This window comes from Megalops cyprinoides, chromosome 6 (genome assembly GCF_013368585.1).
Source record: "Megalops cyprinoides isolate fMegCyp1 chromosome 6, fMegCyp1.pri, whole genome shotgun sequence".
NCBI classification, from domain to species: domain Eukaryota; kingdom Metazoa; phylum Chordata; class Actinopteri; order Elopiformes; family Megalopidae; genus Megalops; species Megalops cyprinoides.
The window spans coordinates 2,339,574-2,568,130 of record NC_050588.1 but is presented as its reverse complement, the minus strand read 5'-3'; the positions used below and the strand labels follow the sequence as shown (position 1 = coordinate 2,568,130).

The window sequence follows — 228,557 nt, the reverse complement described above, 5'->3', positions numbered from 1 at the left end:
CAGCAGTTCTTTAGGTTTATTGTCATCTAGTTTCCCTCCCCATCTCTGTCTCCATAAATGGACGGTTCAACCCTTCCACTGCAGTTTTGCAACATTGTAGAATGTCACAGCAATGTGGTAAGCATGTAATGTACTAGCTAGACAGGCTTTGTCTTAGGTAATTTTTTAGTAGTTCTGTGTTTATTCTGCTAATACAGTAGCTCTGTAAGCTTGGGGTTCAATTCCATACTCAGGGGAGCAGCACTGTTATTCAAGCTGACCTCCAGCTCAGTTCAGCTGCTCATGTAAACAGTCATTTTCATGAGAATGTTTCAGCTGTGCAGGAAGCAATTCATAATTTAATTCTCATAACAGTTTACCGGACAGTCACAATCAGTCAGTCAGAATGCAAAATAGGTGATGAGCACTTCAGCAAGGGATGGACTGTCAGAGGACAGGAGTTTGATTACCCCTGTAACCACAGAGTGTTCCACTGACCTGCTGTGACCCCACCTCCACTTTCCCCCCTGGCAGATCTCCGTAGCCAGCCCTTCCTGAGAGCTGACGCAGTCATCAGGAGTGGGTGGAAGAGACTGTGAGTGAGAACCTCCACCCGTCCTGCCTGCCCTCCCCAGGCTGTTCTGACCACAGCTCCATGGTCACTGAAGTGTGGAGTACACACAAGAATAGAGAGCACCAGGCATGGCTCCTCTCTGCTCTTATTTAGCTGTGGAGGCTGCACTGGAGGATGGGGCTACATCAGGAGCTGCACTGCCTTTTCTCACAAGCAAAGATACACATACACATACACACACACACACACACACACGCAAACACAAATACACAAGGAAATGCTCATATACACACACACAAGCAGACACACATATACAAGAAAACACCTACAAATACACACAAACAAATGCCTAGGCACAGACACACACACCCACACGCAAGCATAAAAGCACACATATGCACACCGTCTCTCTTTTGCCCAACTTCCATAATGCCTGTAATAGAGCTGAATCTGGACCATTAACAGGACACTGCATTGATCTCAGAGCTCAATGCCAACCCAGAATGTATCTTTACCATCATTAATATATATTTTAATTCCAAATATTTTGCAATCTAAAGCAAGACAGCTGCCCAGACAGCTGTAAATTCACATGGTGCTGTTCACTTTTGGTTGCCTGAAGAATACGCCAGTTGTCTTCACAAAGACAGATTTCAGTGGACGGCTTGTTTGTTTTGTTTTTAACTGACTAGCTTAACTTTAACATGTGCCTTTTGTGACAGTATTACTTCTTAAAACATCATTTGTATCTTTCCTACAAATGCCATTTGAATATTTTTATATTATTTTGTTTCTTAATATTGTCTTTGTTTTACTGTAAAAAGAATATGCAGATCCTAATGGAAAAAAGTGTTTTATATGTGTATCTAATGAAGCTCTTATGTTTTTACAAGGAACCAGAATAGCACAGTGTTGGGTTTTTACAAGATATTTACCCTGATCACAATTCATTGATTTATATTTAAAATGGATATGCCTTAAAACCAAAATACTTACAAAGTGTTCTGACCTCCTGGTTCATTTTTGAATGGGTCTTATGAAAAAACATTACAAAGTCTTTTGTAGAAAGGCGGTAGTACCTTTTAACTTGATTACTTGTTTCCAGTATGGTGAACTGATGTGACTTCACAAAGCGATTAATAATCAGTGCAACCTTCGTTAGCATTGCTTTCAATAAAAATGCCAATCAATCTTAGTGTTATTAGTAGTCTCAGTCAACAGGTTGGGGAAGTGTGACATAACTGATTCAAATTTGTTTTCAGGCGAATGGAACTCATTCGATTTAATAGGAAAACATACCCCATACTGTCATACACAGCATTAACTTACATTCATATGTGGAGCTTGCTCAAATAATCACTTTCACCTTTTACATTACATTATTGTCATTTAGTAGATGCTCTTATCCAGGGCAACTTACATTGATTACAATTTTACATGTTATCCATTTATACAGCTGGATATTTACTGAGGCAATTCTGGGTTAAATGCTTTGCTCAGGGGTACAGCAGCAGTGCCCCAGTGGCAGAAGCACTGTTCCTTACCACTGTACCTACCACTACAATATACTGACCTTTCCTGGCAAGATAATTCCAGTAGAAACATCTGTCTTGCTGGGTGGTAATGGATGTCATTGTTTTTTCTGTGCTGAGACAAATTCACTTGAACAAAGTGATGTAATCTATGGTTTTGTACAAAATACCGAGGTCACTTTCTTTGTTGGCTTTCCTCTAATGATGGTTCCTAACAACCAGAGAATAATCTATATTTTGTGATGCCCTGTGCCAATCTTGCCATTCTTGGATTGTACTGACATACCAAGCTGCCATAGACTTGTGTGGTTCTCTGTATGAGAATCTTTTTTGCAGCCAACAATTCACTTCAGGCACACTGTTCAGAGCACAGATACAATTGGCATTATGGTATCTAGATGCTGTGATCTGTGTCCACTGCTAGGTGATGCTTCTGAATGGACTGTCTAACATAACCGTCACCGGTTTATAGCATAGAAGCAACTGAGAGATCTTTGATGTCTTCTGTCACATTTCTGAGGTTGCTCCTTGCACTCTTTCTACTGGAAAATACTTTGTGTCTATGCTTGTCTATACTTCCTGTCTACGTTCTGTCATACATTGCTTTGATTGCCTTAAAGTTTGGTAAGAAATGCAACACAATCCTTTAAAGACTCCCTTTAGAGACTCCGTTTTCAATAATAATTTGTGTATACATACACTTTATTTCTCAAAGTCATACCATGGATTTGTCTGACTTTTCAACCTCTGCTAAGTAACAGGACATGCATTTTGCATGCTGTCTAGATGGTTCCACCCTGATCGCGCTCACAAATAAAATGCAGGATGACAAATGGTTCAAGAAAAACAGATTGCTCCTTGGGGCCTCATTTATAAAAAAGTTGCGTAGAAACGATCCTACATTTGATCTAAGATCACTTCTCAAATGTGCGTAGGCTGCGTGTGATTAAGAGAAAATGAACGTACGCACAAAAAAACGTCCGTACGCCATTCTCCCAGATGTGAAATCTATAAATCACAAATGATCTTGAAATTGTGCGTAGATAGATCTCCGTCTTGTAAACGCCCCCTAATTAATTTATTAGCATATAAAGGAGCTCGAATCAAAACCCAAATCATCTACTTGATAATGGCGAGCTGCAAGAAAATTTTTGTTAGCGAGGCCGAAATCGAGGTCCTGTTGGCGGAGGTGCAGATGCGTGCAGAGGACGCTGTTTGGGAGCCTTTCCAGTGGCGTTACCACTAAAACCAAGTACGTGCCATGTGGGCACAAAGCTCTAATAGCGTAGCTCTTGGCAAACGGTACCTGCATATCAGCCACTCGTTATCATGCGCAAAGGCGTCTGCCCGATCTGTAAAAACTCTTTCCCTTCTTATTTCGCGGTTGGCGATATCTTCGAGAAGTGCCAATGCTGCCTTTCTTCCTCTTGCAAGCCACTGCATTATTGGACATTTTATAGCCTATAGATTGACCGAAATGTTTCACACGTGTGGAACCATAATATGTATATTAAATAAATTTCCTTCAAGGATGTGTCAATTATGCTAATAGGGGTAGTTTTGGAAAACCAATGTGTGTTTTTGTTTTGTTTTCCACAAGTAGCCTAGCTTATGTTGTTTTAATTTATTGATAACTTTATTGTGCAAACCATTATGTATAGCCTAAGCAATGTGTTCAATCAGGCAATACAACTACAACAGCATCTACTACTACTACTACTACTACTACTACTAATAATAATAATAATAATAATAATAATAATAATAATAATGAGGAAACAATTAAGCAGCAGACGACATGTTGGCGCCAGGGTTTCCGTTAGCCGGTAATAAACGGTTTTTGCCTGGTAAAATTTATAAAAAACCGATAAAACTTGCCGGTCAAAATGTCCGTTAATAATACTCATACAAAAAAGCGGCTAATATTGAGGTTTTGCTCAATCGTTACTGTTCGGTTTGCTTAATCGTTACTGTTCATTAGAATAGGTCAAGCTGATTTGGGTTCGTTGTCATTCTTTCGCCAATCTAGGTATATATTACATTTGCGTTTGTAACATAGACTATTATTGAAACGTGACCGGTAAGTTTCAAATTTGTCCGGTAAAAATAAATTCTTTCCGGACACCGGACCGGCAAGAAAAAATCCTAGCGGAAAACCCTGGTTGGCGCTCTTAGATTTCCGAATACCTGCAGTACTCCAACATTGCCACAAGGAAACGTGCGTATGCCAAGTTGGAACCTGACGTGGAGCTAAGTACTTTTCCACGTCAAAGACCGTTTTAATAAACCTGAACTTTGGCGTGGATTTGAGCGTACGCACATTCTAAGATCAAATTTGTGCGTAACAACGTTTTATAAATGAGGCGCCTGGTATTCTTTACTTGATTGGCATCCATTACATTACATTATTGACATTTAACAGATGCTCTTATCCAGAACAACTTACATAGGTTACCATTTTACATGTTATCCATTCATACAGCTGGATATTTACTGAGTCAACTCCAGGTTAAGCACCCTGCCCAGGGGTACAGCAGCAGTGCGGTTCGGTTACGAGTTCTGCTCCTTAACCACTGTGCTACACTGCTGCACCCACCAAATATGGATCCATCGGCTTTAGCACCTTGAAGTTCCATACATGTAGAGATGTGTTGTTGCACTATCATGCTCCTTTATGATACCTGCATATACATAGAGATACAGATTCATTTTCATCAGCAAACCACTTGAGCACCCACTCAAATGCCATATTATACTAATTCCTTACAACCACCAAGCTCTATTGATGGTAAGTTTTCTGTTCTGTGATCATGTGTTCAATGTGACTAACTACTGTTCGGTTAATAGGTGTTAAGTGTGATGATGCCTGCCCAGTTAAATGCATTTCATCAAATGCTAGTAGACAGTGTGGAGTGCTCTTAAACTAACTGCGCACTTCAACTCCGCACGCAGCACCTCTGCTCAGGCCTTTGGAACTCAAGTCTTGCAGCTTTCAGATGATCTTTCAATGCTAATATCTAGTGAGCTCAAACAACGACTTTCAGCAAAGCATCAACACATAAACAAACAGGACAATTGCTTTTTTTCTGTACAATTTTTATATTGTAATTATAACAATATCTGTAATTTAGTATGTAAAGTACTCCAGCAAAATAAAAATATTAAAACATTATTCTTTCCAGAAGAAAGTCTGAGCATCCATGCACTTCTACTATAAAAGCTATTTTTTGTCATTTCTTAAAAAAATAAACAAAAACAAAAAAATCTGAAAAAATGCATGTATGATTTCGCAAAAAAAAAAAATAAATAAATAAATGATTGTACTCATTTATTCTTTGCATTCACAGACAGAGAAGCGAGAGCTGCAGTAAAAAAATTACACTTATGTGAATCCTGTTGCATGGTGTTGGGCAAGCAAAAGGACTCTTATTCTAGTTATTTCCTTTTATTTATGTACTTATTTTTTTTAACTTTTTGTCTTTTCACATGCATTAAAATATGGCCCCCAACACAAGCAACGACTCTTTAATAGGAGAGTGACTGAGCTGGAGAATGTGTCAGAGGGCAGAAATTGCAGTGCCGGTTCTGAGGATGAAAACGTGATTGAAAATGCACAAACAGGAACGTTTCAAAAAAATGATCAAAATCTACACGGACGTGACACATATATACTAGCCAGCCCTCACCAAAAAAAAAAAGAGTTAGTACAAAAAACAGTACACACTTTCCAATCTTCTCCATTACTGTTACTCTGGTCGTGCACAGCTCTCCCTTACACAGTAAATGGAAGCCTACACCCTCAGCTTGCTCTTGTGGGGGCCGTGTTTGCAGCACGGACCTCAACCCTCCCATTTGCTCTGACGGCCCAGAGCAACGTCTCTGTCTGGGGAGTGCTGTGACCCCTGTGACATTTCAATGATGCTGTCACTCTTTTTTACTGATGCACTCATACACTCATTTATCTCTGACATAAATGCTATTTGTACACCTCTTCAACCTTAAAATGCTTAAAACATAAAAGCATACTATCCTGCTGTTTTAATGGTGTATGTTTGTGTTCTTACTTTCAAGACACTTGTGCAAGGAAGAAACAATCAGTCTTGAACATATATCTCTGAGTAAATAATGTGGAAACATTGAAGATGCCACCCAGTCAACATTTTACATGTGCTGTACACAAGTCACCTCAAACATGTCCCTCCTGGTTCTCACACACTTCTAACACTACACATGGGGTGACCAAGATGCTCACCAAAGCACATCTGCACTGGCTACATAACTCTAAGCTTCCCCTCCCTCTTTGCAGTACCAAAAGTAGCAGACACTTGGCACTACTGAAATGGAACATTTTTCCTGTACAATTCATACAAAAATAAAAAATTTAAATTGTTCCAATATTGTTCTTTTTCTTCTCTGTTTTTCCATTTCATTGTTTCACAGAGGTAGTGGCTATTCGGGTAAAGGGGGTAAAGTAAACGAAAAAATAGAAAAATGTTTTTGACCAGAAGAATTGTAAAAGAACAAAATATAATACTGCAATCACATACAAAAGTAGTCCTTCATTTTGTACATATTATACAGTGTTCTTGCTTTTTTGTTGCTTTTCTTTTTTTCTGTTTAAAAGGCAAAAAAGGGGGGTATGTTTTGGGTGGCACAAGGCTGACAGTTTATGCCAGTGGGTCAGCCATGTCCTCCTCCACCCTGGACAGCAGCTCCTTCTTCTCGTCTGTGCTGGCCAGGGAATTGCGGCTGGTGTGGGCGCCCATATACAAGGTGGCATACACCGGGTTGGTGAAGTTGGTGGGCTGCAGGCAGAAACAGCAGAGACTAGATTACCTCTGCTTGTCTTAACAACCATTTGACCACAGTGTGTATATCACTGTTTTTTGTGTTGTATTTATATATTTTTCTACTGTGCATGTATACATTTACATCTAGAATTCATCAATTCAGTTCTCTTAATTTCTGGATTCAATCCACCATGGAATGAAATCCAAGCCAAATGTTGAGTTTTTTTTTTTCCTGTTTGCAAATGTTGTGTTGAGACTACCAATACTGGTCTCATGCTGATGCACACAGATAACCCCTCTGAAAAAAACAACTATTTGTGAGTCATTATATTGGTCCATTACTGCTCTATCTGCTGGGCACTCAGCATGAACCTGTTTTGCGACAGAGTGACGGAAGGTGTCAGTGCACAACCTTGTCAGGGTCCAGTGTGAAGTCAGAATCAAGGAGCTCCCCAGAGTCGTCATCTGGTTCCCCCTCATAGATCTTGTAGGCTGGGTTCCCGATCTCAACGTTCATGGCCCCGTTGGTCATCCTCTGGTGCTGAAAGCCCTTGGCACTGCAACAGACACAGTAAGTGAGCCTTGGGGTTTATCCACAGGGCCTCATTGGAGCCGTGGCCACATCACAGGTACTGCACTGGGGCCAAGTCCAAGCCACATCACAGGCACAGAAACAAACCCAGCATACAGCAACACACAGGACCCACTGTGGCTACATACTGCACACTGAGAGAAACCCAGCACTCAGTAACACGCAGGACCTGCTGTGGCTACATATTACATGCATAGAAAAACCCAACACTCATCAACACACAGGACCCGCAGTGGTTACATACTGCACACACTGAGAGAAACCCAGCACTCAGTAACACACAGGGCCTACTGTGGCTACATACTGCACACACTGAGAGAAACCCAGCACTCAGCTAGAATGTGGAAAGCAACTGTAGTCATGCTGGTATTAAGGTGGTAAAACGTCGGAGCACCATAAAATGTAATCTTCACAACAGAGAATGGCACATAGCTAAAAACACAACACTATTCGCAACAGCAATGGCTTGGATAGTGGTTAGCTAGCAATGCCACTGAAATATGAAAACAAAAGCCTGCAAAAATACAATGAGACCTGTACTATGATTAAGGTAACGTCTCCATCTTGCCTGGGAAACAAATGTTTTACAGCTAATGACAATGGTTTGGCTAGCCAAAGCAACAGTCTGTTATGTCTTTGTTACATGCGGGAGGCTCGTAGTGAGTTGAGTACTATCAATCACATGGAAGTACTGAGTTACAGCCAGACTTATATGGATCCATCATGGATCCTTGAATTGGAAGGCAACCTTACTTTAGAATTATACAAGTGTTTAAATGAAGTGCCCATCGTTTATTATTATCCTGCATGAATTGGCTGAATTGAATGCTAGTTAACTAGTTTAAAAGACAGCCAACTACAGGGACCATAGCTAATGACTGATGGAAGCAGTTCTCTCCTTTTTGAATTATTCCCTTTTATCGTCCAATTCGGAGAATCTGCTTCCCCTGAAGCTGGAAGCTGCATCGTTCAGTAATGTTTATTATGCACCTCTGCCAGAATTTGCACTTCCTTAAACCCTTCTCAAATATCTTTTGTCCAGCCAGCTACACTGCCTCTACACTGAATATTTTTTATGAGTAGATATGTTCTATTACATTAGTTCATGTAAAAGAAATCTGAGTTTAAAATTATTTTAGTTTTGAGATCACCACATCAGAGCAGATTCATGACACGTGTGTAAAGACCCAATTTTGTTTTTAGCCTCATTCATTTGATGGCATGAATCCCAATTATTCTTAAATCAAATGCTCATACACGTCATCTCTGATTAGCATATGTAAATGCCCCCAATAATTCCATAAAAGGACATTCTGACTTTCCAGCTGCAGGTATAGCAGATACTGCCAAAAGGGAAAAAAGGAAGGTGTTTCCCCTCATTCAGAGATGTAAACAATTCAGACATAAGTCGATGCAAAAAATATATTTCATATTGCGAGCAGTGGAGTCCAGTATATTGGTAAATCACTGGCTGATAAGCACGACTTTGAAAGGAATCCAACATCTCAATCAATTTTTAGGTCAAAAAGTTTGTCCTTATCTTGTGGGAGTAACCTTCATAGATATAAGCTGGGGGTAAAAAGGTGCACAGCTACGTGTAATTTGTACCTTTATTCAAAGATGCTTAATTCAAGGCAAGTTAGTCATAACCCTGTTCTCTGGAGCTATTTGGGCATAGGGCCCTCTCACTACTGTTCTTCTGATGGCAAACTAATGCTATCGTTCAAGGAATTATTTTTGGAATCAGAACGGCAAAAAAGGTCTTGGTAAAATTTGTGTGTTTGCATTTGTGATACAAGTTGTCTGGAGCATATGTCAAAATCATTCGTAGGTATGAACAAATTCCAGGTACAAATAAATTGATGAATTCCAAAATATTCATCATTGTGTGCACACACAAAAATGTGCATATGCATGAATTATGAATCTGGCCCACTGTGACTAGCTGCACTCATTATAATCTCACTGTTAAATTTACTGGTGTCACTATTATCCCAGATGTGACTGTAAATACAGGAAATGTTGTGTGCCGCTGCATGACAAATCACATCCCTTTCAAACATGTCCCTGGCCCTTGCCCTTTTCTTTTTGCACCTGGGTATTGAGGGTAATGGGTAACCACAGCAGCCACACCACAGCAACCACACAAGAGTCCAGATATTGGTGAATGCTGGATTCTTGACTTTGCATTTTCCAAATGCCTGCTTGGAACAATGAGGGCATAAAGCTAGTCGTCACACACACACACACACACACACGCACACACACACACACACACACAGATAAGGATGGGGGGGAGGGGGTGGCGAGCGACAGGATGGTCCCTCTGTGTCTTGCACCAATGGATCCATTTCCTTTCATTCTCAATATATCGTGACCCATTTCCTCTAGGGACATGGGAGATGCTGCCCTGGGCAGTAGGACAGGGCAGCACACAGTGTAGACTGAGCTCTGGATTTCTACACACGGAGAGGCTGGCAGCACTGAGCACACGACGGACGGAGAGGCATGGCAAAAACACAGAACGGTTCAGCCAGGAATCAGAGGTCAATGTGTGTGTGTGTGTGTGTGTGTGTGTGTGTGTGTGTGTGGGTAGGGGGGGGGGGGGGTGAAGGATGGATAGTGTAACCCTGATGACCGTTACCGCGAGTGTCTTGAGCAGGATTTGCCTTGCCTTACAGACCTGAGGGACAGGAGAGATGCAGTTATTTGCAACAGACAGAACATGGAGTACCTCTACGACCTCCAAAGTGAGAGAGAGAGATGGAGAGACAGGGGAGGAAGAGAAAGAGAAAACGAGATGGGGACAGACAGGTCGCGAAAAGGAGGGAGAAAGCATGAGGCAAAAATATGAAGAGAGGCATTCTGGGAGGAGAGGAACTGATGAATCACTGAATGCAGGTGTAGCAGTGGCAATTGCACTCACCCACGCATTCTCCTCCTGTACCACAAGCTGGCACCAGCAACCAGTAGCACCGCTAGCAGCAGCAGTAGCACTGGTATGACGATGGAGATCGTTCCTGCAGGCAGATGAGGAGGTGTAATGTCAAATGGAAGGTCAAGGCCTAGATTTGGGACCTTTGGTACTAGACAGGGAAGGACTGGGAAAGTGACTCACTACTATTAGAATCTGGGGAATTCACAGGGAGAGTGTTGACACCACAGCGATATCCCGTCCAACCCTTCAAACACCTACGGACCGACAAACAGACAGGGTTATATCTTTGGCAGGGGAATTCAGCTGGTCTATGTGCATCTTTACAACATATGTTTGTGTTTGTATGCACATTTTTTGCTGGCACTGTAGCAGGTGTGTGCGTGTGTGTGTGCAGAGGTGGGACGTAACAAAGTACAAATACTTCATTACTGTACTTAAGTAGAGTTTTCAGGTATCTGTACGTTACTTGCGTATTTATTTCTGACAGCTTTTTCCTTTTACCCCCAACATTTTAAGACAAACATCTGTACTTTCTACTCCTTACATTTTCAAAACAGGCTCGCTACTTTAGCTTTAATGCATTTGTTAGGAATTATCAATTATTTTTATTTTGCATCATTGTGCTCCTTCCCAACATCAAGACCGATTTCAACCTAAATGGATGGGACAATAACACATAGAAAAGACGATCTCTTGGTGTATCCATCGATTCACATCACGCACAACAGACGTAACAAGACGAAAACGACGTAAAAGACATAAGACGAAACAGACAAGAAAGGAAGACTCGACCATGGAGAATAGGCATGTAATGAATGTAACGTCCACTCCGTGACAGGGAGAACTAGTAGCGACATGGATGAAAGTGAACCAGACAACATTGCCGACAGAGCAGATTCAGAGCAGCATGACATTCCTCATCCATGGCCTTATTTAAGCGAAATGTTTGAAGTTGTCGGCTCTAAAGGTGTGCTTTAACCGAATGCGAAATTTACGAGCGACGCAAATGCATGAAAAGTCAATGACAGGAGGCAAATGGGCGGAGTTAATCGTGGCAAAACTGTGAGCGACGCGAAATGAGCGTTCACTTGAGTTAAAAAATGTTGAACTCGAGTGAAAATTTCGCCTGGCGAAAGCCAATCACCTTCAAGTAGGGCTAGAAGCCACGACCCCTGTTGAAATCTCTTCAGCAACTTGCTAGCAGCATTGGTGTAATCAAAAATGCTTGTTGTGACAGGGCAAGAAATTCGCTTGTTCATTTTTCAGGCAAGTGGTCAAACCCACACGAGGAAAGCGAAGCACATTGGAGCGAAGTTAATGTTCATTATTTTCAGTATATTGTTTATTATTTTATTTGAAGTTAGAATGGTTTAATAGTCTTTGAATTATATTAATATGATGTGAGGTTCAGTTAGCTTTGCACTGAAACAGCCGGTAGAAATGTGCTTCAAAGAGCTACTTTTTACTTTTATACTTTGAGTACATTCCAGAGCCTGTGCTTTTTCACTTTTACTTGAGTTAAGAAGTTGAATCAGTATTTCAGTCAGTACTTCAGTACATCAGAGTCTTTTTTACACAAGTATCTGTACTTCTACTTGAGTAACAAATGTGTGTACCTTTGCCACCTCTGTGTGTGAGTGAGAGTCCTCTGCCTCTTACTGGTACTCTGGCAGGTGTGTTTGTGTGTGCGTATGTGTGTGTGCATGTGCATGAGTACATGTGTGTGAGAGAGGACTCTCCCTCTTACTAGTAGGTTACACTCTGGCAGGTGTGTACGTGTGCGCGTACGTGGGTGTGCATGAGAGGACTCTCTTACTGGCACTCTGGCAGGTGTGTGCGTGGGTTGATGGAGCACTGTCCATGTATACAATACTCATTACAGGTATAGCAGCTGGGCTGGATGCTGCCATCGGTACATCTGGACACAGGCAGAAAAAGTCATAATCAGCACTCATACCCCATTGACTGCCCATTAACATACACTTTACAAAGACAAACACTACAGAGGAGTCTCAGATACCCCAGGACAGGGAGCAAGAGCATTAGCAGGTCAGTGTGCGACAGAGGTGACACGAAGATGACCCCAAAGGTGGTGTAACGCACCTGCAGGTGACCTCCCCTGTGGGGTGGTAGGAATTGGTGGGGATGCACTCGCCGTCCCAGCAGTAGTGGCACCTATCCAGTTCGCAGGTGTGCCCGTCGAACTGCGGGGGGCAACGACATTGTTTGGTTCCGCTGGCTGCCTGCAGGCAAGTGCCGCCATTTTTGCAGTGGCCCTCGCATGTTCCTGGGGGTGGTGGGGGCGACAGTTTTGCATGGTCAAGCAGGTCAACACCGTTTCAATCGGGATGTGCTGGTGACCTGCTGCTGAAGGCTAGAGGAACGGACCTCAGACACAAGCTCCAAAATGCCTACATATGAGAAGAGTGCCTACTCAGTTTAAACAGACTGATTTATTTAACTGGTAATAATTCCAGCAGAGCTTGAAACACTCTAATCTAGTTCCAAAACAACTTAGCCACACTAATGCAGCTAATGCTTTTCATCTTTCTTCCCTTTCGCTTATGAAAAAGACACTTCTTAACACTTCTAAGACACAACACCCTATCAACACTTATTTTTTCAGTTGTTTTAACCCATATGAAATCGTTTTAAAGGTAAAGGGACAAAAAGAAGTGTTGTTAATAAGAACATGATCTGAGGGATGTTTCGATGACTCACTGAGTTTGTAACAGAGCAGAGAAAAAAACTCAGTTCATTAGTGTGCATTCAGAATCGGTCAGCAGGACACTCACGATACTGGCACTGGTCGCCCAGGAAGTCGGGGGGGCAGCGGCAGGTGGGCTGGTTTCCCTGGTTGACGGTGCAGTTGCCGCTGTTCTGACAGTAGTTGTTGCAGGTGTGCAGGTTGCAGATGGGGCCTGTGAATCCCGTCAGACAGCGACATGTTGGCGTTCCTAGGACAGAGGGACCCGGGGGGGGGGGGGGGGGGGGGGGGGGGGGGGGGCAGTAAGGTAGCAAGGTGGGAATATTAGCCCAGACTGTCTCCAAATGGCCGGGACCATTTAAGTGGCTGTCACTGATGACCTGCACAAAGGCATCTGTGAAAATATGACTGGATCATATGAAAGGCGTTTTGCTGACTGCTGCATGATCCACAACAAAATGGATTTCAAAAGCAATGAGAGCATTCCAAGACCCTCCAACGTACCTCCCATTTTCAGGATGGGAGCACTTTGGCAGACAGCTTAAAAGCATGAGTCACTCAATTTTGGGAATACAGGGCAGACAAAGACTGTGCCCTCCAACTACGACACTGGATCATTTCAAAGATTCTGTGCTAAGAGGTTGCGGTGAGGACTGGGGCTGGGTTAGCTGGGTTAGCATGGATCAGTGCCAATTCCAGTACCTGTTGGGGAGGCAGTGCAGGTGCCTCCATTCTGGCAGTAGTCCCTGCACTGGTCGATTTCACACTTCTCTCCACTGTAGTTGGGTTGGCAGCGGCACTTGGGCTGCTTGTGGGCATTTAAGAAGCAGCTGCCCCCGTTAAGGCACTGCACACTGCAGCCTCCAGGTGCCGGCACTGGGAGAGACACAGGCTTCAGGTAAAACTCTGCAAGGGTTCATTATAACTACTGTAAGATCTCGTATGTAAGTCTGCCTGCTGAAAAAATAATAATATAAGACCTCATGGTGTTACTCTTAGGCAAAGATCTGGATGTACATGTGCTGCAGTCCTTCTGCGAACATGTAGCCCACAGTGATCAAACAGACTTTGGGCAACAATTTCAAATAGAGGGTTCTGCTTCTCACCACAAAGATTTGACTGATATAGATACAGACTACAGACTATCTATATGAATTGCTGGAGAGAGAGCACACAGACACAGTCATGCACCCATCTAGAGACAGGAGACACAAGGGGTGGGGGGATACACTGGACAGATGCTTACCTATGGGAGACTGTGTGGGGGTGGGGACCTCCACGCAAGTGCCATTGTCCAGTGTGTGGCCATTAGGACAGGTGCAGACAGGCCCACTGGGGCTCAGGAGACATAGCCACTCACACTTCTTCCTGTCACATGGGTTTGTCACTGTAAAAGACAGAGGACTTTCCTATCACATGGATTTGTTACAGTAAAAGACAGAGCACTTCCTGTCACATGGGTGTGTCGCTATAAAAGACAGAGCACTTCCCTTTGAAGCCTCATCCTTCACTACTGAGGCTATAATTAGCACCTTTTCATAAGAAATGCCCCCACCACCTCCTGATTAATGTCTTATGCCAGTAAAGTCTCACATGGGTGGACAGTGCATATTGTGTACATTAACTGACAACAAAGAGCAATGAAACACTGTGTCCTGTCCTATTCCAGCTGGGATGCTCCCTCACAGAGGACAACAGCAGGCGGTGACACTCACTTTCGGGCTGCTTGTAGCGGTGGTACAGCACAATGTCTGTGGCATGGTTCATCGCCGTGGTCAGGTTCTCCATAGGCCCTTTGCCAAACTTGTTCACCCGGAAGACAAAATTGTTGATGTAGGTGACACCGTAGATGTAGTCCTCGAAGATGTCTATGCTGAATGGGAGGTGAAGCTCTGGGATAAAGGAAGAAGCATGTTGGCATATGCACTGAGCAACGGGTGCATTTGGTCTCTCACCAAAAGCATCTCTGAAGGAAACCAAAAAGCTTGGAAAAGAACCTGATGCGTAACCTCACAGTCTTTGATCTCACAGCATGAGATCAAAGACTAATTTTTCCCCCTTCTGGGATCTGTTAAAATGGCAGGGGTGAGAGAACAAGCTACACATCCATGCAGGGAGTTTTGGTGAATCCCATCTGTGACAGCCCCGCCCCTCCCGCAGACCCTGACAGATGAGGTACTGAACTGTTCTTGGCGCTGGTGACGGCCACCACAGGGTCTGTGCCATTGAGGCGGACACTGCCAATGACTGACAACTTGGCGTCAGCCCAGTACAGGCGCTCATTGAAGTAGTCTACTGCCAAACCTGTGGAGAGGGGAAAGGAAAATGTTAGAGGCACTGGAGACACAGGGTAAAGGCACAATGTCCCTTCAGTCTCTCCTACCGGGCATGTCACTTTTAAGATTTAAAAACACTGAATAACTGTTGTTTCATAAACAGCTCTTATTATAACTGTTTATAGTCTGTTGCTGCACTGTGGTATTACTCCTGTAGTCTTAAAATATATAATGTAGTATACATGGGTATTACAGAGGGGCTCCATTAAAATGCATCATTATTGTTACAGAGTGAACTCAGAAGGTTGTAACAGGGTGTAGTGATGAAAGAGAAGAGGTACAGATATCCAAACCTGTGGGCCACTGAATGTTCTCCTGGACCAGAGTCTCTCTCATGGTCCCATCCATGGCAGCAGTCTCGATTTTTGGGTGGTTTCCCCAGTCTGCCCAGTACATGGTTCTGCATGGAGTGGGAGAATAGGTGACAGGGCCGGTTAGCAGCAGACGCCACCATGAGCATGCCTGGCCAAGAAGCACTGTTGATTCAGGCTTGGCCACAGATCCACACCTCAGCGCTTTGCCCTTCTCACTCAGCCTGTGTCAGTCTTCAAATTTAAATGCCGTTTAAGTTGCAGTCAAGTGCAGCTGTGTAATGCTGTTTTGTGCCCTCCATACCTCCACTCTCCACACCTTCTCCACCCACTTCAGATGCCCGCCCCCGAGTCCTCACTCTCTACCCCCACTCCACCCACTCCAGAGGCCTGCCCCCGAGTCCTCACTTTCTACCCCCACTCCACCCACTCCAGAGGCCCTCTCCCTGAGACCTCACCCTCTCTGGGGGTCCACCACAATGGCGTAGGGCTCGTCAATCATGCCCGAGATCAGCGTCTTACGGTGGCCCCCGTTCATCTGGGCCACCTCGATGACGTCCCGCCCAGAGTCAGTCCAGTAGATGTTGCTGGCGACCCAGTCCACCGCAATCCCGCGTGGCATCTTCAGGCCAGGTATCTGGACAGGGGGGGTAGAGGGGTGTTGTGGGATCAGTATCACCTCTGTATGAGTAGTGGACAGGAACACTTCCTCAGCTGACACTTGGAACCCGTCTTAATCAATAGTACTTCATCACCAGATTATCAATGCCTTACGATAAGCATTTAACCTCTATATTTCACTGAAGCCTCAAAATAGTAAACTCTTCTGGGAAAGTAACATGCCTTCCACACTGACGAGTGGTTTTAAAGGCTTTTAAATCGTCCCATTTGTTCTATTATAGCCTATGACGTCTGCACTGCTTCTGCTGTCATTATAAGATGCAATGGTTTGGGTGCTGAACTTTGTGACAAATTTGGTGGGTGCTAAGCAGCTAGAACCCCACCTCCAGGTCCATGAGGCGAGTTTGGCTCTGGCGCCGGTTGCGGTTGGAGTTGGGCAAGGGGGCAGGCAGCTCGTAGACAGAGATTCGCCCCGTGTGCCAGTTGGTCCAGAAGATCTTGTTGGACTTGACATGCAGGTCCATGGCATTGATGCGCACGTTGGCGTCGCCCTGGAAGGTCTGCTCATACACCCAGTTGGGCATTCCTGGGTCGAGGCTGCGGATCTCATTGTCATCAGCAATGTAGAGCACCTGCCTATTGCTGTTGAGATCTAGGGGGAAGTCACCACAGGAATAAGGGGGCGCCATAAGCTCTCAGAGAAAGGGGTAAATCCATTGTATAATTATCCTGAATCAGCACTGAAAAAAGTGAATTGTACTGCTGTAAAGGAGTAGCCCTCAACTGTCACAAAAACTGCTGAAATTTGTTAATGTGGTCTCAGTTGTGTGTTGTGTTGTGTATGAATCCCTTGTTTTTCAGTGTTCTACATTTGCTACAGACTGATCTCACACTTTTCACATAAAATATGCAGAAAAGAGCAAAACCTAAAAAACCAATAACTTATTTTAAAACCCAACAAAGAAACCAAAGTGAACCAAACCTAAGTGAACTGACAGGACAAACAAAATGAGCCTCTCACCTGTACTAAATAAGCCTTCAATTAGGCAGGTGCAGGTTGCCAACCAATAGGCTGGCTTCAGGCACACAAGCAGTTACACAATCAACAATTAACAGGTGTTGGTGAAGCTGATGACATAAGGGGCCACATGTATCAATGGTGTGTATGCACTAAAATTGCGCTGAGCACTTTTCTACACATAAAACGATAATTATGAAAAGATACTTCCAGGGAAAACATGCGTACCTCTGCGCATGGTCTCGGGGTGGCGTACGCATAAAATTTGTAATTTGCAGATTGGTGACACCAAAAGGAACTAACGGTGATGCAAGTAAATGGGTCTTGTGTCAATCATTGATGAGTGTTATCGCACCATCAATGAGGGGCCAGTTAAAAATGGTGAGGGGGCAAATCTTATTATATAGTAAAACAGTAGGTTATCATCCTGCACAAACACATGGAAAAGGTAGAGGTAAGGAAAGGGAATTGTTTGCATCTAGTCAAAACGACTCTATATTGCCACCCGCATTATGCGAATAATTCCCTTACCTTACCTTTACCTTTTCCATGTGTTTGTGCGTCATTGCCATAATATGAAATAGGACTATTTGGGGTAGATTGCCAGGTCACCATCTAAAATTGGTCTGGTGGTAGGCTTAATGAAATTCATTGATTTAACCATGAAATAGCCTCTGAAAGGATAAATAACAACACAAAACAGTTTCAAAATCAAATGCATTTATTTCACAGCAGTGGTGAAGCCAGTACTAAACCTGAGTGTCCTCGCACAATTTAGGGAATCGGAGCACTTGGAACGCAGGTCTACAAGACGCAAAATAATACAATTTATGAACTATTCTAACCACAGAAATGACTGCTAAAATTAACAAAATAATAGTCAACACCATCAGGGTCATTAAGTAAAAAAAAAGATGATCAGATCATTCTGTCTGTCTTTCTGCTCATGCCATGGAGCTCTCTCGCTCTCTCTCGTTGACCAAAACTTCACTTCCGTATTGTTTCCGAGTATTCCAATGTTTCCAATAGCCTATTTTGTTGTTTTTGCTACTTTTCTATAGGATAGCCTACATTAAACTTAAACTGGGGGGGGGGGCTGTGTGCGCTTATTCGTTTTTTGGCCTCTCTTTTAAAATCCCACTAAAAAACCACTTCTTCTTCACCTCCTTCACCGTATGCACCTCTGGTGAAACTGCATTTACAGCAGTTACCACTTTGAGCCACTCCACATTTTTCCGTTGATTTGAAATGCCACTAGTCTGGCCTCCAAAAAGACATTTTTTCTCCTCTCCACCTCATCAACTATCACCTCTATCTCCGTGTCCGAATAATTTCTTTTCTTACTTCCTGCCGTAAATCCTCAACATCAATCTTTGCATTTCACTCAGATTTACCTGGGATCTTTATATGCTAATTAGACTAATTAAAGGCGTGTCTCAGTCCATATAAGAACAATTGTGGGAGTGGATGTTAAGCGCATTCATGTACAAAATAATCTCATGCTGATTTGATTTATGCTCAGATTTATGAAGACAATTAGGCGTACGTGGTGTTTGATAACTCTGACGAAAAACCTCCGTACACACATCGTGGGATTCTGCGTACGCATGTTCCTACGGCAAGTTGTACACAAAGATTGATACATATAGCCGAGTATCTCCTATTTGTCAGTCTGAAATGTATAGATGACAAAGGGCCCTTAAACATTTCACGAACGATTAACAAACAATTAACATGTAGTTTCTGGGGGGAGGTAAAGGCTCCCCTTCACACACTGTTTAACTACATTGTTTCAGTTGTGTGGTCATGCTGATTCTTTTTGCTTGTTGGTTTTTTAAAAAAATAAATAAACTACTTTTTTAAACATTTGCTCTTTCTGTTTGTTTCTTGTTTACTCCCCACTGCTCTTACGTTGTCACAGGGCAGGGAAAACCCTAAGCCCCACCAAATGCAGCAGAATCAGAACTGTACTCACTGTCAGCCTTGCATGTGTCGTTGATTCTGGTGAAGTGCTTGTGGCAGCTGCACTTGTAGGAGCCCTTGGTGTTGTTGCAGATGTGGGAGCACACACCAAACAGCTTGCACTCATTCTTATCTGGACGTGATGGGGCAAGAAAAGAAAGGAGGGCTTGACTAGCTTTAGCAGTAATAGATGTGCAAGCATACATATACTGTATGTGACTAGACTGGTCCTGAATGTCATCAAATGTAGGCTACACCAATCCACTCTGGACGGTTGGCTCCGTATTTTTACTGAGTGAATTCTGTGGTGTCTCAAAACCGTCCATTCTATGTGGAGTTCCATGATGACAGATGGTTACATTTGAATTTGAACAAATATCAGATTGGATAAAGGTGCGATACAGCTGACAGCACTTGCACATCCTATCAGAAGACTCAGTGGGCATATGCTATCTAGTAAGTCTACATTGCTGGCTGCAGCAGCTCAGACAGTTGGGATGAAACTCTTTACCCTCGCAGGTGTTGTGGCTGGTCTTCTGGAAGCCTGGCTTGCAGGAGCAGAAGGAGTTGGTGCCATTGGTGATGCAGTGGGCCTCATCTCCATCCCCGCACAGGGTCCTGTTACTACGGCAGTTGTTTAGCACTGTGTCTGCAGGGGTTGCCACAGGGTCTGAGTCATTACACTATTTCTGTCTAAATTCTAATATTCTTAACGCTTTGTAATGTCAGGATTTCTAATGGAGCATTTGAGGTTAAGCATCACATGAGAATGAAATCAGCAATGTCCAGCCAGGCAGTTGAGCACTATAACCACTGTACCAATAAGCAGGAGTGTTGCATTCTTCTCCTCACCTTTGTAATATAGTGCCAGCATGGTGCACCTGGCTGTGCTGCTTTTATCTAGCATGGTGCACCTGGCTCTGTAGTATTTTGGTAGTTTAGTGTGCCTGTCTCTTAATTATATTGTTAGTATGGGTGTACCTGGCTCTGTAGTATTTTGTTAGCATGGTGTACTAGGGTGTGTACTATTTTTCTAGCATGGTATGCCTGGCTGTGTAGTATTTTGCTAGCATGGTGTACCTGGCTGTGTAGTATTTTGTTAGCATGGTGTGCTTGGCTGTGTAGTATTTTGCTAGTATGGTGTACCTGGCTGTGTATTATTTTGTTAGCATGGTATGCCTGGCTGTGTAGTATTTTGCCAGCATGATGCATCTGGTGCATCATGTCTACAGCACCTGTCTTGCAGCCGATCTCGTCAGAGCCGTAGTCCTCACAGTCGTTAAAAAAGTTGCAGCGCAGGGTGGAGCTGATACACCTGCCATTGCTGCACAGGAACTCATCCTTCTCACAGACAGGTGTGGCTGGTGGGACCTCTGAGAGACAGACACACACTTGTGAGTAGTGAGTGAGTAATGAGTAGTCCCTCTGAGAGATTTACTACAACATGAAATCATAAGGATATCTATTCACTTGCAAGCTGTAGAGATAAAAGCAGGTAATTTCTTGAGTAATCTCTTTCTCTGTATGGAAATGCTTGATGAGGTCAGTGGTAAGCTGTGGTTCTAAAGCGAGAAGCTAACATCCGCTGTTAAGTCTCTTTTTCTGTGTTAAATTACTTAATAAAGACAAGGGGCCTTTTAGACCAGGGGTGCATTTTGGTGGCAGATGTGGCCGTAAAGGGGGAGGTAAGATTGGTTGTCACAGCAAAGCAGTGGTTTGTCACATAAAGGGATCTGGGAGATGCCACAAAGTGGACACTCACGGCAGTTGAGCTCATCAGTGTTGTCCCCACAGTTGTCAACACCATCGCACTGCTTGCTGACCCACAGGCACACGCGGTCATTGTGGCAGCGGAACTGCCTGGTGGGCGGGCACTGGAATTTCTCTGAGGGGCAGGAAGGGCAGACAGGCGAGTGCTAGGACCCAGAGAACATAGGCAGAATGGTGCTCTCAAGCTGAGACAACAGGCGGAGACTCACTGCATTCCTCTGGATTCTCGTCCGAGTTGTCCCCACAGTCATCCTCCCCATCACACTTCCAGGCTAGTGGCTTGCAGAGGGTGTTGTTGCACTGGAACTCCTCCAGGGGGCAGTGTCGTCCCACTGGAAAATGGTAGGAGGAGAATGTGGGGGCACATGACACATGGTATTTAGTCTCTCAGTCTGTTCTATGTTTACTCACAGCAGCTCCACAAAACCATGCTTCCTGTTATTCCAGCCATTTTATTCATTTAGCAGACGCTTTTATCCAAAGCAACGTACAAAAGTGGATATAGTGGGCAAACAACAGGCACAAGGGCAAGATGTGTACAGGTCAAACAATGCAGATAGTGCTGAAGGTGAGCACAAAGTCAGTGTAGCAAGACAGAACTAATCTGATCTAAGGTTACATATATCAAATACAGTCACTGGGACAATAAAGTGCTGCTATAATTACAACGTAAGAGACTTTTCCAGTCCTTCCAGTGCCAAACTCCCCTCCAACAGCTAATGCTCTTAGAACTGGGGGAAAGTGTTTCCTTGGCCAGGATGACTTCACTACATGTTGTGATTTAGCCCTCTTATCCAGAGCAACTTACATAGGAGTCATTCCATATCAAATCACCCAATTTGAGAAGGAAGCTCAGCAACAACACCAAATTTTTGTCAGGTCATCTTCAGATAAGAATGCATGGTAAAAATATGAAATGCCCACACGGTCAAATGAAGACATGAAAATAGTTGAGGAATGTTGAGGAAATCTGAAAATCAAGCACATTTCAAAAAATTATCCTGACACTCCTATAACAGTAATAAATATGGTTACTGCATACACAAGGCCTAATATGTCATAAAAAACACTGCTTTATCTAGCATACTGTTTGAGTGAGAAGCTCTCAAAGGGGGTGTCGTTTTATTATGTTTTGAATTTTCAGCCATTTTCAGAGCCTTGTAGGAGGAAAAGCACATAAGATACAAAGCTGTACAAAGTACAAAGTACAAAGTTTCAAAGCTGTACATTCCATATCAAAGGAGCTATGAATGCCAGAGGTTGGACCGAAAGGCTTGTTTGGCTAAATGCATAAAATTGATTAAAATTTCAAAGGGCTGTAGTTTCAAAACTATTAGAGATACAGATCTACTATTTGGGATTTCTCCACATGTTTAGTATGGGAGCAATTGTGAATTTTTTCACGGAAATCTGAGAGGGTGACCTGGGACCCTCTGGGTGATTTGATATGGAATGACCCATAGGTTACAACTTTACATGTTACCCATTTTTACTGAGGCAATTCTGGGTTAAGCACCCTTTTGGTTACCACCCTACCACACTGCTGCCTGACTTCAGCTACATGTGCAGACATAAAAAAGTGGAGACAGTACGGTTGGCTAAGCCCTATACATGTAGCTATCTTCATCCTATGCTACATTTCTGAACATCTGCATGCCAATGGCAAGGGAGTCTTTTCCAGAGGAGGGGGCACAGGCCTGCATGTATCTCCATCTTGGAGATATTGCCTTATACCCCTCCAGAGCCTCTCTATCACCTCCTTCGAATTCCATGCAATAACTGTCTCTCATCCCCTAAAACTCACCATTGTTGTTCTATATTGCCTCCCAGATCCACTCGGTCTCTCCATCAATGAACTCGACATGCTCCTGAGCTCCCTCCCAGACACCTCGCTGATTCTACTGGGCGATTTCAACATTCAACTTGAGAGCTCCTCAACAGCTAGCATACTCTCACTCCTGCACTCCTTCTCCCTCACCCTTTCCCCATCTCCTGCAACCCACAAAGCCGGCAACCAGCTCGACCTTGTGCTCACAAAGAACTGCACCACGTCCCACTTCACAGTGACTCCCCTCCATGTATCTGATCATTACTTTGTATCTTTCTCTCTCTCTCTCTCTGCCACCCTCAACTCCTCTGATATCCCCACTACTACCCTCAGGAGGAACCTTCACTCCCTTTCACACTCCACATTCACCTCCACTGTTCTCTCCACCCTCCCTCCCCTCACCGCCATGCCTGCTAATTCTGCTACAACTGTTTTTAACATGTCTGTCTCAATCTCTAGCTGCTCTCTGTCCCCTTATCTCCAGGACATCACAGCCATCGCCCACATCCCCATGGATGACCAACTCCCTCCACTCCGATAGAGCTGAGCTGTGGGCCACCGAGAGGAAGTGGAGGAAATCCAGATCCTCTGACAATCTAGCCTCCTACCACTCCCTCCCAACAGCCTTTATGGCCGCAACAACAGCAAGCAAAGTCCTCATTTTTCCAAACCAAAATCAATGCTAACATCACTAACCCTCACAATCTCTTCTCTACCTTTTCCACTCTCCCCTCCCCTCCTCCTCCCCCCTCCCCTTCTCTTCTTTCTGCAGAAGACTTCAAGGTTCACTTCGAGAGGAAGGTGTCCTGCATCCGGGACTCCTTCTGTCAGTGCTCCGCCTCCTTAGCTGCTGTGTTTTTGTTTTCCTTGCCCATGTGCTTTCGTTTTCCCTTGTATCTTAGTCCTGCCCCGCTCCCCGCCCGGTCTCCGCCCGCCTGATTGCCTGCACACCTGTCTCCCATCCCCTCGTCAGCCCTGCCCTATATCTTCCCTGCTTTTCCCTGTCCTGTTGCTAGTTCGGCACAGTGTGTTTCTCCTGTTTTGTCCCCGCCGTTTGCTTTTTGCTTCTGTCTGTGTGTTCTTCGTTTTTCGACCCTGCTCGTACCCTGACCTCGTTTTTGCCTGCCGCCTTGCCGCATTCGCCTGATTGCCTGCCTGTCCGGTTCCCGACCCTGCCTGCTCTGGTTTCCGATCCTCGTTCTGTCCACGGACTGCCTTCCGGTTTTCGACCCTGCCCGTTTCTGTTTAGCGATCTGCCTGACGATTTCATTTAAGATGCTTGGAACCCGAAACTCCCGTGGTCCGCGCCTGAGTCCTTGCCTGAACCTTGACACCTTCACTCCTCCAGCTACGACCTCAACCACCGGAAAGGCATCCAGTCACCACCTGTCCTCCTTCTCTACACTCAATGATTCTGAAGTTCTTCAACTCATCACAACCCAACAAGCTACAACCTTCCCTCTCAACCCCAATTCCTTCCACCCCTCTCCAATCTGTATCCGGTGAGATTGCTCCATATCTCTCCTCCATCATCAACTCATCTCTAACTACTGGCCTTGTTCCCACAGATCTTAAAAATGCTCTGGTTACCCCCCTGCTAAACTCTGACCCATGTGACATGAACAATTACTGTCCAGTATCCCTCCTGTCATTTGTATCCAAATCCCTTGAACGTGCTGTACTCAACCAACTGTCTCCCTTTCTCAACAAGCACAACCTCGTGGATCCTCACCAGTCTGGGTTCATACCCGGGAACTCAACTGAAACGGCACTCCTGGTGGTGACAGAGGCCCTCCACGCAGCTAGAGCCTCTGACCTGTCTTCGGTCCTAATCCTCCTCGATCTCTGTGTTTGATACCTTCAATCACCAGCTGCTCATCGCCAAGCTCTCGGAGATTGGCATCTCTGGGACCGCCCTTTCTTGGTTCAGGTCCTACCTGACCGGTAGATCTTCCCAGGTCTACTGGAAAGGCTCAACCTCCACACCCACTCCCCTCACTACAGGTGTCCCCCAGGGCTCTGTATTGGGACCCCTCCTCTTCTCTATCTAAATCACCTCACTTGGTTCAGTTATTAACTCACATAGTTTCTTCTACCACTGCTATGCTGACGACACTCAGCTAATCTTTTCTTTTCCTCCCTCAACCCCCCAGGTCAACAAAAAGATCTCTGCATGCCTGGCTGACATCTCTAAATGGATGACCTCCAACCACCTAAAGCTTAACCTGGACAAGACCGATCTATTGTTCATCCCGGCCAAGCTCTCTCCTCTTCAAGAGCTCACACTTACTGTTGACGGCACCACAGTAACTTCCTCTACACTGGTGAAGAGCCTGGGCATCACCCTTGACAACAGGCTGGACTTCAACGACTACATCTCGCAGACAACACACTCCTGTCGATTCCTTCTCTTCAACATCAGGAGGATTCGCCCTTTTCTGACCACCTACTCCACCCAGCTGCTTGTCCAGGCCACTGTGCTCTTCCGCATCACCCCATTTACTGAGATCCCTCCACTGGCTCCCGGTCGCAGCCAGGATCTGCTTCAAAACCTTGACTCTTACCTTTTCTGCTGCAAGAAAAACCGCCAACTTCGACCTCGACAACTTCGCTCTGCTACATCCAGCGCCTCGCTCCTCCCACCAACAGAATGAAAGGCCACACTCCTCTCAACGTCGTTTTTCCATCATCGCCCCCAGTGGTGGAATGAACTCCCCACCCCCCCAAGAACAACTCCTTCACTCCAACCTTCAGACTTCAGACATGGGCTGAAGACACACCTCTTCAGACTCTACCTGGACTGACACCCTTGCCATTTGACCTTGTAAATCTAAGATTCTAAGATTGGCTCGTACTTGTAGCACTATCTCTTACAACGTTGTATTTGTAGCACGTTTTTGACCTTGGTAGTATAGCAGCACTTTATTGTCCCAGTGACTGTATTTGGTATATGTAACCTTAGATCAGATTAGTTCTGTCTCGCTACACTGACTTTGCACTCAGCTTCAACACTATCTGCATTGTATGACCTGTACACATCTTGCCCTTGTGCCTGTTGTTTGCCCACTATATGCATTGGATATCGCTTTGGATAAAAGTGTCTGCTAAATGAATAAACATAAAATGTGAATGTAAATGGTGACATCTCAAATGGTTGGATGCTATCCCTGCATTTCTGAGAGCCATGGGGGGGGGGGACGTCCATCTGTCCCTCACCTCCACTGTCGCACTTCTCCTCATCACTGCCGTCCATGCAGTCGGCATCTGCGTCACAGCGCCAGCGAATGGGGATGCAGTGGCCATTCTTGCACTGGAACTGGTCGCTGTCACACTTCAGGTCGCAGCCGTTCTGCAGAGGGGGGAGGGGGGACATGCTACAAGCCGTCAGCACTGCTAGGCTGGTTCTGTCTCTTCATCAGTAGCAAGGGCTTGAGTGTGAGGAGTGCACCAGTTCGAATCCAGACGTGGCACAGCACAGGCAGAGTATCAACTTCCAGTTACGGTTTATGCATAAGCATGTTACGTTTATTGTCATTTATAGGACAATAAGGTTACATTTTTTACATATTCTTCATTTACACAGCTAGATATTCACTGAGGCAAGTGTGGGTTAGGCACCTTGCCCAAGGGTATAACAGCAGTGTCCTAGTGGGGAATTGAACTAGCAACCTTTGGGTTACAAGCCCTACTCTTTGCCACATTAGTATGTTTGCACATTTAAGACCCTGTACTGGATATGAACATTGAACAAAAGGAGGCAACCAATCTAGCAGCTCAGCATCTGTGGCCATCTGGCACATGCCTGCTGATGACGGCAGGAAGACAGGTTCGTCTACTGGAGCATTAATAGGAATCATGGCATTTGATGTATTGCCACAGTTCTGGCTCAGTGCCTTGGTGTATGTGAGAGCCAGGCTTGCACTGGCAGCGAGGACCAGAAATAGGCAGAGAGGGCTGTTTTGGAGGGCGAGTTTTACCTCATCTGACCCATCAGCACAGTCGTGGTCGCCGTCACACTTCCACCTCCCCGCAATGCAGCGGCCATTGGTGCAGGCAAACTCGCTCTCTGAGCACTGCCGTGGCACTAGGGAGCAACAGAGAGGACACACACCATCACCCAATGCACAAACCCAGTCACACTGATGTTAATACACAACACACAACACAAAGGGCCAATCACACTGATGTTAATATGCAGCACGCAACACAAAGAGCCACTCAAACTGATGACACTGATGTAAAGAAGCACTACTTAAAATGTTAACTCTTTTCTCTCCAGGGGAAGTGCACAGACACTCTAACCCCATATACTGCTCCATTTTATACAGATCTTTAAAAAGAACCAAAATGAGACACACAACTGTTCTGCAGCTGGCAAAAATCTAATTTTCAGCACAGTCACAGCCTCCATCGCACTTCCACCTCTCGACGATGCAGCGGCTGTTAGTGCAAGCGAACTCACTCCCTGAGCACTGCTGTGGCACTAGGGGGTGACAGAGAGCATACACACTGTCACACACTGTCAAAGGGCCAATCACACTGATGTTAATGTGCAACACGCAACACAAAGAGCCAATCAAACTGAGGTTAATGTGCAACACTCAACACAAAAAGCCAACTGCACTGTTTATATGCAACACTCAACACAAAGGGCCAATCACACTGAGGCTAATGTGCAACACTCAACACAAAGGACCAATCACACTGATACTAACTCTTCTCTCTCCAGGGGAAGTCAGGAAATGCATAGACACACTATCAAACTGACTACCACTCCACTTTAAACAGAGGTCTTTAAACAAAACCAAAAAGAAACTTGCAAAAGTTCTACAATTGGCAAAAATCAAATTTTACAGCACTGTGAACAGCAGAATAGGGTAGAGAGGAAGACATAACATGTTTTAGGGCTTGGATTTCTGGGCGTAACAGAGTACATTCATGCATCAGGGATAAAGGGGCTGGTCTGAAAGGGAGGATGTAAGGAGATGTAGGTCTGAGAGGCAGCATCCATGATTACATTAAATGACTCAAGATGGCCTTACCCACAGTGACTATAAGTGGACTACTGAATGGCACGAAACTGCCTGCAACTCTTTGTAAAGTACAACGATGCAACTGTCGAGCATCACCAAGAAGTAGAAAGAGTCTTTGTACATAAAGAGTAACAAAACCATGACAGGGTGAATTCATAGGTTGTAGGGCAGAGGTGTGGTACAGTGGCTTAAATATGTTGGTGCCAATGAGGATCTTGCCATCTGCCTCAACTAGCACAAGTCTGAAGCGACAGTACTGTGCATTTTATGTTGATTCTACATTCTACAGAATACCTCCATGGCAAAATGTATATTTCTAAATGTGTTCTAAAATCACTGTTGCTAATATGTTCTAAAATCACTGTTTCATCACGCTACTCAGAATGGCGTGCAATTTAAAACTTATGAATTGTTTATTTCCGGAATTTTCCATTTAATATTTTCAGACCGCGGTTGACCGCGCGTAAAATCGAAAATCGCGCAAGAAATCGCGGAAAGCGAAACCGCTGGTCCATTGATCCCAATTAACACTATGAAAATCCTTGGATGATATTGCGTGCCTTCAGCTTCTGGAAGGCTTGGGCAATGCATTTTTTTTGCTTACATTTTCTTGTCAAACCATTTTCGTCTAATTTCAGTTGTGCGTCCCTCTGCTGACACAGCATTTACAGCATCACAAATGTTTTGCCATTGCTGGGTTTTTGATTTTCCCGCAACACCGATGCTCTGGAAAATCACATATTTACTTTGTGTGAGTTTATTTAACAGTACGTCGTTTCACTACTGCTGAAGTTCTTTTTCTTCTTACAGCCTTTTTTGGTGGCATTTCTCCAACTCTTGGGCATGTGCCAGAGTATTTGCACGCGGCACAACACCTACCCTTATATAGTGTTTAGGGAGCGTTACCTATGGTAATAACAAACATTTGGCCACGCCCCTCCAATTAACAATCAAGTGGGACTTCATTTTCAATTCGTTCTGCAGCCTGGGTAAGAGCAAATTTGGATGGTTAAGAACGTTTGGTGCATCTGGACTTCTGGAGTTGACTTCACTTATTTTTTTCTCTAAACAGAAAATTAAGAGAAAATATAGAGAGAAATTTAAGAGAATGTTGCTGCATGAGTAGTATTGCTGCAACCAGTAATGTTCTGACCCTTGTGGTAAAATAATTAAATGCACAGAACACCAAATGAAACAAATGAGTCTAAAACAATGAGCAGTTTATGAGGTGATTTTTGTTGATATGGGCTTTGAAATTGGCAGCTTTTATCAAGGAGACTACAGGCCACAAATACATACACACATCAGACTTGACCATACACTGGTGGTCAGAAATTATAGTGGATTCACAGAGGACATGATACACTATCCATTGTAGAAATTAATCCATGGAAAAATTTAATGCCAAATCTGATCTAAATATGTTTTTGTGGTGACAGCCTCAGTAGAGCTGTACTGAATCTGTATTAGATTGCTTTTATTTAACTTGTGCAGCTGATTTTAAGATCAAATATTAATGTGAGCAGACTGTGAACTAATATTTATGAGTTCACAGTAATACACTGTGTTCCTAAGGGCCACTTCTGAGCAGACCTCCAGTGTACAGACACATGGACAGGGAACAGCTACTAGGGAGCACACAGATGTGGGGGGTTACCTGAGGACAGGGAAGGGCAGGGGCGAGCTCAGGAGCCAGTAATCCACTGAGGAGGCAGAGCTGGAGTACATTTAATGTGTTTCACAGCACCCTCCCCTGCCCAGCTCCCAGGTTCTGGGAATGGGACAGGGGCTACTGGGGGTTGGTCAGGGGTGAGGATGAGAGTTTTGAAGGTGAAGAGACCTACCTCTGACTCACGCCCACAGGTCAGTGTGAAATGAAGCATAAAGCCAAGATGAAGTGAGATGTGTCAACGACCGAAGCCAAAAAACCCTCACAGGACAGAAAATTAAGCTCTCAACGACAGCTACAACCACAACTGCAAGTACAACTACACACCAACAGGCTTGGGGAGTAACAGAATACATGTAACAAATACAAATATCACCTTGCAAACAAACACATAGCTAGCTAGCTACAATAAAAAAACGTAGTAAGCTAGATAGCTTGCTAGCTAATTTGGCTTTCACGCACTTTCCTCGACTGTCATATTACTAATAGATATCTGGCTAGCTATCAAAGTAATACAGCCTCATCACGTCTCTTCTGACCAAATAGTTTATTTTACCACAGACAATGCAAGCAACCTGTTCTGACAACTTTAGTACTGTTAGCTAGCTAGCTACCAACCAAATCAACATTATAGTTAGTACATGCGCATAGTTACCGCTATTAATCTAAATGCGCATTCACACATAACAAAGGAAGGAATATCTGGACACACAATTAATAAATCTAACAATGAACATAAAATGTTATATTAGGCTAAACAATTTCACCAGCACATCCAATCCAATCCAAAAGTAATGGAAAGTAATGAAGTTATGTTACTTTAATATTGTGATACTTGGATTAGGTTACTGATTACATTTTTTCACAGGTGATTAGTAATTGTATTGGAATACATTTTTAAAGTAACCCTCCCAACCCTGCAAACAAACAAACACACACACACACACACACACACACACAAAACCACAAAGTCACAAAATGGTGTTAAACCCCTTGCAGCCACCAACTTCAGTCATGGAAAGTGACAATGTCATGCGCTTGATTTCAGGATACAGACACCACTGAATAAGATCAGCCAGTGACTAGCAGCATTCTGCATCAATGCGTGATTTTTAGCACAGACCATACGCACCTAAATCAAACTCAGCCCACAAGACTGGAACTACAGTCAACCCTCTGACTCAGCAGCTGAGTTGAGCAGCTGACTGAAACTCTGACCCCTTGCAGATAAATAGCCAGTCATGGGTCTACGTCCCTTGGTGGGTGGGGAGACGGGCTGAGAGAGGGAGGTAGCGTGGGGAAACCTACCACACTTGTCCTCATCAGAGTTGTCGCCACAGTCATTGTCGTAGTCACACTGCCAGCGGCCAGGGACACAACGGTTATTCTTACAACGGAACTGGTAGGGCTCGCAAGTACGCTCATCTGAGAGGGGGCACGTACACACACGGACAGGGAGACAGACGGACAGATGGACACACAGACAGGCCAATTAACACACAAGCAGGTACAGACAGCCAGACACAGAGAGAGAAAGAGACAGAATGAGGATCTGCTGGAAGATGGGGGTCGTCACCATAGGTGCCACCCCCGCTGTCTTCAGAAATATCTGGAAAGCTAAGGTAACACCACCTTGTCTGTGTAAATTAAGTTTTGTCTTTACAAATCATGGTATTTCTTACATGCTCCCATTGTGCAACTACTTACAGTATATAATATGCTAAATGAATCCTTACATGTATGAGAAATAACTATAGAATATGTTAATGTATTATAGAAAGAATGCAAAAAAAGGTATGCAATTAAAAATCTAGTACTATCTGGTCCAAAATTTCTCTGTTCAAATTAAACTGTCAACCAGGCCCCCAAGCCATCCCTCACCACACTCCTCCTTGGGCTCATCAGAGGCGTCGCCGCAGTCATCTTCACCATCACACTTCCAGCGTGCTGGGATGCAGCGGCCAGAGTCCTTACAGCGGAACTCGTCCACTCCACACGTCATCTGGGCTGGGTGGGCACAATGGGAGAGGTCAAATATGCAGAGGGGGAGCAGCCAGGGGAATGAGGGGAGGGGTCAGTTAAACAGAGCAGGAGTGGCCAGGGGAGTGGAGGGAGGGATCAAATATGTAGAGGGGGAGTGACCAGGGGAAAGAGGGGAGGGGTCAGTTAAACAAAGGGGGAGCAGCCAGGGGAATGAGGGGAGGGATCAAATATACAGAGCGGGAGTAGCCAGGGGAGTTGGGGGAGGGGTCAGTTAAACAAAGTGGGAGTGGCCAGGGGAATGAGGGGAGGGGTCAGATATACAGAACGGGAGTAGCCAGGGAAGTGGGGGGAGGGCTCAGCTATACAGAGCGGGAGCGGCCAGGGGAATGAGGGGAGGGCTGAAATTTAATTAATTCATTTTCATTCACAAATCTTCACAGAGAATGATGGGGAATTTAATTTCCATTCATTGCCTCAATTGACTGAGTTTAAATGAAACTTATCCCAGCTCTCATTCATATGCATGCTCTACCTATGGAAATAGCACCACCCAGTGACCTGCCTCATTGGTGACAGACATGCAGAGGTAATTGAGTGATACCAGCACAGGACTGGGAGGGGGGTGAGAATGAGGGTAGGTTCTGGCCTTACTGCAGTTGGCAGGTTCGTCTGAGCCATCCACACAGTCGTTGTCACGGTCACACACCCAGACACGCGGGATGCAGCGCTTGGTGATGGCACACTGGAATTGGTTGGGGGCGCAGGTCACCTCAGCTGCAGGGGGAAAAGAGAGTGGAGAGAAAGAGGACTTTGATTGGTCAGGACAGACAGGGCTGACATGTGCTCTGTGAGACTTCTAATGACAAAAGAGCACCACTGTAAAGGTGTTTTGGCCCAGGATGGAAGAAGTGAGAGTAAATAAGGGCCCTCCTGGAAACAGAAACCCATGTCCTCACTTCTTTTTTCAGCAACCCCATTTTTATTTAACTGGACACATGATGATTCACTTTCATATTAGCATTATATTACCATCACTACATCTTTCCTGCCCTGTTGAAGACAGAACTGAAAATGTGATAACCAACACTGATTTCATGTGATTTGGTTGGTCTCTCATTTAGAAACCTACAAAATAAATTAAAACAAGTGTACTTTGTTGATTAATTAATGAGAGTAACAGTTAACATCTATACTGAGATCTTCCAGATGCCCTCCTGCGACATAGCTTCTCCTGTTCCCTGTAAGAATGAAGGGTGGGGCGGGGAGGGGGGCGGGACTCACGACAGTCCTTCTCATCCTCCCCCTCTCCACAGTTGTCCTGTCCATTACAGCGGAAGATTCCAGGGATGCAGCGGCTGGGATGGGTGCACTTGAACTGGCTGGGCAGGCACACATGGATATCTGAAATATAGACACACAGAGCATGCTTAAAATGGCTAAGCAAACAGAACACGGCCCTGCCAGGACGAAACACAGGCACAGAGAAAAGGAGAACAAGAGAGAGAGAGAAAGAGGGGGCAAGAGGGGACAGGCACATGGGGGTGGGGGAGAGCAGAGAAGGGATGGGGTGTACCGCAGTTGGCCTCGTCAGAGTTGTCCTGACAGTCATTGTCTCCATCGCAGATATAGGCAGGATTGGTGCAAATCCCCGTGCCGCACTGGAACTGGCCGGGTCGACACTTGAACTCGGCTACAGGGAGGGGACACCAGGCATACGTGCACAAACACTTCAGTTAGCACCTCTGCCTCAGTGAGTGTCATGGTCACCAGCTATACTGCACATAGGGCGCAGCTGTTATAAAGAACATTCCCACACCTGCTCTCCCCCCAGCTACAGAGTCACTACATAAATTGTGGTGTTCATCTGATATCTATGACACTGCACTCTCCACACACAGGAAATTTGGTACTGCTAATTTACAATCAGATCTGCTTATGCGCTCAGGCTTTGTTATTGTGAATGACAATGAAGGTTCTCATTCAGTTAAATCCATCATTGCCAGATGGCTCTTCCGTATGATTGCTTTTACTGTATGGGATCAATCTAGCCACTTTGAATGTGGATTCCTACACTTCCCACAATCCCCCACACTCACGGCAATCGGCAGGCTCATCAGACCGGTCCCCACAGTCGTCTTCTGTGTCACATTTCCACCAGAAGGGGATGCACTTGTCATTTTGGCAAACAAACTGCAGAAGGCAAGAAGAGGAGGCTAGAGACAGACTGCACCATTGCAGGCTAAGACGGACTAAGAGCATCTGGTGTGCTGGTTATGGCCGTGGGTCCATAGGACACATGGTACTGTACTCCGGCCACTCCAGTAAAAACAGCTTGACATGCCACTGAATGTGTTTCACCTTTAACTCCTTACCAAGGGCTAGAACAGTTAGACAGGACATCCCTCGTTACTGGTGTTGGGCTACTGATCGACTTGAGAATATCACTCACTGTTCATACTGCCTGAGTCTTACAAACTCTGCTGAGATCTGCTTCAACAGTGGGATCTGCAGTGTAATTTACTGAGAGATTTCCAAGTGAGATCATGGCCGTAACCAGGGTTTGAAAAATAGTGAGGTCCGGGGGGGGGGGTTGCGGGGGGCGGAGGTTGGTGTTTAGGTTTTGTCAATGTTGTCACAATGACACATAAAAACATTACATTCGTAAGAACATTATCTACAGCATCAGATACATGGGTATCTGACAAATACATAGGTCTGCAGTATGAAGCATGATAATTAAGCTAAGGTTATTTGTAACCTTAGCTAGCTATAAGAATTAAAAGAAAAATGCTTGAGAGTAACACCATTACAAGCTAATGTCACACTTATATTCATTTCCAAATTTGGCTTTGAAATGTTTAGTAGTATGTTTATTGATACCGTCGCCTGCGTAAGCTGTTTTTTAACCAATGGCGTTGTGTAAAACATTATCTAGCCTACTAATATGAAAGAAATAGCCTAGCCTTCATTATGGCCAGAGTACGTGTAACGGGTGTAGGGTCAGTGAACGAGCAAGCGAGTTTTGAACCTGCGGTCTCACTGCTCAGTGCCAACCCCTTATGGCCAGCCAGGCATGGACTGGCAATTGGGAAGTTCGGGAATTTTCCCGGTGGGCCGGTTTTGTGAGGGCCGGTGTCATGTACAATTCTTCCCAGCAATGGGAAGAATTGTACGGCAACAGACACTAAATAATAATTCTAAACTGAATTAAGCATGTTCTCGTCTCAGAGGAGAAGTTCTCAACCACTTTTTTTTATCCAGTTGTATTTAGCTTCAAATTTTATTTTTAGCTCTAAAAAAATTATCGAGGTCCGGACCTCGGTGACCTCATAACTGGTTATGGGCATGAATGAGATCTACTGAGATGTTTCGACTGTGTGATATATTAAGATCTGCCATCAATATGTATCAGTATGTCATTCAGCTTAGATTAGTTTCCACAGTGTGAACTACTGGGACGTTTCCAGGATGATCTACTGGGATCTACAGAGCTCCATGTTCTGACCTGGCTGGCGGTGCAGTTGGACAAGCACTGTCGCCCATCGTTGGCCAGGTAGAAATTTGAGGGACAGGCGCACTTGTATCCACCACCAGGGGACAGCAGGCACAGGTTACTGCAGCCCCCATTGTCTGTCTGGCAGGGGTGGTTGGTCACTGTGAGAGGAGAGGCCAACCGTTAGAAAACACATGGAGCCCACAGCAGAGTGGAAACAGCAAACAAACTGTCTACTACTCATTCTTTCTTTTACATCATTTTATTCTTCACTTAACAGTATCATTAAGGACACTACTGTAGAGGATTACTCTGATTAATATATGGGTTGCTGGTACTGAAACAGTTAAGATCTTTGAGCTTGAATATTGCGCTTTACTTGTCCTTCAACTTGTCAAGTCACCACCTGCCAGCGTACATACAATCCTGATCCATGTCATATTATACTCCAGAGTTTTATAATTATGCATTACTTACAGCTTACACACACACCTACATGCACACACATATACACACACCTACACACACGCACAAACACACACACACATACATATAAATACACACACATACAGAATTACAAACTATAACATTAAAAAAAGTTTTTACAATACTGATTATACTAGGTCATCATTAGCAGTAGTAATAATTTATGTCAGTCCTTAATAACAATTCTCTAAAATAAATGCACACAGAAATAAATAAATAGCAATAAGGCATTAATTAAAAGAAAAACAAAGAATATTGCCCGAAAAGGTGTAGGCTGAAGCTTTAGCTTATTATGCCTACTGTTATGCCCACGTCCTAGCGAGTGGGTCATAATGGTAAATCATTTCTTTCCTGAGGTTTCTTTAGTTCATCATATTAGTTATTAGTTTAGTTAGTCCGTAGCACTCATTTAGTGACACGACGGCTTTGCACCTAGAATGGTGATTTGGAAGGGAAATTGGGACGACGCCCTCTGTCCAGATTGGGGCGCTGGTCAGAAACGGGGAGGGCATTTCTTTTTTTGAATGCCAGAGTGGTGGGAAAAGGGGGTGTGCATGTGTGTGTGAGAGACGCACCTGAGACCGGCCTGCCAAAGAAGTGGATACCCCAACTTTCTGACCTAGCCAGTTCCGTTTTCCTTTTCTGATGGGACACGCCGAGTTTTAAGAAAATGCTTTAAAAAAATCTGAACGAGTAACGAAAGGATGCTGGAGCTCTTCGCCGACGGAGCAGCAGCTTGAGTTGGTCTGATGACAGGTTCGGCGACCTGGCTGAGGTGAGTCCCAGTTTTTGTTTCCAGCTTCACCATTCCGGGTCAGCCGCATTTTGGTACAAGTGAGAGTCTATCCACTAGACAGCGGGAAAGCCGTAACACTACCCTTTTTACATAACATATTCTGATAGGCAACCCTTTCACTACTTTTACTTGTATAGTTTAGGCTATACAAAGACAAAACAAAACAGAGGCAAAAAAAAGAGTTCCAAACGTTTCATACATAATAATTGTCAGGGCTCCGCCCCCTTAGCCGCGGTGTTCTCGTTTGTTTCCCCTGTGTTTTAGCCCCGCCCCGCTGCCTGTCTGCTCACCTGTATTCCATCACCTCGTCATCCCTGCCCTATATCTCCTCTGCGTGTCCCTGTCTGTTTGCTTGTTCGTTGCAGTGAGTTTTTTCCTGTCTCGTCCCCGCTCTAGCTAACCTGACGTTTTTGACCACTGTTCTCGGATTCCTGCCTGATTCTCGACTTCGCCCTTCGCCTGCCGTTTTGGTTCCGTCTGCCTGATTCTTGACCACCTGGTTCCCGACTCTGCCTGCCCCGACTCCTGATCCTGGATCTGCCCCCGGACTGCCTTCCCGTGTCTCTGAACCCTGCCTGCCCCTGGATTACGAACTGCCTGACGATTTCCAATAAACGCTTGATTTCGCTTACCCGGTGGTCCGCGCTTGTGTCCCGATCCCCGTCCGTGACAATAATGATCATATCTCAGTTATATATTTGTTTACCATCTTATTATTTTAAACATTTTTTTAAATTTGCAAAGTGAGCTACACATTCTTAATTCCTTGTCACATTTATTCCACAAGTTTACCCCTTTGACAATTACATTACCTCTTACATCTATTTTTTATATTTGTCCTTACCCTTGTTTTTTTGAACATACATATTCATACTGGCTCCCTCTAATTTCAAACAATAAATAAGTAAATATATAATTTTATGTAGTGTGTGGATTGTGTGTGTAGATTGTGTTTCATAGACGATCTGGCAACTTGGGTAACGTGTGGGTAATGTGTTTTATTTTATGAAAACCTGTGCACGTCTTTTGACCACAACTTTTGAATCATTGCAATTTAAATCAAATACATATTTTGTGCTTATTTTTCATACAAAGTGGGACGCAATGTCAGCCCTATGTTCTAGACAATGCAGAAATTTGCTGTGATTTCAAAACGAATTACTCAACAACTTTGTCACATGGAGAAACAACTAGTATCATCGGGAAGGGTAAGTTCTGCTGTTTATTTGTGGTACGTTGTGAAGCAGTAGGGACTTCATGACTTATTCAACCGAGAAGCAGGAGTGTGAAAACGGGTGAAGAAATTAGCAAAGATATTACTTTGCAGTAGTTTGATCTGTCTTCATAACGTAATTACTTTGGTACATACAAATATGGGACTAACATCATTACAAAGCTCCAGTTCCGCTCTTTCTTGTGATATGTGTTCCATATCTATGCAATGACGAGTTCATGAGTATTTCAAACAAGAGTAATGGGTGTGGAGATGGACACAGAGCTGTATGCAGATTGTACGTATGATTAAATTTGATGTAAATTAAAAATTATCTTTCTCGCCAACTCTTCGTTGCATAGACAAGGAACTAGCACCGTTAGCGATGAATACTTCGTGAGCAATTCAACCGGGAAGAAGGGATATGAATTTGGACGCAGGCTGCGCCTGTTGGGCTTTAAGGGTTAAAAGACATTTTTAGTGACAATTGCAAGTGACAAACAATTTTTTAAAGATTTTTCCAGAGACCCCCCAAAATTTTGCTGTTGAGGCTTTCAGGGGGTCTCAAGTGTCAATCAAGGGGTCTCGGACCCCCCAAGACCCCCCATATTTCGCACCCTTCTTATAGCTCTCTTCTGCAGCATGAAAACTGATAATGTCAAAAAATGATAACTTGTTAAGGTCAAACCATTCCTTTAAGACTTTCAATTCCCTTTTCACTGTATTCAGAAGCCGTTCCAAATTAGTGTCATCAGCAAATAAAACAAATTTTAGCAATTTGGACACTTTACAAATATCATTTATATACAGTATAAACAGTTTAGGGCCTAGCACTGAACCTTGTGGAACCCCATAAGTAACCTTCAACAAGTCAGATTCAACATTATTTATTTATTTAACATTATTTATCTGTTATCAAGGTAACTTCTTAGCCATGCATATGCTATCCCTCCAATACCATATCTCTTCAGTTTCTTCATTAATAAGCCATGATCAATAGTAATGTTTTTTTTAAGTCTATAAACACCCCCACAGTATACTCCTTGTTGTCCATTGCAGAGGAAATCTCTTCTACCATTTCCATCACTGCCATTGTAGTGGACCATTCAACAGCAACTGAATTTATATTACCTACACCATGCATTGTGGAAGTCAGAGGTATGAACGGCCTCCACTAAAGAGTGGTGCATAACTCCAGGGTGGACTCTTTGTATATCTGCTGCCCCTTAGTTGCATATGAAGCAGTGACATGTGCAGAGACTGACCTTCAGGCTGGCGGTAGGGGTGGTATATGTGGATGTCCATGGGCCGGTGTAGGGTGCTGATCAGCATGGTCTTGTTGGTGCCCAGAGTCTTGTGGGCGCGGTTGATGGACTTGGTCTCCCAGTCAGTCCAGTAGATGTACTCCTCGAACAGTGTCATGGCAAAGATGTGCGGGATGTCCCGACTCAGCACTGCAGACACAAGCACCACACACCAGCCAATCAGCGCACCTCCAGAGCAGGCCCAACCAATAGAACACCACACCCAGCCAATCAGCGCACCTCCAGAACAGGCCCAACCAATGAAACACCACACTCCAGAGCAGTGATTGGTTGAAACATGACTAATTGTGACCATCATCACAGTCACATTCATTAGCATGATAAGAACTGATGAGACATTATTATTTTTATTGTATGACTTTTGTTGTTTAATAAGGTATTATTTACTGCATCTGATGCCAGTCAGAGATAGTGTTACTGTTCATTATGCAAATTATAACACGCAGTTGGTCTCCACTCTTCCATATTATTTCAGTTGTAAATTTCACTCATCAAAATCTTTTCAAAACAGGAAATATAACTCATCATTCTTTGTAATCCTTTAATGTTTATTATAACCATTGAATGTCAATGTGTTTTCATGACAGTGGACTGAATGAGATCTCAGTCTCTGTTTGAGACACACCTTGGACCCAGGACTCACCATGGATTACTGTCTACATCAGCTACTCTCTACTGACTGATCCCTGCCATCCCAGGCACTGATCCCAAATCAGAAAGCACAGCTGGTAGTTTCAGTGGAGGGTGATGCATTAAGTTTGCTGTCTAGTCAAGAGCCCGTTTATAGCTATGTCCTGGCATACGCCTTCAGCCTGTTCAGCCTGTAAGCAGAGGGAGGCCAGGTCACAGCAATACCTAATCAACAGCCACTGAACAAGCCTCCCCTTTCTGCCCGCTCTTCTCTGTGTGATGGTCATGGGGCTATCACTGAACACTGCGTAAGACCATGGGAGCTAACCACATACTGTGCAGAGCTCTGGGGGGTTGACCGCAGGGCTGAAAACTGAGTGGAGATGATTATGAGAGGTGGTGAGCGCAGACACACACAGATACCTGACCTGTGTGACGGTTGCTGCCATCCAGGCTGGCAAACTCGATGTAGTCCTCGCGGGCATCGGCCCAGTAGATGCGGTCGTTGATGAAGTCCAGCGTAAGGCCATTGGGCCAGGTGATTTTCTCCTCCACGATGATTTTACGGTTGGTCCCGTCCATGCCAATGCGTCCGATGTGGGGACTGTCACCCCAGTCAGACCAGTACAGGTACCTGCGAGGGACAAACAAGAGAGCAGCATTGTTGAGAGGACTAACCTGCATTTGGGAAAAGATGAGTGGTAATTCAGACACTGTGTTACCTGAGAATGTTTAACAATTGCCATATTACAGAACAAAGTCAGTTGACTACCAAACTCTCACGTCATGTGAGCAGACTGTGCCTGAAGGAAACAGGACCTGGCAGACAGAGGGGAGAGAGATCTGGAGGGTGGGGGAGTAGAGATTTCGGCTCATACCCATTCCGCACGTCCACGGCCACAGCACGCGGCTCCCTCAGCCCTGTGCTGACCAGCGCCATCCTGTAGGCGCCGTTCAGCTTGGACACCTCGATGGTGTCCCTGCCCTTGTCACACCAATACAAGTTCCCGCCCACCCAATCCACAGCCAATCCGTCTGGGTTGCTGAGGGAGGTGCGGTGCAGTACCTGCCGAAGAGCCAATTGGAGCATTGGAAAGTCAGAGAAAGACACACCAGTGGGTGGGAGGACAGATGTGAGGAAATCCATAGAATATTACATGAAAATGTATAAGGTCAATTCACAAACTAATGGAAATGTTCTTCCACACTATTCTGTTGTGCAGTATACTACTGCTTTCTGGTGTCTCTTTTCCGCAATGGGTTTTTATTGCCCCTGGAAAACATACTCTACCTGGCACTTTGTGACAACAACATTGTAAAAATGCCATACTGAGCTACTCCTGCTCAAATCCACAAGACTGACACAGCTGGGAATGCAGTGTACTCGTGAGTCCACCATGTGGCGCTGTGTCCCGACACTGACCTGCACATTGCTGCCGTTGATGTGCATGCGCCTGATCATGCTGCCCTGAGTGGTCACGTCCGTCCAGTAGATCATCTGCTCGCGATAATCAAAGTCCAGGGCAACCGCGTTGTTCAGACCCTGTCATGCACATGCCCACATGCACGCAGAGGACATGGTGGTCAGCACACTACTAGTGCCATACCCTCGTTTCCAAAAAGAAAGAGGGCCAATGACAAGACCCACCCCTCTCTGAATGAAACACTTTGAATGGAACTATAGCCTCACCTGTTTCAGAAGTGTGTAGTTGGAACCGTCCAGGTTCAGCTTCCTCAGGTAGTAACGGTTAGCAAAAATGAGGAAGGGCTCTTCCTCTGAGAGAGTGGAACAGGCAGACAGCATGAAACAGATGGTCCCAGCAGGGGGTAAAGCCACTATGGAAAGTGCTGTTCATTCAGGGACACATCAGGCATTTTAACTACATGAGGAGGTGCTTTCTTGCACCTGCTAAAGCAGAGGGAAGAAGGTATTACTACCACATCAGAGGTTTAGAGAATAAATGCAGCTTAGGGGACACTATTTGGAACAAGAAACAACATGTACAACAGGGGGCAGTATTGGGCAGATACAGCAGCAGATTCTTTGGCGACACCAGCAGAAGGTACAGTGCGTCTAGGACAGGGTTTGGCAGGTGTAAGTGCAGATAGGGCTTCTTCCTGAAGACGGCTGCTCAGCGGGCTTACCTGAGGTAGACTTGCAGGATGTGGGATCGTCAGGTCGCGGTTCAAAGCCCTCCACGCACAGGCAGTGGAAGCTGCCGTGGGTGTTGATGCAGCGCTGGGAGCAGGGGTACGTGGTTGTGCACTCATCGATGTCTGTGCAGGTCTTCCCATCATCCTTCAGATGGAAGCCAGGGTAACACCTGCACTGCAGGGGGACAAGGGGACACAGGTCACGTTATGTGTCAAACACACACGCATACAAAAACACACAGACACAGGAACAAAAACACACAGACACACACACACACACACGTGCCTGCATGTGCACACACACGCACGCACACACACAAGCACACACACATACACATTCAAACACACACATACGCCTGCATGCACACACATAGATGCATGCACGTATGCACAGACACACATGCACACACATGCACACACATAGCGCATGTCCTAAACAAATCCCCATTGAAAGAACTTTCTATTTGGTGTGTGAACCTTACTCCTGAAAACCTCCCACTGATTGGATATTAATGTGAGAATAGAACACAATGGTAATCTTTTGGCAATCCTCCAGGTAATAAGAGGTGCCCTGTGGAAAACATGAGGGATGTGGCCGCTGCCCCTACCTTGTAGCTGATCTTCAGGTCCTCACAAAGCTGGGAGCAGCCACTTAGCTTGCTGCTCAGGCATTCATTGACAAAGCAGTTGAGCTCGTCGGAGCCATCACCACAGTCATCAGCCCCGTTGCACAGCAATGTCTCATTGACGCAGTTGCTGTTCTTGCACACAAATGCAGTGTCGTTGCACTTCTTTTCTGCCCCGGGGGAACAAGGCAGAGGAGCTGGGTAAGCAATGAAACTTCAGCCAATCACTTACCTATCAATCCCGTGAGGCCTGCCCACTTAAGACCCACTGCAGGGGCATTCAGCCTATTGCTTACCAATCGGTCCCATGACACCTGCCCACTGAACTCCTGCCGGGGGCGTTCAGCCAATCGCTTATCTATCAGCACTGTGAAGCCCTCCTACTTAACGGTTGCTGGGGCATTCAGCCAATCACTTTCAAACACCACAAAATAAACCGTTAGGAAACGACAGAGGATCTACACTGCTGGCTCCTAGGAGCAGAGCATGTTTCAGGCACTCTGATCTGACCTGGGCCATTGCAGCGCGAGTTCTTGGGGGCCTCGTCAGAGTGGTCATGGCAGTCGAACTCGCCATCGCACTCCCAAACGTTGCGGATGAGGCAGCGGCCGTTGGCGCAGCGGAACTCACTCGTCCCGCATGTGGGGTACTCTGCAAAGGGGATAGGGATGAAAAAGGATTATTTGAAATCAGGCGCTTGGATGCTCGCTGAGTGGCTGATTCCATCAGGTGGAGGTGTGCACGCTCACCGCACTCCAGCGATTCGTCAGAGCCGTCGCCACAGTCATTGTCATGATCGCAGACAAAGTGCTTGGGGATGCACTGCTTGTTCTGGCACATGAATTCGCCCTTGTCGCAGGTGTTGTTGAACACTTCCAAGAGCAGACAAGAGGTGTCAAAGACATCAATTACACCTTCCTGCCACTGTGGCACCTAGCCCAGGTCAACAACTCACTTCTGACACACTGGTGTATCTGGTGTGTCTACAGAATCTTGTGGCACAAAGGATTTTTGGGCATGGGTCCATGGCGTGATCCGGCACCCCATTGCTGAAGTGCTAACAGAGTGGGGTAGGAGTTGTGAATTGGGTGAACTGAGTGAATTGAGTGAATTGGGTGAACTGAGTGAATTGAGTGAATTGATTGACTCGGGTGAATTGAGTGAACTGAGTGAATTCTAACCTCTAGTTTCACATGCACTAAATACACATTTACTGAGAGAAACTACATGATCTTGAAGATCACATTTGCCAGAGTTCTTTGAGAACAGTAGCTGTCTGACCTGAGCCACAGCTTGCTGCTAAATGGCAAAATGCGCTGAGCTTCTCACCACATCCTGCCTTGGCACTCTCATCGGCTCCATCGGGGCAGTCCTTGTCCCCATCACACTTCCAGCGCTGAGGGACACACACATGGGAGCCGGGGCAGTGGAACGCCTCAGGACTGCAGGTCTTGTTTTCTGGTGATTAACCAGCATTTTTGCATTGCTTCATTTTCAAACACTCTTGGATGTCTAGATCGGTAAGATATAAACATCTCTACAGGCAATGTCATTAATACCAAATCTAGACTGCGTTTTTGTGGCCCGATAGATTAAACTGAACTGAGGGCAGTACTTTTCAGCGCCACGAGCGACCCTTGCAGCTAGGCATGGAGGGACTGGGGACAGGGGACAGGGGACAGGGGTGGGACGGGTCACTCACTGCAGCGGCCGTCCTCGTCTGTGCCATCACCGCAGTCATCGGCTCCGTCACAGACCCAGGTGGCGGAGATGCAGCGGTGATTGCCGCACTCAAACTGCGCAGGTGTGCACAGCTTGTCTAAAGAGAGTTAAGAAAGCAGGTCCCGTTAAAAAAAAGGAGCACAGGAGGACAACACACGCACAAAGTGGTGACCCACAGAGCAAGACATCACCATCGCTTGTTGCAGACATTACACAGACTGGCAAGGGTGCAGCGGACAGACCGAACAGTGACAATCATAGAACAAAGCTGGTGTAGAGCCCACCATGTGTCTGTCCAGCTCTTTGTGACAATGTAACTAATAAAAATACATTTATGACAAACAGATTCTGATTGGTTGACTGAGATATAAGCAGAGGCTGTAGCATGGATGTGTTGTAGGGTGACAGTGAGGTACAGTGTGACTGAGATGAAGAGGAGGATTGTGGGAGAATGGATAGTGCAGGACTATGTGGAATGCGTAGGGATGTGTACTGACCACAGTGCATCTCGTCTGCCCCGTTCTCACAGTCGTTCTCCTTGTCACAGGTCCAGCTCATGGGGATGCAGCGGCCGCTGGGGCAGGCGAAGAAGTTCACTGGGCACTTCGTCTTCTTCTTATCTGGTTGGGAAAACAGGATGGGACACATAATGGGCAGTCAGACAGCGGAGACAGACCATAATCCAGTGTCACATACTGCACTGCTTCCAGCACCGTGAGAGTGTTTACTTCTGAATTTCTTCTGCTGTTGGTCTTTAATGAGATCTGCTATGCTAGTTTCCTCTAGGATAAGATACTGGCATTCAAAGGTAATCTACATGCATGTAAGTCACTGGAAGACAATGTAATATGGTGCTCCTGTTAGTGCATGAAAACTTGCATCATTGCCTTCTGCTACCTGGGCAGTTTCTCTCATCAGAGTAGTCCCCACAGTCATTTGAGCCATCACAGATCCAGGATGTGGCATAGCACAGAGTGGTCATCTCACACTTCTGGAAGGTGACGCCCTTTACTCCCAGACGGAAGTAGCTAGAGCAATCGGTGGCAGCTGGTAGAGGTGCAAACATAGTAGCACACACGAATGAATGATACGCAAAAAAAGCAAAACTGATATTTTCTGATGCACCCAAAATCAGGTGACATTACTATACTATCACCTTTGGTCTGGAGGACTTACAGCAGTTCATCTCATCGGTTGCGTCCTCACAGTCCACCACGTGGTTGCAGCGGCTGGAATTGGAAATGCAGCCTCTGTCTCGGCACTGGAACTCACCTAGTGCGCACAGCGTCGCTGTAAAGACACATGGACACGTCAAACCACAACCCTACCACCACTCATAACCATACCCCTGCCACCACTCCTAACCACACCATTGCCATCACCCCCGACAATCACACTGCTGCCATCACCTCCCACAACCACACCACTACCGACTACTCCTAACCACACCATTGCCATCACCCCCCCACAATCACACCATTGCCATCACCCCCCACAATCACACCACTGCCATCACCCCCCACAACCACACAACTGCCATCACTCCTAACCACACCGATGCCATTACTCCAAGTGTGTCTGAGTTTCTTACTGTTGCAGGGCAGCTCGTCTGAGTTGTCCCCGCAGTCGTCCACTGAGTTGCACCAGAAGCGGTGTGCAATGCAGCGGCCATTGATGCAGCGCCTGTAGCCTTTCTTGCACACACGATTGGCTGGGGAGAGGAGAAAACCGCACTCACCCAGGAGTCACCCAGCTGCATGGCTATGTCGGTGGACTGTCTTCCCAGTGGCCCATTTAGATATTACTTTTATGACTAATTCAAATTCATACCAGCTGTATTGACATGACCACACAAATGTCGAAGCCAAACTGCCACATAAATATATATGATATGACATGACTGTGGGAAGCACAGACACTCTCATCTCTAGAGGACTCACTGCAGTAGGACTGCTTCTCATCTGACTTGTCCTTGCAGTGCGCCATGCCATCGCAGGTCAGGCTATAGTTGATGCAGTCGCCATTCCCACACTCAAACTCGTCAATGCTGTTGCAAGTCGTGTTCAGGGCTGACAGGGCAGGGGAACAAAAGGTCAAGATTAAACTCAGAGCCAGTCAGCTTGCTCCTACTCTATCTGCAGCACACCAGCTGGATTGACATCAGTGTAAGAAAAAGCTGTTCCAAGGACAATTACAGCGATTCTGAACAATTTTGATTAAATGATGCCTTTTATGTCTTATGCCAATGTCATATTTTCCATTATTTTCCAGGTGTCTCTCCTAACTGTCTTCTCCTGGGGTCACAGACTTATTTTCCAAATAGGCTGGATTTTCTGGTTTTTTGATTCCCTCTGGGATATCCACCATGCTACATGCACCGCACTTTGTAACAATCTTGTCTGAAACAAAATCTGAATTTTGTAAATTTTGTAAATAATTTTGTAAATTCTGAAAAACTCTGAAAAAATTACCGTTTGCTTAGACTTAAGTTTTTGTCAAAGAAATAAGTAAACGTGAAAAGTGGGGCATGTCTAATAAAACAGTTTCCTAGGGTTCATGCTGGGTGCCCCTGGACAGCTGACTGTACACCTCTCTCAGTTATGGAGCACAGGAACATTTCGGAACACCCCTCACCAGTACAGGTGTTGTCCTCGAGCAGCCTGCGTTCACCACGGCAGCTGCAGTTGACCCGCCCCTCGGAGGTGAGCAGACACAGGTCCTGGCAGCCACCATTGTTCACTCGACAGGGCGAGAACTCGCCTGCAGGGTGAGGATGCAGTTAAGCCAAGACTCCCATACATACATACATACATAAATACATACATACATACATACATACATGCACACACACACGTGTGTGTGCCCATGCAGAGATGAAGCAAAGTGAAAACTTTGCACTAACCTGCAGACTGCTATAGCGATGTAGCAGATTCTTCTATTTTCAACAAATTAATAATTATTCACACTAAGCAGCTATAGGGAAACATGTTGATGTCTGACTTTTATCAATAAATTAACGATTACAAACATTATGCAACTACAGGGAAACGTGTCGATGTCTGACTACTATCAATAAATTAACCACTATAAACACTATGCAGCTATAAGGAAACATGTCAGAGTCTGACTTTTGATTGCTGGGGATGCTTTTGCTTCAGATGATGAATCATTTCTTCCCTCCGTGCTTCCCAGGAACGAGCAGATCAATGCCCACTCAACCAGGTGACATTCTCATATTTTTGTGAGACTCAGTTATTAAAAACGCCGTTCTGTCACCACCTCTGATCCAAAGTCTCTGATGAGTGTTAAATGACATATTGAATGCTGTATTATTGGTGGAGGTCCCCTTTAATGAATGGATGTTGGCTGACTGCACCTGCAGAGATCTTGGCCCTTTAGCCCGCTCAAATTGCTGTCGCCTGTTTATCCTGGCTCCCCTGCAGAACAGGCCTGCTGGACCAGGCAGCCTGGCTGCTTTTAGCACAGAAAACACCCCCACCAGCCCAAATCAAGGAACAGTGGGGACTGGGGAAGAAGCAATGAAGCTAATTAACCCCTTTGCTTAAGAACTTGTAAGGGGTTACTGAGTCAGTCTGGGTTGCTATTACAACTTGATAAGTGGCCAGTTCAAACCGCCTGTCGTTGGAACTCACAGCTGTTGGTGTCATTGGCCACGGCCACAATGCCCATTGGCTGCTGGGGTATGTCTGCCCGCAGGACCTTCATGTCTCCGCCCACGTACTTGTCAGCACGCAGCACGGCCCTCCGAACCCAGTCCGTCCAGAAGATGTAGTCCCCATAGACGGCCAGGCCGAAAGGGTGCACTGGCTCGTTCTTCAGGACCACCTGCGGGTGGAGGGGCAGGAGCAGGACACATGAGCGTGCTCAAGCCACAGCCATGCCTAGAGACTCAGGCCCGTGAGAGGTGTGTAGTGGGCAGGGGTAGGTGGGGGCACAGTGTCACTCACATGGCGGTGGGAGCCGTCGTACTCGCAGCGCTCGATTTTATCCAGGGTGGCATCAGAGAAGTAAAGCTTCTCAGCGCGGTGGTCGATGGCCAGGCCATTGGGTGTGCGGATGTCGCTGCCAATGATCACCAGCACGTTGGCACCCGATAGGGAGGCCCGCATGATGCTGGGAGACTGCTCGTTCCAGTTGGTCCAGAACATCAGGCTGTGTGTGTGTGTGTTGTGGGGTCAGGACATGAGGAAACCAGAAAGGAAGATATAGAGAACAGAAAAACAGTTATGGAGATGATGGAGAACGAGCTTCAGTGCATCAGTGCATACCATCACAAAGACTGCATAGTAACCGATCTATAATGTAAATCTAAATGGACAAATACACATATGAACCCTGCAGCAAAGCAGTGCCACTTACTCCTGACACTCATCCAGCACAAAAGCACGGGGGTGGTCATCTCCAGACATGGTGACCACGGTGTCTCGGTCGTAGGCACCCCAGCGGTTCTGGTCCACCGTGTGGCGGGTGATGGTGGAAGTGGTGTAGCTGGTCCAGTACAGAGTGTCCCAGCCCCGGTGATATGCCAGGCCCTCCACTGAACCCACATCTGCAGCAAAAGGAGGGAGAGACAGGGCCCGGTCACAATCAGGTGGTGGTGATGACTCCACTAGGAGTGTACTGCAGGATTAGGTCAGTAATTCAGGTTGTGGTGATGACTCCACTAGGAGTGTATCACATACTTGACAAGAACCACTGAGAACAGACAGCAGACATTGACAGATTCTATTAGTCTCTCTCAGAAACAGAAGAACCTCCCTACAGTGCTCCTAAAAGATGTGTGACAGGGCAATTTGCTTAGATGGAGGCCATATTCTGGATACCTTTAGATAGTGGATACTCCCCTGGAACAGTAACCTAGCAACAGGCATTGGTGTTACCCTGTCCCGCTAGCCATTTCCTCTAAATGGTGAGAGGCAGCCAAGAGCAGAGAACAGATTGTAATATGCTGAGAAGTAAGCGCTTGCCAGTGAGAGCTCACCAGGCCTGCTGCTAGCACAGTGAGCTAAAAGAGCCCCAATCTTCCTCATTTCACAGCTGACTGCACGCACACGCTAATTCCATTCCTCGATCCCAGATGCTGTTATTCCAGAGAAATGACTCAAGTCAAAGGACACAAGAGGTATTTCTCTCCTCTTAGGGAGAATATCTGTTTTTATTAACCATCCTCCTACATCTTCCCCTTCTTCTAAATAAAAGCTCATGACTTCAAATGCATGGATATCTGGATATCCAGGTCTGATTCAGTTTGAAAGAGCACACATATGGGGTTAGGGGGAGGCATTTGGCACTAAAATATGACCTGCTACAGGACACTGTAAATTATTAATTTCAAAAACTTCCCAAAGTGCTTTCATTTACAGGGCAAATCTCAATTGTGGCAAATACCTCAATGGTCTACTGACAATCATTAAGAGTGGCAGGGATAATTGCTGCTGTGGCCAAAATGAATAAAGCACTGAATTCACACTGATGCCCTATAAAATAGGTCAAACTGGGTTGCAAATCTCTCAAATGCTTCCACACACAATGCCTGCCAATTGGACACACTTCATCAACTGAAACAGCAGGATCTCTTTTGTCTGGGAAAACCGGCAGCAGGTGAGCCCAGCCACCGAAATATCCAGAACACTGTGTCCATGGTCCTACACCCTAAGAACTGTAGACCTGTATGCCTGTGGTCAGGACTGGACATCTCCAGGTAAGAAACCTGGCACTCATTTTCAGGGCTGGCTGTGCACTGGAGAGACACAGATGTTTACATAGAATAGCAGCTGTACTGTAATGAGTGAAAGTTTGCAGTAGAGATGCACACAGCTTATGGAACACCTTTCAGAATGTGGCTTCATTATGAGAAGCACCTTCAAGTTTCAATTCAAGTTTATTTGTTATAGTGCATTTTAACAATTCAGATTGCCACACAGCACTTTACAAGTAAAGTAGTGGATTTTCCCAAAGGAATAAAAAAACCCAGGCCAACTGGGTAACAAACTGGAAAATTATTCCCTGACCCTGAGAAAAGGCAGTTGAGAGACTACCGGAAAATGGTTTAAATGCTAACACAGGGATACACATATCAGTTATTTGCAATAGTTCCAATCTCTGGAGAGTGAGGTGGACAGGGGAGGGCATGGTGGCCTCGGGCAGCCTATGTGTGCTGTGATGGATATGTTTGTATGGTTCATTTGGTGAGGAAGGAAAGAGGAAATCAGTGTAGGGAAAAGCTGAAATGCCAGGGCATGCATCACAACATGTATCTTTCACCAATCCCTTAGGTCTATTCCCACTCAGTCATGCCACCCAACCGTCTCAAGCACCAGATTTTCCAGGCTGAATTTACAAACTGTTGAAAGGCTCCCACTTGCTATCTCTCCACTTGTTCTCACCACTAGACATACTTTGTTTTTATTGCTGCAATCCAGGGATGATAAAAAGGCCGGCCAGTCAGTGTAGTGCATGCGCAATCACATGCAATCATAAAGTCAATAATTACCTCTTTTCAGATGTAAAGGTTATAGGGGGGTGTGTAGAAAAGGGAGGACCTGCCCACCATAAGAGAGCAATACCCCTCTAACCAGCCCAAAGCATATATGATTCTTTCTGCAAGCGATGGGCTTTAGGGGGCCCTGGAGTGGTGTTTGCTCTGTCATTCCTGGAACATTCATCACAGCAAGACTACAGATGAGTGCAAACAGAAGGATAAATTCCACGCTAGTTAATGAGTAAAGCTCCACACAGTTGAGCCAGGAGAGAGCAGGTGCACCAGTCAAAAGGAGTGAAGCTCATCAAATGCAGACATGAGGAAACAGCAGAATTGCCAGAACCCAGCAGATGCCTGACAGCTTTGGGAAAGGCCTCTTCCCCTTTGTCACTGGCGGTTTCTGCTCACACACGTTGGATTTAAAGAAGAACCAGAGGTGGGGTGCCCCTGGAGTCACCCCCGCTCTCTTACCTGGGCAAACGGAGACCTACAATGACATCTCCGCTCCTAGGATCTAAGGAGTGAAGGAGAACTCACCTGAAAATTCTTCTGACGCGCTACTTTTCCTGAGCAAGTTTAGGCGGATGACTCTAGGGAAACTACTCAGATAGTGTTGCTTAGAGGCAGAAGATCTTCAGTGCCAGAGATTTGATGTCTCACCAGTGGTATGGACTAACAATGCAGTTTATTTGAGTTGGGGACGACATGGTACTGATCTGAGAATAATTTATTCAGGAATTGTTTTAGCACTCTCAAGCCTGGGAATTCTCAACCTTGACCTTGGATCCCTGGAAAGATTATGCTTTGTCATTATCTTGCTTAAGCGATTGGACTTCAGGCCCCAAATGAGTAAGAACAACCAAAGAAATAAGACTGAAAAAAGTGGCAGGCACCATACACCAGGGGGACTGCTGCCAATTTGAGCACTGACCCCAGAGGTGGTGTCACTGGTAGGGGGGTGGCCAATATGTCAGGATCAAGGGACCGTGCCCGTCTCATACTACAAGACCTAAACAAAGGCAACGACTTGTGAGTGCTGCAAACTAAGGACTATTTCTCTCTCTGCCAGGATGAAGATAAACAGTGCTTGTCAAATGAATAAACTGTAACTCTGTTCTTTCAGTTCTAGAGTGAAAGCCTGGTTATTGTGTGTCAGTGCTGTTGTTGGCCTCCCAACATTATCAGCTGCAAAGTCTGGGACTGCCAGCATAACTCTGGTATCTCTAGGGGAGTAATCATCCAGGCTACAGCCAGTGCAGGGTCTCCATGGGTGATGGAGAAGGCCTACGGGAGAACAACACAGGAGAAGGGCCGTGGCACGTGGAGAGGGTGGTGGTGCCCATGCTGGACACCCTCATTATGGCAACGGGGTTGGTGGGGCACAGCCTGGTGGTGCTGATGCTCACAGGCCGGCAGCGGAGGCTGGGGGGTCGGCCGCCCCCCAGCACAGACACACTTCTCCTGGCGCTCAGTGCAGCTGACCTGCTGCTGCTGGCCTGCCTGCCCTTCCACACAGCTGCCGTAGCCCTGGGGCGCTGGCCCTTCAGCGGGGCCCTGTGTAAGGGCATCAGCTTCCTGGGGGTGGCCTGCTCGTCTGCCAGCGTCTTCACGCTGGCTGCCCTGGCCGTCACACGCTACCTGACGGTGGTGCACCCGTCCCGGGCCTACCGCTGGCGGGGACGGCGCCGGCTCGGACCAGCTGTCGCAGCCCTCTGGGTGCTTGCTGCCGCTCTGGCAGCACCCCAGCTGTCCTTTCGCACCGTGGGCACCTCCGGCCCCTTCTACTGCTTCTCCTTTGTCTCTGATGTTCACGACCAGCTGCTCTACGGAATCTGCCACTTCCTTGTTGGCTTTGCCCTGCCGCTCAGCGTCATCGTGACCATGTATGGTGGGATCTACCACTTCCTGGAGCAGTCCCACCAGGCCAGTGGGGCAGGCAGGGCGGGCCAGGTGCCACAGGCAGAGCTCTACCACAGGCGGGTGACGCACACCTCGGCACTGCTGGTACTGGCCTTCACGCTGTGCTGGTTGCCCTCCTACACCCTGGTATTCTGCCTGGTGGGGGAGACAGCGGCCAGCCTAAAACACTACAGAGCACTAGCCATCACCGCCCGCCTCCTGGCTGCCTCTTCCACCGTGGCCAACCCCTTGCTCTATGTCTTCATGTCCAGTAAGTTCAGGAGGGATCTCCTGGAGGTGGTCAGAGGGAGAGGGGCCTGGGGCCTGTGCTGCCTGGGGGTGGCTAGGGAGTCCGTCAGGCCTTGCGAGCGAGTGGAGCCTCAAAACCAGCGGGGTTAGACGTTCCAGAGAGTGAATCACCTTTGACATGGGACTTAGACTTAGTAGATTTACAAGCCGCTGCAGTGGGATACTTCCCTGACCGTTACAGCACAGTGGTACAAGTCATAACCCACAATGATGTATGCTGGTAAGAGCAATTCCACTTTTATCTGACAATCAAGAGCGCTTCTCTGTGCATGTGTTTAACATTTGCATTAAATCGAACAGCGCTACTATATGAAGCTGCTCTAAGAACACAATACCCCTGCAGCAGAACTGAACCACTCATCTTAATATGTCTATTAGTAATCACAGACAGAATATTTCTACAAAAGCCTGACTCCAGATCAATAACAGCACTCTCTTTCACTGAGTGTCTCTTTGGATCCTCTTGAAATAAATGTTGTGAAACTTTACCCATGTTTGATTCTCTTCAATGAGAAAAACTACATACACATACAGTTTATGCTCCCACTTTGGAATATATATAGAAAGATTCTGCTTTGTTTTCAAAGGGCTGAAAAATTGCTTTCAAAAGATTTGGCCAGGACTTCAGAGCAGGAAAGTGAAAAATTGAGCTGGGGGATTTCCTCTGGTGCTTGCCTGTGGGGCTGCTGGAGTCTTTGAACTTTTGCAGCTATGTGATCATTAAAGCTGCAGTGCGGGGGGACTTTGCACTGTCAACACACGACGCTGGCTCTGCGTCGCATGGGGAGAGGACCGGCCATCCACCTGCCGGCTGAGGAAAACAGCAAGAGCCACCCCACTCTGGTCCTGAGGACAGCGGGCCAAGCCTCTCCATGGGACCCCTTGCATACCTCAGGCTAACACACTGTGCCAGAAGTTACAAAATATTTGCTATTATTGAGTAACGGCGGAAAAGGTATTTATCATAACTGAGTAACGGGAGGTGTGTGTTATTTTTTACAGCTGAGTAATGGGAGTAGTGGTATTTATTACAGCTGAGTAATGGGAGGAGCAGTATTTATTATAGTTGAGTACTGGAAGGAATGGGATTTATTATAATCAACATCTCTTGAATACAGAAGGCTAGACAGTCCCTTCCCCACCCCAAATATCAAGCCCAATGTTTCAAATCTAGCAGGCACCAGGATGGGGCTGGTGAAGGCTCATGGCTGTAAATGATAATGACTTTCGGAATGTTTTTTTCCATTATTTCTTAAATACTCATTTAACCTTCCTTTTGGCTGAGTATGGCAGCTAAGATTCTAGTGGTTAAACGTGGCCCTCAGGGGTTGCAGGAGTTCAGGGTCAGGGTTGGCGTCAGAGGGGGGACAGGGGGCGGAGCTCCCATACTCACTCTCCACCACGGTCTTGCGGTCTGACCCATCGTCGTTGATCTGCTGGATGTTGCCAAAGTGGATGTCACTGAAAAAGATGCGGTTGGCGCCCTTGCCGCCACCGCCACGGTAGTCGAAGGCCAGGGCGATGACGTTCTTCATGTGCTCAGGGTCCTCGAAGGGCTTGATGGGTGCATTGAGGTTGTTCTCATCCGAGAGATGGACGCTCTTGAGGATGGTGCGCTCCGAGTACAGCAGGTAGCCCTCATAATCGCGGCAGCCACGCCCGTCTTCTGCCAGCATGCCATGGGCACAGGCACAGGTGCACTCTCCATTACCGCGATAGAGGCATAGCTGCTGGCACCCGCCGTTGTTGTCCTTGCAGACGTTGGTCCCTACAAGGAGGAACGAAGGCGATGAGCAAAGACGCATCAGTCACCTAACTACAAGGCAGGCCATGCCTTTTCCTGACTCCATGGAGGCTTTAAATGGGCGTCAGTGTACTGAAAGGTTGCCAGTTCAATTCCTTACTGAGGCACTAGTGCTGTACCCTTGGGCAAGGTACTTAACCCACAATTGTCTCAGTAAACATCCACTTCTATAAATGGATAACATTGTAAAAAAAAAAAAAACTGTAACCGATGTAAGTCTTCAGCATCTGCTAAATGCCAATAATGTAATGTAATTAAATGCATCTGGCAGAAATGTTGTATTTCAATATGTGTATATATGTATTTCAATATGGCACGTGACAAAAGCACTACAAAACCTTTCTAAACAGAGGTAGAACTATGTCAGTGAAAAGGAGAGTGTTTAGTTTTTAGTAGAACGTACCAAGAGCATACTTAGCATGTTACATTTTGGCTTGTAAATCTGTCTTACGTCCAACAAAGCATTTTCCATGTGTTGAACGATTTCTGAGGAAATACGCACCCTGTTGCCGTGCCCTGTTGAAGACCTTGATGTCCTTCAGCTGCACTCCGATGCCAGTCCTCAGGGACACTGAGTCGGTGGCATTGTCCTTGTTCCCTCTCTTGATGGAGCCATTGGCGTGAGTCCTATGGGATAGAGCAAGGACAAGGACACGCCACACAGTACACATTTTAGCAGGGTTAGCACTGAAAGCAGTGTCAGCCTGATTTACCCACTGGAATAAATGTGGGAGATGGGAGAGGGCAGGTTGGGATGGCATGGCCCTCCCATCCCAACCAGGGAGCTTAGGGGGGAGGAAGGCAGGGCCTGGGGTGCAAGGGGGAGGGACGGATGGGGCCATGACGGGTGCAGAGGAAGCTCGGGCTCACCTGTCGCTCCAGTAGATGTAGTTCTCGAAGACAGACACAGCAAACATGTCCATGTTGTTGTTGGCCAGCACCACCTCCCGGTTCTCGCTTGTCTCCAGTTCAATGCGCTCAATCTTGTCTGTCCGAGCGTCGCACCAGTAGAGCAGACCCTCCTACATGTGTGGAGAGACAGGGAGTGCTACATTGGCTGGGAGGGATCTTAGTATGGGCCACTCAGCCATTTTTCACAGTGGAGGCCATTTTTCCATTGATAAGTGATGTGTGTGAAAGTACATGTGTTTGTGTGTGTATGCCTGTGTGTATAGACAGTTTCACCTGATAGTCGATGGAGATGCCGTTCGGCCAACTGACACTGACATTGACAAGCACGACCCTCTGAGAGCCATCCAGGCGTGACCTCTCAATACGTGGAAACTGTCCCCACTCAGTCCAGAACAAGTACCTGCACACACACAGGGAGGGAAGGTTGGTTTAAAAGAAGCACACTTGCAGAGAGTTCTGCAGTGTAACTGCAGTCTGCACAATGCTGGGACCTCACCCTTTCTCTGGGTGCACTGCAATGGCACGGGGTTTGTCTAGGCCCTGGGAGATGACCACGTATCGGAAGGACCCGTTCAGTCTGGCCACCTCGATCACATCGAAGCCCTGGTCTGTCCAGTAGATGTTTCCTGTGCAGGGAAGAGGAAGAGAGAGAGAGAGAGAGAGAGGGAGAGAGAGAGAGAAAGAGAGAGACTTGCTGTGTCTGTGGGGTCTGGGACTGATTGGTCAAGTGATGATGTCATTTGAGATGTACTGTTCTTTGATCTATTGCTCACATTGAAGTTTTGAGGCATCATTACATTGCCTGGACAAGGGTAGATTTTTGGCTAAAGAGTACAAAAATAATCATTTTCCTATGTGTAAACTGTATTCTGTGAATTCTCTCTGTCCATAATCTAAAAAAAGTAATACAGCCAATATATAAAAAGAAAAAACTAAAATAAATGTGATTTTTGTGAAACGTTCTCGAATAAATATGAGTTATTCTGTATTTGTAAGAGCTAAAACCTGGGTGAAAGGGAGGTTTTGTTAGGGGATGAATGAACAGCACAGCAAACCCAGTGCGGCACTGCAGTGCTCATGAACTCCCTTCGGCATTCTGGTCGTGTGACCCGTCCCCAACCCCCATTCCTCTCCCTCTGCTAACCTGCACTTATGGACAGAGCATGAGCAGCTTCATTCAGGCTTTGTGATGCTTTCAGCCAGACTGCTAGAGTGGTGCCTCAGCCCACTTCCATGGCATCATTTAAACTTTTGTTTAGTTTGGTCCCCCCAAGAAGGAGTGTGAATGTGTGGATATGGGTGTGTGGTTGTGCGTGCGTATGTGTGTGCTTTTTTGCATTCATGTGCGTATGTGAGTGTGTGTGTATTTGTATATGTATATGTATATACATACCTGTATATTTGTAGGCTAGTATGTGTGTATGTATGTTCATTTGTGCGTGTGTGTGTGTGTGGTTTGTTTGTATACATGTGTGGGGGCGTGTGTGTGTGTGTGTGTACATGTGTGTATGCATGCATGTGTGTGTGTGTGTGTGTGAATGCCTTCCACATGGCTGGGCCTAACCCGCGATCCAGTCAACGGCGATGCCCTCCACGCGGCCGATGCCATTGGTCACCACATCCTCACGCCAGGTCTGGTCCCGCTTGGCACGGCTGATGGTGCTCAGGCCCATGTCCACCCAGTAGATGGTGTCATTCTCTGCAAGACCAGGATGATGATTACTGGCTGTGTCAATGCAGCTGTGTCAATGCGCAGTAAAGCTCGCTACATCTCTACAGCTGTACCACTGTGGTACTCACCGGCATGGAAGTCGATGCCCACTGCTAAGGAGGTGCCTGATACTGGCACCAGGGCATCAGACTTGTCAGAGGGGTCCAGTGGGATCCCACGGATTCCCTCATGCACAGAGTACAACAAGAAGGAGCCCACCCCTGCGTCAGAAGGGACAGAGCATAATAACGATGAGCATTCAAGTCACTATTAGTGAGCTCAGCTGAACAAGCCTGCCCCCCTCAAACTCAGTGCTGGGAGAAAAAAATCTGAGCTCTCAACAAAAGAGCACAAACAAAAAATCAGCAGTATATGAGCTAACTCAGGTAACTACACCACCAAGTTCATTTCCTGGGATTAGTTTCAGTTTCGGACTCAAAAAACATCTGTGTTACATTAATGGTAACAGTAGTATTGTAACAGTATTCAATATTGTACAATGTTTTGAACTGGAATATTGAGGAACAGCACAGATTTTGAAAATGTATTTAGCATGTGGTGCACTGATTAATTGTGTAATGTAGAATGTGTATTTAGCATGTGGTGTAATGTCAGTCTGCATCGGTCATACCCTACCCTCACAGGACCGCTGACCACTCTTCAAGCTGTAGCCGGCAGTGCACATGCAGGCTCGGGTGGAGGGCGAGGTGGGCAGGCACAGCTGGGAGCAGTCCCCATTGTTGGTGCTGCACAGGTTGGTGCCTGGAAATCACACACACATGCACATACATACAAACACATACACTAATACTGCTGGCGTGTGTAGGCAACAGGACTGCTCTGAAACGGATTCTCACACACACACTCACTCAAGAACAAACATGCTTTTACATGCAAATACATTCACAAGTGCTGAGGTAAACACAAACTCTCTCTGACTCTGTCACCAACACTCACTAATGCATGCATACATGCTCTCTCAAAAGTACACACATATAAACACTCTTTCTCTCTCTCACACACACACATATAATCTCTCTTATACAAACACACACAGGCACACAGGTAGTTCCTACCCTTCTGCACAGTCTCGTTGTAGATCTTCAGGTGCATGATGGGAGATGTACTGTTCCTGAGGACCTTCCAGTTGCCCCCATCTTTCTTGTCACATGTCCCAATCTGATCTCTACCCTGGTCTGCCCACCACAGCTTGTCCCCTGCATGCACAACATCCGTTAGCCAACCATGGAGCCGCATTAACACCCATACAGATCATAATATCTATTCAAACCACAATGTACTCCCTGAATATTCACCGTGGTCTTCGGATCAGGTATGAACCAATGGCATACATTTTTAGTTAACAAGCAGTAACCAAGAAACCAAGTAACCAGGACGTATCTGAGGGCCTTTAGTAACTAATGGCCATATATTTGTGAGGCTTTTGTCAGCAATAAGAATGTGTCTCAGGGTCTTTAGTAGCCAATGAACATGCATTTGCGAAGTTTTAGCAACCAATGAGCCTGTATATGTGAGGCTTTAGTAACCAATGAGCATGTATTTGTGAGGCTTTATTAACAAATGAGCATGTGTCTGAGGACCTTTATTAACCAGTAACCATGTATTTGTTAGGCTTAAGTTACCAATGAGAGTGTATTTGTGAGGAATTATTAACCAATGAGCACATGTCTCAGGGCCTTACCCATGATGGCCAGTGCTGTGGCTTTGTTCAGTTTGTCTGCCTCGATCACCTCCAGCCCACTGCCGTCCAGCTTGCAACGGTTGATGGTGCTGTTCCCAGAGCTAATCCAGTACAGGAGCCCCGCATCATAGTCGATGGACAGACCTGAGACGCCAACACAGCAAGGGGACAGCTACATCACATGTGTTCTTCCCCTCCCCCACCAGAGGGCGCTGTTGCAAAGCCACAGAAATGCATGTTGCTGAGAACTCTCCCCATTGGACATGTAGCGGAGAGACCACAATAATGTTCTCATCAGTAAACACGAATTCCGACACAGTGACTCACACAGTAGCACTGGCAGTTCAAAACTAACAAACGACACAGAAAAAAAGGGTTCTGAAGCAGCAGCAACCCAAAAAACACATACTGAGCACTGATATACACTGGGGCTACAGTAAAATCTGCAGAGGTCCAGTATCCCCTCATTACTGGAGATCCTTACTGGAGAACACTATTGATGATGAGATAATATATATGAGTAGGCCTTAACCATAAAATAGAGGGGGTGCGAGCAAACGCAGAGGTGGAATGTGTAGCGTCATGGAGTCTCGATGGGGGTGGCACACTCACCGACTGGTCCCTCCTGATTGGTGAATAGCACGCTGCGATTGCTCCCGTCCATGTTAGCGATGCTGATGTTGTCTCCATCGGTCCAGTACAGCTTGCTGAAGAACCGGAAACAGACAAAACCAGGAGTTAAAACATTTGGGATAAAAAAATTGGAGCCCAGCTTGGCTGACAGCACTTCAGCTGGCACCTAGCTAGAGTTTATAACACAAGCACATAAACTGGGGGCCAGTCTGTGAGGGTAGTAGATGAATCCTACGCTATGAAGGTAAAGACTGACAAGCGAGAGGTGGGAACAGGGGTGCGGGTATCCTAAACTCCAGACGGTAAAATTGAACTCTACAGTATTGTAATCCCAAAGAAAAGGCATGTAACACACCCATCCCATGGAGCTTACATTAAACTCCTAAAGGGAGTTGCAGATAAAATGCAGCTCTTGGCTCTACCTGTTTTTATATTCTATAAAAGGCCACGTGTTATATGACAAACACTCCAAAGTTTTAGACTGGCCATGCTGTGCTTCTCCAGCAATCACTACCAAAAGTGTCTGTACATAAAAACAACAACAACAACAACAACAACAAAACATTAATAATAATAATAATAATAATAATAATAATAATAAATCAAGATTGGCCAGGTCTGATAGTCACTTTCGTCTTATCCTGTAAATCCATACTCATGGTCACAGCTGTGTTAATAACTCTTCTTCCCACTCCAACTCAGCTGAAGTACCCAGGGAGCCCAGACACCCACACACCAGTATGGCCCTGATTCCAGACCAGTTACGACCACACTTAACACACACATACTGCATATACATGCTCCATCTGGGCTGGGGGTCTCGGCACCTGAGGTTTGTCCGTGTGGAGTCTGCTTTAAAGCGGGGGTCTCTTTCTCCCTCTCCCCTCTGTCTCTTTCCCTCACCCCTCCTTTTCTCCCTCACCCCCTCTCCATCTCTCCTGGCTTGTCCTGTGTGCTGGCTTGCGGGTGGAGGTTGAGGTCGCTACAGCACACAGGGAGAACATCTGGTTCTCATTCAGTCACCCCCCCAACCTCCTTCAAAAAGCTCAAGCCGGAAACATTCCACATATTAAGTAGGTCTTTAAAAAAAAGAAAAACAGATGCATTCCAAGGGCAAATATCCCACTCTGCAATATCACCCCTCCACTCCTACATATACAGGTACAGCTACTAGTGATTCACTGAGCTGAGGAGGGCTCCAGCAGAGTCTTTGTCCTTGTACCACTATAAGTGTGCTGGATCTAGAGAGGAGGTGGGGGGGGGCTATCGATTCTACAATGACAGCGCTATGAGAAAGATCAGGCTCCTTGTGGACAGCCCCGCCAGTGGTGCTCAGAGCAGCAGAGATTGGGTTGACATTTTCTATTGTGTTATGCTCTATTGTAGGGGTGTGCAAAAATATTGTTTTTTTTTTTATCAATCGTTTTTTAAAATTCGTCCGATTCGATATCAATCTTTAAAATGTATGGATCGATCCTTTAGGCTAATATGCATTTTTTTCCCAGTTTTCTAGATTCGTTTCCGAAATGGTTAAACATAGCCAAAGAATTAAATAGACGGGCTCTGACATAGCCTAACTGTCGGATTAAATTCATTCACTAGTTGTCGTCTAGCAGTACCATTAGATGTCGCTCTCTCGTTTAACTTTTAACGTTTAACGACCTGCGAACGAATAGAGGAAAACCTGTTACATCTTTTTTTTTACTATGATACGACCTCTCAGTGTTCACCATGGCTAACCCACGGAGGACACAGGAGAGAGACAAAGCGACCGACCAGCTGCCATTCATTTTCAATGAGAGTTGGCGATTGCAAAGCGAACTAGGTGGGGCTAAAATAGACTAGACTCAAGGTCTGGTTTATGCAAATACTGAGCGATGCGACACGGCGAAGGCAGCGTGACACACGTTGCTGAAACAAATGATCCAACATTTTGGTTCCAGTCAAACATGGCGGAGAAGCTTATCGTGGTAGTGTTGGGTTTCTCTACAATTTGTCTCTTGATACGTGCTGAGATAAATAAAAAAGATGAATGGAGAAGGGTGTCCGAAATCGTGGAGATGCCTGGTATACATATTCATATATATGTGCACTGTAGTCACAGCTTTTTAGCTTTAACTTTAATACAGTGCCCAACCACTACCTAGCTACGTAGCTAGCTAGCTAAACTGAACCGCAACACTTGCTCACGAATGCAATGTAATTTAGCGCAATTCAAGAGAAATGCAGTTGTTCATGTTCGTTCGCTAGGTAGCTAGCTAGCTAGTTGTTATTAGGCTAGCAAGAAAACGTTCACAAATGCAAAGTTGCTACAGGCGGTCAGCTACGTTTTGTCAGTTGTAGCTACCAGCTTTCCCTGAGGTAACTGATGCAAACACATTGCTGCTTCATGTCATTAATAAGTAGGCAATGATACAGGTTGGTTTTGTTTTTAAAGAACTATACCCATGTGTTCCCCAAATAAAAGATTTTGGTATACAGCCATGCGTCGCTTAACGTCCACGATACGTTCTGTGAAATAGGACGTTATGTGATTTGGACGTTGTGCAAACACCATATTATATACTTAACAAACCTATATGGAATAGGGACGAGATCGGATGCTGCTGTTTACGAGTCGAAGCATACACTGTTATACGGTAAACGTTTAAATTGTAAGTATGCAAAGTTCACATTAAAACAACGATAGAAAGTACAGTACAGTACATAGGCTACATAAGACATTAGCATAGGCGTTTATTATGACTATCAAGACATATGTATTATACGGTATACTATGTACTGTACCATTATACGCCTGGCAGCGCAATCACTTTATTTCCATGAGACATGAGATACACGTGTTGCGTGTGGGAAGCATTGACTTCACTACGTCCGCTACGTCCCATTCTGCGATCGGGATTTTTAAACTTTATTATAACCTTATGGGACTATGGACGTATATGCGAATGGACGTTGTCCGAATGGATGTTAAGCGGCGCACGACTGTACAAGCCTTTGGCCTTTTCTTTGGTGATTTTCACAATTTCCAGTGACTCTGCATTTGTAAATTTGTGTTCCCTTTACAGCTTTTTAAACATCTCTCCAAATATGGAAAGCTGCTACATAGTATTTTATATCTCATTCTTATCGAATCGATATCGAATTGGATTGAATCGAATTGTTAGCTTGTGAATCGGAATTGAATCGGGGCATCTGTGCCAATACCCAGCCCTACTCTATTGTGACGGAAGTTGCTCTGGATAAGAGTGTCTGCTAAATGCAGCAGTGTAGCTTAGTGGTTAAGGAGCCAGACTCGTAACTGAAAGGTTGCCTATTCAATTTCCCGCTGGGCCACTGCTGCTGTACCCTGGGGCAGGGTACTTAACCCTCAGTTGCCTCAGCAAACATCCAGCTGTATAAATGGATAACATTGTAAAAACACTGTAACCGATGTAAGTCGCTCTGGATAAGAGCGTCTGCTAAATGCCAATAATGTAATGTAAAATGCATGTAATGCAATGGCATGTGAGTGATCCTGATGTGTTTACAGGGTCGCACTCACCCCAGAATAGGGTGTAGCACCAGGCAGCGGGGCTTGTCCAGGCCCTGGATGACGGCGTTCTTGAAGGAGCCATCCAGCCGTGCCACGTTGATCTGCTTCTTGTTGGAATCGTAGCTGGTCCAGAACAGGTTCCGGGAGACCCAGTCTACTGCCAGGCCGTGGGCGTTGGGCAGATCTGTCATAAACACACACACACGTGCGTCATGTGTCTGGAGAGAGCCCTGCTGTGCCACGGAAACCCAGCACCACCGAACCCCGGGCATACCTGCGGACACCACGGTCTCCACCCCAGTGCCGTTGATGAAGGCCCGCTTGATGGTCTGGGTGCGGACGTCAGACCAGTAGATGCGGCTTTCCAGTGCGTCATAGTCCACCACTGTGACATTGTCAATGTCTGGTACAGTGAAGGAGATGATGTAGTTGTAGTAGGGGTTGTCGATGTCTACCCCTCGAATCTCAATCTGCCGTGCATAAAGGAGGAACTGCCGGGACTCTGCAGAGACAGAGAAACCTGGTCAGAGGTAAGACTCATGGACTGAGACAGAGAATAGACATGTGGACTGAGTCGGAGAATAGACACATAGACTGAATCAGAGAGCAGACACATGGACAGAGTCAGAGGTAAGACACGTGGACTGAGTCAGAGATAAGACACACTGACTGGGCTGACTGAATGGACACATGTACAGGGTCAGAGAATGAACACATGGACACACTTTCACAGCACCCCACTTCCTTCCAAATGGGTCAGCAGGGTACATACAGTATCCGATCCCTACTTCAACAACTACTTCCCCATCGGTAATCTCATTCATCATCATCATGATTGGCAGCCTTACTACTTCTCAAGTTGTGTTATCTGTCCACGACATGTTTTTGCAGTGCATTTGAAGTGCTGAAAATGAGTGGCATGTCATTATTATGCACAGTAATACATAAAGGGATATGTTATTTTAAAAAAAAGACACTGCAGCCACTACTGCCATTTCTGTCAGAAAGCGCTGACCTGATTCTAAATGACTCCCAGCCCTGCATGTAGCCAGAGTTAATGTTAGCATGAATAGGAGACTCTGCCTATGGGGCCTTCAGCTCCAATTACCCTCAGACTGGCTGCTGTGTAATTGAAGCTATGCTGCAGAATACTAAATACCCAGAGAGCAGGGAATACCGCACAACTGCCCTCCCCCCTCACGGTCAGACCCGTCATTATCAATATGCAACTACATACACACAGACAGTACGCAGACGCATACCGTACACACATAGACCTGCACATACACATGCATGCACACAAACACACATACACACACACGCACACACACATACAGTCACTGTGAGGTGCACTTTATCAGTGCTTGATTAACAAGTCTCCTCTGAGATAAGGATACAAATCCCCGGGGTGAGTGGGAGGAGCACTGCCTTATCAGGAGGCTAGCCCAGGGTGAGTGGGAGAAGCTCTGCATTATCTGGAGGCTGTTTATGATGGAGGGATGCCATGATGCTCTGTATGGGAGTCTGGCTCCAGCTCTCAGGAGGCTGGGGGGATGGTTAGAGGGAGATGTGGGCTCAAACCCCATGTCAGATACTGCAAGTGTAAGCTGCTTTAAACCTAACCGAACCAAATGGGAACACTGTGCAAGAGACAAAGCACTGGAAGACAACAGTGAGATAATGGCGACCACACAGATGCACAGACACACAGTGTGGGTGCTAAGTTACCGTAGCAAGTGTGCTTGTCTGTGCTGAGCTTCATCAGGTGGGGGCAGGCGCAGGAGAAGGTCTGGTTGTAGTTGATCAGGCACAGGTGAGAGCAGGGACCTTTTCCTTCATTGGCAGCACATGGGTTTGGGGCTATGAGGTTGGGAGGGGTACAGGGGGTGGGTAGGGCAGAGAAACAGGGTGGGGCAGAGAGGATGGAGCAAGGCGAGGGTGAGAGGAGGGGAGGGGGGATAGGAGTGGAAGCAGAGTGTGGGAGACAGAGGAGAGGGAGGGACATGTGGACAATAGCAGAAGAGACAGAGTTCATAGTTACACAGACAGGAAGACAGAGACAAAATGAATGCTCATAGAGTGCCTTCAGAAAGCCCCCAGTGATTATTTCTCTTTTTGTTGTGTTGCAACATCAAAATTAAGTACATTACAATGGGATTTTTTCTGCTTTTTGAAGTGACTTTTTACAGAAATAAAATGAAATAAAGTGTTTAGACATTTTCAGAAGTATTTAGAAATAAAAATCTGTAAACTACTTAATTGATAAGTATTCACCCCCTTTAACTAAATTAGGAGAAGTGTTTCATTTTCTTGAGAGATCACACTAAATATGCACAACCTCATTTCAAATCCACCTGTGTCCAATTGTATGCTTGTACAAGAAATATCACCTATTCTGGGAGGTCTCACAGCTGATATGGTAGATCAGATCAGTCTAGCTGTCATGAATGCCAAGGAACTCCCCGTGAAAATTTGTGATGAAGTTGTTAGGAGGAAAAAAGCTGGAGAAGGTTATAAAAAGATGAGTGAAACTATGAACCTTCCTAGGTGCTCTGTGAAATCCATTACAACAAAGTGGGAAAAAGGCAAAGTGCTATGTTTAGTGCAAACCATATACAGCCCAACACCCAGGTAACACCATCCCTACCATCAAGCTGGTGGTGGTAGCATCATGCTCTGGGGTTGCTTTTCAGCAGGTTGAACTGGAAAGCTTGATACCATCAAAGGCAACATGGATGGAACCAAATACAAGCAAATTCTTGAGGAGAACCTGTTCTAGTCAGCCAGAGATCTGAGGGTGAAAATGTTTGTTTCAACAGGACAATGACCCTAAGCACAGGGCAAAAACTACAAAGGAATTTTGTAGTTTCAAAAAAGAGGGTTTGTGTTCTGGAATGGCCGAGTCAAAGCCAAGCCTTAAATCCAACTGAAAATTTGTGGCATGACCTGAAAATTGCTCCATTTAATTTGGCAGAGTGGGAGAAAATCTGCATTGAGGAATGGAAGAAAATTCCAAATACTTTATTTCATTTTTTTTCTGAGTCACTTCAATAGGAGCAAAAAAATCCAATTCTAATATACTTCATTTTGATGCTGCAACACAGCAAAAAGAAATAATCACTGGTGGGTGAATACCTTCTGAAGGCACTGTACACTGCAAAAAATCCAAATCTCACCAAGCATATTTGTCTCTTTTCAAGTCAAAATATCTCTTTACACTTAATATAAGACACAGTCACCAAACAAGCAAAATTTCCTTGAGCTACAAGGACTTGTTTTTAGACAGTGCATCTTGAATATCTTGTTTGGTGAAACTGTCTTGAAAACATCTTACTTTGAGTGGTATATCAAATTAAGCAAGCCTTTTTGACAAGTCAGAAGGTTTTTAAACTGCATGACACAAAAACACTTCCTAATACCAGTTAAAAATGGATCAAAATTAGTTTTTTTCCACCTAATTTTAAGATCCCTTTCAAGAAATCTTAACAAGTGTATTTCCACTAGTTCCACTGGCAGATTTTTTCACTTATTACTAGCAAAAAACACCTTGTATTAATTATTTTATTTCTTATTTTTGAAGGGCTATTTTTTGCAGTGTATGTGGCTAAGACAGCATTTGCCGCAGAGTATAAAAGCTAAAATATTATTATAAAACATGACTATGAATGTGGCTACAAAAACACCTCTGTTGCTTAAGAATGTATTTCAGGCATAGTGGTCAGTAGTTAAAAAACATGAAGGTCTATGCATTGTCCCTGACAACTACTGCACTCAACCCTCTGTTCTAACATGCAAAATTTCCCAGGGGAAAAAAACGGTGACATTCTTACAATGTGTTTGCTAAATTCCTAGTCATGGACTGGAAATAACTGCCCTTTAAAAAACAACTTATTCAGTGATATGTCTCTGAAGTCTGCAGAGGACATGAGAGAGATGCTACCTCTGGCCTTGCAGTAAACAGCTGCCTTTTTGCATGTGGAGAGCTTGAGGTGAGTGATTCTGACAGGATATGTCAGTTGCCATTTTCTTCTTCTTAAGTGCCAGAGAGACTTGGGAATGCTGTCAATCAACGCACCCATAAACCCCCCTCTCCTGCCCCTCCCCCAGGAGGTGTTAGAGTGAATTGAATGACCCACTGATAGACGAGCACTTGGCACTGCAATGGGCAGAGCACCTGACGCTGTTTTCTGAACAATCATCTGCAATTTACCTCAGTTACAATTTAACACAAGGAAATTGGACTGGAAAATGTATTTAAAATGATCTTGAATAAAATAATCAAAAACATACACTCAGTGACCACTTTATTAGGTACACCTCTCTAATATGGGGTAGGACCCCCCCTTTGCCCCCAGAACGGCCTGAATTCTTCGTGGCATGGATTGAACAAGGTGCTGGAAAGAATTAGAGATTCTGCACCATGCTGACATGATAGTATCACGCAGTTTCAAGCTGTGAATGTCCCATTCCACCACATCCCAAAGGTGCTCTATTGGATTGAGATCTGGTGACTGTGGAGGCCATTGGAGTACACTGAACTCATTGTCATGTTTCTGGATCCAGTTTGAGATGATGTGTGCTTTGTGGCATGGTGCGTTATTCTGCTGGAAGTAGCTATTGGAGGATGGGTAGACCGTGTTCATAAAAGGGTGAACATGGTCAGCAACACTCAGGTGGGCTGTGGCATTTAAACAATGCTCAATTGGTATTAAGATACCTAATGTGTGCCAAGAAAATGTTCCCCACACCGTTACACTACAACTTCCAGCCTGAATCGTTGACACAAGGCAGGATGGATCCATGGATTCATGTTTATGCCAAATTCTGACCCTACCAACTGTATGTCGCAGCAGAAATTCAGACCAGGCAATGTTTTTCCAATTGTCTACCGTCCAGTTTTGGTGAGGTTGTGCCCACTGTAGCCTCAGTTTCCTGTTCTTAACTGACAGGAGTAATACCTGGAGGGGTCTTCTGCTGCTGTAGCCCATCCACCTCAATGTTCGACTTGTTGTATGTTCAGAAATGCTTTTCTGCATAGCACTGTTGTAACGTGTGGTTATTTGGGTTACTGTCGCCTTCCTGTCAGCTTGGACCAGTCTGGCCATTTTCCTCTGACCTCTGTCATTAACAAGGCGTTTTTGCCCACAGAACTGCCGCTCGCTGGACGTTCTTTGTTTTTCTCACCATGCTCTATACACTCTAGAGACAGTTGTGCATGAAAATCCCAGGAGATCAGCAGTTTCTGAGATACTCAAACCACCCCGTCTGCCACCAACAATCATCCCATGGTCAAAGTCACTTAAATCAGATTTCCTACCCATTCTGATGTTTGGTCTGAACAGCAGCTGAACCTCTTGACTATGTCTTCGTGATTTTTATGCATTGAGTTGCTGCCAGATGATTGGCTGATTAGATATGTGCATCAATGAGCAGGTGTACAGGTGTACCTAATAAAGTGGTCACAGTGTATGTGTGGTGTTTTGTGGTGTACTGGTAAGGAGCAGGGCTCGTAACTGAAAGTTTACTGGTTTGATTCTCCTGCTAGGATGCTGTTTTACCCTTGGGCAAGGTACTTAACCCACAATCTCCTCAGTATACATCCAATAAAGTAATGCATGTTAAAACACTGACTTTGATGTCTAATAGCAAAAGCTGTGTCTGGGGGTTTGTTTCAGGGAGAGCCTGACTCCTGTGCAGCCCTGGCTCTCCTCACCCTGGGGCTGCCTGGAGGGGTGGTACACCTGCAGGTCAAAGGGCTGGGTGTTGGTCCTTTGCACCACTGTCACATTGAGCCCCGTCCACTTGTTGGCCTTGGCCAGTGTGTTGGTGCGCCAGTCAGTCCAGTAGACCTCGCCCCCGTACATAGTGACGGCGAATGGGTGAGACAGGTACTCGTGTCCCCTCAGCACCTCGATCAGCCCTGTGCCGTCGTACAGCGCTGAGTAGATCGCGTCAGACCTGAGGGGAACGGGGTGGGGGGGACAAGTGAACAGACAAGACAGTAAAGCAGATGGATGGAGAGAGACAGACACTGAAACATGTCTAAAACCCCACATCTCTCCAATGTGTCAGAAACCCTATTATTAACATATCTCTCCACTGTGTCTGAAACCTCATGATTAACACATCTTCCCCATCATTAACACATTTCTCCAGTGTGTCTGAAACCCCATGATTAACACATCTCCCCCATCATTAACACACCTCTCCAGTGTCTGAAACCCACATCATTAACATATCTCCCCCATCATTAACGCATCTCTCCAGTGTGTCTGAAACCCCCTCCATTAATACATCTGTTGTAATGTGAGCATTGTAAACGTAAGTTAATGCTAATTAGGATAATGGTAATATAGCCATACTCCCCCTAGGGGAAGCTGGTTGTAAAGAGAGGCTGTTTTTGGGGTCGTGGGGTTTTACTTCCAGTCTTCCGGGGAGTATGTACTCCACTATACAGCATGGTGCAGTGTAAGCCTCTGTATGTAAATATTGGTTCTTCCCGTCCTAGATAAAGTTGATCCTTGGGCATGAAGTTGTCAAGTGGTCCTTTTTCAAAGTAGGAGTTACCACAACATCTCTGCAGTGTGTCTCAAATCCCATCATTAACACATCTCCCCCATCATTAAAACGATTCATTGCATTATGTGGGCCATTACAGTATATTAACAGGGTTCTGTCAGCATGGACCTCGGTCAGTCTATGTGTCCTCTTGCTGGAGCAAGAACTTACCTGGCATCGATCCACAGGATGCGCTGCTCCAGGTAGTCCACAGTCAGCCCGTTGGGCCAGCCGCCATTGCCCGTCTCCTTGTGGATGGTGCGACGGCCTTCCCCACTCATGGATGCTGCCTCTATCCTGGGCAGGCTGGCGTCCCAGTCAGTCCAGAACAGGATGCTGGGAGAATGAGAGGGAGAGTTTGCTTGTATTGTATGTATGTATGTGTACATACATATTGTTACAGTAACAAAATATATTTCATGTCAATAAGACGAGAAGTGCTTCTACAACACTGCTACCAGCTATGTTGACTGGCTACGATAAATACAATGCCTGGAACATTGCTGCATCCCCACTCTCAGAAATAGGGTCCCCATTCACAACCTGCCTGAGGCCAATATTTCCATCCCCTTTCCACCTCACTGGCTATAGGATGGAACTATTCTGATAAACTGTTGTGATGAACCGATGCCCCAAGTGTTTTGCCAATGTTATGAGTCTCTAGACTGCCTTTTTCTCTGGGGTCAGGGAATAATTTTACAATTTTTTTCCTAATTAGCCTTTTTTTTCCTTTTTGAATTTTATTCCTTCTAGAACATGAACTATATACAGCACGTTGGGACAGTTGTTTATTGTAAAATTGCACTATAACAAATAAAATTTGAATTGATTAAGGCAAAGCATTTCATTAAATTAAAGCAAATTTGTACTGAACTGAGCTAAAAGTGAGGGAGAGAGACAGAGAGCAAGTCCTTCACAGAGAAAAATGCTCATACGATCATCACTTTAAACCTCCTGTGTTTTCAAAGGAGTGGGGACACTTCTTCACCAACATTTTTTCACTCATCAATCATGTCAGCACTAGAGTGATACACATCACAATGATATTTGGGGGATGCTATTACAACGCTCTACCTAGGTTGATGTAATCAGAGTACAATTTTTGACTTAATCATCACTTACCCTCTCCAAGTAGTAAAATAGATTTTTTAGAAATGACATGCTATTCAACCAAAAAACAAAGTACAGCTGTGCTTATAGAGGATTCGTATTTCAGCCTCTTTAACCCTGTTTGCTGATTGTGTGTCCAGGTTACTTGACAATGTCTGGAGAACATCATTTTCGAGCTCCACTGAGGTATATGCCTAGAGAACAAATCTTGGTACTCCTAGATACAATCAAAACTCCACTATGCAGTCATCTTAGTAGGGCAAAGGTCATCTTGGTAGGGCAAAGGGCAAAGTTCAGAGCTCTCAGCTGTTTTTGTGTGGTTACCCATATCGGGGATCCAGGGCGATGGCCCGTGGGTGCTCCACCTCTCCTGCCAGCAGCGTGGTCCGCATGGTACCATCCAGCTTGGCCACCTCGATCTGGTCCAGGTTGCTTTCCACCCAATAGATGTTCCCAGCAATCCAGTCTACTGCCAGCCCCTCTGGAGTGGCCAGGCCATATTGGATCACCACCTCAAAGCTGGTCAAGGCTGAGGGGGTCACAGCATGACAGTGGTTTGATTAGCACACACCCTTATTGGGGACAACAGCACAGCTGTTTCATCTATTTACTGAAGGCATTCAGGTTAGGTGCAGTGCTCAAGAGTGCAAAATTACATTACATTATTTTCATTTATCACACTCTTATCCAGAGCAACTTACATAGGTAAAAATAACATTTTGTATATTCATATAGTTGGATATTTACTGAGGCAATCATGGGTTAAGTACCTTGCCCAGGGGTACAACAGCAGTGCTCCAGCAAGGAATTGAACCAGCAACCTTTCACTTACAAGCCCTGCTCCTTACCACTGCACTACACAACCTCCCTCCCAACAGCAATGCCCCGCTTGTGAATGCAGACCAGCTCCCTACCCTGCACCATATCACATGCCACCTTAACTTCACACAGCGCGCTCCTGATCACAGGCTGGCACTGGCTGGTGCAGGAGCAAAGCCATGCCATCTCCAGCGTGTTCCACTGCACTGTTCCCGCAGCTCCGCCATCTGGTTTTTTGCACGCCATTGGAGGACAAGGCCCAGACTCCTGTTTTGATCTGTTTGGACACTCAAAATCAGCCTTCCAGCAATGAAAAAAGCAAAACCCTTTGTCCCCCCCTGACCCCCTCCATTTTTCCCTTTCTTGCTCCACAATCCAAGCAAAACATCTAATCATGTGCACCCGGCTATTACCCTGACTGGGGAGGATCACATGCAGTGAGTAGTCTTCTCTGCAGTAATGAGAGATCTGCCTTTGCCCTCGCTTATTACGGCTGAAGACTGCCTTTGGTTCAAAAGGAGCTGCTCTCTGTTGTCTCCTCACCCCAGCTGCTGAGCTGTGGGCTGAACACAGTGGTAGGTTCAGTAGGTCAATGCATTTTCCTGACATCACACTATTGAGGGCCATGTATGTGAAGCAGCAGCAACAAGGTAGCCACAGAGGGCTTGGTATTCAAGGCAGGTCTGCAGCAGCTGGGAGCTATGAATATCATTCCAGGGCTTTGAACTTTTGATTCAGACACCACAGGACACTCCTCAGAATGACTTGATAACATTAGCATTGACAGTAGGAAAAAATTTTAATACTGCTTCTTCCTCTATAATATCAATAATTTATAATCCTATATGAATTTATACATTGGCACCTTACACATGAAATAAAATGCAGTTATATGCTATAGCTAATTCAGTGTTCTTTCCCATATCTAAGCTAGTGTCAGTACTCCGCCTCCCTAGCTGTGGTGTTTTTTTTTCTGTCCATGTGCTTTTGTTTGTTTCACCTTGTGTTCCAGCCTGCCCCGCTCTCCGCCCTGTCTCTGGGCGGAGAGCGGGTAAGGAGCAGTGCTCATAACCAAAACGTTGCCAGTTTGATTCCCCACTGGGACACTGCTATTGTACCCTTGGGCAAGGTAAGAGCAAGGTACTTAGCCCACAGTAAATATCCAGCTGTATAAACGGATAAAAATTGTAACCAGGGTAAAAGCATCTGCCAAATGACAATAACAATGTAACGTATGTTACTGTGGTGTGTACACAAGGAAAAATACAGCAATATGAGTAACAGCCATGACAAAATGCATACAATAATTTAACTAGTGTTCTTCATTTTAAAAACAATTCTTTGTATCGCTGACATCAATGAAATGAGACATAAGTGAGTGTCTTTGTATCTGAATAAAAGCTTTCACTTGTAATTACTGGTGGACGGTCTCTGGCTGGGTTCATGCCATTCTATACGAACTACAGAAGTAACTGCAATAGCCACATCTTTTGTCTGAAATATCTGTGTTCACGAATGTGCCAGGCAGCCGATGCCACAGTTTACCGCCATTCTCGGACAGCTTGCCACGGTAGATCTTGTCCTCCACCACATCGGTCCAGTAGAGGGCACTCTGGTTGAGGTGGAAGTCCAGAGCGATGGTGTTGCGCAAGCCTGGCACCAGCACACTGAACTCGCCCTTGTGCAGGTCAATGCGGCGGATCTCATGCCGGTTGGAAAAGATTATGAAGGGCTTGAAGGGGTCTGTGCAGGAGAGAAGAGATGCTTCACACCACACTCACAGCACAGTGGCAGCATTATGGAGTGACTTGAAAAAGGCATATGGGGTCACTTTGTGGAATGTAACACCCATGGATGCTGTTCAGTTGGCCATACACATTAGAAAATCAGTTTTGTAAGGCTCACTGGATTCACAATAATTACTTTGAATTCAAATCAATTGACTGGGTTCATTGTTTTGTTTTACAGAACAATGAATATAACGACATTTATGTCAAAGATAACTTTAAGATACTGGTGCCAAAAACCCCTTTCAGGCATGAATTGCAAACCCCAATTAATACAATGTCTTCATGGTCATTCATTAAGTACACGTATAAAATCACCAGTGACTAAACTACAGAACAGTATGCCCACATAAACCAAAACCTGTAGTAGACATGCAGATTTAGGCTGTGTTCACACGTAGCGTCTTTTCTGAAGCTGTCAGTGTCTGTTTCACATAATAATTTTATGGAGCAGACCGTGTTTTCAAAAACGTCTTGAGGGTTTTTTTTAATACTGTCACCAGCGTTTTTTTTTCTGCAGCTCAGGGCATTTTTTTTCAGTTGAGAAAAGTTCCACTTCTCAGAAAAAAATGCCCTACAATCAAGTGCTTTTTCGACAGCTGTCCAATCACAAGCGGAGTGAGACCCATTGTTTCCCATAACAGCCACCAAAAATGGAGAGGGTAGCGGTGGAGAAGTTAATTGTGCTAGTTTCTGAGCACAGTGAACTGTACAACATGACAGTTAAACTGTATCATAACGTTCATCATAACTAGGCCGTTTGGAGTCAAATTGGACGGATCCTCTGAGTTTCTGGTGTTTGTGTTTACTGTATGTCGTTAGCAAAACTAGCCTGTTAGCTAACGTTAGCTATGCAACAATGTATAGCCAGAAAGATCGCTAGATGTTGCAGTAGCTGTTGTTATGGCAACAAAAGACGCTCTCAACTGCTTTTTGGAACAAACGCTGCCAACATTTTTTTCTACCTGAAAAAATGCTCTGGCCAGCGTTTTTCATCAAAAAAAGATGCTACATGTGAACACAGCCTTAGGCACAGGCTCCTTTGAATGGAGGAACCCAGGTGGAAAGCCCTACTTACTGACACTGACAAATGAGCATGTAACTTCATGCCACTTGTAAAGTGGGATAAGGAGCATATTTGGTTAGTTGTCACTAATGAAAAAGCTGCACACAGACCAGTGTTATGTTATCAGCAGGCAGCAGGAGCTGTGATGAATGAGGTAAGGGGGCAGGTCACTACAGTGAGGGAGCACAGTTACACAGGCCTGTTTTTAAAACATCGCTTCTTTTTCAAGTGCCTGCCTTTGTGTCTATAACTCATGATCTGGGCTCTATACCTATGCATTTTCCTAGCATTTCAACTGGTTTCATTTTACTGATGAGTAGAGCTGGGCATTGGCACAGATACCCCGATTCAATTCGATTCCAATTCACAAGCTAACGATTCGATTGTAAGACGACGACAATGACGACTAGTATTTGCCTTTAATACAACAGTTAAGCTATGTCAAAGTCCATCTATTTCATTCTCTAGCTATGTTTAACCATTGTGGAAATTAACCTAGAAAGTCGGAAAAAATGCATATAAGCCTCGATATCAAATCGGACGGATTTTAAAAAACAATTAATTGAAAAACAATATTCTTGCACACCCCTACTGATGAGTATTAACAGATTTTTTAAAAAAGATTAACACATTTTTCCAAATATTTTATTATTGCTTTTAGAAATCAAGCAATGGGGAGTTCTCTTCACCTGCTATTCAAGCACAAATTGAAGGAAATTCTGCACTGCAGCATTTTGCTTCTTACATTCTCACATTTCTATTCAATTCTTCATGTTTTAATACAAGACCAAATAACTCACCCTGGCCTCACCCCTAATCTCTACCCTGACTTTACCCCTACTCCTAACTTACATCCCTGACCCCAGTCCTCTCACCAACAGAACGAAAGGCCCATGCTCTTCTCAACGTCGCTTTTCCATTATCACCCCCCAGTGGTGGAATGAACTCTCCACCCCCCCCCCCCCCCCCCCAAGAACAACTCCTTCTTTCCAACCTTTCAGACGTGGGCTGAAGACACACCTCTTCAAACTCTACCTGGACTGACACCCTTGCCATTTGACCTTGTAAATCTAAGATTCTTGGCTTGTACTTGTACCTTTATCTCTTACGTTGTATTTGTCGCACATTTTTGCCTAGGTAGTATAGCATCACTTTATTGTCCCAGTGACTGTATTTGATATATGTAACCTTAGATCAGATTAGTTCTGTCTCGCTACAGTGACCTTGTGCTCAGCTTCAGCACTATCTGCATTGTATGACCTGTACACATCTTGCCCTTGTGCCTGTTGTCTGCCCGCTATATGCACTTTTGTACATCGCTTTGGATAAAAGCATCTGTTAAATCAGTGTTTCTCAACCCTCTCCTGGAGTACCCCCTGCCCTGCATGTTTTAGATCCCTTCCTGCTCCAACACAGCTGATTCAAATGATCAGTTTGTTATTAAACAGCTTCAGGAGTTCATAACAAGTTGATCATTTGAATCAGCTGTGTTGGAGCAGGGAGAGATCTAAAACATGCAGGGCAGAGGGTACTCCAGGAGAGGGTTGAGAAACACTGTGCTGGATGAATAAATGTAAATGTAAATGTAATCCTACCCCTACCCCTAACTAGAAATCATAACTCCTGACTCCTAACCCTTAAACCCTACCCCTACCCCTAGCCCCTAGCTCACCCTTGCTCTTGCAGTTCTCCATGTCGGGCTCCAGCTCCCAGCCCTCATAGCAGGAGCACTTGACATGGTGCCTGTCCTGCTGGCAGCGCTGGCTGCACTTCAGGTGCTTGGCACAGAAGCTCTGGATCTGGCAGGTCTTGTTGTTGGGGCCCAGCTCCATCCCCAGCGGGCAGGAGCAGAGGATGCCCTCCCCCGGCGCCACTGTGCAATTATGACTGCAGCCGCCATTGTCCAGGGAGCACAGGTCTGCAAGAAACAGGAAACAGGAAGCACAAAACTCAACTCAAACCCGGAAGTGACACAGCCAAAGGAGTGTCAATCAGCCACTGAAGGGCTCAGGTTGAAGAGAAGTCAAATTCCCAGTGATTCTACGGCATTGTTCTAAATACCATGCCACCAGTATATTGTTTTCATTTAATTAAGTGACAAACAAAATTAAGTGAATGTAAAAAGAGTTCCTTTTTAATGTAAAACCAGCCTCGGTCCTCCAAGACTGCAGCGGTTTATCTTTGTAGGGTTCTGGAGGAGAATCTTGTGGCTGGACCATGTGTGACTGGCATGGCGATGGGTGGTGGCGGTGGGGAGGGATATCATACCACAGAGCTTCTCGTCCGAGCCGTCCGGGCAGTCATCAGTGCCGTCACACATCTTGTCAGCGGGCAGGCAGATGGATGTGTCGTTGGCGCAGACGTGGTGGGAGAGCTTGCACACCAGCGCCTCGCAGTTGTCCTCATCTGAGTTGTCCTCGCAGTCACTGTCCCCGTCACACACCCAGGCCTTGCTGATACAGCGGGCTGTGAGGGGGAGGAGCCATCTGTCACAAACTCAACTCAGCCAATCAGATACCGTCGACACACTATCTACAACACATTCAGTCCCACAAATCATCTGTTGCACCCTCTGTCCCACCAATCAGATGCACAGCTACACCCAACCACCCTGTCTGTCACACACTCTGACCAGCCAATCAGTTGTTGCCAATACCATGTCTGTGACACAGTCTCTCCCATCCATCAGATGCATAGTTAAACTTGATGACCTGTCTGTCACATGCCCCAGCCAGTTAGGCACAGAGCTACTTCTGATCCCCCTTCTATCACATGCTCTGTCCCACTCCTGATAACCCCTCTACTGGTTTCATCAAGTCCAAAATGCACTTCTATATGCTTCTATGGTAGAAGTGATGTCACAAAGGAATTCTGGGGGAAAGGTGATTAAAAAGCCCAATCTTTAAAACAGAATTGTATGTAAACTTTTTATTTTTGGCAGTTAGCTAATGCAGCCCCCCAAGCCTTCCTTCCCTTTCCTCTCCCTCCTACCAGAGTCTCTGCAGCCAAACTTGACGGCTGGGTCGCACATGTGGGTGACGCCCTCACAGTTCTTCTCATCGCTGAGGTCCATGCAGTCAGTGTCGCCATCGCAGCGCCAGCGCATGGGGATGCACAGCCCGTCCATGCGACACTGGAATTCGTCAATGTGGCAGCCACCAGGAGGCCGCGTGGCTATGGAAAGGGGGAGGGTCCAAAAAAGAACAGGCATGAACGCTACACTGAAGAGCACCCGTACTGTGTTAGCTTGGATGCACACAGTTACTCTCAACCATTACACCCTGGTCAAACAAAGCTCAGTTATCAAAGACCTGCAATGTTATATACTATGAATGAAGTGAAACCCCAGGAATTCTGGGTCTATTGTGCTGGCCTCAACAGACTGGTGTGTCTCCTGTGGGACTCGGGGTGGTTCTGTCTTGTGCACCTCCTACTTTCTTGTCTTTTTGTTTTTTTTCTATTCACAAATAACATACCGATAGGTTAGGCCTTCTGCAGTATTCATAGCATTTAGGTTTCCTAGGTTACATACAGTAAGTTAAGTTTACTCAAGTTGAGGGAATCAGTTTGTAACATTATACCTTCTAGAAGAGTTTCACACACTTTAAATTCAGGGAAAAATTTTGGTGGGACATAAACGTAATGGATAATTGCTGGAAACATCTAAAAGAGGGCATGTTTGCCTTCAATAATCAAACAGGTTCCCAGAGGAAAGGAAGGTGGTTTCTACCCCTTTAAGCCAGAGAAGAGAAAGATGCTCATTGATTAATGTAAATGCCAGATCAATAACACCATTTAAGGACTGCCACAATCAGAGACCCAGATGGCATAGGTCAAAGGATAGCATAACTTGAAATAAATGCAGGGTCCCATTTCGCGTTCCCGTTAGTTGCCGATATTCCTTTTGAAAAGGCTCAGAGTAGACTTAATAGTGAAGGTTCTGGCTTCTTGTACACACATCATTAATTTATCATTCCAGGGTGTGCTTCACCTGATACAGCAACAGACTGTGAATAAGCTAAATGTTTAAACTAAATGTCATGGAGAAGGAATAACTAAGTACTTTCCATCACTAGAAACAAGGAAAGGACAAAGGGAAACAGTTTTTCCACTTAATCCAAACACTCATTTTGCATCACATTTTCAACACCAAGCTGGCATTGAACACTGTCTGAGCTTGCTATTTGTAAAAGCAAGGTGGCTACATAAAGCACAGCATTCAAGGCTAATAAATTATTCATTCGTTTAAATAATTCATGCTTTATTATGTTCTAAATTTCTAAGTACACAGCCAATTACTGGGTGGGAAATGAACATTTTTAACTTTAATGGATACACTGTTCTATTGTGCTGGAAGTTGCTCTGGATAAGAGTGCCTGCTAAATGCATGTAATATAATGTAATGAAGACAGTCAATAGCTGGCTTTAAACACTTCCAACTCTTTTTCCCTACAGGCAATAACTGAGATGGCTGCATTCATAGGAATATACCTGCTACTGTGTGTAAACAGATCATCTTTGCTGTCAGTTGACTTGTACAGTTGAAAAGTACAGTATAGATATATGGATAACATAGCAAAGAGAACTTGACCAAGTGATTCATGACGCGGTCGTTAGGAGGGGGTTGGGATCACACCTAGGCTATTGTTCTAGGCTGTCGGTCGATTATCTCTCCACTTGAAATGGAAACACAAAACAGCGAGGCGGAATAAAGGCACATCATTCCCTGCTTGAACAGGCTGTGCACAAGGGGTTACAGCATCTCGACACATAGGATACTAAATTGCTAGAAAGGTACTTTGTTATGTAGTTATTTACATTTTTCATTGTATAGAGTACCTTGCGTATCTGTCTTGTGTAATGTATAATTAATTTTTCTTAAGTATTTACCGTAAATAAACTACACAGCTGTCGATTTTCCAAAAAGAAGGTGTTTTTCGTGCTGTAATTCAGTTTAAATAAATTCAATTTATTCTAAAAGCCTAGACATCCAATACAGGTTTGTTGACAAAACTCAATTGCGACATACATATTTTGTAAAAACAACATTCATGCATATTTATTCACTTTCAAGCTGTGCCTACATTTTCTATTACATGTGTGGAATTAGTTTTAGCTAAGACTCATGATAGGCGGTGGTAGGCTGTTCGTAGTATGAACTAGTTCAGGCCAAATCGTTCAAAAGTGAGACACTAACGATAGACTATGGCACTCTATTGGGAGGGGGTTGGGAGGTGTTACTTGTAGGCTACTCGGCAGGCTAGATGATAGCCAACTGAATGCCTTGAAAAGTCATAGTGTTTGCTTTATCTGTTAGTTGTGGTAGATGACTAATTTATTCAAATGCAAATGTAAAGCTTTATATCCTCGGGAGGGCTTATTGTGTGGTGTAAGAGATCATTTCAAAGAGACAGACGAGTTTGGAACTGAAACACTTTAGCCTACTTCTCCAGTGCCACCCAAAGGACTCTCACACTCTAAACTTGTACAAGTTTCAATTTACACAAATTGTAATTCTCAACCAAATGCTGCCTGTCTTGTCATTCCGATAGGCTGTTCTACTGAATAAAGGTGAGGTCTTATAACCCCGTGACGCGGTTTATAACCCCGTCACCCGACATGTCGCCCAACAATTAGAATGTCCAAATCTGTAATTTGTCGCAACAATAATTTTTGCACTAGTTGGACCGTGCCCTTACAATAAATGAAAGACTAGGGACAATAACGTGATGTCAGTCGACAACTGAATGTTTATAAAGCTGGGCAACGCATTTACAGACCAACTGATCAACTGCTGTCGTGTGTGTGGCATCTCTAATAATAAATTAATTCTCCAAGGCAGAAGACTAAATATTAAATAAAAATACTATGAAAAAGTTGCCTGAACTAGTCTTGCTTAGTGTTGTTCAGATGGTTTTCTCAGTAAAAACATTATGCTGAATGATGGAAGGGCTGGACAACAAACGTTCTAATGAAAAACTCACTGACTATCTACACGGAAATGATACATTGGCCGAGCTCAAGTTGATCTTGTAAGCAAACTATTTGCTTTGTGCAAGAAGCGCCATCTAGCGATCATTATGTGTCAGTAACAGTGTCCTTGTCTAATGACTCGGCGGTCTTTTGACTGCCTAGCCGCGCTTTAAGTAGGTAATCCCAGCCCGGCGCTATTAATAGGAAGTCACAGTGGTCAAATGACCACCGCTCGGCGCTTCTAGTGTTAAAAAGGAAGGAACTAACTAGACTGAATGAAGGCAAGAAAAAATACAGACAAAAAATGACACGCCATGTGTTGTCAGTCCTCCTGTAACTTTGTCACCATATATGTGCCTGGAAGATGCTTTCTGTGAGGGGTCATGTTACACTGTCTGTTACCATGTACATGACTGGAAGATGCTTTCTGTGAGGGGTCATGTTCCACTGGCTCTGCCATCATGTATGTGACTGGAAGATGCTTTCTGTGAAGGGTCATGTTCCATTGGCTTTTCTTCGACAGTTTCTCTCATCTCACTGTGGAGAAGACTTTGGGATTCAGCTTTTATAGAGTCATAACCTTCCACAGGAGTTAGGAGCAGTGGCATAGAGCTTGGACATGGCTGACTCAGTCACTCAGACCAGCAATCCTTGCTGAAAACCCAAAGGTGTAGTCTCAGGAGTGGCTACACCTGTTTCAGAGCCATTAAAAACTCCCATAACAACCAACAACTATGACAGGCAGGGAGAGAAAGAAATGGAGGAAAAGAAAGAGAGACTTAAATGTATACCTTATTGCTTTGGCAGTACAAATAAACTGAGAAATGGGAGGAGAGAGAGAAAGGAAGAGGAAAGAAGGAGAGAGAAAAAGCAGGGAGGAAGGGATTGAGGGAGAGAATGAGAGAGACAACATGGAATGGGAGAGAGAAGGAAGGAAGAAGACAATGTGAGAGAGAGAGAGAAAGAAAGAGAGAGAGAGAGAATAAGCAGGACAGACTGACAGAGACAGACCAAATCCTCCACACCAGGCAACTTGCCTGCCTGGCCTCCCATGACCTCTATTTAAGCCACAGGATATGTCCCTTCTGCTCCTGGTGTGGCGTGAGGATAGCCAAATGAAGCTGACTATAAGCCAGCACTGCGTAAGGGACAGGATCTCTGCCATCTGGCACATTCTCACAGGAGTGTACCTCACAGTGACAAAGAGTATATTTATCACAGAAGATCTGACAGATCCCACTAGTACAGCTGCATCATAATAATACATTCTATTATTATGAATAGTTTATATTCTAATGTTATAGAACTCATTTTCTATATTCATTCATTTCACTTTTGATCTTTGACCTATTGAGGTCAAAACAGTTGTTTAAGAATGCCACAACCCCATAGTGGGTAAAATATCTAAATCAATCAAACATAATGCCAAATCCAAAAAAGGAAGGAATATAGAAGCAATGATCTCTTCTGAAGTCAATTTACTGAATTCATATTAATTAGTATTATTGTTCAGTATTTACAGATTTAGACAATTACACCTTTTTAAACTAACAATAGCTAATAACTTTTTTTGACTAAACGCAGAGTATTTTTGCCAACAGGAGACAAAACAACTTTAATCTAAACTTGCCTGGATAATAATAATTAATACCAACAATAATAATGAAAACTATTATTATATTATATATTATTCCTACATTCTCTTCCTAAGTGCAGCTTTCCATCTGGGAAAACGTACATTTAGATTTGCCTGGCTTCCTATTCCCATCCCCTATTCATCAACTGCAATAGTTCTTCCTGTACAATAACTGAAATTCCACGGGATGAAAGGCCAGTCACGTGTTCAAATGAAGTTCAGTATGCACGTGTATTTCTCTTAGTTACGGAAAGAAGGGTTTCTTTTCCGCCCTTTGTGCATCGTAAGGTGCTACGTAGGGTTAAACCGTCGCGCGGCTCTAAGACTGGTACGTGCACATTACAGGAGCCTAGATTCTAGGTGATACTGCGGTCAGCGACAAACCTGCGGAACACGAGCAAGTGCCGTGCGCGCATACACTCCTAATTATAAAACAGACCGCGCTCCGTCTGGATGAGGCGCTGTTCGTTAGAACAACAATTACGTAATTACCATCCGCCGCGCTGCCGCGATACGGAGCCAGAGAGCTGCACCGAAATCCGCAGGTATCAATTAGCGACGGTCTGCCTCGAGTAAAGCGGTGCTTATCTTCTGTGGAAAGCAGGAGCAATAAACACAATTCTTCTAAAAATAAGCGCAGCTTTTTTCTTGATAACACGTGAGAGACAACTACTCACTCGTCTTCTTCTGTCGTGACGAGCTGCACGAGCGTGCCACGGCCTCGTGGAGCTGAGAACTGTCGTCATTTTCCAGCAAGTGTCTACCTTTCTGTTTTCTGGTCGCAATCTGATACCTGCCAGACACGTTTCAGCCTGGTGCACACTAGAAGATTTTCAAATCTTAACCGATTTTAAAAACGTGGGAGACCACAGACATAACGACAGATTTGACCGATTTTTTAAGGTCTGAGAGGTGCCTCACAATTTACAATTAAGTGTCTTGCCATCCAACTGCATTTCCTTAAACATCATTTAAATGTAACAAGACAACAACAATCTACGTATTGATAGCTAGTAATGAATTTGTTAAGAAATACTCCCCTATCAAACTGTCCAAAACTATACAGTATACACCACTAGCCTGGATAAAATACTTCCGCTAAGAAAGTAAACAGCAGACTGATAAGCAGATGATTATGCAAGTTATGTAATAATACATGTCCAATAAAATATTTATATAAACCAATGGTTTACCACTATCAAAGTTAATCTTAGTCCTCAGTAACTCAATGCATATAATAGTAATTCATAATTATTACTGATAATTATCTAACAGGATGACCCAAAGTGCTCTTATCACCTTCACTAGTAACAGCTGTGTTAAAGATGATAAAGTGAATGGCTGCATCCGAATACTCAGTATGCACTGACTTCGGTTAAGAACGTACTACCTGACCGTTACTGTAGTACATACTATTGAGTATGCAAGCGATTAGTAAGGACACAATTCGTACTCAGCCGCCATCTTACCTGTCCTTTGACCCAGATGTGTAAATGTTTACATGTTTTAAAAATCACTTAGCTTTACTGCTTTACTTAGCTGACTGTCAACCTGAGGTAGAACGAAAAGCTAACTTTATGTAACAAGCCAATTGATTTGTTAGCTTAACCAAGTTGACTACACTGCCATCTTCTTCTTCGGTTATTTGGGCTCCAGCTGAATTATGGGATAGCATAGTGCGGTACGTTTGCATACTTCAAAATTTCAATGTAAATGGTAGGTCATCCGGGTACGGTTCGACTACTATTAAATGCCTACTAAGTATTCGGACACCCTACGGATTATGACGTACTGCTTTTTGAGTAGTACATAGTATGGAAGTATTCGGATGTAGCCTGTGTGTTTATCTGTCTTTCACCCTCTGTGGTCACCCAGAATGCCCTGCAGCTGCCTGTGTGGCCCAGCCAATCAGGCTCACCCTGATTCGTGCAGTTGGCATGGGTCTCATCACTGTAGTCCCCACAGTCATTGTCCCCGTCGCAGGTCCAGTATTCTGGGATGCAGCGGCCACTGTTGCACTTGAACTGCGCACTGGAGCAGGAATGGCTGCAGCCCGCCTCGTCACTGTTGTCCCCACAGTCGTTATCTGCAACACACACGCCGTCAAAACACCTACCTGCTGGACCCCTCCCCCCCCTACTGGTACCCCTGCTTGGGGTGCGGGGGGGGAGCCCTCCCACAAGCCATCAGCGACATGACAGACTCTGACACTTGATCTCAGACAGGGAGCTGGCTGGATTCCTGTTCTCCACACTGACACATTTTGGGACAGTTTCCCTCCTGTTTCAGGCTGCCAATGCAAATGAGCTGGATGGATGCACAACTTTAAGAAAGCTCTCTAGTGTTGGGCCGGGGCTGCCAATTCCCCCTGATGCTCTATCAGAGGCCAGTCACATTCAAAACGCAGGCTTACTTCTTACTCGCAGCAATTGTGGGTTAGGTATCTTGCCTAAGGCCACAGCAGCAGTGCCCTAGCCAAGAACAGAATCTGCAACCTTTCAGTTATAAGCTCTACTTAGTAAAAAAAAGCATTCAGTCAATACACCAACATGCCTATCTCTGTTAGGGCTGGGTGGTATGACCTATATAGGTATGACCTATATCACGTATATTTGTTTTTCTTAAAATTTAATATATTTTATATAAAGGCTTCTGAAGGGGTAAAGCACTGGTATGGCAACTGCATGGCAGCTATGACTGTATTCGTAACTGTATTACTAGGACATATTTCACATAGTACAGAGGTATTTTAAGAACATTTATTGTGCAAAACTGCAATAATAAATAGAAAAAAAATACAAAACCTTTTCTCAAGTAACTTCCACCTCTGAAAAACACTTTTTCATGAAATACAATAAAATCAAGCACCACAAAGTGAAAGTAAAAACTGACTCAGGGATTAAAGTTCTCTGTTTCTGTATGAGATCATACAATCTACTTGGATGTCGGTTATATACAGTACACTATATGGACAGCTTGCTTGCTGGCTACCTAAAGGGAAACTTCAGGACCGCTGATCAGACCCGCTGAACAGACCCTGTTCACCTGTCATGCCTGTTGCACCAGGCCTTCAGAAGAGATAGGCTTCCGGTGACTTAAATTGAATCACTAGCCTGTCTGTCTGATTTGTGAAAATGAGATATTGAATAAGTCTGTCAACAGTGCCGCTATACGCTCTTCAACCAGGCAAATGGTATCTTTTAAGCTCTACTCACATGCAACAGAGACACATTTTTTAAAGGAACAGTTTGGAAAGACAGTACACTGTTTATCATCCAAGCAGCAAACAATCATGTACATTTAACACATTTTGATCAGAGAGAGAGACAGAGGGAGAGAGAGCGAGAGAGAGAAATATCACAGAAACTGCATAGATCACACCATGCACCATGGAAATGTACCCAGGATTGATACATTGAGCACAACTGTGTTAGAACATACCAATCAGGAAGCGAGAGACAGGTCTCCCTAATGTTGATATCTTTATCACAGGGCAGGACAGACACATCCCATGATCCCGAATCGGAAATCTACAGCTCTCAGAGAGGCACTTACCGGTGACAAACGGACTTATTCTGCCACATGCAGGACTGCAAATGATGGCAATAAAGTACTTATAGAGTCAGAGGCCCTTTTTTGCTGTGTTTAATGAGATAATTCCACTACCATGAAAGAAAACCACAGCTCTTTTCCATCCCAATACACAGCTTTTTGTTTTTACTTTGATGTGGTTTTGCTTCTTTTATAAGTTCAGTTGAAAAAATTAGCTGGTGACATCAGCATACAAGCAGTTTATAAGGGAGATCTTTCATTTGGAGGCAGTAGCCTCTAGGCCTCAAACCTGGGATCCAGTCAAGTAAATGAAAGAAGCTGAAAGCTAAAGCAAGCTCACAAGCCCCCCCACCCCACCCCAAACTCCCCAGGACTCTGCCCACAGAGCGAAAATGGTGCAGGATGGTGCATGTGGATCTATGCACTAACCGGTTGGGTTCGGACAATTCATTTCATCAGAGCCGTCCCCACAATCCTTTTCTGCAACACAGAATCAACCAGAGACAGGGGAGTGGGCACACGTGACAAACAACACTGGACAAACAGCACACGGGCAAACAGGCACCAGCCAGGGGTGAAAGAGCAGCAGCAAACATGTGGCGGAAGGGCGCACAGGGGGCAGGAGCAAGCGGAAAGGGGGGGGTGCCCAGGTGTTCCTGTCACCTCACTGCTGGGGCTGCATCCTGTGATTTCCTCCCCTCTGTGTCACACACCTCTGCACATCTGACACCCCATTGCGGCAAAATGCATTTCCAAAAGTCGTTTGAACACATTCTTTTCTGAGCTTAGGAATGATCGCCTATTCATGTCTGTTCATTTCTGGGAATTTCTGTTCAAGGGATGAGGCCAGCTGGTAAACACCAACACATTTTTGCTATAGATAAATGAGTATCCATTGCAAAAATGTTTGAATAGTCCCTCGAATGGGATAGGAATACCCTTTCCAAAGTCCACTTTCCCATGTGACAACCATTAAACCCTCACAACCTGGACGTGACTACGCTGTATCACATATGATCAGCTAAGAGAGTTTCTCTCCGTAGTCTTTGTCTCTGTATTCTGCACTGGCAGTTTTCTACATCTTAATGGCCGCTTAAACATAGTGTTTGCCCATCTAATTGCAGAGAGGAAGAAATCAAATGATACAGTTGCAAACAATGGTGTGGACATTGTGAGTTATGTCTTTGTCTCACTTGAGTTCTGAGCTGGACTGTGTTGTCTGTTATTTTTCAGTTGGTGAAAAGACACGCCTGCACAATTAAATCTGCCCATGGACTTCCAAGAAGAACCTGACTAGAAGGTATTAATTTTATGAGGTCATAGCTATAAAGGAAACTCTAATCACCCCCCCACCCACCTATCCATTCCAAGACTCGTTTGTTCAGAACATTTATTTCCCAGATCACTTCCTGTCTAGGCTCTGTTTGGCTTTTTTCTAAAAAAGATGGGAGTACAACTGACCCTAGATATAAAACCTAGGGCTTTAATATGCACAATACATTCATTGAGTGTCACCATTCAGCTGACAAAATTATTCATGGCTGTGCCTCATTAATCTGGATCTACATATTACAGCTATAGATCACCTCTAGGTCACTAGCTCACCTCTATTTGCAGGGAAGCCAAAGACAAACTCCTGAGCACACACTACAGCACCCCCAGCAAGCATTAATCAGTCTAGACAGGCGTGAAGTAACCTTCACATATTTAAAGAGCTGAATTCGCTTGGCAGAACCTCAGACAGCACAAAGTCGATGTCTTATCTCCACGAGACAGATTAGAAATTATTTTGTCTGTTTGTTTGAATGTTTGCAGACTGGGCACGCAGAGCTGGGAGATCATTAAGGTTCAGAGATAAAGGACTGCAGGGATTAAAGCATTACTTCTTTGTAGTTCTGGTATTAAAATATAAATAAAGGCCAATTAATATACCTGTTGTTTCATGGGTAAGGCCTATGAGAAAACAGCATACATTTTAAATGCCCTGCTTTAGGATATGCCCTCATGATAGGCTCTGGGGGCACGCAGAATGAGTTTTTTTTTTTTTTAATGACTGCAAATGAATTGGATTTCAACATTAGCTTTCTCTTCTGGGCAGCTGGAATGCTTTCACGATTGCTGAGGGTGTTCTGTTTTTGGCACAAAGGAGACAGAGGAGAGGACTGGGGCATGCAGGGGATGAAGGGGAGAGAGAGGCCAAGGCAGAGGAGAGAGAGACAGAGGGGTGGACACTCACCGTTGTCACAGCGCCAGTTAATATTGATGCAGCGGCCGTTGTTACAGGTGAACTGGGTGAGGGGGAAGCAAGTAGGGTAGGCTGGAGAGCCAAAAAAGAGACTGTTATGTCTCGTCATCACTCATATGTGACACGCCTTAAAAACGACAACACATAGTCAGTACCAAACCGTTCCACCCGCTAACATGACAGACAGGAACCCGCAAATGAAATGACAGATATTATGGGCAACCTATTTGAAGCTGGGATAAAGTGGCAGTGGCAGTGGCAGCTGCGTTTTGATCAGCCCCTGTTTGTCAGGTGCAGTGTCTGGGCCAATCGGGGAGGACTGTGACTGTGCTAACTGGCGTATAGGACGTAGAAGGTAAAGGAAGGTCAGGACCAGAATGGGAGGGCTTATGGGGCAGGAGAAGACGGCGGGCGCACCACAGGAGGCTGGCTCGTCGGAGCGGTCACCACAGTCGTCGTCCAGATCACAGGTCCAAGAGTTGGGGATGCAGCGCCCGCTGGTACAGGAAAACTGGTTTGGAGGGCATGTCCGTGCTGTTCAGGGAGGGCATCATTCAGCATTATAGCTCTGCTATTGGGACTCCACTAGCATGGTTTTAAAGCATCACTGCTACCCAACCACAAGTACTTCACATGTGAGTGAAAGCCTGAAGGCCAAAAATTCTGACAGATTCAGCTGACTGTAGTAACCTGGAAAGCAAGCATCTATTAAATGTGCTCAAAAAGCCAAGGTGTCAGTAAAGGTGCTGTCTTTGATAACGATGAGTTTACATCTGCTGAACAGACACGTCAGCACCCCTCTGCCCATGGTGAGCTGAACATGCAGCAGCTGCCCACAGAGGCATGGGAGGGGGGTGAGGTGGGGTTCTACCTGAACAGGTGGTGTTGGACTCATCCTCATCATTTCCGCAGTCGTTGTCACCGTCGCACAGCCAGCGTGTCGGGATGCAACGGTTGTTCTGGCACTTGAAGCGGTCCGCGGGGCAGGTGTGCTGGTCTGTGAGGAGGGGGAAGCACAGAGACAATGCCTCAAAAAGAGATGGGAGCTTTTTTGGATGTGTGTTTTTGGTCTGGGAAAAGCTGCCCTGACCACAGACATAAACAGATGCTTTTCAATTTTCCACCTTCATCTCTAGCTGTATGCACACAAACACGCACACATACACACACACACACACACACACACATGCACACACAAGCGCACAAGCACACACACACGCACAAAACTCTCTCTGTAGTACCTCTAACCTACCCCACTTCCCAGCAAGGATAAACAAAGAATGTGAAACTGAGAGAGCTTTCTGGCAGAGGGGCATAGGGTAAGCAGGACATAGGGTACTCTGTTCCCCCTTTTTTGCGTCTACTCGGCCTATCAGAGGCACCACAGCAGATAAAGTTGCTCCACAGAGGACCCAAACCAAGATACAAGACATTCAACGGCACGCATGACACAGCGCTAACAGGATGAGAGGATCTGAATAAAAGAGCCCCCCCCCCCCTCCGGCCGAGTCTGTCAACTGATTTTGTAATGTGTCACCAGAGAGATTAGTATGCTATGAGCAGGGAAGTCAGGACTGCTTACTCAGGGAAGACGAGAGATCAAAGTGAGGAGCGACAGGAAGGAGAGCAGGAGGCAATGGAGCCACCCTGCCGGTCGGACCCCTGGGCCTGACTTACGGCACAACTCGGGCGCCTCATCGCTGTTGTCCAGGCAGTCATTGTCCCCATCACACTTCCAGCGCTCCTGGATGCAGCGGTTGTTCTTGCAGGCAAACTCCCCGGGCTGGCACTGAGGCGGGGGCATGTAGGAGGGGTTCGCTGCGGTGGGAGGAGACACAGGAACAAATTACCACAAATGCAAGCATGCGATACCAAAAACAACTGGCCTGAGAAAGCCTTGCATTCTCCCAGCCTGGCAATACTTGCATGACACCTTTCCAATGTCCTACCAGGAAAAAATCTGACTGCCAGTCAAGGTGGCTCTCAATACCCCTCCTTGCAGAAGTAAAGCTCTACCCCCTCCATTTGATGTGACGAGCCCCATGCAGCAGGGAGGGGGGGTTGCAGGGGTGATGATATGATCCTCCTGTGCTCACCTTTGCAGCTGACGTTGTCCGCGTCCAGCAGCTGGTCCTCGGCACAGGCGCAGGTTCTGGCATCCGGGATGGCCAGGCAAAGGCTGCTGCAGCCGCCATTATTTACACGGCACGCATTGGACCCTGGAGGTACATGCACGTACATGCATGCACACACACACAGACACACACAGAAACACACACAAATGAGGAGGACTCAGCAATGAAAAGCTCCCAGGACATAAGTCAATCCTGAGAGGAGATCATGCTTCAGACAATGCAACAGCACTTCAAGAACAACCTAGGTCAAAAAAATGCTTACAAATGTACAATTACTGATTGCTTAACATTTCTAAACTGTATGCACATCATGCAAATGTAGCATGTTGCTGCCCCCACCCAGCTCTGAATGACAGGAGGAGAGAGGGAGAGAAAGAACATGAGAAACAGAGAGAGAGAGAGCAGGACAGACCAAGGGAGAGGAGAGAGGGAGACAAGGAGGGAGAGAAAATGTAAAACCAACAGAGAAGAAAGAGAGAGAGCAAGGGGGGAGAAAAGGGGAAAAGAGGGAGAGAGAGACAGAACAGAGGCAGAGAAGGAGGGAGAGAGGGTAAAAGAGGAAGAAAGAGATAGCCGGCACATACCTTGTTGCTGCTGGGCATCATACATGCGGATCTCAAAGATGGGCGGGCGCTCATTGCGCAGCAGGGTGACAGTCTTGGTGACCTGATCCAGCTTGTAGATGCTGCCACTGCGATACTCGTTCCAGAATAGGAAGTGCTTGTAGTGGCACAGGCCAAAGGCATGGTTCAGCTCCTGGCCCTCGTACACAGTCTGTCATTCCATGGGGAAAAAGAGTGAAAAACACCAAGGACACCATACCACATACAGTGCTGCAGAAATATTCTTCTCAGCAAACATAACCCTGAATCTTAACATTCAAAGTACAGCAGACACACATGCTTATTTACATGCTGGATACAAACATAATCCTGGATTTTAACATTCACAGTACAGCACAGCATATTTGCATGCACAGGTTTGCCATTGCACTCCCTATACCCCGCCCCCCCCCCCCACTAACTCATGTTCTCCTTTTTGTTACATTCATAGACATTAACCACCTGTAGCATCATTGTACAAAATGAAAATGTGGTTGATTTGTGTTTAGTATTTGAGGGTGTTCCTATCTATGGGAATCTGCAGCGTCTCCTTTAAAAGACGAGGCCCACCATATGTCTTACTTGTAATGTAATGTCATGTAACTGTTTTAATGTTCCCTGCTGTCCTCTTGGCCAGGTCACCCTTGCATCCTGGTTAAATAAAGGTTAAATAAAAAATGTGTGTGTGTGGGTGTATGACTGTGTATGACAGTGTATGAGTGTGTGTATGTGTGTATGAGTGTGTGTATGTGTGTGTATGAGTGTATGAGTGTGAGTGTGTGAGTATGTGCGAATGATGAGCGAGGCTAATGCAGAGTGGTGTCCTGGGACTGGCACTGTGTGGAGCTCATCACCGTCCTGAGAGACACACCTTGCGCTCCGTGTTGTTGAGGTAGACCATTTCAATGCGATCATAGTAGGCATCCACCCAGTACAGGATGCCCTGCGGGATGTCCAGGCTCAGGCCATTGGGCCACAGGACGGTCTTGGATGTGAGAAAGACATTGCGGTTGGTGCCGTCCATCCAGGCCCGCTCGATCTTCCCCCGCTTGCTCTCACTCGGGTCCTCCTCCCAGTCTGTCCAGTACATCCACCTTCAGGACAGAGAGCCATGCTGAGTGTACAGACACACACACACACACACACACACACACACACACACACACACACACACACTTCATTCTGCTCCAAATGCTTCTGTAATGACTAGTAGCAGACGTGCACTGAGTGGCCGAACCCATAGAGAGGGAGGGATACCCCGGAGACTGAAATGCGGCAGTGTGGAAGGGGGTAGAGGGGCCTCTGAAAGGAAGGGGCCCACATGGAATATCTGCCTCCTGCTGGCCAGTCAGCCTGAACTGAGCAGGAGACAGAGCTCATTCTTCATTCCACTCCCCTTACTCTGCAGAGTGGCCTTACATGCCACGTTTAGGGTCACCAGGGTCATGCTTTCAATTACAGAGTCGCATGGCTGTGCTGGTTTTGCATATGCTGACTAATTGCCTTCTCGCAGTGGAACTGTTACCTGCCAATCCTGCCGATCAATGAGCTCATTGAGGGACCAAAGGGACAAAGATGTGTGTGAGGGCATGCATGTGTGTGCATGTGCATGTGTGTGTTTGTGCACTAGTAAATATGATTGCATGTATGTGTGAGTAGGAACAGCTGTATGATTTGGATATGGGGCACTACTTCACCTCTGTGTATAAATTTGAATTATGCACACTTATTCATTCCCTGTCAATATCATGAAAATGACAGATTACATTATTTCTAGGATTTTTATGACAATAGGGGCCTCTAAGCACATTTGGTTCCCTGCAAAAGACCAGTTGTTTACCTGCTGTTTGCAGTATATATCTAATTGGAACATGTAATCCATTTCAAGATTTGTGAAAAGTATTTCATGAAACTAGAGGTAACTTTAGGTAGCCATAAATGAAATGCAAATAAAAACAAAAAGCAGTAACTGGTAAATTTTCTTTGACTAGTACTGAAACAAACAGTATAAAGACATGGCATTTCATGTTTTACCTAATCAACTTCATTGCTTTTTGAAGATATACATTTATTCTAAAATTTATGCCTGCAACACGTTCCAAAAAAGTTGGGACAGGGGCAATTTAGGACTAATAACGATGTGACAAGTTGAAATAACTTAAACAGGTGATCTTAAACAGGTGAGGAAACCATGGTATAGTATATAAGGAGCCTCCAAGAAAGGCCTAGTCCTTAAAGAGCAAGGATGGGTCGAGGTTCACCAATTTGCCAACAGATGCATCAGCGAATAATCCAGCACTTTGAGGACAAAGTTTCCCAAAGACAAATTGGTAGGATTTTGGGCATTTCACTCTCTACAGTGCACAATCCGTTCAAATCTCGGTGCACAAAGGGCAAGGCCGAAAACCACTTCTGAATGCGCATGATCTCTGATCCCTCAGACGTCACTCTCTAAAAAATCGTCATGCGTCTGTAATGGATATCGTGACATGGGCTTGGGAATACTTTGGTAAACCTTTGTTAGTCAACACCATCCACCATTGCATCTACAGATGCAAGTTAAGGCTTTACTATGCAAAGCAGAAGCCATACATCAACACTGTCCAGACACACCGCCGACTTCCTGGGTTCGGTCTCATCTGAGACGGACAGTAGCACTGTGGAAGCGTGTTTTGTGGTCCGACGAGTCAACATTTCAAATAGTTTTTGGACAAAGCCATCGTGTTCTCTGGGCCAAAGAGGAAAAGGACCATCCAAGCTGTTATCAGTGTCAGGTCAAAAGCCAGCTTCTGTCATGGGATGTGGGTGTGTCAGTGCCCATGGCATGGTTAACTTGCATATCTGTGAGGGCACCATTAATGCAGAAAGATACATACAAATTTTGGAGCAACATATGCTGCCATCCAGATGCTGTCTTCTCCAGGGACATCCCTGCATTTTCCAGCAGGACAACACCAAACCACATTCTGCCTGGATTACAAGCACGTGGCTGTGTAAGGTGCTAGATTTGTGCTTTTTTGGAATTGGGGTTGTGTATAAATATAAAAATATATACAAAATAACTCAAACTCATAAATAAGTAACAAAGACAAACAGAAACAAACTGCAGTGTATGTAACGGGTGTAGAGTGCGTTGTGTGCTTTAAATAGATGTTTCTTGGGTCAGCGAGCAAGCAAGTTTCAAACCTGTGTTCTTACAGCTCACTGCCAACCCATTACAGCAAGCGTCATTGCCAGTTGAGTTAATGGCAAATTACCCCTAGTCTGTTGGCAACAAAGCTAGTTAACCAGGTCTCAATAAGTGATGTAACCGCTCGGCTACCTGTTACCTGCTACCTAAGGCTTTACGCAGGCCTCACACGAGCTACTCACTTCAGATCTGACACATATGTAAATACAAATAAAAAAGAGAATCAAATTATTACACGATTACCCTATTGCTAAATATACATGTCATTATGCACAAGTTATCAAAATTTCAGAATAGGAACCAAATGAACCATACAACCTCCTTGGCTAATTCTAAGCACAAGATACGCCAAAAGACTCAATATATCATAAAAGATACAAAATATCAGCATAATACAGATGTCTTCTACGTTAGCCTACCGCATTGGAAATTCCCTTTACTGGTCTCAGGACCTAGTCAATACAATCACAGAAAACGTTTATGATGTCACCCCAATGAAAGTTAACCAAATCAATAATGTGCTAGTTAGGTTGTAATCTTTTTTCTGCAGGCTACACACATTATCAGGATTAAACTGTGTGAAATTATATCCAATGTTATGTATAGTAGTTGGACAGAAAGCGGAATATTGTCGCCCTATGTGTAATAGCACAGCAAGCAACATAGGATAACAAACATAAGTGTTACACTAGCCTATTTCATTATTGTTGGGGAGTAACAGATTATATGTACCAGCGTTACGTATTTAGAATACAAATTATGAGTAACTGTAGTCCGTTACAGTTACAATTTAAATAGATGGCAATTAGAATACAGTTACATTGTTGAAATCAATGGATTACATGATGGTACCGTTTCACGTGTTTATTCACTCCCTAAATAAATTAAGGCAACTCCTTGATCAGTCAAGATAATGGAGTTGGAGCAGGAGCTGGAGCAGGAGCTGGCACAACAGAGCCAGGGCAAGAATGCGTTTCTATCGTGGAAATTTAAACAGTATTTCACATTAAAGAAAGAGAAGGGAGAACATAACATAACTGTGCAGTGCAACCCCTGCTTGCCAGCAACCAACCTCCTTTCAACGTGCAAAGAGTCCACCTCCAACCTGAAGAAGCATTTTAAAAGTTCTTTTTGTAGTTAGCCAGGGGTAGTCGTCTGCAGTTTTACTGGTTACCTTGCTATCTTAACTTTTTTAATATAGTTGTAGGTAGCTACATGCTTAGTTGATGTGCCACTTGACAATCTCCTATGTGCTGATTTACTATGGCTACTTGACATGCTAGCTAACATTAGCTGAAATGAGCTCGTGTTAGCTTATAGACTGCAGCTAGCTTCGTGTAGTATGCAGTTTGGGACTACGAACACAAAAGCTATTAGTTCAGGAACTTGTGAGTAGCACTACTGTGGAAGCTTTTTATATGTTTAAATGTTTCCATGTGGTTTTAGTTGCATGTATGTATGCTCCTGTTGACATGTACAGCCTACTCATACCACTTGGTTAGCAAACGGATAGTCTAATGTAATGGCAGTGCTTCCACTGAACGATGAATGGACCTATTAAATAGGTGGTGGTGGCCTCTCATCAGATTTTTTTTATTTGCACGGCACCTGAAATGAAACCATCACCACGTCTGATATATTATGATTTTGCGATTAGCTCTACTATATTCATGTGCAGTTAGTACTTCTCCAAAAAACTGTTTTCATGATAACATGTTTCCACACAATTTCCTTGCATGCCATGTCCTCCTGTGTATGAAATATGTAGCCTATGATGTGGTAACATGGTATGCTAAATAGCCTAGGTGGTAGTAGACTTCACATATGAAATTTAAAACAGATAATTACTGTGAATCTGTGTAATGATTATTGTGAAGTGTAATGACACCATCAGCACCTCTAGGGTGTTGTGACATTTAGAGAGCAACTGCCTGCATACAATAGTCCTCTTTATTCTTCCTAGCATAAAACAATTTCAGTGTCATTAATATGTGCTCTTTCTGTCTTTATTTTAGAGGAAGCATTCCAGTGTCTTGCTAAGGTTAACAGAAATGGCATCAGATGATGGTGATGAACGAAGTGCCATGCCCACCACACCACCTCCTCTCAAACAAGCAACACTCAGCACTTCAGCGATCACCCAAAGGAAAGGAAATGCCTTGGTTATTGAGTTCGTAATTGCAAATGTACAGCCCTTTTCATTAGTGGAGAATGCCCCATTCCGTAAGATGATCGAAGGAATCAGTGGGGGTAAGACACCCATGTGCAGAAAAATATTGATGCCGTGCACTGAAAGGCGATCTCAAAATATGAAGAAGGCAGTAACTGAAACTCTTCGGGGTGTTCAAACCGTGTGCACAACAGCAGACATATGGACGGCTCATCATAGGAGTTTCAGCGGAATCACGTGTCACTGGATTGAGCCAGAGACATTAGATCGAAAGTCTTCTGCATTGGCATGTGAAAGGATAAGGGGCCGCCACACCTATGATGTCATTGCTGCCAAAATTAGTCAGATTCATGCAGAATTCCAGATCCAAGGCAAAGTCAGTGCCACAGTCACTGACAATGGTAGCAATTTCGTCAAAGTATTCAATAAATATGGAGGGTGTGAAATGGACGATGACATGGATAGCACAGATGATGTGCAGTTTCCTGATGTCTCTGCAGTTCTTGAGGAGGAGCAAGAGGAAGAGGAGCTAAACTTTTTTTTGCCACCTCACCATCGATGTGCCGCGCATACATTGAATCTCGTTGCCATGCCTAATCTTGAGAACGTTGCCTCACAGGGTGTTTCCCAAAAATTATACAGGAGCGCAATGTCAAAATGTGCTGCAATCTGGAATAAGGCTCATTGCTTGTCAGGTGCTGCTGATGCAATTGACAAAATTGCCCAAATGAGATGTGTGGTACCTTCAGTGACTAGGTGGAGCTCAGAGTACCATGCAATCGAGAAGTTAATGAGTCTCACTGAGAGTCAGCTCAATGAAATCTGTGACCATCTGAATGTGGCCAAACTGCATTCTCAAGAGACAATGTTTCTGAAAGAGTACACAGCCATTCTGAAACCTCTTGCCTACTCAATCAACCTGCTCCAGGGAGAAAAGAACTGTTTTTGTGGATACATAGTTCCCACCATTCTAAGCCTAAAAGCCAAGTCAGCTGAAAAGTTGACACAAGTGCAAGTTCTCAACCCACATCCTCTCAGCTGTTATCAAAGCCACTGACACTCGGTTTGTGGAGGTTTTGGCCTCCCATGAGGCAAGGATGGCAGCTTCCACCATCCCAAAGTTTCGACTGTGGTGACTTGCTGATGAAGAGAGGGAAGCCATGAAAAGAACAATGGTACAAGAGGCTCGTCTTCTTAACACAGAGCCTTCTGATGATGCCAGCACTGCTGGACATGCCACAGTGGGAAGTGATCCAGAAGATGATGACAACTTCTTCACTTTTGAGACAGCACAGATGACAAGTTCAACAGCGGAGGATGAGGTGCAGAGGTATCTCCAAGATCCAGACAAGTCATTGGCTTCATTGAAGATGTATCCAATGATCAGAGCCCTCTTCTTAAAGTACAATACTACACTGCCATCAAGTGCTCCTGTCGAGCGGCTCTTTAGCCAGGGAGGACTTATTTTCACTCCACACCGTAACAAAATGACAGATAAGCACTTTGAACAGGCTCTCTTGCTGCGATACAACCGCCTTTACTGGACTGTTGACTAGTAGAGTAGGTGGGTCAAATATGTAGGTAGGTGGCTCAAAGTATATTGGTCTTTAGGTACGTGAAATGTTCACAAGCAATTCATATTCATTTATAACCTCATTATTCTTGTATAACCAATTGTTTTTTCTTCTAACATTCACATAAAAGCAACACCTTATGCCTACTGCAAATGTTTGCAAATTATTTCATTATATATTATATAATATATTATTTTGCCATCATCACATTCAGTTTGAGTTTCTGTTTTGTATTGAAGGACTGTTGTTAGTGTGTCATTCTTAATAGAAGAACATTGATGTGAATACAGTCAGCTGTAACAATCTTGACATTTTTTATGGAATGTTTTATATCATCCTTTTATGTTTTTATCCTGTGAAATCAGGAAAAGGGTAAGGGAAAATGCAGGTTTTCTTCTGGTGGTTGTATTTTAAGAGGATTAGTTGCAACACCTATGCACTTAAGTAAACTAAGTGAAAGAAAATGTTAGTTGTACTAACAGCAAATTCTGTACAGAAACAGAATATGTTATGTTTGTCTACTTTCCTACTTTTGACAGCTGAGTAAACAAAGAAATGGAAAAGAGAAAATTGGTAATTGGTTCTTTTTTTTAACAAAACAAAACAATATAATATATTGCACTTTCAGGGAGACTTGGGCCTAACACATTCCGCCAGTTGGAACAGAAGAACACACCAGAATAGGTCTGTTTAGTAAGCAGGGTGTGATTGCCGCATTCATACACTCATAAAATGCAATTCAATGTGGAAGTAATCCAAGTATTCAGAATATGTTACTCAGATTGAGTAATGTAACGGAATACGTTACAAATTACATTTTAGGGCATGTATTCTGTATTCTGTAACGGAATACATTTTAAAAGAATCCCTCCCAACACTGTTCATTACATGCATAATATTATACTCCTACAGAGATGACATAGCTGCATATCTTTATTTTTTGCACGTTTCTCCTCCTCTTCTTTCCTCTTTTTCCTAAACCAGGCACCTGATGACCTTTTCTTATCCATTTGTGTTGATTTGGCACTCAAGCAAGACTAAACCAATTCACCTTGGTGGTGTGCAGACTGGTTTTATATTATTCTTAACAATTTCGCATAAAACAAAGAAAAAAATGCAGCAATATGTCTTTGAGTATATATTCACAGTGTTATGAATGAATTGTGGTTTATTTGGTAGCATTTTGTAGTTTGACTGATTTTACTAATTGCATTAGTGCAGTACAAAGTTAAAGGTGCACTATTTGATAGATTCCCCCACTCCCCCTACCTCGGGCTTCCAGTGGGGAGACCTGAGGTCAACCTACTCCCGCCCCCCTCCCCATCTCGTACTTCTGAGTAGGAGACCTTCCCAGGCAGTAGCCTGTCCAGCTCACAAACTTGAATCAGGGCGCCCGCTCTAACAAGGTTAATTGACCCACACGGTGACATGATTGATATCATTGATGTGACATGCAAATGAGCGATAGAAAACCAATCGCACAAATATCACCATTCTGAATATTTTTGTGCGGGCGCCCCGTGCCGCCCCTGGCAAGATATCTGCCCATATAGCCCATACCTAAATCTGCCACTGCTGACACCTTTGATTAAGCATTGGGCACCTTATTATAAAAAGCGTCTAGTTTTCCTGTTGTATTTTAAATAAAAAGTTGTTCTCCAACAAAAAAAAAAAGCGTCTGGACTCACGAGCCAAACGTGAAAGACAAAGATTTGGACCCTTCACCACTCTCCCCACCCCGGCCTCGCTGGCTCACTCGCTTACCCGTGCAGGGGGTCAACCACGATGGCACGGGGGTGGGTCATCTTGCCCTCGATGAGGGTTTTGCGGGTCTGTGAGGCCTTCTCCAGCCGGGCCACGCTGATGGTCTTCTTGGGCCCATCGTCAGTCCAGTACAAGTTGTCGGCCATCCAGTCCACTGCGATGCCCTCCACAGTGTGGATTCCTAGGGGGTGTTGGGGAGAGAGCTGTCACTGCAGTGCGAGAATGCAACTACACAGTGTGGAACCAAAATGGCCATCGCCTGCAGTTGCCTGGTACTGTACGCATCCACTGTGTTGCTCACACAAAAGTGCGTGACTTCTGATTGTGTCGTTTTGGTTCAACTTTTGAGGCTTTCAAAAGAATAAGTTCTTACTTTGGAGGGAATTGGGAGTGTGTTTATTAGTCCTCAAAGTGGAAAACAAGACACACACACATATGTATATACACACACACATACATATTCTTACATGTACATATCAGCCTCAGACTAAGCCCTACAGACCAGTGTAGGCCCCGCCATGTCACTTGCCATTGCACCCTCCTCATACCTTCCTTCAGGATGGTGTCCCTCTCGGTGCCATCAATCTTCTGCCGGCCAATGAGGTAGCTGGTGGCATCGGCGAAGTAGATGAACTCGCTCTCGGCATGAAAGTCCAGGGCACGGGGGTTCATCAGGTTTTCAATCGGGATCATGTACTCATCCGGCACTTTGGCGTTCATGTCCATGCCGCGGATGATGCCCGGCCGGCCCTTCCCATACACAAGGAAGAGCTCATGCTCTGGCTCTGCCAAAGCACACAACTGAATGACCTCCCTGCACACAGAGTATGTTTTATCCCTTATAAGAGCACGTTTCTCTTATAGTGGGCAAAATTTTGCAATAATGTGACAAACTCCCCTATAAATGCTTCAAAAAATCAACTGCTGAGACCGAAACCCTGAGAGAAATAAGGGTCAGGAAGAATTCACTGTTAAAGCTGAATACCTCATAAAGGAAGGACATGATTCACTGTGTTAAAAATATACAAAACTAACCATGGGTACGTTTTGTTAAAGAACCAATCATTCTTGTCAGATTTTTGATTTTCAAGTAACAATTGCAGTTAAAACCCTGCAATGATGTTAGTATGTGTACATACACATGTGTGCATGAATAAAAATGGTGACTACCACAGTGAAAATGTAAAGTAGACAGAGTGAATTATACCAGTTCCTCCTCCTTTCTTTAGAGGTGACCCTTCAAAGTCTGCTTCAAGGGCACTTAGTTTCACTGAAAGAATGATCAATATTTTACCCCAACCTCAACACTGGACATAAAACTCAATGGAACTTCTAATCTATTTTAAGGTCTTTGGGTAAAATCAATGGGTATTTGAAAACTAAACCAAGGAATGGTGCTTGGCTCAATATGCCCAGTCTGCATCATACAGATTAACTTTTGAGAGCTTATCAATAAACGTCTAACATGTCCAATCAAACACTTTCCCTGGGGTTTATGATTTTGCAGAAATGACCCCCATCGCCCTTGAATTGGCTCAATAACTGAATCTATCTTGATTCCACAGTTATAATTACAGTGACTTTCTGGTTTACAGACATCGATTGTTTAGACTGGCCAAAACCACAGTCATCAGTCTGAATTGTCCAGGGGCAGGATGGTGCTGATTGGGCACACAGTACTCACTCCTGCATGCTGATTAGGCAAACAGTACTAACTCCTGCATGCTGATTGGCCACACAGTACTCACACCTGCTTGCCAATTGGCCACACAGTACTCATTTCTGCATGCTGAGTGGCCACATAGTACTGTCTCCTGCAAGCTGTTGGGGCACATAGTACTCACTTTTGCAGGACTTGCTGTCGCTGCCCAGACTGAATCCAGAGCGGCAGCGGCAGGTGCGCGTCTTGTGGCTGTTCCCCAGCAGGCAGATGTCAGAGCAGCCACCCGCCTTCCCAAACTGGTCAGGCTCACAAGCATGGCTACGCACTACAGATAGGGGGAGGCAGACAGAACATGTTACAAATAGGAGCAACCACCTCCTACACCCATAATTAGCCTCCCACACCCTCTCATTACCAGTGGGGACAGCACTGTTTCATCAGTGAGAATGGAGTCTACAAATGAAAAAAAAAAAACTCATAGGGGGGATTTGTCTGTGGGCTCAGTACCTGGGGGCTGGCGTCTCTGGTGGTAGACGTGCAGGGCGCCCCCCTTATCCACGCGGGTAACCACCTGGTAGTCAGAGCTGTTGAAGCGATTGACCCTGATAACGCTGGTCTTCGGCTGCATGTTGGCGTTGTCCGAGTTGGTGGCATATAGGTAGTTTTCAAAGACCGTCAGGCCATACAAATGTTCAATCTGTCAAAAAAAAAACAGAAAGACAGAGAGAGATAGAGAGAGAGAGAGAGAGAGAGAGAGAGAGAGATGGGGATTAACAAGGGACACAGACAAATTCAATTTTGCTATGAAAGTGAAACTGCTACTGGCACACAGGGTATCCATTTCATATGAATTATGTAATTCAAAATTCCACATCCTCTGAGTCATATGATTCTGTACACTCTGTTAGATCCAATGTGTACACTATGCATACAACACAACGTCCATGTAAGGGGGAAATGTATCCCCCTACCACAACCTCTAAAGCACATTTTGCTTATTAGTTTGAGTATACAGGATGGTACAGCCTTCTATTGCATGCTCAGGCAACACAATCAATCTGCCATGAATCTACTACTCTTCACAGACCTACTGTATATCAGTAATCCTCTATGCCTCAAAACAGTATTATGGCTGATGAGGCTTTAAGAGCAGACAATAAGAAGCTGGCATAATGGAAAGCCACATTGGGCAGCCAAACTGGCCCTTGCTTTATTAAGTTAGCACTGAAAGAGGCTCTGCAAACCCCCACAGTCAGACAGAGAAATGGCCAGTCTTCTCAGAATGTCCTCTTGCTCTAAGCTCTAAGACTTAATTGAGACCATTACTCTAGCACAGACAATGATCCAGACACATTAAAACACTTCTAATATATATTAATTAAAGGACAGTGCTGCGCTGGATCCACACAACTGTTGATCTAATACGAATCAAAGCTTAATAAAGACAAACAAGCCTTCTCCAAGCAATATAACATCATCACCATTGAATAGGGTTTTAAATGGAACCCAGCGCTGCTTCCACAAAGATTCAAATGGAAAATGTAATGATATCCATTAGCCTTCTTTGTGTCATCATTCTCAACAAAGAGGCTTTAGAATTGCATTTCTATTCAAAGAGACTAAAAGAAAAGACAAGGCGGATTTGTCACATTCATTCATTTATCCAGCAGTGTACATACATAAGCAGAAGCCACTTGTTTGAATAACCCGATAGGCTAAAGCTAAAGCAAAGTGTTCTTTCTGAGGAAACGGCAGACCGCCTAAGTGGCCTGGAGGCCTGGACTGAGGTCAGCTCAGCAAAACCCTCAGAGCCAGTTTACAACGCACTCCACAATCTCTAGCGCTGTTCCCAGGACAGCAGGGTTTCGGACCTGTCGAGAGGCATGGGGAGAAAATGGCGAATGGCTGGCGAAGAGGGCAATGCCACAGTTCTGCGGTCACACCAGGGCTCATAAATGGGTTGAGACATAGGGGCAGGGTGTCAAATGTTTGCACCCGCACTGGGAATCAATCAGCCTATACTGCAGATTTGGTGGTGAATTCTTAGAAATATATTATTCTAAACCTGAAGGAAATGCAGATCCCAATGAGCAAAGCATAAAAGGTTTTTCAAGCTTGACAAGACACGGTACGACCACTGAAACCAAATACCAAAGCCATGTGTGCTCTCAAACAGATCGATAGTGGATTTATCTGTCACAAATAAGTACAAATCTGGTGTTATTGACAGAGGATTTTCAAGATGACTGCTTACTTGAATAATGAGTTTGTCAGCTAACTACACAGCCACATGCCACAGCCACATTAATAGGTGGCATGAACAGGAAGACGGTCTGCTACACAGACATGTATTGGGATGGGAGGGTGGAGTAGACCATGAAACAGCTACATAACGGTCTCTGGAACTCACCAGAAGACCCTGCATGATGGTGTGCCGGTTTTTGCCCTCGTAGTCCACCACCTCGATGTAGTCCAGGTAGGCATCGGCCCAGTACACTAGCCTGTTGACCAGGTCCAGCGTGATACCGTGGGGGAAGACGATCTTGCTGTCCACCAGCTTGGTGCGGTTCTGCCCGTCCATGTCGCAGCGCTCCACCTTCGGGATCTGACCATAGTCGGTGAAAAACACCTTCCTAAACACAGGGACAAATGCTGTACTCAGTGCTAAAGACCTTCCAAAAGACAGGGAGGAACATCGCAGTCAGTGCTAAAGACCCTTATAAACACAGGGAGTAATGGCATACTGAGTGCTAAACACCTTCATAAACACAGGGAGAAATGCCGTACTGAGTGCTAAACACCTTCATAAACACAGGGAGAAATGCCGTACTGAGTGAAAAAACCTTCATAAACATAAGGAGAAATGCCGTACTCAGTGCTAAACACCTTCCTAAAGGGAGAAAGGGACACCTTGATCACCAGGAGTAAATCCTCTGTAATGTGGCTGATAATTATTTAAAGAAAAAGTCACAACCAGAGAGAAGCACAGTCCAAAATACTAACATGACCACATTGCAGAGCACAGACACAACCACTGAAAGGAGTTTTACTCAGTATTTCGCTCTCTTTTCCTCTTCCAACACTGGCTACTACTCAGTGTTATTCTATGGCTGCATGAGAAGCCAAAGCAGAGCGACAGTAAGCCCCTCTGAGGAGCTACTTTAACCTTCCCACGGCACAGCTGGATTTCATTTTGGTTACACTGAGCAACATGGATGCCCCGATGTGTGGGGATGCTGAAAACAGAGCAAGCAGGGAAGGCCTTGTTTCAGCAGCTAGCCTCAAACACCATCCGCTGTGGAGAGGGGGCAGGCATCTGGAGAGCGGCAGCCGAGAGTGGTAGGAAGTGGGAGGAAGTGTGGAACTCGACCACACATTACTGACTGCAAGCAGTTAAACTATGACTCAGCAGCAAGGCTTGTCTCTCTCACAAACAGGCAACTGCAGCCAAAAGCTGCCTCACAGTACTGATTCATCACAGCTGGGGGGGTTTCGGTACTAGGGCACACTGGAGCGTTTGGGTTCAGCCTGGCCTGGCTCGGCCTGGCCCAGTGCCGAAGCGAAGCTCACCCCATGGTGGGATCCAGGGCAATGCCTTTGGGGTTGTAGAGTTCCTGGTCCAGCAGCGTGACGCAGGTGACCCCATCCTTGTCACAGACGAAAATGCGATCGTCCACGTCATCCACAAAGTAGAAGTTTCCCGTAAGCCAGTCAATGGCCATCTGCTCCACATCTGCACAACAGAGAAAGAGACAGGGGGTGGGGGGGCAGAGTGAGGGAGACAGGGAGAGAGGGAGAGAAAGACAGAGATAGAGGGAGAGGGAGAGAGAGAGAAAGCAGGGGAGAGACACAGAGAGAGGGAAAAACGGGAGAGAAACAGGGAGAGAGAGGGGGGTGAGAGAGAGGGAGAGAGAAAGAGAGTGAGAGGGAAAGATACAGCGAGAAAAGGAAAGGGAAAGGGGGAGAGTGTGAGAAAGTCCATTGATTCTGGAATTCTGTTGTTATTTCTGGTTTTTAGGATGGGGTGAGAGGGAATTTAAACATTGTCTGTTAAAGTTACACTTATTTGTTTTTCATATATGTATACATGAACAACACAGGCCTTCTCATCATACACATAAAACATATTTAAAACTGAGTGACAGAGCCATTTAAAGTCACACAAATGACCTTAGGGTACTGTTACTTTGTCTTTATCCTTCTTCTTGTGATTATGCATATGCATTAGATACATATCTACAGGCCAATAAGTCATTGCCAAACCTATTTCAAACCGGAAGAGAACTGAACTAAACTGAACTGACCTGAGAGATAAAGACAGATTCTCATTTTAAGTGTCACCAACATTATTGATATCTTTCAGAAACAGTGCTGTCTTTTCTTTGTTCTTCTACGTGCATTGTGTGCAGTATGCTTTGGTAGTATTGCTGTGTGCGTCATCCCAGCAAAGAGTAGCAGAACTGAATTCAGAAAGAGAGACAGGAGAGACAGAGAGAAAACCAGAGCATGACCACAGAGAGTGAGAGAGATGTTTCAGGCCTGTCTGTTATACAAACAGAATTTGATCACGCTAGAGAGGAGAAGACAATAACAGGAAGACAAAGGTGCAGAAAAAGGGATGAACTGAGAGGTATGTGACTGATTGCCATCTGCCACAGATGTGAGCTGCCAAACAAACCCTTTAACCCTTTAATTCTTCCTGGTGTCTCCGCAGTCAGCTCATCCATTACAAGATGTGACAGCTCTCCAGCAGCCACAGTGCATTGTTCATTTCAAGCACTCAAAGCAAACAGGCGGGTTTTATAGGATTATTGATTATTAATTGGGTGTGTGTGTGTGTGTGTGTGTGTGTGTGTGTGTGTGTGTGTGCGCATATCACTGGATGAACAGGATGTAAGCTTTGACTGTCACAAGACAATAAAGATCCAAGTTATGCAATGATATAAAGGACAGATCAACTGCTAAAAACTCACACCAAGGGACAAATGTGTTTGTGTGCAGTTAACCCATGTCCACAGTTTCATTCACACACACTCTCTGTGTTACAGGCACACAGAGGTCAGACAAGGTCTGTTCAGTCTTCCGATCCACCTGATCTCTGTTAGTCTACGCCATCTTCAAAAATGTGGGGCTTTGACCCTGCTTGTATCACTTAGATGTCTCTTAAGGACCATGGCTTTCATCCAGGCCAGCTAAAATATAGGCCTGCCATTGCCCATCCCAGCTGCCATGTTCTTGCAGTCTGCCCCTGTGGTCCTCACAGATGGGTTGTACTACTTATTGGGCAACAGTAACCCCATCCCCCTTCTGGGCCACAGAGCACATCACAGGCACATGCACACCTGACCTGTCCCCCAATCACACCATGAGCCTGGCTATCTTCCCTTTGGATGCAGTTACATATTCCTCTGATTGGTCAACATGCCCTGATGAATGGCCTCCGGTGGGAGGGGTATGCTAATAAGCTGAGGCAGACTACACCTGAGGCGTGGGTAACACAAATGGAAATTTCTGTACAGACAGGGCTTAATGACCAAATTTTCTAGAATTGCAGAAGAGAAAGAATTTTATTTTTACATTAAATTTGCAGAGAGATTTGGATTCAGAAACAACATATATATATATGGACAAAAGTATTCGGACGCCTAACCATTACACCAACAGGGACTGAAATGACATTGTATTCAAATACATATACTTTAATACGGAGTTGGTCCCCCTTTTGCAGCTATAACAGCTTCCACTCTGGAGTGTTTCTGTGGGAATTTGTGCCCATTCATTCTGTAGAGCATTTATGAGGTCAGGCACTGATGTTGGACGAGAAGGCCTGGCTCGCAATCTCCGTTCCAGTTCATCCCAAAGGGGGTTGAGGTCAGGGCTCTGTGTGGGCCAGTCAAGTTCTTCCACACCAAACTCATCAAACCATGTCTTTATAGTCCTTGCTTTGTGCACTGGGGCACAGTCATGTTGGAATAGAAAAGGGCCTTCCCCAAACTGTTGCCACAAAGTTGGAAGCATAGCATTGCCCAAAATGTCTTGGTATGCTGAAGCATTAAGATTGCCCTTCACTGGAGATAAGGGGCCTAGCCCAAACCCTGAAAAACAGCCCCAGACCATTATCCCTACTCCACCAAACTTCACAGTTGGAACAATGCAGTCAGGCAGGTAACGTTCTCCCGGCATCCACCAAACCCAGACTTGCCCATCTGACTGCCAAACAGAGAAACATGATTCGTCACTCCACAGAACACGTTTCCACTGCTCCACAGTCCAGTGTCGGTGTGCTTTACACCACTCCGTCCGACGCTTGGCATTGGACTTGGTGATGTGAGGCTTGCATGCAGCTGCTTGGCCGTGGAAACCCATTCCATGAAGCTCCCGCCGCACAGTTTTTGTGCTTACATTAATGCCAGTGGAAGTTCGGAACTCTTCAGATATGGAATCAGCAGAGCGTTGGCGACTTTTACGCACCATGAGCCTTAGCAGTCATTGACCCCGCTCTGTGATTTTACGTGGTCTTCAGCTTCATGAGTTGCTGTTGTTCCTAAACGCTTCCATTTTCTAATAATATCACTTACAGTTGACCGTGGAATATCCAGCAGGGATGAAATTTCACAAACCGTCTTACTGCAAAGGTGGCATCCTATCACAGTAGGACGCTTGAAGTCACTGAGCTCTTCAGAACGACCCATTTTGTATTACACATGTTTGCAAATGGAGACTGCATGACTAAGTGCTTGATTTTATACACCTGTGGCAACGGGTCTGATTGAAACACCCGAATTCAATAATTAACAGGTGTGGCCAAATACATTTGTCCATACAGTGTATATGGAGGATATTTTGACAGGAAGATTAGATGCATCAAAGCATATTGTACTTTACAGACTTGTGTGTAATCAAAGGCATGGCACGGTTGAGTTCCACATCTCCCCAATTAGAGACCGCCTTAGACACAATTGTTGTGTTGTGCTTCTACACAAGAGTCATGGGATTCGGGGTGGATCCATGAATTGGCTGGCCAGAACTGTGAGGTTCATATGTTGGTAGGGCAGAAATCAGCAAAACTGTGCAGAAAACACGACTGACTTCAGAGAAGTGCATTCTGCTGAGAAGTGTCATTACTGTTTTGAAGCCTTGTGAAAAGTGGCCTGTTGGTGCGGAAGGCTGGCGATGGGTATGCTTTGGACAACCATGCTGCAGAGCTGCTGTTGAGCACACCTCCCTGGCCACCCCTGAGCATGTAACCCCTACTGCCCAGTGTGGGTGGCAGGGGGGAATAGCCTCTGTCCCAGTCAAGTGTATTTTCCCACAGGTCCTTTCCATTCTGAGAAAAGGACTGGCTACAGCCACCGTCTCAGATGGGGAAAAGGAGAAACTCTCTGTGTGTAACTGCACCAGGACCAGGCAGCACACGCTGCCCAGAAAAATCCCACAATCCCACGGGGGGGGCTTGACGGAAGAATAACATTAAGACTGTGGACCAGCTCCATACAGCTCCACTGACAGGGCCCCTTGTGCGGACTCTAACCGGATCACGAGCCAAGGAGGGGCCGTGCACCCGCCTTCTGTAGAGCTTATTGTTTTTACAGCTGCTCTCCCTTTTTAGGGGGTGGGGCGTGCTTGGGGTGCCACACCCCCACCTCCATGAACCCCTGCACCAGATCCCTCTGGCTACATTCATCTCCCTTTTCTCTCAGTTCCACATGATGCTCTGACATTGGGCAGCTATGAATTCCCAGCATGCCCTGCGTGACGCAGCTTGAGGAACAGGTCAAACACATGCCACATGCTTTAGCAACTTTAGACTTTAGCTCCTCAAAGGGCATGATGCCGATGCTGCCCTTTATTGTTGTTGTGAAAAATCACACACAGCAGTGATTGCTTTGGTGAAAAATCATAGAGCAGTGACTGATTGTTGTCAGAAATCACAGAGGAGTGATTGCTTTGTGAAAAATAAGAGATGAGTGATTTTTTGGTGAAAAATCACAGAGAAGATGAGCAAATGTTTGTGAGAAATGCCTGGAAAAGAGTGAAAGCGCAGCAGTGAGAGATGAGCCGGCAAATTACCTGCTCTATTCACACATGGACTCACTCCGACATGAGACGGACTTTGTACTAGGAAGCTGGCAGAATGAAGTCCGTCTCATGTCGAGTCCGATTCAGACGTTTGTGTTCTCACATACAGCCCCTCCGGCTAATGGCTAGATAAGTTCTGGCTTCCAGTGCATGTCTGAAAGGGGCTATGGATGCTGGGACCAGGCTTTAATTACTACAGAGGAAAGTTTTCAAGGGTTTGCAGGAATTAGGAGAGATACTCCCATAGGTGCTTTTCCATTTACTATGTACTCCTTCTTGAACAGTTCCAGTTGTTAGCTCCAAAAGGCATTGATTAACTCCTTTATGAAAGCAGAGGAGGCATTTTAACACCACAGTGCACGTAAATTGAAAGGTAAAGGAAAACAGAAATGTTGCTTTACTATTTAAAAATGCCCCTTTTCATTGTTACTCTTAAATTTTCATTTTTTCTTGTAAATGGAAAGCGTCACCAAGAAGGCCAACCCCCACCTCCTCCCCCTAAACCACCCCTGTGCTAGGAGGGCAGAGAGGAGAGGAAAAAGTCTACATTCATTTACCGCCAATCAGCCTGTCTCACTAGTGCCACAAAAACAAAATAACTGAAAAAAGGACACAGTGCTGTTTTCTGTCCTCCTTTCCACACAACCTGTTTGTTTTTCCTTACTTCTTGAATCCAGACAACATGATCCTTATGCAAGACACATTCTCTCAATGTGCTAAACACATTTGGGGTTGGGCTGTACCATTTTCCAGCCGAGGACAGACAGTCAGGCCGAGAGTGAACCTGCTGCTGGAATCTGTCACACCGTGACTCCTGGCAACAGCCACATTGAGCTGCTTATCACAGAGCCAGTGAGGAGTGTTAGGCAGCCAGAAGGTAGCACTACAATATGACCAGAGAGTCTGCCACTTCACCCTTTGCCCAGTCTGAGTGGTTTTGAGGTCCTCAACCTCATGGGGGTGAGCAGTGCCCAAAAGAGTTAGGACAAGTATAATCTGGAGAAAAATCAAGCAGGCATAAATCATACAAATGTTCTCTTGGTCACTCAAGAGAAGACGGGGGCAAATGAGGTCAGCTGGACAGGGAAGTCCGAGGCACAATGAAAGGAAAACTTTGAAACAGCAGCAATCATTCCCAAAGGGCTGCCTTTTCGCAAATTCCAAAAGATGCTGGCAAGACACGTGCTCTCTTATGACTCCTGCACACAGAAACATGGGGGGGGATGGATATGTACCAAGTGAGCATTTAATTCCAATGAAAACAGCCATCACCACCCTGTGCTATGGTCCTGCACCATACGCAATCAGTGTTTCTTCTAATGGATCCTGTCAAAATCCTTCTCTGCTGCTGCATCCTCTGGCACAAGCTTTCTCCATACCAGCTCCTGCCCTGCTGGACTCTGCTGTGTCCACCATCAGCTAGTGATTAGCCAGCTCCTGCCCTGCTGGACTCTGCTGTGTCCACCATCAGCTAGTGATTAGCCAGCTCCTGCCCCGCTGGACTCTGCTGTTGTCCACCGTTAGCTAAGGATTAGCCTCACTTGCTGCACCACTGACTACAAGGGCCAATCTGCAGACTATGTTGGAGGGCCTTTGACAGATTGAACGGAGGGAGTATGGGGAGTTATCTTTTTAACTTTTAATGTGCAGCAGTGTGGTGTAGTGCTAAGCAGGGCTAATAACCAAAACGATCCATTACCCACCAGAGCACTGCTGTTGTACCCTCAGGCAAGGTACTTAACCCACAGTTGTCTGTTGGGATAAATTTGTAAAATGCCAGTCAAGCTTTCCTCCACTTTCTGAATTTAGTTTGTTGGATTGTTTTTCACATATTAAAGGAGAGGCAAAAACTCTGTAAGAGGAGGTGTGGCATTTAACCAGCTAAACCCAGTCAAAGCCTCAAAGCTGTGGCAGGATGAAGATTCACATCAAACAGGAGACTGTGGCTTGAGGTGAGAGTGTCAGGTAGTAGCACTATACATCTTGTACATCCAGCACACATTCTGTGGGAATGGGCTTATAACCTCTGACAAAACACACTGTTCGTAAAGACCCAGGCTTGCATTCTGCACGCAGTAAGACAGCACTAAAGTCACCATGTCCACAACACAAAAATGCCCAAAAGAAATCAAACCACCAATGGGAGAAAACCATGCCAGCCACAAACAAACATGACATCACAAACAGAGCCGTCCAATCACGGGGCTGCATGAGCAGCTCCAGGGCCAGAGGCGATAACTAAGGGTGTACTCACACTAGGCAATCCGTACCATGCCCGAGCACGTTTGACCCCCAAAGTCCAGTTCGTTTGACTAGTGTGATTACTCCGTACCCACCTCTTCAAGCAGGCCCATGCACGGTTCAGTTGGACTCGAGCACGGCACGCATCAGTGTGATCGCTAACCGTGCCCGAACACGGAACTCGAGTTATCGCATAATGTTAATGATGCGACTCTCCCATTTAACAAATATATCCATTATAGCAACATTTAGCTGGATATCTGTTAGTTACACGCCCAATCATAATAAATCCTTTAAACCATCATTTGATTAGCTAGCTGACTTCCTTAAATATAACAATCTGGCTACGCCCAAAATGATCTTCGATTGGTTAGTTCTGTAGATCTATACCTAAAAATAACTCTGTGGATCCCCACATTAGCTTGATTGCTAGCAAGCGAAATAAAACTAACCATACTTTACGTGGCAATGTAAGCATTGCTGTTGTCAGGGGCTTAGTCAGAGTATCACAAATGAAGCAGCCAACCTGTTTAAGTAGCTAGTCTTCAACAATTGTTCAGATAGGTAACCTGTTAGCTAACAAGCTATGTTTGTCAAAAATATCGCTAGATAGCTAACTTTGGCTCCCCAGCCAGTTAGCATCGATTAAGCAACGCATTGATTTTCAGTTAATCGTGCTGCACGTATATGAAGATTTTTATGGAGGCAGCTGATGTTGAGGGAGGAATTTGGAGCTTTACTCACCGACTACAATTCACGTTCATCAATAAGGTGAGAATCAGACCCGTTATTAACCCAAATACTCTCGAATGAATTGAAAAGGGTACTATCCATGTAGTACCTAATAGAAGATGTTTGTTGTTGTAATGATGACAGTAGTGCACACACAAGTATTAGCCCTAACTGGTTAACATTAGCGAACATTATTGTGATTAGGCTGCTGTAATCTGACACAGCATAATGACTGAAACGTCAGCTGTCTCCGTAAAAATCTTATTATACGCGCAGCATGATTAACTCAAAATCGCTGCATTGCATAATCAATAACCATCTATAAGGCATGTGAAAGGGCCGTGTGTCACCGCACCCAGAAGGACTCCAAATAAGCCACAAAGTACAATCATGAACTCCATTGTGCTGTGCAAGAGCGCTTTTCTTCAACACAAACGACAAAAATGACAAAACGACACAAATGACAAAAAGCTCGCATCGTGATGATGTAAGTGTGCTCGGGCCCGTAACGTTAAGCGCAATGTGAGTGCAGGCCAGCGGGGGAGTGGGGAGGGGGGGCAAATGTGCTCGGGCACGGTACAAGACAACCGGGCCTAGAGCGAGTACGCCCTAAAATAGCAGGCAGTCTGACGCTGTTGCCTGAACCCATCCCCCACCACCTTCATTCTTACGCATGGCTACCCTCAGTTCCTGTTCCTGCCAACTTCACACACTACCTTCGTTCAGAGCCACAATCCTGCTTTTATGCGGGGCCTTTTTTGGAAGGTGGGGGGGGGGGGAGGGGGGGCGGGGAGAGAGAACACATCTGGGTTGCTCATCTGCATTGCATGCCGGGATCATAAATCACAGAAATGCACTGTTTTCCGTGTGACGGCCCTGGCCAGCAGTTGCCTTGTCTCCCAGTGCCGTCCCGTCCTGCCAGTGCAGGGCCCAGAAGCCAAGAGAGAGCGTGGCCTCTGGAACTGTCCAATCAGGGCAGCTGAAGAGAGAATCTGAGAGGCACAGGAGAGGGTTTGTGCAAACCAGTTATGCTGGAAAGCCGATCAAGAAGTGAGAGGTGATGAATTAGGGAGAAGCCCTCTGTCTCTCCCTCTCTCTTCATCTGTTTGTCTCTCTCTTTCACTCTCCATGTCTCCCTGTCTCTCTCTTTCAATTCAATTTTTAATTTAAAGGTGCTTTATTGGCAGGACAGTATCTGTTGTCAACATATTCTCACTTTCTCTCTGTCACCCTCCCTGCCCCCAACTCTCCCTCTATTTCTCTCTGTTTCTGTGTCTCCCTCTCTCCTTCTGTTTGTCTCTCTCTCTCTCTCTCTGTCTCCCTGTCTCTCTCTCCCTCTCTCTTTCAATTCAATTTTCAATTTAAAGGTGCTTTATTGGCAGGACAAAATCTGTGTTGTCAACATGCTGTTTTCACTTTCTCTCTGTCACCCTCCCTCCCTCCATCTCTCCCTCTCTCTCTTTTTCTTGCAGGTTTCACACGCAGACAGCAGCCAGTGATGTTCAGTAAAACAGGAAGTCTGAACAAAACGGAGGCAGGAAGCAGGAGGCCTATTCATTGGCTCCCCTGTTCAGCTAGCATGAGGTGAGGTCAGGCGACCCAGAGGGCCGGGCTGCGTACCCATGTATGCCTACTGAGGCCTAGTCTGGGCCTCGCTCTGCACACCATGGAATTTCCTGTGCATTCCTCCACCCTGAAGCCAGCCAGCATGGGCACGCAGGGCTCTCATCCGCACTCAGAGAGGGGGGAGGGAGAGGCTCGGCCCCAAAGTGAAGTACAGCAACCACAGCCCTGCAAGTCAATTAATGCAGCTTGGAGCTGGAGGCTCCACCCCCCTCTTCCACATCACCGGGCTCTAGATATTTTGATTTCTGATAATAAGGGAAAAGCTGAACAAGGGCTATGGGAGTCGGGGGGGGGGCGGGGGGGGGGGGGGCAAAGAAGGGGGTCCCTGCTCCATCTCATGTCTCACAGACAAAGCATGCCCAAAAGCCAAAAACAAGCACGGAACCTCAGATGCTATGATGGGCAGAGGTCTAATGGACAAGTTATCTTATGAATGGTAGCTGAACAGGGGTCATTACCACGTAACTGCATTAATGTCAGAATCATAATTCTCCATTAATGTTATCAATTCAATTTCTGCCTCAAAAAACAGAGCATTTTAGGATAGTTAAGCTAACTGCTCATGTTAGCAGTAGTGGTCAGGAGTATAGTAGTAAGAAGGCAACCAAAAGGTTGCTGGTTTGCTACCCCGCTGGGACATTGCTGTTGTAACCTTGGGCAAGGTACTTAACCCATAATTGCCTCAGTACATATCCAGCTGTATAAATGTATAAAGTTTTAACCATGTAAGTCACTCTGGCTAAATGCATCTACTATGTAATGGGAGAGAGTGTGAGCATGCTGCTTTGATGCAGGATCTGGCCAGGGCCATGCCTCTGTGTGGAACTGGGATGCTGGGAGCCTTGGGTCAAAGACGCAGGAATACCGTGGTCCAGAAACACCCCCACCCCAAAATTCTGCCGTTTAGCCCTTCCCCCATCTTTTATGCAGTCACTGAAGAAAGGTTAGCATTGCACGCTGCCAGTACACAAAAACAAACATCCAGAAGAAAATACCAGGCAACACAGGCCTTTGCATGAATCCTCTTAACAGAACATGGGCCTGCTCAAATCACCTTGACCCCGTTTCCATTCCATCACGGAAAAAACAGGAAAAGCTTTGGGTTTGGCATTTAACCGAACGCTCCTTAATTACAAAGCAAGTGGAAGTGGTGGGTCGCTGATGCAGCCTTGAGAATAGGAAATATACGCTGGCCAGCTTTCCTCTGATTCACTGTTTAAGCACTCCATAAACTACCATAAACATTGGGGACGTGCGAGACATGACCTTTAAGTTCCACGCAGATGTTTTTCCTGCGTGTCTTATTCGCTGAATAGGCTCCTTATTACTTACTTCCCCAGAGCTCTGGCACAGTGTTCGCATCAACACCTCCATGCCTCAAGAGGTAGTCCTTTGGCTCGTTATTATGACATCATTATTGTGACATCATTCGTTCTCCCTGAGGTTTGTGGTGCTGGTGAGGGAGCAGCCCCACCTCTGACGTGCGTGTGAATGTATTGTGTGTGCCTTTGTGTGGTTGACACATAACACAGACAAAAGCCCAGAGTTTTGCCCACACCCCTGCCAGCCCTCCTCAGAATACTGAAAAAAGACAAGAACACAACAATGAATGCAAAGACATGTTGACAGTCAAAATGTCAAACAAAAGTCAAAATGAATGACTCTGCAACTGAAAGGAAAAACAGACTTAAGTGTCTTGGTTTAAGATGTGGGATGGGCTGTGTTATTGAGCAAATTCAGACACACAGACACACACAGACACGCAGACACACACAGACACACACAGGCTGTACTTTAAAAGGGAGATGTGAGGAGTAAGGAGATTCATATGCACACACACACATGCTGCAGTGCAGGCTGGTTCGGCATTGCTCAATGTGAGAGCATAGCTTAGGCTTGTGGTGCAAGGCGCGGAACACATGCAGGGGAGAGCACTTTGTTTTTGTGGTCAGTCCGTCTCTCCTGGGCACGGCATGACAGGTGCATGCTGTGGAGGTGACTGATGTAGGAGTCCCACGAGTGGCCTTCCTTAAACAACAGAAATACCGGAACTGCAGTGACTGATGGCCTCTCAGGCACTGTACCTATGGTGTGCCCTGATATACAGCATCCTGAGGACATTGGGTACCTATAGTTACGCATGTTCAGCCATTCAGCAGTTGGCTCCAGGTGAAATTGTCCCTCTGTGTTCTTCAACAGTCTGATACGATAAGCAGGATACTGGACCATTCTGCTGTCTTGACCTGTTTAGCACTGTGCTGTGCTGTGGTGCTATGCTGTGCTCAGCACTGTGTTGTGTTGTGTTCAGCACCGTGCTGTGCTGTACTGAGGTGCTGTGCTGAGGTGCTGTGCTGTTTTCAGTACTGTGCTGTGCTGTGGTTCTGCTGTGTTCAGAGCTGTGCTGTGCTGAGGTACTATGCTGAGGTGCTGTGCTGTGTTCAGCACAGTGCTGTGCTGTGGTTCTGCTGTGTTCAGAGCTGTACTATGCTGTCATGCTGTGCTGTTTTCAGCACTGTGCTGTGCTGTGGTTCTGCTGTGTTCAGAGCTGTGCTGCGCTGCATTGCTGTGCTGTTCCCAGCACTGTGCTGTGGTGTGGTTCTGCTCTGTTCAGTGCTGGGCAGTACTCACGGTGCAGGCTCAGTGAGATGTTGATGGTCCTCTCTTCAGTAAAGCTCTTCAGGTTGGGAATCCTGGCGCACTTGAGCTGTGTGCTGGCAGCTGTGTCACCCACGTGGATCCAGCACACCGTCTCCTCGGTGTAGCTGAAATCCATGGCAGTGGTCTGCTTGGTGCTGGTGGACAGCAGGCTGTGGACTGAGGTGCCACTCAAAGACGTGGCCTGGATGTTCTGAGAGTTGGCAATGAGCAGCACCGGAGGCCGGTCCACTGGTTCTAAACCAGGATGGAGGAGGGAAGTAGGAGAGGAGAAAGAGTGAACCAGTTAGGCTTCGTTTCACTTCAGCTTGGAATAGTGTGACTTTTCCCTTGGCATACATCTGAATTCCATGCCTAAACTTCCTATTGTAGGCCTTCTCTGTTGAATGCAGGCATTCAAGCTCTTAGTACCTTATCAGAGTACTCTAACATCCCTCCTTGTACAACAGGTGGAGCAGAGGGGATTTGGATGAAACTCAATGAAATTATTTCTCTTTGGGAGAAATTATTTGATTTTATGGCTGACACATCATATGTTATGTGATGGAGAGATGCAATCTCTGCCTGATATATCGGACAAATAAATCATCTACCATCTGAAGTTTAATGAAATCTTGCATGTTTCTACAGAGTGAGACAATCTGACAAGTTGAACACCAACCCTACACATGTGACATTTACACACTGAACAGAAGCCCAATAACCCAACAACAAAACATCCTAACAACCCAACAGCCTAATAACTCAACAACCTAACAACTCAATGATCCAACAACCTGACAATTGAAAAGCCCAATAACTCACTGAATGAACAACCGATCAACTCAACAACTCAACAACACAACAACCCAATAACCCATTAAAACAACAACCTAACAACACAACAGGAGAACAAACAAATTAATCTAAGTGCCTGTAAAGGTTTGAATGTGTTGCATAGCTGAGGGTAGAGTTTATGGAGCACTTTGGGAAAAATCTTGAATTTAGGGAAATGATGTCCCTCCTCATTTGCAAACCTGAGCCAAAAATTGTGATCTTTACAGACCTAAATCTATAAACTAATAAACTGCATATCGTAACAGTTGATGTAGCGTGATGTGTGGTAGCCTCAAAGTCTTGTGACTAGTGCTGCCATTTCCATCATCCCTCAGGAGCAGAGGTGGTAGAGTGGTAGAATGTCTGGTGCTTGTTTAGTGGTGTGGCGTGAAACACTGCAGTTACCATTCTTTGCTTTGCAGGAGCGATTGTCTGGCTGTAGCAGGTAGCCCTCCACACAGCTGCAGGTGTAGGAGCCCTCATTGTTGGTGCAGGACTGGCTGCAGGTCCCATACACTGTGCACTCATCCAAGTCTGAAAGCACACAGCACAGTTAGTCTCCCCTTGTCAATGCACCAGCTGGGGAACAGGAGGGGGAATGATGCCCCTTATAGCCTGCATTGGGCTCACCCTTGCAGGTCTTGCCATCCAAGTGGATCTCGAAGGCGCTCTTGCAGTAGCACATGGGCCCCACGGGTGTCACAGAGCAGTTGTACTGGCAGCCAAAGTGAGTGCAGTTTGAGGCAAACTCTGCAGAGGGGAACAACAGAGAGTACACAGTGAAACCACAGGTCAATCTTCACTGGCAGCCTGAACTGACATCTCTGGCAAGGAAAGATTGGTCCTCCTCTATCAGTCACCTTAAGAAACTGGGAGCAAAACAAAAATACTTCTGTGGTGCAGAATTATTCATGTCCACACCAAACAGAAAAGCATTCACATAAACAGCCAGCCTTGCTCCAGACACTGAAATTGAAACTGCACTAATATTTAAAGAAAAGAACTCGAATTTCACAGTGGAGGTCGCGACTGACACCACTGAACACGAAACTTGTTAAGCATCCACTTTCCTGACTCTCTGTAGGTATGATGCCAGCACCATAGCCTATGACAGTGGCAGAAATGGCACGGAGGTGTTCTACATGTTGTACAGGAAAACAGGGCACACCTATGAGCACTATCTAGCGGGCTAACACCCTTCTCTTGGGAGAGCAGCCCCTGCCTGCTAGTTAGAGAGGGGGCCTACTGGTACAGGTGGGCAGAGGAACCCATGCATAGACAGACAGACAGACATGCAGACATTTGCAGATGGAGATGTAAATTTGCACGTGCCTCTGCTCAAAGCCTAGGCGTTATAAATAGCTGAATAATTTTAACCGCTGTATTACTCTGCAAAAGACACGGGCCTGGATCTCATCCGACACACTATTAATACTCATGAGAGCAGAAGGGCATTGGAGTGGGGCCTATCACCACAGCTTCCAATACATCAGACAGGGAGTGGAGGAAGCACACCGAGGGCTCTGTATGACAGCACCGTGAGCAGGATCCCCGGGCGAATGTTTCACCCCATTACAAAATCAATTTTGCACACCCAGAGGTGGCCATTAGGAGAGTCTAACCCCACACCTGCTCCCATATGCCAACTGCCACCTCTGTTTCTGCCCAGGACAGCAAGTGCAAAACCCCCATCAGCTGACACAGCCCTAATCCTACCCCAAACTGCTGTGTGGGAAAAATCACCAAACTCACCCAGGGTTAGGATCCACACCCTCCCCCCTTTGGATGCTACTTGAGTGCTTTCTGTAGGTTATAGTGGTCAGTCAAGCCTTTGAGTAATCTGTGGCTGTAAAACTCTTCATATGGAAATTTAGGAGTAGGAGCCTCTGACAAGCTGACTCAGCAGAGTGATGATGTGTGCCACAGAGCAGAGTTAAACCTGAGCTGAATCTACTGTCTCTCCAGGCATCTTCAAACTAAATCCTCATCAACCTGATTTCTCAGAAAATAGCCCAAAGCACCCCCAAAACACAGAATATTTATGCTTGTCCCTAAGTGTAAATTTAAATCAGTCTGCAGGGCAATCAGTTCATTGCAAAAAAGCAGAAGTCTTCATTGAGCAACACTGAGCAACATTAGGAAAGTAAAGTGGAGCTACGGACTGGACTGGACTCTTCTTGCAGCGAACCTTTCACCCTCACTGACCATAAAGCTGAAAATCATAAATCACGCCGTGTCCTTGTGAAACCCCTTGGGGGGACGCCCTACTCCAGGCCAGACCAGATAAAGCAAGGCGGGAGACAAAGGAAAACGCATTCACACCAGGTCAGAGAGAGCGAATGCAAGGTGAATTTGATGCCTGGCACTGGTCTGCTTTTGGGTTTCTGCTCAGGGGCAGGGAGTGGTGAGGGAAGCTTGGCTGCACTCTGAACCATTACTGCTTCCAACAGCACTCAGCCCAAGGCCACCCCTATCTTTGCTGTACAAACACGTGTAGGTACAGTGCCTTCCATAGATAGATTCGTTCATTTTATTTGTTCAACTTTCACAGACAGTAATGCGTAAATCGCTTTTAATGTGAAACACGATCTCACAGGAAGTGATGTTGCAGTTTCACAACCTCTCCCGAAGGCTGCACCACGCAGACAGGACATGGACAGCCAAGCCGATGGCCCTGTCCTGACTTTGATTCTCCAAGCTAGCGACGAATTGCTAGCAGAGATCAATAAAGTAAGAGCTGAGTTTCAGTGCCAGCAATCAGAGCAGCGCAAACTCGTTACCAGCTGGAGACAAAGGTGCGACCGGATCCACCTCAACGTGTTTCCCAGGCAGAAAGAAACCCTCACCAGTGCCTGAACCGAACTGACAGAACCAGACCAGCCCTGGCTCCCCGACAATGGAACTACCAGCAAAACCACCCACGGAACTGAAATATTTGGACCTCATTTCATGAGCTACAGTAGGCTGTTAACTCTGGGCATAACTCTGGACATTGCATAGCTAAACAACTAACTGTTAGCTACATATATGATTGTTGAGTTGAGTGTTGGATTGAGTGTAAATCAGTGTGTTCAGATCATTACGAGTAATGTAACTAGCTATGATTCCTTGTTCCTAGCTGATTTGTCACACACTATTCACCGCACAGCATTAGTTAAGATACCACACAGAGACGTAGGGTCTTTGCATGTGTATCGTCCTACTAACCCCCGGTACCTTCTTTTCATCCGCACAGAATAACCCCGCGGATATCAATTGTTCAAACATATCCTGTACCAGACAGACGTTATGTCCACTAACACATGCATAGACAACTCAAACTCTCCGCCACATGCATGTTCCTTTGTTCTCTTTGAACACGTGTGTTCAGCAAGCACGTGCACATAAGGAACACACACCCTCTGACGCGTTCACACACACTACCGCAAGACATTCGCTTGAACCTACACATAAGTGTAAATACATACACATTCGCTTCACTCAATGTACATAAAAGTATTGATTTGTGTATGATATCCAAATAAATGCATTATTTTTCCAAGGTTGTCTGTTGTAATGTCACACGTGGAATGAATATCGCCAACCTCTGCTGATCAGAATTCTAAATACTTTCACCTCTAGTTGAATCATCAGTGTTATTTGTTTAGTTAGCTAAATAGACAATATTGCGATTTGATTAACTATTGATGTGGTAATTTCGATTATGGTTATTAATTTAATTATTAATTGATGTTCCAAATTAATAGTTTTATTTTATGAGACTGATATACGAAACGAAACTGAGACTGATATTTTATTTTAACCACTATGGTAGATGCCATATTCAGTATGGTGCCTCCATGTGTTTAATTTAATTTTCACCAACATAATTGGTCTCATGTAAGGATATTCCTTACAAGTGGTACCCCCCTCTAATCGTAGGCATTGTCCCTACATAATTGGTGCCCTCTGAGGAAAACTAACAGCACCTACATAATTGGTGCCCTCTCTGAGAAAGACTAACTTCCCCCTACACATGTATCCAAAAACCTCTGCAGCAGTTTGTGAGAGCTAGTCTTGGAGGATACAGAGCTAAATGGCTCTGCTGTAAAGGAGTCTGAACTTTTCACACTGTAATTTCTGACTCAGGCACATGTAAAACCTGCATCCTCAACCAAGTGCTCCTCCAAAACTCCCAGACCTGGAGCCTCCTTGTAGCTGGCAATATGCACATAGGCCAGGGAATACTGTAGAGCAGAGGTTTTCAACCTTTTTGGGGCTAAGGCACATCAAAAGTCAAACCAGAGCGTCAAAGCACACCAACTTAAAGTTGGTTATCGATTATGAAGAATGTCACATATTATGATAGGCTATAATGTCCTTAGCGAGATTTGATCCATATTGCACTACAGCAGACTGTCAACCAATTATCAAACAAGATAGTTAAATCAGACAGGCAATCGTAATTTATTAATATTTAAAATGTATTTAATAATTTATTAAAAATGCATTGAAGTGCATTGGCGCAAGAACTTGTCTGACATAGTGTGGTATCATGAACAGCAACATACTAAAATAAAATAAATAAAACAAAACATTACTCCATTAACCCTTTTGCACATACGGTCACACCGGAGTGATTTGCCATTTAGCGCATATGCTAAAACCGGTGCGATTAGAACACTAGATTGGAAAAATTCTTGCTAATTTTAGCTTTGAGGAAACAGCAAATTAACGTTAAAAATATTGCAAATGCTAACTGAAAACTATGACAAAGTTAATAATGCTAATGAAAACATAACGAACAATGTAACGCAACACTACATTTTATTTCACTTTTGAATGTAGATAGTAAGATATTCGGCAAGATGTTAGCCCATCGACTAGAATCTATATTACCCTCTATTATATCAGACGACCAAACCGGATTTATTAAAAAACGTTATTCATTCTTTAATATACGGCACATATATAACATCTTGTATGATCCCACCCCTCCCGATACTCCAGAGGTACTAATATCACTTGATGCTGAAAAAGCATTTGATCGGGTGGAGTGGGATTATCTTTTTTATACTCTGGAGCGGTTTGGATTCGGCCCAAGATTCATATCCTGGATTAAAGTTCTTTACTCCTCTCCCTCGGCAGCTATTCGCACGAATAGTAATTTATCACCTTTCTTTCCACTACATCGTGGAACTAGACAGGGCTGCCCCTTATCACCTCTTTTGTTTGCGGTGGTGACTGAACCATTGGCAGCCGCAATACGAGGTGAGACTGCTATCAAAGGTATCCAAAGAGGGCTTTCTGAACATAAAGTATCCTTGTATGCGGACGATATGCTTCTATATTTGTCAGACCCCTTAGTTAGTATTCCAAAAGTTCTTACTCTCTTACATGAATTTGGCAAAATATCTGGATATAAAGTTAATTTACAAAAAAGTGAGTTGATGCCTGTGAATTTAACAACCCAACAGATTAATCTCAATTCATTTCCCTTCAAAGTTAGTACTTATAAATTTAAATATTTAGGAATTTGGATAACACATGATTTAAAAATCTATATAAAGTCAATTACCTTCCACTTATAACTCGCCTAAAACAAGACCTTGAGCGTTGGGACTTGTTACCACTATCTTTAGGGGGCAGAATAAATACAATTAAAATGAATGTTTTACCAAGATTTCTATACTTATTTCAATGTCTTCCTATCTTTCTGTCTACATCTTTTTTTTTTACTCATAGACAAATTGATAACCTCATTCATTTGGAATAAGAAAACCCCAAGGATACATAAAACCACACTGCAGAAACAACGTAAAGATGGCGGATTAGCCTTACCTAACTTCCAGTATTATTATTGGGCAGCTAATATCAGGGCTATGTTGTACTGTCCCTAAATGGTTGTTGCTGGAGAACTTGTCTTGTGGACCAGCCTCGTTATACTCTCTGCTATGTTCAGTATCTCCACTGCCTGAACCGATATCCAGCTACTCTTCCAACCCAATTGTAAAACATTGCCTTAAGATTTGGACACAATTTAGACGATCATTTTCACTTAAAGACTTTTCAGTTCAAGGCCCTATTGTTAATAACAACATGTTTACACCTTCTGTTAATGATCAAGGCTTTAATACTTGGATGAGAAATGGGATTGTTTCACTTAAAGATCTCTATACCGAGGGTAATTTTATGTCCTTTGAACAAATAGTACAAAAATTTAATATCCCACGCTCCCATTTATATAGATATCTGCAGCTTCGGAATTTATTATCTTCAAATTCAACCCACTTTCCTTCCATACCACCCAAATCTCTATTAGATTCAATAATAGGAATCGACCCACATTCCAAAGGGGTAATTGGCACTATAACAGTAAAATTCTTCACCGTTTACATTGGTCTAAAGTAAGGTTAGCTAAGTTTACAACAGACATTGATCCCACATGTGACCGGTGTGAGCAAGCACCAGCCACCCTCTCACATATGTATTGGCTATGCCCAAAACTGAGTACTTTCTGGCAATCAATTTTCAAGGTTTTGTCAGAGATCTTGAAAATACCCATAGAACCATCTCCTATTACTGCAATATTTGGGGTTGTTCCACAGAATCTCCAATTAAATAAACATGCTGAAAATATAATAAGCCAGGCGATGTATCTTGCTTAAGTGGAAGGAAAAGTTTCCTCCAACCTTCAAAATTTGGATAAAGGAAGTTATGCACCATTTGATATTAGAAAAAATTAGATATTCTATAAGAGGATGTGCTTTAAAGTTTTATACCATATGGCAGCCTTTTTTGTCTTATGTAGAAAAGATGGATACTACTGAAATTCTACCATGAATACTTGTTCATTTTCTTTTTTGTACAGACCTGTTATGTTAGGATTGTAAGAAAGATTATCCAATATGAATGTGAAGACAGACATGATTTATAAGTGGTACGGTGCAACAGGGAGGGTTTTTTATGGTGTGAGGTTATGGGGAAAGGGAAAATATTTGTACAACGGAGTGAATGAATGCATTTATGTATGCTCATGTTTGTGTACAACTTGAAAAACAAATAAAAAGACCTTGAATAAAAAAAAAAAAGTTACGTGAGAAAGGGTTAATAGCACAATATAAGTGCACACACACGCACCTATATAAAAATGCATCGGGTTCCTTAAAATCCCACGGCACACTTCACTTTGCCTCACGGCACACCGGTTGAGAACCACTGCTGTAGAGATCTGGGTCTTGCTGGTGCTGGTGACAACAGTGTGGGAGCATCACAAAGCCTTCCATCCAATCAGAAAAGTGTCGTTTCTGTGGTCTGCAGCCATGGTAGCACGTCTGCACACGTTTGACTCATCCCCCTGCCGCTCGCCAACTTGTCTGCCTCAGAGTGTGGTGCAGCGTGGCGCAGTGACTGCCGATGACTCACCTGCAACTGTCTAGAAGCAGTGTCTGCAGAGCAGAGACTCACTCTAACAGCCTAACCCAGGGGGATGGGCAGCACGATCCAACACACCAGCCTCTCAGGGCTCATCAGCCTCTCAGCTCTCATCATCCTGCTGAAAACTGGCCTTGCACACACAAACACACACAAGCACACACACACACATACACACACACACAGCACATGCATATACACTTACACACACATACGCAAGCACATATACTTACATACACACACAAACATACACAAGCACATACATATACACATGCACACACACATACACTCACACACTCTTACACACAAATATACAAGCACATACAAACACACACATGAACAAGCACATACACACACACACACATACACAGATGCATGCACACACACATACACAGCACAACCCAAACTGGCCACATTAGGAGCAAGCACATTGAGCAAACAGGAGCTCAGCACAGCCTGGATAAAAATGCCCAGAAAATTCACACCCACATGCACAAACCCAGAACAGGACTGCAAACTGGCCTCCACAATAGCTCTCAGTTATAGATCAGAGACAGGCAATGGCAGCGCCAGGGGACACAGAGTGCCCTCTGAAACCCACAGCACCAGCACAGCTCATTCATCAAGGCTCCCATTGTGCAGACGGGGCAAAGATATAGGGGTGGGGGGCGCTCACCCATTCTCCACCACTATCAATTATCCACTCTGATGGGGGAGCAGTAAGAGGCCCAGTTGCTCAAGAGAAGCTTCCAGCCTGGCCGTACTTGTTCTTTTAGGGTGCTTTCACACTAGAGCTTTTGGTGTGGACCTGAGTCCACTTGAGCTGTTAGTTTGGTTTGTTTTATTGATGTGAAAGCTGTTTTCCGGGTGCGGGTGCGCACCAAGGGACCATACCTGAGTCCTCCAGAAAACGGGGGTCTAGAGTACAGTTCACTTGAACTCCAGCGCAGTTCACATTTGGTGTGAAAGTGATCCGATCTAAAACCAGGAAGTAAACGCTATTTTGCCTCCCTTTGCGTTGTTGCCTAGCAACATTGGTAAATAAAAGCTACACGTTCCTTACGTGTTGATGACGTAAACGGACCAGGGTTCGCAACCAAAAAATGTAATGTGAAAGGAGACCAGTGGGGGCCAGGGGAGGGGGGAATAATCGCACTCGAGTTTGGACCAGCAAAATGGACCAAGTGTGAAAACAGCCTTATTGTTAGGGAGCTGGTTAGGGACAGCCTATTACATACTGACAGTGAAGGCTGCAGGCACCCAGCTGATTGAGAGGCATGGCTAGTGTCTTTTAAATTGACGGCAAATTAGCTGGACAAGGGAGAGGAAAAAAGAGGGAGAGTTCTGGTGGCAGCAGATAACCTGTCCCACTCAATCCTGTGAAAGGCTACGCGCTCATGAGAAGTTTTTGAGATGTTTGTTTATAATTCATTTTTGTTATCATCACTTTGGGACACCTAAAATAAAGGTAAACGGAGATACCAGGCTGGAGCACGCCTCTTCAGGAGGAAGCCAAGACGGTGCTCGTACCGGGAGACGCCGTGAAGCCCTCAGGTAAGCTAGTTTTCTTGCAGCCTTCGGTAGGTGCATCCAACATCCAGGTCACACTGACATAGGCTCAAGTTCACGTTCTTTGAACACTGCAGGGTAAGTTATGGACGGCCCTAGGTAGCATAGTTTGGATCCCACAGACCACACATGGGCAACATACGGCCCGCAGGCCGGAACCGGCCTGCATACTATTTTAATCTGGCCCGCAACACCTTTGAGGGAAAAACTACGAAAAAAATGTTGCGTTACGTATCTCTAAGTGCTGCTATTAACTTGAATCCAACAGTGGGTGCTGTCTACAATTAAAATTGGGCTAAAGGCCTAAAATTGATTCTCCCTCACAATCCTCAAGTGACAGGCTCATAATGTTAGCGGTTGTGAAACAATCAGTTAAATCGAAATGAATGCGTCAAAGAGTACAAACGTGGACTCTTAATGTCAAGTGTTCAACAAAGAATGGATATCTAAATATGTCAGTGCTCCCGCCCCCTAGCTATTGTGTTTTGTTTTTCCCTGTCCATGTGCTTTTGTTTTCCTTGTGTTCTAGCCCTGCCCCACTCTCCGCCCTGTCTCCGCCCACCCGATCATCCCCTCCTGCCTGCTTACACACCTGCTTCCCATCTCCTCATCAGCCCAGCCCTATATCTACCCTGCTTGTCTCTGTCTTGTTGCCAGTTCGTTGCAGTGTGTTTTTGCCTGTCTCGTTCCCGCCGTGTTTTCTGCCTGATCGCTGTTCCCTGAATCGACCCTGCCTGCTCTTCGACCTTGCTCCTGCCTGCTGTCCTGCCTTGTTCACCTGATCTTCCTGACTACCTGGTTTGACCCTGCCTGTCCCCGGCTTTGATTCCTGACTGTGTTTGGACTGCCTTCCCGGTATTTTGACCCTGCCTGTTTTGGACTGCCTGCCTGTTCTACGACTCTGTTAATAAACGCCTGGATTCTGGAGTTCTCGTGGTCCGCGCCTGAGTCCTTGCCTGTGCCCTGACAAAATATTACACATACAACATTAATAGACATTTCAGTACTAAGCATGCTTCAGCAAAAGTCAGTTTGAAAATGTGAGTCTGTCATGTCGCACAGTTACTTGGGGTGTGGAAGGCATTGATGAAGAGTTGACTGCTGAATTGTCAAAAAGGGCATCCGACTTTACATACTTTTCAATTGCGATGGACAAAAGCACCATCAAAGATATCAAAGATCATCAAAGATACTGCCCAGCTACTTATATTCATTTGAGAGATCAACGACAAATTTGAAATAGTGAAAGAATTTCTTGCAATGGAGTTGATGAAGGGGACAACAAGGGGATTGGACCTCTACGACAGAGTGTCAGGATGCTTGGAGAGACTGAACCCGCCATGGACTAAATTGCTGAACGTGACCACTGATGGCTCACCAAACCTCGCTGGGAAGAACACTGGACTACTGCGGAGGATGCAGGACAGGGTGAGAGAGGATGACCCCAACTCAGATCTGATTTTCTTGTACTGCATCATTCACCAGGAGTCCCTATGTAAGTCTGTGTTGAAACTTGACCATGTCGCTAAAACAGTGGTGAAACTTGTGAACTTTATCTGGGCCCGAGGGCTTAACCATCGCCAATTTACCCAGCTACTGGAGGAGAATGAGGCGGAACACACAGACGTGATACCACTCGAATGTTCAGTGGCTTAGCCTGGGGAGTTAAATGATTTGAAATGATGATGAAAGTACTAGATAAACTCCAAAAACTTAAAACTAATAAGGCAGCAGGCCCTGATGGAATATACCCAAGAGTTCTCAGGGAACTAACAGAATTGGTTTACAAGCCTCTGACAGTTATTTTTAAACAATCGCTCAAAACTGGTGAAATACCAGATGACTGGAAACATGGCAGTGTAGTACTTATCTACAAGAAAGGAGACCGGACTGATCCAGGAAATTATAGGCCTGTCAGCTTAACTTGTATCACATGTAAATTACTGGAATCCATGATTAGGGATGATTTGGAATTATTCCTTTAACAAAATGGTATCGTAAATGATAGCCAGCATGGTTTTCGCAGAGGGAGGTCATGCTTAACAAACCTCCTGGACTTTTTTGAGGAAGCTACAGTGTGTTTAGACTCAAAACAAGCTTTTGATATTATCTATTTGGACTTTCAAAAGGTATTTGACAAAGTACCGCATGAGAGGCTCATAGTGAAAATGAAATCTGCGGGAATTACAGGAGCTATCACTGAGTGGGTTTGAAGTTGGTTGTCTAATAGAAAGCAGACTGTAACTGTGGGAGGTATTGTATCAGAGCAGGGTCCTGTACGAAGTGGAGTCCCGCAGGGATCAGTGTTGGTGCCTTTGCTATTCCTTATATACATAAATGATCTTGATGCAGAGGTTAGCAGTAAAATTTGCAGATGATACAAAAATAGGGGGTCTAGCCAACAGTATAGAATCAACTAAAGTAATACAGGAAGACTTAAACAGCATCCAAGAGTGGGTAGATACCTGGCAGATGACATTCAATTTAACTAAATGTACAGTCTTGCATGTGGGAAATAAGAACCTTAGACAAGACTACTTCATGGGGGGAAAAAACTAGAATGTGCTCAATTTGAAAAAGACTTGGGAGTAATAGTTGACCCAAGCTTAGCAGGATCTAGGCAGTGTGCTGTAGCAGTAAAAAAGGCCAACAGGATGCTGGGATATATAGCCAAAAGTATTGATTATACATCTAAAGAGGTTATATTGAAATTATACAATGCTTTAGTCAGACCTCACTTGGAATATTGTGTGCAGTTCTGGGCACCGCACTATAAAAAGATATTGAGGCTCTTGAAAAAGTTCAAAGAAGGGCAACTAAATTAGTTCCTGGCATGAAATATAAAAGCTATGAGGAAAGACTCAACTCACTTAACCTATTTAGACTTAGCAAGAGGAGACTTAGGGGTGATCTAATAGAGGTTTTTAAATTAATAAAAGGACTCAATAAGGTTAGCTATAATAGATTTTTTAGGGTGAGCTCAGTCTGTAGACCAAGGGGACATAAATGGAAACTAGTGAAGAGTAAGTTCCGCACTGACATAAGGAAGTACTATTTTACACAAAGAGTTATCAATACATGGAAGAGGTTGCCAGGGCATGTAGTTGATGCTGAGACCATTGCTGTGTTCAGGTTGAGACTTGATGCAGTTTTGGATTCTCTTTAATTGAAATGGCGAGCTTCGTTGTGCCGAATGGCCTGTTCTCATCATAATATGTTCTTATGTTCTTATGAAAGTGTTTCGCCGTGTATGGGACCTGAGAGGAGAGATAGGGATGTTTCTGGTGACTGTCAGTAAAACTAGCGATTTTGCAGAATTTCAAGATCCGGACTGGATAATTGACTTTGCCTTCGGGGTGGATGTAATGGGCCATTTAAACGACCTCAATCTGAAGTTTCAGGGGAAGAATGTGCTCATGCACAGACTGTATTCCTACATGCAAGCATTCAAAGCCAAGCTGACCCTGTTTTCCTGACAAATGACCAACAAGTGTGTCAGGAAAGTGAGAATTTAATAAAAATTAAATGGTCTGATCCCAGCGGTCTTAGAAATGAATGCCCTTGTTTATCCTTCGGAACTTTGAATACCGAACACAAATGACACTAATTACTAAAACTCCTCACTTAACCAACATGAAAAATAATTTTTAAAAATGGATTTAATTCAATAATTATTATTAAAGATATTAATTATCAATTAAATCGCCAAATTCGTTAATAGGAAATGAGAAGTCTAGTGGATCAACCTTTGCCAGAAATATACAATCACAATAACAGAAACAAATTAAAAAGGTTTACTGAACAGTTACACTAAAACAAGGACAAAATTCAGAGTCTGGGCTACAGACCTGGTCCACTACCTTAACAGACACTAAATTACATGAAGACATTAACAAAACAAGAACATGGATGGATCACGGAATGGATGAATGAATGCGTGAAGAGAAAATTACCCAAGCCAGCTGTTTACCTCTCCCAAGGAAGAATACAGGATCCACTCACAATAGCAGCAAAACTCCAAAAGGAAAAATACAGAGAGTTTCAGGAGAAACTGAGCCATGGACTGGATGACTAAATGGATGACTGAGCTGGTTGAACATCAAGGCTGAGCATAAGACTGAGCATTGAGGCCTGTTCTAGGCCTGACTTAAGAAGAAGCTCTCTCCACCTCCCTGACCTGTGCATAATTAATTTTATGGTGGGTGAGTCCCTGGAAGTTTCCTCAGGACTTAATTTTGTGCTTCAGATTCCAACATCTGGAAATACCAGATATATTTTTGAGATTATCATTTTTACATTCAGCTCTTCATGAGCATCGCAATGACACCAAACATTAATAGGCATGGGTTGAGAGGAGAGAGTTGGCTCAGAGGAACTGGTAAAATGGTGATTTTGCTGCTATATTGAGAAATACACGTCATCACACAACATTGGATTTTCCAACATTTTACCCATGACATGAGGGTACAATTAACTGTGGGGTATAAAAGGGTAAGTGATCCAAACATGTAGATACACACAAATAAACAAACACATATATATACACACACACTCACACTGATTGTGCTCAGGAAGGGGAGAAGGCAACCCTCTGCTGTTGTGGTCAATCTGGATGCTACTGCTTTTAAGAAGTAGCTCTACGATTGGCTGAAAAGGCAGAGTTCTTCAATATTATATTAGAAGTATTTGGCACCTGAACCTCTTTCAGATTAAGCCAAACATTACTGTGGCCACCGTTTATCTAAGGATTCTACATCTGAGGGGCAGATTAATGCTTACCAATACAAAAAGCAAGTGTACCACGCCCTACTTCCGCTTTTATCTGGCAAAATCAAATGTGTATCCAAACAGTCAATCATTAGTTTGAGGTTTTAAGTATCTGACTGGGTTTTAGGTGACTTCTTGCAATTTTAAAGTGATGGCTGCCCAGTCCAGGGCAAGGAACCATAAAATGCCTGGTACTCTCTCAACAAGTATTTCACGCATTTCCCAACACTGGCTACTCTGGAGAGATACACCACTACACTCGAAGACCTTCTACTGAATTTAATCGGCATTTCTATGACTTCGCAAAGACTGAAAGAGAGCTGGAGCTAGTATCCTCTCCCCTTTCCTTCGACAGTGAGAGAGCACCTCCAGAGGCTCAACTACAACTGATTGACATGCAGTGCAACCCTGCTCTAAAGGAAGTTCACTACATCCACACTGGACAACTTCTATGGTGCACTAAAGGAAGCCCAGTTTCCGAACTTGTGTAGGTACACGCAGAGGATGCTTGTTTTATTTGGCTCCATGTATATGTGCGAACTTTTTCTGTGATGAACTACAACAAGTCCCGCTAGAGATCACGGCGAATGGATAAACATCTATCATCTGTGTTGCGCATCTCTACGTCCAACATGACACCAGACTTTGATGGTCTTGCAAAGAGAAGTGACCACCCCAATTGTTCAAATTAGGTTAAAATCCATGAATGACACTATGTGTGATGAAAAGCTTTTCCTATCCATGTCACCTAGCCATCTCATACAGTTAATTAATAAATCTCACACAGTTTTATAAATCACACAGTTATCTCATACAGTTACATTAGTAAAAACGGTCTCACACAGATCCACAGTTCATTGTGATTCCATAATGAAGGTGTGTTATTGTCAGATGGTTTTTATTCCTTTTGTTTTGTCAGTCTTGTTTTTCACTTTTGGTGGCCACCTGCCTAAAGTAGATGGGAGTGTTGATGCTTGTAAATTAGATTTCATTATATTTTGTTGAATATTGTAACTTAAATTTTGGAGTGAGGTTTTGAAAAAAAAAATTTGTTACTATTTTTCAGTAAAGAGATTTTATAATGTACATGGATTTTTTTTAGATAAAATGCTTAAGCATTAAGTTTCTGAAATTGAACTGTCCATAAATTGTTTTATATGACACAATGTATTTCTTCATTATCAATATAAATATAATAAATATTAAATATCTCTAATATCTCTAAGTGGATTGTTTTATTAAAGTAAATCTTTTTATTGTAACCTCAGAGTACACCAGATTGACATAAAGCTGTAAAAAATGTCAAGCCTTTGAGTAGGCTGGCAAATAGGCTACTGTAAAGTTATCTGTCATGTATATCAAATTCATGTCATTTAACTTAACAGCACTATGCGTTTCATGTTTCATTTCAATCGTCCAATGTGTTATAAGTATGGCCCTGTCACGGTGCCGTCACTACAGTTGAGTATGTGCTCTGACTGCCATATCAACGAGCCTGGCTCTTTGGTGCCGTGGTCAAAGTCGCATGGTTGGTACCCTGTAGACCTGGGTTTGAGGCCAGGTGGGGTGACTGCTCTCGCCGTTTGCTACAGGCCCTCTGGGGGGGGAAAAAAAAATTGCCCACCCCTGCCCTAGACCTTTTTGTAGTTCATGCTAGCTAGGTATTCCCTCTTTTTGTTTTGAGTAGGCATCAGTTGGTGGCAGGGTAGCCTGAGCTGTGACATCTATGTAACACCACCTCCCCCAAACTCATACCAACCCACCCAACCCACTGTGTCAGGGCTCCCGCCCCCTAGCTGTTGTGTTTTTGTTTTTCCCTGTCCATGTGCTTTTGTTTTCCTTGTATTCTAGCCCTGCCCTGCTCTCCGCCCTGTCTCCGCCCACCTGATTGTCTCCACCTGCCTGCCTGCACACCTGCTTCCCATCACCTCATCAGCCTAGCCCTATATCTACCCTGCTTGTCTCGGTCTTGTTTGCCAGATCGTTTCAGTGTTTCTGCCTGTCTCGTTCCCGCCTGTGTTTCCCTGTTTGGATTTTCTGGTTTTTGCCTCGCCTGTTCCTCGACATCGTCTTTGCCTGCCCTTCTGTCCTGATTGCCTGATCTGCCTGCCTTCACGGTTTGACCCTGCCTGTTGCTGTTTTGATCCTTGTTTTGCCCTTGGACTGCCTACCTGGTATTTTGACCGTGCCTGTTTTGGACTGCCTGCTTGTTTGACGATTCTGTTAATAAACGCCTGGAATTAGAGCACTTGTGGTCCGCGTCTGAGTCCGTGCCTGAGTCCTGACAGTACGATCTGGCCACTATGGACTCAGCAGACCTTCCCCAGATGAAGGCAGCATTGGAGCTGCAAGGTGCGTTGCCGGGGAGCCATCAGAGCCAGCTGGAATCCATCAGCAGTTCCCTGGAGTGCTTCGCTACCAACATGGCCAGTGTCACTGCTCAGCTACAGCAGCTGCAGCTGAGCCAGGAGAACCGCCCCGCACCACCCACAGCAGACTCCTCTTCTGTCCCACCTTTACCTTTGAGCTGGGAACCCCAATTGCCAACCCCTGAATCGTATGCAGGGGATCCAGGAACCTGCAGATCGTTCCTCTCCCAGTGCTCCCTGGTGTTTGAGCTCCAGTCCTCCACGTTTCCTATGGACCGGGCGAAGATCGCATATGTCATCACCCTGCTAACAGGCTGTGCCAGGGAGTGGGGCACCGCGGTCTGGGATGCCGACGCTCCTTTCTGTCACTCATTCGGAGCCTTTGCCGAGGAGATGAAGAGGGTGTTTGACCGCTCCAGGCACAGTCACAAGGCCGCCAGGGAGATGCTGCTGATCCGCCAGGGGCGCCGGTCGGTCTCGGATTTTGCCATTGATTTCTGCACCCTGGCCGCCACTAGTGGGTGGAATATGGAGGCGCAATACAACGCTTTCCTCCACGGTCTTTCGGAGCCCATCAAGGATGAGCTGGCCACCCGGGAACTGCCCGCTAGCTTTGACGCCTTGGTGGACCTGGCCATCCGAGTTGATCAGCGCCTATCGCAGCGACACCAGGAGAGAAGGGCCAGTGGACCACTCAGCCTCACCCGAGAACATCCACCCGTGCTGGCTGCATGGAGCCCTGCATTTCCGCCACCTGCCTCCCCAGAGCCGATGCGGGTTGTCTGCACTCGTCTGTCCCCCACCGAGCGTCAGAGAAGGATCAGCACCCGATCCTGCCTGTACTGCGGACAGCCTGGTCACTTCATTGCAACCTGCCCGGCAAGAGGCCAGCACTCACCCATAGCCAGGGGGTTACAGGTGAGCGTCACCCCCTTACACCACCGTCCGTCCTCCTCACCCGCGGGGGCTGGGTTCTTCTTTGTGGGTAAGAAGGACGGCTCCCTCCGTCCCTGTATTGATTATCGGGGCCTCAACGCCATTACAGTAAAGAATCGCTACCCCCTGCCGCTTCTGTCCTCTGCTTTTGAGTCATTACAGGGGGCCACCATCTTCACCAAACTGGACCTCCTGCAACACTTACCACCTGGTCCAGATCCGAGAGGGAGACGAGTGGAAGATGGCCTTCAACACTCCATCTGGGCACTATGAATATCTGGTCATGCCGTTCGGTTTGACTAATGCCCCAGCTGTCTTCCAGGCCCTGGTCAACAACATCATCCGAGACCAGCTCAACCGGTTTGTATTTGTCTATCTGGATGGCATCCTCATCTTCTCGCGCTCCCTGCCCGAACACATCCAGCATGTCCGTCGCGTTCTCCAGAGCCTACTGGAGAACCACCTGTACGTCAAAGCAGAGAAGTGCGAGTTCCATCAAAACACTCTCTCCTTCATGGGCTTTGTCATCAAGGCAGGGAACATCCAGATGGACCGGCAGAAAGTCTGAGCGGTGGAGGAGTGGCTTACTTCTCCCATCGCCACGGAGCGCAATTACGACATCGGCGACCGGGAGCTGCTAGCCGTCAAACTGGCACTGGAGGAGTGGAGGCACTGGCTGGAGGGGGTGAGCATGCCATTCCTGGTGTGGACCGACCATAACAACTTAGAATACATCACACTGGCTCCCAAATCAGTTCTGTCCTACCCTGTGGAGCTGGGTCCTTTCCAAAGAGGGTAGCTGGCCTACAACAGACACAACAGGTACAAAGGAAAATTCTGGATCTATGCTCATTTTACACCACCACTTAAACTGTTTTGAATGGGAAAGCAACTTTTTATGAATCACACAGAAGGCACACTCAATCTGGTTGCTTTATAGAAAACAGGAAAGGAATCAGGGTGCACAGAACAGCCCAATCAGTGATATGTGGATTCCAGGCTTATGTTTCATATCTCAGTGTGTGAGCCTGCTGTGTGCAGCTGCTGAAACCCGGAGGAGAAGGAGCCGACCAACGCAGTCACAGGAAAGCATGCCTGACCAGTGATGTCCATGGCTGTAAAATCGTTCTGCAGGCAGATACATCGGGAATTCTTGTGCATGTTGTGCATTGCACGACTACAGCTGACTGAAAACTAAGCATGGTTTTTGAGGTGAACTCACCTGCAGCATATTTTCATTAGTGAGTCTTGGTACAGTGGATAACTGTTTACCAGATATTTTACTTGGTACAGTATGTCACTCTTGTATTATCCAGTTGCCTTGACACGAGACGAAATATCGTAATTTAGAATTTTGCAAAATCAGAAAATGACAAAATTTTTCATGGCCCTGAGAACAACACCTTGAAATCAAATGATCACGTGACCTATATTAAAACTAGTGTGAATGTAGTAGTCCATTTTTTCTTAAACTGTCATGTCAGTGGAATTTTTACTTGCTGCTCCTCAGCAGTGCTGTGAAACCATTGCTCCTTGCTCCTCTCGTTTACTGGTTAGCTAGTAGCACCATTTAGGTAATGTTAGAAAAGTTACTGTAAGTATCGTAACAGGCTACAGTAGGTGTTACTTTCATGTCTGAAACATTTTGGGATGTTCCAAGACAAGGAGAGGTAATATACACACACACACATACACACACATACACAAACACACACACATACACTTGACATGGGTGAACATCAGCTCCTCCCACATGAATGCCTCGCTGATCAATGTGATGACAAAACCAAATTGATTCGAGTGAAAATACCACACATACCATGTGTCTCACCTTATCCTCCCAGAGCTCCACTCTTCAGCAGCTTCAGGGTAATTATAAACAACAGAATGCACTTTGGCTCACAGTATTTGGGATTGATCCTTGGTATGAACCCAAGATAACTTTGGGATTTTTCAGAGAAAACAGGTATTCCGACAATCTGGATTAAAACCAGGTATAACGCTGGCATCGCTGGCTGGGCAGGCTATCCTCTGCTCAGAGATGTGGAACTGCATGCAGCAGAGGTGACCATGACAGTGCTCTGGAGATGCTGCACGCGACACCAGGGGACAGATCCAATGTCCAATTTCCCATCACACACTGCACTTTCCATTATGTGGAAGCTATACCTAGCTGTTTGAGATTTTCCCCGCCGAGCAATTTAAAGAGTATGAAAACAGGGAAGGACATGGGTCTTTGGGTCCAGTGCACAACCATGTGAAAAGATGTCCTTAACAAAGTGGCCAAACAAACACTTTCCCAGTGGTTATTTATTTATTTTATGCTTTCCCTCCCTTTTCACACTGTCTGTGAAATCAACTGGTAGACACTGTACACATTAAACCTGCCTCATCAAAACCTCTTCTGAACTTGTGTAGGAGCACTGAGTCACTGCGAACATAATCCTCACCAGGCATTTGGTTCACATTGGCTGTTTTTTTTTTTCAAACTACAACTCCCATAACGCACCACAGGAGGGCAAACACTGAACAGAGGATAGTCATCACCCACTGAGCCACTCAGGAGTCCTGAGTTTATTTCCATACAAGAAAAGTCCTCTCCTCTCCTGTGCTGTCACTTGCACTTACTGGACATCATGTGATGAGGGTTAGGTCAGCAGTGTGGGACTGAAGTGGAGAAGGCTTTCTCGGTGTTGGGGTTGAGGAGACTCAGAGAGAACAGTCAATCCCAGATTATCCGCAACAGATTATCCCTTTTCCATATTAGTTGCCAGTTAAAGTTCATGTTTTTCAGCAGTGCCCTGAATCCCTTCATCAAATGAAAGAAATCATGCTACAAAGGTAGGGACTGTGGACAAAATGTGGGTAAACACATGGTCCCTACTGTTATAAAACTAGAACGCTTGAAAGAGTGAAGAAGCAGACCTGTTATTGTAATAGACGCAGTAGTAAATGGTTGAAAGGGATGCGGTGCACAGAAAATGCTTAAACAATAAGAAACAAGTTACATTCTGTAGCATATCTTCATCTTTATCTCTTATAGTCATTGATTTGTCTTCATGTTGTGTTGTAAAGTACCTCTTACATTGAGAAGCACTCTACCAATTGTGTATGATTACGACTGTGATTATTATTTATCTTTATTGTTACTAGGCTTTACAGTTCAATATAAAACTTCATGAGGGTTTAATTCAGAACAAAATAAAACCGATTAGGATAATCTGATTCCTCTATCCTGCTCAAAATGAATTGTGAACCATATTATTAAACTCGACTATGATATGCCAAATGAATAAATGTAAATAAAATGCACTCCACAGCTCTTCCTTAGCAAGGAGGGACTTTCAAGTGGAACACTGCTTAAGTCTGGACAGAAAATGATCACATCCGCTTAAACAGGGCTGTCCAACTGTGTACCTACAAAGCCATGATGTCGGCAAGATCTTGTTCCAGCCATGTCTGAACCTGAGCCCAAGGATTTTCTCTGTGATTTAGCTCCCTTAACCAGTTCTGAGGGCACGAAGAGAGTGGTTTATAGAGAGCTGGCTGGTCAGCTGTTACAGCCGTTATACTCATGGCTGGTTGAGAGTTACAGCCAGTTATACTCTTGAAGCTGACTCTGTTAGCAGTACGTCTGCAGTGGACAGCACCTCCAGCCGGGCCCCTATCCAGCAGGCAGCTCAGGGTGTTTGGTTGAAGCAACAGGGACAGAGTGCACTTCTTCCCAGATGCTACTGAACATTTGGGGTTTCTTTCTTAATCGGCAGCAGGCATAAGGATTCCCAGAACATCAGGCTTCTTCTGTACCAGGAACAGGAACAGGTGAAATTACTGCTTTTCTTCCATGAGGAAGAAAGCAGTACCTCAACAATGTGATAATTGTGTTTGGCTTATTAAAAGCACTTGGGTTATAAGGTAGGTCTGAGTTAGGTCGAACACAGATAACAGCTTACAGGTGAGGGGGTGGCTTTACCTCGGCAGTGCGGTCCCTCATCCCAGCCGTCTGTGCAGTCATGGACGCCATCACACAGCTTGCTCATGTGGATGCACAGCTCTGTGCCCAGACACTGGTACTCATTAGAGGGACAACGGGACACCCTGCTGTGCGGACCTGCAACACACAACACACACACACCTGAATCAGCAAAGATCAGCACAACACAAAATACACACAGGCACCTGAATCCGCAAAGATCAGTACAACACATACACACTCCTGAATCAGCAAAGATCAGCAAAACACAAAATACACACAGGCACCTGAATCCACAAAAATCAGCACAACACACTTGCACCTGAATCAGCAAAGATCAGCACAACACAAAATACACACAGGCACCTGAATCCGCAAAGATCAGCACAACATACACACACATGCACAGCTGAATCAGCAAAGATCAAACACAACATACACACACATGTACCTGAATCAGCAAGGACTAACACAACTCAACACACAAACGCATCTTAATCAGCAATGATCAAAACAACACACACACAAACACACATACACACATACACACACACACACACTCAGATGCTTTTATCCAGAGCGATTTGCATGGGTTGAACAGATTTTAATCTTTAATATTCATCACTCATTCATTCATTTTTATCTTTACTACACATCTCTTTTATTAAGATCCAATTATTCAAATATATGTGTTGTCTTCCCCAGTCAAGTTTTAAAATATTTATGTTTACATGTTGCAGCAAAGGGCGAGAGCAGTCACCCCACCCAGCCTCGAACCCAGATCTACAGAGTACCAAACATGCAACTTAGACCGCGACGCCAAAAAGCCAGGCTCATTTGTATGGCAGTCAGAGCACATACTCAACCGTAGTGACCGCACTCTGTCACACATGTACATTGCTATACATGCATACAGTATAATTAACATAAGAGCTATCCAGTGAATGTAAAAGAATGAATTCCAGTAGAAAATACATAACAATAACATTTCATGTTTATGGCATACTGTGGTTATGAATCTGACAACACAGGGTAGAAATTCCTCTCCCCTCTCAGCTTCCAGATGTGCAGAATTACAGCTTTGGCATTTGCAGAAAATGAGAAGTGACTTCATGAAAAGAGGTCATAATTATAGGAAGGTGTCAGCCCTGGGCATTTGGTGAAATTGAGTTGCACATATCAATATTAGAAATATGATAATACATTACTGGCTTGAAAACCAGAGCCGTCACTAATAAGAGGAATCGTTTATTGAGAATGACAACACTTTACATGAGGGGGGTTTTACCGTTTCCCCTCATGGGTAAAGTAACAGGCACAGACCTAATTGCAGTTTGTGGGTGTACGTTGCTCTGCCGAAAACAACTGTAGAAGAATGTCTTTATGTGAAAATCACAGCACTCTGGAGTTTGCTTCTAATCTGGAGGCACAAAAGCGTCTGCAGCCTGGCCTGTGGGCAGGACCTGGTCCCGGTCCAGTCAAAGCTGCCCCCAGAGAGAAGCTGGAACCACCTCGGTGGGTCGGGTTACTGGGGAAGCTATGCATGCTAGCTCCCAAGCTGTAGCTTTAAACTGTCAATAAATATGTGGCCGAAAACAATCAGGCAATTCTGTGGACATCAGAGGAAAACTGAGCATCTTGCTCTCAAATGCTCTCATCCTGATGCAAACAGCAGGCATCTGCTAAAATTTGGTTGTGTACGCCTGTACTTGTGTATAGGCATACAGGCTATATGTGGCATACCATGGCTGGAAAAAAGACTCACAACTAGAGCCTGACTGATATAGGACTTTTAAGACCAATACCGATTTCGATATTTGAGGACTAAAAATCCGATAATGATAATGGCCAATATTATTATTTTTTTTTTCTCAGAAACATATAACATAAACAAAAATTTTCCCTAACATTTGTTATGTGTAGTTATTTAACAGTCCTCACCAAGATAACATGACATAATGCAGTTTAAAAATATATTGTCAAAAACAGTACTTTGAACAGAAGTACAACAAAGAATATTAAAGTTTTGATAAATAAAAGTCAAATGTATAAAATACAAAAAGTTATATAAAATATATATATATATATGTATATGTATACTATACAGTAAACTGATGCAGTGACCTAGAGTAAACGCTGCTGTTGAATGCATCTGGCACTACATGACTGTCTTCAATGAGGACTTGCCACTTTGGGATTTCATACTACACATTTGAAAGACAAGCTAGATAACTTTGTGTGGCTACCAAGCCATGTTAGGTACTTGTTCAGCTCATGTTTATTTACGTGTCCCCTCTAGTTTAACCCTTTCACACGTAACTTATTTTTTACGCTATGTAGCGCATGGTTTGTTATGTTTTCATTAGCGTTATTAAACTTCTCATAGTTTTCAGTTAGCATTTGCTATATTTTTTATGTTAAAATCGCTGTTTCCTCAAAGGTAAAATTAGCTAGAATTTCTCCAAACTAGTGTTCTAATCGCACCAGTTTTAGCATATGCGCTAAACGGCTAATCACATCGGTGTGACCGTACGCGCGAAAGGGTTAATAATTTCCAATGCACCAACTGTAACTACAGAAATGCGAATCGCAGATATATTTACCATTGCTTCATTTAGGCAGAATAAGTTAAACGCTCATTAACATTAGCAGTCTTATACTGATAAATATGGTATTAGCTTGCTTTGTGGGTAACCTAATTTAGCAATGGACAGCGTATAAGCTGCTATAAGCAATGTTGCCAGAGAATTTTTAGAAGTGACGAGGGAGAAGTGATAGGACCATTGTTTGTTTACTGCCACGCTGTTTCATAAATAAACCTTACGATCAAGTTTGTCAGCAGCTTAGCCTACACCACTCAACTACCGTAACGTTAAACGTAATTTTGTTGTTTGACTGACGGTATCGGTTTTCACGTTACTGCAGCAAAACCAGGCGTGGCTGACATGAACGTTGTCAGGCTTATTTAGGCTAAGAGGAGCAGTGATGGGGGATATTTATTATTATTTAAGTAATGTATTTCATGTGACAAATATCAATTTACCATGAACACAGATGATCTCCGTCGTGGACTACTCTGCTCGACCCTGCTTGGGTCAGCTGATTGTTGTGATTTGTGGCGTTCCAAACACGTGTGTTGCCAACAGTGGAGTTTCAGTGTACCCTCTGGTGACAAACTACGAAACGACAACACTCATAACATGGCTGAAGGATCCACCTTCCGACTCTCCGTTTCTTTTTTAATTGTCATTTATCGGGCATTATAAACGCCAATACTGATTTGTCTGCAATTAGCTCATATCGGCCAATAATATCAGCACGCCGATATATTGATCGGGCTCTACTCACAACCCAAGAATAATGCACACAGGGAATATAAATATTTGGAAAAAAACTATATGATCACGCGTTCCATATTTGTTATATGCCATACAGCTCCACACTCAAATAGTTGAAAAAATTATGGCTGAAAGACAACATGGTGTTTCTCAAATTAATTTACAAAGATCAAGCCCTCTCTCTCAAGCCCAGAAACAACAATATGGAAGCAGAGGTCGCCCCTGACCTGAAACGGACTATGGCAGTAATGGCATGGCAATGGAGTGACTGAGGTGGCCACTGCTTCTATAGCAATAATACTGGAAAAGTCAAGGCCTCTCAGCTGGTCTACTAAAAGTTAAACCTGATACTGTTACATATCTGAAATATATATGGACTTAAGACAGAAATGGATTATAGAGCTTTTTAATCACACCTCTACCAGATGAACTTGAGAAATGTAAAATACTCAGGCTTTACAAAACTAGACCATGACTTGAGCCTCTTATTCCTGCAACTGATGTTATGGTCCACACACACACACTTCCAGAGACTTGTGTCACTTTAGCAGTCTGTGTATCTATTTGTGTATCATTACACCAATTTCAAATGGGCATATGAGCTAATTCAATATCTGATTATAGGTTAGGTGTGTGTAAGTTATAATTTGAGGGGAGACTACAAATTTAGGAGTAAACCTGTGTTGGTTTTATATGCTATTATTGTATACATACTCTGCAAAATCTTTCAGTGTTTCACTAAATCTTTCAACGGAGAGAAAGTTAGGGTTAGTGCTAACTGTGCTACATGGCGTCTTCTGCTTCCTCTCCCGTGCTGGCCAGGATTTGTGTCTCACTTTCTTTGTTGTTTTTGAGCTTTGATGGCGAGCACTGTACAAAACCAACAGGGCCAACACACCGCCATACTCGCCGTGGGCCTGCCAAGTTCCCACGTGCCCTGCCCACTCTGCCAATCCATGGTGAGGATGCGCTTGCTGAAAATGGAAGGGGAAAAACACAGACAGGAGACACTGCCCATTACAGGCTTAAAAACAAGGGCTGGGGGCTGTTCAATGGGTCCATCTCTCTTGGCCCAAACCAAACTATTAGTCCCTCTCGAACTCTCTAATATCTGCTAACCCAATTTGGAGTAGCGCAGAGACGAAGGACTCACCTCCTGCATAGGAAGTAAAGTGAGCTCCACAGAGCTCCATTCTAAAGATAGCTGGCAGGACTTTGGAGGAGAGCACATAGCTAATGTGAATAGAGGAAGGCTTTAAAACGCCCTGCCTCTGTTCATAGTGGAGCTTTAAGGGAGGTGTCAGGTTTCACCTAAGGTAACACTGTCCTCACTGCTATTCACAGCCTGTTCATTCACAAGCATTTTAAAGTAGCAGGATAGATGTCCTTCATGTTTTAATAACCAAGGAAACAAGGAAATTGTACCCCCCCCCCCTCAGGGCACCATACTAGGGGGTGAATGCTGGTCTGGAAATAATCTAGTTCCCGGTCATTTCTTCTGTTCTGGTTTCTGTCCCAGGGAGCCATCCTGTGACAGAAGCGCATACTTAGTTAACGCATGTCCCCTGAGCCCATCTGACCTGGCATGACATCACCACATTTCAACTGTTTCGACACCGACAAGAATGAATCCTAGTCTATCCAGCCCTGCTTTGAGTGAACTGAAATCCCCAATCCTGCTATGATTTGAATCGCTTTTCAAGCTCAGTCCATGCAGACTGAGATTTGCACACACACAAATGCAAGCTAAAGCTTACTCTCGAGTGGCGCTCCCTTTTGAACAGTAGGTCTGCCCATTATGCAAAGGTTCCCCGTTCAAACCATGTTTCCATCAGGGTACAGTTTATGCAGTTATGTTTGCAGTTTATGTACAGAATCACAATAACAGTTTGAAACAAAATGGCCTGAAGCATATTGTTTCTATCTGTTATCATTTCCAAATCAAGCATAATAAAATAAAATAATAATATGAATATGCATAATAAATGAATAAACTTTAAGTTTTGCCACAGTGGTTGGGAAAGAAGAGGGTCTAAATCAAAGATAAAATATGAAACACCAAACAACAGAGACACTTTCACACTGTCAGGGTGAAGCCCTCTGCAGCTAAGCACCATGGGATCACCAGTTCATGTGCTCCTTTGCTTCTATAGTCAGCTTGTGCATCTCTTAGGTCTCTTTATGTCTCCTTTACAATGAATCAGTGACAAGCTTGGTGAGTAACCCACGTACAACTCCCATTTCTGACTGATTCCCCAACTCTCCCAACTAAACCCCAGACCACAATCCTCTTCACATCCTCTAAAGCATGTCTCTCTTTCACTCCTGTGTCACTTTCATCTGGAATGTCTTGACATTCAACCACCAATCTGTATACCGCGGTCACGGCACAAAAGGTATACATAGATACTCACCTAAACCACAAACCAGTCTGTACACTACAGACACGGCACAAAACGTGTGCATACTCACTTAAACCACAAACCATTCTCTATATTGAGGACACTTTAAAATGTGTACGGCAGCAGTGTAGCATAGTGGTTAAGGAGCAGGACTCATAGCCGAAAGGTTGCTGGTTCAATCCCCGCTGGGACACTGCTGCTGTACCCTTGGGCAAGGTACTTAATCCACAATTGCCTCAGTAAATATCCAACTGTATAAATGGATAACACTGTACAGAACTGTAACCTTATGTAAGTTGCTTTGGATAAAAGTGTCTGCTAAATGTGTATGTACTCACTTAAACCACATACCAGTCTCTATATTGCAGACAGTATAGAATTTCTATGTATACTCACTTAAAGCACATACCAGTCTCTACTTGCTAAATAATATTTAGTTTGATACAGTAAACACAATCATTAGCTCTTCTGTGGAGAAAATCATGTTTTATTGAGTAAACATTTCTTTAAAATGATGGGAATAGCTGGATAGAGGCAGATTTGAAAACCTCGCACAAGTCAAATCAGACTTCAAGCCTCTTGACACAGAGAGGCAAAGTGATGTAGGTCCATTAATCAGGCCTTATAGTGCAACCCTCAAACTCTTTATAGTAAGCCTGGTATACTAAGCTTCAAAGGCCAAACAGGATGAACTTAGGGTGCACACTTTGTAGTCCCAATGACTAAGGATCAACCTTAATGCTCATACCAACCAAGAGAGGGTCAAGAGAGGAAACTGATCCCAGACCTGCCCCAAAACCCATACCAACAATTAAGAGTCAAAAGTGGACACTGATCCAGGATCAGCATTTGGAAGTAGAATCGATGAACACTATGGATTGTAAAACATCTGGAAGAGTGAGGGGGGGGGGGGGGGGGCAATGTCATTTACATACACTATATGGACAAATGTATTTGGCCACACCTGTTTTTCAGGGTTTGGGCTAGGCCCTTTATCTCCAGTGAAGGGCAATCTTAATGCTTCAGCATAGCAAGACATTTTGGACAATGCTATGCTTCCAACTTTGTGGCAACAGCTTGGGGAAGGCCCTTTTCTATTCCAACATGACTGTGCCCCAGTGCACAAAGCAAAGACTATAAAGACATGGTTTGATGAGTTCGGTGTGGAAGAACTTGACTGGCCCACACAGAGCCCTGACCTCAACCCCATTGAGCACCTTTGAGGTGAACTGGAACGGAGATTGCGAGCCAGGCCTTCTCGTCCAACATCAGTGCCTGACCTCATAAATGCTCTACAGAATGAATGGGCACAAATTCCCACAGAAACACTCCAAAATCTTGTGGAAAGCCTTCCAAGAAGAGCAGAAGCTGTTATAGCTGCAAAAGTGGGACCAACTCCATATTAAAGTATATGTATTTGAAAACGTCATTACAATGTAACGGTCAGGCGTCCGAATACTTTTGTCCATATAGCGTATATAAAACAGACAGCCACCATCTGCAATGACAAACACAGCTGATTTTTGTATTAGTGTCTCTCTGTCACCCAGAAGCAGTTTTTCCATCTTCGCTTTTGAGAACGGGAGATGGGCTTTGCATGTAGATGTATGTTCATCAAACAAACACATTGGCATGTCTTCAAAGATAGCAGAGTGCATAAGCAGGTGTTGGTAATGTGAGTAAACATAACAGGTTAGCAAGAAAGACCAAATAACTGAGGATGCATTTCCCAAAAGCAACCCAACAAGCTGACTACCAATACAGAAGTTCTGTGGTGATTTTAATCCTCTTTCCCCAGTGCTTGAGAGCTGTGTTACAGCCAGGGCTCTACCCAGCCTTCCAGAGTCAAAAATTTCACTCCTTAACACTCTCTGCACATTCTGAATTTACAAACAACCCTGTGTAGCATGGGAAAAAAGGGTGTTGAGATGCACTGGCAGTCAGCGCCTCTTAATGATTGTGTAGTCAGATCACAGAATACCAAACCACAAATTACTACCTCCTGTCGCAAATACGTACCTGCCTGGATGCCTGTGGGTGTTTCTCAAAGCAGGCAAACACAAAAACAGTCAAATAAGACTAGCCATCGGCTCAGTGACTGAACTGATTCAACTGACTAAACTGAACTGATTGATTGACAGATCAACTGGCTGATGGATGGACGGATAATTAGGTCATGACAGTGACTACCAAGCACCACCACTTGGTGCTATTAGCTGCTTCCGGAATGCACCTCATATCAACAGACTACTCTCCAAGTTATACCTAGGAGTACTGCTTGCCCTTTATAGCCAGATGCTCTGGTATGTGACTGAAAGTAATTCCCAGGCAAGGTGCACAGGGTTCTGACACCTCCGTGTGTTCTGTTTTCAAAAAAGAAAAACAAACCCCTGGCAATTATTCATGAAGCACGTCTGCATGCTCACCCCTCTCAAAGCACTTAAATAGTTCCACCTTCGCCTAATCCCCAGCAGCCCTGAAGGGTGGTGCTGACTGAGGCCTGCACACCTCCAAAGGGGGACAAGCACTACATGATGCCCAGGAGTCTCACAAAGGCCAGCACCCAGTGCCCAAACTTTACCTTTATCTGGGTAGTCTGGAAGCGAGAAAAATGTGGGTTTTGAATGCCAAATAAAAAATGGTGCTGCCAAGAAGTGACCAACCATAAATGTGTTTTTAGGAATCATTAATTGGAAATAATGTTCAAAAATATGAACTACAGAGGAGGTGAAGTAAAGAAGAGAAGGACAGAACAGGAGGATTTAATGAGGTAAGAAAATAAAGATTAGGAGCTGTGCACTCAGTTCCCTCACTCCAAGTCCAGGAAGTCGTTGGCTTTGTATTTGCACCGGTTTCCTAACACAGAAAAGTCTTTTCCTTCCTTTGCTCTCAGCATAGTTCACAGCAAAGAACACACACACAGGAGTAACGCAGGGTCTAACTAATCCTACCAGTCCTGCTAACGCTAACCTATTGTCCAACTAACCCTGCTTTATCAATCAGTCTAACTAACCTTACCAGTCCTGCTAACGCAAACCTAGTGTCCAGCTAATGTCTGACTAACTCATTCTGCTTTGTGAGTGTCCTTGTTTGCATTTCTACTAGGGACCAAGTCTAACAGTCATTTAATGTTTCAAAAGATTCTGATCCTGTGGCACTCCATTTTACATGCCTGATTTTGGGGCAGGTTTGTAGAATAAAGGGATGTATGATGTAATCAGATCAGAGCTTGAGAAATTCATGAATTCACAGGGCTGAAGGGCACAAAAGCAGTCTGTTGGAAAGAGGATACTCTAAATAACATTCCTAAAATGCAGCTATGCAAATACTGAAAATAGAAACCGTCAGGGTTTGTGGGGTAAGGACCCAGGCGCAGACAATGCGGGCAGTACAAAAAGGCAATTCTTTAATGACAAGTCAAAAATTTCAAACAAAATCTAAGTCAGAAACACAGTCCAAGTCAGTAACCAAAAATCCAATGGAAAACAGACAACATCCAAAAACGGCAGGCAAAAGAGAAATGCGGGACAGGCAGAGCCAGTAACACACAGAAACAGTGCAGGCTATAAACAAACAGCGGGAATGAAACAGCTAAGATACTGAGACAATCAGGGAAAGAATGAAGAAAACAGCAGGGTATATGTAGGCAGGAAGATGATGAGGGGACGAGACACAGGTGTGTGGAACAGACATCAGGTGATGGGCGTGGCCGAGTAACAGGAGGGTGGGGAGGCAAGCGGGACAAGGAAACACAAGGACCTGTAGACTTAGTCATATGTGTATTTCACAGCTCACAGACAGAGTGGAGTTGTGTCTCTGCTTCCAACAGTTGCTTTAGTATTACTTACTTAGCTCTGGGGTTACGTAGCTCTTACTTAGTATTACTTTAGTTTTTTAATTATGAGGACCTCTATTTGCACAAATCAAAAAAATGCTGATCTGGTGTTTTATTGTTTTAAACAAAAACATCTAAAACAAAGCAGTGGAGACGTTCAAATACTTACAGATAAACTGCCCTTGCGCATTCTGAAACACCATTCTTGTTTAAGCAGGTGAGTGTAAGCAGGTGAGTAACCACAATAATCTTTATTGCCCTGTGCGTCAACTTTGTTTGGAAATAAATGATACACACACACACACACAGTGGTGGAAATTTGTTATTGTATATTATTAGTATTAACTATAATACACTGATTTCCCCTCTGACGGACCACAGCAACACTGCAACACATACATTTGTTTGCTGGCAGCGCAGTAAAAAAAGGGAGCACTTCACTCCAGACTCCAGAGTGTGCTTTTTGCTTTGTTTTGACAGGTTTATTTTCTTCTGACTGGGGGGAGTTGGCAGGGGGGAAATGGAGCAGGGTGTTTATGCAGTCTGTGAAAAAACACTCCTCGGCATGTCGGTGTTTTCATTTGTCCATTAATCTCAGGTGTCAGAAGCCAAATACAGGCGTGCGCAAATCCTCTGGAGTTAATGACAGGAGCAGAACCACTCCAATGGCGGGCAAGCCTCTTCTTTACTCCTCTGAGATGAGTCTGCAACACTTCCTGTGAGACGCCACACTGAGGGGCTCAGAATCCCCCCTGTGCCCCTCCTCCCCCACCACCCCTTCCACGGGACAGCATCTGTCCCATGCTATCTTGTAGGGATGAGACGTAACAGACTTTCATACAGCTCTCATCTGTGTCCTTTGCATACACAGTCGATGGAGTGGGTCGAGGAAGCAGCACTGTGGTAATCAGTAGAGGCCCGGATCAGGGTCAAGGTGGGCCTTACAAAACTACAGAGGGGCCAGAAATACACTGATCTCAGAATGACTGCTTTAGCCCACGCCCACCAAACAGGGGTTCAAACATGACCTCACTGCCGCCTCCTCCTCTGATTGTTCTCCGGTCCATTTCATTTTAGCTCCCGAGGGCGGCGATGACCGCGCACTCTCTAATCAGAGTCAAGACAAAAACAGCCTCACACCTGCAGACCAATCCTTCAGACACAAAGTGCTATGAGGATTGATTTGTGTGTGTATGTGTATGTGTGGTCCTGATGAGCATCTAAGCCATGAGAAAGAGAGAGGAACTGTGGTATAGCCCACTTCCTGTTCTATCCCTGAGCACTCCCAGCTCCGTCCCTGGGCATGCCAAAAGGGTATGGGAGCACCTTTGAGTTTAGAGCCCTCTGTCTCTGTCTGTTTATGACAACACTCACACAGACAGACACCATAAAGCAAGGAGGGCTCATTTCTCAAAATAAAACTATCCCTGACTATTCAAGGGGCCCCCCACTGTTTTCACATGAGAAATCTCAGAGGAAGTGTATTAAGCTGTCACTTGACATGGAATTCCAAATCTCCTGCTACACTATGAGGAGAAAACACTGTTGTTGATTTTCTACTTAAGAGGTAAACAACACTTACAATTGGGTTGCGCATTCTCTCTCTGCTGTGCTCTTCCTCGCCTTCTGCCCTCACAGAAGGAACTCTAACATGCCCACTCCTGGACCTGGGCAGGGCCAAGTGCAGCAGAACTGGAAGCCAGCCAATGGAGAATGCCATCACTGGGAGGACATTGACAGCTCTGCATCCGCTTTGAGAATTTTGGCAGCACCAGCGTGCTTTTGGGAATTCGATCTTCTGGTGAGTGCTCCACTTAAACCAGCAGACCACACACAAAACACACGTTTGGTTTTCTGGTGGTAAAAGTGCACATATGACTTAAGAGTGGTTAGATCTAAAATTACCCCAGTTATAAGACTATAAACTCGGTTTCCACACCAGTATCTCTCCCTCCCTCAGCCTTTCCTCTGAGCCCCCAGCACAAAGCCAGTCATTGTGGGGGTCGTTACAGGAGGGGCTGGCAGCTGCAGCGGGTTGCAGCCGGCTTTTTGCTCATAACAGCGCAGCGCACAGCGCCAGCAACAACAAAGTCCCTGTGGAACCTCAGAGCAAGTAAATAAAGGCCTTTCATGTGTTGCGGCTTGCACAGACGCCATTGGTGTGGGGCCCCACCTCCTGTAAGACCCGCCACCTTACATGCTCGGGTATGCCCATGGTAGATGGGTGCACCATTGAGCCACATGACAGATATGTCACCTGCCTGCCACTTACACCTCCGCCTCACCTTGTGGTTTCAGCTCAATCCGCCACTTTGTTATCTTGATCGTGTTCCTTTTCAGAAAGGGAGGGGGGAAGAGAATGGGTGGAACAAATTCAGAATGCAGACATTTCCCCCACCTCCTCCTCTGGCAGAAGAAGTTGCCCACCACAGCAGGACATTTGTCACCCTTTCCCATTGTCCCACAACCCATTTTGCTTGGTGATGGGGGGGGGGGGGGGGGGGGGTGTTGTGCATTCTCTGACCACCCTGGAGAACTGCTGCTGCTGCACTGGGGGGAGTGGGGGTTGTCAAACGGCAAGGGAATGCACTGTTGCAGTGGAAAAAGCAGTCATGAAAAACCACAGGCTTATCCATTCCTCTGAGTAGGTCTGTAATGACTTCCAGACAGACACAGTTCCCACTCACCTCCTCTTGTCTAGACAAAGAGGGCCTTCCCTACCTCCTTCATCTCACTGTCTCCCAAACGCACAGCTTCTACTTTGACTAAGTTTACCGACACCGGGTGAGTGCTGCAGCGTTAGTCTTTCCCAAGGCATGCTGTCATACCCTCTGATCTTCACTAAGATTTCTGGATGCAGGAAAACCAGTCTGGCCTTTCTGTGTTTCTGCAGATCCCCCACAATCATATCTTGTCTGGCACGAGCACCCCCCCCATCCAATTTTATGAAGAAGATAAACTTTGTAAATTGTGTAATTGGGTATGACCGAGGCGCGCAAGAGTGTTTGAAAGCAATCCCTCGTGGATGAAACGATGCATTATCTCTCCTTAGCAAGCAAATCCAATTAGACTCTCTTTTCGCAGTGCAAGAGGCGCCTTACTAAGATCAGGGATGAGGGGATGCTGTCGGCACCTATCCTGAAAGTAACCTGACACCTTTCTTTAATTGTTGGGAATGCCGCACTTGCAACCGGCATAATTCTCTGCACCAACTCTCTATCTATGAGCTATATTCACTGCCAAATCTGATCTATTTTTTCAATCAACGTTTTTGCGGTTTTTGCCTTCCCTTTCAAGTCATGTCTTCTTTTACAGATACAGCTAAACACCTTAACATATCTGGTTTACAGTTTAGCTGAGGAGTTTTTATGATATACTGTGCAAACAGACATTATAACCTGTTTATTTACCAGTACAGGCTTCAGAGTAGCATTGAAATGTTGAGAATGAGGAGGGGGTGGGGGCTGTGGATGCAGCGAACAATGTCTTGAATCTGATTTTGTTAGTGATCGGGAATTCCTGTGAGGAAACTGAAAGACTTGTCATGTGTCACTTTGTCGCATCGTACCCCCATTTAACCTGAATCACCATGATTCCGCTCACACAAGGGAGGGGAACAAGGGCTTCTCCGCAAGCAGAATCTGACTGCACAGAATGAAGACCGCACGCAAAATGACAAATGGAGGAAGGTACTCTGCGCCGAGCTGCTCGTGACCCAGGAATCGTACAACAGCTTGTAGAAAACAAGACAGAGGTTGAGATGCATGAAAAGGGTTGTGTTGCATGAAATTTTACTATTGAATCCTGATGCAGTTAAAGATGCCTTTCCTCCTCATCAATGGTAGTTTGTGTGTCACATGTGAATCTACCTTACATTAACGCCCAGTATCCTTTTGCATACACCAAATGATGTCAGTCATGAGCCATGCTATATCATACGGCAGACTCGCAGTGTGGCATCCACACACACAAAGGCTGTTTGGACATTTCCCAGGGTCCGTGCTAAAACCGAGGGGCGCATGCTTGTAAGAGAGGGTGAATCTCAAAGGATGGAGTACTATGGTGTTACTGTGGAGCACAAACGCCAGGGACCAGACTTAACACAGAGGGGACATATAGCCAGCCAAGCTGACCAGACTAAACAATCAGGCCACTATCAGCCTGTTATCAGGCAGCTGGACTAGACACAGTGATGTCCACTGAGGCGGTTATGTGGGTGGGGGGGTTGTGTGCATGGCACTTGTGTCATTTATTTGTGACACCACTGAAAATGCATGGGACTTGCTGCTGCACTGCAACACATTCAAGTTCCATTCTGCTAATGAGGCCAACTTTTGTCACACATCATCTCTACTTTCCACAAGGCAATATCAGGCCGTAAGAGAGTAGGCAAAACTCATGAATCATGTGAGACTGGCTCATTCTCAAGATTCAAATGTCATATTACTGTAGCAGTTGAAATGACTTTTTCCAATAATGGCTATGGTGCAGACAGCTGACACAACGACACAATAAGGTATGACGTGGTGGCGGCCAGACTTACAGACATCAGGTGCCTCATCGGAGCCATCAGGACAGTCTTTCTCCCCATCGCAGCGCCAACCCTTGGAGATGCATGTGACCTGGTCCTTACACACAAACTGCTTCGGGCTGCATGTCTTCAAGGCTGAAACAAGGAGCACACAGCAAGAAAATTTGGATTCTCGTTTTCTTCTAGGGCTGCAGCAATGATTCAAATTATTCAAAGACATCAATTCAAAACATGGTCCTGTGGACCTCTACAAATCAACAACAGAACTTAACTGGTGTCAAAAACTGCTGTTTCTGTGTAAGTCAGAGCTCTCTCTAGCATTCTACATTACATTATTTTCATTTAGCAGACACTCTTATCCAGAGAGACTTACAAATATATACATAGACTTATACAGCTGGACATTGAATTGCCTTGTCTAAGGGTACAGCAGCAGTGTCTCAATGGGGAATCAAACCAGCAACCTTTTGTTTGCAAGACCTGCTCTTTACCACTACTGCCATGCTCTTAGATATTAGAACATCTAAACAGCAAATATGTCACATGCTCTTCAAATGTATGTAGGCATGACAAGGTTTCTCTCTCTACAGAGTACTTCAGAATGGTATCATAGCTAAAAATGCACAGTGAAACAAATAAAGACTATGAGGAACACTATGAGGATATGATTTACTGCCTTTTTGATATTACTTGTGAATAACACCACGGTTTTAAAACACACGGCAAATTTACGAAATTCTTCAGACATTCCTGAGATGTGTATATGAGCATATTTACAAAACCTGTGAGGTGCTGCATGTTCTAGGATTTAAGGCTCTTCATTAATGACGATGTTTGGTGGAGCAGGGTTTTCACATTAAAAAATTACAGAATTCAATGATATTAAATTTTGAAAACTATAACTCAGTATCTTGTAACTGGTGTTAGATCACAGTGTTCTTGTTCACTGAGAAACAGAGTGAACATTTCTCACCTGATCTGATGCAAGGCTATCTGCTCAACTGGCTTTCACAGCGACTTGCTGACTGTAGATCAGCTTGGTTTTAGAAAACATGTGTTTGTTTAACCCTCCCCTTGCCCTGCAGAATCAAGGTCTGCTCCCCTGGCAGTCATCCCAGGTCAACATAGGTGTCAGGGACCAAATGTAACAAGATCCCTGTGTAGAGGTCAACAAAGGTTGCGTTGTTCTCCCAGGTCACAGGCCTTCCTCTCTTCTGGGTGTTAAGCTAAATTATAAGATTGATATTATCCTAAACCGCACCTTCTCCTTCCCAGCCTCCTCTCTGCCCCCCAAGATCATATGTCAAAAACACTGATCTGAGGCTGCTGCTATGTATTGGAGTTGAAAGAGAAGGGGCAGTTTGAACTGAGACCCTAAAAAAAGAAGCAACAGTGGAACACACAGTGTCCCACTTGGCTGGAATTTTCCAACCTCACAGCAGTATGCAGAAATGCGCGAGGTTCACCTCAAGTCCACAACTGCGCTTTGTCTTCAAATGGGCACATAGACAGACCTCACTCATAAAGAGATCCCATGCTTTTAACAGATCCATTACTTCATTGGTTTATTCCTTGTTTTTTTTTTCATTTTGTTTTTCCAGACCTGGGACAGAGTCCTCCTTCTTTTTTGACTTGTGAGGGTTTTCATGTCTGGCAGGACGTGCCTCTAATAGCCAGGAAGCTGCAAATTCCTTCAACCGCCACAAAGAAGTCAAGCGAGCACTGCAGCATGAACAAGCAATAAGTCAGCAAAGTTGGGTTTGCCATGCACCGCAGCATAAAAACCTGTGGGCCACTAGCGGCTGTGCACTGCCCCTCAGCTATTCATTCACTGTGCATTCTGGGTAATGCAGACTATGCCTTTAACTCAAGTAGGGCCCCTAAATGGCCTTGATATGCTCACAAACACTGCAAAATTGTGCTAAAAAGAGACCAAGGAAATGAAGGCAGTTTTGTGTAACATATGCGCTAGTTGTGCACATATTAACAAAGGCATCTTGAATTTGACCAATTTATTTTAACCTTACTCAAAAGAAGCCTGAGGTGGACACAGCAGGACAGAACTTGTGATAGGGACAGGCAATTACAAGCATAATTGTTTAATGTTAATGTTTAATGTTAATTTATTCAACATTAAAATAAATACCTAAAAGACAAGATAAGCCTGGATGTTTGACTATCTAAAAAGAGATCTTGCTGCGTTCAGCCAAAACATAATGGAAATCACATCTGCATGGTAAAATTAATTTCTCTTCGAAACATTTGGGACTACTGGATTTCTATTGAGATTTGTAAAATGAAGCATGCTCATCAATGCTTCATATCTAATATCATACTCGCCCACACCAGTATTCATGGTATACCATAGCCTCTTATTCCTTACTGCTTCTCTGCCATTTTAAAAATCAAGGCAAATTTGCAAAATTGCAAAAATGCACTCTTAAAAAAATAATAATAATGATTTATTATTATGTCTTGGGTCTAAAGGGAACTACCAAACCACATTAAAAGTAGACCACTTTGACTTCTGCTGTCTTAACCTAGTAGTCCTTTCCATGCTACAGTTTTAACATGACTTTGCTGGGGGTGGCGGCAATCAGTCCGACCACAGTGAACAACACTGTACTGTTCCAAAGTGGTCATTACTTACAATTACTGATTGTCCATATGAACATTTCCTACAAACCCTATGGTCTAACACAGGAAGTATCACCATCATAGGGACTATTATCATTAGGGCTACCCCCTAATAGTCGACCAAACGTTAGTCGATGAGAACAGTCTTAGTCGACCAAGTTTTCATTGGTCGGTTAGTCGCAGAAAAAAAAAACCCCTCAAACTCCATTCAGGAGCTGCGCCTTGTCGTTAAAAAGCAGGAATCCAAGTGTGGATCCAAAGTGTGGGATCATTTTGAGTATGTAAAGGACGGCCCCAAGAAGGTGATATGCAAACTCTGCATGCAAAGTTTCACCTATCATTCGTCGACCTCAAACATTGATCTGAAACTGAAACTTATCATCTGAAACATGTAGGGGAGAGCCGGTACGAAAGTAACATGGCGATTTTCTCCTGAGCCCATACAAGTCCGATATGCCTGACTGCTTCAGCACGTACAGCATGCAACACTCACCAGAACCCTGAAAAATTGCATGGATACATCATACTTTCGCGGAGTTATACCCAAGAAGCTGTTTTCAATCACAGAAAGTAAATTCACTCAAGCGGTAAATTTTTTTGAATGACAAGTTGTGTCTATTGTTTCATGTGTCATAGTCATGATCATTCAACAGATTGATTAGTATTTTAACACATCCTGAAGTTTGCCATGTAGGAGTTTCTCAGTTTAGAAGCATGTCAGGTTTAACTCTCAGGAGTCACTGTCAGGATGATTGTAACACTTGTTTCTTTCATCCCCCTACAATAACAACTATACATTGTACAAAATAGCACCTGGTATTGATAGAATACACACGTGAGTTGTTGATCACAACTAAAATTAGTTTCTGTCTGTAACGTTATCTTTTAAAATGATGTTTATCTGAAAAGTTTTACTTTCGTCCCGGTGTTCTGTCATTTTTTGGGTCCCATCAGAACGTGCAACCGGCAAGTAGTGCACATGCATAGGCATGCGCAAACGGTACAGCTGACAGAACCAAGTGCCCGCCCATAATTTTTGCGTCCTTTGACAGTAGAGACGGTGTTTAGAAATGTAGTTCAGTTTTTGTAAATGTAGCCCACTCACTCGCTATTTTTAAACAATAGTTTGTTAGATAGCTAGTTACTACTTTACTATCTATCTATCTATCTATCTAATGTTTCTCCATCGTATGTCTACACATTTGACATATTATCCGATATTTACATTTATATGACCTTGTGGTCTAAAACTTAGTTAGCTAGCTTAGCATTAATGGCACGCACAGGCTACCTTGATACGTTAGATGATGTACCTGTGCATATCTCATGACATGTTGCTAGCTAACTAACGCTTTTCCACTTTGTCTTGCATTACTGCAATGCTAGATCAAAGCGAATGAGATGCCTAATGTTTTTAGTGCTATATGTCACAGCTGGTTATAGCTAAAACACTGGTTGCATTTTCTGATGAGTGTCTACACTATTGAAATATGTTACCAGTCGTTTTATGGTGGTATAATTTTCTTCTAAGGTCATTTTAGACTATTTTTGTCATCTTAGATATTTTAAATATGATAAGTATAATATCATGTTGGTAGCATTTTCTGATGATCCATTTGTTGCCTATTAAAAATATGCAGGGGTAGGGTAGGCTACCCGCGGTAGGCTAGTATTTCAAGTTAGGGTAGCAAAGATCGATGGCTACAGATAGGACATTTCAACAAGGTAGGACAACACGACAGAACACCCAAAATTATTTATGCAATTCAGATCAAAATTATTTACTTTTTTGGGGGGAGGGGGGAATTGCAAATTGGCAAATACAGTTACTTTGACACAATTTACATAATTTAGTAAATTGTGTCAAAAATTGTGTCTATCTTACATTGACTTTACTAACATTTGACTTATCAAAATGTGCTTCCTAACGTTACTGTTTCTATAACACGTCAAAATCATGTGAAAGTTGCTGCCTTCCAGTAGCATTTTTTGACAAGGTAGCAATAGTTTATAGACTACGCTATAAATTCCTGCGCTAAACGGCTAATCACACCAGTGTGACCGTAGGCGTGAAAGGGTTATTCCATTATGCTAAATAATTAATGGCCTAATTAACATTAACGAATTTTAAAGTTAAGGCTATCTGCAGCTAAATGAATGTATTGTCGTGTGCGCTATTCAACTCAAGCTTATCCAAGTATTCGTGGGGATTGGGGAAGCTAAATTAGCCTACATCGCTTAGCCTACTAATGTTTCATGTTCTGTTTTTTATTTATCATTTGTTTTATAAGTTATTGTGTTGGTGTTACAAGTTCATAAGTTGTATTATGTTATACTGTGTTGAAATATATCAACAAAATGTTCAGTTTCCTTGCTGGTTGTTCCAACACATCATTACTGCTTTTGCCGTTAGCATTGTCATTAACAGGCGGCTTGCTTTGTGCGTGTGCTTGTAAAATTTATATTTTAAAGGCTCATTATTACGGTTTTGTATTTCTCTGTTACTTATAATGTTACTTATAACATTCTTCCTCAGCCCTGAAACTCAAAACATTTTCTGATGCCCCAAAAAATATATATTTAAATAATTAAATTAATGGCATAAACTACTAGTCGACTACTAGTCGATGAGGAAAATCTTTGGTCGGGGGCAGCCCTAATTATCATCATTTTTCTTATTATTACAATGCAGTCATGATGTAACATATGTCATTGTAAGCAAGCCCAAATTGATTCACACAAGCAGATCAACTGTACATAGTGATCAAAACACTGGGACAGACATTACATCAGTGGCTGCTTAAAAGCTCTGTTTATAAGAACCAGTTTTGGCTCACTAACATCATATGGTGCATATGGCTTATAGGGCAACAGTTGGTGTAGCGGTAGGGAGCAAGGCTCAAAACCAAAAGGTTGCTGGCTTGATTCTCTGCTAGGGATTTCAGCTGTTGAAAACCCACAATTACCTCAGTAAATATCCAGCTGTATAAATGGATACAACTGTAACCTACATGTATGTACAAGTAGCTTTGGATAAGAGTTTCTTCAAACTGACAATAATCTGATTTCCTCAAGGGAACACATGGCCACAGAATTAATGAAAATTCTCCTGTCAGCTAATGAAATAAACACAGCTGAGAGATTGGTAATTCCCCAGCCTACAACATTCTACACAAAACAGGAGGTGTCACATTATGAAAATGCATTCCAGGTGGCAAGGCACCACAGCTCCTGTTATTATGGAGACACTCAAAAACCATTCTTACTAGTTAATTTAACAATGGATGATATAAAACCACTGAACATTTCAAAAACATTTTGCTCCATGTTTGAAGAACAGAGCCAAGCAGGACATTTTTAATTTTAATTGAGAGGAAGAAAATTTATGTTTAAAACAGAAATGCCTCCTTCTACACCTTCATTAGGGACCTTGCTTTTAAGAATCTACCTCTTCCAGAAGTCCAAATCATTTTGGACCAATGTGATTTGTATAACTGCATTGTGCTAATAACACTATTTTGTGTGAAATCTAATATTCTGATTACTCATAAATTAAAGCTGATGTTCGAAAGAATATTAAAAGATATTAATTTAATAGCTAACATCCTAATTTGTCTTGCCTTTCCATGCAACCTCAACACCCTGCCCACCCTGGCCACTGCCTCCTGCCTCTACACCTGCAGCATTTATTCTAGCTGTAGAAAGAACAGGAGGCTGGCCTGACGGGGTCCGCTCTGGCCTCTCTCACTCATACAGAAGTCCTGCTATACTGGGAGAGGTTATCCACAGGGGAGGATGACCACAATCCAAAAAAGGCAGCGCAGCGGCGCAATACCGTAGTCACATTTGCAGCAGCAGTGTGGGGGAGACATTCATCTCTATCTGTTTACAAACCATAGATCAGGGTTATTATCGTATACTAAAACTAAAACTAAGACGAAAAGTAATGGTTTTTAGACATTTTCGTAAACTGAAATAAAATAATTTACCCAAAGAAAATGCAAAACTAAAACTAAACAAAACTAATAATGATTGTTAAAAAACTAATAAAAACAAAATAAGAAAAAACAAAAAATAATTGTCGTTATCGTTTCAAGACGGCGGAGGTTGTATCCATGGCGGCAGGTGTCACACTCAGAGGCGGTTTGTTCCTGAGGGCGATCGGGCAACGCACCACCAAAGGGGGAAAGGGAGGGAATTTTTCACATCACACATCCTACCACAGTGCTACTCTAGCTGTGACTGTTCTAGACAGTTTGTCCTGCCTCTGAATATCATAGTCCAATCAGCATCAAGTTATGTTCCGTGGAGTACCGCCCCTTTCGGGCGATTTCAGTCTGGTTGAAAATTCCACAGATAGCTTCGATATACTCTCATGTTGAGGCAATTTTCGAACTGCAGGCGCTGCAATGCAATCTGTATGGGTTCTGGGTGGGCTTGCACTAATGTGCTTTCGTCATACGGAACCTGGTGTAGGGATCGCTGGGGCAGGCAGCGATCTTGTCACATTCAAGGTCAACATAGCTAATGTTACCTCAACTCAGAGCAACTCGATTGTGGCATTAAAAAAAAATACCGTTCAGTCAGAACATCAAGCAAGTATCTACAAAGGGGGGGGGGGGGGGGGGGGTATACATACTAAACTGAAACTAATGAAAATACTGGTGAAACTAACTAAAACTAAAAAATTGGAAATTCAGACTGGATACAAACATATTATCAAAATAAAAACGAATTTGAAAATGTAAAACTATTATAACCTTGCCACAGATTCCAGGCATATGGAATAAATAGGACATATCATAGATTCAGAAATCCTGTGTATTAATATGCCTAGGAGGTGACTGTAGGTGTCTCTGAGTCCAAAGGATGCCCAGAGTTCATGTGTGAGTGGATGTGTGGTGTACAGCAAGCATCCTGGGAAGTAAGTCTTGCAAAATTGAAAAATTGGTGACCAAAGACCACAGTGCCATTTGGATTTGAGCACAACAACTGTTCAACACTGAAATAACACACCACTTAATGACCACAGAGAGTGTGAGCACCACCCTTCCTTTAGATTTCCTTGGCCCTTAGTTCATGTTCTGGGACAAAGGTCTCCTCTGAAAACCAGCATGTCATGGATGTCATCATCTCGCTCACAAAACGCCGGCAGGGAGTGCTTCACCCACTCCTAAAGAGCTGCAGCTCGCTGCCCATCCGCACACTGCTGTGATACTGACCAAGCACATGGACACACACAATCTGACAAACTGAATGCAATCCCATAGGGCCCATGAGTGAGGAGGCCAGGGCACACAGGTGAGTGAAAGAAGAGGGAACAGGCTGGCATGGAGGTCAGTGAGTAAAGAGCACAGAGAGGCAGTGGACAGCCTCACATCTCTTAAACATGTTCTGCTGAAGTAACATTTCATCCCTGCTTCAGTTATTCCTCCTCTTAAACTGGTAACAGTGTGGGATACCAGCAAACCGGATGCACGCGCATACAGAATACTTGTGCATTCTGGAGACCTCTGTTTTGAGGCCCACTCCCAAAGTAACCCAGGTTACCAGAGGGTCGCGATACTCTCCCTGTCACCACATCCTCATTGGCCACCAGGCCCAACCTGCAAGCCTAGCTCTGAGCCAACAGGCCTGCACGATGAGGAAAATCTGCAATGTGCGATAACATTGTTCAGTATTGCGATGACAATATGACTTGCGATAAATGAACAAATATTGAAGTGTGCATATTAGCTATACAGTTGCTATGTCTTTCTGCTTTAATAGGTACACTGCTAAGTACATAGACCCCAAACATTGAATAGCCTATGCCCATTGAATAAAGAAATGAAATAAACTATTTCGGACATGCTTTTATTGAACAAATTGCACATGAATACCCAACCAATTAAACAGAACATTAATTTAAATAAGACATTATAACTATAAGAAATTAAAGTTTAATTTCCCCTGCTCCCTTTAAAGTATTTTCTTCTAAACCAGAGGTGCCCAAATTTTTCCCTTTGAAGGGCCAAAAATTAATCTGGATGGAGGGCCGCGGGCCAAAAATAAATGTTGATGTGATGTGAAATTACATTAAAATGTGTTATATTTTATAGAAAATTAACATTCTAAATCTAAAATAAAATTTTAAAATAATAAAATTATTATAACATTACTCTTTAATCTGCTTAATAGTAATTTTATTAATTTGCAGAGATGATTGTCAAAAACATAAAACATCCATATGTTTCTTTTTGGGAGCATAAACATATTTAAACGGAAAGAAACCTTCTGACAGAAAGTGCATGCAACTCAAGGTGCTTTAGAAAATTAATAAAAAAAACTGACAAAAATATAAAGTCAAACATCATAGTGACAACACTGAATAACAAATCAATATTGGATATTAAGTTTACGTTGAGCAACGTTTAAGTTACACGTCATCACAAAATGCCCCAATATGGTAGCTATGAGCCACAATATCAAAACGAAAATGAGCTTCTCATTCACAGGGTCACTCGGAACGATTTGGTAATTTCGTTTTATAGTAACGTTGGCTAACTTAATAATACCAACAACAGATTATTGGTCGGAAATACAACAGAATTCGCTAACCCGGGCTGCCAGGTTTGGCATAATTATTTTCCTAATTGGTGATTTCACACTGACTTGTGTGACTGAAATGACAATAGTTTGGTTTCCTTACTGAGATCACGTCAACTTAACAAAATAAAACATGCACTTCAGCCATCAATTTCAACACCCATTCCTGCGCAGAATTAGCCACGGTTTGTTTCCACGGTTAGCAGTTTTTTGTAAGTAAACAATTGGCAGAGTGGTGCTTTGGTGCTTTTTCCAAAGCGAACCTGTCGGGAATCGGTTTTGATAGCGTGTAACACGATTTCAGCTTTTTATGTGATGTCACTTGAAATCAGACTGGTAACCCTGTCTGTAGTTTAGTGCATTTTATTTCCTATTCTACCAGCGCTCCGTGCCCGTGCCCCTTCCCGCTCATTGGTGGAACGTCAGTTTTAAGGGGCGCGCCATCTTACCCGGAAGAACGTGGCGGTGGGAGCGCATAGCTCATGGTGGGCCAAAACAAAAAAGGAGCGAAATTGGGCGGCCCGGTGATAGGTCAAATGTTTGCATGCTGAGTGTGAATGCATGGCACGTGTAAATAAAATGATTTTTCATATTTATCGCATTTCAGGCAGTTTTTGCGATGTGTTTATTGCGCATGTTCATATCGTGATGATGATGAAAATTGGATTTATCGGTCAGCACTATGAGCCAACTGGATTTCAGTGAGCCAAGCAGGGCCCCTGTGAGGACAGCTACAAGTTCCTCAGGCCCAGCCCAAGCTGGGACAGATGGTGAGTCAAGTCAGCCTCACATGGGCCCTTCCCAGTGAGTGTGCATAAAACAGGAAATAAAACATAGGCGGCTCTAAATTTGCCTTAAAACCACAAACCAAAGATGGGTGACCACAGAATGGACTACTTTCTTGCCTATTCTGGGGCTGGGGGACTGATTGTGGATGTGGGGAAAGGGCCATACACTCAGCTGACATCTGTTTGTCAGAGACATTTTGCTGAGACATTTACTTATGTCTTCACTCTGCCAAAGCTGGAATATTTCACACAGAAAGGTCTTATTAATATATGAAAAAAACCAAAAGGAATTTTTTTTTTCTCCAAGTATGCAGACAAGCTGTCTGCTTCCCTAAAGGATGACCACGGAATTTTCTGTTTGTTTGTCTGTTCTTTTTTTTCCACTGTGAATTATTTTAGCACATTCCGCAGAGGGGGTGGAATGAGGAGAGCCTCCTGTCTCGCCAGCACCAGGAGCTGAGGCCAGCGCACAGCAGCCTTTAAAACGTGACACAGTCCCCTCAAAATGAGGCATTTTTCGCCCTCTCCCGCGAGTATCTCTAACTGCCGCCAGGGCGCTCGCATGCTAGGAACAATTACACCACTGCAAGGAGTAACCATTCATCTTTTCTTTTTTCAGATGCATTTAATCACACAGGAACGTCCACGGCAAGCCAGCCTGAGCTTCATGTGTACTGTAACCTCTCCTTTCCAATTTCTAGATATGTCCATGGTGAAACAATAACCAGCTCAAAATGAAATAACTAGCAAACTAAATGAAATTGACAACTATTATACGCATATTTTCTCTTAGATTTATAGAGCAGATTAAATGTGCAGTAGTCCTTCAGGTTAGCAAAACTAAGCAAACATTACAATTTTTTCTTTTTTTTTTACACAATATTTCTATTAACCTCTCAGGCTTGAATGAATAAATCATAAAATAAATAATTTAATAAAATAAAAAATGTTAGTTAAGGACAAAGAACCACTGTAGTTCAAACAAATTCTTTCCCAATCCCTCACTACACAAGCAGGTACGCTGCCACACAAAGCAGGCACCTCATGATAAAGACAGCCTGAATCTGGCTAGCGCTGGAAACAGTCTCACCGCATCCTTACCAGTTTTGTCTAACACTGCGAGAGAGAGCCCATTCACAAGTTGCTGGGAGTAAAGGGAAAGACTCAAACACCAACGCTCTGTAGTCACACAGTTCACTCCTCAAAGCTACACCCTGTTGGTGGACATGGGGAATGGCTGAAGTGCCCATATGTGCCATCACCCAGAGGATGAACAGTATAAAATAAAGCTTCAACAACAGCAAACATATTCTAGTGTTAAGAGTGAAATAATTTTCTAACTCTGCCTACTTCCTTTCACAACATTGTGTGAATGTGTTTCAGTGAATATATCTATTCTGTAAAATGTACTTAATTTAAAATGTATTATTTTAAATTAAGCACATAGCCAGCTCTACTGGTTTTAGATTTGTGAATTTCAATAGCTAAATTAAACTGGCACAATGAAATGAATTTTCACTTCTTCAGGTTGAAATCTTTTTCAAGCAATTTCCAGGGCTTTGAAAGGTAACACCACAGTCCTTCATGAAGTTTCAAATGTCTATAGAGTTTGGGGTAACAAACTCAAAATCTATCAAGCTGCCTGTCACATATGTTTTCACAGTAGTGTTACTAAATGTTTAAGTAACATTTATTTTTAAGGTTAATATTTCAAACAAACTTCTTTTTATTGGTTGGCTATTTACATATCATATAGTTACCTGCAATCATACTGTGTTTTTAACACTTCACTGCCTGTTCAGTCAAGTACCCTTACTCATTCTTTAATACCTTCCTTTAAATGACAGAGTGCAAGCACCATATGGCCACCTCTAACCATCACAGTAACTGATTTTCTTTCAATTATTTAAATTCAAACCAATTTCCTCCTGTAAAAAATATATCAAATGAATAAATCAAAAAGACTTGTTTTTGTTAGTTTTTGAAAGTTGTAGTCCCCTTTTTGTATCCATAACAGATTACAGTTGGAGCACTTCAGCAGCATCAGGGGGATGGCTGAATAGTTAAATATGGATGCTGTGTGATCTCGGAAAAGCACTGATCCACATGGTGAAATGTGCCATAATAGCTGTCCTAGAAAAGCCAGCAGGCCAAATGATTGTGTTTATATATGGCTTCTAATTAATGTCTAATCAATTGTCTGTCTAATTAAGCAGCCAATTGAAAGCTGCTGAGGGAGGAGGAAGAGGGTTAGGGGCTGGCTCTTATTTGTGACATTTTCAAGCAGTAAAGATTACCCACACTTAACGACGTTAGGAAATGGTAATGGCAAAGAAAACATGCGAGCATTCACTTGGTTCAAATATCAGGGAGCTTGATCCCGACTGAGCAAAGTACTTTAGGTGAACTGAGAGCTGCAGTTAATGAATTGTGAAAATGATCTCCAGGATAAGTGTAAGCTTAAACTGTAATCTATATAAACTCTATATGTCACTATGGATAAGGGATGGGTTCCTGACGAGCCAGTGAATCACATATTACACAGAGACAAAATGGCAGCTGTTAAGAAAGACCAGTGCATTTGTTGCAGTCTCTCCAGGTGTGTGGTAGGACGCAGAAGGCTGGGCTCAAGGCCCAGTGTTTTTCCACTGCTGGCCCCAGCAGTGAGCTGTAAGCAGACTAGCTCAAGGGGCAGGCTGGGGGAATGTCACACATGCTGTCAATGAGAAACCCACACCCCGGCCTTATTTGATCAACCGGCCATATGTTAAATGCTTTGGAGTTACAACCATTTGAGCTGGTTCAGACCCTGCCTCTCAGGCACTGTCTGCTTAGCCCCAGGAAGCACTCTGTCAAGCAGATAGGAAGCAAACAGAAAAGGAGGACCTGCACATGGCACACTTTTAAGCAGCAGAGCTGCCAGACACCTTCTATACCACTGTGCAATGGAAAACACATCTTCAACCCAGAGCAGTCAAAAAAACTGAGTTTAGACACAGCTATAGCTTTGATAGAAGCAATAAATATGGGGCACTGCTCTAGGACTACATTTTTTTCACTGGGAGAGTAATTAGTAATGTATGTAGGTAATTAACAGCCATTTGAGAACTCTCCAACAGTCAATATTCATAACAAATGAATTCAATTATGGAATACTGAAATCCTCATCAAGGGGAGCAAAGACTTAAGATTGATGAGGCAGATTAAAGTGAATGACTTTTTCATCTTTTGATGAGGACTTAATCTGAATGTCATCTGAAGTATCTCAAAGTATTCCACATTCTCAGATTTTTGGTTTTAATGTACAAAATCACCATGGAAATTCATACTCACAGAAATGGAAGCTAGTTCAACTAAATCAACTCTCAGGTGAGTGCCAACCAATTTTTAGTTATTCATTTCACTTACTCCTAATCTATATCCTTAGTGGTATCTTTGCTGGCTCCATGGTAGGGAATAAAACTAGCAGAATGTAAAGCATACCAACCATGATATGATCCTAATGTTATGGTGATGAACCAGTGCCTTTCAAACTTTGCATGTCTGTGAAGATACCTGCTGGTTTCCTGGTTGGGGCAGGCACCCTAATGGAGTGGTCCGTTGGTGCATTTATTTCCAGCCTTTCCTTCCTGTTGTGTCACTAGATCACATTAATATCCACCCTCTCTCATGACATTTAATTAAGCAATTTGCTAAATTTCCAAACAAGCCATATCCATCTCGGGTGGAGCAAATAAACAAACAGGGTTGATTTTAAATCAGGCTGTTGAACCCCCATCTGAACTGTCTGGTGAGAGGGACAAGGAGCAGGGCCCAGAATGGGGTTGGTTCACTTCGCCTTTTCCTACCTTTTACAAAAGTGTTGCAAGCGTAAACTTGCCACTATAATTCACAAATAACAATGCAAACCAACAACATAATGTTATCAGTTCCTTATGGAATGTCTTTTTATTCATATTTCAAACTCAAGACAATTAAGACATTTGAGCAAAAGAGAAGAAAAATTGGCTATTAACATATTTTCTTTGTACTTTGTGAATTATTCAATGGCATGAACCCTTAAGGAACTGACCCGGAGACCAGAGTGAGACAATAGAATTTCACTGCACTGTACATTGTACCCTGGCATGTGACAAATAAAAAACTGACTTTAGAAGAAGGCTAATAAAATGTATCGCTGAGAATGGGCTAAGAACCACTAGGATAAGGAAGACCAGTCCATGGGGAAGTCTCTCAGCCACAGAGAGCCCATTCTCCGGGTAATATCCCTTGCTGTGCCCTGAGTTTGAGCTGAAGGTCCCAGGCAGAGAACGGCAGATGATGGAGCTGTAGAAGACACCCCCACAGTAGCACCCCAGTCCACATTTAACTATCTCCTGTCACCAGGAACCGATCTCACAGCACGGAGAAAGCACAGGAAACAGCTCTCACAGCACAGAGAGATGGCAGGGAAGAAACCGCAGAACACAGAGAGAGCAGAAAGGACAGCACTGCACCTCTGGCCCGTCCTCTCACAAATCCTACTACCAGCATACTGTGCTGTGCCCCTCCCATGAAAGCTCCTACTAGAGCTGTACCTTGGATTCAGCGCAGCATCTAACACCCTACAACCCATACCCCCAAAGCACACAGGCATTCCCAATCCCAATTCCATAAAGGGTCAGCATGCACACAGACACAGAGAAGAGAGGTATATATTACACAACATTATCCTACCTGGAACATAACTTTTACAACTACACAGCTTTGTTCATTATCCTCCATTCATGTCCTCCATTGTTCCTTGCCTCCATTTTGCCAGCTACCAAGAAAGCTTTTCAAAGCTTGGAATTTATGAACAGAAATTACTCTGTGTGCCAGAGACCATCATTCTCTGCTGAGAGCCAACTGGTGTTCTTTCTGTACTGGCAGTGTCGCTCCTGTCTTTGAGCAGTTGTTAAGCATTTCACAATGCACACAGGAAAAGGATCAGGTTTAGTCTACTGAAGACAGTGTATACGCTGTTATCATAAAAATACGCAACTCAGAACACAAACACTCGAGGATTCTCCAAGTACACCTGACCTTCACCAAAAAACTCCTCTTTGAAAAGGCATGATGTTTCATTAACAGAGTTTGAGATTACACAAAAGATTCATGTGGCAGTTTTCATAACAAAAGGGTAAGGTTGGAGTTATGGAGCAGAGATGGAGAAATGAACTGCTTCAATGTCGAGCCAAAGATATCCCATCCTTATGATGCTAACACTGAAACACCAGGAATGTCTGCCAGGAGAAACAGAATCCCTTCTTTGAGTTCCATAGCCCCACTCTACATGTGTGGCTGGGTTTGTCTTCACACTGCTAGTTTCTCACAATGTTTCTGAAGGAAAGTAAAGACTCACAAACAAAGCAGGACAGGTCCGACATCACAGCCTTCTCTCTGGGACCGTGAGGTTTAATAAGTGGAAATGAAACGGACTCGAACAAGTGGATTAACTGCGACTTGGAACACAAGGCCAAATAACACGGTATTACACGGCCTCGAGCAAATGTCAAATATCCTTTGGCTTAATTAAAGTTGAAAGGGGTTTGTTGTTTTGAGAATGGCTAAGGGAGAGCCATTAAACTGAATTTCTTGCTCTGCAGGGTGAGTGACCAAGGACACTGACTGGACCAGTCTTTAACACAAACGTTGGCCCTAGGGACCTGGGGCTGGAAGGCTGCACACTGAGTCTAGGAGGTGGGCTGCTGGGGGGGTGAGGGGGGTTGGGATGTTATTCGGATCTCTCAATAGCCTCTTCGTGTCAAACCACAACAAAGGGAAGCCCCGCTGACCTCTAGTAACCAGATAAGGCCTGGCTTACAGCTGCCAACTGCAGTTAAAGCACAGGAGAATTATAAAGGAAGACCTCTACTACAGTGACTGCCTACCAGTCCACTGACCCCATCCATTTCATGTTATCCAGGTTTTTTTTTTTTTAGACTTGCTCACAATAAGATGTCGGAAAACCAAATAAAAAAACAGCAGCCTGTCTTAAACAGGGGTCCTGGAATGTCTGCCTGCTGTTAAAACTTCAATGTGTCTCCTTGGGGAAACAAACAAACAAACAACAAAACACCCAAATGTGGAACCCGGGCTAACATAAATGTTTTATGAATTTGCCACAAACTGAGGGAGATTTTTTTCAGAAGAGGGCATAGCAAAAACAGGATATTCAGGTGAGATGTTTTCAATGATTTTAGACCTCTACATATCCCTGTAAATAAAGACCATAAATTACCATCAGATCAAAGCAGATGGGAGATGCATTTGTGATACAGCAAATTTCAGAAATGCTCTCATGCCTGGAGCCAGCAGCTGAGAAACACCACTTCTCTAGCAGTTTGGCTAAACTTCTGTAAGATCTGCATCTTCTACCTGCTGTCTGCTGTATCCAGGACTGTGTTAAGCCTGGCTCTGAATACAAAGGGTCAAGTACAAAGGCTTCCACTACTAACTCTGGTAAATTATTTTATAACTAATAAAAATACATCCTAATGTCTGGATAAAATATGCCTTTAACTAATTTCCAACTGTTACCCTCTTGTTCTGCTGAGAGAACTAATCATAAAATATGCAGTTCCTTTTGTTCATCCCTTTTAAACATTTGAAAATCAAATCTCTCCCAACTCTCCTTTTATCGAGAATGAAAGGATTAAGTATCTTGAGTCTCTCTTCATGACTCATGTTTGATACCTGCAACCAGTCTTGTTATACTTCTCTGTACTTTTTCTTTTCAGGTCCTTCTTATAGCATGGTGCCTAGATGGTCAAATATGTTCTGACATATGCACTGTATTACATTAATATAACTTTCTCTGTCTTATAATCAATACTTTTAGCTATTTATCCCAGCATTCTTGTTGCTATAAATCCCTGCATCCTTCCGCTATAAATAATATGCTAATATGCTAATGCTAATATGCTAATTAGGATCAATCTCACTTACAGTAAAATCTGTTTCATATCCACAGTGAATAATAGTGCTAATTTCCAAGTGCTAAAAACTGATATTTTTCAGAGAGCAGGGCTGGGGCCATTTTAACAGTACCTTAACATGCAAGCCAAGTCTAATGCTATCAACGAGGCATGAGTGGTGAAATAACAATGCAGAGGATTACATCAAATCCTGTGCTGCCTTTCCCCAAGGCTGCCTTAAGCATATTACAGTACAAAGCCCTGGCTCACAGAGATTAGGCCTAATTGCCCCAAGCACATTCTTATTAAATGCAGACATATTAAAAAAAAAACAAGTCTCAGAGGTCCTCACTGACAGAGCAGCCCTCAGGGGCTGATGGATAGTGGTGGCATCTAAATTAATGACCCTTCATTTCTTATTACCTATTACTTGTGCTCCCAACAAGTTGCATGGTGTTGTCCTGGAAGAAACCAAATCATAGCGTTACAATACCAGGGGCAATAACTATACAAAAACCTTCATAAGAATTGCAGTAGAGGTAACGATTGTGCTTCACGCAACTGCACATCATCCCTTATCATCATAACCGTGTATGCTGCCTATCACCGCACAGAACATCATACATCACTACGTATAAGCATGACTGACAGGTAAAATAGAGGCAACGATTGTGCTGCACAGACCAGCCAAGTCCAAAGGGAGAGGAGGGGACAGAGAAGCATTAGGTTAGCACACATACTCCTCCTGCACCATCCATGGTAAGACATCCCACCCCTGACACTGGAATTACTGAAAACCCACTGCATGACAGAAGTAGACAGGTCCAACAAACCATGGCAGACTGTAAAACTGCCAGCATTGTCACATCAGCCCCCCAACCCCACCAGCTGGGTGTTCACAGGGGAGGTGCCTGACAAGCCCACGGTTTCCAAGGTGAGAACAGACAGGTAGAGGTACACCTTGCCCAACAGGCAGTCCCTGGAGGAGGGACTAGGGCTTCATCCCAGACAATAAAACTCACAGTAGTTTACCTTACAGTTAGCATTGGATGTGTTCATTAATTACATCTCACTATTAGTGTCAGTCGATGAGTATCTGAATATGAACCACAGGTGAGGTACCAAGCACAAGGGTCCAAGTACAGACCAAACCAATGACCCTTTTCAGGCTCCCTCATATCAATCCGGGCTTATCCCCTCCACTCCACTAAAGTGACACACAGTGTTTTACATGAAGAGTGGAGGGAGAGAGAAGTGATCCTCCCTGTTATGTCCCAGATGGGTAATGGCGTCCAGGGGTACGTATGTGGGACGCAACACAAAAGGAAACAACCAGCCCCCGCTGGCTTGGACAGTGTGGGGGGGCAAAGAAAGCACAGACACGGGAGCAATGTAGGGGAGCATGATATATTACAATATTTACAAGACGATATACAATGACAAACATTCACAGGGAAAAGGGGGGAGGGAGGACAACAGACAGTGCCAAAGAAAAGAACAAAACAAAACAAAACCAACCCTACATACCTATACAAATCCAACTGAATACAAAAACAAAAGGGGTGGCAGAGCCAAACGAAACCTACCTACTCTAACTAACTTAACCAAAAATACACAGGAGCGGCACCCACCTCTAACCTAACCCTAACACAGCGAACCCTCACACGGGGATCCCCCAGCTTACCTGTCCTCCTCCCACGACAACCGAATGCAACCAAATCCGAGACAAGATCCACAATCGAAGTCAATAAACGATGCAATATCAAAAACACGGTACAGGCAAGTTTGTTAGCAGAAATGATGAACATGACGGATCAAAAAAAACAGCAAGACGATCACCCCAAGCATCCAGCATCTTTAAATCGGGCCGCCCTGTTTTCTGGTTGGCCGAACCGGAACGAGGAAGCGGGGCGCAGCGCCGTGGGATACCTGAGTCAGGAGAGAGAGAGCGGAAGAGGAGAGGGGGCGAAACCGAGACGCAGGCGACCCAGACTCCACATGACCAGTGCGCCGCACGTAACACTCCCCATCAGCTGTACATAAAGCTTTAGCAGCCTAATGTCATTATGTAACATATTCTTTACATCCACAGACAGTAACTGCCAAAGAAACTGTGTATAAAAACAGCATTTAGCCTGCTGTTCTTTAATCTCTTCAGATGTTTAGCTCTCAGAGTGAAAGGACCTTGGGTCCACACAGGTATCTGAATGCGCCCCCATGACAGCAGCCCACGGATGGCGTGTGACATACGAGTTAAATGGCGTGACTCTGGACCCCAGGGTCACTGGCCCTAATGTGATGCGAGACAGCCATTGTGTTCCTGAATGAGACACTTCACTCCTACTGATAAAATGAAAAGTCTTTTATGCTTCACCCTTTACAGTACATTATTGGCATTTAGCTTATGCTCTTACCCAGAGCGACTTATATGAAGGTAAATATGTTGCAAAATGCGAGAGCATGTAGACTTAATTTTGAGAACTTGTAGAATATGATGTGAGAACTTGTAGAACAAAAAACTGAACTCGTATGTTTAAATTTTCACTTGCAGAAAAATGTGAACTTGTATGTTGAAATTCACAAATGTGTAGATTGATATTTACATAAATAAAATGACAGCTGCAAACTTGTAATCCAACATTTACTCATATTTTTTTTTTTACTTGAGTCCATTTTCCAGTACAACCACAACACACTGATTACAACCTCTCGAATCGGTCCCTACAACTTCAAATCTGCACCTTGACTTTTGCAACACTTCTTGCAGTGAGCAATGTTGCAAAACCAATTTGAACTTGTACCTCCGGAAGTGAGAGAGAAGAGCGAGGAGTGAGCCAATCAGAAATCAGAAGATGAAGAGCTCTTTTCAAGGCTCTTTTGCTCTGCTGTCCTGTACAGAAGTGCATTGCATTCACAAAAGAAAAAAAAATTAGACACCTTATCTTGTAACTGAGATCAGGATTTTGTAATTATGACAAAAGTTAAGGTAGCCTAGTTATCAATTGTCGCAAACGTAGGCTACAGGATAAGATAGTGGGCAATGACAGCGCTATCACATTTAATCTGCTTTTATTTCCTTCTCGGTATGAGACACTGGGAAACATTAATGTGTAACATATTTACCTTCATATCTTACATCAGTTACAATGTTATCCACTTATACAGCTGGACATTTGCTAAGGCAATCTAGGGTTAAGTACCTTGCCCAAGGGTATAACAGCAGTGCCCCAGCCGGGGAATTGACCCAGCAACCTTTTGTGCACAAGCCCTGCGCCTTAACCACTATGCTTCGCTGCCACTTGTTGGATAGATGCATCTTCACAGGTTCAAAAGAAACCTTAAGTGCAGACACCTGCTTAATCAGAACATGTATTTGCCAGTTATGTCCCTTAAGGGTAATTAAAGTTTCACATGTTGAGCTTTCCGTATATTGCTTTTCTAATTGCTTCTCTGTTCTCCTTGTGTTACACCCCTGATACAAAATGAAACAGTACACAGTTTCCCTGGAAAATCCAAGCTTTCCTGAGCTAGGAATCTCAGATCTTCAGTCTCTATGCACATACAAGTGGTGGAAAGCAAGATTTCTGGCCAAGGGCAGCTATTTCAGCAAGTAAACAGCAGTAAATTAGCTGTCTGTGGCCAACAAAAAGCCTTTGAATGGCCTAGCGGGGCACAGGATGATCCTGGACTTCTCTGCCACAAGGACTACTCTTTACTCACTTTACCCACTTTTTATGTGCAACAGAAGACAGCTGTGTATTTTCAGCAGCCACAGCAGCACTGACAAGTCTAGCCTATCCACTTAAGATGCAGAGAGCATAGAAGGGGGAGGCAAAAATGATATACACAGAAGACAGGAACATAGCAAAACACATACATCAAAGGCTATACCACCTCTTTGTACAGAGACAGTAATTGGCAATGAAGGATACCTATTAGGATTGAAGTTTGATGAAAGCACATTTTGACAGGCAAAATTCCCAATCACAGTGTATTTGTCATAGTGATAAACTAAATATACTTTAGCCTCCCTTTCTTCAGTCTAACTGAAATTCATTTGTCCTCGACTCTGAGCAAAAGGTCCATTTCATTGTGATTTGGCGACTATTCACAAGGGGAAAAGCTGTTCAGTGGCAGTCAGGTTGGCTTTTCCACAAAGGGATGGGATTTGCCTATGTGCACAGAAGGCATGTTACCCTTGCTTAAATTAGTTAATACCTCACTTTACACTTTACAGCACATTATCTTGCTTTGCCACCAGTTTAACTGTGGAGAGGATTCTTACAAGTTCCGCATAAAATGAAGGACACAGGCATGTAATCAGCTTGAAACTTCATTCAACAAGTTGCAGTACTGGGCACTGCCACTGACTGAAGACAAATCTATAAGCAGTTTCTTTTTGGGTAACCCGTCACATGCACATACTCACACACACATGCACGCATGCACCCACACATGCGCATACACACAGGCACATACAGTCATGTGCACACACATATGCATACAGGCAAACACACACACACACAGTGCAAATGGCAGCTGACTAATGTCAAAGCTATGGCTCTCTGGCCTCACTGTTTCCATCCCCTGTCTTCTGACCAGTCTACCCTCTGGGTGTGGAGCTCCCATCCCTGGCATCCTGCCTCCACCCACTCCTCCCCTCCCCTCCACACATGGCAGGCCCTGAAAGGAGCACAGGTCTTCTGCCAGCCCCATCAGGGTCCCTGCCCTCCTTCATGGCCTTGTTCTTCACACTAATGTCTGGCCAAACAAATCGCCCCCACTCACCGCAAGTTTGCAAACTCCATCCGAAGTGGAACAGACCCCCTCCTCCACCTCTCGCACACACTTCCTGGATTAATGGCCTTCCTCCATCCAGATGTTGCTCCCTGGTGTGGGGGTAGGCAGTCACATAGGGCACTGCTGTGCACTGTTAGTGAGCTCCTTAACCCTCGCCCTGCCGCTACACTCCACATCTGCTCTTTCCCCTCCCTATCTCCAGTGGAAGGGTGCTCTGGGGAGATTACTGTCCCATTTGCAGCCTGGGGGGGGGGTTGTAAGTGCAAAAAAGGAACATTCCGGTGAGATTACCACCAAGTCTCTCCTCTTCACGGTCCTTTTCAAAAATAGCGTTCATGACAATCTCCTCTACGTAAAACGCCTGTGCACATGCTTAAGCCACTGCAGTCTTTTCAACCGTACCACAGATGGCCCATTCTACGTTCGACTCAGGGCCATCACCATCCTAGAATTCTGCACTACAATTACATTACCAGTTTTGCATGAACACGTCACTCATATTTTGTGTTGACTGACTCTAGAACTTGCTTAAACCCAAATTTCTCAACCATATACACAACCACCTGCTCTGTAGAGATGAAATCAGAAAGTGCTCTGTGAAACCTTTTACGCTAACGTGCTTCCATATTATTTTCCTGCTGGTCACGCACAGCTGAAAGGGTAGGCCAAACCAGTGAAGTAGACACACATGCAGAGGTAGCAGCTGTAATAATTGTACTGAGAATAATGATTTCAGAGTGCAAGTTATTGGCATGTTTAAAGATCAGTGTAACTGAATGTCACACCAACATTTCTCCACAAAATAAAAGCAATAAGAGACAGCTCCTTGCAATATTTTTTACAAGCTGGCAAGCTGGTACAGAGCAATACAGAGACAAAGTCAAACATTTCAATGTACCACAAAACCTGCACTCTCATGTCTCATAGGACAGCTGGCTAACCCACAATACAGCAATGTTTTCTGTAACCTTTCTATGGAAATGCTGCACACTGCAAAAACATTTTCTTGTTATTTAAATTAAAATACCTCATGGATACAACAAACTGTTGTGGTTGAAATTCTGTAGAGAGTTCGGAATCTAATCAGGAAAAGGTAGTGCCTGGTTTTGCACATCTCAAACCCCGCATTCATACTGGCTTGTCAAATTAAGCTTCTCAGAAGTATCTGTTGGTTTGAACAAGATGTCAGGTGATCAGAACACATTTTCACTTTAGCTCACGATAAAAAGCTCTTGAAAGAGTCTCCAGAGAGAGTCATGCTCTGCCTTGTGCAAAAACATTCAGGATTCAGCCCCCACCTCATCTTACAGCTCTATCGTGAACACATCCTGTGGCCATCAACAGACCTCAGTCAACCTTAAGCCTTCACCTGCACAACCTAAATTATCTTCCTATTCTCCTAACCCACAGATCCTGCACAGACACACCGTGTGACTAATATGCAATGTTCACCATTCCTCTGCAGAGGAAACATGCACACAAATACTCTCTGTTCCAGGACACAGCTGTGGTTGGCACCAACTTTATTACCTGGCACCTCTGAACAGGAGGGGAGGACTATACATGGCACCATCTAACCTTCTTTATTTTTGATCACCTTTACTGCTCAAGTACTGCTGAGCTTTAAAGCTGAGCTGGTCTGGTACCACTTACACCCAACTATGTTGTAAATAAACTGACTCCTCAGGTGTGTGAATTTTGCTGTTGAATTACTATGGAGGAAGAAATCCAGAAGATTGTACTTTTGTCATTCCTGCTCTGGAGGGACCAAAATGAAAAATTATTATGAATGATGCCAGTTGTACTGTATGTGGATTTGACAGATGGTATGAAGCTAAGGTTCACTTTCTGATGTGAGTCCACACCACAGAGCAAGAGTAGGTATTTAAAAAGATATGTCTGGAAAAGATATTTTACATAGCATAAACACACTTGTTTCTACTTAGCTTGCTTGGGATTCGCCTTTTTCACCTGCGTTGCCATATTGATTTCAAAACGAGGCTTGAGTGGGTAAATGAATCTAGTTAAGCCAGCTAGTGGACACTCGACACTACAAATCTACTTTCTACTCAGTTATTTAGTGTTACCAGAGCGTTTAAGGGTGGTCTTAACTACCTACTTAGCTTCATTCATATTTCAACCGTGTTTAGCGATTTTAAAAAAGCTAGCTAGCTAGCTACCCAGCTGATGACTGTAATGTGAGATGACTGTCAGATGCGAAAACGAGGTAGCTAGCAGCTAGCTAGATAACAGTATTGAAACACGATTAACCTGTGAATGGACAACATTTCAACAAGAATGATCATCAGACTGACACATACATGGTACACAAACTGTTAGCCAGCTGGTGGACACTTAATTAGCTAATATTTAATCTGTGTTTAGCGAGCTAAAACAGCTAGCTAGGCAACATTACCTTTTAGGTAATTAGCTCGCTAAATAACAGTGGCAACACACAATTTACATATGAATGGGCAACATTTCAACAAGAAAGACCATACCCTAACACATACAGGGTACACAAACTGTGGGCAAGGTGTGCCCTTTTGCCTTTGGGCACAAGCAGTAGGTTTTGTGTCCATCTTTCACATGCCATGCCCAGCTAATGTCAAATTACCTCGGGGGGGGGGTGGGCTGTTTACCCAACCAAGCCTCGTTTTCATTTTCAATATGGCCGCGAGGTGAAAAAGGCTAATTGGAGCAAACCAAGTATGGAATCTGGGACAGGCCAAAATTCTGCTGGCCTGGGTGTATTTGCTGTAAAAAAAAACATAAATACCCTCATTTATGGTTGGCCTACTGTCAACAGTTAGTGGAAAGGCAGCTTGAGTTTCTCAGGTTTAAGAAACAATTATCACTACCACGGGGGGAAGGGGGGGGGGGATAACGCAGTGAACCAGTCTGATGTGACAACTTGTGTTGTAAAAAGCGCTATACAAATAAAAATGAATTGAATTGAATTGAATTGAATCGAACCAGTCCAATGTTAATGCACCAGAGTCAAAATACTAACTGCAACATCTAAAGGGTCAATACAAGATGGCAATAACTGCATTTTGGTTCAGCTTATCACACAAATGTCAAAAGGACTCAAATGGAGAGCCACACAGATTAAATATACTTTACTACCAGTATTCACCATATAATGACTGCTTCCATAGAATCAGGCACACTAATCAGGATGCATTACAATTAGCAGAGGGGGCCTGAAAACACCAGTAGAGGAATTCATCTGTATTTTGAGGTCATGTGAAAGCAGAACTGACATGGTTTCTGGAGGTGAGGAAGAGGGTAGTTTGTTTTGGATCAAGAGAGAACCAAAACAACTGAAGAACTTAGTCATACTAGAAAACACGGAGATGTGGATGCAGAAGCCAGATGTTCCAAGTTTGTCCTAGACTAATCTGTTGGTTGGGAGTTCCTTTTCCTCAGGGCTTACAGCTGGAATACACACTGGGGTTCTCTGAAACGCAGTGCAGATGGGAGGGGTTATTAGGGCCTGCTGAAGAGTTTAAGGTGTAGTTGAATGGTTGACCTTTTTCCCACTACAGAGGTGGAACCAGGCTAGCATGTGCTTTAACATAAGCTTGTTGATCTGGTACAGCACCATCGATTTTCTATTGCATTACTTGGAAAGCAAGTGTATGGAATGTAGCTGCTGCTTCCTGAGATGGCCACCAGGTGGCCACATAGCTTCCTGTGTTCTTTACGTCTCATTTAATGTCTTTTACCTGTGTTGTTTGGTTATTGATTATACCTGTGCTCTCTGTTATCTAAGCCCTGCCCTTTGTTCATCTTTTTGCTCAGTCTTGAGTTTCCATGCCTCTGTGTGTGTGTGTCTGTGTGTGTGTGTATGCGTGTGTGAGCGTGTATTTGTTCTTTCCTAAGACAGTTTTGTATCTTGAGATCACTCTGCTCCTTGTCAAAGAGGCACTAAAACATTTGTATCCAGCCTTGGCTGTTTGCTGCCCCCCAGCAATGACGGCATGCTCTGTCCTCCCCTCTGTTCATCCTCTGAGTTTTTTGCATCAACACTAACTGTTGCGAAGCGGGGATGCAGCTTGCTGCCTCTGCCCACAGCTTACTTAAAGGCAGGAGCGGACATGCCTGTAGGGCGACCCAGGTGAAGGGAAGGGTACCCAGAAACTGAACTAAGTGAAGCATCCATGTGCTGCACTTTCCTCTCAGTAGTAATCCCATGTCATACAGTCACAACTACAGCACAGCATGTGGAAGCCACACTTCATTATGATGTTCAGCTCTATTTCAGAATGGGTCAATTTTTGTGAACATTTGCAACATGGGTGAACCTCATCTGGAGATATATTTCAGACAATTCTGATGGCTCAGGTATAAATATGACTGATCTCATAAGAAACCAAGGTGACATAAGAGACGATTCTTTCAGTTATTAATAGAGGACACAAACACCTCAGATGGCGGGCAGTATTTCATGACCACAGAAGTGTGGGAGGCAGGGCTTGATACTCACTACAATGTGCACGACCTTGTGTTTCTACTCAGCCTAAAAAGCCTTAAGATGAATATTTCATTCAAAAACTTAAAAAAAAGAAAAGAGAAGACAATTGTAATCAATGTTAATAATAAACAGTACTGGACATTGTTTTGGTTGGTTCACATCAGCATTGCAGACTGACACACCAAATGAATCAACTGGATTTCTGTGATTTCTGTGAAGTCTGTGACAAAGGCCCCTTTGATTAACCATTTGTCGTGGGCATTGAACTCTCATACAAAAAGCACATGTACAAAAATACACAGCAAGTGAATACGTTTGGCTTGTTTTCCTGCAAGGCCCCTAATTAACTACCCTCACAACAACATCTTGGGCAATTCGTAGCCTTTTTCTCCTGAGAACAAGGAGCATTTATGCCCAATTAGTATTAGGAAGTGGGTGGCCTAAGACTTTTGATATTTATATGTTGATATTTATATAGGCTAGTCTTTGTCCCTGTTAGGTGCAAAAACATGAGCACCCATTAAAATGATTCACCTAGGTACATACATGTTCATATTACCTTTCTTATGTCATGCCAGTACTATCTCTCCAGAAGGTCATTTTAATTCACCGTAGGTAAAAGCCACTGCACGGACTGAACTGAAACTGGTTTCAATGTTTTCAAAATGACCTCTGTGTTTCAAGAAGACGGTAATGGGTAGCGGTTGACGACATCGCAAAACAACAGGAGTAATACGTAAAAACAAGCCCTTACGTAAGTGACGTAAGTAGCGCACATAAAACAGGATATTTTGGCAAACATTTCCAGTGAGTACTGATCGACTCGAGTTTTATGGTAGGTGCTTTTGACCAGTCTACTGAATCCGGTGGGAACAAAAGTGTTCCCTTAGCGACCCGCTTTAGTGTCATCTATATTGCTATAGCGCACTCAAGTTACACAAGGGAATACAGTCACATCCTTCCATCATCTTAGTTTTCCAGCAAAGTGTCATTTTAGTGCTATCAGCTTTAGTGTCATCTATGTTGCTAGCGCTACGATATACAATGGAATAGAGTCACATCCTTCAGTCATCTTACTTTTCTGGAATAAAACGTATAGTTGAATAATATTATTGAGTGTAGACTCTTATTTATGTCTTAATCGCAAAAGAGCAGAGGCTCCACTTTTCACCAACGTTGAGCCGAACTCATGAATCTGAAATGGGAGGAGGGAAATAAAAAATGTTCCCTGCCTTTTCTCTAAGTACGAATTTAAAGCCAAAAAGCGTTTCACCAGACGTTTATAAAGTACCATGTGGGCAGACAAAGTACGGTGGGGTCAAGTGACACTGTAATTCAATTACTAGCTATAGACAGACTTTTTTTTAGGAATTCAACGTTGTTGTTCATCATAACAGAGGAACGACTGAATTTTTTCGACTCGCAGACCGAAGCTTATAACCAAGAATATGACACTTCAATGCATACGCCCTTTTCATTTTTTACAGAACGTTCCCTGGGAGGTGCGTGCATAATTGTTTCCAGAAGTTTGCATTTGCGATGTCCGAAATGAACGACACTAGTTTGCTGTGGTCGGTCGCCTGGCTCATGTGCTTTACAACAATTGCTGTGGAAGAGTCGCCTCGGTGTCACGTGAAAAGACACTTGTTGCAAGTAAATAAGTAAATATTGGTTGTGCAAAAGATGCAAAGCGTACTTTGTAAACTATTTTCTGACACCATTTTCTTTTTTTCATCAGATTTATATAATGTGCTGCTGTTTTTTCGCCATTCGTTTCAGTAAAATAAATGGAGGCCATTTCATCTGGGCAAGTGGCGTTTCCTGCAAACTCCTCTTTTGCTCGCCAGATTGTGAGATTTTAGAGGGGCCAGTGAATTGAGAGGGGACTATTCAAGGACTAGGAGCTACGCACACATTCCGTCTTGTAGTCGGCGTACTCATCGACAACGTCAAAGGCGAATGCAACTTCCTTGTCAAGCACATTTATTTACAAAAGTAACCCCGAAAAATGTGCCAATGGTAAAGTAAATAGCTTACAGACATACATTCTTTCTAGGGAGTCCATGAATTGCGGAAATTCACTAGAAAACACATTTCTCACAGATACCGTTAACGTCCGCCTCATCACTTTGGCGATATGGCCACGCTGACAGTCGGGATTCCATACTGGCAAGAGGAAACAAAATATAACTGCATCTTGATATTTTGAAACAAGTAATATATGTTTCCTTCCAGTTCGGAGTCGAACAGTGAACGGTGACACAGGCATGTCAAAGAATGGCCCATTGATCAAATGCAAGCGCAGGACAGCGTCTAGCCGCCGTCAAGGAGCAGGCCGTTCCATTACACAGTTTTATGCACAGACTCATAGTGTATCCTGACAAGTACTTCACGTCAGCATCAATAAAAGCGAGGAAACATCTCAGAACGACGAACCGTCTTTCTGTAAATCCACATTGTGATCTGGGAAACGTGCAACATTATGTGAAGCGATATGCTCTCCTCTCTCACAAAATGTTAAATTAACTATTAATTAAAATTCACCGTTTACATATTTGAGACCACATTCACATATAGCCTATGGCTATGATGCATTCATACTTATTGTGCAAAAATCCTTACGCAACCCAACCAACACAGCAAGAGCTACATAGAAAGAAACGATTATTCAGAGCCATTAAATAATGAACGGGAAAATGTAACGACGAATTTCGTTACATTAAACCATTCTCTTCCCAATGACTGCGTTGTTAGGTACCTTGCTAGTTAGCTTAGCAAATGTTAATTTCATGAACAAGTGGCTTGTATTATAGTACAGCGAGATCAGACCGATTCGACATCTAGATTTACGTTGCTTTTAATGCGGTTCAAAAATATAATTAAAAATTAAGACAAAGAGGAAAGTCACTTCCAAGAAGCTAGACGAAATGAATCTGGGTTGCTTACCACCAATGGCTCTGGCTGGAGCGATAACCTCCAAACAGTGCAAAAATCCCAAGAAAAACAATCCAGTAGCTATCATGTTTGTTACAGAAGTAAACATTATTGATACTGATTAAACGAATGAAAAGGCAAAAAACAATTAGAACTCCACACCACTGGACCGCGTCTACAGTCCAGCAGCTGCTGGGTGCCCCAATGTTCTTCTGTGTGCGCGCCCTCCAATACGCACTCAACATACGATGTAAATCCTGTGTTCTCCTGATCATAAAATGCTTATATTTTAAAAGAAAAAAACAAGGATTTCAGCCCCGTGTGGCTACGGGTTGTTTTGATGTATGCCAATCATGCAGCCAGTGTATTGATCACCGGATCCCTGCTTTGCTAGCTCGCCACAGTTACAAATAAAAAAGAAGAAATTAATCTGGGTGGTCAGATATGGGGCCGAACTACACGTTTGGGAGGAGGCAAACGTTTTCTCTGTTTGTATTTGTGTCCTCTGTGACAGCTGGTAATACCATTCGGTGCAAAAAAAAAATAAAATAAATTAAAATGCGTCTCCCTTCGCCACACCACCGCCTCCGTTGCTGGTGGTTACAGATTGAGCGGAGGACAAGTTCCAGCTCTTGGTTGTTATATGACGTCACTCCCTCCAATGGCAAAGAGAGATTTATTCAACTGCACCTCAACGTACATGACTGTGATTGGCATATATCCTGCATGTGACGCGTTTGACCAAATCAGACTCGAATGCGCTGAGTATACGATGACAAAAACGATACGAACCACCGTTCCAGTAACGTTGGGAACAGCTAACAACGCGGCATTTTGCATGTGCTAGCGCTTGCATTGCATTCCATTCTGTTTTTGGAAATTGCCGACTAAATTGAAGAGGTTTATTTGTAGCCATGTTGGTGTAAACGTCTAAACATTTTCTGACAAACTCCCTGAAAAACAAGTTAGTACACTCCTTTGTGAGTCAGAGACACTCGTTGGTTGGGGAACATTAGGAGGAGATGCGCACTGTCACTTTTAAATGCATAGATGTGTTGTGAGTTCTTTTGCCTGTGTTACATATAATGTTACTCAGAACAAACACGCATTGTTTTTGTAGCGAAGCCCCCCAAAGCAGTTAAAAAATACAGGGCAGAGTGAACTTTTAAGTGTCATATCCACACCCGTGTCTTTTGAATCACTCATTATTTCCACAATGGATGATCTCAAATTACGGGGCACTATGTAGTTTTTGACTAATGATGACTAATTCGGCTCGCCAAAAACTGCACGAAAGTGCTGAGGCAATACAAGCACGATCACGAGCAACATCTTGATCACAGATGAGCAATAACAACGATATTTGAACAGGCAATGTAAATAAGGATTTATTTCATTTTAATATTTTTACGGTATTCGTGCGTAAAATCAACAGGCTTGTTTACTGCGACGCTTGGTGTGGTTAACATGCAACATGTCAATGGGAAATGGTTTATGAAAACTGTTTCATTGTTAGAAATCGTCAGAAAGTGTCAGATATTTGGAGAAACTGCCCAACTGAATTAGCCATATACTGTATTGGTCAAGATTTCACTGGATGGTGCAAACTGGAACCGGAAACGTAAAACTTTGGCTCTGGAATGCATCAATCTGCAATTAGTATTTTAAGATACACATTATCAAATTGTTGGCATTTTTAAATGTTGGGTGCGTCTGTTGTAGTATGAATTTAATGCCTGTACATGGCCTGTTAACCTTAATGGCCTATACTAAGTAGCTGTCTAAACAACTGCGGCATATGAAAAAGCTAGTTCCCGTTACGGTAATGTCTTGCTAGGCCAGTCTGGCGTGCCTTTAAATTCAAAATTGTTATTTTTTCAAAGCCCAGCCCCAAACACAAATCGCAAGCCTCAGACAGTCCAGATGTGCTCAGGTTGCTTGTGCTGTGTCCCACTGCCCACTTAGTGGGCTAAAGAAATCGAGCCATTTTTGACAGAACTACAACGTTATAACCGCTTGAACACAGGAACTGGTCAGGTATAATTCTGATAAACTCTTCTGTTTCACTGTACTTTTTCCACTCAGTTTGAAGGCTTCCCTGAGATGAATGTAGGTAAATAAATTGTCAGGACAAGAACACTGTCAATGTAATATGAAGGTTTGGTTTGAACTGGACAGAGCTGGCTGAGAGCCTGAGGAACAAATCTGAAACAATGGTACATGAGCAATTCTGAGACCTTTAAAACTTCTGGACTGTTGGAAGCACCACATAGGATGCAAAAATGCAGGAATACCTCTGGACTTTGGTCATTAGCATGCCAAGGAAGTGTGAGGTGGTGAGAAGGTTTAACCTTGACCCCTCCCTGTTGGCACTGTACTGACTTTAAGAATGTCTGTAATGTTTTTTATGGTCAGTAAGTTGTATGTTTCTTAGAAGATGCTGAATAGTTTTTACATTTTCAACTTTATTAGTAACAGAGCTCATTCTGGCTAATTCTGAAACTGGCTAATTGCAATTCATTGTAGAACTGTATAGCTGTTTGTGTTAAGGCTTTAGTTAAATGCAGGTGCTTGTGTGACTGCTGAAGGGTTGAGCTGAGCATGCTGTTAGCTTGTTGTTGGGTTGATTTTTGGGTTTTGTTTTCACTGTTGCAGGTGAAGTGAAAAGGATTCTACAAAATTTTTGAATGCGTCTTTCAGGCAAGTCATTTTTCTAGGCTGTTTCTGTAGCCTACGGCCAGACCCATATAATTTATTTAGAACATTCTCGAATTGTAGCTCAAATCGAAGTGTGCCAAGCAGCACGGGAGCAGAATTGAGAATTATTTTTCAACATGAAGTCTTGAGCCCCACGCTGAAGCTGTTTCTCAGGAACAGGAACTCAGTTTTACTAGAATCACGTTAAATTCAAAGGGAAAGGAGCAATGGAGGTTTCTCTGTTGTTGCCGCAGGACTGAATGCGATACTGATGTAGCACAGTGCAACCTTGGTTCTCCTTCGATGTAGTGAGCAGAATTAATGCCACTTGACATCAGGCTGAAAACAATCTTAGTTTTTTCACTTGACCTGAGACCAACAGCAGTGTGGCTGAAAGGTCTCTGGCACAGGATAGCGATGTACATAAAGTCTGCTACAGTTTCAACAAAAAGACATGACTTTCCAATAGTTCTGACATCTGAATGACCTTTGGTAAATTGTGATGCAAACTGTGTGTGTTCTGTATATTCTGTGTTCTATAAATTCCTCAAATTATTTCATTTTAAGTACAAAAATTCTAGCATTTTAAATCCTTGACATCTACACGACAAAAGTGAGTGTAATCCAGAAAGTTGCAACGCAAGTAGCTTTCTTAGAATTCAGAGCAACTGAAGACAGAAATTTGAAGGGGGGCCTAAACTGAGGAAAGGTGTCTGTCATTGTGTGTATAATCCCATATTTTTTTGTGAAGCCTGCCGCATGTGAGAGCACTGCCCTGCACTCAAGGCTGGAAGCGTGTGCTCACAATCAGAGGTAATGGTGGCACAAAAACTGTCTGGAGAGCGTGAATGGCAAACACAGCGAGGTTCCTCATGTTCATGGTAAACCGTGAGCCACCTGTTGACTCGTCGTAAGGCCATGAAAGCCAAATCTGTCTTTCTGGTGTTGCAGGCGTGGGTGGTGAGAGACAGAGAGGACTAAGCAGATGCATACCTCTGTAATCTCCCTGTTGCTCTGACAGACTAAATCACAGAGAGGGGGGTCAGTCTAACAGGTTTGTTAAAAGGATGTCCCCAGCAGAGTCTCTGTTTTTGGCTGCTACTGCCGGTGGCTAAGTGACAGGCTGGGCCCGAGGGGTGAAGTGGCCCAGGCTGCTGCCAAAGAGCCTGCTGACCCTGAAAGACAGTGTTCTTTTTTCCTAGTTATTTTGGTCATTCTGCTAACAGTGTAGCAGCACAGCGCTGGCCTGTTTGACCCTGCCCTGAGAGAGCACAGACCCCAGCTGTGGTTTTTGCTTACGATCACTAGGAAAACAAATAAGGCATATTGACAAGTTGGTTTCTTTGTATCTCCTCGCACCCCATCACAAATAAGAGAGCACATTTCTACACAGTGAAATCATGTGCCATCCCACCTCGAATTCCCACATTTTCGGACTGTGTGATATTTCACACACTTTGTGCTTGTGGAGCCAGATGTGCGCAACAGAAAGAGAGAAACAGAACAGGACACAACAGCACAAAGTACTATTTCGAGGTGGAGTTCTTCTTCGCGTTTGTGACTCGGATGTTCCAGTCCATTGTGGAAATAATGATGTCAGTGTCAACACGGCTAGGGGAAAAACAGACCCACGAAAAAGGAAGAATGAAAATGTGGCCCAGCATCTAAGTGCCAGTGTAGATCCCTGCAGCCAAAGACACATGTAATGATAACCTGCCACCAAGTGGAAGCCTAAGGTTATTGCAGGTGTTTTTTTTTCCAGTTCTAAGAGGTAATTGAAAAGCAAGCGCAAATACAAAATTGTCGACCTCTGCCCTTTGACAGAACCTCAGCGTCCAGTAGTGAAATGTCATTATTGCATCTTTTTGATACAGACAGTAAAACAGACATGCACATATACCAAGCCAAATGCAATACACTTGGATAATAAACAATGCAAAAATATTCCCCAATTAGAACAACAATTGGACAAGTAATTATGTTTCATGTAAAGGTTCACGTAAAGGTTAGAGAAATCAGAATGAAACAACTGAAGATTATTCTCAGAAGTTTCAATTAATTTCTATTCAACCCTGTATGACTTGAGGTGGGTATCGAACTTTATTCCAATGAATCTTATGTTCATTCTGGTGTGGAATAAATATCTTAATAACTAATTAATCTTAATTGAGGCTTAGAAGTTATTGCCAAATGAGGAAGAAAGGTCTTTACACACCTCCCTCTGTATGTTTCTCCCACAAACACTTTAGAGCAAGTTAAATGCAGAGATGTAATGGTCAGAATTTAGTGAAAAGATGAAGCTGCAGTTTCCCGGGATGAGGTGCTGCATCAAGGTAAAGCTGCAGGTTCCCAGCACACCGTCTGAGAGGCATTGCAGCAGGGGTGCCACTGCTATGGCATGCACCTGCTTGGTGTTTCCACACTGCTGCGGAGTGCTGTTTACCTCAGGGGAGCAAGTTACTCCTACAGTACTCACTTTCCATGTCTTTAATCTACACATACCTATTCTATAGGTATTAGAACAAACATAACAAGATCACAAGGCTGTTAGTCATTGTTACTTATGTATCAGAGAGAGCCTGAAATATCATAAAAATTATATTGCTAATTTCTTTGGAGAAACTGAATATGCATTAGCAAATGAAAGCTAAATAACAGATTGGTAGGATGTGCCACGTCGTCATCATACAGATTGCTTTTAAAAAGAAGATCTGTTGCCCCAGGTTCAGTGTTCAATATGAGAGAATGGCCTGTTTGCCTTTTAAAATGAAAATGATTTGTGAATACCTTACAAGCAAAATGTTGAAAATGTAAGTTGTTAGAGTAGCAGGAGTATCTGTGATATCTGAACTAAAAGAACAACAAATTAACAGACGCACGGTAAACAAGAGCTATTCTCTGAGAGGGAGAGAATGATGAGGTAATGGCATTTGACCATGGGTGTGACTGTGTTCGCAGGCTGGAGCTATTTATCACCCCAAAATGAGACCTCATGGAAAACCATACTCACCTGCTCCTGGGAACAGAACATCCGTGTTGTTAATAATTGGCTGTTGGTGTGATGGTGAGAGAATGTCGGCACGGCAGAGGGTCACAAAAGGCCACCAAAGAGTCCTCCCGTTTCCTCTTGTTTTCTCTATTAGCCTAAATCTCCTACCATTTCTTGTGGTTTGAACTCCCATAATGCAATTCAGCCTGCCCTGTTTTTTGTTTTTGTAATTTTTACATGAGAACTCCAAGTCCCTCCTATTGACATCATCATGATCTCCAGTTTAAGGTCATGGACATAACAGTCGTGTAGGGAATCTGTGCAGCTGATAATCACCGTGTCTGTACACAGTAGATCATGAAGTGTGCTGAATTGGCCCATGCTCATAGGCCTGTCTGTGACTCACAGGCCCGACTGTTGGAGTAATGCAGTCCATTCCTAACAACATTTTGTCATGTAGATGAGTCAGTAGCACCCACCGTGTCCACATGTAAGTGATGTCTTTGGATAATGTCTCTTAAATGTGTTTAAATCTTTGGATATTCTTTTAAAATATATTCAGTACTGGCAGTTAGACTTACCTGATTGTGGGTAGCCTAGTTCAAATATATATATATATATATATATATATATATCATGTCAAAACGACCAAAGCCCTCTGGTGCCCAGGGAAGAAAAAGAAGAGAAGAGGAGAAAAACTGGAAGCAGAGAGAGGTAATGTGATGAATGAAGAGTTTATCCATTGCATAGTAGTTATCGTTGGAGCAGAGTGTTACTAGCTTACTTTGGACGATAGTAACGTTCACTAATTTAATAAATAGCTAGAGTTAATGTCAGTTACTCCCCCCTTAAATTCATTACGGAAAGTTGGAAAGACTATTCAGGTGTTTGGGGAATATCCTACAACATAATTTTGAGAAATACTTTTTCTTTTAAGTGTGCTACACAAACCATCCACTGTCTGCCTCAAGGCAAACATTTTTATTGACATCTTAGTCTAGTCAGCCAATGTTAGCCCTGCTTGTAATAGTCAATTAAAATGCTTTTCCTTTTCAATCCCCTTTTGTAATTAATAGTTGTAACGTAGGGCTTGGCGATAAAATGATAACAATAATTATCATGATATAATTTTCCTCGATAGAAATATAACAAATGTTTGATATAATAAATTTCCATGCTTAGACGGCATGCACAGAATTGAATCACGAACTGCCAATCATGTCACAGGAATACATTTACATTTACATTTACATTTATTTATTTAGCAGACGCTTTGGGGGCTGGATGGATGAGGAATAGAGGTATGTATTGGGCAAGTTAGGTTGCACGGTGAGAGGTATAAATTCAGGCCAGCACGTGGTATTGTTTACAGACACAGTAGCTGACAGGCTTGTATTTGGAGTGTAATAAGCAAAATAAGCGAAATGAGCAACACCGAAGAAAAAGCAGTGTCCATGACCAGCTCGAAGGAGGAAAACATCACCGACAAGAAAGGTCACTCAGCTTCAGTAGTTTGGAGATATTTTGGCTATTTACAATCCGACAAAAAACAAAGCAGCGTGCACTGCAAACTGTGCCGAAGGTACGTGCCATCAAAGACAGGCAACACCACAAACTCATTTCATCATTTGAAACAATGTCACCCATTAGAAAATGCAGAAAGTAAGAAATTACAGTCCCAAACGAGTGTTGTTAGTGGACCCTCGACAAGCACCAGGCCAGTACCCAGTGTGACTACCTAGCAGCAAATGATCATATCAGCATTTTCTAGCACCCTTTCATGCCTTACGACAAAAAAAAAGACACAAAGACATCACAAATGCAATTGCATAAAGACATGCTTCCCATTAGCACTGTCGAAAATGAGGGATTCAAGAAGTTTATCAGGTGTCACAGGGCAGCTTTAAAACCTGAGACTGTAGACAGACTTGTCTTTCTTGCCCGTAACTTGAAGGGTAATGGCTTTGCTTGTTTAAAACTTGTACAGAAGATACTGACCACAGTTGAGATTTTTCTTTTGTCTTTTTATTTTGTTTACATGGTCAGCTAAAATGTTTCAAACCGTCATGCTGACCAGAATTAAGATTTCTTTGTCTATTTATTGTTTTATTTATTGACATTATCCTTTAAAACACTTTGCAGTCTGAGCCATCTTACGTGTGTGCTGTATCACACTTCAGCACTTAATTTTTCTATTAAATTATTTATTTTGTAGAGGAACAAGGACTGAAAATGGATTTTACTTCATTTTACTCATGCATATTTTGATGTTGAAAAAAAGATTCTATCAATATAATTGTTTTGAATGTTCTACCTCAGATTTGTGAACACTGTTTGGCAAGTGTTTGTCATGTTCTGACCATAAAGAATAGTTTAAAACCACAATTAACCACGGTGGTGGAATTGGCTGCAATGCAAGGGGCACCAGCTAAAATTTTGCCTAGGGCACCAAATTGGTCAGGGCTGGCTCTGGAAATGATGTTATTATGCTGGCCTCCCATGTTTCCTGCATGGGCAGGCATGTCTGTCACAGTCATTTATTCTACAAATGTGAGTGATGCATGCTGTGTAATTTCTGTGCAAAGAATGCAAAGAAAATGTTCACCATGAGGGACTGTGATGTATTATTGTATTGCATCATGTTTGGGTGAGTTATCTCTATCATCTAATGAAAAATACTTTGAGATAGTGGATACCACTATGTGTTATTTCTGGATAGTTAGAATCACAAGAGGCAGAGGTATATATATAATGGTTCCTTTATTGACAGTCCTCTGGGTTCTGGGGGGTATTCCAGAAAGCAGATTTAACAAACTCTGAGTCTAACCCTGAACTCTGAGTTGATGAACCCTGAGATGGGAAACTCTGAGTTTTCGGTTCCAGAACAGCTGATCCGAGTTAGTTCAATCAACCCTGAGTATGTTCACTCTGAGTTAAGTGTGTGCGTGACAACTATAAAAAGCCATCATCAATGGAGCTCCGATACTACAATTCCATGGCATGGCACCATGGCAACTGGGGAGGAAAAAAGGTTGTCCAACCTCACTCCACTGGAGTTAGAAATTCTGATACGTGCTTAATGTCAGTATGAGGACATTTTCAGAAAAAAAAGCAACACAGCTGCAGTGGCAAAGGAGAGACAATTGGCGTGGGAGAGAATCGCTGCCCGAGTCAATGCATAAGTTTGAATTCAGTAGTCTGTTCATTTAACATTTAACCATACTTCCTTTTAATATTACAGGTGAAAAAGTGGTGGAATGTTATTGAATAAAATTCTATTTTCATTTAGGTGCAATCCCATGGCCACAAAGCGCACTTGGCAGCAGCTGAAAATAAAATATAAAAACATAGTTCAAAAAGGTAAGACATATTTTGCTTAGGCCTATACGCTCATGACTGTACCTCACTTTGGTTTTAATCATATTTGACATATTAAACAAAGTAAATATGATTCACTGGCTATATCAACTTGTAGCAGCTTTAACCCCCAACAAAATGCTGTTTTAACACACATAAATGTCCTCTCGCCTAATATCCTGCTTAGCAGATTAACATTTGAGTTCTATTCAACTAACAGAAAAAAAGCAGAGGCTGGCAAAAAGGGTGGAGGGCCACCACCACCACCTTAGAGGAAGAGCAGAAGAGCTGGCCCTGAGCCATAACACTGGGTGACCAGTGGCTGAGGGCATCCCTGGAGGGGCTCATCCGAGCCAATCACCCCACAGGACACAAGCACCTACATAAGATGTTAGTGTGTGTGTGTGTGTTTGTGTATACTATACATGTTATTGAGTAGTTACAACTTACAGTCACTGATGGTGTCATCTGCCTTGTTGAGCCTCCTGCCACAACAGAACTCCTTGCAGTTGTAAGTACTCAATACTCCAGAGATTTTGCCAAATATAGTAGTTTAAAGTATACTGAAACAGACTGCAGGATGATGATGACGATGATGAAGACACGTTGTCTGCTGCCACAGAGAGGGATTCAAAAAGGCCTACAGAGGTATACATCCAGTGTTGGGCAGTAGCGGCGTTACTAGTTTAACTACATTTCTCAATAGCGTGGTGGTAACGTCGCTGTTATCAAATAGCTTTTCAGTAGCGAAGTTCTTTTATTGATCAAGTAGTGCGGTAGCGTCCACACAAGCTGCATTTTCCGTAGCATTTCTGAAGCTCAAGCACTGCGGGTCTTTCGAGAACCCTCTTGGATCCTGGATCTTTCTGTTGCGGTCTGAAATAAAACAAGGACCAGTAGGTGACACCACTGCCATACACGGACATGGAAGCTCAGAAGCACGTACCAATCCTTAGGATGATGCCTATGACAGGGGAGTAAGGGAATACAGACATTAGGGATGGTAATATTCACCGATTCGCATCGGTGCACCGGCATAAAAGTTAACGATGCGATTGCCCCGATTAAAAAAGTGTGCACCGGATACAGTTTAGGATGAACCCGGGATGCATCGTTTCTAACATCTTTGCATCGGTAAAATTCGATTTATTTATATATAATTATTAGTAGAGGCCCTATGCCTTTATTATTTAAAAATGTGACCAACAATTTTATATTTAGATTAATTCCTCTTCTCTAAACTGTTTCTCAAGCGCGCTCTCTCAACTCCACTGCTGTCAGTGGCCAATTCTCGTCAAGTCTATCCGTCAAGTCTCGTGCAAGTTGGAGGCGTGTCCGGGCGAGTCACAGATTGTCATGGAGGAGGAAGAGTTAGGCGTTCCACCGAATTACTACAAATCAAATGTTTGGCGACACTTAGGATTTTTAAAGAGATACAGACAATTTGACAAGACACATATAAAGTACACAGGCAGCACGACTAACTTGCAAAGAAACAGCATAAATGAGGTGCTTACTGAGTTGCAGCACTAGAGAGACAAATATGTGAAGTAAAAATGGCACTTTTTAAGTTAATTTATGATTTGCTGTCTCTTTAAGAAGAACCAAAGAAATAAAATCAAACTATTTATACCGTATTGAATTGCATAGCATCATATTCTTTTGCATCGCATTATATCGCGTTGAATTGCATCGTGTTGAATCAAATCGTGTCGAATCGCACTGCATCGCAATAGGAGCGAATCGTATCGTATGGTATTAGTAGTTGCTTCATATGTATCTTTAATGTATCGGATCGTTGGCAATGCATCGTCGGCCTCAGTGATGGAGATGCACATCCCTAACAGACATAAGAGCTTGAGTTTACTTGGTGGAGAGATGGCAGAGGGAACCTGTAACGCTGAGGACGGAGAGGGCGTACCTTGACAAATACATGTGTTTAACTGAACTCGACACTTTTTTTGTTATTATGTGGAGCACGTTTTTTTTTGTTGCCAAATTGGTTTTGGAGCAATGAGAGTAACGATCACCGGTTATTGTTTAATAAACAATTAAACTGAACTTTTTTTTTTTTTTAACCTGCGTATCTGTTTGACTGACAGTTATGTTGATCACTGAGATAGCATTGACTTGGCATGAAGTTGGTTCAATTTAAAAATTCCGATGTAGTAAGCTACTTTTGCCGTGTTGGTGTAGCTTAGCTTGCTACATTTCTCTGTGGGTAGCTTCAGTGTAGTGAAGCTTCATTTAATGTAGAGTAACTTGGTATCTTAGCTCACTACACTTTCCAAGTAGCTTGCCCAACACTGTATACATATTAATATTATGTATGGTAGCTACTGATAGTTCTCTCCCCATTTAAATATTTTTACATTCTTGTGTGGACTTTTGAGTTTGAAATGTAGAAATGTGTTTGAAGTGATGAGAATAAATAACGAATGGAAAAACAACTTGCACATTCTTATCCTTTTTAACAGAGCATGAGGAGGAGGGTCCATCAGCCTCCACAGCACAGATTAACACAGTGAAATATTCAGTAAATACCAGGTTAATTCTGCATGTAGAACTGTAGAATTTAATGTCATCCTTATGTTTTCCCAGTTACCAGTAAAGGAGTTGTACAAAATGCATCTCATGAAGAAAATGGCAAAAAATGAACTAGAAATGGTGTACTTGGAGCGGCAGATTAGAAAGGCAGATCTTGAAATTGAATTACTGGAACGCCGGTAAGAGGTGGGTGCATGGTCACAGGTGAATTATGTTTAATTGTTGGAACAATATAAAAGTACTACTTGTTGCATTTGTATTTGTAGGAAATAAAGAAGTCCAAATGAAATGTGAATAATTTTTCTTTATTTGACTGCTGGGGGTGGTGGTGATTCCGGGGGTGCAGGGTGGATGGGATGGTCTTCCTCAGGGTCATTCATTTGTACGGCAGGGTGTTGCTCTCCTCTAATTGTGGCAATATTATGGAGAACAACACATGCCACAATAATGTCACATGCCCTCTCTGGGGTTACCCTGAGTTTACGTAGACACTGGAACCGGGTTTTGAGCATGCCCATTGTCATCTCAACCCAGGCTCTAGTCCTGCAGTGGGCCACACTGAAACGTCTTACAAACAATGAATCAACACGTAGTGATTAAGAAATTACAGTGATATTAGCATTATTTACAATATCAACATAACAATGACACATACGGTGAGTTGCACCATACGGTATAACCTAAATACAGCACGCACTAAAGCAATGCGATTATACAACGCTACATGTGCAGTGTGCACCTGCAGTAAAGCAATGGTAAACAGTACGCTACTTTCGCTACTATTGCTTACATAAGTGCTAGACTGCCGCAGTTGTCACACAGTGAGTGTAAAATATCAAATGCACTAAAAACATCCGCTACATGCTAGCCCTAAACATGTTCGTTATACAAAGGGATAACACTGAAAAACATAGCGGGTATGTTAGCTAGCTAGCTAGCTAGCATTGTAGCAAGGCTGGATTATGGACTGGGCCAGTGGGTCCAGTGCCCCAGGGCCTCGCACTGCCAGGGGGCCTCCAAGCCTCAGGCCACACGCAGTCCGTGGCCCAAGACTTCCAAAGGAAGTTGAATGCCAGGGCCCTCAGTGCGCACAGCGCAAGCTGACCACTAGGCCCCTGGATGCTTATAGCATGAGTTAACCACTAGGGCCCCCCAGACCCCTCAGTGCTTACAATGTGAGGGCCCCCAGACCCCTTGGTGTTTAAAACATGAGCTGACCACTACTGCCCCCCAGACCCCTTGGCGCTTATACAGTGTGAGGGCCCCCAGGCCCCTTGGCGTTTAAAACATAAGCTGACCACTAGTTACCCTGGGCCCCTCGGCACCTACAGTATGAGGGTCCCTGGGCCCCTCTGCACTTAAAGCATGAGCTGACCACTACGGCCTCTGGGCCCTTGGGTGCTTACAGCTCATTGTCACTTATGTCAATAGAGTCAGACCTTGTTAGACAGGTGGACTTTGACCATCTAGTGGATGATTTTGCAAGGAGGAAGGCAAGAAAGACACCAATACAGGAAAGGGGGGGGGGGGCTCCAAAATGTGCCCAGGGGCCTCATGGGACCATGATATGGCCCTGCTTTGTAGCTCATGGTCGTATTACAAATCGCAAACTTCTTTACTGTTACATCAGAATAACAAATGTAACATGCACATGACTTACTTGTATCTGAATGCACACATTCACAACAAAGTGACACGATGGCCCGTGTACGTCCAAGCAACAGTGAAAATCTTACACAACAAGAAATTTTCGCTTGGCCAGTGTCTTTACTACTACGCTAGTCTACTACAACAACAAGTGACACACTCCTCACAGACACAATTGCGCTTCCAATGTGATTGGTCAGCAAGTTAGTCTCTGATTGGGTTGAATGCCTGTCGATCAGCCCTGATTCACTTGTCCTTTTCCACAATCTTCTCTGTCCATGATCAGTAAATATAAGCAAGGAATTGGTGCCAAAACAAGAAAATAGTGGTTTTAGGTGGGATTAGTAAGTTTCTGCAGTTGGTCTCATGTACTGACAATGTGTACAGAAACCATGTAACGTATCACACTAAGTTTATTCAAATAGAATGTCTTTGTTTTTTGCTTGTGACACCAATGAGGTGAGAATTCACACCTCAGAATTTAGAATCTGGGAAGGGAGGTGAAGCTCCAAATGGAAGGCGTGACTGCCAAGCCACTTGTGCTCCGACCTGCTGTGGCTCCTCTTCTGCATCTTCACAGGGCTGGAGCTGTGATACACAGATGTTTCAGCACCTCCTTCCGCCATCCCCCTCTCTGCCATTCCTACACAGACGCAACATGGGCAGCCCCCCACTCCATACATGCACAACACACACTCAGTCACGTAGACACGTTCACAACACACATATGCACTAAATCAGACGTGCACAACACACACAAATACACTTACAGACATGCATAACATAACACATAAAAACATTCACACAAACGTAACACACATTCACTCACATACACATACATGCATAACACACCCATGCACACACACACAGACACATGTATATACACAATATATACACACACATACGCACATGCACGTGCACACACACAGGGATATGGACACATATCTACAACCAAAATCAAGTCATTTACCATGCTTACTCCTGGCATCTTCGGAATGTATATGGCCCTGGCCATCTGGTAAGGAGAGGATTGGGCTCTGCATGACTCCCTTACCCTTATCAGGCCATAAAAGAACATCAAGCCATTTATTGATGGGCTTTGTGACACTGCTCTTGGTTTAAGATAAACACAAACATTCTGGCACAGCCATGCGTGCAATACCTCTGAGACACTTGACACCTGAAACATGAGCCCCTATGGGATCACACACAGTTCACTGGAGATTCTCAGGTCTTTGTCATGTAGCATTTACACGGGCTCCCCTCGTCCAATCAGATCGCGCAGCAATTAAAGGCACAAGTTTTCTACCAGTGACCGAACTGTGTGCCCACGTGGACTATAGCGTTTGAAGTGGCTCTAGGGGATCCCACCTTGCTCTGGGAGGGGAGGGGAGTCCTTTCCCCCTGAAACAGATGCACTTCATTTTTCTGAAATCAGCAAGCTCTGAAAGAGGAAGACTCCTCTGCCGATGCCTCTTGAAATCAAACCGATGCATCCTGAGCTGACCGCCAATGTATCGTGAACTCATTCTCAACTCTGTACGGCCAAGCTCTTTGCAGTACGACCTGTTATGAATCCACAACCGGCTCTGGAAGCAAGTACCTCAACAATGAATGATGCAACCTTAAAGACCGAAATGCCCCGACGTGAATTTGGAAAAGACGGTTATCTCATTGAATGCAAAGACGACCAGATCTCTCTGTCATTCCTGTGTCGACGACATTTGTATCTGGCAAGGACGCCAGAAGACCTATCTGCGGGTAATATGTAGCACTTCTTTTATGCATGAGTGCGACCCAACATGAAGCTGGAGGCTGTCAAAAAAGACTGCTATTATGGGTGCGAAGATGACCGGATCTGTTTGACATCCCCACGTCAACGTCGTGTGTCTGTCAAGGAAAGCAAGAAAAAGTGGACGGCAATGGATCTCTCTTGCGCATCTCTGCCATTTCGCTTCTGGGCCATGGACGTCGTCATAATCCAGTCAATGGCCAGCAGGCATCACTCTTGTCCAAACTTGGAAGGCGTCGGTGGGTTGTCGGCCATGGACCACTCTGCAGGTCATCACTTTGTAAGTGTTCCTGATGATTTTGGTGATTTAGTTTCTCAGCAACTTCCAGAGAGTCTGCCTCTGCCTGTCCACGCTGTCGAATGCCTTCTTGTAGTTAATGAAGTTGATATAGAGGGGTGAGTTCCACTCCAGCGACTGCTCCAGAATGATGTGCAGTGTTGCGATCTGGTTGATGCAGAATCTATCCTTGCGGAAACCAGCCTGCTGGTCTCGGAGCTTGGGGTCAACAGTGTCTTTCATCCTATTCAGGAGGAGTCGGTTCAAGAACTTACCCGGGATGGACAGAAGTGTTATCCCTCTGTAGTTGGAACAGGAGCTGAGATGGTCTTTCTTCAGGAGCTTGATGATGTAGCCCTCCTTCCACTCTGACAGGATGTGCTCCTCTTCCAAGATCTTGCTGAAGAGGGGTAGAGCGTCTCGGCACAGGTCTCATCGTCAGCCTTTAGTGCCTCTGCCAGGATGTTGGTCGGGTCCTGCAGCCTTGCCATTCATCAGCTGCTTGACTGCCTTGTGGATCTCCTCCTTTGTGGGTGTGCTGCAGTCAATCGGCAGGTCATTCTTGGCTGGCTGGATGTCTGGTTGGTCCTGTGGGGCTGGTCTGTTCAGCAACTCCTCGAAATGCTCCACACATCTGTTCTTCTGTCCCTCCTTGTCAGGTATTGTCTTCCCTTCCTTGTCCTTCACTGGTCTCTCTGGTTTGCTATACTTTCCAGAAAGCTTCTTGATGGTGGCGTACAGGTCCGCATGTTCCTGTGGTGCATTGCTTTCTCTGTTTTTGCTGCCAGTGTCTCCATGTAGTTTCTCTTGTCTGCCTTGATGTTTCTCTTAATGCCCCTGTTCGCTTCCGCATACTCCTCCTGGGCCTTGACTTTTCCAGCTTGTGTGTGGCTGTTGTTGACTGCCACCTTCTTCCTCTTCTTTTCTGTTACCGTGATTGTCTGTATAGACCTTACTTGCGATCCAGCAGTAAAAAAATAAAGGAGAGTACCCCATACCCTTAAGACGTGTGTCCATGTTATCCTTCATATGGTTATCTAAAGATAACCCACAATATAACATTTTGGCGTCGAGGATCACTTTAGATGACGTGTGATGTTTCTGCCACGGTAGTGACTGTGATTGGAGGAAGGAAAACGAGTTCCAGCACAGTGGGTAGCTTGGCTAGTGGACGCTATTGAGCACAGCTTAACAAAGGCGAATAACTGCTAACAGGAAGAAATAGCCGGATACATCGGGCACATTGATGCATTTGATGAGTCGGCGGAACAATGGACAACCTACGTGGAAAGGTCTGAGCATTTCTTAGATGCAAATGGGATTGAGGCAGAGAAAAAGGTAGTCGTTTTACTGTAATGGGTGCTGCTACTTATGGGCTTTTACGTAGCCTCATAGCTCCTGACAAGCCAGGGGGAAAGACATACAAAGATATTGTCGATGTTTTGCAAGCACATTTTTCTCTGAAACCGATTGTTATTGCCGAAAGATTCTGTTTTCATAAACGAAACCAACAAAAGGGAGAATCAGTGACACAATACGTAGCCGTCATTAAAAGACTATCAGAACATTGCGAGTTTGGCGCGCACTTGCAGGATGCGCTGAGGGACAGGTTGGTATGCGGACTGAATGCGGATGCAATACAGAAAAGATTGCTGACCAAAGCTGCACTAACTTTCCAGAAGGCTGTTGAAATTGCCGTATCAATGGAGATGGTAGCAAGAGAATCACACCAGCTGAGTAACGTGCTAAAGATAAATGTACTGTCAGTGCTATTACAGGGAACAAAAACGCCACAACTGTGGTAAGAAAGGCCATATATCAAGAGTTTGCAGGAGCAAGGAGACTGTAAATAATGAAAATTACAGGAAATAAAAATGCCACAGCTGTGGTAAGAAAGGCCATATATCAAGTGCGTGCAGAGGCAAAGAGACTGTAAATAACGAAAAGACAGTGAAACAAAAGGTGTTCAGAAAGAAGAACGGTGTGCACCACAAGGATGCAAAAGAAATGTCCAGTAGTGATTGTAGTGCGACAAATACAGAGCTAACACTAAATATGGTGGCTCAGAAGGGAAACCTGTCACACATTTCTGTTCAGCCAAAAAGTGAATGGAAGAGAATTGAAATGGAATTAGACACTGGAGCTGCAGTTTCTCTAATTTCCAAAGAATTGTATGACATACAATTGTGCCACTTACCCTTGCACCAAACCAATATCATACTAAAGATTTACACAGGCGAGTTGATTCCACCAGAAGGGGTCATCACAGTCTCTGTGAAAATGAACAAGCAGAGGGCTAAGTTACCACTGTATGTGATCAAAGGGGTTTTGCCACCACTTTTTGGTTGAGAATGGCTGCGGAAAATACAGCTTGACTGGCATGACATTAAGACGGTTTCCGAGGAGACACTGGAAGGTGTGCTGCAGAGGCACAATGAAGTCTTCAAAAAGGAGCTGGGCACACTGAAAGGCATTGAAGCTGCCATAGCTCTGAAACCACATCACCAACCAGGCAAGAGTTGTTCCCCACACGTTCCCTAAGGCCAAAAGTGGAAGCTGAGATCGACCGACTGTGTGAACAGGGCATCATCTCCCCTGTCAAGTTCCACAACTGGGCTACGCCCATAGTGCCAGTTGTCAAAAAGAATGGGGATGTCAGGATTTGTGGAGATTTTAAAGTGACAATCAACCCTGCTCTGTGTGTGGAGAGTTATACAATTCTGCGAATTGAGCATATATTCACATCACTCTCAGGGGGACAACATTTCAGTAAGCTGGACTTATCTCACGCATACTTGCAAATGCCCGTAGAAGAACAAATCTCGCAAATACCTCACCATCACAACATGAAAAGGATTGTTCTGTTACAACAGACTTGCTTTTGGAATCACATCAGCACCGGCAATGTTTAAACGAGCCATGGACCAGGGTCTCCAAGGCCTTCAAAACGTCCACTGCTATCTGGACGACATTTTGATCACGGGCCAAAATCACCTCCAGCACCTTAAGAACCTGGATGCAGTCCTTGAGCGTCTTGAAGAATTCAGTTTGCATATTCAAAAAGAAAAATGTGAGTTCTTCAAAGATTCACTGGAGTACTTAGGCCATGTCATTGACATCCACAGTCTTCACAAGTCACCTGAGAAAGTTAGAACAATTGTGGAGGCTCCTGCACCAACAAAAGTGAGTCAGCTTCATTCCTTCTTAGTGCAAATCAACTACTACAGTAGATTCATTCCAAACCTATCGTCCATCTGCAGCCCGTCAATGCACTCCTGTGTAAAGGCAAACAGTGGCGATGGACATCCTTACATTATCGTCCACTAACCACAATTCTGAGTCCCAGCAAAGCAATACCATCAATGGCAGCTGCCAGAATGCAGCAATGGGCTCTCCTACTGGCTGCCCATGACTACACTATCCAGTACAGTGAAGCAGTGCATCACGGCAATGCAGATGGGCTGTCACGCCTGCCACTGTCCATGTCTTTGAAGGACAAACCAAACGCTGTGGACAACTTTCACATCAAACACCTGGAAGCCTTACCAGTGAACTGCAAAGAAATCCGCAGAGAGACCAGCACCGATCCTGTTCTTGCCCAAGTACTGGAAATGGTGACCACAGGTCGTTTTCCCAGGGTCCAGGATGTGGACAGCGCACTGGCACCATTCATTTGTAGGAAGGATGAACTGACTGTCCAGCAACACTGCCTCATGTGGGGTATCCCAGTAGTCATCCCTCCGAAATTGAGACCCAGAGTACTGTCTGAGTTTGACACAGGACACCCTGGTATTGTCAAAATGAAAGCTGTCGCTCACAGTTACATATGGTGGCCAGGAATCCATGCTCAACTTGAGCAAGTGTCAAAGACCTGCCAATTAGTGCTAACCAATAAATCGTATTTTCATCGTCATCGCGATATGAAAATGTGCGATAAACACATCGCAAAAGAATGCCTGAAATGCGATGAATAAAAAAAATCATTTTATTTACACGCACCATGCATTCACACTCAGTATGCGAACATTTGATCTATGTGCTCCCGCTGCCACATTCTTCCGGATAAGATGACACGCCTCTTAAAACTGATGTTCCACCAATGAGAGGAAAGGGGCAGGGGCGGCGCGAGCGCTGGTTGAATAGGAAATAAAATGCACTAAAGAAGCCTGGGTGTTTCTCAAAGTCAAGGAAGGATCCTTAAAGGCTGCATTTGAAGGATGCTACGTCATCAAATCCCACCAAAGGACTGTTCTGATGTCGAGGATCCTTCGATTTCTACCAAGTACTGAGTCCTTCGTTCAGACAATTTTCAAGGATGCATAGCGTGCATCCTTAAAACACCCACAATCCTATGTGCACGTACAAAAGTCTGTGGCACGGAATTGAAGGTGGGACCTTTTCAATAACGCACACCTGCACACTTGCTAGACTGTTCCATTATCTGTTCTCCGTATGCTAGGAAGGAGTCTTGCCTAGCCTCTGAAGGACGTGACTTGGAAGGACCCGTCCTACCAAAGAAGCATCCTTGACTTTGAGAAACAGCACCTGTCTTTGTGATAAACTACAGTTGGCCTTTTCGGCAGGGTTGCCAGTCTGATTTCAAGTGACATCACATAAAAAGCTGAAATCGTGTTACATGCCGAAAACCGATTCCAAGGTTTGCTTTGAAAAAAGCACGAAAACACGACTCTGCCAAGTGTTTACTTACAACAAACTGCTAACTGTGGAAACACACTGTGGCTATTCCTGCGCAGGAACTAGTGCTGAAATTGATGGCTAAAATGCATGCTTTATTTTGTTATTTAAGTTGACACAATCTCAGTAAGGAAACCAGACTATTGCCATTTCAGTCATACAAGTCCGTGCGAAATCATTACTAATTAGGCAAAATAATTATGCCAAACCTGGCAGCCCGGGTTAGCAAATAGTGTTGTATTTCCGACCAATAATCTGTTGTTGGTGTTATTAGTTAGCCAACGTTACTATAAAATGAAATTACCAAATTGTTCTGAGTGACCCTGTGAATGAGAGGCTAATTTTCGTTAACATGTTTTGACATTGTGGCTCATTAGCTACCATATGGGGACATTTTATGATGATGTGTAACTTAAACGTTGCTCAATGTAAACTTAATATCCAATGTTGATTTGTTATTCAGTGCTGTCACTATGATGTTTATATTTTTGTCAATTTTTCAAGCTGAAGTCAAATTTCCACTTGATTACAAAGGTGGACAATACAACTCTTTTCAACTTAATTTTTTAAAGCACCTTGAGTTGCACGCACTTTCTGTCAGAAAGGTGTCTTTCCTTTTAAATATGTTTATGCTCCCAAAAAAAAAAGCATATGGATGTTTTAAGTTTTTGACAATCATCTCTGCAAATGAATAAAATTGCTGTTAAGCAGATTAAAGAGTAGTGTTTTCATTATTTTGAAATTTTATTTTAGATTTAGAATGTTAATTTTCTATAAAATATAATACATTTTAATGTAATGTAATTTCATATAACATCAACATTTATTTTTGGCCCGTGGCCCTCCATCCAGATTAATTTTTGGCCCTTCATAGGAAAGATTTTGGGCACCTCTGGTTCAGAAGAAAATATTTTAATGGGAGCAGGGGAAATTAAACTTTCATTTCTTATAGTTATAATGTCTTATTTAAATTAGTGTTCTGATTGCTTGGTTGGGTATTCATGTGCAATTTGGTCAATAAAAGCATGTTCGAAATAATTTATTTCATTTCTTTATTCAGTGGGCATAGGCTATTCAATGTTCGGGGTCTATGTTAGCAGTGTACCTATTAAAGCAGAAAGGCATAGGGACTGTATAGCTAATATGCACACTTCAGTATTTGTTTATTTATCGCAAGTCATATTGTCATCACAACATTGAACAATGTTATCGCACATCGCAGATTTTCCTCATATCGTGCAGGCCTACTGCCAATCCTGTCATCTCACACAGAAAGCACCCGGTCCATCACCACTCCATCCCTGGACATGGGCCAGAGCTCCATGGCAGAGGATCCATGCCGATTTTGCCGGTCCTTTCCAAGGCCATATGTTCATGGTGGTTGTGGACGCCCACTCCAAATGGCCAGAAGTGCACCTCATGAGTTCCATCACGGCTTCTAAGACCATACAGATGCTGAGAGGGTTATTCAGTCGCTATGGCCTCCCTGAAGTCTTAGTGAGTGATAATGGCCCACAGTTCACATCAAGCGAGTCTGAGACATTCATGAAAAGCAAAGGAGTTATTCACATACGCTCTGCACCATTCCATCCTGCCACAAATGGCCTTGGTGTGGTAGGGCTGGATGACCAGATGCTGGCCCAGCATGCAGAGGTGCATGCTCCTCGAGAGAGGGAAACAGAGGTTTCTCACGTTCCTGACGATCTGCCTGTGTTGGAGAAGACAATACCTGAATCTGCTTGTAGCGAAGGGCGAGAGCAGTCACCCCACCCGGCCTCGAACCCAGGTCTAGTACGGGGACAGGATGTGTATAGTTCCACAATGAGACAGTTCTCAGCTGAGAGCAAGGTCTGTTTGAGGACACAGTACTATTAGATTTGTACAATTACAGCCTATAGGACAACTAATACGATACACTTTCAAATAGCAAACTTCAACAAATTCAAACGGTGCAATGAGCGTCAGGGTAAAGGCGGCAACAAGAAACAATTTAAAACGCACAATTTAAAAAGCACAGCAATTTACGACAGCACTGATTGGGGGGGGGGGGTGGGGGGGGGGCAGCAATTGTGTGCTGGGTTAGAGTCTGAAGAGGTGCGTCTTCAGGCCCCGTCTGAAGGAATGGGGTGAAGAAGCTGTCCGTAGTGAGACAGGGAGTTCGTTCCACCGCTGGGGAGCGATGTAGGTGAAACGCCGATGTCTGGCAGAATGAGCACTTCCTGCTTTGACCATGCAAGGAGCGAGGCGTCCAGTTGCTGCTGAGCGCAGGGGTCGGGCTGGTGTGTAGGGCTGGATGAGTTCTTGGAGGTAGGCAGGGGCTGTCCTGTTGATTGCAGAGAAGGCGAGGGTCAGGGTCTTGAATCTGATCCTGGCAGCGACAGGAAGTCAGTGGAGGGATTTCAGCAGGGGAGTAACATGGGAGAATTTGGGGAGGTTGAAGATCAGTCGGGCAGCTGCATTCTGGATGAGCTGGAGAGGCTGGGTGGTGCAGACCGAGAGGCCTGCGAGGAGAGCATTGCAGTAACTGGAGAGTTGCTGCTATAAGACAAAAAGAGGATGGAGAAGAAAAATGCGTGTTATGAAAGTCTTTAATTCAATAAAAAACACTATCAAAGCACACAAAACCACTGACTTTGGGTTCAGTGGTGTCGGAGTGAACCCTGATCGTTCAGACCAATTCTAATATATACAGTTTAGGTTGTTCTTGATGTAAATGAACCAGACCTGTCGCCTGTGTGATAATGAAATCAGAATGCCGGTTTTGAGTAAGTCCGGATACCCTTTGTTTGAGAAGGTTCTCGATTGCCCACTCCCGGTCCCATTCTATAATTGTTTGCCGTCTCGCTTGACCCAATTCTTAGGGTGTTGGAAGAGGTGTGGACCATCCTGTCAGGGTCTCCATGATCTCAAGCCCTTTGGGATGACATGGCTACTCAAATTAGATTATGCCTGGTGGAATACACATTCTGGGGCAGAATGCTGTAATTTCTTTCACTGCTTAAAATCCAGCATGCATTACATCTCTCTCCTTAAATAAGTTCCCTGAAGTCCCATGGTGAAAATCTAACTGCATGAGTGTTTATTTTTGCATGAATATGTCAGTGCACAGGTAAGTAATTCAATGATAATCACCAGCTCCTCCTTTGCAAATGAGTTGAGTTGACTCCACCAGCTATTTCAAATCTCTTTTCTTAGAGCAAAGCCTAATACCCTAGTTTAATCTATCCATGCCTCTAATTAGTCAATTTAATGAGACAACAGTGCTCAGTATCTCTTAAAAGGCCTGCTAGATTGTTGTTTTAATCCCCTCAGGCTAGAGAGACTGCACACTAACTACAGACTCCTCACATACTGATTATCATACCCTGATACCCTAATGTTTTCTAACTGTCCTCTTGTCTGTCACTACCTACACATATTGTACAAAGGTATTGTTAGAAGTGTAGTGTAGTGTGTAATTTTACCCCTTTGTGTTTACTTTGTCAGATATACTAGAATAACTTGTTTCCTGAAAAAAACCCATCAATAACTTCCTGCTATGAGTAATAGCATCACTGTTTTGCCCATTTCTGGATGGCAAGATAAAATATAATCCAAATAAAGTGCACGTGAACAGAAATCACATAGCTCCTTTTGCAACTCTGAGGTAGTTCTGGTGCAATGCTGAAGCTCACTGAAAGGGTCTTGAATATCAGAAAGAACTGTGGAAAATTCCCCTTAAAGCTTGAGTTCTTATGCTTAATTTATTGCCAGTGTTAACCACCATAAGTAAACTGTATGTAAACTATTTTTGTTTTCCTTGCGCAAACTTTCCTGACCTGAAGATGGCACTGCATAATTGACATCCATCTGGATCTGTCCTGAATGGAGACCCTGTATTATGGAAATGGAAAGCCATGAAATGGAGGTAATTTCATGCAAACAGAGGGAGAAGGCAGGGTCTGTCCAACGCTGGAGTGCTGGTGTTTTTCTTGTTCAGCCTAGAGAATGTTGTTCCCTCCAGTTCCTGGAAGGCTTGGTTGCCTCAGTAGAAGGTACATTCCCATCACTGTGTTGGGGGCTGCCAGCAAAGTGACAGAAGAAGACGAAAACCAACTCTGATCTGAACTGTGTGTTGCAGCCTGCCCAATCTATAATCTGATATGTTTTCTTCATATGCATCAGATAAAATTTAAGCTCACGTATAAAATTTGTTATCCTTTATTACTATGAGACACATAAATAACAAAGACCAGACAGAGTTTGTGCGTGTATTGGGAGTGTGAATTGCTTATTACAGTAGTATTACAGTAATCAGTTTTGTCAATTTCCATGTTTTGTTTTTTTTTTTGAGGTAGTTTCCAGCATGGACTGCCATAAGTACTACTGTAAAATGCACACACAAAAAGAGGCACTCTGCTGCACTTTGCTAACTGCTTGTGCATAATGGGCAGTTGCCCTCCAACCCTGCTGCAATGAGCTTACAGTCAGGTGCACCTGTGGATATTCAAAAAAAAATGTCAACCACCCCTGAGCTGACACTCTGCCCACACCTGTATGTGGCCAACAACATGGAGGCATGACTGGGAGGTCATTCACCTGCCCTATGCACTGCCAGGTGGCCACTACTTCAAAACGCAAATTAGGATGGAAACATATTCCTTCATTGTTTCCACACGTGTGGTCTGTCCTTGATGTAGGTGTGCTTCTCGCACATATGTGGTTTGTGCACGAGGACAGAGGAAATCAGGACTTTCTGGCCAACAGTTGCTGTTACTTATTCTGAAATTTGAATAACAAATCAAGCCCATGTTATGTCCATTCTCCACTCACCTGACATATTTTGTTTTTTTTCAGTGGCTTCCACGCTCAACATGTTTTGCAGGAAAGGAACAAAGTGTATGCATTCTTTAATCAAAATCAAAGCAAAGAAAACTTTGTTCAGCATCTTTGGTTCTCCTTAACTGAAGGGAGTAGGGGGGTCACTGCCATTCGTGAAATTGTGCTGCAGCTCCTTTTGCATGTGACTTTGAAGAATCCCACAGGGCACAGCTTGGCGTGCCTGGTCCAGATGGGGTGAGAGAGAGTTGGTCAGGCCTTTGATGCCATCCCTGCATGACAGCCACCCAGCCCGGCTAATTATAGAGCTGCTGCACCCAGGAATGCATGGTATTGAGAAAAGCACATCGATGCCACAGGCAACAAATTAGAGGACCACAGCATTACAAAATTACAGAGGGACTGCAGCTCATTACTGTTGAGCAAAAGGAAGACAACTCCAGTCAATCTAAGAGGACCACTCTGAGTTATGGCCACCGAGTGAGCCAAGAGGCAAGTAATAACTGCTCACGTAAGCATACAGTAATGTATATGATTAACAATATTAGTATATTCCTATATGTATATATGTTTCCTTTTCCTTGGTTACTCTGTACAGCGTCTTTAAGATCATGACACACACTTGGCAAAACACAAAGTACAAGCGCTGAGATGATACAGATGGCATGCCTTGTTGAAGACAGAGCATAAACATTGCTAGCTGTGGGCTGAGCCTGAGACACAGGTATGTGTCAGGTCACAACATGCAGGTTCTACAGAGAGCATGTGGACCTGATGTCTATGGCAGGATGTTGTGTAAAAAAACACATGCAGCCTAGCGGCCTGCTTTCAGGGGCAGGGGTGAAAAAATTAAGCCAGGGAGAGAAACATGACACCAGAAGATTGGTGGAGGCCCGCTGCATTCCGAGTAACAATTCCAGGGAAATGGGGGGATATGCAGCCCACAATAACAGCAAGGTTTTTTGGCTTAGCTAAAATACAGGAGAGCTCATCTGTACCTCTTGATACCTGTTGTCAAACATAGCGGTATGTGAATAAGTTTAAAGGCTACATTTTAAAACAACATGCAACAATTGTCTGCTAGAAACTCAATGAAACATCATGCTGTCTGAAAACTTTGGGAGAACACTATTCAGTACTGATCATTTCATAGGAATTTGCATATTATTATAACCTTGGTTATGAATGTGATTGTGATCATATTGCATCCGTTTGAATACAGGGGGATAATTAAGTATTAATGTAGAATTATTTCAGTACAGTATATAAAGAAGGATACAACTTCACACAATTCAGCTTGTGTTCAAGGTTTTTATTAGAACAGATGATTGAAAAGTAATTTCACTGTGGGTTATTTCCATGGCATTAAATGAAACAAATAAAAGAAAATAAACAGATGCGACTCTCCCATTTAACAAATATATCCATTATAGCAACAGTTAGCGGGATATCTGCTAGTTACACGCCCAGTCATAATAATTCCTTTAAACCATCATTTGATTAGCCAGCTGACTTCCTTAAATATAACAATCTGGCAACCTCCAAAATTCTATTGGTTAGTTCTGTAGATCTATAGGCAGTGTTGGGAAGGATACTTTTAAAATGTATTCCGTTACAGAACACAGAATACATGCCCTAAAATGTAATTTGTAACGTATTCCGTTACATTACTCAATCTGAGTAACGTATTCTGAATACTTGGATTACTTCCACATTGAATTGCATTTTATAAGTGTATGAATGCGGCAATCACACCCTGCTTACTAAACAGACTGTCAGGGCTCAGGCAAGGACTCAGTCGCAGACCACAGTACGTCGACTTCCAGGCAGATTTAATCAGACGAGAGCAGATTGTAAACAGTACACAGGCAGGGTCGAAAACCAGAGAGGCAGTCCGAGGGATAATCCAGGAATGGGTAAACTGGAACAGGCAGGGTTGAACAAGGCAGGCAGAGAGATCGGGTGAACAATACAGAGTGGCAGGCAAATAATCAGGTCGAAAAACGGGACGGTCAAAAACAGATAACAGCAACGAACAGGGGAAACCAGCGGGGACGAAAACAGTCAGGAACTAACTGCTACGAACTAGCAACAGGACAGGGACACGCAGGGCAGATATAGGGCAGGGCTGACAAGGGGATGGGAAGCAGGTGTGCAGGCAGGCAGGTGAAGGCGATGAGCAATCAGATGGGTGGGGAGAAGGGCAGGGCTAAAACACAAGGAAAACAAAAGCACATGGATCAGGAAAAAACAAAAACACAACAGCTAGGGGGCGGGAGCACTGACACAGACCTATTCTGGTGTGTTCTTCTGTTCCAACTGGCTGAATGTGTTAGGCCCAAGTCTCCCTGAAAGTGCAATATATTATCATTTGCTGTCGAGGAGCAAAGACTATAAGGGTATGTTAACACAAAAGATGTTTTGTTTGGTTAAAAAAAAAGAAAGAAAAATTTACCAGTTTTTCCTTTTCCATTTCTTTGTTTACTCAGCTGTCAAAAGTAGGAAAATAGACAAACATAACATATTCTGTTTCTGTACAGAATTTGCTGTTAGTACAACTAACATTTTCTTTCACTGAGTTTACTTAAGTGCATAGGTGTTGCAACTAATCCTCTTAAAATAAAACCACCAGAAGAAAACCTGCATTTTCTCCTACCCTTTTCCTGATTTCACAGGATAAAAACATAAAAGGATGATATAAAACATTCCATAAAAAAATGTCAAGATTGTTACAGCTGACTGTATTCACATCAATGTTCTTCTATTAAGAATGACACACTAACAACGGTCCTTCAATACAAAACAGAAACTCAAACTGAATGTGATGATGGCAAAATAATATATTTTTTAAACTACGCCACCAAATGTCATTTTACACACATGAAACAATGTTTAAGTGAAACCCAACATTACTTCTTGGTAATGTAACAACAAAGGCATGCAGCAAAAACCTATCCAAAATGTCAATGTTGTACATAACATAGGGTGAAAAACTCCTCTGACTAATAAATGAAATAATTTGCAAACATTTGCAGTAGGCATAAGGTGTTGCTTTTATATGAATGTTAGAAGAAAAAACAATTGGTTATACAAGAATAATGAGGTTATAAATGAATATGAATTGCTTGTGAACATTTCACGTACCTAAAGACCAATATACTTTGAGCCACCTACCTACATATTTGACCCACCTACTCTACTCTACTAGTCCAGTAAAGGCGGTTGTATTGCAGCAAGAGAGCCTGTTCAAAGTGCTTATCTGTCATTTTGTTACGGTGTGGAGTGAAAATAAGTCCTCCCTGGCTAAAGAGCCACTCGACAGGAGCACTTGATGGCAGTGTAGTATTGTACTTTAGGAAGAGGGCTCTGATCATTGGATACATCTTCAATGAAACCAATGGCTTGTCTGGATCTTGGAGATACCTCTGCACCTCATCCTCCGCTGTTGAACTTGTCATCTGTGCTGTCTCAAAAGTGAAGAAGTTGTCATCATCTTCTGGATCACTTCCCACTGTGGCATGTCCAGCAGTGCTGGCATCATCAGCCTCTTGGACCATTGTTCTTTTCATGGCTTCCCTCTCTTCATCAGCAAGCCCCCACAGTCAAACTTTGGGATGGTGGAAGCTGCCATCCTTGCCTCATGGGAGGCCAAAACCTCCCCAAACCGAGTGTCAATGGCTTTGATAACTGCTGAGAGGATGTGGGTTGAGAACTGCACTTGTGTCAACTTTTCAGCTAACTTGGCTTTTAGGCTTAGAATAGTATCCAAAGAAACAGTTCTTTTCTCCCTGGAGCAGGCTTTAGAGGTTTCAGAATGGCTGTGTACTCTTTCAGAAACATTGCCTCTTGAGAATGCAGTTTGGCCACATTCAGATGGTCACAGATTTCATTGAGCTGACTCTCAGTGAGACTCATTAACTTCTTGACTGCATGGTACTCTGAGCTCCACCTAGTCACTGAAGGTACCACACATGTCATTTGGGCAATTTCGTCAATTGCATCAGCAGCACCTGACGAGCAATGAGCCTTATTCCAGATTGCAGCACATTTTGGAATTCTGCATGAATCTGACTAATTTTGGCAGCAATGACATCATAGGTGTGGCGGCCCCTTATCCTTTCACATGCCAACGCAGCAGACTTTTGATCTAATGTCTCTGGCTCAATCCAGTGACATGTGATTCCGCTGAAACTCCTATGATGAGCCGTCCATATGTCTGCTGTTGTGCACACGGTTTGAACACCCCGAAGAGTTTCAGTTACTGCCTTCTTCATATTTTGAGATCGCCTTTCAATGCACGGCATCAATATTTTTCTGCACATGGGTGTCTTACCCCCACCGATTCATTTGATCATCTTACGGAATGGGGCATTCTCCACTAATGAAAAGGGCTGCACATTTGCAATTACGAACTCAAGAACCAAGGCATTTACTTTGCTTTGGGTGGTCGCTGAGGTGCTGAGTGTTGCTTGTTTGAGAGGAGGTGGTGTGGTGGGCATGGCACTTCGTTCATCACCATCATCTGATGCCATTTCTGTTACCCTTAGCAAGACACTGGAAAGACAGGAATAGCACATATTAATGACACTGAAATTGTTTTATGCTAGGAAGAATAAAGAGGACTATTGTATGCAGGCAGTTGCTCTCTAAATGTCACAACACCCTAGAGGTGCTGATGGTGCCATTACACTTCACAATAATCATTACACAGATTCACAGTAATTATCTGTTTTAAATTTCATATGTGAAGTCTACTACCACTTAGGCTATTTAGCATACCATATTACCACATCATAGGCTACATATTTCAATTGTGTGGAAATATGTTATCATGAAAACAGTTTTTTGGAGAAGCACTAACTGCACATGAATATAGTAAATAGCTGGAGCTAATCGCAAAATCATAATATATCAGAAGTGGTGACGGTTTCATTTCAGGTGCCGTGCAGATAAAAAAAATCTGATGAGAGGCCACCACCACCTATTTAATAGGTCCGTTCATCGTTCAGTGGAAGCACTGCCATTACATTAGACTATCCGTTTGCTAACCAAGTGGTATGAGTAGGCTGTACATGTCAACAGGAGCATACATACATGCAACTAAAACCACATGGAAACATTTAAACATATAAAAAGCTTCCACAGTAGTGCTACTCACAAGTTCCTGAACTAATAGCTTTTGTGTTCGTAGTCCCAAACTGCATACTACACGAAGCTAGCTGCAGTCTATAAGCTAACACGAGCTCATTTCAGCTAACGTTAGCTCGCATGTCAAATAGCCATAGTAAATCAGCACATAGGAGATTGTCAAGTGGCACATCAACTAAGCATGTAGCTACCTAATTTATTATCTAATTTATTTAGAGAGTGAATAAACACGTGAAACATAAAAGTACCGTCATGTAATCCATTGATTTCAACAATGTAACTGTATTGTATTTACCATCTATTTAAATTGTAACTGTAACGGACTACAGTTACTCATAATTTGTATTCTAAATACGTAACGCTGGTACATGTAATCCGTTACTCCCCAACACTGTCTATAGGATACCTAAAAATAACTCTGTGGATCCCCACATCAGCTTGATTAGTAGCAAGCGAAATAAAACTAAGCATACTTTACGTGGCGATGTAAGCATTGCTGTTGTCAGGAGCTTAGTCAGAGTATCACAAATGAAGCAGCCAACCTGTTTAAGTAGCTAGTCTTCAACAATCGTTCAGATAGGTAGCCTGTTAGCTAACTAGGTATGTTTGTTAAATCTATTGCTAGATAGCTAACGTTAGCACCCCAGCCAGCATTGATTATGCAACGCAGCGATTTTCAATTAATCGTGCTGCACGTATAAGAAGAATTTTATAGAGGCAGTTGGCGTTGAGGGATGAATTTGGAGTTTTACTCGCCGGCTACAATTCACGTTCATCAATAAGGTGAGAACCAGATCCGGTATTAACCCAAATATTCTCAAATGAATTGAAAAGTGTAGGCTACTATCCAAGTCGTAATTAGTATTTGTTGTTGTAATGATGACAGTAGCGCACACACAAGTAGTAGCCCTAACTGGTTAACATTAGCTAATGTTATTGTGATTAGGCTACTGTAATCTGACGCAAAATATTAGTCTGTCCCTTAGCATAATGACTGAAACGTCAGCTGCCTCCGTAAAAATCTTATTATACAGTGGGGAAAATAATTATTTGATTCCCTGCTGATTTTGTAAGTCTGCTCACTTACAAAGAAATGAACAGTCTCTAATTTTTATGGTAGGTTCATTTTAATAGAGAGAGACAGAATATCAACCAAAAATCCCCCCAAAAAAACATTACATAAAAGTTATAAATTGATGTCATTGAGTGAAATAAGTATTTGATACCCAAGCAAACCCTTGTTGGCAAGCACAGCGGTAAGAAGTTTCTTGTAGTTTGTCACCAGGTTTGCACACATCTCAGGAGGGATTTTGGCCCACTCCTCTTTACAGAAACTCTTTAAATCCTGTAGGTTTCCTGGCTGCCGCTTGGCAACTCGAAGCTTCAGCTCCCTCCACAGATTTTCTATAGGACTGAGGTCTGGAGAGTGGCTAGGCCACTCCATGACTTTAATATGCTTCTTCTTTAGCCACTCCTTTGTTGCCTTGGCGGTATGTTTTGGGTCATTGTCATGCTGGAAGACCCATCCATGACCCATCTTCAGTGTTCTGGCTGAGGGAAAGAGGTTCTCATCCAAGATATGAATTGAATTCCTGTATTATCATTGTACATAAAGCACAATGAAATTTTTGATGCACTCTCTGTGAATGAAAACATTAAAAATGAGAGTCCATAAGACATTTAAAAAACTATGAGTAGTATATAAAAACTATGAACAGTATAAATTAAAAACTATGTGCAGTATATGATAGACGGTAGATAATAGACTCAATAAATAACAATAAATACCATTACAATAAATAATACAGTACAATGCAGTAAAGTGCAAGTTGGCAGCAGTGAAAATCAGTAATTCATTAGTTACTGAATTGGTTTAGGGCCTGTATTGCCTTTGGCACAAAGCATTCCCTTAGTCTTGAGGTTCGGGCAAGAAATGCTCTGTAACGTCTGCCAGATGGCAGCAGTTCAAAGAGGCTGTGGTGGGGGTGTGTGGGGTCCTTGCAGATATTTGATGCTTTCCTGTAGCAGCGTTTGTTATAAATGTCCTCCAGGGCTGGAAGCTGTGCTCCGATGATCCTTTCAGCTCTCAAAACTACCCGCTGCAAAGCTGTCCGATCAGCTGCAGTGCAGCTATGGACCCATACACAGATGCAGTATGTTAGGATGCTCTCTGTAGTGCAGTGGTAGAATGAGCACAGCACCCGCTGAGAGAGAGCACATTTTTTCAACAGTCGTAGGAAGAATAGACACTGTTTAGCCTTCTTCAGCAGTGCAGTGGTGTTAGATGTCCATGAAAGATCATCGGTAATATGTATCCCTAGGAATTTAAAGCCTGAGACCCGTTCCACCGTGTCCCCGTGGATGGAAAATGGTGGTGTAGTCCTTGTTACCAGATCTCCGGAAATCAACGATGAGCTCCTTTGTTTTTCTTGTGTTGAGAGGTAGGTTGTTTGCTGTGCACCACTTCAACAATGTTGCACCTCTGCTCTATAAGCCGATTCATCACCATGAGTGATCAGGCCTATCACCGTTGTGTCGTCTGCGAACTTTACAATGGTATTTGAGTTGTATGCAGGAACACAGTCATGAGTGAAGAGCGAGTACAGCATCGGGGGCAGCACACAACCCTGCGGGGTACTAGTATTCAGGGTTATGGAGGAGGAGAGATGAGGGCCCAGACGCACCACCTGTGGGCTTCCTGTCAGGAAGCTGGAAATCCAGTTGCACAGTGGTGCGCTGAGGCCCAGTAGATGCAGTTTATGGATGAGGTGGGAGGGGATGACAGTCTTAAAGGCAGAGCTATAGTCCACAAAAAGCATCCTCACATACGTGCCCTGCCCCTCTAGATGTGTTGGGGCAATGTGGAGAGCTAAGGAGATGGCGTCCTCAGTGGATCTGTTGGCTCTGTATGCAAATTTTTGTGAGTCCAGGGAAGCAGGAATGTTGGCCTTGATGTGAGAGAGGACCAGTCTTTCGAAATATTTCATTATTGTGGGGGTAAGTGCAATTAGGCGATAGTCATTCATGCTGCTGATGACTGCTTTTTCTGGCACTGGAACAATGATAGCTGACTTGAGGCATGGTGGAACTGTTTCCAGCGTTAGAGAAAAATTTAAGATGTCAGTGCGGATCCCAGCAAGTTGCTCGGCACAGGTCCTGAGCTCACGTCCCGGGACTCCATCTGGTCCTGTGGCTTTCCAGGGGTTGACCCTTTGAAGTGAGCGCTGAACCTAATGTGTGCTCAGTCTGATGATGGGGGTCCTGTTCTCGTCTGTGGCTGGTATCCTCGTGGGTGGCATGCAGTTGCTGGATTCGAAACATGCAAAAAAGTTGTTAAGTTCATTGGCCATTGTGACATCACTGTGGGGAGTAGTAAAGTCTCCTTTTTGGTCAGTAATGGCTCTGATATTCTTTCACATGCCCCTAGTGTCCATGGTGTTGAACTGGTCCTCAATACGTTGCCTATAGGTGTCCTTAGCCTTTTTAATGCCTTTCTTCATTTTAGACCAAGCGACTCTGTAGGCAGCTGCATCCCCAGATTTAAATGCCTAGTTACGTGCCTTTAAGAGATTTTTCACTTTCTTGGTCATCTATGGCTTCTGGTTTGGAAATGTTTTTATTTTCTTGTCCATGGTGACATTATCCACACAGCAGTTGATGTAAAAAAGGACAGATTACATATACTCCTCCAGGTCTACCTCTGTACCATGTGTAGCCTGCTGAGCAAACAGTTCCCACTGTGTGCGTTCAAAGCAGTCCTGGAGTTGAGGTATGGCTTGCTCTGGCCATACTTTTACTGTCCTTGTGTTGGTTTTGTTTCTGTGGATGAGAGGTCTGTAAGCAGGCATTAAAAGTAGTGAGAGATGGTCAGAATGCCCCAGGGATGGTAGAGAGAGGGCTTTATAGGAGTCTTTGACGTTTGTATACAGTTTGTCCAGTGTATTTAGTCCTTTGGTGGAGCAGTTCACATGTTGATAAAATTCCTCTAGCACCGTCCGGAGTTCTGTCTGATTAAAGTCCCCGGCAATTATGCACGCGGCCTCTGGGTGCATGTCCTGTTGTTTACTAATAGCCCAGTGCAGCTGTGCTAATGCTAACTTAGCATTAGCTAGAGGTGGAATGTACACAACTACAATGACAACAACAGAGAATTCCCTCGGTAGATAAAACGGCCTGCATCTGATGGACATATATTCCAGATCCGGGGAGCAGTAAGTCTCTATGACAGTGTGATTTGTGCACCAGACATTATTTATATAAACACAGAGCCCGCCGCCCTTGTTCTTACCAGAGTTAGCAATTCTGTCGGCTCGGTATACAGTCCGGCTAGTTAGCTCTATGGCTTCATCGGGGATCAGGTCGTTGAGCCACGTCTTTGTAAAAATCAGCGCGCAGCAGCGTGCAGCATCGCTGTGTGTCGATCCACAGCCTCAGCTCATCCAGCTTGTTGGTGAGCGACCTAACATTAGACAGAAATATGCTCGGAAGCGATGGTCTATATGGAGCCTGACACAGCCAGGCCTGCACACCTGCTCGTCGTCCTCGCTTTTGTTTCTGTTTGCGACGCCACCTCCCATGCCACCTCAGTGGGTTGGTAATCCAGGGAGATGGCGCCGTAGTTGATGGGATAGCGAGATATGTATGCGCAGCTTCTTCCAATGTCTAGCAGTTTTGTGTGACTGTATGTTAAATTTGCACCAGTGACCCGTAGCAGGATTAGCAGGACGAATAAGTAGCAGAGATACCTTCCTAAAAGAGAGCGCAGAGCCGCAGCGTTTGGACATGCTGCCGTATAGGAAATGAAAGGGTAATTTTACAGTACGTGGCCCTCTCCACTGGCCCCTCAATGCGGTGAAGTTGTCCTGTACCCTTAGCAGAGAAACAGCCCCAAAGCATAATGTTTCCACCTCTGTGCTTGGCTGTGGGGATGGTGTTCTTCGGGTCATACTCAGCATTTCTCTTCCTCCAAACACGGCGAGTCAAGTTGATGCTAAAGAGCTCGATTTTGGTCTCATCTGACCACAGCACTTTCTCCCAAGCCTTCTCTGAATCATTTAGATATTCACTGGCAAACTTGAGACAGGCCTGTACATGTGCCTTCTTGAGCAGGAAGACCTTGCGGGCGCTGCAGGATTTCAATCCATTACGGCATAGTGCGTTACCAATGATGCTCTTGGTGACTGTGGTCCCAACTGCCTTGAGGTCATTAACAAGCTCCTCCCGTGTAGGTGTGGGCTGATCCCTCACCTTTCTCATGATCATCCTCACCCCATAAGGCAAGATCTTGCATGGAGCTCCAGACTGAGGGCGATTGACGGTTATTTTATATTTCTTCCATTGCCGAATAATCGCACCAACAGTTGTCACCTTCTCACCAAGCTTCTTGCTGATGGTCTTGTGGCCCATTCCAGCCTTGTGCAGGTCTACAATCTTGTCCCTGACGTCCTTTGATAGCTCTTTGGTCTTACCCATGGTGGTGGAGAGGTTGTAATGGAAGAAATTGATTCTATGGACAGGTGTGTTTTATATACATAACGAGTTGAGATTAGGAGTAGTTTCTTAAAGTGACAGGACTAATATGTGGGAGACAGAATTCTGGCTGGGTGGTAGGGGATCAAATACTTATTTCACTCGATCAAATGCTAATCAATTTATAACCTTTATATAATGTGTTTTTTCTGGGTTCTTTGTTTATATTGTACCTGTGTCTGTTAAAATAAACCTACCAAAAAAATTACAAATGTGCATTTCTTTGTAAGTGGGCAAACTTACAAAATCAGCAGGGGATCAAATAATTATTTTCCCCACTATACGTGCAACACAATTTAACTGAAAATCTCCGTGTGTGTATAAAAACTAGGCTATGCATGTCAGGACTCAGGCACGGACTCAGACGCGGACCACGAGTGCTCCAATTCTAGGCGTTTATTAACCGAAATGTCAAACAAGCAGGCAGTCCAAAACAGGCAGGGTCAAAATACCAGGTAGGTAGTCCAAGGGCAAAACAAGGATCAAAACAGCAACAGGCAGGGTCAAACCGTGAAGGCAGGCAGATCAGGCAATCAGGACAGAAGGGCAGGCGAAGACAATGTCGAGGAACAGGCGAGGCAAAAACCAGCAAAATCCAAACAGGGAAACAGGCAGGAAATGAGACAGGCAGAAACACTGAAACGATCTGGCAAACAACACAGAGACAAGCAGGGTAGATATAGGGCTGGGCTGATTAGGTGATGGGAAGCAGGTTGCAGGCAGGCAGGTGGAGACAATCAGGTGGGTGGAGACAGGGCGGAGAGCGGGGCAGGGCTAGAACACAAGGAAAACAAAAGCACAACAGCTAGGGGGCGGGAGCCCTGACAATGCAACTTTATTGCGATTACAATTTTCATACCAGTCATGGCCGCCATCTTGAAAAATGGTGGCCATCTTGAATTTTCAATGACTTGCATGTACTATACAAATGGCAATTCCCAAGAACTCTGTATGGTAAATAAATTCAACTGATTATGTCCTCAGTATGATATTATATCCATCACTGATAAGAAAATTGATCTGAAAATAGTCGCTATGGCTGCCATGGGCGACATATTGAAAATTCATGATGGCTCAATACCCAAATTTTTTGGAATGCCTTTGGCTATAAGTATACCAAATTTTTTGCTTTTATCACAAAATGCACAATTGTTATGGTTATCTGCACCACTACCCCCCCCCCCCCCCCCCCCCCCCTCCCAGTAATAAGTGTTGCATGAGGGAGTTTCATGGAAAAGGAGGAGGCCCTGTGCTGTGCATGGTCTCTGCAGCGCCCCATGCCATGAGATTAGCAGGCTCCCTGGTGTCGTAAATATCCCAGTCAGTCATTGGATGCAGTGTTTGTTGATGCCGTTTCTATGGCGTCATGGCTCTGCTGGAGTGGGTGGGGTGGGACCCTGTAGCAGCTGCCCTTTGTCCAGACATACATAATCCAAGAGGCTGACATGCTTATCAGAACATCAGCTGACATACATCTCAGTCAATCACCTGCTGACAGTGTGCAGACAGACAAGTCAGACCTGTTTTAGAAATTGCAGCAGCAACAAGAACCTGCTGAGTTTAGAAGAAACAATTGATACAGTCAGCTTCACATATTGACTCTGTCATGATAGTTAATGTTCCCATGATTTATTCCCAAAACAAGTAAGCAGACATCTTTTGAGAGGAAATCTAGAATTTAGCATATTATCTGCTGTGCAATGCATCAAATGCCTCAAATATCCATTTAAGATAGTCTGAGAGCTCATAATGGACCCTTATGGAGATATGTCAGACACTGACAAGGCCAACAGCCTACAAAGAGATAGGCCCTCGATTTGCCCCTGTCTCAACATGCTAAACTGTCCATTGTGATGGAAGCTCCTATACTGATAATCTAAAAAGTATCAAACCACTTACTCTACTGCCTACTTTTGATCTCTAAGGAATTCAAGCGCCCTCATATCAAAGGAGGTGCTGAACTGGCTCACCTTCCCTGTGATGTTGTTTAAATGTTTATGAAGGAGGGTTTGGGTTAGTCTGACAGACCCAGTTGCTCTGTGCTGTAGGCAGTGCCAGGCAGCCTGCCCAAGCACACACAGGTGGCAAATGGTGATGAAACAGCAAACTGAACTGGACAAAAACAGTGGGAATGCCTCAGCTCTCTCTACACTCTGCAGTACTAAGACCAGTGATCTGAAATTCTCCCACAGGAAAATATTTTGAGTAGAGAATCCTAAAGGATGTTTTAAAAAGTGTCTGAATACACTGTGCGAATAAGTTACGACAAGTAGCATGTCATATATGTACTACAACTTTATGCTTTTATGCTTATGAGTATTTAAAAAATATATGTATATGTATGCATGCATGAGTAGCAATACTTGATATACTTATTTTGATATGTTCTATATATTTTGACTAATTAAATATAAATACTTGACTATACTTGTGTTTGTGCAAATGTGTTATTTTTTCACAATGCCAATGCTGATTGTTTGCCATTAACCACCCGTTCAAACTCCTTGACCAAAGACTGTTCCCAAACTGGAGAAGGGTCTTTCAGGAATGGCATGCCCCTGCGTGCCCTGCAGGAAGTTCTTGTTGACAGGAACAGGAAGTGTTATTTCGCAGCAACAGGAAGTGCTCATTTATGTGGAGAATAAGTACCTAACACATGACTGATTTAAAGCATGTCTCATGCACCTGCATGTCAGCTTGATTTCCACAGCAGGATTTCTAGAGCTCTTGAACAATTAAAGCAACTGAAAGTATTTTGTTGGCTGAACAGCACACAAAATCAGCCACGGAAAGGTTTTTGGCACTTATTTGGTATGTCTAACTGAACACTTCTTATTAAAGCTCTTCCAGAGAACTTTCTCATTATCATGGGTCATTATGACATAACTGCCGCATCAAGCTGTATTAAAGCTTTTTAATGTTTGGCAGAGTGTTATACTTTTGTTATATTCATTACTTCATCATGAATGACTTAACAAAGCTGCATAAAACTTAAAATTTACTTTATCCTTGGATAAAGATGCATTTTAGGGCACTCTGATTCTGTTGCAAGTTCCTCAGCTTGCAGTGGAACGCGTCATTCATCTGTGTCCTTTGCAATTTCCCAAGCGTCACATTTCTCACATTGTTGCAGCCAGAGCAGGCCACCACCCAGTGCTTATTACAGATGATCAGGACCCAGAGCTTTTTACCCCAGGGATGAGAACAGGGACGTGAGGGACTGCGTGGCCTGTTCACCCTTTCGTGGTGTACCCCATGCTCCTCACACTCATGGTGACTCAGCTCACTAGTTCAGCTGCACTAGCTGAGGAACCTGTGTTCATGGTGATGTAAAGGAGTGTGTGTCCCTCCTGTGACTAGACACACTCTGAAACATAGGCCATATACAGGAAAGGACGCCCAGCTTTTCATGGCCAGCATCAACACAGGCTTAGGGAAAAAAAATGTATATAAACTACGTAAACTAACTTTTAACTAATTAATTAACTAACTGTAACTAAACTAAATTTAACTAACTTAAACTTAATTACATAAACCAGCGCTCCCTCTGTCTCTCTGCATCTCTCAGTGTGCTTCATTCATATTTGTTTGGCACAGTGATGTGGAGAAGGGCAGCAGGAAGGAGCACCTTCTTCCCATGAGCTCTCACTGCAGTGGTTCTTTAGCCCACTCTGTGTTGTAGTCTTGGACAATACTCAGCACTTCAAACTATTCTGAAACAGGTTACCCTATGGATTTGATAATTCTGTTCAGAGTCAAGGATAATGCAATGTGCAGTGATTCAAGAACTTGTATTGACAGACACCGAAAAGCAAGGGGGTCCTAGGGCTGTTCGCTGAGCAATAATTTGTATTTTATCTCATAATTATGGTTTAACACAGAGTAAAGTATTTGAAAAAGTGAAAGTGTTTGTTGGAATTACCAAGCAATAGCTGAGTGAGCAGCACTTTTGAGGCAGATTAAGCTTGCCTTGCAGCAAATCACACTCTTTCTCAATCCTACATATCATTTCAATGAAATATACATAGAGTTTTAACATATAACATGAATGTGAATATACTGTTGATGTGAGTCTTATGTCTGTCATATAAAAGAGTAAAAGAGTTTTTTTCTCCCAATATCCAGACTAAACCAGCTGTTCTTGACAGATCAATTTAAGTATGACTTGGAAATGACTTGTCTCCCCTGGAGAAGAGGGACTCCTCCAATATGATTCTGGAATCGAGTGCATTGCATTCCACTGGAGTTGTGTCTAATGTCCTCTCCTTATCAGCTAGTCTCTGTCACTGGCTGTTATCTCTCAGGACACAGAGGACAATGGAACAGACCCAAACAGTTTTCCATGGTTTGCACTGACCAAACTAACTGGAAGGCCTTCATAAAACCTGTGGATAGAATGGAGAACCTCTTACCACGTTTATTGTGTTTGACGATCTTACAGTTACATGCCCCCACACTTGAATTCACACATGAATTGAATACGAAACAGTACATTAGCAGCCAGCAGATAGTCGTAGGTGTGAAAGCAAAAGTAATTAGCATGTGGCTCCCTCCAGGCTCTGTCAGCCTCTTTCAGAACCACGGGAACAGGTCCTCTCTACTGCCACCGACTGTCCTCTTGAAAGGCATGACAAGACTCGCAAATGATGTTTGTGGGTGCTTGGCTAGTTTCATCAGCTAGCTGCCTGAATTTGACTACCTTCTTATTGGGGAACTATACATTAAGTAATATCAAGCATTTTGACTATTTGCAGTATTAGCACAATTATGATCTGGGTTACTGCATTTTTATGCAAGCTCATGATCCTCAAGAGTGATGGGAGAGCTGCTTCATTCCCTTGTGAAACAGAGAGGCCTCTCTGAGCCTTGGCTAGAATGCTGTGCTTTCATCCAAGTCATTTTGTACCAAATCAGGTGAGAAAGGATATACGTGTGCTTTGTGCATGGGCTCAGAATCATGTTGGACTGGCATACCAAAGCAGAGACCTTGCACAGACATCTTCAAATCAACATCCTTTGTTGATTTAGTTGCTTGATTTGGTTGCAGCTGAATGGTTGGCTTTGGCGAAGAGTTACTTTCCACTTTGAACAAGCTGTTTGCTGTTTCTGGATGACATCCCAAAGGGACAAGGTCCTCCATTCCTCTGCTGCAGTGGCAGTTCTAGCTTGTATGGCGCCCTGGGCGAACACCCCCCCCCCCCCCCCCCCCGCCAAAAAAAGGGACAATTCTGCACTAACTGTAATTGTTATTTAGACATTTGGATCGAGTCCAACATATTTCAGATTATGTGCGATTATGTGCCACTGAATTTGCATTGAAATACAGTATATGAGTCTGACACCCTAAATACATTTGTTGCACAATTAAATATAAATGTCATTATGCACAATTTATCAAACTCTCAGAACAGGAACCAAATGAACCATACAACCTCCTAGGCATAAGACACCCCAAAAGACTCAATATATCACAAAAGATACAAAATATCAGCATAATACAGATGTCTTTTAAGTTAGCCAACAACATTGGAAATTCCCCTTACTGAGCTCAGGACCTAGTCAATACAATCACAGAAAACCTTTATGATGTCACCTCAATGAAAGTTAACCAAATCAATAATGTGCTAGTTAGGTTGTAATCGTTTTGGTGCAGGCTATCATGATGAAACTGTATGAAATTATATCCAATTTTATGTAAGCTAGTTGGACAGAAAAAAATATTGTTGCCCTATGTGTAATAGCATAGAGTAACGGGTATAGACTGTGTTGTGTATATTAACTAGATGTTATGTGGGTCAGGGAGCGAGCGAGTTTCAAATCTAGGTTCTCACTGCTCATTGCCAACCCCTTACAGCCAGCGTTGTTGCCAGTTGAGCTAAAGGCCCCCAACCTGTCGGCAACAACCCTAGTTAACCAGGTCTCAGAGAGTGACGTAACCGCTGCAACCGCTCGGCTACCTGCTACCCGCTACCCTACAGACTTTACGCAGGACTCACATGAGCTACTCATTTCAGCTCTGCCATACTAGCAACATAGGCTAACAAACATAAGTGTTATACTAGCCTATTCCATTACATGCATAATATTATACTCATAAAGAGATGATAGCTGCACACCTTTATCTTTTGCGTGTTTCTCCTCTTCTTCTTTCCTCTTTTTCCTAAACTGGGCACCTGACCTTTTCTTATCCATTTGTGTTGATTTGGCACTCGAGCATTAATACATTACCCATCCCCCAACACTGTCAACCAAGCGTCAAGACTAAACCAATTCACCTTGGTGGTGGTTATATTTTTCTTAACGATTAGGCACAGACCAGAAAAAAGGCAATAATATGTCTGTGAAACTACATATTCACAGTATTATGAATGAATTGCTGTTTATTTGGTAGCATTTTGTAGTGTGATTGCATTAATACTGTACAAAGTTAGAGGTGTGCTATTTGATTCCCCCGCCCCCCCTACCTCGGGCTTCCAGTGAGGAGACCTAAGGTCAAACTACCCCCGCCCCCCTCCCCATCTCGTACTTCTGAGTTGGAGACCTTCCCAGGCAGTAGCCTCCCTAGCTCACAAACTAGAATCAGGGCGCCCACTCTGACAAGGTTAATCGACCCACACGGTGACATGATAACATTGACGTGACATGCAAATGAAAGATAGAAAAGCGATCGCGCAAATGTCACCATTCTGAATTTTTTTGTGCGGGCGCCCGTGCCGCCCCTGGCAAGATGCCGCCCTGGGCGGCTGCCCATGTAGCCCATACCTAAATCCGCCACTGCTCTGCTAGTCAGCACCCCTGCAGCTTTTCCCTGGTTACACATGCATCTCACGTCTGACGTCATCTGAGGTATTCCTTGCCACAGATACCTCACTGGGGAAGGAGCCTTTTGGTGGTGTCTGTCTTGCATTGCACTTGGAGTTCAATGCTGAGACAGGAACTTGAAAAGGCCTTCCAGCTTGTCGAGTAGCTTGCCAAAAGGCCACCCACAGCTGCTCCCCAGAAAGGTAACTCCAACGCAGCTGCACAGCTTTGTTGTGTGCTGTTCACTAGAAGCAAAACCAACACATGTTCTGCTATTAGCAATGCAGCACTGCACTGGGGTCCAGCGGTGCAGTCAATGAGGCCATTCTCATGAAGAGATAATTACTGAGCCGGCTGCGCTGACGACACCTACAGAATGCATGGCATATGCAAACAGCACCCCCCCCACATCCTCTCTCCTCTGTAACCCCCCCCCCCCTCTCCTTCCTCTTGCCCTCTCCAGCCTGAAGTCTCAAGGATCACAGGCTTTACAAATAACTCCCAGCTGGGGTGGCCAGTGCTGGGAGTGCAGGCTAAATGTTCTGCTCTAGAGATTCTGGTATCCAAGAAAATAATCTAATAAAATCTGGAGCACCGTGGTGTGAACCCGTCTTGGCAGAGTGCCGTGAACAGCACCAGATCCCATGGAAACTGCAGACCTGGAATCAGCATCCCACAGCATGCGCACACACTCTTCTGCACAGCCCAAGGCTGGCATTTACGACTGCCACCGTCGGCTGTCTAAAGGCAGCGCAACACCCTCCCCTCCGTCCCTGCTCTCCCTGCATTCCTCTCTCCCGAGAGAGGACAAACAGTTCATTACATATGACTTTGTCCACATATCCCAGAAAGTCCCATTGTTACATGACAAGACACCTAGCATTTCATGATTCCATGATTTCAGAAACAAAAATCAGCAATGATTTAATCCCCTCACTCCTCTCCATATTAAGATTGTTGAGCTGTCAGTCTTAATTTGTGTATTGCAAGCACAAAAAGGTATGGCACATGATAAATAAATACATAAATTGTTGCACCTTTATTCAAAATTCACAGAATATATTTTATATAATAAAAATTTCAGAATACATTCTGCAGTACTGTATGTGTATAATCATATGTCAATTGTGTATTTATATTGTGTATATATATCGTGTTTATTTATATTTACACAATATAAATATACTATCAGCATATTTTGGTTGTGTATTCTCATGTGTCCCATATTTTCTGAGGAGCTTGGCACCTCCATCAAATAAAAGGTTCTCGGTTTGAGAAAACACAAGAGTCACATTTAGACATGACCTAATGAGAGGGTAGCATCTGAAGAACAAACAAACATACCTACTGCAAAAATATCTCTGGGAGGGAATTGAAGGTTGTGTAACTAAAAAAAGACCCATGCCAAAGTGTGAGCTGTTAGGAGCTGGAGAGAGGGGTCACTTTGGTTTAAATGTAAGTACAGTTGTGAGGAGAAATTCTGCAGGGTATACATTAAGTTCTATGCAGCGTATGCTGTTACAAGCCTTACCACCCTCTCCTCTTCAACTCCTAATTGTGCCTCCTTTCAAAAGGGATAAAGTCACTTATCTTAAAATATAAAATACAAAAATGAAAGAAAAATATTTGACAGTATCTGAAGAGCCTGCATAGATTTAAGATAAAAACAAAATTGGCTCTCCACATTGTCCATTTAACCAAAGGTTGTCATTCATATCATTAATTTGGTTTAATTTAAGAATATATTTTAAAGTATAATATTTTGAAAAAACACAGTTACACACAGATAGTAACAAAGGGCCTGCCACTCAAATATTTAGTATAAAAATTTAGTATAAAAAGTATATTTAGTATAAAAAAGTGAAACACTACCCAAACTGGGTGACGTGACTTCACACAAACTGGATGAGTGCTATGCCTGGAGTAAACAAACCTCCCCAGTGTTTTACAGTCAGTTGTGTAACTGTCCTGTGCTTTCTCATCTTGCCACCTATATACATTGTGTCCTTGGTGTGTCATGTGAGTTCCAGGTAGGTGCAGCAATATTTCCAACCAGCAGCTCTACATATGCAAGACAGAGGTCTCAGCAGCCTGCACTCCTCAGAGCTGTATTCTGTTTCATGTGCAGGTGCCAACTGCTTGCATCAGCCAACTCAGTCTCCGGTCCTTCTCGGCTGTAGTGAACTTTTACATGTTTTTGAGTCAGTGTCCCAGGTCACATCGGCATAGCTGCGCCCTATGATAACTTGTATGATTTGAATATTACAGAAATTTCCACTTTGAAGGCAGTGCATTCCTTCTGCAAAAATAGGTGCCGTAAATCAGCATCAAGATTGCCTTAAGCAGACTATTGTATTAACTACAATGAGCAGGACATCTGCCCTAGAACTGTTTAACACAGTCATGGTCTGGTGGAGAACTGTTTAACTAGTTGCTAGCCCTTGGCTGCAATGAATATGTGTGGCTATTGCCTAATATGAGGAGAGAGCCCAGAGCATTATCGATGACATAATGCTGCAGGAAAAATTCAACTGAAAAATGAAAAAGACTCATGTTTGGCCATTTATTGCATGCCCATACAAGATGGTGTTTGTTAGGTTCTACTTTATGGAATGGACAGTCAGATAAATTTGATGAGACTGGTCATTCAGAGACAAGGTTTATTCCCCAGGAGTTAAAGTTATGCATGCAAACAGTGCCTGAACTAAGACTGCCTAGGCTCAGTGGAGCACTTACATAAAACCACGGTGGTGACGCTTTACCGGTTCCCACAGATGATTTGGTGTGATCTGCATTGGTATGGTGGTGATGCTTTGTTCTGGGACAGTTCCTGCAGATGATGTGGTGTGATTCTGTATTGACATGGTGGTGACCCTGCTCTAGGACAGTTCCTGTGGGCAACTGGGTGTGACCTAGACATGTCATCTAGCCCTGAAGAAATTTGACATGATTTTGGGTGATTCAATAACTCAGTAATACAGTGTAGATCCTAACATGGTCAAATTCTGACCTAAGGTGAGATGGTAGAGACATTAATGTCCACTATGAGCAATACCTTGTTATATACCTGGTTATTGTGGCTGTTTCTGCAGGAAACATAACTGATTCAATTGGCAGTGCTGTGTAGGTATCGGATGTGCCCCATCAGCCCAACAACTTGGCAGATAGCATACCTGCTACCCCAGTTTATTGCAGAAGCTTCATGTGCAGAGCCTGCTGGTTCACTCCAGGGCAAGCTGCAGACTAAGCACATGATTATTTATACTCCCTCATATGAAAACCAAGCAGGATTGATTTCCATATGAAGGCTGTAAATGCTGAAAAGTCTTATGCAAAGCGATTCTTCCCTTCAACACAGAAAGAGGGAAATAGGTACCAGTTACTCTCAAATTAAACTGGCAAATACATTGGTGAGACTGTGTACATTACATTACATACATACAGCAGACGCTCTTATCCAAATCGACTTCCATCACAATAGAACAAAAGTGTATCTATTCAATTTAAATGGGCAACAGTGTCAGACCAGGTGAACAACACTCCCAGATTAGTGAGTGTGAGCATAACACTATTCAAGCCATACCACAAGTTAAGTTGTGCACTCTGACAAACGCCAAGTATACTACCATACAACATATAGTCCCTATAACACAAATTCATAATACTACACATAAAATTAACATCAAATGCAAGAAGTAGCAGGTGTTAGGGGGTGGGGATATAAGTCAAACTGAGATGCAGTCTGAAGAGGTGGGTCACCAGAGATTCCACTGTCCTAACCCATGTGGGGAGTTAATTCCACCACTGAGAGACCAGTACAGACAGGGCTCATGAGAAGAGCGACCCTGTCAAGTTGGGACAGTCAGTTGCCCTGTGGATGCAGAGCGCAGCAATCTTGAGGGAACCTAGGATTTGAAGAGGGGTCATAGGCATGAGGGGGCTGTTCCATGCACTGTCCTGTATGCCAGCACTAAGGTTTTGAACTTGATGCAAGTGATAACAGGAAGCCAGTGAAGTGAGATGAGGAGGGGAGTAACTTGACTACATTTAGGGAGATTGTAGACAAGTCATGCAGCTACATTTTGGATTAGTTGTAAGAGGTTTGATTGCACATGCAGGAAGACAAGCAAAGAGGGAGTTGCAGTAGTTCAGGTGTGAGAGGACCAGGGCCTGAACTAGGAGCTGTGTTGAATATGTAATGAGATAGGGGTGGATCCTTCGGATGTTGTAGAGGAAGAATCTGCAAACCACTGGCGGTGGGTGAGCTGGAAACAGGGGAAGCCCGAACATTACCTTTAAATCTGTCATTACTTTCAATGTGATCCCCTTTATCCTCCTTGATTGACAATAAAACAAATAATTCACAGAATAATCACCAATCACGTAATTAGAATAAATTGTTATGCTCGCGAAACACCGCAGATTGTCTGAAATTTGTGTGCTATTGCGAAAGCTACAGCATGAGATTGTTTGATTAACAAGGATGGCAATTTGAATAATTAAGTGGCAAGTAATCCCAAAGCTTTCTCTTAAATGTTTCACAGTATGCCTTTCTTGTGTTACAAAATTCAAATGACAAAACGGAGCTCAATTTAGATAAATCGATTTAAATTACTGACAATAATCTTTTATTAGGTTGAGTGCAATGAACAATAACATTTAGAACACAGACCTCACAAAAGTTGTGATGTGTCATGAGCATTTAACGTAATTTAAATCGATAAATGCCATTCTTGTTAATTAAACAATCTCACGTTATACACTGTAAAATATTTCCCCGTAAAATAACAGTAAAAAACTGGCAGTAGAGTTGCCATTATTTTCCTGTTATTTTAACGGTGCGCTACTGTGATAGTATCTTCCTGTTAAATATT

The 228,557-nt window shown here is 44.1% G+C and overlaps 1 protein-coding gene across 3 annotated transcripts; it reads right to left on the bottom strand.

Annotated features, from left to right (window-relative positions):
* Nucleotides 1–5,425: 5,425 nt before the first annotated feature.
* Nucleotides 5,426–181,587, bottom strand: LOC118779113 (low-density lipoprotein receptor-related protein 1-like). Of its 3 annotated transcripts, XM_036531009.1 has the most exons (91): nt 181,399–181,587; nt 152,234–152,356; nt 138,116–138,253; nt 117,719–117,838; nt 117,494–117,622; nt 116,246–116,509; nt 104,510–104,672; nt 103,350–103,572; nt 101,447–101,636; nt 101,121–101,264; nt 99,825–100,061; nt 99,277–99,457; nt 91,450–91,672; nt 90,561–90,750; nt 89,938–90,060; nt 89,519–89,659; nt 88,713–88,838; nt 88,259–88,375; nt 87,833–87,913; nt 86,026–86,076; nt 83,963–84,130; nt 77,427–77,609; nt 76,704–76,901; nt 76,108–76,353; nt 73,128–73,325; nt 71,088–71,292; nt 69,825–69,989; nt 68,809–69,053; nt 64,824–64,955; nt 63,370–63,597; nt 63,105–63,279; nt 59,540–59,634; nt 58,928–59,071; nt 58,302–58,442; nt 57,862–57,987; nt 57,315–57,446; nt 57,079–57,213; nt 56,011–56,140; nt 55,788–55,914; nt 55,473–55,624; nt 55,105–55,229; nt 54,192–54,566; nt 48,469–48,658; nt 48,057–48,261; nt 47,742–47,934; nt 46,723–46,848; nt 46,029–46,157; nt 45,680–45,799; nt 45,265–45,378; nt 44,986–45,135; nt 44,586–44,708; nt 44,069–44,185; nt 43,696–43,824; nt 43,116–43,238; nt 42,877–43,017; nt 42,349–42,536; nt 41,732–41,915; nt 41,277–41,362; nt 41,010–41,129; nt 40,465–40,652; nt 40,015–40,220; nt 38,897–39,085; nt 35,149–35,297; nt 33,740–33,833; nt 33,217–33,333; nt 32,925–33,044; nt 32,295–32,417; nt 31,542–31,667; nt 30,969–31,085; nt 26,936–27,042; nt 26,175–26,307; nt 21,340–21,462; nt 21,123–21,245; nt 20,596–20,733; nt 19,872–20,009; nt 19,374–19,493; nt 16,764–17,032; nt 16,218–16,396; nt 15,742–15,848; nt 15,297–15,416; nt 14,828–15,004; nt 14,359–14,499; nt 13,815–13,988; nt 13,201–13,362; nt 12,509–12,692; nt 12,222–12,323; nt 10,586–10,659; nt 10,394–10,487; nt 10,112–10,150; nt 7,288–7,432; nt 5,426–6,890 (listed from the first exon to the last, which is right to left on the bottom strand). In XM_036531009.1, the coding sequence occupies exons 1-91, from the start codon at nt 181,493–181,495 to the stop codon at nt 6,753–6,755; spliced, it is 13,740 nt and encodes a 4,579-aa protein (XP_036386902.1). In that variant the 5' UTR covers nt 181,496–181,587; the 3' UTR covers nt 5,426–6,752. The 3 variants fall into 3 exon arrangements, with proteins under 3 accessions (XP_036386902.1, XP_036386903.1, XP_036386904.1); XM_036531010.1 differs by lacking the exon at nt 86,026–86,076; XM_036531011.1 differs by lacking the exons at nt 10,112–10,150; nt 86,026–86,076.
* Nucleotides 181,588–228,557: the final 46,970 nt, after the last annotated feature.

Coding starts and splice junctions, on each gene's coding strand:
- LOC118779113 (XM_036531009.1), bottom strand. CDS start 181,495: ATGTTTACTTCTGTAACAAACATGATAGCTACTGGATTGTTTTTCTTG. Junction 56,141..57,078: donor CGCCGTTGACTGGATCGCGG/GTTAGGCCCAGC, acceptor TTCCCTGCACAG/GAAACATCTACTGGACAGAC. Junction 55,625..55,787: donor GCATCTCCATCGACTATCAG/GTGAAACTGTCT, acceptor CCACACATGTAG/GAGGGTCTGCTCTACTGGTG.